Below are 288,358 nucleotides of genomic sequence, written 5' to 3' on the forward strand. Positions count from 1 at the left end.
TAGTTGGGATGGACTGTAGCTAGCGCATTGGTTTGATAGTAGCATAATTGGAATGGACAGTAGCTAGCGCATTGGTTTGACAGTAGCATAATTGGGATATACAGTAGCTAGCGCATTGGTTTGATAGTGGCATAGTTGGGATGGACAGTAGCTGGTGCATTGGTTTGATAGTGGCATAGTTGGGATGGACAGTAGCTAGCGCATTGGTTTGATGGATGGACAGTAGCTAGCACATTGGTTTGATAGCAGCATAGTTGGGATGGACAGTAGCTAGCACATTGGTTTGATAGTAGCATAGTTGGGATGGACAGTAGCTAGCACATTGGTTTGATGGATGGACAGTAGCTAGCACATTGGTTTGATAGTAGCATAGTTGGGATTGACAGTAGCTAGCACATTGGTTTGATAGTAGCATAGTTGGGATGGACAGTAGCTAGCACATTGGTTTGATAGTAGCATAGTTGGGATGGACAGTAGCTATCGCATTGGTTTGATAGTAGCATAGTTGGGATGGACAGTAGCTAGCGCATTGGTTTGATAGTAGCATAGTTGGGATGGACAGTAGCTAGCGCATTGGTTCGATAGTAGCATAGTTGGGATGGACAGTAGCTAGCGCATTGGTTTGATAGTAGCATAGTTGGGATGGACAGTAGCTGGCGCATTGGTTTGATAGCAGCATAGTTGGGATGGACAGTAGCTAGCACATTGGTTTGATAGTAGCATAGTTGGGATGGACAGTAGCTAGCACATTGGTTTGATGGATGGACAGTAGCTAGCACATTGGTTTGATAGTAGCATAGTTGGGATTGACAGTAGCTAGCACATTGGTTTGATAGTAGCATAGTTGGGATGGACAGTAGCTAGCACATTGGTTTGATAGTAGCATAGTTGGGATGGACAGTAGCTAGCGCATTGGTTTGATAGTAGCATAGTTGGGATGGACAGTAGCTAGCGCATTGGTTCGATAGTAGCATAGTTGGGATGGACAGTAGCTAGCGCATTGGTTTGATAGTAGCATAGTTGGGATGGACAGTAGCTGGCGCATTGGTTTGATAGCAGCATAGTTGGGATGGACAGTAGCTAGCGCATTGGTTTGATGGATGGACAGTAGCTAGCACATTGGTTTGATGGATGGACAGTAGCTAGCACATTGGTTTGATAGTAGCATAGTTGGGATGGACAGTAGCTAGCACATTGGTTTGATAGCAGCATAGTTGGGATGGACAGTAGCTAGCACATTGGTTTGATAGTAGTATAGTTGGGATGGACAGTAGCTAGCGCATTGGTTTGATAGTAGCATAGTTGGGATGGACAGTAGCTAGCGCATTGGTTTGATAGTAGCATAGTTGGGATGGACTGTAGCTAGCGCATTGGTTTGATAGTAGCATAGTTGGAATGGACAGTAGCTAGCGCATTGGTTTGACAGTAGCATAGTTGGGATGGACAGTAGCTAGCGCATTGGTTTGACAGTAGCATAGTTGGGATGGACAGTAGCTAGCGCATTGGTTTGACAGTGGCATAGTTGGGATGGACAGTAGCTAGCGCATTGGTTTGATAGTAGCATAGTTGGGATGGACAGTAGCTAGCGCATTGGTTCGATAGTAGCATAGTTGGGATGGACAGTAGCTAGCGCATTGGTTTGATAGTAGCATAGTTGGGATGGACAGTAGCTAGCGCATTGGTTCGATAGTAGCATAGTTGGGATGGACAGTAGCTATTACATTGGTTTGATAGCATAGTTGGGATGGACAGTAGCTAGCGCATTGGTTTGATAGTAGCATAGTTGGGATGGACCGTAGCTAGCGCATTGGTTTGACAGTAGCATAGTTGGGATGGACTGTAGCTAGCGCATTGGTTTGATAGTAGCATAATTGGAATGGACAGTAGCTAGCGCATTGGTTTGACAGTAGCATAATTGGGATATACAGTAGCTAGCGCATTGGTTTGATAGTGGCATAGTTGGGATGGACAGTAGCTAGCACATTGGTTTGATGGATGGACAGTAGCTAGCACATTGGTTTGATGGATGGACAGTAGCTAGCACATTGGTTTGATAGTAGCATAGTTGGGATGGACAGTAGCTAGCACATTGGTTTGATAGCAGCATAGTTGGGATGGACAGTAGCTAGCACATTGGTTTGATAGTAGTATAGTTGGGATGGACAGTAGCTAGCGCATTGGTTTGATAGTAGCATAGTTGGGATGGACAGTAGCTAGCGCATTGGTTTGATAGTAGCATAGTTGGGATGGACAGTAGCTAGCGCATTGGTTTGATAGTAGCATAGTTGGGATGGACTGTAGCTAGCGCATTGGTTTGATAGTAGCATAGTTGGAATGGACAGTAGCTAGCGCATTGGTTTGACAGTAGCATAGTTGGGATGGACAGTAGCTAGCGCATTGGTTTGACAGTAGCATAGTTGGGATGGACAGTAGCTTGCGCATTGGTTTGACAGTGGCATAGTTGGGATGGACAGTAGCTAGCGCATTGGTTTGATAGTAGCATAGTTGGGATGGACAGTAGCTAGCGCATTGGTTCGATAGTAGCATAGTTGGGATGGACAGTAGCTAGCGCATTGGTTTGATAGTAGCATAGTTGGGATGGACAGTAGCTAGCGCATTGGTTTGATAGTAGCATAGTTGGGATGGACAGTAGCTATTACATTGGTTTGATAGCATAGTTGGGATGGACAGTAGCTAGTGCATTGGTTTGATAGTAGCATAGTTGGGATGGACAGTAGCTAGCGCATTGGTTTGATAGTAGCATAGTTGGGATGGACTGTAGCTAGCGCATTGGTTTGATAGTAGCATAATTGGAATGGACAGTAGCTAGCGCATTGGTTTGACAGTAGCATAATTGGGATATACAGTAGCTAGCGCATTGGTTTGATAGTGGCATAGTTGGGATGGACAGTAGCTGGCGCATTGGTTTGATAGTGGCATAGTTGGGATGGACAGTAGCTAGCGCATTGGTTTGATGGATGGACAGTAGCTAGCACATTGGTTTGATAGCAGCATAGTTGGGATGGACAGTAGCTAGCACATTGGTTTGATAGTAGCATAGTTGGGATGGACAGTAGCTAGCACATTGGTTTGATGGATGGACAGTAGCTAGCACATTGGTTTGATAGTAGCATAGTTGGGATTGACAGTAGCTAGCACATTGGTTTGATAGTAGCATAGTTGGGATGGACAGTAGCTAGCGCATTGGTTTGATAGTAGCATAGTTGGGATGGACAGTAGCTAGCGCATTGGTTTGATAGTAGCATAGTTGGGATGGACAGTAGCTAGCGCATTGGTTCGATAGTAGCATAGTTGGGATGGACAGTAGCTAGCGCATTGGTTTGATAGTAGCATAGTTGGGATGGACAGTAGCTGGCGCATTGGTTTGATAGCAGCATAGTTGGGATGGACAGTAGCTAGCACATTGGTTTGATAGTAGCATAGTTGGGATGGACAGTAGCTAGCACATTGGTTTGATGGATGGACAGTAGCTAGCACATTGGTTTGATAGTAGCATAGTTGGGATTGACAGTAGCTAGCACATTGGTTTGATAGTAGCATAGTTGGGATGGACAGTAGCTAGCACATTGGTTTGATAGTAGCATAGTTGGGATGGACAGTAGCTAGCGCATTGGTTTGATAGTAGCATAGTTGGGATGGACAGTAGCTAGCGCATTGGTTCGATAGTAGCATAGTTGGGATGGACAGTAGCTAGCGCATTGGTTTGATAGTAGCATAGTTGGGATGGACAGTAGCTGGCGCATTGGTTTGATAGCAGCATAGTTGGGATGGACAGTAGCTAGCGCATTGGTTTGATGGATGGACAGTAGCTAGCACATTGGTTTGATGGATGGACAGTAGCTAGCACATTGGTTTGATAGTAGCATAGTTGGGATGGACAGTAGCTAGCACATTGGTTTGATAGCAGCATAGTTGGGATGGACAGTAGCTAGCACATTGGTTTGATAGTAGTATAGTTGGGATGGACAGTAGCTAGCGCATTGGTTTGATAGTAGCATAGTTGGGATGGACAGTAGCTAGCGCATTGGTTTGATAGTAGCATAGTTGGGATGGACTGTAGCTAGCGCATTGGTTTGATAGTAGCATAGTTGGAATGGACAGTAGCTAGCGCATTGGTTTGACAGTAGCATAGTTGGGATGGACAGTAGCTAGCGCATTGGTTTGACAGTAGCATAGTTGGGATGGACAGTAGCTAGCGCATTGGTTTGACAGTGGCATAGTTGGGATGGACAGTAGCTAGCGCATTGGTTTGATAGTAGCATAGTTGGGATGGACAGTAGCTAGCGCATTGGTTCGATAGTAGCATAGTTGGGATGGACAGTAGCTAGCGCATTGGTTTGATAGTAGCATAGTTGGGATGGACAGTAGCTAGCGCATTGGTTCGATAGTAGCATAGTTGGGATGGACAGTAGCTATTACATTGGTTTGATAGCATAGTTGGGATGGACAGTAGCTAGCGCATTGGTTTGATAGTAGCATAGTTGGGATGGACCGTAGCTAGCGCATTGGTTTGACAGTAGCATAGTTGGGATGGACTGTAGCTAGCGCATTGGTTTGATAGTAGCATAATTGGAATGGACAGTAGCTAGCGCATTGGTTTGACAGTAGCATAATTGGGATATACAGTAGCTAGCGCATTGGTTTGATAGTGGCATAGTTGGGATGGACAGTAGCTAGCACATTGGTTTGATGGATGGACAGTAGCTAGCACATTGGTTTGATGGATGGACAGTAGCTAGCACATTGGTTTGATAGTAGCATAGTTGGGATGGACAGTAGCTAGCACATTGGTTTGATAGCAGCATAGTTGGGATGGACAGTAGCTAGCACATTGGTTTGATAGTAGTATAGTTGGGATGGACAGTAGCTAGCGCATTGGTTTGATAGTAGCATAGTTGGGATGGACAGTAGCTAGCGCATTGGTTTGATAGTAGCATAGTTGGGATGGACAGTAGCTAGCGCATTGGTTTGATAGTAGCATAGTTGGGATGGACTGTAGCTAGCGCATTGGTTTGATAGTAGCATAGTTGGAATGGACAGTAGCTAGCGCATTGGTTTGACAGTAGCATAGTTGGGATGGACAGTAGCTAGCGCATTGGTTTGACAGTAGCATAGTTGGGATGGACAGTAGCTTGCGCATTGGTTTGACAGTGGCATAGTTGGGATGGACAGTAGCTAGCGCATTGGTTTGATAGTAGCATAGTTGGGATGGACAGTAGCTAGCGCATTGGTTCGATAGTAGCATAGTTGGGATGGACAGTAGCTAGCGCATTGGTTTGATAGTAGCATAGTTGGGATGGACAGTAGCTAGCGCATTGGTTTGATAGTAGCATAGTTGGGATGGACAGTAGCTATTACATTGGTTTGATAGCATAGTTGGGATGGACAGTAGCTAGTGCATTGGTTTGATAGTAGCATAGTTGGGATGGACAGTAGCTAGCGCATTGGTTTGATAGTAGCATAGTTGGGATGGACTGTAGCTAGCGCATTGGTTTGATAGTAGCATAATTGGAATGGACAGTAGCTAGCGCATTGGTTTGACAGTAGCATAATTGGGATATACAGTAGCTAGCGCATTGGTTTGATAGTGGCATAGTTGGGATGGACAGTAGCTGGCGCATTGGTTTGATAGTGGCATAGTTGGGATGGACAGTAGCTAGCGCATTGGTTTGATGGATGGACAGTAGCTAGCACATTGGTTTGATAGCAGCATAGTTGGGATGGACAGTAGCTAGCACATTGGTTTGATAGTAGCATAGTTGGGATGGACAGTAGCTAGCACATTGGTTTGATGGATGGACAGTAGCTAGCACATTGGTTTGATAGTAGCATAGTTGGGATTGACAGTAGCTAGCACATTGGTTTGATAGTAGCATAGTTGGGATGGACAGTAGCTAGCACATTGGTTTGATAGTAGCATAGTTGGGATGGACAGTAGCTAGCGCATTGGTTTGATAGTAGCATAGTTGGGATGGACAGTAGCTAGCGCATTGGTTTGATAGTAGCATAGTTGGGATGGACAGTAGCTAGCGCATTGGTTCGATAGTAGCATAGTTGGGATGGACAGTAGCTAGCGCATTGGTTTGATAGTAGCATAGTTGGGATGGACAGTAGCTGGCGCATTGGTTTGATAGCAGCATAGTTGGGATGGACAGTAGCTAGCACATTGGTTTGATAGTAGCATAGTTGGGATGGACAGTAGCTAGCACATTGGTTTGATGGATGGACAGTAGCTAGCACATTGGTTTGATAGTAGCATAGTTGGGATTGACAGTAGCTAGCACATTGGTTTGATAGTAGCATAGTTGGGATGGACAGTAGCTAGCACATTGGTTTGATAGTAGCATAGTTGGGATGGACAGTAGCTAGCGCATTGGTTTGATAGTAGCATAGTTGGGATGGACAGTAGCTAGCGCATTGGTTCGATAGTAGCATAGTTGGGATGGACAGTAGCTAGCGCATTGGTTTGATAGTAGCATAGTTGGGATGGACAGTAGCTGGCGCATTGGTTTGATAGCAGCATAGTTGGGATGGACAGTAGCTAGCGCATTGGTTTGATGGATGGACAGTAGCTAGCACATTGGTTTGATGGATGGACAGTAGCTAGCACATTGGTTTGATAGTAGCATAGTTGGGATGGACAGTAGCTAGCACATTGGTTTGATAGCAGCATAGTTGGGATGGACAGTAGCTAGCACATTGGTTTGATAGTAGTATAGTTGGGATGGACAGTAGCTAGCGCATTGGTTTGATAGTAGCATAGTTGGGATGGACAGTAGCTAGCGCATTGGTTTGATAGTAGCATAGTTGGGATGGACTGTAGCTAGCGCATTGGTTTGATAGTAGCATAGTTGGAATGGACAGTAGCTAGCGCATTGGTTTGACAGTAGCATAGTTGGGATGGACAGTAGCTAGCGCATTGGTTTGACAGTAGCATAGTTGGGATGGACAGTAGCTAGCGCATTGGTTTGACAGTGGCATAGTTGGGATGGACAGTAGCTAGCGCATTGGTTTGATAGTAGCATAGTTGGGATGGACAGTAGCTAGCGCATTGGTTCGATAGTAGCATAGTTGGGATGGACAGTAGCTAGCGCATTGGTTTGATAGTAGCATAGTTGGGATGGACAGTAGCTAGCGCATTGGTTTGATAGTAGCATAGTTGGGATGGACAGTAGCTATTACATTGGTTTGATAGCATAGTTGGGATGGACAGTAGCTAGCGCATTGGTTTGATAGTAGCATAGTTGGGATGGACAGTAGCTAGCGCATTGGTTTGATAGTAGCATAGTTGGGATGGACTGTAGCTAGCGCATTGGTTTGTTAGTAGCATAATTGGAATGGACAGTAGCTAGCGCATTGGTTTGACAGTAGCATAATTGGGATATACAGTAGCTAGCGCATTGGTTTGATAGTGGCATAGTTGGGATGGACAGTAGCTAGCACATTGGTTTGATGGATGGACAGTAGCTAGCACATTGGTTTGATAGTAGCATAGTTGGGATGGACAGTAGCTAGCACATTGGTTTGATAGCAGCATAGTTGGGATGGACAGTAGCTAGCACATTGGTTTGATAGTAGTATAGTTGGGATGGACAGTAGCTAGCGCATTGGTTTGATAGTAGCATAGTTGGGATGGACAGTAGCTAGCGCATTGGTTTGATAGTAGCATAGTTGGGATGGACAGTAGCTAGCGCATTGGTTTGATAGTAGCATAGTTGGGATGGACTGTAGCTAGCGCATTGGTTTGATAGTAGCATAGTTGGAATGGACAGTAGCTAGCGCATTGGTTTGACAGTAGCATAGTTGGGATGGACAGTAGCTAGCGCATTGGTTTTACAGTAGCATAGTTGGGATGGACAGTAGCTTGCGCATTGGTTTGACAGTGGCATAGTTGGGATGGACAGTAGCTAGCGCATTGGTTTGATAGTAGCATAGTTGGGATGGACAGTAGCTAGCGCATTGGTTCGATAGTAGCATAGTTGGGATGGACAGTAGCTAGCGCATTGGTTTGATAGTAGCATAGTTGGGATGGACAGTAGCTAGCGCATTGGTTTGATAGTAGCATAGTTGGGATGGACAGTAGCTATTACATTGGTTTGATAGCATAGTTGGGATGGACAGTAGCTAGTGCATTGGTTTGATAGTAGCATAGTTGGGATCGACAGTAGCTAGCGCATTGGTTTGATAGTAGCATAGTTGGGATGGACTGTAGCTAGCGCATTGGTTTGATAGTAGCATAATTGGAATGGACAGTAGCTAGCGCATTGGTTTGACAGTAGCATAATTGGGATATACAGTAGCTAGCGCATTGGTTTGATAGTGGCATAGTTGGGATGGACAGTAGCTGGCGCATTGGTTTGATAGTGGCATAGTTGGGATGGACAGTAGCTAGCGCATTGGTTTGATGGATGGACAGTAGCTAGCACATTGGTTTGATAGCAGCATAGTTGGGATGGACAGTAGCTAGCACATTGGTTTGATAGTAGCATAGTTGGGATGGACAGTAGCTAGCACATTGGTTTGATGGATGGACAGTAGCTAGCACATTGGTTTGATAGTAGCATAGTTGGGATTGACAGTAGCTAGCACATTGGTTTGATAGTAGCATAGTTGGGATGGACAGTAGCTAGCGCATTGGTTTGATAGTAGCATAGTTGGGATGGACTGTAGCTAGCGCATTGGTTTGATAGTAGCATTATTGGAATGGACAGTAGCTAGCGCATTGGTTTGACAGTAGCATAATTGGGATATACAGTAGCTAGCGCATTGGTTTGATAGTGGCATAGTTGGGATGGACAGTAGCTGGCGCATTGGTTTGATAGTGGCATAGTTGGGATGGACAGTAGCTAGCGCATTGGTTTGATGGATGGACAGTAGCTAGCACATTGGTTTGATGGATGGACAGTAGCTAGCACATTGGTTTGATAGTAGCATAGTTGGGATGGACAGTAGCTAGCACATTGGTTTGATAGCAGCATAGTTGGGATGGACAGTAGCTAGCACATTGGTTTGATAGTAGTATAGTTGGGATGGACAGTAGCTAGCGCATTGGTTTGATAGTAGCATAGTTGGGATGGACAGTAGCTAGCGCATTGGTTTGAAAGTAGCATAGTTGGGATGGACTGTAGCTAGCGCATTGGTTTGATAGTAGCATAGTTGGAATGGACAGTAGCTAGCGCATTGGTTTGACAGTAGCATAGTTGGGATGGACAGTAGCTAGCGCATTGGTTTGACAGTAGCATAGTTGGGATGGACAGTAGCTAGCGCATTGGTTTGACAGTGGCATAGTTGGGATGGACAGTAGCTAGCGCATTGGTTTGATAGTAGCATAGTTGGGATGGACAGTAGCTAGCGCATTGGTTCGATAGTAGCATAGTTGGGATGGACAGTAGCTAGCGCATTGGTTTGATAGTAGCATAGTTGGGATGGACAGTAGCTAGCGCATTGGTTTGATAGTAGCATAGGTCGGATGGACAGTAGCTATTACATTGGTTTGATAGCATAGTTGGGATGGACAGTAGCTAGCGCATTGGTTTGATAGTAGCATAGTTGGGATGGACAGTAGCTAGCGCATTGGTTTGATAGTAGCATAGTTGGGATGGACTGTAGCTAGCGCATTGGTTTGATAGTAGCATAATTGGAATGGACAGTAGCTAGCGCATTGGTTTGACAGTAGCATAATTGGGATATACAGTAGCTAGCGCATTGGTTTGATAGTGGCATAGTTGGGATGGACAGTAGCTAGCACATTGGTTTGATGGATGGACAGTAGCTAGCACATTGGTTTGATGGATGGACAGTAGCTAGCACATTGGTTTGATAGTAGCATAGTTGGGATGGACAGTAGCTAGCACATTGGTTTGATAGCAGCATAGTTGGGATGGACAGTAGCTAGCACATTGGTTTGATAGTAGTATAGTTGGGATGGACAGTAGCTAGCGCATTGGTTTGATAGTAGCATAGTTGGGATGGACAGTAGCTAGCGCATTGGTTTGATAGTAGCATAGTTGGGATGGACAGTAGCTAGCGCATTGGTTTGATAGTAGCATAGTTGGGATGGACTGTAGCTAGCGCATTGGTTTGATAGTAGCATAGTTGGAATGGACAGTAGCTAGCGCATTGGTTTGACAGTAGCATAGTTGGGATGGACAGTAGCTAGCGCATTGGTTTGACAGTAGCATAGTTGGGATGGACAGTAGCTTGCGCATTGGTTTGACAGTGGCATAGTTGGGATGGACAGTAGCTAGCGCATTGGTTTGATAGTAGCATAGTTGGGATGGACAGTAGCTAGCGCATTGGTTCGATAGTAGCATAGTTGGGATGGACAGTAGCTAGCGCATTGGTTTGATAGTAGCATAGTTGGGATGGACAGTAGCTAGCGCATTGGTTTGATAGTAGCATAGTTGGGATGGACAGTAGCTATTACATTGGTTTGATAGCATAGTTGGGATGGACAGTAGCTAGTGCATTGGTTTGATAGTAGCATAGTTGGGATCGACAGTAGCTAGCGCATTGGTTTGATAGTAGCATAGTTGGGATGGACTGTAGCTAGCGCATTGGTTTGATAGTAGCATAATTGGAATGGACAGTAGCTAGCGCATTGGTTTGACAGTAGCATAATTGGGATATACAGTAGCTAGCGCATTGGTTTGATAGTGGCATAGTTGGGATGGACAGTAGCTGGCGCATTGGTTTGATAGTGGCATAGTTGGGATGGACAGTAGCTAGCGCATTGGTTTGATGGATGGACAGTAGCTAGCACATTGGTTTGATAGCAGCATAGTTGGGATGGACAGTAGCTAGCACATTGGTTTGATAGTAGCATAGTTGGGATGGACAGTAGCTAGCACATTGGTTTGATGGATGGACAGTAGCTAGCACATTGGTTTGATAGTAGCATAGTTGGGATTGACAGTAGCTAGCACATTGGTTTGATAGTAGCATAGTTGGGATGGACAGTAGCTAGCGCATTGGTTTGATAGTAGCATAGTTGGGATGGACTGTAGCTAGCGCATTGGTTTGATAGTAGCATAATTGGAATGGACAGTAGCTAGCGCATTGGTTTGATAGTAGCATAATTGGGATATACAGTAGCTAGCGCATTGGTTTGATAGTGGCATAGTTGGGATGGACAGTAGCTGGCGCATTGGTTTGATAGTGGCATAGTTGGGATGGACAGTAGCTAGCGCATTGGTTTGATGGATGGACAGTAGCTAGCACATTGGTTTGATAGCAGCATAGTTGGGATGGACAGTAGCTAGCACATTGGTTTGATAGTAGCATAGTTGGGATGGACAGTAGCTAGCACATTGGTTTGATGGATGGACAGTAGCTAGCACATTGGTTTGATAGTAGCATCGTTGGGATTGACAGTAGCTAGCACATTGGTTTGATACCCTACTAACACACGCAGGTTGCGCGAACGTTCGACATACGGCCGCTTTAGGTGACGATTCGTGTGCGCCGCGTGCGGAAATTACGCGGCCATTTACGGAAACGCGAGATCTGCCGTTTAGTAGACGCTACGTAAGAACGACACGTCATTCCGAAGTTGCGGCCGCGTGCAAAGAACGCACGTGATCACGTGGGCAGGAACCTCCGTCATAAACTCACCTGGCTGACACTAGATTTACAGGTATTTATATGACTTGGTCTGCACGTCTTTTTCGCACGGTGCAAATACGGTGCGGCCGCGTGCAAAAAACGTGGGCAGGAACCTCCGTCATAAACTCACCTGGCTGACACTAGATTTACAGGTATTTATATGACTTGGTCTGCACGTCTTTTTCACACGGTGCAAATATGGTCACTTACTTACTAAACCCTGACCACTGGCTATATTTAGCATTTGCAGTACCACTGGCTATATTTAGCATTTACCAGTACAAAAACGAATTAATGCTATATGGGGATATAGCAGCAAGCATTATGATACAAACCAATATAAGACTGAACAGTTTAGAACATTTTATTACACAAAGTACATTACAAATTAAAAGTATACATATTTACAAGGATGAGGTTTACGGTCTGTCACATTACGCATAGCCAGAAAAGCAAAAAAAAGCATGTACAAGCTCTGGCTAGCAACCCATTATCTGACAATTGCAAAAGTTCTAAAAACAAAAATGAAACAGTGCGCATTCTGTGGCAGGCAGACCGGGAACAGACCGTTGTATCCCACAAAAAAAAGGTTAAAATGTACAAAAACGGCATCCATCCTGGCAGGCTGGAAAGGCAGGTTTAGGGAGACGGGCTGGGGGTCACCCACATCTGAATCGAGGGTCTGGGCAGAAGAGGTCATCCTCCTCTGAATACTCCACTGTGGTCAGGGCTGGAGCTGCGGTCAGGGGCTGGGCTGGGGAGGTCAGCTGGGCTGGAGCAGATGCCTAAGGACATAATGAAATGGCTGTAAAAGCAAATCGCATACGTTCATTGGAAGCGTGCCATGTCACTGGATACGAGAAAATTAACTGCCTGACATCACATACCTTTTTGCATCGAGCAGGGGCATGTTTCAGCATCTCCTGCAGCTGGGCAGACACCTCCGTCACAGTGGTGCTTGGCTTACAGGCCATAACTGCACCTTTTAACCAAAAAGGGAATGGTTTCAATGCACATGGCATGAAGCAAAGACAATGTATTATTTTGCGAAAATATGAACAATCCCTTACGTAATATGACATTGTAGAGGGTCATATTCTTCAGAGGCTTCTTCCCCCTCTTCCCATGGACGCTGTAGACACACCACACTCTGTATGGCAATGGCTGACAGCACCCGCCGGACCACATCTGGCAGATCTTTGCCGCCAATGGAACTCAGATATCGTGTCTGCAAAACATAAAGACAATCATTTACTTTTACATTTCCTTAACACTTCTCTGCAAAAATAAGGAACAAAGTTCTGCCTTGAAGTTACTCACCATCTTCCTTTGATGATCCTTGTCCTTCAGCTGCTCCTCCAAGACCAGCAGCTCCTCCTCCGTTTTAGCAGGGTGCAGGTCATCCAGTACTGCTCCCCGATAGCTGTCTGCAGACTCGCCGGACAGTCTCTGCTCCAGTCTCTGCTCCAGCCTCATCATTGTCTGTGCCATCTCCCTCAGACTCTGCATGACGCTGGAGAACTGCTGACACATCATCCTCTGGAAGTCTGGATATTAAACACAGATGTGGCTATAAGTAATTGTACGGTCCCATAATGGATATTCAGCTCAAAGTATATCCCTACATGCAGCATGAAGTAGTTCACAAAATTCAGCATACCAGCATCTGCAGAGCTTGATGGCAACCCTGCTGGAGCTGTTGGTCTCACAGGCGATGGCATCAGAGAACTACCTGAAAACCAGAGGATAAAGGGATGAGCAGGAAACTATGGTGCTGGCGGCGTAGTGATTCTGGCATAAGGGGAAGAATCAACTCGACATGTCAGACCCTGACCTGGTCTGGCCGGGGTGCTAATCGCTGATGCATGCTGCTCGTGCCTGGACGTCTGAAGGGCTGAAGGGCCTGGGCTCACAGCGCCTTGGCTCAAAGGACCCGGGCGATGAACATCTACTGCCGAGTAGTGAGATGTGAGATGAGCGAATTAGTGAACTGAGTACATGAGTCTTCAGACAGTCCTGAGTTAACTGTAAGTGTGCAAATATGCATAGACATTTCACCAACACAAACATGCATGGATACCTGCATTGATAACTGGCAGAGCAGGCCTTCCGGCTCTGGCACCTGGCATAGCTGGTCTGGTCTGAGTTCTGCCGACCGGCTGCCTGGGCACTGGAACATATAGTAGAGGTAAATTAGCTCAGATTAGTCAACTCAAGTAGTACTCTTTTGGGACTGTTGAATGCACTTTATTATATTACCTTCGTCACTGGAGTCATAGCGTGTGTTGCGCTGTCTCTTCCTTGTGTCTTGGGAGTTAATCCATTGATGACTGCTGCTCAAACACCTTCGCCAAGGCACTGGCTACTTCATAATGCTCTGTGTGTTCCTCAGCAGAGACAGAGGTTGTCATGGCTCCTCTTGATGTGCTTGTGGAGGTAGATCTGGGAGGTATAGGAGAATGGGCACTCAGAGCAGGAGAACACCCAAGTCTTGCACAGCAATGAGAGAGACCATTAAAAAGGATTATCTCACCTGTAGTACAAGTTCAAATATAGAGTGATTATACGTCATTGTAAATGAGAGCTTACTCTCAATTGATTCACGAGGTTAAATAAAGATTGAATGAATATGTAGCTAGTGGGGGGTTACAACCACACAACTGTGGAGAGAGAATGAGACACTTGGTTCCCTCCTCTACTGGTGTTCATGGCCATGGCCACACACCTGGAATACTCCAACCCTGATTTAAAGGCATAAAGGTGGGGAACACATCCTGGCGTCAGTGATGCGTCTTATGAATCTCACATGTCTACCGCTAACTCAATATCAATATTCCCATTTGTTTATCCCGTCTTTGGAAACGTATGTGCATTTGTACTTACGTGTGCCTGCCTATATTGATGATCAGGTGTTTCTCCACCTAAGGGCTGGCCAGACAGAACCATCAGAGACCATTGGGCTGAGCTGAGGAGAGAGCGACATGTTAGAGTGTATGTGTGCATATGTATATGGTGCTCTTCTGTTAATACTCATGAGGGCATTCAACTGAACAAGACTCACAGAGCCTGTGGTGCTGTCCCAGGACTGCCCCTGGCCACGCCTGTCCCCGTCTTAGCGCCTCTTCCTGCCCCGCTCACCTGCTTCTTGCTCAGTTCAAACAAGAACTGGGAGGTTGGCAACTGAGAGCATGGGAGGGGAGAGAGGGATAGAGAGAGAGAAAGTGGGTGGGTGACCCTCTCGTTGGCTGACATGCACACTCCACAGGACCACGTGCCAAAAGCCAAGATGGCTGCTATATATATAAATCCTGCTAGCTAGCCTAGCTCCGTTGTTGGGGCTTCTAGTGTTCTGTTTACGTTAAAATCGGAAAAATGAATGCCTAAAAACAAACACATACTAACGGTGTCGTGGGTTAATGCGAAATCAATGAGTAAGCTAATTATCGCATTTTATTCCAAGCGATGAAACAGTACGAACGTGCAGGAGCTCGCGCGAGCCTGTTATTAGGAAACAATGGCCCACAACAACACTTCATAAAAGTTATAGTTTACACAACTGAAATATTCTCACGTTGCCAAGCCAACATTATAATTTAAGCTACAATTACACAAAAGCGAACGTTTTAACAATAATTGCGAGAGTAATTTTACGTAGGCTACTTAGCTAGCCATGTACAGAAAAAGGCTAATCACGTTAGCTGGCTAGCTAGTTAGCCAACATTGGAAAGAGCATCTGCATATAGATAATCATTACAATAGGGTAGCTTGCACATAACGTTGGTGTTTTACTGGGACGATACCAAAATACATAGCTATCTATGTATACATTGAAATTGAGATACTTACATGATCTGTGTTGTCGACACAAAGACTGCACAGTCTGGTCTTTCTCAATAATTTCTGTATCAAACGGAGCGGAAGTTTCCAAGTTTGTCTTCTTCGCTGGGTTTAGTGGCGGATGTGCATACCGCCACCTACTGGCACAGAGTGTGTAACTTGTTTGTCTAGTTATTAAATTGTGTCACCTAAAGTAGCCCAATGCTTTGCATTCTACGTTCACTGCTCAGCGTTCATTGCTCACATTTAGGTTGCAAAATTAGGAGTTTATTCATAGGCATATTTTTTATCATTCTTTTTATTAGGCCTAGACTGCAAATCTTTAGTGTTAATATTAACTGTAAATGAGAAATTACACACAAAACAGACATGCAGGATTTCTCCTCATTATTACAATTCTGTAACTGTATGACTTCAAAATTTATTTTAAAACCTAAGTAATTTACAAATGTTCTGACCCACTGTGACACATTTCCAATAAAGTCAGATTGGGACTGTGATCTAACCACATTGTCACGTTATTTAATTACATCGTAGTTACGGATTTAAGCAGCAGTGGCGGCTACGTTCCCTTACAGTGTACTTGAGGACGGCTATTTTGGTTATTTTGCGACTGAAAAGGCAAGTGTCAGCTAGGTGTCAGCTAGGTCCGCTGCTGGTGACGTCGCAAAATTACCACAATTACACCAATGTGTCCCGTCAGTTTTACGTACTGTGTTAGTAGGGTAGTAGCATAGTTGGGATGGACAGTAGCTAGCGCATTGGTTTGATAGTAGCATAGTTGGGATGGACAGTAGCTAGCGCATTGGTTTGATAGTAGCATAGTTGGGATGCACAGTAGCTAGCGCATTGGTTCGATAGTAGCATAGTTGGGATGGACAGTAGCTAGCGCATTGGTTTGATAGTAGCATAGTTGGGATGGACAGTAGCTGGCGCATTGGTTTGATAGCAGCATTGTTGGGATGGACAGTAGCTAGCACATTGGTTTGATAGTAGCATAGTTGGGATGGACAGTAGCTAGCACATTGGTTTGATGGATGGACAGTAGTTAGCACATTGGTTTGATAGTAGCATAGTTGGGATTGACAGTAGCTAGCACATTGGTTTGATAGTAGCATAGTTGGGATGGACAGTAGCTAGCACATTGGTTTGATAGTAGCATAGTTGGGATGGACAGTAGCTAGCGCATTGGTTTGATAGTAGCATAGTTGGGATGGACAGTAGCTAGCGCATTGGTTCGATAGTAGCATAGTTGGGATGGACAGTAGCTAGCGCATTGGTTTGATAGTAGCATAGTTGGGATGGACAGTAGCTGGCGCATTGGTTTGATAGCAGCATAGTTGGGATGGACAGTAGCTAGCGCATTGGTTTGATGGATGGACAGTAGCTAGCACATTGGTTTGATGGATGGACAGTAGCTAGCACATTGGTTTGATAGTAGCATAGTTGGGATGGACAGTAGCTAGCACATTGGTTTGATAGCAGCATAGTTGGGATGGACAGTAGCTAGCACATTGGTTTGATAGTAGTATAGTTGGGATGGACAGTAGCTAGCGCATTGGTTTGATAGTAGCATAGTTGGGATGGACAGTAGCTAGCGCATTGGTTTGATAGTAGCATAGTTGGGATGGACTGTAGCTAGCGCATTGGTTTGATAGTAGCATAGTTGGAATGGACAGTAGCTAGCGCATTGGTTTGACAGTAGCATAGTTGGGATGGACAGTAGCTAGCGCATTGGTTTGACAGTAGCATAGTTGGGATGGACAGTAGCTAGCGCATTGGTTTGACAGTGGCATAGTTGGGATGGACAGTAGCTAGCGCATTGGTTTGATAGTAGCATAGTTGGGATGGACAGTAGCTAGCGCATTGGTTCGATAGTAGCATAGTTGGGATGGACAGTAGCTAGCGCATTGGTTTGATAGTAGCATAGTTGGGATGGACAGTAGCTAGCGCATTGGTTTGATAGTAGCATAGTTGGGATGGACAGTAGCTATTACATTGGTTTGATAGCATAGTTGGGATGGACAGTAGCTAGCGCATTGGTTTGATAGTAGCATAGTTGGGATGGACAGTAGCTAGCGCATTGGTTTGATAGTAGCATAGTTGGGATGGACTGTAGCTAGCGCATTGGTTTGATAGTAGCATAATTGGAATGGACAGTAGCTAGCGCATTGGTTTGACAGTAGCATAATTGGGATATACAGTAGCTAGCGCATTGGTTTGATAGTGGCATAGTTGGGATGGACAGTAGCTAGCACATTGGTTTGATGGATGGACAGTAGCTAGCACATTGGTTTGATGGATGGACAGTAGCTAGCACATTGGTTTGATAGTAGCATAGTTGGGATGGACAGTAGCTAGCACATTGGTTTGATAGCAGCATAGTTGGGATGGACAGTAGCTAGCACATTGGTTTGATAGTAGTATAGTTGGGATGGACAGTAGCTAGCGCATTGGTTTGATAGTAGCATAGTTGGGATGGACAGTAGCTAGCGCATTGGTTTGATAGTAGCATAGTTGGGATGGACAGTAGCTAGCGTATGGGTTGATAGTAGCATAGTTGGGATGGACTGTAGCTAGCGCATTGGTTTGATAGTAGCATAGTTGGAATGGACAGTAGCTAGCGCATTGGTTTGACAGTAGCATAGTTGGGATGGACAGTAGCTAGCGCATTGGTTTGACAGTAGCATAGTTGGGATGGACAGTAGCTTGCGCATTGGTTTGACAGTGGCATAGTTGGGATGGACAGTAGCTAGCGCATTGGTTTGATAGTAGCATAGTTGGGATGGACAGTAGCTAGCGCATTGGTTCGATAGTAGCATAGTTGGGATGGACAGTAGCTAGCGCATTGGTTTGATAGTAGCATAGTTGGGATGGACAGTAGCTATTACATTGGTTTGATAGCATAGTTGGGATGGACAGTAGCTAGTGCATTGGTTTGATAGTAGCATAGTTGGGATGGACAGTAGCTAGCGCATTGGTTTGATAGTAGCATAGTTGGGATGGACTGTAGCTAGCGCATTGGTTTGATAGTAGCATAATTGGAATGGACAGTAGCTAGCGCATTGGTTTGACAGTAGCATAATTGGGATATACAGTAGCTAGCGCATTGGTTTGATAGTGGCATAGTTGGGATGGACAGTAGCTGGCGCATTGGTTTGATAGTGGCATAGTTGGGATGGACAGTAGCTAGCGCATTGGTTTGATGGATGGACAGTAGCTAGCACATTGGTTTGATAGCAGCATAGTTGGGATGGACAGTAGCTAGCACATTAGTTTGATAGTAGCATAGTTGGGATGGACAGTAGCTAGCACATTGGTTTGATGGATGGACAGTAGCTAGCACATTGGTTTGATAGTAGCATAGTTGGGATTGACAGTAGCTAGCACATTGGTTTGATAGTAGCATAGTTGGGATGGACAGTAGCTAGCACATTGGTTTGATAGTAGCATAGTTGGGATGGACAGTAGCTAGCGCATTGGTTTGATAGTAGCATAGTTGGGATGGACAGTAGATAGCGCATTGGTTTGATAGTAGCATAGTTGGGATGGACAGTAGCTAGCGCATTGGTTCGATAGTAGCATAGTTGGGATGGACAGTAGCTAGCGCATTGGTTTGATAGTAGCATAGTTGGGATGGACAGTAGCTGGCGCATTGGTTTGATAGCAGCATAGTTGGGATGGACAGTAGCTAGCACATTGGTTTGATAGTAGCATAGTTGGGATGGACAGTAGCTAGCACATTGGTTTGATGGATGGACAGTAGCTAGCACATTGGTTTGATAGTAGCATAGTTGGGATTGACAGTAGCTAGCACATTGGTTTGATAGTAGCATAGTTGGGATGGACAGTAGCTAGCACATTGGTTTGATAGTAGCATAGTTGGGATGGACAGTAGCTAGCGCATTGGTTTGATAGTAGCATAGTTGGGATGGACAGTAGCTAGCGCATTGGTTCGATAGTAGCATAGTTGGGATGGACAGTAGCTAGCGCATTGGTTTGATAGTAGCATAGTTGGGATGGACAGTAGCTGGCGCATTGGTTTGATAGCAGCATAGTTGGGATGGACAGTAGCTAGCACATTGGTTTGATAGCAGCATAGTTGGGATGGACAGTAGCTAGCGCATTGGTTTGATAGTAGCATAGTTGGGATGGACAGTAGCTAGGGCATTGGTTCGATAGTAGCATAGTTGGGATGGACAGTAGCTAGCGCATTGGTTTGATAGTAGCATAGATGGGATGGACAGTAGCTGGCGCATTGGTTTGATAGCAGCATAGTTGGGATGGACAGTAGCTAGCGCATTGGTTTGATGGATGGACAGTAGCTAGCACATTGGTTTGATAGTAGCATAGTTGGGATGGACAGTAGCTAGCACATTGGTTTGATGGATGGACAGTAGCTAGCACATTGGTTTGATAGTAGCATAGTTGGGATGGACAGTAGCTAGCACATTGGTTTGATAGCAGCATAGTTGGGATGGACAGTAGCTAGCACATTGGTTTGATAGTAGTATAGTTGGGATGGACAGTAGCTAGCGCATTGGTTTGATAGTAGCATAGTTGGGATGGACAGTAGCTAGCGCATTGGTTTGATAGTAGCATAGTTGGGATGGACAGTAGCTAGCGCATTGGTTTGATAGTAGCATAGTTGGGATGGACTGTAGCTAGCGCATTGGTTTGATAGTAGCATAGTTGGAATGGACAGTAGCTAGCGCATTGGTTTGACAGTAGCATAGTTGGGATGGACAGTAGCTAGCGCATTGGTTTGACAGTAGCATAGTTGGGATGGACAGTAGCTAGCGCATTGGTTTGACAGTGGCATAGTTGGGATGGACAGTAGCTAGCGCATTGGTTTGATAGTAGCATAGTTGGGATGGACAGTAGCTAGCGCATTGGTTCGATAGTAGCATAGTTTGGATGGACAGTAGCTAGCGCATTGGTTTGATAGTAGCATAGTTGGGATGGACAGTAGCTAGCGCATTGGTTTGATAGTAGCATAGTTGGGATGGACAGTAGCTATTACATTGGTTTGATAGCATAGTTGGGATGGACAGTAGCTAGTGCATTGGTTTGATAGTAGCATAGTTGGGATGGACAGTAGCTAGTGCATTGGTTTGATAGTAGCATAGTTGGGATGGACTGTAGCTAGCGCATTGGTTTGATAGTAGCATAGTTGGGATGGACAGTAGCTAGCGCATTGGTTCGATAGTAGCATAGTTGGGATGGACAGTAGCTAGCGCATTGGTTTGATAGTAGCATAGTTGGGATGGACAGTAGCTGGCGCATTGGTTTGATAGCAGCATAGTTGGGATGGACAGTAGCTAGCACATTGGTTTGATAGTAGCATAGTTGGGATGGACAGTAGCTAGCACATTGGTTTGATGGATGGACAGTAGCTAGCACATTGGTTTGATAGTAGCATAGTTGGGATTGACAGTAGCTAGCACATTGGTTTGATAGTAGCATAGTTGGGAATTTACAGTAGCTAGCACATTGGTTTGATAGTAGCATAGTTGGGATGGACAGTAGCTAGCGCATTGGTTTGATAGTAGCATAGTTGGGATGGACAGTAGCTAGCGCATTGGTTCGATAGTAGCATAGTTGGGATGGACAGTAGCTAGCGCATTGGTTTGATAGTAGCATAGTTGGGATGGACAGTAGCTGGCGCATTGGTTTGATAGCAGCATAGTTGGGATGGACAGTAGCTAGCACATTGGTTTGATAGCAGCATAGTTGGGATGGACAGTAGCTAGCGCATTGGTTTGATAGTAGCATAGTTGGGATGGACAGTAGCTAGGGCATTGGTTCGATAGTAGCATAGTTGGGATGGACAGTAGCTAGCGCATTGGTTTGATAGTAGCATAGATGGGATGGACAGTAGCTGGCGCATTGGTTTGATAGCAGCATAGTTGGGATGGACAGTAGCTAGCGCATTGGTTTGATGGATGGACAGTAGCTAGCACATTGGTTTGATAGTAGCATAGTTGGGATGGACAGTAGCTAGCACATTGGTTTGATGGATGGACAGTAGCTAGCACATTGGTTTGATAGTAGCATAGTTGGGATGGACAGTAGCTAGCACATTGGTTTGATAGCAGCATAGTTGGGATGGACAGTAGCTAGCACATTGGTTTGATAGTAGTATAGTTGGGATGGACAGTAGCTAGCGCATTGGTTTGATAGTAGCATAGTTGGGATGGACAGTAGCTAGCGCATTGGTTTGATAGTAGCATAGTTGGGATGGACAGTAGCTAGCGCATTGGTTTGATAGTAGCATAGTTGGGATGGACTGTAGCTAGCGCATTGGTTTGATAGTAGCATAGTTGGAATGGACAGTAGCTAGCGCATTGGTTTGACAGTAGCATAGTTGGGATGGACAGTAGCTAGCGCATTGGTTTGACAGTAGCATAGTTGGGATGGACAGTAGCTAGCGCATTGGTTTGACAGTGGCATAGTTGGGATGGACAGTAGCTAGCGCATTGGTTTGATAGTAGCATAGTTGGGATGGACAGTAGCTAGCGCATTGGTTCGATAGTAGCATAGTTTGGATGGACAGTAGCTAGCGCATTGGTTTGATAGTAGCATAGTTGGGATGGACAGTAGCTAGCGCATTGGTTTGATAGTAGCATAGTTGGGATGGACAGTAGCTATTACATTGGTTTGATAGCATAGTTGGGATGGACAGTAGCTAGTGCATTGGTTTGATAGTAGCATAGTTGGGATGGACAGTAGCTAGCGCATTGGTTTGATAGTAGCATAGTTGGGATGGACTGTAGCTAGCGCATTGGTTTGATAGTAGCATAATTGGAATGGACAGTAGCTAGCGCATTGGTTTGACAGTAGCATAATTGGGATATACAGTAGCTAGCGCATTGGTTTGATAGTGGCATAGTTGGGATGGACAGTAGCTGGCGCATTGGTTTGATAGTGGCATAGTTGGGATGGACAGTAGCTAGCGCATTGGTTTGATGGATGGACAGTAGCTAGCACATTGGTTTGATAGCAGCATAGTTGGGATGGACAGTAGCTAGCACATTGGTTTGATAGTAGCATAGTTGGGATGGACAGTAGCTAGCACATTGGTTTGATGGATGGACAGTAGCTAGCACATTGGTTTGATAGTAGCATAGTTGGGATTGACAGTAGCTAGCACATTGGTTTGATAGTAGCATAGTTGGGATGGACAGTAGCTAGCACATTGGTTTGATAGTAGCATAGTTGGGATGGACAGTAGCTAGCGCATTGGTTTGATAGTAGCATAGTTGGGATGGACAGTAGCTAGCGCATTGGTTTGATAGTAGCATAGTTGGGATGGACAGTAGCTAGCGCATTGGTTCGATAGTAGCATAGTTGGGATGGACAGTAGCTAGCGCATTGGTTTGATAGTAGCATAGTTGGGATGGACAGTAGCTAGCGCATTGGTTTGATAGTAGCATAGTTGGGATGGACAGTAGCTAGCGCATTGGTTCGATAGTAGCATAGTTGGGATGGACAGTAGCTAGCGCATTGGTTTGATAGTAGCATAGTTGGGATGGACAGTAGCTGGCGCATTGGTTTGATAGCAGCATAGTTGGGATGGACAGTAGCTAGCACATTGGTTTGATAGTAGCATAGTTGGGATGGACAGTAGCTAGCACATTGGTTTGATGGATGGACAGTAGCTAGCACATTGGTTTGATAGTAGCATAGTTGGGATTGACAGTAGCTAGCACATTGGTTTGATAGTAGCATAGTTGGGATGGACAGTAGCTAGCGCATTGGTTTGATAGTAGCATAGTTGGGATGGACAGTAGCTAGCGCATTGGTTTGATAGTAGCATAGTTGGGATGGACTGTAGCTAGCGCATTGGTTTGATAGTAGCATAGTTGGAATGGACAGTAGCTAGCGCATTGGTTTGACAGTAGCATAGTTGGGATGGACAGTAGCTAGCGCATTGGTTTGACAGTAGCATAGTTGGGATGGACAGTAGCTAGCGCATTGGTTTGACAGTGGCATAGTTGGGATGGACAGTAGCTAGCGCATTGGTTTGATAGTAGCATAGTTGGGATGGACAGTAGCTAGCGCATTGGTTCGATTGTAGCATAGTTTGGATGGACAGTAGCTAGCGCATTGGTTTGATAGTAGCATAGTTGGGATGGACAGTAGCTAGCGCATTGGTTTGATAGTAGCATAGTTGGGATGGACAGTAGCTATTACATTGGTTTGATAGCATAGTTGGGATGGACAGTAGCTAGTGCATTGGTTTGATAGTAGCATAGTTGGGATGGACAGTAGCTAGCGCATTGGTTTGATAGTAGCATAGTTGGGATGGACTGTAGCTAGCGCATTGGTTTGATAGTAGCATAGTTGGGATGGACAGTAGCTAGCACATTGGTTTGATAGCAGCATAGTTGGGATGGACAGTAGCTAGCGCATTGGTTTGATAGTAGCATAGTTGGGATGGACAGTAGCTAGGGCATTGGTTCGATAGTAGCATAGTTGGGATGGACAGTAGCTAGCGCATTGGTTTGATAGTAGCATAGATGGGATGGACAGTAGCTGGCGCATTGGTTTGATAGCAGCATAGTTGGGATGGACAGTAGCTAGCGCATTGGTTTGATGGATGGACAGTAGCTAGCACATTGGTTTGATAGTAGCATAGTTGGGATGGACAGTAGCTAGCACATTGGTTTGATGGATGGACAGTAGCTAGCACATTGGTTTGATAGTAGCATAGTTGGGATGGACAGTAGCTAGCACATTGGTTTGATAGCAGCATAGTTGGGATGGACAGTAGCTAGCACATTGGTTTGATAGTAGTATAGTTGGGATGGACAGTAGCTAGCGCATTGGTTTGATAGTAGCATAGTTGGGATGGACAGTAGCTAGCGCATTGGTTTGATAGTAGCATAGTTGGGATGGACAGTAGCTAGCGCATTGGTTTGATAGTAGCATAGTTGGGATGGACTGTAGCTAGCGCATTGGTTTGATAGTAGCATAGTTGGAATGGACAGTAGCTAGCGCATTGGTTTGACAGTAGCATAGTTGGGATGGACAGTAGCTAGCGCATTGGTTTGACAGTAGCATAGTTGGGATGGACAGTAGCTAGCGCATTGGTTTGACAGTGGCATAGTTGGGATGGACAGTAGCTAGCGCATTGGTTTGATAGTAGCATAGTTGGGATGGACAGTAGCTAGCGCATTGGTTCGATAGTAGCATAGTTTGGATGGACAGTAGCTAGCGCATTGGTTTGATAGTAGCATAGTTGGGATGGACAGTAGCTAGCGCATTGGTTTGATAGTAGCATAGTTGGGATGGACAGTAGCTATTACATTGGTTTGATAGCATAGTTGGGATGGACAGTAGCTAGTGCATTGGTTTGATAGTAGCATAGTTGGGATGGACAGTAGCTAGCGCATTGGTTTGATAGTAGCATAGTTGGGATGGACTGTAGCTAGCGCATTGGTTTGATAGTAGCATAATTGGAATGGACAGTAGCTAGCGCATTGGTTTGACAGTAGCATAATTGGGATATACAGTAGCTAGCGCATTGGTTTGATAGTGGCATAGTTTGGATGGACAGTAGCTGGCGCATTGGTTTGATAGTGGCATAGTTGGGATGGACAGTAGCTAGCGCATTGGTTTGATGGATGGACAGTAGCTAGCACATTGGTTTGATAGCAGCATAGTTGGGATGGACAGTAGCTAGCACATTGGTTTGATAGTAGCATAGTTGGGATGGACAGTAGCTAGCACATTGGTTTGATGGATGGACAGTAGCTAGCACATTGGTTTGATAGTAGCATAGTTGGGATTGACAGTAGCTAGCACATTGGTTTGATAGTAGCATAGTTGGGATGGACAGTAGCTAGCACATTGGTTTGATAGTAGCATAGTTGGGATGGACAGTAGCTAGCGCATTGGTTTGATAGTAGCATAGTTGGGATGGACAGTAGCTAGCGCATTGGTTTGATAGTAGCATAGTTGGGATGGACAGTAGCTAGCGCATTGGTTCGATAGTAGCATAGTTGGGATGGACAGTAGCTAGCGCATTGGTTTGATAGTAGCATAGTTGGGATGGACAGTAGCTGGCACATTGGTTTGATAGCAGCATAGTTGGGATGGACAGTAGCTAGCACATTGGTTTGATAGTAGCATAGTTGGGATGGACAGTAGCTAGCACATTGGTTTGATGGATGGACAGTAGCTAGCACATTGGTTTGATAGTAGCATAGTTGGGATTGACAGTAGCTAGCACATTGGTTTGATAGTAGCATAGTTGGGATGGACAGTAGCTAGCGCATTGGTTTGATAGTAGCATAGTTGGGATGGACAGTAGCTAGCGCATTGGTTTGATAGTAGCATAGTTGGGATGGACTGTAGCTAGCGCATTGGTTTGATAGTAGCATAGTTGGGATGGACAGTAGCTAGCGCATTGGTTCGATAGTAGCATAGTTTGGATGGACAGTAGCTAGCGCATTGGTTTGATAGTAGCATAGTTGGGATGGACAGTAGCTAGCGCATTGGTTTGATAGTAGCATAGTTGGGATGGACAGTAGCTATTACATTGGTTTGATAGCATAGTTGGGATGGACAGTAGCTAGTGCATTGGTTTGATAGTAGCATAGTTGGGATGGACAGTAGCTAGTGCATTGGTTTGATAGTAGCATAGTTGGGATGGACTGTAGCTAGCGCATTGGTTTGATAGTAGCATAGTTGGGATGGACAGTAGCTAGCGCATTGGTTCGATAGTAGCATAGTTGGGATGGACAGTAGCTAGCGCATTGGTTTGATAGTAGCATAGTTGGGATGGACAGTAGCTGGCGCATTGGTTTGATAGCAGCATAGTTGGGATGGACAGTAGCTAGCACATTGGTTTGATAGTAGCATAGTTGGGATGGACAGTAGCTAGCACATTGGTTTGATGGATGGACAGTAGCTAGCACATTGGTTTGATAGTAGCATAGTTGGGATTGACAGTAGCTAGCACATTGGTTTGATAGTAGCATAGTTGGGATGGACAGTAGCTAGCACATTGGTTTGATAGTAGCATAGTTGGGATGGACAGTAGCTAGCGCATTGGTTTGATAGTAGCATAGTTGGGATGGACAGTAGCTAGCGCATTGGTTCGATAGTAGCATAGTTGGGATGGACAGTAGCTAGCGCATTGGTTTGATAGTAGCATAGTTGGGATGGACAGTAGCTGGCGCATTGGTTTGATAGCAGCATAGTTGGGATGGACAGTAGCTAGCACATTGGTTTGATAGCAGCATAGTTGGGATGGACAGTAGCTAGCGCATTGGTTTGATAGTAGCATAGTTGGGATGGACAGTAGCTAGCGCATTGGTTCGATAGTAGCATAGTTGGGATGGACAGTAGCTAGCGCATTGGTTTGATAGTAGCATAGATGGGATGGACAGTAGCTGGCGCATTGGTTTGATAGCAGCATAGTTGGGATGGACAGTAGCTAGCGCATTGGTTTGATGGATGGACAGTAGCTAGCACATTGGTTTGATAGTAGCATAGTTGGGATGGACAGTAGCTAGCACATTGGTTTGATGGATGGACAGTAGCTAGCACATTGGTTTGATAGTAGCATAGTTGGGATGGACAGTAGCTAGCACATTGGTTTGATAGCAGCATAGTTGGGATGGACAGTAGCTAGCACATTGGTTTGATAGTAGTATAGTTGGGATGGACAGTAGCTAGCGCATTGGTTTGATAGTAGCATAGTTGGGATGGACAGTAGCTAGCGCATTGGTTTGATAGTAGCATAGTTGGGATGGACAGTAGCTAGCGCATTGGTTTGATAGTAGCATAGTTGGGATGGACTGTAGCTAGCGCATTGGTTTGATAGTAGCATAGTTGGAATGGACAGTAGCTAGCGCATTGGTTTGACAGTAGCATAGTTGGGATGGACAGTAGCTAGCGCATTGGTTTGACAGTAGCATAGTTGGGATGGACAGTAGCTAGCGCATTGGTTTGACAGTGGCATAGTTGGGATGGACAGTAGCTAGCGCATTGGTTTGATAGTAGCATAGTTGGGATGGACAGTAGCTAGCGCATTGGTTCGATAGTAGCATAGTTTGGATGGACAGTAGCTAGCGCATTGGTTTGATAGTAGCATAGTTGGGATGGACAGTAGCTAGCGCATTGGTTTGATAGTAGCATAGTTGGGATGGACAGTAGCTATTACATTGGTTTGATAGCATAGTTGGGATGGACAGTAGCTAGTGCATTGGTTTGATAGTAGCATAGTTGGGATGGACAGTAGCTAGCGCATTGGTTTGATAGTAGCATAGTTGGGATGGACTGTAGCTAGCGCATTGGTTTGATAGTAGCATAATTGGAATGGACAGTAGCTAGCGCATTGGTTTGACAGTAGCATAATTGGGATATACAGTAGCTAGCGCATTGGTTTGATAGTGGCATAGTTGGGATGGACAGTAGCTGGCGCATTGGTTTGATAGTGGCATAGTTGGGATGGACAGTAGCTAGCGCATTGGTTTGATGGATGGACAGTAGCTAGCACATTGGTTTGATAGCAGCATAGTTGGGATGGACAGTAGCTAGCACATTGGTTTGATAGTAGCATAGTTGGGATGGACAGTAGCTAGCACATTGGTTTGATGGATGGACAGTAGCTAGCACATTGGTTTGATAGTAGCATAGTTGGGATTGACAGTAGCTAGCACATTGGTTTGATAGTAGCATAGTTGGGATGGACAGTAGCTAGCACATTGGTTTGATAGTAGCATAGTTGGGATGGACAGTAGCTAGCGCATTGGTTTGATAGTAGCATAGTTGGGATGGACAGTAGCTAGCGCATTGGTTTGATAGTAGCATAGTTGGGATGGACAGTAGCTAGCGCATTGGTTCGATAGTAGCATAGTTGGGATGGACAGTAGCTAGCGCATTGGTTTGATAGTAGCATAGTTGGGATGGACAGTAGCTGGCGCATTGGTTTGATAGCAGCATAGTTGGGATGGACAGTAGCTAGCACATTGGTTTGATAGTAGCATAGTTGGGATGGACAGTAGCTAGCACATTGGTTTGATGGATGGACAGTAGCTAGCACATTGGTTTGATAGTAGCATAGTTGGGATTGACAGTAGCTAGCACATTGGTTTGATAGTAGCATAGTTGGGATGGACAGTAGCTAGCACATTGGTTTGATAGTAGCATAGTTGGGATGGACAGTAGCTAGCGCATTGGTTTGATAGTAGCATAGTTGGGATGGACAGTAGCTAGCGCATTGGTTCGATAGTAGCATAGTTGGGATGGACAGTAGCTAGCGCATTGGTTTGATAGTAGCATAGTTGGGATGGACAGTAGCTGGCGCATTGGTTTGATAGCAGCATAGTTGGGATGGACAGTAGCTAGCACATTGGTTTGATAGCAGCATAGTTGGGATGGACAGTAGCTAGCGCATTGGTTTGATAGTAGCATAGTTGGGATGGACAGTAGCTAGGGCATTGGTTCGATAGTAGCATAGTTGGGATGGACAGTAGCTAGCGCATTGGTTTGATAGTAGCATAGATGGGATGGACAGTAGCTGGCGCATTGGTTTGATAGCAGCATAGTTGGGATGGACAGTAGCTAGCACATTGGTTTGATAGCAGCATAGTTGGGATGGACAGTAGCTAGCGCATTGGTTTGATAGTAGCATAGTTGGGATGGACAGTAGCTAGCGCATTGGTTCGATAGTAGCATAGTTGGGATGGACAGTAGCTAGCGCATTGGTTTGATAGTAGCATAGTTGGGATGGACAGTAGCTGGCGCATTGGTTTGATAGCAGCATAGTTGGGATGGACAGTAGCTAGCACATTGGTTTGATAGCAGCATAGTTGGGATGGACAGTAGCTAGCGCATTGGTTTGATAGTAGCATAGTTGGGATGGACAGTAGCTAGCGCATTGGTTTGATAGTAGCATAGTTGGGATGGACAGTAGCTAGCGCATTGGTTTGATAGTAGCATAGTTGGGATGGACAGTAGCTAGCGCATTGGTTTGATAGCAGCATAGTTGGGATGGACAGTAGCTAGCACATTGGTTTGATAGTAGCATAGTTGGGATGGACAGTAGCTAGCACATTGGTTTGATGGATGGACAGTAGCTAGCACATTGGTTTGATAGTAGCATAGTTGGGATTGACAGTAGCTAGCACATTGGTTTGATAGTAGCATAGTTGGGATGGACAGTAGCTGGCGCATTGGTTTGATAGCAGCATAGTTGGGATGGACAGTAGCTGGCGCATTGGTTTGATAGCAGCATAGTTGGGATGGACAGTAGCTAGCACATTGGTTTGATAGTAGCATAGTTGGGATGGACAGTAGCTAGCACATTGGTTTGATGGATGGACAGTAGCTAGCACATTGGTTTGATAGTAGCATAGTTGGGATTGACAGTAGCTAGCACATTGGTTTGATAGTAGCATAGTTGGGATGGACAGTAGCTGGCGCATTGGTTTGATAGCAGCATAGTTGGGATGGACAGTAGCTAGCACATTGGTTTGATAGTAGCATAGTTGGGATGGACAGTAGCTAGCGCATTGGTTTGACAGTAGCATAGTTGGGATGGACAGTAGCTAGCGCATTGGTTTGATAGTAGCATAGTTGGGATGGACTGTAGCTAGCGCATTGGTTTGATAGTAGCATAATTGGAATGGACAGTAGCTAGCGCATTGGTTTGACAGTAGCATAATTGGGATATACAGTAGCTAGCGCATTGGTTTGATAGTGGCATAGTTGGGATGGACAGTAGCTGGCGCATTGGTTTGATAGTGGCATAGTTGGGATGGACAGTAGCTAGCGCATTGGTTTGATGGATGGACAGTAGCTAGCACATTGGTTTGATAGCAGCATAGTTGGGATGGACAGTAGCTAGCACATTGGTTTGATAGTAGCATAGTTGGGATGGACAGTAGCTAGCACATTGGTTTGATGGATGGACAGTAGCTAGCACATTGGTTTGATAGTAGCATAGTTGGGATTGACAGTAGCTAGCACATTGGTTTGATAGTAGCATAGTTGGGATGGACAGTAGCTAGCACATTGGTTTGATAGTAGCATAGTTGGGATGGACAGTAGCTAGCGCATTGGTTTGATAGTAGCATAGTTGGGATGGACAGTAGCTAGCGCATTGGTTTGATAGTAGCATAGTTGGGATGGACAGTAGCTAGCGCATTGGTTCGATAGTAGCATAGTTGGGATGGACAGTAGCTAGCGCATTGGTTTGATAGTAGCATAGTTGGGATGGACAGTAGCTGGCGCATTGGTTTGATAGCAGCATAGTTGGGATGGACAGTAGCTAGCACATTGGTTTGATAGTAGCATAGTTGGGATGGACAGTAGCTAGCACATTGGTTTGATGGATGGACAGTAGCTAGCACATTGGTTTGATAGTAGCATAGTTGGGATTGACAGTAGCTAGCACATTGGTTTGATAGTAGCATAGTTGGGATGGACAGTAGCTAGCACATTGGTTTGATAGTAGCATAGTTGGGATGGACAGTAGCTAGCGCATTGGTTTGATAGTAGCATAGTTGGGATGGACAGTAGCTAGCGCATTGGTTCGATAGTAGCATAGTTGGGATGGACAGTAGCTAGCGCATTGGTTTGATAGTAGCATAGTTGGGATGGACAGTAGCTGGCGCATTGGTTTGATAGCAGCATAGTTGGGATGGACAGTAGCTAGCGCATTGGTTTGATAGTAGCATAGTTGGGATGGACAGTAGCTAGCGCATTGGTTCGATAGTAGCATAGTTGGGATGGACAGTAGCTAGCGCATTGGTTTGATAGTAGCATAGTTGGGATGGACAGTAGCTGGCGCATTGGTTTGATAGCAGCATAGTTGGGATGGACAGTAGCTAGCACATTGGTTTGATAGCAGCATAGTTGGGATGGACAGTAGCTAGCGCATTGGTTTGATAGTAGCATAGTTGGGATGGACAGTAGCTAGCGCATTGGTTTGATAGTAGCATAGTTGGGATGGACAGTAGCTAGCGCATTGGTTTGATAGTAGCATAGTTGGGATGGACAGTAGCTAGCGCATTGGTTTGATAGCAGCATAGTTGGGATGGACAGTAGCTAGCACATTGGTTTGATAGTAGCATAGTTGGGATGGACAGTAGCTAGCACATTGGTTTGATGGATGGACAGTAGCTAGCACATTGGTTTGATAGTAGCATAGTTGGGATTGACAGTAGCTAGCACATTGGTTTGATAGTAGCATAGTTGGGATGGACAGTAGCTGGCGCATTGGTTTGATAGCAGCATAGTTGGGATGGACAGTAGCTAACACATTGGTTTGATAGTAGCATAGTTGGGATGGACAGTAGCTATCACATTGGTGTGATGGATGGACAGTAGCTAGCACATTGGTTTGATAGTAGCATAGTTGGGATGGACAGTAGCTAGCACATTGGTTTGATGGATGGACAGTAGCTAGCACATTGGTTTGATAGTAGCATAGTTGGGATTGACAGTAGCTAGCACATTGGTTTGATAGTAGCATAGTTGGGATGGACAGTAGCTAGCACATTGGTTTGATAGTAGTATAGTTGGGATGGACAGTAGCTAGCGCATTGGTTTGATAGTAGCATAGTTGGGATGGACAGTAGCTAGCGCATTGGTTCGATAGTAGCATAGTTGGGATGGACAGTAGCTAGCGCATTGGTTTGATAGCAGCATAGTTGGGATGGACAGTAGCTAGCACATTGGTTTGATAGTAGCATAGTTGGGATGGACAGTAGCTAGCACATTGGTTTGATGGATGGACAGTAGCTAGCACATTGGTTTGATAGTAGCATAGTTGGGATTGACAGTAGCTAGCACATTGGTTTGATAGTAGCATAGTTGGGATGGACAGTAGCTAGCACATTGGTTTGATAGTAGCATAGTTGGGATGGACAGTAGCTAGCACATTGGTTTGATGGATGGACAGTAGCTAGCACATTGGTTTGATAGTAGCATAGTTGGGATGGACAGTAGCTAGCACATTGGTTTGATAGCAGCATAGTTGGGATGGACAGTAGCTAGCACATTGGTTTGATAGTAGTATAGTTGGGATGGACAGTAGCTAGCGCATTGGTTTGATAGTAGCATAGTTGGGATGGACAGTAGCTAGCGCATTGGTTTGATAGTAGCATAGTTGGGATGGACAGTAGCTAGCGCATTGGTTTGATAGTAGCATAGTTGGGATGGACTGTAGCTAGCGCATTGGTTTGATAGTAGCATAGTTGGAATGGACAGTAGCTAGCGCATTGATTTGACAGTAGCATAGTTGGGATGGACAGTAGCTAGCGCATTGGTTTGACAGTAGCATAGTTGGGATGGACAGTAGCTAGCGCATTGGTTTGACAGTGGCATAGTTGGGATGGACAGTAGCTAGCGCATTGGTTTGATAGTAGCATAGTTGGGATGGACAGTAGCTAGCGCATTGGTTCGATAGTAGCATAGTTTGGATGGACAGTAGCTAGCGCATTGGTTTGATAGTAGCATAGTTGGGATGGACAGTAGCTAGCACATTGGTTTGATAGTAGCATAGTTGGGATGGACAGTAGCTAGCGCATTGGTTTGATAGTAGCATAGTTGGGATGGACAGTAGCTAGCGCATTGGTTTGATAGTAGCATAGTTGGGATGGACAGTAGCTAGCGCATTGGTTCGATAGTAGCATAGTTGGGATGGACAGTAGCTAGCGCATTGGTTTGATAGTAGCATAGTTGGGATGGACAGTAGCTGGCGCATTGGTTTGATAGCAGCATAGTTGGGATGGACAGTAGCTAGCACATTGGTTTGATAGTAGCATAGTTGGGATGGACAGTAGCTAGCACATTGGTTTGATGGATGGACAGTAGCTAGCACATTGGTTTGATAGTAGCATAGTTGGGATTGACAGTAGCTAGCACATTGGTTTGATAGTAGCATAGTTGGGATGGACAGTAGCTAGCACATTGGTTTGATAGTAGCATAGTTGGGATGGACAGTAGCTAGCGCATTGGTTTGATAGTAGCATAGTTGGGATGGACAGTAGCTAGCGCATTGGTTCGATAGTAGCATAGTTGGGATGGACAGTAGCTAGCGCATTGGTTTGATAGTAGCATAGTTGGGATGGACAGTAGCTGGCGCATTGGTTTGATAGCAGCATAGTTGGGATGGACAGTAGCTAGCACATTGGTTTGATAGCAGCATAGTTGGGATGGACAGTAGCTAGCGCATTGGTTTGATAGTAGCATAGTTGGGATGGACAGTAGCTAGGGCATTGGTTCGATAGTAGCATAGTTGGGATGGACAGTAGCTAGCGCATTGGTTTGATAGTAGCATAGATGGGATGGACAGTAGCTGGCGCATTGGTTTGATAGCAGCATAGTTGGGATGGACAGTAGCTAGCACATTGGTTTGATAGCAGCATAGTTGGGATGGACAGTAGCTAGCGCATTGGTTTGATAGTAGCATAGTTGGGATGGACAGTAGCTAGCGCATTGGTTCGATAGTAGCATAGTTGGGATGGACAGTAGCTAGCGCATTGGTTTGATAGTAGCATAGTTGGGATGGACAGTAGCTGGCGCATTGGTTTGATAGCAGCATAGTTGGGATGGACAGTAGCTAGCACATTGGTTTGATAGCAGCATAGTTGGGATGGACAGTAGCTAGCGCATTGGTTTGATAGTAGCATAGTTGGGATGGACAGTAGCTAGCGCATTGGTTTGATAGTAGCATAGTTGGGATGGACAGTAGCTAGCGCATTGGTTTGATAGTAGCATAGTTGGGATGGACAGTAGCTAGCGCATTGGTTTGATAGCAGCATAGTTGGGATGGACAGTAGCTAGCACATTGGTTTGATAGTAGCATAGTTGGGATGGACAGTAGCTAGCACATTGGTTTGATGGATGGACAGTAGCTAGCACATTGGTTTGATAGTAGCATAGTTGGGATTGACAGTAGCTAGCACATTGGTTTGATAGTAGCATAGTTGGGATGGACAGTAGCTGGCGCATTGGTTTGATAGCAGCATAGTTGGGATGGACAGTAGCTAGCACATTGGTTTGATAGTAGCATAGTTGGGATGGACAGTAGCTAGCACATTGGTTTGATGGATGGACAGTAGCTAGCACATTGGTTTGATAGTAGCATAGTTGGGATGGACAGTAGCTAGCACATTGGTTTGATAGTAGTATAGTTGGGATGGACAGTAGCTAGCGCATTGGTTTGATAGTAGCATAGTTGGGATGGACAGTAGCTAGCGCATTGGTTCGATAGTAGCATAGTTGGGATGGACAGTAGCTAGCGCATTGGTTTGATAGCAGCATAGTTGGGATGGACAGTAGCTAGCACATTGGTTTGATAGTAGCATAGTTGGGATGGACAGTAGCTAGCACATTGGTTTGATGGATGGACAGTAGCTAGCACATTGGTTTGATAGTAGCATAGTTGGGATTGACAGTAGCTAGCACATTGGTTTGATAGTAGCATAGTTGGGATGGACTGTAGCTAGCGCATTGGTTTGATAGTAGCATAGTTGGAATGGACAGTAGCTAGCGCATTGGTTTGACAGTAGCATAGTTGGGATGGACAGTAGCTAGCGCATTGGTTTGACAGTAGCATAGTTGGGATGGACAGTAGCTAGCGCATTGGTTTGATAGTAGCATAGTTGGGATGGACTGTAGCTAGCGCATTGGTTTGATAGTAGCATAATTGGAATGGACAGTAGCTAGCGCATTGGTTTGACAGTAGCATAATTGGGATATACAGTAGCTAGCGCATTGGTTTGATAGTGGCATAGTTGGGATGGACAGTAGCTGGCGCATTGGTTTGATAGTGGCATTGTTGGGATGGACAGTAGCTAGCGCATTGGTTTGATGGATGGACAGTAGCTAGCACATTGGTTTGATAGCAGCATAGTTGGGATGGACAGTAGCTAGCACATTGGTTTGATAGTAGCATAGTTGGGATGGACAGTAGCTAGCACATTGGTTTGATGGATGGACAGTAGCTAGCACATTGGTTTGATAGTAGCATAGTTGGGATTGACAGTAGCTAGCACATTGGTTTGATAGTAGCATAGTTGGGATGGACAGTAGCTAGCACATTGGTTTGATAGTAGCATAGTTGGGATGGACAGTAGCTAGCGCATTGGTTTGATAGTAGCATAGTTGGGATGGACAGTAGCTAGCGCATTGGTTTGATAGTAGCATAGTTGGGATGGACAGTAGCTAGCGCATTGGTTCGATAGTAGCATAGTTGGGATGGACAGTAGCTAGCGCATTGGTTTGATAGTAGCATAGTTGGGATGGACAGTAGCTGGCGCATTGGTTTGATAGCAGCATAGTTGGGATGGACAGTAGCTAGCACATTGGTTTGATAGTAGCATAGTTGGGATGGACAGTAGCTAGCACATTGGTTTGATGGATGGACAGTAGCTAGCACATTGGTTTGATAGTAGCATAGTTGGGATTGACAGTAGCTAGCACATTGGTTTGATAGTAGCATAGTTGGGATGGACAGTAGCTAGCACATTGGTTTGATAGTAGCATAGTTGGGATGGACAGTAGCTAGCGCATTGGTTTGATAGTAGCATAGTTGGGATGGACAGTAGCTAGCGCATTGGTTCGATAGTAGCATAGTTGGGATGGACAGTAGCTAGCGCATTGGTTTGATAGTAGCATAGTTGGGATGGACAGTAGCTGGCGCATTGGTTTGATAGCAGCATAGTTGGGATGGACAGTAGCTAGCGCATTGGTTTGATAGTAGCATAGTTGGGATGGACAGTAGCTAGCGCATTGGTTCGATAGTAGCATAGTTGGGATGGACAGTAGCTAGCGCATTGGTTTGATAGTAGCATAGTTGGGATGGACAGTAGCTGGCGCATTGGTTTGATAGCAGCATAGTTGGGATGGACAGTAGCTAGCACATTGGTTTGATAGCAGCATAGTTGGGATGGACAGTAGCTAGCGCATTGGTTTGATAGTAGCATAGTTGGGATGGACAGTAGCTAGCGCATTGGTTTGATAGTAGCATAGTTGGGATGGACAGTAGCTAGCGCATTGGTTTGATAGTAGCATAGTTGGGATGGACAGTAGCTAGCGCATTGGTTTGATAGCAGCATAGTTGGGATGGACAGTAGCTAGCACATTGGTTTGATAGTAGCATAGTTGGGATGGACAGTAGCTAGCACATTGGTTTGATGGATGGACAGTAGCTAGCACATTGGTTTGATAGTAGCATAGTTGGGATTGACAGTAGCTAGCACATTGGTTTGATAGTAGCATAGTTGGGATGGACAGTAGCTGGCGCATTGGTTTGATAGCAGCATAGTTGGGATGGACAGTAGCTAACACATTGGTTTGATAGTAGCATAGTTGGGATGGACAGTAGCTATCACATTGGTTTGATGGATGGACAGTAGCTAGCACATTGGTTTGATAGTAGCATAGTTGGGATGGACAGTAGCTAGCACATTGGTTTGATGGATGGACAGTAGCTAGCACATTGGTTTGATAGTAGCATAGTTGGGATTGACAGTAGCTAGCACATTGGTTTGATAGTAGCATAGTTGGGATGGACAGTAGCTAGCACATTGGTTTGATAGTAGTATAGTTGGGATGGACAGTAGCTAGCGCATTGGTTTGATAGTAGCATAGTTGGGATGGACAGTAGCTAGCGCATTGGTTCGATAGTAGCATAGTTGGGATGGACAGTAGCTAGCGCATTGGTTTGATAGCAGCATAGTTGGGATGGACAGTAGCTAGCACATTGGTTTGATAGTAGCATAGTTGGGATGGACAGTAGCTAGCACATTGGTTTGATGGATGGACAGTAGCTAGCACATTGGTTTGATAGTAGCATAGTTGGGATTGACAGTAGCTAGCACATTGGTTTGATAGTAGCATAGTTGGGATGGACAGTAGCTAGCACATTGGTTTGATAGTAGCATAGTTGGGATGGACAGTAGCTAGCACATTGGTTTGATGGATGGACAGTAGCTAGCACATTGGTTTGATAGTAGCATAGTTGGGATGGACAGTAGCTAGCACATTGGTTTGATAGCAGCATAGTTGGGATGGACAGTAGCTAGCACATTGGTTTGATAGTAGTATAGTTGGGATGGACAGTAGCTAGCGCATTGGTTTGATAGTAGCATAGTTGGGATGGACAGTAGCTAGCGCATTGGTTTGATAGTAGCATAGTTGGGATGGACAGTAGCTAGCGCATTGGTTTGATAGTAGCATAGTTGGGATGGACTGTAGCTAGCGCATTGGTTTGATAGTAGCATAGTTGGAATGGACAGTAGCTAGCGCATTGATTTGACAGTAGCATAGTTGGGATGGACAGTAGCTAGCGCATTGGTTTGACAGTAGCATAGTTGGGATGGACAGTAGCTAGCGCATTGGTTTGACAGTGGCATAGTTGGGATGGACAGTAGCTAGCGCATTGGTTTGATAGTAGCATAGTTGGGATGGACAGTAGCTAGCGCATTGGTTCGATAGTAGCATAGTTTGGATGGACAGTAGCTAGCGCATTGGTTTGATAGTAGCATAGTTGGGATGGACAGTAGCTAGCGCATTGGTTTGATAGTAGCATAGTTGGGATGGACAGTAGCTATTACATTGGTTTGATAGCATAGTTGGGATGGACAGTAGCTAGTGCATTGGTTTGATAGTAGCATAGTTGGGATGGACAGTAGCTAGCGCATTGGTTTGATAGTAGCATAGTTGGGATGGACTGTAGCTAGCGCATTGGTTTGATAGTAGCATAATTGGAATGGACAGTAGCTAGCGCATTGGTTTGACAGTAGCATAATTGGGATATACAGTAGCTAGCGCATTGGTTTGATAGTGGCATAGTTGGGATGGACAGTAGCTGGCGCATTGGTTTGATAGTGGCATAGTTGGGATGGACAGTAGCTAGCGCATTGGTTTGATGGATGGACAGTAGCTAGCACATTGGTTTGATAGCAGCATAGTTGGGATGGACAGTAGCTAGCACATTGGTTTGATAGTAGCATAGTTGGGATGGACAGTAGCTAGCACATTGGTTTGATGGATGGACAGTAGCTAGCACATTGGTTTGATAGTAGCATAGTTGGGATTGACAGTAGCTAGCACATTGGTTTGATAGTAGCATAGTTGGGATGGACAGTAGCTAGCACATTGGTTTGATAGTAGCATAGTTGGGATGGACAGTAGCTAGCGCATTGGTTTGATAGTAGCATAGTTGGGATGGACAGTAGCTAGCGCATTGGTTTGATAGTAGCATAGTTGGGATGGACAGTAGCTAGCGCATTGGTTCGATAGTAGCATAGTTGGGATGGACAGTAGCTAGCGCATTGGTTTGATAGTAGCATAGTTGGGATGGACAGTAGCTGGCGCATTGGTTTGATAGCAGCATAGTTGGGATGGACAGTAGCTAGCACATTGGTTTGATAGTAGCATAGTTGGGATGGACAGTAGCTAGCACATTGGTTTGATGGATGGACAGTAGCTAGCACATTGGTTTGATAGTAGCATAGTTGGGATTGACAGTAGCTAGCACATTGGTTTGATAGTAGCATAGTTGGGATGGACAGTAGCTAGCACATTGGTTTGATAGTAGCATAGTTGGGATGGACAGTAGCTAGCACATTGGTTTGATAGTAGCATAGTTGGGATGGACAGTAGCTAGCGCATTGGTTTGATAGTAGCATAGTTGGGATGGACAGTAGCTAGCGCATTGGTTTGATAGTAGCATAGTTGGGATGGACAGTAGCTAGCGCATTGGTTCGATAGTAGCATAGTTGGGAAGGACAGTAGCTAGCGCATTGGTTTGATAGTAGCATAGTTGGGATGGACAGTAGCTGGCGCATTGGTTTGATAGCAGCATAGTTGGGATGGACAGTAGCTAGCACATTGGTTTGATAGTAGCATAGTTGGGATGGACAGTAGCTAGCACATTGGTTTGATGGATGGACAGTAGCTAGCACATTGGTTTGATAGTAGCATAGTTGGGATTGACAGTAGCTAGCACATTGGTTTGATAGTAGCATAGTTGGGATGGACAGTAGCTAGCGCATTGGTTTGATAGTAGCATAGTTGGGATGGACAGTAGCTAGCGCATTGGTTTGATAGTAGCATAGTTGGGATGGACTGTAGCTAGCGCATTGGTTTGATAGTAGCATAGTTGGAATGGACAGTAGCTAGCGCATTGGTTTGACAGTAGCATAGTTGGGATGGACAGTAGCTAGCGCATTGGTTTGACAGTAGCATAGTTGGGATGGACAGTAGCTAGCGCATTGGTTTGACAGTGGCATAGTTGGGATGGACAGTAGCTAGCGCATTGGTTTGATAGTAGCATAGTTGGGATGGACAGTAGCTAGCGCATTGGTTCGATAGTAGCATAGTTTGGATGGACAGTAGCTAGCGCATTGGTTTGATAGTAGCATAGTTGGGATGGACAGTAGCTAGCGCATTGGTTTGATAGTAGCATAGTTGGGATGGACAGTAGCTATTACATTGGTTTGATAGCATAGTTGGGATGGACAGTAGCTAGTGCATTGGTTTGATAGTAGCATAGTTGGGATGGACAGTAGCTAGCGCATTGGTTTGATAGTAGCATAGTTGGGATGGACTGTAGCTAGCGCATTGGTTTGATAGTAGCATAGTTGGGATGGACAGTAGCTAGCGCATTGGTTCGATAGTAGCATAGTTGGGATGGACAGTAGCTAGCGCATTGGTTTGATAGTAGCATAGTTGGGATGGACAGTAGCTGGCGCATTGGTTTGATAGCAGCATAGTTGGGATGGACAGTAGCTAGCACATTGGTTTGATAGTAGCATAGTTGGGATGGACAGTAGCTAGCACATTGGTTTGATGGATGGACAGTAGCTAGCACATTGGTTTGATAGTAGCATAGTTGGGATGGACAGTAGCTAGCACATTGGTTTGATAGTAGCATAGTTGGGATGGACAGTAGCTAGCGCATTGGTTTGATAGTAGCATAGTTGGGATGGACAGTAGCTAGCGCATTGGTTCGATAGTAGCATAGTTGGGATGGACAGTAGCTAGCGCATTGGTTTGATAGTAGCATAGTTGGGATGGACAGTAGCTGGCGCATTGGTTTGATAGCAGCATAGTTGGGATGGACAGTAGCTAGCACATTGGTTTGATAGCAGCATAGTTGGGATGGACAGTAGCTAGCGCATTGGTTTGATAGTAGCATAGTTGGGATGGACAGTAGCTAGGGCATTGGTTCGATAGTAGCATAGTTGGGATGGACAGTAGCTAGCGCATTGGTTTGATAGTAGCATAGATGGGATGGACAGTAGCTGGCGCATTGGTTTGATAGCAGCATAGTTGGGATGGACAGTAGCTAGCGCATTGGTTTGATGGATGGACAGTAGCTAGCACATTGGTTTGATAGTAGCATAGTTGGGATGGACAGTAGCTAGCACATTGGTTTGATGGATGGACAGTAGCTAGCACATTGGTTTGATAGTAGCATAGTTGGGATGGACAGTAGCTAGCACATTGGTTTGATAGCAGCATAGTTGGGATGGACAGTAGCTAGCACATTGGTTTGATAGTAGTATAGTTGGGATGGACAGTAGCTAGCGCATTGGTTTGATAGTAGCATAGTTGGGATGGACAGTAGCTAGCGCATTGGTTTGATAGTAGCATAGTTGGGATGGACAGTAGCTAGCGCATTGGTTTGATAGTAGCATAGTTGGGATGGACTGTAGCTAGCGCATTGGTTTGATAGTAGCATAGTTGGAATGGACAGTAGCTAGCGCATTGATTTGACAGTAGCATAGTTGGGATGGACAGTAGCTAGCGCATTGGTTTGACAGTAGCATAGTTGGGATGGACAGTAGCTAGCGCATTGGTTTGACAGTGGCATAGTTGGGATGGACAGTAGCTAGCGCATTGGTTTGATAGTAGCATAGTTGGGATGGACAGTAGCTAGCGCATTGGTTCGATAGTAGCATAGTTTGGATGGACAGTAGCTAGCGCATTGGTTTGATAGTAGCATAGTTGGGATGGACAGTAGCTAGCGCATTGGTTTGATAGTAGCATAGTTGGGATGGACAGTAGCTATTACATTGGTTTGATAGCATAGTTGGGATGGACAGTAGCTAGTGCATTGGTTTGATAGTAGCATAGTTGGGATGGACAGTAGCTAGCGCATTGGTTTGATAGTAGCATAGTTGGGATGGACTGTAGCTAGCGCATTGGTTTGATAGTAGCATAATTGGAATGGACAGTAGCTAGCGCATTGGTTTGACAGTAGCATAATTGGGATATACAGTAGCTAGCGCATTGGTTTGATAGTGGCATAGTTGGGATGGACAGTAGCTGGCGCATTGGTTTGATAGTGGCATAGTTGGGATGGACAGTAGCTAGCGCATTGGTTTGATGGATGGACAGTAGCTAGCACATTGGTTTGATAGTAGCATAGTTGGGATTGACAGTAGCTAGCACATTGGTTTGATAGTAGCATAGTTGGGATGGACAGTAGCTAGCACATTGGTTTGATAGTAGCATAGTTGGGATGGACAGTAGCTAGCACATTGGTTTGATGGATGGACAGTAGCTAGCACATTGGTTTGATAGTAGCATAGTTGGGATTGACAGTAGCTAGCACATTGGTTTGATAGTAGCATAGTTGGGATGGACAGTAGCTAGCACATTGGTTTGATAGTAGCATAGTTGGGATGGACAGTAGCTAGCGCATTGGTTTGATAGTAGCATAGTTGGGATGGACAGTAGCTAGCGCATTGGTTTGATAGTAGCATAGTTGGGATGGACAGTAGCTAGCGCATTGGTTCGATAGTAGCATAGTTGGGATGGACAGTAGCTAGCGCATTGGTTTGATAGTAGCATAGTTGGGATGGACAGTAGCTGGCGCATTGGTTTGATAGCAGCATAGTTGGGATGGACAGTAGCTAGCACATTGGTTTGATAGTAGCATAGTTGGGATGGACAGTAGCTAGCACATTGGTTTGATGGATGGACAGTAGCTAGCACATTGGTTTGATAGTAGCATAGTTGGGATTGACAGTAGCTAGCACATTGGTTTGATAGTAGCATAGTTGGGATGGACAGTAGCTAGCACATTGGTTTGATAGTAGCATAGTTGGGATGGACAGTAGCTAGCACATTGGTTTGATAGTAGCATAGTTGGGATGGACAGTAGCTAGCGCATTGGTTTGATAGTAGCATAGTTGGGATGGACAGTAGCTAGCGCATTGGTTTGATAGTAGCATAGTTGGGATGGACAGTAGCTAGCGCATTGGTTCGATAGTAGCATAGTTGGGAAGGACAGTAGCTAGCGCATTGGTTTGATAGTAGCATAGTTGGGATGGACAGTAGCTGGCGCATTGGTTTGATAGCAGCATAGTTGGGATGGACAGTAGCTAGCACATTGGTTTGATAGTAGCATAGTTGGGATGGACAGTAGCTAGCACATTGGTTTGATGGATGGACAGTAGCTAGCACATTGGTTTGATAGTAGCATAGTTGGGATTGACAGTAGCTAGCACATTGGTTTGATAGTAGCATAGTTGGGATGGACAGTAGCTAGCGCATTGGTTTGATAGTAGCATAGTTGGGATGGACAGTAGCTAGCGCATTGGTTTGATAGTAGCATAGTTGGGATGGACTGTAGCTAGCGCATTGGTTTGATAGTAGCATAGTTGGAATGGACAGTAGCTAGCGCATTGGTTTGACAGTAGCATAGTTGGGATGGACAGTAGCTAGCGCATTGGTTTGACAGTAGCATAGTTGGGATGGACAGTAGCTAGCGCATTGGTTTGACAGTGGCATAGTTGGGATGGACAGTAGCTAGCGCATTGGTTTGATAGTAGCATAGTTGGGATGGACAGTAGCTAGCGCATTGGTTCGATAGTAGCATAGTTTGGATGGACAGTAGCTAGCGCATTGGTTTGATAGTAGCATAGTTGGGATGGACAGTAGCTAGCGCATTGGTTTGATAGTAGCATAGTTGGGATGGACAGTAGCTATTACATTGGTTTGATAGCATAGTTGGGATGGACAGTAGCTAGTGCATTGGTTTGATAGTAGCATAGTTGGGATGGACAGTAGCTAGCGCATTGGTTTGATAGTAGCATAGTTGGGATGGACTGTAGCTAGCGCATTGGTTTGATAGTAGCATAGTTGGGATGGACAGTAGCTAGCGCATTGGTTCGATAGTAGCATAGTTGGGATGGACAGTAGCTAGCGCATTGGTTTGATAGTAGCATAGTTGGGATGGACAGTAGCTGGCGCATTGGTTTGATAGCAGCATAGTTGGGATGGACAGTAGCTAGCACATTGGTTTGATAGTAGCATAGTTGGGATGGACAGTAGCTAGCACATTGGTTTGATGGATGGACAGTAGCTAGCACATTGGTTTGATAGTAGCATAGTTGGGATGGACAGTAGCTAGCACATTGGTTTGATAGTAGCATAGTTGGGATGGACAGTAGCTAGCGCATTGGTTTGATAGTAGCATAGTTGGGATGGACAGTAGCTAGCGCATTGGTTCGATAGTAGCATAGTTGGGATGGACAGTAGCTAGCGCATTGGTTTGATAGTAGCATAGTTGGGATGGACAGTAGCTGGCGCATTGGTTTGATAGCAGCATAGTTGGGATGGACAGTAGCTAGCACATTGGTTTGATAGCAGCATAGTTGGGATGGACAGTAGCTAGCGCATTGGTTTGATAGTAGCATAGTTGGGATGGACAGTAGCTAGGGCATTGGTTCGATAGTAGCATAGTTGGGATGGACAGTAGCTAGCGCATTGGTTTGATAGTAGCATAGATGGGATGGACAGTAGCTGGCGCATTGGTTTGATAGCAGCATAGTTGGGATGGACAGTAGCTAGCGCATTGGTTTGATGGATGGACAGTAGCTAGCACATTGGTTTGATAGTAGCATAGTTGGGATGGACAGTAGCTAGCACATTGGTTTGATGGATGGACAGTAGCTAGCACATTGGTTTGATAGTAGCATAGTTGGGATGGACAGTAGCTAGCACATTGGTTTGATAGCAGCATAGTTGGGATGGACAGTAGCTAGCACATTGGTTTGATAGTAGTATAGTTGGGATGGACAGTAGCTAGCGCATTGGTTTGATAGTAGCATAGTTGGGATGGACAGTAGCTAGCGCATTGGTTTGATAGTAGCATAGTTGGGATGGACAGTAGCTAGCGCATTGGTTTGATAGTAGCATAGTTGGGATGGACTGTAGCTAGCGCATTGGTTTGATAGTAGCATAGTTGGAATGGACAGTAGCTAGCGCATTGGTTTGACAGTAGCATAGTTGGGATGGACAGTAGCTAGCGCATTGGTTTGACAGTAGCATAGTTGGGATGGACAGTAGCTAGCGCATTGGTTTGACAGTGGCATAGTTGGGATGGACAGTAGCTAGCGCATTGGTTTGATAGTAGCATAGTTGGGATGGACAGTAGCTAGCGCATTGGTTCGATAGTAGCATAGTTTGGATGGACAGTAGCTAGCGCATTGGTTTGATAGTAGCATAGTTGGGATGGACAGTAGCTAGCGCATTGGTTTGATAGTAGCATAGTTGGGATGGACAGTAGCTATTACATTGGTTTGATAGCATAGTTGGGATGGACAGTAGCTAGTGCATTGGTTTGATAGTAGCATAGTTGGGATGGACAGTAGCTAGCGCATTGGTTTGATAGTAGCATAGTTGGGATGGACTGTAGCTAGCGCATTGGTTTGATAGTAGCATAATTGGAATGGACAGTAGCTAGCGCATTGGTTTGACAGTAGCATAATTGGGATATACAGTAGCTAGCGCATTGGTTTGATAGTGGCATAGTTGGGATGGACAGTAGCTGGCGCATTGGTTTGATAGTGGCATAGTTGGGATGGACAGTAGCTAGCGCATTGGTTTGATGGATGGACAGTAGCTAGCACATTGGTTTGATAGCAGCATAGTTGGGATGGACAGTAGCTAGCACATTGGTTTGATAGTAGCATAGTTGGGATGGACAGTAGCTAGCACATTGGTTTGATGGATGGACAGTAGCTAGCACATTGGTTTGATAGTAGCATAGTTGGGATTGACAGTAGCTAGCACATTGGTTTGATAGTAGCATAGTTGGGATGGACAGTAGCTAGCACATTGGTTTGATAGTAGCATAGTTGGGATGGACAGTAGCTAGCGCATTGGTTTGATAGTAGCATAGTTGGGATGGACAGTAGCTAGCGCATTGGTTTGATAGTAGCATAGTTGGGATGGACAGTAGCTAGCGCATTGGTTCGATAGTAGCATAGTTGGGATGGACAGTAGCTAGCGCATTGGTTTGATAGTAGCATAGTTGGGATGGACAGTAGCTGGCGCATTGGTTTGATAGCAGCATAGTTGGGATGGACAGTAGCTAGCACATTGGTTTGATAGTAGCATAGTTGGGATGGACAGTAGCTAGCACATTGGTTTGATGGATGGACAGTAGCTAGCACATTGGTTTGATAGTAGCATAGTTGGGATTGACAGTAGCTAGCACATTGGTTTGATAGTAGCATAGTTGGGATGGACAGTAGCTAGCACATTGGTTTGATAGTAGCATAGTTGGGATGGACAGTAGCTAGCGCATTGGTTTGATAGTAGCATAGTTGGGATGGACAGTAGCTAGCGCATTGGTTCGATAGTAGCATAGTTGGGATGGACAGTAGCTAGCGCATTGGTTTGATAGTAGCATAGTTGGGATGGACAGTAGCTGGCGCATTGGTTTGATAGCAGCATAGTTGGGATGGACAGTAGCTAGCACATTGGTTTGATAGCAGCATAGTTGGGATGGACAGTAGCTAGCGCATTGGTTTGATAGTAGCATAGTTGGGATGGACAGTAGCTAGGGCATTGGTTCGATAGTAGCATAGTTGGGATGGACAGTAGCTAGCGCATTGGTTTGATAGTAGCATAGATGGGATGGACAGTAGCTGGCGCATTGGTTTGATAGCAGCATAGTTGGGATGGACAGTAGCTAGCACATTGGTTTGATAGCAGCATAGTTGGGATGGACAGTAGCTAGCGCATTGGTTTGATAGTAGCATAGTTGGGATGGACAGTAGCTAGCGCATTGGTTCGATAGTAGCATAGTTGGGATGGACAGTAGCTAGCGCATTGGTTTGATAGTAGCATAGTTGGGATGGACAGTAGCTGGCGCATTGGTTTGATAGCAGCATAGTTGGGATGGACAGTAGCTAGCACATTGGTTTGATAGCAGCATAGTTGGGATGGACAGTAGCTAGCGCATTGGTTTGATAGTAGCATAGTTGGGATGGACAGTAGCTAGCGCATTGGTTTGATAGTAGCATAGTTGGGATGGACAGTAGCTAGCGCATTGGTTTGATAGTAGCATAGTTGGGATGGACAGTAGCTAGCGCATTGGTTTGATAGCAGCATAGTTGGGATGGACAGTAGCTAGCACATTGGTTTGATAGTAGCATAGTTGGGATGGACAGTAGCTAGCACATTGGTTTGATGGATGGACAGTAGCTAGCACATTGGTTTGATAGTAGCATAGTTGGGATTGACAGTAGCTAGCACATTGGTTTGATAGTAGCATAGTTGGGATGGACAGTAGCTGGCGCATTGGTTTGATAGCAGCATAGTTGGGATGGACAGTAGCTAGCACATTGGTTTGATAGTAGCATAGTTGGGATGGACAGTAGCTAGCACATTGGTTTGATGGATGGACAGTAGCTAGCACATTGGTTTGATAGTAGCATAGTTGGGATGGACAGTAGCTAGCACATTGGTTTGATAGTAGTATAGTTGGGATGGACAGTAGCTAGCGCATTGGTTTGATAGTAGCATAGTTGGGATGGACAGTAGCTAGCGCATTGGTTCGATAGTAGCATAGTTGGGATGGACAGTAGCTAGCGCATTGGTTTGATAGCAGCATAGTTGGGATGGACAGTAGCTAGCACATTGGTTTGATAGTAGCATAGTTGGGATGGACAGTAGCTAGCACATTGGTTTGATGGATGGACAGTAGCTAGCACATTGGTTTGATAGTAGCATAGTTGGGATTGACAGTAGCTAGCACATTGGTTTGATAGTAGCATAGTTGGGATGGACTGTAGCTAGCGCATTGGTTTGATAGTAGCATAGTTGGAATGGACAGTAGCTAGCGCATTGGTTTGACAGTAGCATAGTTGGGATGGACAGTAGCTAGCGCATTGGTTTGACAGTAGCATAGTTGGGATGGACAGTAGCTAGCGCATTGGTTTGACAGTGGCATAGTTGGGATGGACAGTAGCTAGCGCATTGGTTTGATAGTAGCATAGTTGGGATGGACAGTAGCTAGCGCATTGGTTCGATAGTAGCATAGTTTGGATGGACAGTAGCTAGCGCATTGGTTTGATAGTAGCATAGTTGGGATGGACAGTAGCTAGCGCATTGGTTTGATAGTAGCATAGTTGGGATGGACAGTAGCTATTACATTGGTTTGATAGCATAGTTGGGATGGACAGTAGCTAGTGCATTGGTTTGATAGTAGCATAGTTGGGATGGACAGTAGCTAGCGCATTGGTTTGATAGTAGCATAGTTGGGATGGACTGTAGCTAGCGCATTGGTTTGATAGTAGCATAATTGGAATGGACAGTAGCTAGCGCATTGGTTTGACAGTAGCATAATTGGGATATACAGTAGCTAGCGCATTGGTTTGATAGTGGCATAGTTGGGATGGACAGTAGCTGGCGCATTGGTTTGATAGTGGCATAGTTGGGATGGACAGTAGCTAGCGCATTGGTTTGATGGATGGACAGTAGCTAGCACATTGGTTTGATAGCAGCATAGTTGGGATGGACAGTAGCTAGCACATTGGTTTGATAGTAGCATAGTTGGGATGGACAGTAGCTAGCACATTGGTTTGATGGATGGACAGTAGCTAGCACATTGGTTTGATAGTAGCATAGTTGGGATTGACAGTAGCTAGCACATTGGTTTGATAGTAGCATAGTTGGGATGGACAGTAGCTAGCACATTGGTTTGATAGTAGCATAGTTGGGATGGACAGTAGCTAGCGCATTGGTTTGATAGTAGCATAGTTGGGATGGACAGTAGCTAGCGCATTGGTTTGATAGTAGCATAGTTGGGATGGACAGTAGCTAGCGCATTGGTTCGATAGTAGCATAGTTGGGATGGACAGTAGCTAGCGCATTGGTTTGATAGTAGCATAGTTGGGATGGACAGTAGCTGGCGCATTGGTTTGATAGCAGCATAGTTGGGATGGACAGTAGCTAGCACATTGGTTTGATAGTAGCATAGTTGGGATGGACAGTAGCTAGCACATTGGTTTGATGGATGGACAGTAGCTAGCACATTGGTTTGATAGTAGCATAGTTGGGATTGACAGTAGCTAGCACATTGGTTTGATAGTAGCATAGTTGGGATGGACAGTAGCTAGCACATTGGTTTGATAGTAGCATAGTTGGGATGGACAGTAGCTAGCGCATTGGTTTGATAGTAGCATAGTTGGGATGGACAGTAGCTAGCGCATTGGTTCGATAGTAGCATAGTTGGGATGGACAGTAGCTAGCGCATTGGTTTGATAGTAGCATAGTTGGGATGGACAGTAGCTGGCGCATTGGTTTGATAGCAGCATAGTTGGGATGGACAGTAGCTAGCACATTGGTTTGATAGCAGCATAGTTGGGATGGACAGTAGCTAGCGCATTGGTTTGATAGTAGCATAGTTGGGATGGACAGTAGCTAGGGCATTGGTTCGATAGTAGCATAGTTGGGATGGACAGTAGCTAGCGCATTGGTTTGATAGTAGCATAGATGGGATGGACAGTAGCTGGCGCATTGGTTTGATAGCAGCATAGTTGGGATGGACAGTAGCTAGCACATTGGTTTGATAGCAGCATAGTTGGGATGGACAGTAGCTAGCGCATTGGTTTGATAGTAGCATAGTTGGGATGGACAGTAGCTAGCGCATTGGTTCGATAGTAGCATAGTTGGGATGGACAGTAGCTAGCGCATTGGTTTGATAGTAGCATAGTTGGGATGGACAGTAGCTGGCGCATTGGTTTGATAGCAGCATAGTTGGGCTGGACAGTAGCTAGCACATTGGTTTGATAGCAGCATAGTTGGGATGGACAGTAGCTAGCGCATTGGTTTGATAGTAGCATAGTTGGGATGGACAGTAGCTAGCGCATTGGTTTGATAGTAGCATAGTTGGGATGGACAGTAGCTAGCGCATTGGTTTGATAGTAGAATAGTTGGGATGGACAGTAGCTAGCGCATTGGTTTGATAGCAGCATAGTTGGGATGGACAGTAGCTAGCACATTGGTTTGATAGTAGCATAGTTGGGATGGACAGTAGCTAGCACATTGGTTTGATGGATGGACAGTAGCTAGCACATTGGTTTGATAGTAGCATAGTTGGGATTGACAGTAGCTAGCACATTGGTTTGATAGTAGCATAGTTGGGATGGACAGTAGCTGGCGCATTGGTTTGATAGCAGCATAGTTGGGATGGACAGTAGCTAGCACATTGGTTTGATAGTAGCATAGTTGGGATGGACAGTAGCTAGCACATTGGTTTGATGGATGGACAGTAGCTAGCACATTGGTTTGATAGTAGCATAGTTGGGATTGACAGTAGCTAGCACATTGGTTTGATAGTAGCATAGTTGGGATGGACAGTAGCTAGCACATTGGTTTGATAGTAGTATAGTTGGGATGGACAGTAGCTAGCGCATTGGTTTGATAGTAGCATAGTTGGGATGGACAGTAGCTAGCGCATTGGTTCGATAGTAGCATAGTTGGGATGGACAGTAGCTAGCGCATTGGTTCGATAGTAGCATAGTTGGGATGGACAGTAGCTAGCGCATTGGTTTGATAGTAGCATAGTTGGGATGGACAGTAGCTAGCGCATTGGTTTGATAGTAGCATAGTTGGGATGGACAGTAGCTAGCGCATTGGTTTGATAGTAGCATAGTTGGGATGGACAGTAGCTAGCGCATTGGTTTGATAGTAGCATAGTTGGGATGGACTGTAGCTAGCGCATTGGTTTGATAGTAGCATAGTTGGAATGGACAGTAGCTAGCGCATTGGTTTGACAGTAGCATAGTTGGGATGGACAGTAGCTAGCGCATTGGTTTGACAGTGGCATAGTTGGGATAGACAGTAGCTAGCGCATTGGTTTGATAGTGGCATAGTTGGGATGGACAGTAGCTAGCGCATTGGTTTGATAGCATAGTTGGGATGGACAGTAGCTAGCACATTGGTTTGATAGCAGCATAGTTGGGATGGACAGTAGCTAGCACATTGGTTTGATAGCAGCATAGTTGGGATGGACAGTAGCTAGCACATTGGTTTGATAGTAGCATAGTTGGGATGGACAGTAGCTAGCACATTGGTTTGATGGATGGACAGTAGCTAGCGCATTGGTTTGATAGTAGCATAGTTGGGATGGACAGTAGCTAGCGCATTGGTTCCATAGTAGCATAGTTGGGATGGACAGTAGCTAGCGCATTGGTTTGATAGTAGCATAGTTGGGATGGACAGTAGCTAGCGCATTGGTTTGATAGTAGCATAGTTGGGATGGACTGTAGCTAGCGCATTGGTTTGATAGTAGCATAGTTGGAATGGACAGTAGCTAGCGCATTGGTTTGACAGTAGCATAGTTGGGATGGACAGTAGCTAGCGCATTGGTTTGACAGTAGCATAGTTGGGATGGACAGTAGCTAGCGCATTGGTTTGACAGTGGCATAGTTGGGATAGACAGTAGCTAGCGCATTGGTTTGATAGTGGCATAGTTGGGATGGACAGTAGCTAGCGCATTGGTTTGACAGTAGCATAGTTGGGATGGACAGTAGCTAGCGCATTGGTTTGATAGTAGCATAGTTGGGATGGACAGTAGCTAGCGCATTGGTTCGATAGTAGCATAGTTGGGATGGACAGTAGCTAGCGCATTGGTTTGATAGTAGCATAGTTGGGATGGACAGTAGCTGGCGCATTGGTTTGATAGCAGCATAGTTGGGATGGACAGTAGCTAGCACATTGGTTTGATAGTAGCATAGTTGGGATGGACAGTAGCTAGCACATTGGTTTGATGGATGGACAGTAGCTAGCACATTGGTTTGATAGTAGCATAGTTGGGATTGACAGTAGCTAGCACATTGGTTTGATAGTAGCATAGTTGGGATGGACAGTAGCTAGCACATTGGTTTGATAGTAGCATAGTTGGGATGGACAGTAGCTAGCACATTGGTTTGATAGTAGCATAGTTGGGATGGACAGTAGCTAGCACATTGGTTTGATAGCAGCATAGTTGGGATGGACAGTAGCTAGCGCATTGGTTTGATAGTAGCATAGTTGGGATGGACAGTAGCTAGGGCATTGGTTCGATAGTAGCATAGTTGGGATGGACAGTAGCTAGCGCATTGGTTTGATAGTAGCATAGATGGGATGGACAGTAGCTGGCGCATTGGTTTGATAGCAGCATAGTTGGGATGGACAGTAGCTAGCACATTGGTTTGATAGCAGCATAGTTGGGATGGACAGTAGCTAGCGCATTGGTTTGATAGTAGCATAGTTGGGATGGACAGTAGCTAGCGCATTGGTTCGATAGTAGCATAGTTGGGATGGACAGTAGCTAGCGCATTGGTTTGATAGTAGCATAGTTGGGATGGACAGTAGCTGGCGCATTGGTTTGATAGCAGCATAGTTGGGATGGACAGTAGCTAGCACATTGGTTTGATAGCAGCATAGTTGGGATGGACAGTAGCTAGCGCATTGGTTTGATAGTAGCATAGTTGGGATGGACAGTAGCTAGCGCATTGGTTTGATAGTAGCATAGTTGGGATGGACAGTAGCTAGCGCATTGGTTTGATAGTAGCATAGTTGGGATGGACAGTAGCTAGCGCATTGGTTTGATAGCAGCATAGTTGGGATGGACAGTAGCTAGCACATTGGTTTGATAGTAGCATAGTTGGGATGGACAGTAGCTAGCACATTGGTTTGATGGATGGACAGTAGCTAGCACATTGGTTTGATAGTAGCATAGTTGGGATTGACAGTAGCTAGCACATTGGTTTGATAGTAGCATAGTTGGGATGGACAGTAGCTGGCGCATTGGTTTGATAGCAGCATAGTTGGGATGGACAGTAGCTAGCACATTGGTTTGATAGTAGCATAGTTGGGATGGACAGTAGCTAGCACATTGGTTTGATGGATGGACAGTAGCTAGCACATTGGTTTGATAGTAGCATAGTTGGGATGGACAGTAGCTAGCACATTGGTTTGATGGATGGACAGTAGCTAGCACATTGGTTTGATAGTAGCATAGTTGGGATTGACAGTAGCTAGCACATTGGTTTGATAGTAGCATAGTTGGGATGGACAGTAGCTAGCACATTGGTTTGATAGTAGTATAGTTGGGATGGACAGTAGCTAGCGCATTGGTTTGATAGTAGCATAGTTGGGATGGACAGTAGCTAGCGCATTGGTTCGATAGTAGCATAGTTGGGATGGACAGTAGCTAGCGCATTGGTTTGATAGCAGCATAGTTGGGATGGACAGTAGCTAGCACATTGGTTTGATAGTAGCATAGTTGGGATGGACAGTAGCTAGCACATTGGTTTGATGGATGGACAGTAGCTAGCACATTGGTTTGATAGTAGCATAGTTGGGATTGACAGTAGCTAGCACATTGGTTTGATAGTAGCATAGTTGGGATGGACAGTAGCTAGCACATTGGTTTGATAGTAGCATAGTTGGGATGGACAGTAGCTAGCACATTGGTTTGATGGATGGACAGTAGCTAGCACATTGGTTTGATAGTAGCATAGTTGGGATGGACAGTAGCTAGCACATTGGTTTGATAGCAGCATAGTTGGGATGGACAGTAGCTAGCACATTGGTTTGATAGTAGTATAGTTGGGATGGACAGTAGCTAGCGCATTGGTTTGATAGTAGCATAGTTGGGATGGACAGTAGCTAGCGCATTGGTTTGATAGTAGCATAGTTGGGATGGACAGTAGCTAGCGCATTGGTTTGATAGTAGCATAGTTGGGATGGACTGTAGCTAGCGCATTGGTTTGATAGTAGCATAGTTGGAATGGACAGTAGCTAGCGCATTGGTTTGACAGTAGCATAGTTGGGATGGACAGTAGCTAGCGCATTGGTTTGACAGTAGCATAGTTGGGATGGACAGTAGCTAGCGCATTGGTTTGACAGTGGCATAGTTGGGATGGACAGTAGCTAGCGCATTGGTTTGATAGTAGCATAGTTGGGATGGACAGTAGCTAGCGCATTGGTTCGATAGTAGCATAGTTTGGATGGACAGTAGCTAGCGCATTGGTTTGATAGTAGCATAGTTGGGATGGACAGTAGCTAGCGCATTGGTTTGATAGTAGCATAGTTGGGATGGACAGTAGCTATTACATTGGTTTGATAGCATAGTTGGGATGGACAGTAGCTAGTGCATTGGTTTGATAGTAGCATAGTTGGGATGGACAGTAGCTAGCGCATTGGTTTGATAGTAGCATAGTTGGGATGGACTGTAGCTAGCGCATTGGTTTGATAGTAGCATAATTGGAATGGACAGTAGCTAGCGCATTGGTTTGACAGTAGCATAATTGGGATATACAGTAGCTAGCGCATTGGTTTGATAGTGGCATAGTTGGGATGGACAGTAGCTGGCGCATTGGTTTGATAGTGGCATAGTTGGGATGGACAGTAGCTAGCGCATTGGTTTGATGGATGGACAGTAGCTAGCACATTGGTTTGATAGCAGCATAGTTGGGATGGACAGTAGCTAGCACATTGGTTTGATAGTAGCATAGTTGGGATGGACAGTAGCTAGCACATTGGTTTGATGGATGGACAGTAGCTAGCACATTGGTTTGATAGTAGCATAGTTGGGATTGACAGTAGCTAGCACATTGGTTTGATAGTAGCATAGTTGGGATGGACAGTAGCTAGCACATTGGTTTGATAGTAGCATAGTTGGGATGGACAGTAGCTAGCGCATTGGATTGATAGTAGCATAGTTGGGATGGACAGTAGCTAGCGCATTGGTTTGATAGTAGCATAGTTGGGATGGACAGTAGCTAGCGCATTGGTTCGATAGTAGCATAGTTGGGATGGACAGTAGCTAGCGCATTGGTTTGATAGTAGCATAGTTGGGATGGACAGTAGCTGGCGCATTGGTTTGATAGCAGCATAGTTGGGATGGACAGTAGCTAGCACATTGGTTTGATAGTAGCATAGTTGGGATGGACAGTAGCTAGCACATTGGTTTGATGGATGGACAGTAGCTAGCACATTGGTTTGATAGTAGCATAGTTGGGATTGACAGTAGCTAGCACATTGGTTTGATAGTAGCATAGTTGGGATGGACAGTAGCTAGCACATTGGTTTGATAGTAGCATAGTTGGGATGGACAGTAGCTAGCGCATTGGTTTGATAGTAGCATAGTTGGGATGGACAGTAGCTAGCGCATTGGTTCGATAGTAGCATAGTTGGGATGGACAGTAGCTAGCGCATTGGTTTGATAGTAGCATAGTTGGGATGGACAGTAGCTGGCGCATTGGTTTGATAGCAGCATAGTTGGGATGGACAGTAGCTAGCACATTGGTTTGATAGCAGCATAGTTGGGATGGACAGTAGCTAGCGCATTGGTTTGATAGTAGCATAGTTGGGATGGACAGTAGCTAGGGCATTGGTTCGATAGTAGCATAGTTGGGATGGACAGTAGCTAGCGCATTGGTTTGATAGTAGCATAGATGGGATGGACAGTAGCTGGCGCATTGGTTTGATAGCAGCATAGTTGGGATGGACAGTAGCTAGCACATTGGTTTGATAGCAGCATAGTTGGGATGGACAGTAGCTAGCGCATTGGTTTGATAGTAGCATAGTTGGGATGGACAGTAGCTAGCGCATTGGTTCGATAGTAGCATAGTTGGGATGGACAGTAGCTAGCGCATTGGTTTGATAGTAGCATAGTTGGGATGGACAGTAGCTGGCGCATTGGTTTGATAGCAGCATAGTTGGGCTGGACAGTAGCTAGCACATTGGTTTGATAGCAGCATAGTTGGGATGGACAGTAGCTAGCGCATTGGTTTGATAGTAGCATAGTTGGGATGGACAGTAGCTAGCGCATTGGTTTGATAGTAGCATAGTTGGGATGGACAGTAGCTAGCGCATTGGTTTGATAGTAGAATAGTTGGGATGGACAGTAGCTAGCGCATTGGTTTGATAGCAGCATAGTTGGGATGGACAGTAGCTAGCACATTGGTTTGATAGTAGCATAGTTGGGATGGACAGTAGCTAGCACATTGGTTTGATGGATGGACAGTAGCTAGCACATTGGTTTGATAGTAGCATAGTTGGGATTGACAGTAGCTAGCACATTGGTTTGATAGTAGCATAGTTGGGATGGACAGTAGCTGGCGCATTGGTTTGATAGCAGCATAGTTGGGATGGACAGTAGCTAGCACATTGGTTTGATAGTAGCATAGTTGGGATGGACAGTAGCTAGCACATTGGTTTGATGGATGGACAGTAGCTAGCACATTGGTTTGATAGTAGCATAGTTGGGATTGACAGTAGCTAGCACATTGGTTTGATAGTAGCATAGTTGGGATGGACAGTAGCTAGCACATTGGTTTGATAGTAGTATAGTTGGGATGGACAGTAGCTAGCGCATTGGTTTGATAGTAGCATAGTTGGGATGGACAGTAGCTAGCGCATTGGTTCGATAGTAGCATAGTTGGGATGGACAGTAGCTAGCGCATTGGTTCGATAGTAGCATAGTTGGGATGGACAGTAGCTAGCGCATTGGTTTGATAGTAGCATAGTTGGGATGGACAGTAGCTAGCGCATTGGTTTGATAGTAGCATAGTTGGGATGGACAGTAGCTAGCGCATTGGTTTGATAGTAGCATAGTTGGGATGGACAGTAGCTAGCGCATTGGTTTGATAGTAGCATAGTTGGGATGGACTGTAGCTAGCGCATTGGTTTGATAGTAGCATAGTTGGAATGGACAGTAGCTAGCGCATTGGTTTGACAGTAGCATAGTTGGGATGGACAGTAGCTAGCGCATTGGTTTGACAGTGGCATAGTTGGGATAGACAGTAGCTAGCGCATTGGTTTGATAGTGGCATAGTTGGGATGGACAGTAGCTAGCGCATTGGTTTGATAGCATAGTTGGGATGGACAGTAGCTAGCACATTGGTTTGATAGCAGCATAGTTGGGATGGACAGTAGCTAGCACATTGGTTTGATAGCAGCATAGTTGGGATGGACAGTAGCTAGCACATTGGTTTGATAGTAGCATAGTTGGGATGGACAGTAGCTAGCACATTGGTTTGATGGATGGACAGTAGCTAGCGCATTGGTTTGATAGTAGCATAGTTGGGATGGACAGTAGCTAGCGCATTGGTTCCATAGTAGCATAGTTGGGATGGACAGTAGCTAGCGCATTGGTTTGATAGTAGCATAGTTGGGATGGACAGTAGCTAGCGCATTGGTTTGATAGTAGCATAGTTGGGATGGACTGTAGCTAGCGCATTGGTTTGATAGTAGCATAGTTGGAATGGACAGTAGCTAGCGCATTGGTTTGACAGTAGCATAGTTGGGATGGACAGTAGCTAGCGCATTGGTTTGACAGTAGCATAGTTGGGATGGACAGTAGCTAGCGCATTGGTTTGACAGTGGCATAGTTGGGATAGACAGTAGCTAGCGCATTGGTTTGATAGTGGCATAGTTGGGATGGACAGTAGCTAGCGCATTGGTTTGACAGTAGCATAGTTGGGATGGACAGTAGCTAGCGCATTGGTTTGATAGTAGCATAGTTGGGATGGACAGTAGCTAGCGCATTGGTTCGATAGTAGCATAGTTGGGATGGACAGTAGCTAGCGCATTGGTTTGATAGTAGCATAGTTGGGATGGACAGTAGCTGGCGCATTGGTTTGATAGCAGCATAGTTGGGATGGACAGTAGCTAGCACATTGGTTTGATAGTAGCATAGTTGGGATGGACAGTAGCTAGCACATTGGTTTGATGGATGGACAGTAGCTAGCACATTGGTTTGATAGTAGCATAGTTGGGATTGACAGTAGCTAGCACATTGGTTTGATAGTAGCATAGTTGGGATGGACAGTAGCTAGCACATTGGTTTGATAGTAGCATAGTTGGGATGGACAGTAGCTAGCACATTGGTTTGATAGTAGCATAGTTGGGATGGACAGTAGCTAGCACATTGGTTTGATAGCAGCATAGTTGGGATGGACAGTAGCTAGCGCATTGGTTTGATAGTAGCATAGTTGGGATGGACAGTAGCTAGGGCATTGGTTCGATAGTAGCATAGTTGGGATGGACAGTAGCTAGCGCATTGGTTTGATAGTAGCATAGATGGGATGGACAGTAGCTGGCGCATTGGTTTGATAGCAGCATAGTTGGGATGGACAGTAGCTAGCACATTGGTTTGATAGCAGCATAGTTGGGATGGACAGTAGCTAGCGCATTGGTTTGATAGTAGCATAGTTGGGATGGACAGTAGCTAGCGCATTGGTTCGATAGTAGCATAGTTGGGATGGACAGTAGCTAGCGCATTGGTTTGATAGTAGCATAGTTGGGATGGACAGTAGCTGGCGCATTGGTTTGATAGCAGCATAGTTGGGATGGACAGTAGCTAGCACATTGGTTTGATAGCAGCATAGTTGGGATGGACAGTAGCTAGCGCATTGGTTTGATAGTAGCATAGTTGGGATGGACAGTAGCTAGCGCATTGGTTTGATAGTAGCATAGTTGGGATGGACAGTAGCTAGCGCATTGGTTTGATAGTAGCATAGTTGGGATGGACAGTAGCTAGCGCATTGGTTTGATAGCAGCATAGTTGGGATGGACAGTAGCTAGCACATTGGTTTGATAGTAGCATAGTTGGGATGGACAGTAGCTAGCACATTGGTTTGATGGATGGACAGTAGCTAGCACATTGGTTTGATAGTAGCATAGTTGGGATTGACAGTAGCTAGCACATTGGTTTGATAGTAGCATAGTTGGGATGGACAGTAGCTGGCGCATTGGTTTGATAGCAGCATAGTTGGGATGGACAGTAGCTAGCACATTGGTTTGATAGTAGCATAGTTGGGATGGACAGTAGCTAGCACATTGGTTTGATGGATGGACAGTAGCTAGCACATTGGTTTGATAGTAGCATAGTTGGGATGGACAGTAGCTAGCACATTGGTTTGATGGATGGACAGTAGCTAGCACATTGGTTTGATAGTAGCATAGTTGGGATTGACAGTAGCTAGCACATTGGTTTGATAGTAGCATAGTTGGGATGGACAGTAGCTAGCACATTGGTTTGATAGTAGTATAGTTGGGATGGACAGTAGCTAGCGCATTGGTTTGATAGTAGCATAGTTGGGATGGACAGTAGCTAGCGCATTGGTTCGATAGTAGCATAGTTGGGATGGACAGTAGCTAGCGCATTGGTTTGATAGCAGCATAGTTGGGATGGACAGTAGCTAGCACATTGGTTTGATAGTAGCATAGTTGGGATGGACAGTAGCTAGCACATTGGTTTGATGGATGGACAGTAGCTAGCACATTGGTTTGATAGTAGCATAGTTGGGATTGACAGTAGCTAGCACATTGGTTTGATAGTAGCATAGTTGGGATGGACAGTAGCTAGCACATTGGTTTGATAGTAGCATAGTTGGGATGGACAGTAGCTAGCACATTGGTTTGATGGATGGACAGTAGCTAGCACATTGGTTTGATAGTAGCATAGTTGGGATGGACAGTAGCTAGCACATTGGTTTGATAGCAGCATAGTTGGGATGGACAGTAGCTAGCACATTGGTTTGATAGTAGTATAGTTGGGATGGACAGTAGCTAGCGCATTGGTTTGATAGTAGCATAGTTGGGATGGACAGTAGCTAGCGCATTGGTTTGATAGTAGCATAGTTGGGATGGACAGTAGCTAGCGCATTGGTTTGATAGTAGCATAGTTGGGATGGACTGTAGCTAGCGCATTGGTTTGATAGTAGCATAGTTGGAATGGACAGTAGCTAGCGCATTGGTTTGACAGTAGCATAGTTGGGATGGACAGTAGCTAGCGCATTGGTTTGACAGTAGCATAGTTGGGATGGACAGTAGCTAGCGCATTGGTTTGACAGTGGCATAGTTGGGATGGACAGTAGCTAGCGCATTGGTTTGATAGTAGCATAGTTGGGATGGACAGTAGCTAGCGCATTGGTTCGATAGTAGCATAGTTTGGATGGACAGTAGCTAGCGCATTGGTTTGATAGTAGCATAGTTGGGATGGACAGTAGCTAGCGCATTGGTTTGATAGTAGCATAGTTGGGATGGACAGTAGCTATTACATTGGTTTGATAGCATAGTTGGGATGGACAGTAGCTGGTGCATTGGTTTGATAGTAGCATAGTTGGGATGGACAGTAGCTAGCGCATTGGTTTGATAGTAGCATAGTTGGGATGGACTGTAGCTAGCGCATTGGTTTGATAGTAGCATAATTGGAATGGACAGTAGCTAGCGCATTGGTTTGACAGTAGCATAATTGGGATATACAGTAGCTAGCGCATTGGTTTGATAGTGGCATAGTTGGGATGGACAGTAGCTGGCGCATTGGTTTGATAGTGGCATAGTTGGGATGGACAGTAGCTAGCGCATTGGTTTGATGGATGGACAGTAGCTAGCACATTGGTTTGATAGCAGCATAGTTGGGATGGACAGTAGCTAGCACATTGGTTTGATAGTAGCATAGTTGGGATGGACAGTAGCTAGCACATTGGTTTGATGGATGGACAGTAGCTAGCACATTGGTTTGATAGTAGCATAGTTGGGATTGACAGTAGCTAGCACATTGGTTTGATAGTAGCATAGTTGGGATGGACAGTAGCTAGCACATTGGTTTGATAGTAGCATAGTTGGGATGGACAGTAGCTAGCGCATTGGATTGATAGTAGCATAGTTGGGATGGACAGTAGCTAGCGCATTGGTTTGATAGTAGCATAGTTGGGATGGACAGTAGCTAGCGCATTGGTTCGATAGTAGCATAGTTGGGATGGACAGTAGCTAGCGCATTGGTTTGATAGTAGCATAGTTGGGATGGACAGTAGCTGGCGCATTGGTTTGATAGCAGCATAGTTGGGATGGACAGTAGCTAGCACATTGGTTTGATAGTAGCATAGTTGGGATGGACAGTAGCTAGCACATTGGTTTGATGGATGGACAGTAGCTAGCACATTGGTTTGATAGTAGCATAGTTGGGATTGACAGTAGCTAGCACATTGGTTTGATAGTAGCATAGTTGGGATGGACAGTAGCTAGCACATTGGTTTGATAGTAGCATAGTTGGGATGGACAGTAGCTAGCGCATTGGTTTGATAGTAGCATAGTTGGGATGGACAGTAGCTAGCGCATTGGTTCGATAGTAGCATAGTTGGGATGGACAGTAGCTAGCGCATTGGTTTGATAGTAGCATAGTTGGGATGGACAGTAGCTGGCGCATTGGTTTGATAGCAGCATAGTTGGGATGGACAGTAGCTAGCACATTGGTTTGATAGCAGCATAGTTGGGATGGACAGTAGCTAGCGCATTGGTTTGATAGTAGCATAGTTGGGATGGACAGTAGCTAGGGCATTGGTTCGATAGTAGCATAGTTGGGATGGACAGTAGCTAGCGCATTGGTTTGATAGTAGCATAGATGGGATGGACAGTAGCTGGCGCATTGGTTTGATAGCAGCATAGTTGGGATGGACAGTAGCTAGCACATTGGTTTGATAGCAGCATAGTTGGGATGGACAGTAGCTAGCGCATTGGTTTGATAGTAGCATAGTTGGGATGGACAGTAGCTAGCGCATTGGTTCGATAGTAGCATAGTTGGGATGGACAGTAGCTAGCGCATTGGTTTGATAGTAGCATAGTTGGGATGGACAGTAGCTGGCGCATTGGTTTGATAGCAGCATAGTTGGGCTGGACAGTAGCTAGCACATTGGTTTGATAGCAGCATAGTTGGGATGGACAGTAGCTAGCGCATTGGTTTGATAGTAGCATAGTTGGGATGGACAGTAGCTAGCGCATTGGTTTGATAGTAGCATAGTTGGGATGGACAGTAGCTAGCGCATTGGTTTGATAGTAGCATAGTTGGGATGGACAGTAGCTAGCGCATTGGTTTGATAGCAGCATAGTTGGGATGGACAGTAGCTAGCACATTGGTTTGATAGTAGCATAGTTGGGATGGACAGTAGCTAGCACATTGGTTTGATGGATGGACAGTAGCTAGCACATTGGTTTGATAGTAGCATAGTTGGGATTGACAGTAGCTAGCACATTGGTTTGATAGTAGCATAGTTGGGATAAACAGTAGCTGGCGCATTGGTTTGATAGCAGCATAGTTGGGATGGACAGTAGCTAGCACATTGGTTTGATAGTAGCATAGTTGGGATGGACAGTAGCTAGCACATTGGTTTGATGGATGGACAGTAGCTAGCACATTGGTTTGATAGTAGCATAGTTGGGATTGACAGTAGCTAGCACATTGGTTTGATAGTAGCATAGTTGGGATGGACAGTAGCTAGCACATTGGTTTGATAGTAGTATAGTTGGGATGGACAGTAGCTAGCGCATTGGTTTGATAGTAGCATAGTTGGGATGGACAGTAGCTAGCGCATTGGTTCGATAGTAGCATAGTTGGGATGGACAGTAGCTAGCGCATTGGTTCGATAGTAGCATAGTTGGGATGGACAGTAGCTAGCGCATTGGTTTGATAGTAGCATAGTTGGGATGGACAGTAGCTAGCGCATTGGTTTGATAGTAGCATAGTTGGGATGGACAGTAGCTAGCGCATTGGTTTGATAGTAGCATAGTTGGGATGGACAGTAGCTAGCGCATTGGTTTGATAGTAGCATAGTTGGGATGGACTGTAGCTAGCGCATTGGTTTGATAGTAGCATAGTTGGAATGGACAGTAGCTAGCGCATTGGTTTGACAGTAGCATAGTTGGGATGGACAGTAGCTAGCGCATTGGTTTGACAGTGGCATAGTTGGGATAGACAGTAGCTAGCGCATTGGTTTGATAGTGGCATAGTTGGGATGGACAGTAGCTAGCGCATTGGTTTGATAGCATAGTTGGGATGGACAGTAGCTAGCACATTGGTTTGATAGCAGCATAGTTGGGATGGACAGTAGCTAGCACATTGGTTTGATAGCAGCATAGTTGGGATGGACAGTAGCTAGCACATTGGTTTGATAGTAGCATAGTTGGGATGGACAGTAGCTAGCACATTGGTTTGATGGATGGACAGTAGCTAGCGCATTGGTTTGATAGTAGCATAGTTGGGATGGACAGTAGCTAGCGCATTGGTTCCATAGTAGCATAGTTGGGATGGACAGTAGCTAGCGCATTGGTTTGATAGTAGCATAGTTGGGATGGACAGTAGCTAGCGCATTGGTTTGACAGTAGCATAGTTGGGATGGACAGTAGCTAGCGCATTGGTTTGATAGTAGCATAGTTGGGATGGACAGTAGCTAGCGCATTGGTTCGATAGTAGCATAGTTGGGATGGACAGTAGCTAGCGCATTGGTTCGATAGTAGCATAGTTGGGATGGACAGTAGCTAGCGCATTGGTTTGATAGTAGCATAGTTGGGATGGACAGTAGCTGGCGCATTGGTTTGATAGCAGCATAGTTGGGCTGGACAGTAGCTAGCACATTGGTTTGATAGCAGCATAGTTGGGATGGACAGTAGCTAGCGCATTGGTTTGATAGTAGCATAGTTGGGATGGACAGTAGCTAGCGCATTGGTTTGATAGTAGCATAGTTGGGATGGACAGTAGCTAGCGCATTGGTTTGATAGTAGCATAGTTGGGATGGACAGTAGCTAGCGCATTGGTTTGATAGCAGCATAGTTGGGATGGACAGTAGCTAGCACATTGGTTTGATAGTAGCATAGTTGGGATGGACAGTAGCTAGCACATTGGTTTGATGGATGGACAGTAGCTAGCACATTGGTTTGATAGTAGCATAGTTGGGATTGACAGTAGCTAGCACATTGGTTTGATAGTAGCATAGTTGGGATGGACAGTAGCTGGCGCATTGGTTTGATAGCAGCATAGTTGGGATGGACAGTAGCTAGCACATTGGTTTGATAGTAGCATAGTTGGGATGGACAGTAGCTAGCACATTGGTTTGATGGATGGACAGTAGCTAGCACATTGGTTTGATAGTAGCATAGTTGGGATTGACAGTAGCTAGCACATTGGTTTGATAGTAGCATAGTTGGGATGGACAGTAGCTAGCACATTGGTTTGATAGTAGTATAGTTGGGATGGACAGTAGCTAGCGCATTGGTTTGATAGTAGCATAGTTGGGATGGACAGTAGCTAGCGCATTGGTTCGATAGTAGCATAGTTGGGATGGACAGTAGCTAGCGCATTGGTTCGATAGTAGCATAGTTGGGATGGACAGTAGCTAGCGCATTGGTTTGATAGTAGCATAGTTGGGATGGACAGTAGCTAGCGCATTGGTTTGATAGTAGCATAGTTGGGATGGACAGTAGCTAGCGCATTGGTTTGATAGTAGCATAGTTGGGATGGACAGTAGCTAGCGCATTGGTTTGATAGTAGCATAGTTGGGATGGACTGTAGCTAGCGCATTGGTTTGATAGTAGCATAGTTGGAATGGACAGTAGCTAGCGCATTGGTTTGACAGTAGCATAGTTGGGATGGACAGTAGCTAGCGCATTGGTTTGACAGTGGCATAGTTGGGATAGACAGTAGCTAGCGCATTGGTTTGATAGTGGCATAGTTGGGATGGACAGTAGCTAGCGCATTGGTTTGATAGCATAGTTGGGATGGACAGTAGCTAGCACATTGGTTTGATAGCAGCATAGTTGGGATGGACAGTAGCTAGCACATTGGTTTGATAGCAGCATAGTTGGGATGGACAGTAGCTAGCACATTGGTTTGATAGTAGCATAGTTGGGATGGACAGTAGCTAGCACATTGGTTTGATGGATGGACAGTAGCTAGCGCATTGGTTTGATAGTAGCATAGTTGGGATGGACAGTAGCTAGCGCATTGGTTCCATAGTAGCATAGTTGGGATGGACAGTAGCTAGCGCATTGGTTTGATAGTAGCATAGTTGGGATGGACAGTAGCTAGCGCATTGGTTTGATAGTAGCATAGTTGGGATGGACTGTAGCTAGCGCATTGGTTTGATAGTAGCATAGTTGGAATGGACAGTAGCTAGCGCATTGGTTTGACAGTAGCATAGTTGGGATGGACAGTAGCTAGCGCATTGGTTTGACAGTAGCATAGTTGGGATGGACAGTAGCTAGCGCATTGGTTTGACAGTGGCATAGTTGGGATAGACAGTAGCTAGCGCATTGGTTTGATAGTGGCATAGTTGGGATGGACAGTAGCTAGCGCATTGGTTTGACAGTAGCATAGTTGGGATGGACAGTAGCTAGCGCATTGGTTTGATAGTAGCATAGTTGGGATGGACAGTAGCTAGCGCATTGGTTCGATAGTAGCATAGTTGGGATGGACAGTAGCTAGCGCATTGGTTTGATAGTAGCATAGTTGGGATGGACAGTAGCTGGCGCATTGGTTTGATAGCAGCATAGTTGGGATGGACAGTAGCTAGCACATTGGTTTGATAGTAGCATAGTTGGGATGGACAGTAGCTAGCACATTGGTTTGATGGATGGACAGTAGCTAGCACATTGGTTTGATAGTAGCATAGTTGGGATTGACAGTAGCTAGCACATTGGTTTGATAGTAGCATAGTTGGGATGGACAGTAGCTAGCACATTGGTTTGATAGTAGCATAGTTGGGATGGACAGTAGCTAGCGCATTGGTTTGATAGTAGCATAGTTGGGATGGACAGTAGCTAGCGCATTGGTTTGATAGTAGCATAGTTGGGATGGACAGTAGCTAGCGCATTGGTTCGATAGTAGCATAGTTGGGATGGACAGTAGCTAGCGCATTGGTTTGATAGTAGCATAGTTGGGATGGACAGTAGCTGGCGCATTGGTTTGATAGCAGCATAGTTGGGATGGACAGTAGCTAGCACATTGGTTTGATAGTAGCATAGTTGGGATGGACAGTAGCTAGCACATTGGTTTGATGGATGGACAGTAGCTAGCACATTGGTTTGATAGTAGCATAGTTGGGATTGACAGTAGCTAGCACATTGGTTTGATAGTAGCATAGTTGGGATGGACAGTAGCTAGCACATTGGTTTGATAGTAGCATAGTTGGGATGGACAGTAGGTAGCGCATTGGTTTGATAGTAGCATAGTTGGGATGGACAGTAGCTAGCGCATTGGTTCGATAGTAGCATAGTTGGGATGGACAGTAGCTAGCGCATTGGTTTGACAGTAGCATAGTTGGGATGGACAGTAGCTAGCGCATTGGTTTGACAGTGGCATAGTTGGGATAGACAGTAGCTAGCGCATTGGTTTGATAGTGGCATAGTTGGGATGGACAGTAGCTAGCGCATTGGTTTGACAGTAGCATAGTTGGGATGGACAGTAGCTAGCGCATTGGTTTGATAGTAGCATAGTTGGGATGGACAGTAGCTAGCGCATTGGTTCGATAGTAGCATAGTTGGGATGGACAGTAGCTAGCGCATTGGTTTGATAGTAGCATAGTTGGGATGGACAGTAGCTGGCGCATTGGTTTGATAGCAGCATAGTTGGGATGGACAGTAGCTAGCACATTGGTTTGATAGTAGCATAGTTGGGATGGACAGTAGCTAGCGCATTGGTTTGATAGTAGCATAGTTGGGATGGACAGTAGCTAGCGCATTGGTTTGATAGTAGCATAGTTGGGATGGACTGTAGCTAGCGCATTGGTTTGATAGTAGCATAGTTGGAATGGACAGTAGCTAGCGCATTGGTTTGACAGTAGCATAGTTGGGATGGACAGTAGCTAGCGCATTGGTTTGACAGTGGCATAGTTGGGATAGACAGTAGCTAGCGCATTGGTTTGATAGTGGCATAGTTGGGATGGACAGTAGCTAGCGCATTGGTTTGATAGCATAGTTGGGATGGACAGTAGCTAGCACATTGGTTTGATAGCAGCATAGTTGGGATGGACAGTAGCTAGCACATTGGTTTGATAGCAGCATAGTTGGGATGGACAGTAGCTAGCACATTGGTTTGATAGTAGCATAGTTGGGATGGACAGTAGCTAGCACATTGGTTTGATGGATGGACAGTAGCTAGCGCATTGGTTTGATAGTAGCATAGTTGGGATGGACAGTAGCTAGCGCATTGGTTCCATAGTAGCATAGTTGGGATGGACAGTAGCTAGCGCATTGGTTTGATAGTAGCATAGTTGGGATGGACAGTAGCTAGCGCATTGGTTTGATAGTAGCATAGTTGGGATGGACTGTAGCTAGCGCATTGGTTTGATAGTAGCATAGTTGGAATGGACAGTAGCTAGCGCATTGGTTTGACAGTAGCATAGTTGGGATGGACAGTAGCTAGCGCATTGGTTTGACAGTAGCATAGTTGGGATGGACAGTAGCTAGCGCATTGGTTTGACAGTGGCATAGTTGGGATAGACAGTAGCTAGCGCATTGGTTTGATAGTGGCATAGTTGGGATGGACAGTAGCTAGCGCATTGGTTTGACAGTAGCATAGTTGGGATGGACAGTAGCTAGCGCATTGGTTTGATAGTAGCATAGTTGGGATGGACAGTAGCTAGCGCATTGGTTCGATAGTAGCATAGTTGGGATGGACAGTAGCTAGCGCATTGGTTTGATAGTAGCATAGTTGGGATGGACAGTAGCTGGCGCATTGGTTTGATAGCAGCATAGTTGGGATGGACAGTAGCTAGCACATTGGTTTGATAGTAGCATAGTTGGGATGGACAGTAGCTAGCACATTGGTTTGATGGATGGACAGTAGCTAGCACATTGGTTTGATAGTAGCATAGTTGGGATTGACAGTAGCTAGCACATTGGTTTGATAGTAGCATAGTTGGGATGGACAGTAGCTAGCACATTGGTTTGATAGTAGCATAGTTGGGATGGACAGTAGCTAGCACATTGGTTTGATAGTAGCATAGTTGGGATGGACAGTAGCTAGCACATTGGTTTGATAGCAGCATAGTTGGGATGGACAGTAGCTAGCGCATTGGTTTGATAGTAGCATAGTTGGGATGGACAGTAGCTAGGGCATTGGTTCGATAGTAGCATAGTTGGGATGGACAGTAGCTAGCGCATTGGTTTGATAGTAGCATAGATGGGATGGACAGTAGCTGGCGCATTGGTTTGATAGCAGCATAGTTGGGATGGACAGTAGCTAGCACATTGGTTTGATAGCAGCATAGTTGGGATGGACAGTAGCTAGCGCATTGGTTTGATAGTAGCATAGTTGGGATGGACAGTAGCTAGCGCATTGGTTCGATAGTAGCATAGTTGGGATGGACAGTAGCTAGCGCATTGGTTTGATAGTAGCATAGTTGGGATGGACAGTAGCTGGCGCATTGGTTTGATAGCAGCATAGTTGGGATGGACAGTAGCTAGCACATTGGTTTGATAGCAGCATAGTTGGGATGGACAGTAGCTAGCGCATTGGTTTGATAGTAGCATAGTTGGGATGGACAGTAGCTAGCGCATTGGTTTGATAGTAGCATAGTTGGGATGGACAGTAGCTAGCGCATTGGTTTGATAGTAGCATAGTTGGGATGGACAGTAGCTAGCGCATTGGTTTGATAGCAGCATAGTTGGGATGGACAGTAGCTAGCACATTGGTTTGATAGTAGCATAGTTGGGATGGACAGTAGCTAGCACATTGGTTTGATGGATGGACAGTAGCTAGCACATTGGTTTGATAGTAGCATAGTTGGGATTGACAGTAGCTAGCACATTGGTTTGATAGTAGCATAGTTGGGATGGACAGTAGCTGGCGCATTGGTTTGATAGCAGCATAGTTGGGATGGACAGTAGCTAGCACATTGGTTTGATAGTAGCATAGTTGGGATGGACAGTAGCTAGCACATTGGTTTGATGGATGGACAGTAGCTAGCACATTGGTTTGATAGTAGCATAGTTGGGATGGACAGTAGCTAGCACATTGGTTTGATGGATGGACAGTAGCTAGCACATTGGTTTGATAGTAGCATAGTTGGGATTGACAGTAGCTAGCACATTGGTTTGATAGTAGCATAGTTGGGATGGACAGTAGCTAGCACATTGGTTTGATAGTAGTATAGTTGGGATGGACAGTAGCTAGCGCATTGGTTTGATAGTAGCATAGTTGGGATGGACAGTAGCTAGCGCATTGGTTCGATAGTAGCATAGTTGGGATGGACAGTAGCTAGCGCATTGGTTTGATAGCAGCATAGTTGGGATGGACAGTAGCTAGCACATTGGTTTGATAGTAGCATAGTTGGGATGGACAGTAGCTAGCACATTGGTTTGATGGATGGACAGTAGCTAGCACATTGGTTTGATAGTAGCATAGTTGGGATTGACAGTAGCTAGCACATTGGTTTGATAGTAGCATAGTTGGGATGGACAGTAGCTAGCACATTGGTTTGATAGTAGCATAGTTGGGATGGACAGTAGCTAGCACATTGGTTTGATGGATGGACAGTAGCTAGCACATTGGTTTGATAGTAGCATAGTTGGGATGGACAGTAGCTAGCACATTGGTTTGATAGCAGCATAGTTGGGATGGACAGTAGCTAGCACATTGGTTTGATAGTAGTATAGTTGGGATGGACAGTAGCTAGCGCATTGGTTTGATAGTAGCATAGTTGGGATGGACAGTAGCTAGCGCATTGGTTTGATAGTAGCATAGTTGGGATGGACAGTAGCTAGCGCATTGGTTTGATAGTAGCATAGTTGGGATGGACTGTAGCTAGCGCATTGGTTTGATAGTAGCATAGTTGGAATGGACAGTAGCTAGCGCATTGGTTTGACAGTAGCATAGTTGGGATGGACAGTAGCTAGCGCATTGGTTTGACAGTAGCATAGTTGGGATGGACAGTAGCTAGCGCATTGGTTTGACAGTGGCATAGTTGGGATGGACAGTAGCTAGCGCATTGGTTTGATAGTAGCATAGTTGGGATGGACAGTAGCTAGCGCATTGGTTCGATAGTAGCATAGTTTGGATGGACAGTAGCTAGCGCATTGGTTTGATAGTAGCATAGTTGGGATGGACAGTAGCTAGCGCATTGGTTTGATAGTAGCATAGTTGGGATGGACAGTAGCTATTACATTGGTTTGATAGCATAGTTGGGATGGACAGTAGCTGGTGCATTGGTTTGATAGTAGCATAGTTGGGATGGACAGTAGCTAGCGCATTGGTTTGATAGTAGCATAGTTGGGATGGACTGTAGCTAGCGCATTGGTTTGATAGTAGCATAATTGGAATGGACAGTAGCTAGCGCATTGGTTTGACAGTAGCATAATTGGGATATACAGTAGCTAGCGCATTGGTTTGATAGTGGCATAGTTGGGATGGACAGTAGCTGGCGCATTGGTTTGATAGTGGCATAGTTGGGATGGACAGTAGCTAGCGCATTGGTTTGATGGATGGACAGTAGCTAGCACATTGGTTTGATAGCAGCATAGTTGGGATGGACAGTAGCTAGCACATTGGTTTGATAGTAGCATAGTTGGGATGGACAGTAGCTAGCACATTGGTTTGATGGATGGACAGTAGCTAGCACATTGGTTTGATAGTAGCATAGTTGGGATTGACAGTAGCTAGCACATTGGTTTGATAGTAGCATAGTTGGGATGGACAGTAGCTAGCACATTGGTTTGATAGTAGCATAGTTGGGATGGACAGTAGCTAGCGCATTGGATTGATAGTAGCATAGTTGGGATGGACAGTAGCTAGCGCATTGGTTTGATAGTAGCATAGTTGGGATGGACAGTAGCTAGCGCATTGGTTCGATAGTAGCATAGTTGGGATGGACAGTAGCTAGCGCATTGGTTTGATAGTAGCATAGTTGGGATGGACAGTAGCTGGCGCATTGGTTTGATAGCAGCATAGTTGGGATGGACAGTAGCTAGCACATTGGTTTGATAGTAGCATAGTTGGGATGGACAGTAGCTAGCACATTGGTTTGATGGATGGACAGTAGCTAGCACATTGGTTTGATAGTAGCATAGTTGGGATTGACAGTAGCTAGCACATTGGTTTGATAGTAGCATAGTTGGGATGGACAGTAGCTAGCACATTGGTTTGATAGTAGCATAGTTGGGATGGACAGTAGCTAGCGCATTGGTTTGATAGTAGCATAGTTGGGATGGACAGTAGCTAGCGCATTGGTTCGATAGTAGCATAGTTGGGATGGACAGTAGCTAGCGCATTGGTTTGATAGTAGCATAGTTGGGATGGACAGTAGCTGGCGCATTGGTTTGATAGCAGCATAGTTGGGATGGACAGTAGCTAGCACATTGGTTTGATAGCAGCATAGTTGGGATGGACAGTAGCTAGCGCATTGGTTTGATAGTAGCATAGTTGGGATGGACAGTAGCTAGGGCATTGGTTCGATAGTAGCATAGTTGGGATGGACAGTAGCTAGCGCATTGGTTTGATAGTAGCATAGATGGGATGGACAGTAGCTGGCGCATTGGTTTGATAGCAGCATAGTTGGGATGGACAGTAGCTAGCACATTGGTTTGATAGCAGCATAGTTGGGATGGACAGTAGCTAGCGCATTGGTTTGATAGTAGCATAGTTGGGATGGACAGTAGCTAGCGCATTGGTTCGATAGTAGCATAGTTGGGATGGACAGTAGCTAGCGCATTGGTTTGATAGTAGCATAGTTGGGATGGACAGTAGCTGGCGCATTGGTTTGATAGCAGCATAGTTGGGCTGGACAGTAGCTAGCACATTGGTTTGATAGCAGCATAGTTGGGATGGACAGTAGCTAGCGCATTGGTTTGATAGTAGCATAGTTGGGATGGACAGTAGCTAGCGCATTGGTTTGATAGTAGCATAGTTGGGATGGACAGTAGCTAGCGCATTGGTTTGATAGTAGCATAGTTGGGATGGACAGTAGCTAGCGCATTGGTTTGATAGCAGCATAGTTGGGATGGACAGTAGCTAGCACATTGGTTTGATAGTAGCATAGTTGGGATGGACAGTAGCTAGCACATTGGTTTGATGGATGGACAGTAGCTAGCACATTGGTTTGATAGTAGCATAGTTGGGATTGACAGTAGCTAGCACATTGGTTTGATAGTAGCATAGTTGGGATGGACAGTAGCTGGCGCATTGGTTTGATAGCAGCATAGTTGGGATGGACAGTAGCTAGCACATTGGTTTGATAGTAGCATAGTTGGGATGGACAGTAGCTAGCACATTGGTTTGATGGATGGACAGTAGCTAGCACATTGGTTTGATAGTAGCATAGTTGGGATTGACAGTAGCTAGCACATTGGTTTGATAGTAGCATAGTTGGGATGGACAGTAGCTAGCACATTGGTTTGATAGTAGTATAGTTGGGATGGACAGTAGCTAGCGCATTGGTTTGATAGTAGCATAGTTGGGATGGACAGTAGCTAGCGCATTGGTTCGATAGTAGCATAGTTGGGATGGACAGTAGCTAGCGCATTGGTTCGATAGTAGCATAGTTGGGATGGACAGTAGCTAGCGCATTGGTTTGATAGTAGCATAGTTGGGATGGACAGTAGCTAGCGCATTGGTTTGATAGTAGCATAGTTGGGATGGACAGTAGCTAGCGCATTGGTTTGATAGTAGCATAGTTGGGATGGACAGTAGCTAGCGCATTGGTTTGATAGTAGCATAGTTGGGATGGACTGTAGCTAGCGCATTGGTTTGATAGTAGCATAGTTGGAATGGACAGTAGCTAGCGCATTGGTTTGACAGTAGCATAGTTGGGATGGACAGTAGCTAGCGCATTGGTTTGACAGTGGCATAGTTGGGATAGACAGTAGCTAGCGCATTGGTTTGATAGTGGCATAGTTGGGATGGACAGTAGCTAGCGCATTGGTTTGATAGCATAGTTGGGATGGACAGTAGCTAGCACATTGGTTTGATAGCAGCATAGTTGGGATGGACAGTAGCTAGCACATTGGTTTGATAGCAGCATAGTTGGGATGGACAGTAGCTAGCACATTGGTTTGATAGTAGCATAGTTGGGATGGACAGTAGCTAGCACATTGGTTTGATGGATGGACAGTAGCTAGCGCATTGGTTTGATAGTAGCATAGTTGGGATGGACAGTAGCTAGCGCATTGGTTCCATAGTAGCATAGTTGGGATGGACAGTAGCTAGCGCATTGGTTTGATAGTAGCATAGTTGGGATGGACAGTAGCTAGCGCATTGGTTTGACAGTAGCATAGTTGGGATGGACAGTAGCTAGCGCATTGGTTTGATAGTAGCATAGTTGGGATGGACAGTAGCTAGCGCATTGGTTCGATAGTAGCATAGTTGGGATGGACAGTAGCTAGCGCATTGGTTCGATAGTAGCATAGTTGGGATGGACAGTAGCTAGCGCATTGGTTTGATAGTAGCATAGTTGGGATGGACAGTAGCTGGCGCATTGGTTTGATAGCAGCATAGTTGGGCTGGACAGTAGCTAGCACATTGGTTTGATAGCAGCATAGTTGGGATGGACAGTAGCTAGCGCATTGGTTTGATAGTAGCATAGTTGGGATGGACAGTAGCTAGCGCATTGGTTTGATAGTAGCATAGTTGGGATGGACAGTAGCTAGCGCATTGGTTTGATAGTAGCATAGTTGGGATGGACAGTAGCTAGCGCATTGGTTTGATAGCAGCATAGTTGGGATGGACAGTAGCTAGCACATTGGTTTGATAGTAGCATAGTTGGGATGGACAGTAGCTAGCACATTGGTTTGATGGATGGACAGTAGCTAGCACATTGGTTTGATAGTAGCATAGTTGGGATTGACAGTAGCTAGCACATTGGTTTGATAGTAGCATAGTTGGGATGGACAGTAGCTGGCGCATTGGTTTGATAGCAGCATAGTTGGGATGGACAGTAGCTAGCACATTGGTTTGATAGTAGCATAGTTGGGATGGACAGTAGCTAGCACATTGGTTTGATGGATGGACAGTAGCTAGCACATTGGTTTGATAGTAGCATAGTTGGGATTGACAGTAGCTAGCACATTGGTTTGATAGTAGCATAGTTGGGATGGACAGTAGCTAGCACATTGGTTTGATAGTAGTATAGTTGGGATGGACAGTAGCTAGCGCATTGGTTTGATAGTAGCATAGTTGGGATGGACAGTAGCTAGCGCATTGGTTCGATAGTAGCATAGTTGGGATGGACAGTAGCTAGCGCATTGGTTCGATAGTAGCATAGTTGGGATGGACAGTAGCTAGCGCATTGGTTTGATAGTAGCATAGTTGGGATGGACAGTAGCTAGCGCATTGGTTTGATAGTAGCATAGTTGGGATGGACAGTAGCTAGCGCATTGGTTTGATAGTAGCATAGTTGGGATGGACAGTAGCTAGCGCATTGGTTTGATAGTAGCATAGTTGGGATGGACTGTAGCTAGCGCATTGGTTTGATAGTAGCATAGTTGGAATGGACAGTAGCTAGCGCATTGGTTTGACAGTAGCATAGTTGGGATGGACAGTAGCTAGCGCATTGGTTTGACAGTGGCATAGTTGGGATAGACAGTAGCTAGCGCATTGGTTTGATAGTGGCATAGTTGGGATGGACAGTAGCTAGCGCATTGGTTTGATAGCATAGTTGGGATGGACAGTAGCTAGCACATTGGTTTGATAGCAGCATAGTTGGGATGGACAGTAGCTAGCACATTGGTTTGATAGCAGCATAGTTGGGATGGACAGTAGCTAGCACATTGGTTTGATAGTAGCATAGTTGGGATGGACAGTAGCTAGCACATTGGTTTGATGGATGGACAGTAGCTAGCGCATTGGTTTGATAGTAGCATAGTTGGGATGGACAGTAGCTAGCGCATTGGTTCCATAGTAGCATAGTTGGGATGGACAGTAGCTAGCGCATTGGTTTGATAGTAGCATAGTTGGGATGGACAGTAGCTAGCGCATTGGTTTGATAGTAGCATAGTTGGGATGGACTGTAGCTAGCGCATTGGTTTGATAGTAGCATAGTTGGAATGGACAGTAGCTAGCGCATTGGTTTGACAGTAGCATAGTTGGGATGGACAGTAGCTAGCGCATTGGTTTGACAGTAGCATAGTTGGGATGGACAGTAGCTAGCGCATTGGTTTGACAGTGGCATAGTTGGGATAGACAGTAGCTAGCGCATTGGTTTGATAGTGGCATAGTTGGGATGGACAGTAGCTAGCGCATTGGTTTGACAGTAGCATAGTTGGGATGGACAGTAGCTAGCGCATTGGTTTGATAGTAGCATAGTTGGGATGGACAGTAGCTAGCGCATTGGTTCGATAGTAGCATAGTTGGGATGGACAGTAGCTAGCGCATTGGTTTGATAGTAGCATAGTTGGGATGGACAGTAGCTGGCGCATTGGTTTGATAGCAGCATAGTTGGGATGGACAGTAGCTAGCACATTGGTTTGATAGTAGCATAGTTGGGATGGACAGTAGCTAGCACATTGGTTTGATGGATGGACAGTAGCTAGCACATTGGTTTGATAGTAGCATAGTTGGGATTGACAGTAGCTAGCACATTGGTTTGATAGTAGCATAGTTGGGATGGACAGTAGCTAGCACATTGGTTTGATAGTAGCATAGTTGGGATGGACAGTAGCTAGCGCATTGGTTTGATAGTAGCATAGTTGGGATGGACAGTAGCTAGCGCATTGGTTTGATAGTAGCATAGTTGGGATGGACAGTAGCTAGCGCATTGGTTCGATAGTAGCATAGTTGGGATGGACAGTAGCTAGCGCATTGGTTTGATAGTAGCATAGTTGGGATGGACAGTAGCTGGCGCATTGGTTTGATAGCAGCATAGTTGGGATGGACAGTAGCTAGCACATTGGTTTGATAGTAGCATAGTTGGGATGGACAGTAGCTAGCACATTGGTTTGATGGATGGACAGTAGCTAGCACATTGGTTTGATAGTAGCATAGTTGGGATTGACAGTAGCTAGCACATTGGTTTGATAGTAGCATAGTTGGGATGGACAGTAGCTAGCACATTGGTTTGATAGTAGCATAGTTGGGATGGACAGTAGGTAGCGCATTGGTTTGATAGTAGCATAGTTGGGATGGACAGTAGCTAGCGCATTGGTTCGATAGTAGCATAGTTGGGATGGACAGTAGCTAGCGCATTGGTTTGACAGTAGCATAGTTGGGATGGACAGTAGCTAGCGCATTGGTTTGACAGTGGCATAGTTGGGATAGACAGTAGCTAGCGCATTGGTTTGATAGTGGCATAGTTGGGATGGACAGTAGCTAGCGCATTGGTTTGACAGTAGCATAGTTGGGATGGACAGTAGCTAGCGCATTGGTTTGATAGTAGCATAGTTGGGATGGACAGTAGCTAGCGCATTGGTTCGATAGTAGCATAGTTGGGATGGACAGTAGCTAGCGCATTGGTTTGATAGTAGCATAGTTGGGATGGACAGTAGCTGGCGCATTGGTTTGATAGCAGCATAGTTGGGATGGACAGTAGCTAGCACATTGGTTTGATAGTAGCATAGTTGGGATGGACAGTAGCTAGCGCATTGGTTTGATAGTAGCATAGTTGGGATGGACAGTAGCTAGCGCATTGGTTTGATAGTAGCATAGTTGGGATGGACTGTAGCTAGCGCATTGGTTTGATAGTAGCATAGTTGGAATGGACAGTAGCTAGCGCATTGGTTTGACAGTAGCATAGTTGGGATGGACAGTAGCTAGCGCATTGGTTTGACAGTGGCATAGTTGGGATAGACAGTAGCTAGCGCATTGGTTTGATAGTGGCATAGTTGGGATGGACAGTAGCTAGCGCATTGGTTTGATAGCATAGTTGGGATGGACAGTAGCTAGCACATTGGTTTGATAGCAGCATAGTTGGGATGGACAGTAGCTAGCACATTGGTTTGATAGCAGCATAGTTGGGATGGACAGTAGCTAGCACATTGGTTTGATAGTAGCATAGTTGGGATGGACAGTAGCTAGCACATTGGTTTGATGGATGGACAGTAGCTAGCGCATTGGTTTGATAGTAGCATAGTTGGGATGGACAGTAGCTAGCGCATTGGTTCCATAGTAGCATAGTTGGGATGGACAGTAGCTAGCGCATTGGTTTGATAGTAGCATAGTTGGGATGGACAGTAGCTAGCGCATTGGTTTGATAGTAGCATAGTTGGGATGGACTGTAGCTAGCGCATTGGTTTGATAGTAGCATAGTTGGAATGGACAGTAGCTAGCGCATTGGTTTGACAGTAGCATAGTTGGGATGGACAGTAGCTAGCGCATTGGTTTGACAGTAGCATAGTTGGGATGGACAGTAGCTAGCGCATTGGTTTGACAGTGGCATAGTTGGGATAGACAGTAGCTAGCGCATTGGTTTGATAGTGGCATAGTTGGGATGGACAGTAGCTAGCGCATTGGTTTGACAGTAGCATAGTTGGGATGGACAGTAGCTAGCGCATTGGTTTGATAGTAGCATAGTTGGGATGGACAGTAGCTAGCGCATTGGTTCGATAGTAGCATAGTTGGGATGGACAGTAGCTAGCGCATTGGTTTGATAGTAGCATAGTTGGGATGGACAGTAGCTGGCGCATTGGTTTGATAGCAGCATAGTTGGGATGGACAGTAGCTAGCACATTGGTTTGATAGTAGCATAGTTGGGATGGACAGTAGCTAGCACATTGGTTTGATGGATGGACAGTAGCTAGCACATTGGTTTGATAGTAGCATAGTTGGGATTGACAGTAGCTAGCACATTGGTTTGATAGTAGCATAGTTGGGATGGACAGTAGCTAGCACATTGGTTTGATAGTAGCATAGTTGGGATGGACAGTAGCTAGCACATTGGTTTGATAGTAGCATAGTTGGGATGGACAGTAGCTAGCACATTGGTTTGATAGCAGCATAGTTGGGATGGACAGTAGCTAGCGCATTGGTTTGATAGTAGCATAGTTGGGATGGACAGTAGCTAGGGCATTGGTTCGATAGTAGCATAGTTGGGATGGACAGTAGCTAGCGCATTGGTTTGATAGTAGCATAGATGGGATGGACAGTAGCTGGCGCATTGGTTTGATAGCAGCATAGTTGGGATGGACAGTAGCTAGCACATTGGTTTGATAGCAGCATAGTTGGGATGGACAGTAGCTAGCGCATTGGTTTGATAGTAGCATAGTTGGGATGGACAGTAGCTAGCGCATTGGTTCGATAGTAGCATAGTTGGGATGGACAGTAGCTAGCGCATTGGTTTGATAGTAGCATAGTTGGGATGGACAGTAGCTGGCGCATTGGTTTGATAGCAGCATAGTTGGGATGGACAGTAGCTAGCACATTGGTTTGATAGCAGCATAGTTGGGATGGACAGTAGCTAGCGCATTGGTTTGATAGTAGCATAGTTGGGATGGACAGTAGCTAGCGCATTGGTTTGATAGTAGCATAGTTGGGATGGACAGTAGCTAGCGCATTGGTTTGATAGTAGCATAGTTGGGATGGACAGTAGCTAGCGCATTGGTTTGATAGCAGCATAGTTGGGATGGACAGTAGCTAGCACATTGGTTTGATAGTAGCATAGTTGGGATGGACAGTAGCTAGCACATTGGTTTGATGGATGGACAGTAGCTAGCACATTGGTTTGATAGTAGCATAGTTGGGATTGACAGTAGCTAGCACATTGGTTTGATAGTAGCATAGTTGGGATGGACAGTAGCTGGCGCATTGGTTTGATAGCAGCATAGTTGGGATGGACAGTAGCTAGCACATTGGTTTGATAGTAGCATAGTTGGGATGGACAGTAGCTAGCACATTGGTTTGATGGATGGACAGTAGCTAGCACATTGGTTTGATAGTAGCATAGTTGGGATGGACAGTAGCTAGCACATTGGTTTGATGGATGGACAGTAGCTAGCACATTGGTTTGATAGTAGCATAGTTGGGATTGACAGTAGCTAGCACATTGGTTTGATAGTAGCATAGTTGGGATGGACAGTAGCTAGCACATTGGTTTGATAGTAGTATAGTTGGGATGGACAGTAGCTAGCGCATTGGTTTGATAGTAGCATAGTTGGGATGGACAGTAGCTAGCGCATTGGTTCGATAGTAGCATAGTTGGGATGGACAGTAGCTAGCGCATTGGTTTGATAGCAGCATAGTTGGGATGGACAGTAGCTAGCACATTGGTTTGATAGTAGCATAGTTGGGATGGACAGTAGCTAGCACATTGGTTTGATGGATGGACAGTAGCTAGCACATTGGTTTGATAGTAGCATAGTTGGGATTGACAGTAGCTAGCACATTGGTTTGATAGTAGCATAGTTGGGATGGACAGTAGCTAGCACATTGGTTTGATAGTAGCATAGTTGGGATGGACAGTAGCTAGCACATTGGTTTGATGGATGGACAGTAGCTAGCACATTGGTTTGATAGTAGCATAGTTGGGATGGACAGTAGCTAGCACATTGGTTTGATAGCAGCATAGTTGGGATGGACAGTAGCTAGCACATTGGTTTGATAGTAGTATAGTTGGGATGGACAGTAGCTAGCGCATTGGTTTGATAGTAGCATAGTTGGGATGGACAGTAGCTAGCGCATTGGTTTGATAGTAGCATAGTTGGGATGGACAGTAGCTAGCGCATTGGTTTGATAGTAGCATAGTTGGGATGGACTGTAGCTAGCGCATTGGTTTGATAGTAGCATAGTTGGAATGGACAGTAGCTAGCGCATTGGTTTGACAGTAGCATAGTTGGGATGGACAGTAGCTAGCGCATTGGTTTGACAGTAGCATAGTTGGGATGGACAGTAGCTAGCGCATTGGTTTGACAGTGGCATAGTTGGGATGGACAGTAGCTAGCGCATTGGTTTGATAGTAGCATAGTTGGGATGGACAGTAGCTAGCGCATTGGTTCGATAGTAGCATAGTTTGGATGGACAGTAGCTAGCGCATTGGTTTGATAGTAGCATAGTTGGGATGGACAGTAGCTAGCGCATTGGTTTGATAGTAGCATAGTTGGGATGGACAGTAGCTATTACATTGGTTTGATAGCATAGTTGGGATGGACAGTAGCTGGTGCATTGGTTTGATAGTAGCATAGTTGGGATGGACAGTAGCTAGCGCATTGGTTTGATAGTAGCATAGTTGGGATGGACTGTAGCTAGCGCATTGGTTTGATAGTAGCATAATTGGAATGGACAGTAGCTAGCGCATTGGTTTGACAGTAGCATAATTGGGATATACAGTAGCTAGCGCATTGGTTTGATAGTGGCATAGTTGGGATGGACAGTAGCTGGCGCATTGGTTTGATAGTGGCATAGTTGGGATGGACAGTAGCTAGCGCATTGGTTTGATGGATGGACAGTAGCTAGCACATTGGTTTGATAGCAGCATAGTTGGGATGGACAGTAGCTAGCACATTGGTTTGATAGTAGCATAGTTGGGATGGACAGTAGCTAGCACATTGGTTTGATGGATGGACAGTAGCTAGCACATTGGTTTGATAGTAGCATAGTTGGGATTGACAGTAGCTAGCACATTGGTTTGATAGTAGCATAGTTGGGATGGACAGTAGCTAGCACATTGGTTTGATAGTAGCATAGTTGGGATGGACAGTAGCTAGCGCATTGGATTGATAGTAGCATAGTTGGGATGGACAGTAGCTAGCGCATTGGTTTGATAGTAGCATAGTTGGGATGGACAGTAGCTAGCGCATTGGTTCGATAGTAGCATAGTTGGGATGGACAGTAGCTAGCGCATTGGTTTGATAGTAGCATAGTTGGGATGGACAGTAGCTGGCGCATTGGTTTGATAGCAGCATAGTTGGGATGGACAGTAGCTAGCACATTGGTTTGATAGTAGCATAGTTGGGATGGACAGTAGCTAGCACATTGGTTTGATGGATGGACAGTAGCTAGCACATTGGTTTGATAGTAGCATAGTTGGGATTGACAGTAGCTAGCACATTGGTTTGATAGTAGCATAGTTGGGATGGACAGTAGCTAGCACATTGGTTTGATAGTAGCATAGTTGGGATGGACAGTAGCTAGCGCATTGGTTTGATAGTAGCATAGTTGGGATGGACAGTAGCTAGCGCATTGGTTCGATAGTAGCATAGTTGGGATGGACAGTAGCTAGCGCATTGGTTTGATAGTAGCATAGTTGGGATGGACAGTAGCTGGCGCATTGGTTTGATAGCAGCATAGTTGGGATGGACAGTAGCTAGCACATTGGTTTGATAGCAGCATAGTTGGGATGGACAGTAGCTAGCGCATTGGTTTGATAGTAGCATAGTTGGGATGGACAGTAGCTAGGGCATTGGTTCGATAGTAGCATAGTTGGGATGGACAGTAGCTAGCGCATTGGTTTGATAGTAGCATAGATGGGATGGACAGTAGCTGGCGCATTGGTTTGATAGCAGCATAGTTGGGATGGACAGTAGCTAGCACATTGGTTTGATAGCAGCATAGTTGGGATGGACAGTAGCTAGCGCATTGGTTTGATAGTAGCATAGTTGGGATGGACAGTAGCTAGCGCATTGGTTCGATAGTAGCATAGTTGGGATGGACAGTAGCTAGCGCATTGGTTTGATAGTAGCATAGTTGGGATGGACAGTAGCTGGCGCATTGGTTTGATAGCAGCATAGTTGGGCTGGACAGTAGCTAGCACATTGGTTTGATAGCAGCATAGTTGGGATGGACAGTAGCTAGCGCATTGGTTTGATAGTAGCATAGTTGGGATGGACAGTAGCTAGCGCATTGGTTTGATAGTAGCATAGTTGGGATGGACAGTAGCTAGCGCATTGGTTTGATAGTAGCATAGTTGGGATGGACAGTAGCTAGCGCATTGGTTTGATAGCAGCATAGTTGGGATGGACAGTAGCTAGCACATTGGTTTGATAGTAGCATAGTTGGGATGGACAGTAGCTAGCACATTGGTTTGATGGATGGACAGTAGCTAGCACATTGGTTTGATAGTAGCATAGTTGGGATTGACAGTAGCTAGCACATTGGTTTGATAGTAGCATAGTTGGGATGGACAGTAGCTGGCGCATTGGTTTGATAGCAGCATAGTTGGGATGGACAGTAGCTAGCACATTGGTTTGATAGTAGCATAGTTGGGATGGACAGTAGCTAGCACATTGGTTTGATGGATGGACAGTAGCTAGCACATTGGTTTGATAGTAGCATAGTTGGGATTGACAGTAGCTAGCACATTGGTTTGATAGTAGCATAGTTGGGATGGACAGTAGCTAGCACATTGGTTTGATAGTAGTATAGTTGGGATGGACAGTAGCTAGCGCATTGGTTTGATAGTAGCATAGTTGGGATGGACAGTAGCTAGCGCATTGGTTCGATAGTAGCATAGTTGGGATGGACAGTAGCTAGCGCATTGGTTCGATAGTAGCATAGTTGGGATGGACAGTAGCTAGCGCATTGGTTTGATAGTAGCATAGTTGGGATGGACAGTAGCTAGCGCATTGGTTTGATAGTAGCATAGTTGGGATGGACAGTAGCTAGCGCATTGGTTTGATAGTAGCATAGTTGGGATGGACAGTAGCTAGCGCATTGGTTTGATAGTAGCATAGTTGGGATGGACTGTAGCTAGCGCATTGGTTTGATAGTAGCATAGTTGGAATGGACAGTAGCTAGCGCATTGGTTTGACAGTAGCATAGTTGGGATGGACAGTAGCTAGCGCATTGGTTTGACAGTGGCATAGTTGGGATAGACAGTAGCTAGCGCATTGGTTTGATAGTGGCATAGTTGGGATGGACAGTAGCTAGCGCATTGGTTTGATAGCATAGTTGGGATGGACAGTAGCTAGCACATTGGTTTGATAGCAGCATAGTTGGGATGGACAGTAGCTAGCACATTGGTTTGATAGCAGCATAGTTGGGATGGACAGTAGCTAGCACATTGGTTTGATAGTAGCATAGTTGGGATGGACAGTAGCTAGCACATTGGTTTGATGGATGGACAGTAGCTAGCGCATTGGTTTGATAGTAGCATAGTTGGGATGGACAGTAGCTAGCGCATTGGTTCCATAGTAGCATAGTTGGGATGGACAGTAGCTAGCGCATTGGTTTGATAGTAGCATAGTTGGGATGGACAGTAGCTAGCGCATTGGTTTGACAGTAGCATAGTTGGGATGGACAGTAGCTAGCGCATTGGTTTGATAGTAGCATAGTTGGGATGGACAGTAGCTAGCGCATTGGTTCGATAGTAGCATAGTTGGGATGGACAGTAGCTAGCGCATTGGTTCGATAGTAGCATAGTTGGGATGGACAGTAGCTAGCGCATTGGTTTGATAGTAGCATAGTTGGGATGGACAGTAGCTGGCGCATTGGTTTGATAGCAGCATAGTTGGGCTGGACAGTAGCTAGCACATTGGTTTGATAGCAGCATAGTTGGGATGGACAGTAGCTAGCGCATTGGTTTGATAGTAGCATAGTTGGGATGGACAGTAGCTAGCGCATTGGTTTGATAGTAGCATAGTTGGGATGGACAGTAGCTAGCGCATTGGTTTGATAGTAGCATAGTTGGGATGGACAGTAGCTAGCGCATTGGTTTGATAGCAGCATAGTTGGGATGGACAGTAGCTAGCACATTGGTTTGATAGTAGCATAGTTGGGATGGACAGTAGCTAGCACATTGGTTTGATGGATGGACAGTAGCTAGCACATTGGTTTGATAGTAGCATAGTTGGGATTGACAGTAGCTAGCACATTGGTTTGATAGTAGCATAGTTGGGATGGACAGTAGCTGGCGCATTGGTTTGATAGCAGCATAGTTGGGATGGACAGTAGCTAGCACATTGGTTTGATAGTAGCATAGTTGGGATGGACAGTAGCTAGCACATTGGTTTGATGGATGGACAGTAGCTAGCACATTGGTTTGATAGTAGCATAGTTGGGATTGACAGTAGCTAGCACATTGGTTTGATAGTAGCATAGTTGGGATGGACAGTAGCTAGCACATTGGTTTGATAGTAGTATAGTTGGGATGGACAGTAGCTAGCGCATTGGTTTGATAGTAGCATAGTTGGGATGGACAGTAGCTAGCGCATTGGTTCGATAGTAGCATAGTTGGGATGGACAGTAGCTAGCGCATTGGTTCGATAGTAGCATAGTTGGGATGGACAGTAGCTAGCGCATTGGTTTGATAGTAGCATAGTTGGGATGGACAGTAGCTAGCGCATTGGTTTGATAGTAGCATAGTTGGGATGGACAGTAGCTAGCGCATTGGTTTGATAGTAGCATAGTTGGGATGGACAGTAGCTAGCGCATTGGTTTGATAGTAGCATAGTTGGGATGGACTGTAGCTAGCGCATTGGTTTGATAGTAGCATAGTTGGAATGGACAGTAGCTAGCGCATTGGTTTGACAGTAGCATAGTTGGGATGGACAGTAGCTAGCGCATTGGTTTGACAGTGGCATAGTTGGGATAGACAGTAGCTAGCGCATTGGTTTGATAGTGGCATAGTTGGGATGGACAGTAGCTAGCGCATTGGTTTGATAGCATAGTTGGGATGGACAGTAGCTAGCACATTGGTTTGATAGCAGCATAGTTGGGATGGACAGTAGCTAGCACATTGGTTTGATAGCAGCATAGTTGGGATGGACAGTAGCTAGCACATTGGTTTGATAGTAGCATAGTTGGGATGGACAGTAGCTAGCACATTGGTTTGATGGATGGACAGTAGCTAGCGCATTGGTTTGATAGTAGCATAGTTGGGATGGACAGTAGCTAGCGCATTGGTTCCATAGTAGCATAGTTGGGATGGACAGTAGCTAGCGCATTGGTTTGATAGTAGCATAGTTGGGATGGACAGTAGCTAGCGCATTGGTTTGATAGTAGCATAGTTGGGATGGACTGTAGCTAGCGCATTGGTTTGATAGTAGCATAGTTGGAATGGACAGTAGCTAGCGCATTGGTTTGACAGTAGCATAGTTGGGATGGACAGTAGCTAGCGCATTGGTTTGACAGTAGCATAGTTGGGATGGACAGTAGCTAGCGCATTGGTTTGACAGTGGCATAGTTGGGATAGACAGTAGCTAGCGCATTGGTTTGATAGTGGCATAGTTGGGATGGACAGTAGCTAGCGCATTGGTTTGACAGTAGCATAGTTGGGATGGACAGTAGCTAGCGCATTGGTTTGATAGTAGCATAGTTGGGATGGACAGTAGCTAGCGCATTGGTTCGATAGTAGCATAGTTGGGATGGACAGTAGCTAGCGCATTGGTTTGATAGTAGCATAGTTGGGATGGACAGTAGCTGGCGCATTGGTTTGATAGCAGCATAGTTGGGATGGACAGTAGCTAGCACATTGGTTTGATAGTAGCATAGTTGGGATGGACAGTAGCTAGCACATTGGTTTGATGGATGGACAGTAGCTAGCACATTGGTTTGATAGTAGCATAGTTGGGATTGACAGTAGCTAGCACATTGGTTTGATAGTAGCATAGTTGGGATGGACAGTAGCTAGCACATTGGTTTGATAGTAGCATAGTTGGGATGGACAGTAGCTAGCGCATTGGTTTGATAGTAGCATAGTTGGGATGGACAGTAGCTAGCGCATTGGTTTGATAGTAGCATAGTTGGGATGGACAGTAGCTAGCGCATTGGTTCGATAGTAGCATAGTTGGGATGGACAGTAGCTAGCGCATTGGTTTGATAGTAGCATAGTTGGGATGGACAGTAGCTGGCGCATTGGTTTGATAGCAGCATAGTTGGGATGGACAGTAGCTAGCACATTGGTTTGATAGTAGCATAGTTGGGATGGACAGTAGCTAGCACATTGGTTTGATGGATGGACAGTAGCTAGCACATTGGTTTGATAGTAGCATAGTTGGGATTGACAGTAGCTAGCACATTGGTTTGATAGTAGCATAGTTGGGATGGACAGTAGCTAGCACATTGGTTTGATAGTAGCATAGTTGGGATGGACAGTAGGTAGCGCATTGGTTTGATAGTAGCATAGTTGGGATGGACAGTAGCTAGCGCATTGGTTCGATAGTAGCATAGTTGGGATGGACAGTAGCTAGCGCATTGGTTTGATAGTAGCATAGTTGGGATGGACAGTAGCTGGCGCATTGGTTTGATAGCAGCATAGTTGGGATGGACAGTAGCTAGCACATTGGTTTGATAGCAGCATAGTTGGGATGGACAGTAGCTAGCGCATTGGTTTGATAGTAGCATAGTTGGGATGGACAGTAGCTAGGGCATTGGTTCGATAGTAGCATAGTTGGGATGGACAGTAGCTAGCGCATTGGTTTGATAGTAGCATAGATGGGATGGACAGTAGCTGGCGCATTGGTTTGATAGCAGCATAGTTGGGATGGACAGTAGCTAGCACATTGGTTTGATAGCAGCATAGTTGGGATGGACAGTAGCTAGCGCATTGGTTTGATAGTAGCATAGTTGGGATGGACAGTAGCTAGCGCATTGGTTCGATAGTAGCATAGTTGGGATGGACAGTAGATAGCGCATTGGTTTGATAGTAGCATAGTTGGGATGGACAGTAGCTGGCGCATTGGTTTGATAGCAGCATAGTTGGGATGGACAGTAGCTAGCACATTGGTTTGATAGCAGCATAGTTGGGATGGACAGTAGCTAGCGCATTGGTTTGATAGTAGCATAGTTGGGATGGACAGTAGCTAGCGCATTGGTTTGATAGTAGCATAGTTGGGATGGACAGTAGCTAGCGCATTGGTTTGATAGTAGCATAGTTGGGATGGACAGTAGCTAGCGCATTGGTTTGATAGCAGCATAGTTGGGATGGACAGTAGCTAGCACATTGGTTTGATAGTAGCATAGTTGGGATGGACAGTAGCTAGCACATTGGTTTGATGGATGGACAGTAGCTAGCACATTGGTTTGATAGTAGCATAGTTGGGATTGACAGTAGCTAGCACATTGGTTTGATAGTAGCATAGTTGGGATGGACAGTAGCTGGCGCATTGGTTAATAGCAGCATAGTTGGGATGGACAGTAGCTAGCACATTGGTTTGATAGTAGCATAGTTGGGATGGACAGTAGCTAGCACATTGGTTTGATGGATGGACAGTAGCTAGCACATTGGTTTGATAGTAGCATAGTTGGGATTGACAGTAGCTAGCACATTGGTTTGATAGTAGCATAGTTGGGATGGACAGTAGCTAGCACATTGGTTTGATAGTAGTATAGTTGGGATGGACAGTAGCTAGCGCATTGGTTTGATAGTAGCATAGTTGGGATGGACAGTAGCTAGCGCATTGGTTCGATAGTAGCATAGTTGGGATGGACAGTAGCTAGCGCATTGGTTCGATAGTAGCATAGTTGGGATGGACAGTAGCTAGTGCATTGGTTTGATAGTAGCATAGTTGGGATGGACAGTAGCTAGCGCATTGGTTTGATAGTAGCATAGTTGGGATGGACAGTAGCTAGCGCATTGGTTTGATAGTAGCATAGTTGGGATGGACAGTAGCTAGCGCATTGGTTTGATAGTAGCATAGTTGGGATGGACTGTAGCTAGCGCATTGGTTTGATAGTAGCATAGTTGGAATGGACAGTAGCTAGCACATTGGTTTGACAGTAGCATAGTTGGGATGGACAGTAGCTAGCGCATTGGTTTGACAGTGGCATAGTTGGGATAGACAGTAGCTAGCGCATTGGTTTGATAGTGGCATAGTTGGGATGGACAGTAGCTAGCGCATTGGTTTGATAGCATAGTTGGGATGGACAGTAGCTAGCACATTGGTTTGATAGCAGCATAGTTGGGATGGACAGTAGCTAGCACATTGGTTTGATAGCAGCATAGTTGGGATGGACAGTAGCTAGCACATTGGTTTGATAGTAGCATAGTTGGGATGGACAGTAGCTAGCACATTGGTTTGATGGATGGACAGTAGCTAGCGCATTGTTTTGATAGTAGCATAGTTGGGATGGACAGTAGCTAGCGCATTGGTTCCATAGTAGCATAGTTGGGATGGACAGTAGCTAGCGCATTGGTTTGATAGTAGCATAGTTGGGATGGACAGTAGCTAGCGCATTGGTTTGATAGTAGCATAGTTGGGATGGACTGTAGCTAGCGCATTGGTTTGATAGTAGCATAGTTGGAATGGACAGTAGCTAGCGCATTGGTTTGACAGTAGCATAGTTGGGATGGACAGTAGCTAGCGCATTGGTTTGACAGTAGCATAGTTGGGATGGACAGTAGCTAGCGCATTGGTTTGACAGTGGCATAGTTCGGATAGACAGTAGCTAGCGCATTGGTTTGATAGTGGCATAGTTGGGATGGACAGTAGCTAGCGCATTGGTTTGACAGTAGCATAGTTGGGATGGACAGTAGCTAGCGCATTGGTTTGATAGTAGCATAGTTGGGATGGACAGTAGCTAGCGCATTGGTTCGATAGTAGCATAGTTGGGATGGACAGTAGCTAGCGCATTGGTTTGATAGTAGCATAGTTGGGATGGACAGTAGCTAGCGCATTGGTTTGATAGTAGCATAGTTGGGATGGACAGTAGCTATTACATTGGTTTGATAGCATAGTTGGGATGGACAGTAGCTAGCGCATTGGTTTGATAGTAGCATAGTTGGGATGGACAGTAGCTAGCGCATTGGTTTGATAGTAGCATAGTTGGGATGGACTGTAGCTAGCGCATTGGTTTGATAGTAGCATAATTGGAATGGACAGTAGCTAGCGCATTGGTTTGACAGTAGCATAATTGGGATATACAGTAGCTAGCGCATTGGTTTGATAGTGGCATAGTTGGGATGGACAGTAGCTGGCGCATTGGTTTGATAGTGGCATAGTTGGGATGGACAGTAGCTAGCGCATTGGTTTGATGGATGGACAGTAGCTAGCACATTGGTTTGATAGCAGCATAGTTGGGATGGACAGTAGCTAGCACATTGGTTTGATAGTAGCATAGTTGGGATGGACAGTAGCTAGCACATTGGTTTGATGGATGGACAGTAGCTAGCACATTGGTTTGATAGTAGCATAGTTGGGATTGACAGTAGCTAGCACATTGGTTTGATAGTAGCATAGTTGGGATGGACAGTAGCTAGCACATTGGTTTGATAGTAGCATAGTTGGGATGGACAGTAGCTAGCGCATTGGTTTGATAGTAGCATAGTTGGGATGGACAGTAGCTAGCGCATTGGTTTGATAGTAGCATAGTTGGGATGGACAGTAGCTAGCGCATTGGTTCGATAGTAGCATAGTTGGGATGGACAGTAGCTGGCGCATTGGTTTGATAGCAGCATAGTTGGGATGGACAGTAGCTAGCACATTGGTTTGATAGTAGCATAGTTGGGATGGACAGTAGCTAGCACATTGGTTTGATGGATGGACAGTAGCTAGCACATTGGTTTGATAGTAGCATAGTTGGGATGGACAGTAGCTAGCGCATTGGTTTGATAGTAGCATAGTTGGGATGGACAGTAGCTAGCGCATTGGTTTGATAGTAGCATAGTTGGGATGGACTGTAGCTAGCGCATTGGTTTGATAGTAGCATAGTTGGAATGGACAGTAGCTAGCGCATTGGTTTGACAGTAGCATAGTTGGGATGGACAGTAGCTAGCGCATTGGTTTGACAGTAGCATAGTTGGGATGGACAGTAGCTAGCGCATTGGTTTGACAGTGGCATAGTTGGGATGGACAGTAGCTAGCGCATTGGTTTGATAGTAGCATAGTTGGGATGGACAGTAGCTAGCGCATTGGTTCGATAGTAGCATAGTTGGGATGGACAGTAGCTAGCGCATTGGTTTGATAGTAGCATAGTTGGGATGGACAGTAGCTAGCGCATTGGTTTGATAGTAGCATAGTTGGGATGGACAGTAGCTATTACATTGGTTTGATAGCATAGTTGGGATGGACAGTAGCTAGCGCATTGGTTTGATAGTAGCATAGTTGGGATGGACAGTAGCTAGCGCATTGGTTTGATAGTAGCATAGTTGGGATGGACTGTAGCTAGCGCATTGGTTTGATAGTAGCATAATTGGAATGGACAGTAGCTAGCGCATTGGTTTGATAGTAGCATAGTTGGAATGGACAGTAGCTAGCGCATTGGTTTGACAGTAGCATAGTTGGGATGGACAGTAGCTAGCGCATTGGTTTGACAGTGGCATAGTTGGGATAGACAGTAGCTAGCGCATTGGTTTGATAGTGGCATAGTTGGGATGGACAGTAGCTAGCGCATTGGTTTGATAGCATAGTTGGGATGGACAGTAGCTAGCACATTGGTTTGATAGCAGCATAGTTGGGATGGACAGTAGCTAGCACATTGGTTTGATAGCAGCATAGTTGGGATGGACAGTAGCTAGCACATTGGTTTGATAGTAGCATAGTTGGGATGGACAGTAGCTAGCACATTGGTTTGATGGATGGACAGTAGCTAGCGCATTGGTTTGATAGTAGCATAGTTGGGATGGACAGTAGCTAGCGCATTGGTTCCATAGTAGCATAGTTGGGATGGACAGTAGCTAGCGCATTGGTTTGATAGTAGCATAGTTGGGATGGACAGTAGCTAGCGCATTGGTTTGATAGTAGCATAGTTGGGATGGACTGTAGCTAGCGCATTGGTTTGATAGTAGCATAGTTGGAATGGACAGTAGCTAGCGCATTGGTTTGACAGTAGCATAGTTGGGATGGACAGTAGCTAGCGCATTGGTTTGACAGTAGCATAGTTGGGATGGACAGTAGCTAGCGCATTGGTTTGACAGTGGCATAGTTGGGATAGACAGTAGCTAGCGCATTGGTTTGATAGTGGCATAGTTGGGATGGACAGTAGCTAGCGCATTGGTTTGACAGTAGCATAGTTGGGATGGACAGTAGCTAGCGCATTGGTTTGATAGTAGCATAGTTGGGATGGACAGTAGCTAGCGCATTGGTTCGATAGTAGCATAGTTGGGATGGACAGTAGCTAGCGCATTGGTTTGATAGTAGCATAGTTGGGATGGACAGTAGCTAGCGCATTGGTTTGATAGTAGCATAGTTGGTATGGACAGTAGCTATTACATTGGTTTGATAGCATAGTTGGGATGGACAGTAGCTAGCGCATTGGTTTGATAGTAGCATAGTTGGGATGGACAGTAGCTAGCGCATTGGTTTGATAGTAGCATAGTTGGGATGGACTGTAGCTAGCGCATTGGTTTGATAGTAGCATAATTGGAATGGACAGTAGCTAGCGCATTGGTTTGACAGTAGCATAATTGGGATATACAGTAGCTAGCGCATTGGTTTGATAGTGGCATAGTTGGGATGGACAGTAGCTGGCGCATTGGTTTGATAGTGGCATAGTTGGGATGGACAGTAGCTAGCGCATTGGTTTGATGGATGGACAGTAGCTAGCACATTGGTTTGATAGCAGCATAGTTGGGATGGACAGTAGCTAGCACATTGGTTTGATAGTAGCATAGTTGGGATGGACAGTAGCTAGCACATTGGTTTGATGGATGGACAGTAGCTAGCACATTGGTTTGATAGTAGCATAGTTGGGATTGACAGTAGCTAGCACATTGGTTTGATAGTAGCATAGTTGGGATGGACAGTAGCTAGCACATTGGTTTGATAGTAGCATAGTTGGGATGGACAGTAGCTAGCGCATTGGTTTGATAGTAGCATAGTTGGGATGGACAGTAGCTAGCGCATTGGTTTGATAGTAGCATAGTTGGGATGGACAGTAGCTAGCGCATTGGTTCGATAGTAGCATAGTTGGGATGGACAGTAGCTGGCGCATTGGTTTGATAGCAGCATAGTTGGGATGGACAGTAGCTAGCACATTGGTTTGATAGTAGCATAGTTGGGATGGACAGTAGCTAGCACATTGGTTTGATGGATGGACAGTAGCTAGCACATTGGTTTGATAGTAGCATAGTTGGGATGGACAGTAGCTAGCGCATTGGTTTGATAGTAGCATAGTTGGGATGGACAGTAGCTAGCGCATTGGTTTGATGGATGGACAGTAGCTAGCACATTGGTTTGATGGATGGACAGTAGCTAGCACATTGGTTTGATAGTAGCATAGTTGGGATGGACAGTAGCTAGCACATTGGTTTGATAGCAGCATAGTTGGGATGGACAGTAGCTAGCACATTGGTTTGATAGTAGTATAGTTGGGATGGACAGTAGCTAGCGCATTGGTTTGATAGTAGCATAGTTGGGATGGACAGTAGCTAGCGCATTGGTTTGATAGTAGCATAGTTGGGATGGACTGTAGCTAGCGCATTGGTTTGATAGTAGCATAGTTGGAATGGACAGTAGCTAGCGCATTGGTTTGACAGTAGCATAGTTGGGATGGACAGTAGCTAGCGCATTGGTTTGACAGTAGCATAGTTGGGATGGACAGTAGCTAGCGCATTGGTTTGACAGTGGCATAGTTGGGATGGACAGTAGCTAGCGCATTGGTTTGATAGTAGCATAGTTGGGATGGACAGTAGCTAGCGCATTGGTTCGATAGTAGCATAGTTGGGATGGACAGTAGCTAGCGCATTGGTTTGATAGTAGCATAGTTGGGATGGACAGTAGCTAGCGCATTGGTTTGATAGTAGCATAGTTGGGATGGACAGTAGCTATTACATTGGTTTGATAGCATAGTTGGGATGGACAGTAGCTAGCGCATTGGTTTGATAGTAGCATAGTTGGGATGGACAGTAGCTAGCGCATTGGTTTGATAGTAGCATAGTTGGGATGGACTGTAGCTAGCGCATTGGTTTGATAGTAGCATAATTGGAATGGACAGTAGCTAGCGCATTGGTTTGACAGTAGCATAATTGGGATATACAGTAGCTAGCGCATTGGTTTGATAGTGGCATAGTTGGGATGGACAGTAGCTAGCACATTGGTTTGATGGATGGACAGTAGCTAGCACATTGGTTTGATGGATGGACAGTAGCTAGCACATTGGTTTGATAGTAGCATAGTTGGGATGGACAGTAGCTAGCACATTGGTTTGATAGCAGCATAGTTGGGATGGACAGTAGCTAGCACATTGGTTTGATAGTAGTATAGTTGGGATGGACAGTAGCTAGCGCATTGGTTTGATAGTAGCATAGTTGGGATGGACAGTAGCTAGCGCATTGGTTTGATAGTAGCATAGTTGGGATGGACAGTAGCTAGCGTATGGGTTGATAGTAGCATAGTTGGGATGGACTGTAGCTAGCGCATTGGTTTGATAGTAGCATAGTTGGAATGGACAGTAGCTAGCGCATTGGTTTGACAGTAGCATAGTTGGGATGGACAGTAGCTAGCGCATTGGTTTGACAGTAGCATAGTTGGGATGGACAGTAGCTTGCGCATTGGTTTGACAGTGGCATAGTTGGGATGGACAGTAGCTAGCGCATTGGTTTGATAGTAGCATAGTTGGGATGGACAGTAGCTAGCGCATTGGTTCGATAGTAGCATAGTTGGGATGGACAGTAGCTAGCGCATTGGTTTGATAGTAGCATAGTTGGGATGGACAGTAGCTATTACATTGGTTTGATAGCATAGTTGGGATGGACAGTAGCTAGTGCATTGGTTTGATAGTAGCATAGTTGGGATGGACAGTAGCTAGCGCATTGGTTTGATAGTAGCATAGTTGGGATGGACTGTAGCTAGCGCATTGGTTTGATAGTAGCATAATTGGAATGGACAGTAGCTAGCGCATTGGTTTGACAGTAGCATAATTGGGATATACAGTAGCTAGCGCATTGGTTTGATAGTGGCATAGTTGGGATGGACAGTAGCTGGCGCATTGGTTTGATAGTGGCATAGTTGGGATGGACAGTAGCTAGCGCATTGGTTTGATGGATGGACAGTAGCTAGCACATTGGTTTGATAGCAGCATAGTTGGGATGGACAGTAGCTAGCACATTGGTTTGATAGTAGCATAGTTGGGATGGACAGTAGCTAGCACATTGGTTTGATGGATGGACAGTAGCTAGCACATTGGTTTGATAGTAGCATAGTTGGGATTGACAGTAGCTAGCACATTGGTTTGATAGTAGCATAGTTGGGATGGACAGTAGCTAGCACATTGGTTTGATAGTAGCATAGTTGGGATGGACAGTAGCTAGCGCATTGGTTTGATAGTAGCATAGTTGGGATGGACAGTAGATAGCGCATTGGTTTGATAGTAGCATAGTTGGGATGGACAGTAGCTAGCGCATTGGTTCGATAGTAGCATAGTTGGGATGGACAGTAGCTAGCGCATTGGTTTGATAGTAGCATAGTTGGGATGGACAGTAGCTGGCGCATTGGTTTGATAGCAGCATAGTTGGGATGGACAGTAGCTAGCACATTGGTTTGATAGTAGCATAGTTGGGATGGACAGTAGCTAGCACATTGGTTTGATGGATGGACAGTAGCTAGCACATTGGTTTGATAGTAGCATAGTTGGGATTGACAGTAGCTAGCACATTGGTTTGATAGTAGCATAGTTGGGATGGACAGTAGCTAGCACATTGGTTTGATAGTAGCATAGTTGGGATGGACAGTAGCTAGCGCATTGGTTTGATAGTAGCATAGTTGGGATGGACAGTAGCTAGCGCATTGGTTCGATAGTAGCATAGTTGGGATGGACAGTAGCTAGCGCATTGGTTTGATAGTAGCATAGTTGGGATGGACAGTAGCTGGCGCATTGGTTTGATAGCAGCATAGTTGGGATGGACAGTAGCTAGCACATTGGTTTGATAGCAGCATAGTTGGGATGGACAGTAGCTAGCGCATTGGTTTGATAGTAGCATAGTTGGGATGGACAGTAGCTAGGGCATTGGTTCGATAGTAGCATAGTTGGGATGGACAGTAGCTAGCGCATTGGTTTGATAGTAGCATAGATGGGATGGACAGTAGCTGGCGCATTGGTTTGATAGCAGCATAGTTGGGATGGACAGAAGCTAGCGCATTGGTTTGATGGATGGACAGTAGCTAGCACATTGGTTTGATAGTAGCATAGTTGGGATGGACAGTAGCTAGCACATTGGTTTGATGGATGGACAGTAGCTAGCACATTGGTTTGATAGTAGCATAGTTGGGATGGACAGTAGCTAGCACATTGGTTTGATAGCAGCATAGTTGGGATGGACAGTAGCTAGCACATTGGTTTGATAGTAGTATAGTTGGGATGGACAGTAGCTAGCGCATTGGTTTGATAGTAGCATAGTTGGGATGGACAGTAGCTAGCGCATTGGTTTGATAGTAGCATAGTTGGGATGGACAGTAGCTAGCGCATTGGTTTGATAGTAGCATAGTTGGGATGGACTGTAGCTAGCGCATTGGTTTGATAGTAGCATAGTTGGAATGGACAGTAGCTAGCGCATTGGTTTGACAGTAGCATAGTTGGGATGGACAGTAGCTAGCGCATTGGTTTGACAGTAGCATAGTTGGGATGGACAGTAGCTAGCGCATTGGTTTGACAGTGGCATAGTTGGGATGGACAGTAGCTAGCGCATTGGTTTGATAGTAGCATAGTTGGGATGGACAGTAGCTAGCGCATTGGTTCGATAGTAGCATAGTTTGGATGGACAGTAGCTAGCGCATTGGTTTGATAGTAGCATAGTTGGGATGGACAGTAGCTAGCGCATTGGTTTGATAGTAGCATAGTTGGGATGGACAGTAGCTATTACATTGGTTTGATAGCATAGTTGGGATGGACAGTAGCTAGTGCATTGGTTTGATAGTAGCATAGTTGGGCTGGACAGTAGCTAGCGCATTGGTTCGATAGTAGCATAGTTGGGATGGACAGTAGCTAGCGCATTGGTTTGATAGTAGCATAGTTGGGATGGACAGTAGCTGGCGCATTGGTTTGATAGTAGCATAGTTGGGATGGACAGTAGCTAGCGCATTGGTTCGATAGTAGCATAGTTGGGATGGACAGTAGCTAGCGCATTGGTTTGATAGTAGCATAGTTGGGATGGACAGTAGCTGGCGCATTGGTTTGATAGCAGCATAGTTGGGATGGACAGTAGCTAGCACATTGGTTTGATAGTAGCATAGTTGGGATGGACAGTAGCTAGCACATTGGTTTGATGGATGGACAGTAGCTAGCACATTGGTTTGATAGTAGCATAGTTGGGATTGACAGTAGCTAGCACATTGGTTTGATAGTAGCATAGTTGGGATGGACAGTAGCTAGCACATTGGTTTGATAGTAGCATAGTTGGGATGGACAGTAGCTAGCGCATTGGTTTGATAGTAGCATAGTTGGGATGGACAGTAGCTAGCGCATTGGTTCGATAGTAGCATAGTTGGGATGGACAGTAGCTAGCGCATTGGTTTGATAGTAGCATAGTTGGGATGGACAGTAGCTGGCGCATTGGTTTGATAGCAGCATAGTTGGGATGGACAGTAGCTAGCACATTGGTTTGATAGCAGCATAGTTGGGATGGACAGTAGCTAGCGCATTGGTTTGATAGTAGCATAGTTGGGATGGACAGTAGCTAGGGCATTGGTTCGATAGTAGCATAGTTGGGATGGACAGTAGCTAGCGCATTGGTTTGATAGTAGCATAGATGGGATGGACAGTAGCTGGCGCATTGGTTTGATAGCAGCATAGTTGGGATGGACAGAAGCTAGCGCATTGGTTTGATGGATGGACAGTAGCTAGCACATTGGTTTGATAGTAGCATAGTTGGGATGGACAGTAGCTAGCACATTGGTTTGATGGATGGACAGTAGCTAGCACATTGGTTTGATAGTAGCATAGTTGGGATGGACAGTAGCTAGCACATTGGTTTGATAGCAGCATAGTTGGGATGGACAGTAGCTAGCACATTGGTTTGATAGTAGTATAGTTGGGATGGACAGTAGCTAGCGCATTGGTTTGATAGTAGCATAGTTGGGATGGACAGTAGCTAGCGCATTGGTTTGATAGTAGCATAGTTGGGATGGACAGTAGCTAGCGCATTGGTTTGATAGTAGCATAGTTGGGATGGACTGTAGCTAGCGCATTGGTTTGATAGTAGCATAGTTGGAATGGACAGTAGCTAGCGCATTGGTTTGACAGTAGCATAGTTGGGATGGACAGTAGCTAGCGCATTGGTTTGACAGTAGCATAGTTGGGATGGACAGTAGCTAGCGCATTGGTTTGACAGTGGCATAGTTGGGATGGACAGTAGCTAGCGCATTGGTTTGATAGTAGCATAGTTGGGATGGACAGTAGCTAGCGCATTGGTTCGATAGTAGCATAGTTTGGATGGACAGTAGCTAGCGCATTGGTTTGATAGTAGCATAGTTGGGATGGACAGTAGCTAGCGCATTGGTTTGATAGTAGCATAGTTGGGATGGACAGTAGCTATTACATTGGTTTGATAGCATAGTTGGGATGGACAGTAGCTAGTGCATTGGTTTGCTAGTAGCATAGTTGGGATGGACAGTAGCTAGCGCATTGGTTTGATAGTAGCATAGTTGGGATGGACTGTAGCTAGCGCATTGGTTTGATAGTAGCATAGTTGGGATGGACAGTAGCTAGCGCATTGGTTCGATAGTAGCATAGTTGGGATGGACAGTAGCTAGCGCATTGGTTTGATAGTAGCATAGTTGGGATGGACAGTAGCTGGCGCATTGGTTTGATAGCAGCATAGTTGGGATGGACAGTAGCTAGCACATTGGTTTGATAGTAGCATAGTTGGGATGGACAGTAGCTAGCACATTGGTTTGATGGATGGACAGTAGCTAGCACATTGGTTTGATAGTAGCATAGTTGGGATTGACAGTAGCTAGCACATTGGTTTGATAGTAGCATAGTTGGGATGGACAGTAGCTAGCACATTGGTTTGATAGTAGCATAGTTGGGATGGACAGTAGCTAGCGCATTGGTTTGATAGTAGCATAGTTGGGATGGACAGTAGCTAGCGCATTGGTTCGATAGTAGCATAGTTGGGATGGACAGTAGCTAGCGCATTGGTTTGATAGTAGCATAGTTGGGATGGACAGTAGCTGGCGCATTGGTTTGATAGCAGCATAGTTGGGATGGACAGTAGCTAGCACATTGGTTTGATAGCAGCATAGTTGGGATGGACAGTAGCTAGCGCATTGGTTTGATAGTAGCATAGTTGGGATGGACAGTAGCTAGGGCATTGGTTCGATAGTAGCATAGTTGGGATGGACAGTAGCTAGCGCATTGGTTTGATAGTAGCATAGATGGGATGGACAGTAGCTGGCGCATTGGTTTGATAGCAGCATAGTTGGGATGGACAGTAGCTAGCGCATTGGTTTGATGGATGGACAGTAGCTAGCACATTGGTTTGATAGTAGCATAGTTGGGATGGACAGTAGCTAGCACATTGGTTTGATGGATGGACAGTAGCTAGCACATTGGTTTGATAGTAGCATAGTTGGGATGGACAGTAGCTAGCACATTGGTTTGATAGCAGCATAGATGGGATGGACAGTAGCTAGCACATTGGTTTGATAGTAGTATAGTTGGGATGGACAGTAGCTAGCGCATTGGTTTGATAGTAGCATAGTTGGGATGGACAGTAGCTAGCGCATTGGTTTGATAGTAGCATAGTTGGGATGGACAGTAGCTAGCGCATTGGTTTGATAGTAGCATAGTTGGGATGGACTGTAGCTAGCGCATTGGTTTGATAGTAGCATAGTTGGAATGGACAGTAGCTAGCGCATTGGTTTGACAGTAGCATAGTTGGGATGGACAGTAGCTAGCGCATTGGTTTGACAGTAGCATAGTTGGGATGGACAGTAGCTAGCGCATTGGTTTGACAGTGGCATAGTTGGGATGGACAGTAGCTAGCGCATTGGTTTGATAGTAGCATAGTTGGGATGGACAGTAGCTAGCGCATTGGTTCGATAGTAGCATAGTTTGGATGGACAGTAGCTAGCGCATTGGTTTGATAGTAGCATAGTTGGGATGGACAGTAGCTAGCGCATTGGTTTGATAGTAGCATAGTTGGGATGGACAGTAGCTATTACATTGGTTTGATAGCATAGTTGGGATGGACAGTAGCTAGTGCATTGGTTTGATAGTAGCATAGTTGGGATGGACAGTAGCTAGCGCATTGGTTTGATAGTAGCATAGTTGGGATGGACTGTAGCTAGCGCATTGGTTTGATAGTAGCATAGTTGGGATGGACAGTAGCTAGCGCATTGGTTCGATAGTAGCATAGTTGGGATGGACAGTAGCTAGCGCATTGGTTTGATAGTAGCATAGTTGGGATGGACAGTAGCTGGCGCATTGGTTTGATAGCAGCATAGTTGGGATGGACAGTAGCTAGCACATTGGTTTGATAGTAGCATAGTTGGGATGGACAGTAGCTAGCACATTGGTTTGATGGATGGACAGTAGCTAGCACATTGGTTTGATAGTAGCATAGTTGGGATTGACAGTAGCTAGCACATTGGTTTGATAGTAGCATAGTTGGGATGGACAGTAGCTAGCACATTGGTTTGATAGTAGCATAGTTGGGATGGACAGTAGCTAGCGCATTGGTTTGATAGTAGCATAGTTGGGATGGACAGTAGCTAGCGCATTGGTTCGATAGTAGCATAGTTGGGATGGACAGTAGCTAGCGCATTGGTTTGATAGTAGCATAGTTGGGATGGACAGTAGCTGGCGCATTGGTTTGATAGCAGCATAGTTGGGATGGACAGTAGCTAGCACATTGGTTTGATAGTAGCATAGTTGGGATGGACAGTAGCTAGCACATTGGTTTGATGGATGGACAGTAGCTAGCACATTGGTTTGATAGTAGCATAGTTGGGATTGACAGTAGCTAGCACATTGGTTTGATAGTAGCATAGTTGGGATGGACAGTAGCTAGCACATTGGTTTGATAGTAGCATAGTTGGGATGGACAGTAGCTAGCGCATTGGTTTGATAGTAGCATAGTTGGGATGGACAGAAGCTAGCGCATTGGTTCGATAGTAGCATAGTTGGGATGGACAGTAGCTAGCGCATTGGTTTGATAGTAGCATAGTTGGGATGGACAGTAGCTGGCGCATTGGTTTGATAGCAGCATAGTTGGGATGGACAGTAGCTAGCACATTGGTTTGATAGCAGCATAGTTGGGATGGACAGTAGCTAGCGCATTGGTTTGATAGTAGCATAGTTGGGATGGACAGTAGCTAGGGCATTGGTTCGATAGTAGCATAGTTGGGATGGACAGTAGCTAGCGCATTGGTTTGATAGTAGCATAGATGGGATGGACAGTAGCTGGCGCATTGGTTTGATAGCAGCATAGTTGGGATGGACAGTAGCTAGCGCATTGGTTTGATGGATGGACAGTAGCTAGCACATTGGTTTGATAGTAGCATAGTTGGGATGGACAGTAGCTAGCACATTGGTTTGATGGATGGACAGTAGCTAGCACATTGGTTTGATAGTAGCATAGTTGGGATGGACAGTAGCTAGCACATTGGTTTGATAGCAGCATAGTTGGGATGGACAGTAGCTAGCACATTGGTTTGATAGTAGTATAGTTGGGATGGACAGTAGCTAGCGCATTGGTTTGATAGTAGCATAGTTGGGATGGACAGTAGCTAGCGCATTGGTTTGATAGTAGCATAGTTGGGATGGACAGTAGCTAGCGCATTGGTTTGATAGTAGCATAGTTGGGATGGACTGTAGCTAGCGCATTGGTTTGATAGTAGCATAGTTGGGATGGACAGTAGCTAGCGCATTGGTTTGATAGTAGCATAGTTGGGATGGACAGTAGCTAGCGCATTGGTTTGATAGTAGCATAGTTGGGATGGACTGTAGCTAGCGCATTGGTTTGATAGTAGCATAGTTGGAATGGACAGTAGCTAGCGCATTGGTTTGACAGTAGCATAGTTGGGATGGACAGTAGCTAGCGCATTGGTTTGACAGTAGCATAGTTGGGATGGACAGTAGCTAGCGCATTGGTTTGACAGTGGCATAGTTGGGATGGACAGTAGCTAGCGCATTGGTTTGATAGTAGCATAGTTGGGATGGACAGTAGCTAGCGCATTGGTTCGATAGTAGCATAGTTTGGATGGACAGTAGCTAGCGCATTGGTTTGATAGTAGCATAGTTGGGATGGACAGTAGCTAGCGCATTGGTTTGATAGTAGCATAGTTGGGATGGACAGTAGCTATTACATTGGTTTGATAGCATAGTTGGGATGGACAGTAGCTAGTGCATTGGTTTGATAGTAGCATAGTTGGGATGGACAGTAGCTAGCGCATTGGTTTGATAGTAGCATAGTTGGGATGGACTGTAGCTAGCGCATTGGTTTGATAGTAGCATAATTGGAATGGACAGTAGCTAGCGCATTGGTTTGACAGTAGCATAATTGGGATATACAGTAGCTAGCGCATTGGTTTGATAGTGGCATAGTTGGGATGGACAGTAGCTGGCGCATTGGTTTGATAGTGGCATAGTTGGGATGGACAGTAGCTAGCGCATTGGTTTGATGGATGGACAGTAGCTAGCACATTGGTTTGATAGCAGCATAGTTGGGATGGACAGTAGCTAGCACATTGGTTTGATAGTAGCATAGTTGGGATGGACAGTAGCTAGCACATTGGTTTGATGGATGGACAGTAGCTAGCACATTGGTTTGATAGTAGCATAGTTGGGATTGACAGTAGCTAGCACATTGGTTTGATAGTAGCATAGTTGGGATGGACAGTAGCTAGCACATTGGTTTGATAGTAGCATAGTTGGGATGGACAGTAGCTAGCGCATTGGTTTGATAGTAGCATAGTTGGGATGGACAGTAGCTAGCGCATTGGTTTGATAGTAGCATAGTTGGGATGGACAGTAGCTAGCGCATTGGTTCGATAGTAGCATAGTTGGGATGGACAGTAGCTAGCGCATTGGTTTGATAGTAGCATAGTTGGGATGGACAGTAGCTGGCGCATTGGTTTGATAGCAGCATAGTTGGGATGGACAGTAGCTAGCACATTGGTTTGATAGTAGCATAGTTGGGATGGACAGTAGCTAGCACATTGGTTTGATGGATGGACAGTAGCTAGCACATTGGTTTGATAGTAGCATAGTTGGGATTGACAGTAGCTAGCACATTGGTTTGATAGTAGCATAGTTGGGATGGACAGTAGCTAGCACATTGGTTTGATAGTAGCATAGTTGGGATGGACAGTAGCTAGCGCATTGGTTTGATAGTAGCATAGTTGGGATGGACAGTAGCTAGCGCATTGGTTCGATAGTAGCATAGTTGGGATGGACAGTAGCTAGCGCATTGGTTTGATAGTAGCATAGTTGGGATGGACAGTAGCTGGCGCATTGGTTTGATAGCAGCATAGTTGGGATGGACAGTAGCTAGCACATTGGTTTGATAGCAGCATAGTTGGGATGGACAGTAGCTAGCGCATTGGTTTGATAGTAGCATAGTTGGGATGGACAGTAGCTAGGGCATTGGTTCGATAGTAGCATAGTTGGGATGGACAGTAGCTAGCGCATTGGTTTGATAGTAGCATAGATGGGATGGACAGTAGCTGGCGCATTGGTTTGATAGCAGCATAGTTGGGATGGACAGTAGCTAGCACATTGGTTTGATAGCAGCATAGTTGGGATGGACAGTAGCTAGCGCATTGGTTTGATAGTAGCATAGTTGGGATGGACAGTAGCTAGCGCATTGGTTCGATAGTAGCATAGTTGGGATGGACAGTAGCTAGCGCATTGGTTTGATAGTAGCATAGTTGGGATGGACAGTAGCTGGCGCATTGGTTTGATAGCAGCATAGTTGGGATGGACAGTAGCTAGCACATTGGTTTGATAGCAGCATAGTTGGGATGGACAGTAGCTAGCGCATTGGTTTGATAGTAGCATAGTTGGGATGGACAGTAGCTAGCGCATTGGTTTGATAGTAGCATAGTTGGGATGGACAGTAGCTAGCGCATTGGTTTGATAGTAGCATAGTTGGGATGGACAGTAGCTAGCGCATTGGTTTGATAGCAGCATAGTTGGGATGGACAGTAGCTAGCACATTGGTTTGATAGTAGCATAGTTGGGATGGACAGTAGCTAGCACATTGGTTTGATGGATGGACAGTAGCTAGCACATTGGTTTGATAGTAGCATAGTTGGGATTGACAGTAGCTAGCACATTGGTTTGATAGTAGCATAGTTGGGATGGACAGTAGCTGGCGCATTGGTTTGATAGCAGCATAGTTGGGATGGACAGTAGCTAGCACATTGGTTTGATAGTAGCATAGTTGGGATGGACAGTAGCTAGCACATTGGTTTGATGGATGGACAGTAGCTAGCACATTGGTTTGATAGTAGCATAGTTGGGATGGACAGTAGCTAGCACATTGGTTTGATAGTAGTATAGTTGGGATGGACAGTAGCTAGCGCATTGGTTTGATAGTAGCATAGTTGGGATGGACAGTAGCTAGCGCATTGGTTCGATAGTAGCATAGTTGGGATGGACAGTAGCTAGCGCATTGGTTTGATAGCAGCATAGTTGGGATGGACAGTAGCTAGCACATTGGTTTGATAGTAGCATAGTTGGGATGGACAGTAGCTAGCACATTGGTTTGATGGATGGACAGTAGCTAGCACATTGGTTTGATAGTAGCATAGTTGGGATTGACAGTAGCTAGCACATTGGTTTGATAGTAGCATAGTTGGGATGGACTGTAGCTAGCGCATTGGTTTGATAGTAGCATAGTTGGAATGGACAGTAGCTAGCGCATTGGTTTGACAGTAGCATAGTTGGGATGGACAGTAGCTAGCGCATTAATTTGACAGTAGCATAGTTGGGATGGACAGTAGCTAGCGCATTGGTTTGACAGTGGCATAGTTGGGATGGACAGTAGCTAGCGCATTGGTTTGATAGTAGCATAGTTGGGATGGACAGTAGCTAGCGCATTGGTTCGATAGTAGCATAGTTTGGATGGACAGTAGCTAGCGCATTGGTTTGATAGTAGCATAGTTGGGATGGACAGTAGCTAGCGCATTGGTTTGATAGTAGCATAGTTGGGATGGACAGTAGCTATTACATTGGTTTGATAGCATAGTTGGGATGGACAGTAGCTAGTGCATTGGTTTGATAGTAGCATAGTTGGGATGGACAGTAGCTAGCGCATTGGTTTGATAGTAGCATAGTTGGGATGGACTGTAGCTAGCGCATTGGTTTGATAGTAGCATAATTGGAATGGACAGTAGCTAGCGCATTGGTTTGACAGTAGCATAATTGGGATATACAGTAGCTAGCGCATTGGTTTGATAGTGGCATAGTTGGGATGGACAGTAGCTGGCGCATTGGTTTGATAGTGGCATAGTTGGGATGGACAGTAGCTAGCGCATTGGTTTGATGGATGGACAGTAGCTAGCACATTGGTTTGATAGCAGCATAGTTGGGATGGACAGTAGCTAGCACATTGGTTTGATAGTAGCATAGTTGGGATGGACAGTAGCTAGCACATTGGTTTGATGGATGGACAGTAGCTAGCACATTGGTTTGATAGTAGCATAGTTGGGATTGACAGTAGCTAGCACATTGGTTTGATAGTAGCATAGTTGGGATGGACAGTAGCTAGCACATTGGTTTGATAGTAGCATAGTTGGGATGGACAGTAGCTAGCGCATTGGTTTGATAGTAGCATAGTTGGGATGGACAGTAGCTAGCGCATTGGTTTGATAGTAGCATAGTTGGGATGGACAGTAGCTAGCGCATTGGTTCGATAGTAGCATAGTTGGGATGGACAGTAGCTAGCGCATTGGTTTGATAGTAGCATAGTTGGGATGGACAGTAGCTGGCGCATTGGTTTGATAGCAGCATAGTTGGGATGGACAGTAGCTAGCACATTGGTTTGATAGTAGCATAGTTGGGATGGACAGTAGCTAGCACATTGGTTTGATGGATGGACAGTAGCTAGCACATTGGTTTGATAGTAGCATAGTTGGGATTGACAGTAGCTAGCACATTGGTTTGATAGTAGCATAGTTGGGATGGACAGTAGCTAGCACATTGGTTTGATAGTAGCATAGTTGGGATGGACAGTAGCTAGCGCATTGGTTTGATAGTAGCATAGTTGGGATGGACAGTAGCTAGCGCATTGGTTCGATAGTAGCATAGTTGGGATGGACAGTAGCTAGCGCATTGGTTTGATAGTAGCATAGTTGGGATGGACAGTAGCTGGCGCATTGGTTTGATAGCAGCATAGTTGGGATGGACAGTAGCTAGCACATTGGTTTGATAGCAGCATAGTTGGGATGGACAGTAGCTAGCGCATTGGTTTGATAGTAGCATAGTTGGGATGGACAGTAGCTAGGGCATTGGTTCGATAGTAGCATAGTTGGGATGGACAGTAGCTAGCGCATTGGTTTGATAGTAGCATAGATGGGATGGACAGTAGCTGGCGCATTGGTTTGATAGCAGCATAGTTGGGATGGACAGTAGCTAGCACATTGGTTTGATAGCAGCATAGTTGGGATGGACAGTAGCTAGCGCATTGGTTTGATAGTAGCATAGTTGGGATGGACAGTAGCTAGCGCATTGGTTCGATAGTAGCATAGTTGGGATGGACAGTAGCTAGCGCATTGGTTTGATAGTAGCATAGTTGGGATGGACAGTAGCTGGCGCATTGGTTTGATAGCAGCATAGTTGGGATGGACAGTAGCTAGCACATTGGTTTGATAGCAGCATAGTTGGGATGGACAGTAGCTAGCGCATTGGTTTGATAGTAGCATAGTTGGGATGGACAGTAGCTAGCGCATTGGTTTGATAGTAGCATAGTTGGGATGGACAGTAGCTAGCGCATTGGTTTGATAGTAGCATAGTTGGGATGGACAGTAGCTAGCGCATTGGTTTGATAGCAGCATAGTTGGGATGGACAGTAGCTAGCACATTGGTTTGATAGTAGCATAGTTGGGATGGACAGTAGCTAGCACATTGGTTTGATGGATGGACAGTAGCTAGCACATTGGTTTGATAGTAGCATAGTTGGGATTGACAGTAGCTAGCACATTGGTTTGATAGTAGCATAGTTGGGATGGACAGTAGCTGGCGCATTGGTTTGATAGCAGCATAGTTGGGATGGACAGTAGCTAACACATTGGTTTGATAGTAGCATAGTTGGGATGGACAGTAGCTAGCACATTGGTTTGATGGATGGACAGTAGCTAGCACATTGGTTTGATAGTAGCATAGTTGGGATGGACAGTAGCTAGCACATTGGTTTGATGGATGGACAGTAGCTAGCACATTGGTTTGATAGTAGCATAGTTGGGATTGACAGTAGCTAGCACATTGGTTTGATAGTAGCATAGTTGGGATGGACAGTAGCTAGCACATTGGTTTGATAGTAGTATAGTTGGGATGGACAGTAGCTAGCGCATTGGTTTGATAGTAGCATAGTTGGGATGGACAGTAGCTAGCGCATTGGTTCGATAGTAGCATAGTTGGGATGGACAGTAGCTAGCGCATTGGTTTGATAGCAGCATAGTTGGGATGGACAGTAGCTAGCACATTGGTTTGATAGTAGCATAGTTGGGATGGACAGTAGCTAGCACATTGGTTTGATGGATGGACAGTAGCTAGCACATTGGTTTGATAGTAGCATAGTTGGGATTGACAGTAGCTAGCACATTGGTTTGATAGTAGCATAGTTGGGATGGACAGTAGCTAGCACATTGGTTTGATAGTAGCATAGTTGGGATGGACAGTAGCTAGCACATTGGTTTGATGGATGGACAGTAGCTAGCACATTGGTTTGATAGTAGCATAGTTGGGATGGACAGTAGCTAGCACATTGGTTTGATAGCAGCATAGTTGGGATGGACAGTAGCTAGCACATTGGTTTGATAGTAGTATAGTTGGGATGGACAGTAGCTAGCGCATTGGTTTGATAGTAGCATAGTTGGGATGGACAGTAGCTAGCGCATTGGTTTGATAGTAGCATAGTTGGGATGGACAGTAGCTAGCGCATTGGTTCGATAGTAGCATAGTTTGGATGGACAGTAGCTAGCGCATTGGTTTGATAGTAGCATAGTTGGGATGGACAGTAGCTAGCGCATTGGTTTGATAGTAGCATAGTTGGGATGGACAGTAGCTATTACATTGGTTTGATAGCATAGTTGGGATGGACAGTAGCTAGTGCATTGGTTTGATAGTAGCATAGTTGGGATGGACAGTAGCTAGCGCATTGGTTTGATAGTAGCATAGTTGGGATGGACTGTAGCTAGCGCATTGGTTTGATAGTAGCATAATTGGAATGGACAGTAGCTAGCGCATTGGTTTGACAGTAGCATAATTGGGATATACAGTAGCTAGCGCATTGGTTTGATAGTGGCATAGTTGGGATGGACAGTAGCTGGCGCATTGGTTTGATAGTGGCATAGTTGGGATGGACAGTAGCTAGCGCATTGGTTTGATGGATGGACAGTAGCTAGCACATTGGTTTGATAGCAGCATAGTTGGGATGGACAGTAGCTAGCACATTGGTTTGATAGTAGCATAGTTGGGATGGACAGTAGCTAGCACATTGGTTTGATGGATGGACAGTAGCTAGCACATTGGTTTGATAGTAGCATAGTTGGGATTGACAGTAGCTAGCACATTGGTTTGATAGTAGCATAGTTGGGATGGACAGTAGCTAGCACATTGGTTTGATAGTAGCATAGTTGGGATGGACAGTAGCTAGCGCATTGGTTTGATAGTAGCATAGTTGGGATGGACAGTAGCTAGCGCATTGGTTTGATAGTAGCATAGTTGGGATGGACAGTAGCTAGCGCATTGGTTCGATAGTAGCATAGTTGGGATGGACAGTAGCTAGCGCATTGGTTTGATAGTAGCATAGTTGGGATGGACAGTAGCTGGCGCATTGGTTTGATAGCAGCATAGTTGGGATGGACAGTAGCTAGCACATTGGTTTGATAGTAGCATAGTTGGGATGGACAGTAGCTAGCACATTGGTTTGATGGATGGACAGTAGCTAGCACATTGGTTTGATAGTAGCATAGTTGGGATTGACAGTAGCTAGCACATTGGTTTGATAGTAGCATAGTTGGGATGGACAGTAGCTAGCACATTGGTTTGATAGTAGCATAGTTGGGATGGACAGTAGCTAGCGCATTGGTTTGATAGTAGCATAGTTGGGATGGACAGTAGCTAGCGCATTGGTTCGATAGTAGCATAGTTGGGATGGACAGTAGCTAGCGCATTGGTTTGATAGTAGCATAGTTGGGATGGACTGTAGCTAGCGCATTGGTTTGATAGTAGCATAGTTGGAATGGACAGTAGCTAGCGCATTGGTTTGACAGTAGCATAGTTGGGATGGACAGTAGCTAGCGCATTGGTTTGACAGTAGCATAGTTGGGATGGACAGTAGCTAGCGCATTGGTTTGACAGTGGCATAGTTGGGATGGACAGTAGCTAGCGCATTGGTTTGATAGTAGCATAGTTGGGATGGACAGTAGCTAGCGCATTGGTTCGATAGTAGCATAGTTTGGATGGACAGTAGCTAGCGCATTGGTTTGATAGTAGCATAGTTGGGATGGACAGTAGCTAGCGCATTGGTTTGATAGTAGCATAGTTGGGATGGACAGTAGCTATTACATTGGTTTGATAGCATAGTTGGGATGGACAGTAGCTAGTGCATTGGTTTGATAGTAGCATAGTTGGGATGGACAGTAGCTAGCGCATTGGTTTGATAGTAGCATAGTTGGGATGGACTGTAGCTAGCGCATTGGTTTGATAGTAGCATAATTGGAATGGACAGTAGCTAGCGCATTGGTTTGACAGTAGCATAATTGGGATATACAGTAGCTAGCGCATTGGTTTGATAGTGGCATAGTTGGGATGGACAGTAGCTGGCGCATTGGTTTGATAGTGGCAAAGTTGGGATGGACAGTAGCTAGCGCATTGGTTTGATGGATGGACAGTAGCTAGCACATTGGTTTGATAGCAGCATAGTTGGGATGGACAGTAGCTAGCACATTGGTTTGATAGTAGCATAGTTGGGATGGACAGTAGCTAGCACATTGGTTTGATGGATGGACAGTAGCTAGCACATTGGTTTGATAGTAGCATAGTTGGGATTGACAGTAGCTAGCACATTGGTTTGATAGTAGCATAGTTGGGATGGACAGTAGCTAGCACATTGGTTTGATAGTAGCATAGTTGGGATGGACAGTAGCTAGCGCATTGGTTTGATAGTAGCATAGTTGGGATGGACAGTAGCTAGCGCATTGGTTTGATAGTAGCATAGTTGGGATGGACAGTAGCTAGCGCATTGGTTCGATAGTAGCATAGTTGGGATGGACAGTAGCTAGCGCATTGGTTTGATAGTAGCATAGTTGGGATGGACAGTAGCTGGCGCATTGGTTTGATAGCAGCATAGTTGGGATGGACAGTAGCTAGCACATTGGTTTGATAGTAGCATAGTTGGGATGGACAGTAGCTAGCACATTGGTTTGATGGATGGACAGTAGCTAGCACATTGGTTTGATAGTAGCATAGTTGGGATTGACAGTAGCTAGCACATTGGTTTGATAGTAGCATAGTTGGGATGGACAGTAGCTAGCACATTGGTTTGATAGTAGCATAGTTGGGATGGACAGTAGCTAGCGCATTGGTTTGATAGTAGCATAGTTGGGATGGACAGTAGCTAGCGCATTGGTTCGATAGTAGCATAGTTGGGATGGACAGTAGCTAGCGCATTGGTTTGATAGTAGCATAGTTGGGATGGACAGTAGCTGGCGCATTGGTTTGATAGCAGCATAGTTGGGATGGACAGTAGCTAGCACATTGGTTTGATAGCAGCACAGTTGGGATGGACAGTAGCTAGCGCATTGGTTTGATAGTAGCATAGTTGGGATGGACAGTAGCTAGGGCATTGGTTCGATAGTAGCATAGTTGGGATGGACAGTAGCTAGCGCATTGGTTTGATAGTAGCATAGATGGGATGGACAGTAGCTGGCGCATTGGTTTGATAGCAGCATAGTTGGGATGGACAGTAGCTAGCACATTGGTTTGATAGCAGCATAGTTGGGATGGACAGTAGCTAGCGCATTGGTTTGATAGTAGCATAGTTGGGATGGACAGTAGCTAGCGCATTGGTTCGATAGTAGCATAGTTGGGATGGACAGTAGCTAGCGCATTGGTTTGATAGTAGCATAGTTGGGATGGACAGTAGCTGGCGCATTGGTTTGATAGCAGCATAGTTGGGCTGGACAGTAGCTAGCACATTGGTTTGATAGCAGCATAGTTGGGATGGACAGTAGCTAGCGCATTGGTTTGATAGTAGCATAGTTGGGATGGACAGTAGCTAGCGCATTGGTTTGATAGTAGCATAGTTGGGATGGACAGTAGCTAGCGCATTGGTTTGATAGTAGCATAGTTGGGATGGACAGTAGCTAGCGCATTGGTTTGATAGCAGCATAGTTGGGATGGACAGTAGCTAGCACATTGGTTTGATAGTAGCATAGTTGGGATGGACAGTAGCTAGCACATTGGTTTGATGGATGGACAGTAGCTAGCACATTGGTTTGATAGTAGCATAGTTGGGATTGACAGTAGCTAGCACATTGGTTTGATAGTAGCATAGTTGGGATGGACAGTAGCTGGCGCATTGGTTTGATAGCAGCATAGTTGGGATGGACAGTAGCTAGCACATTGGTTTGATAGTAGCATAGTTGGGATGGACAGTAGCTAGCACATTGGTTTGATGGATGGACAGTAGCTAGCACATTGGTTTGATAGTAGCATAGTTGGGATTGACAGTAGCTAGCACATTGGTTTGATAGTAGCATAGTTGGGATGGACAGTAGCTAGCACATTGGTTTGATAGTAGTATAGTTGGGATGGACAGTAGCTAGCGCATTGGTTTGATAGTAGCATAGTTGGGATGGACAGTAGCTAGCGCATTGGTTCGATAGTAGCATAGTTGGGATGGACAGTAGCTAGCGCATTGGTTCGATAGTAGCATAGTTGGGATGGACAGTAGCTAGCGCATTGGTTTGACAGTAGCATAATTGGGATATACAGTAGCTAGCGCATTGGTTTGATAGTGGCATAGTTGGGATGGACAGTAGCTGGCGCATTGGTTTGATAGTGGCATAGTTGGGATGGACAGTAGCTAGCGCATTGGTTTGATGGATGGACAGTAGCTAGCACATTGGTTTGATAGCAGCATAGTTGGGATGGACAGTAGCTAGCACATTGGTTTGATAGTAGCATAGTTGGGATGGACAGTAGCTAGCACATTGGTTTGATGGATGGACAGTAGCTAGCACATTGGTTTGATAGTAGCATAGTTGGGATTGACAGTAGCTAGCACATTGGTTTGATAGTAGCATAGTTGGGATGGACAGTAGCTAGCACATTGGTTTGATAGTAGCATAGTTGGGATGGACAGTAGCTAGCGCATTGGTTTGATAGTAGCATAGTTGGGATGGACAGTAGCTAGCGCATTGGTTTGATAGTAGCATAGTTGGGATGGACAGTAGCTAGCGCATTGGTTCGATAGTAGCATAGTTGGGATGGACAGTAGCTAGCGCATTGGTTTGATAGTAGCATAGTTGGGATGGACAGTAGCTGGCGCATTGGTTTGATAGCAGCATAGTTGGGATGGACAGTAGCTAGCACATTGGTTTGATAGTAGCATAGTTGGGATGGACAGTAGCTAGCACATTGGTTTGATGGATGGACAGTAGCTAGCACATTGGTTTGATAGTAGCATAGTTGGGATTGACAGTAGCTAGCACATTGGTTTGATAGTAGCATAGTTGGGATGGACAGTAGCTAGCACATTGGTTTGATAGTAGCATAGTTGGGATGGACAGTAGCTAGCGCATTGGTTTGATAGTAGCATAGTTGGGATGGACAGTAGCTAGCGCATTGGTTCGATAGTAGCATAGTTGGGATGGACAGTAGCTAGCGCATTGGTTTGATAGTAGCATAGTTGGGATGGACAGTAGCTGGCGCATTGGTTTGATAGCAGCATAGTTGGGATGGACAGTAGCTAGCACATTGGTTTGATAGCAGCACAGTTGGGATGGACAGTAGCTAGCGCATTGGTTTGATAGTAGCATAGTTGGGATGGACAGTAGCTAGGGCATTGGTTCGATAGTAGCATAGTTGGGATGGACAGTAGCTAGCGCATTGGTTTGATAGTAGCATAGATGGGATGGACAGTAGCTGGCGCATTGGTTTGATAGCAGCATAGTTGGGATGGACAGTAGCTAGCACATTGGTTTGATAGCAGCATAGTTGGGATGGACAGTAGCTAGCGCATTGGTTTGATAGTAGCATAGTTGGGATGGACAGTAGCTAGCGCATTGGTTCGATAGTAGCATAGTTGGGATGGACAGTAGCTAGCGCATTGGTTTGATAGTAGCATAGTTGGGATGGACAGTAGCTGGCGCATTGGTTTGATAGCAGCATAGTTGGGCTGGACAGTAGCTAGCACATTGGTTTGATAGCAGCATAGTTGGGATGGACAGTAGCTAGCGCATTGGTTTGATAGTAGCATAGTTGGGATGGACAGTAGCTAGCGCATTGGTTTGATAGTAGCATAGTTGGGATGGACAGTAGCTAGCGCATTGGTTTGATAGTAGCATAGTTGGGATGGACAGTAGCTAGCGCATTGGTTTGATAGCAGCATAGTTGGGATGGACAGTAGCTAGCACATTGGTTTGATAGTAGCATAGTTGGGATGGACAGTAGCTAGCACATTGGTTTGATGGATGGACAGTAGCTAGCACATTGGTTTGATAGTAGCATAGTTGGGATTGACAGTAGCTAGCACATTGGTTTGATAGTAGCATAGTTGGGATGGACAGTAGCTGGCGCATTGGTTTGATAGCAGCATAGTTGGGATGGACAGTAGCTAGCACATTGGTTTGATAGTAGCATAGTTGGGATGGACAGTAGCTAGCACATTGGTTTGATGGATGGACAGTAGCTAGCACATTGGTTTGATAGTAGCATAGTTGGGATTGACAGTAGCTAGCACATTGGTTTGATAGTAGCATAGTTGGGATGGACAGTAGCTAGCACATTGGTTTGATAGTAGTATAGTTGGGATGGACAGTAGCTAGCGCATTGGTTTGATAGTAGCATAGTTGGGATGGACAGTAGCTAGCGCATTGGTTCGATAGTAGCATAGTTGGGATGGACAGTAGCTAGCGCATTGGTTCGATAGTAGCATAGTTGGGATGGACAGTAGCTAGCGCATTGGTTTGATAGTAGCATAGTTGGGATGGACAGTAGCTAGCGCATTGGTTTGATAGTAGCATAGTTGGGATGGACAGTAGCTAGCGCATTGGTTTGATAGTAGCATAGTTGGGATGGACAGTAGCTAGCGCATTGGTTTGATAGTAGCATAGTTGGGATGGACTGTAGCTAGCGCATTGGTTTGATAGTAGCATAGTTGGAATGGACAGTAGCTAGCGCATTGGTTTGACAGTAGCATAGTTGGGATGGACAGTAGCTAGCGCATTGGTTTGACAGTGGCATAGTTGGGATAGACAGTAGCTAGCGCATTGGTTTGATAGTGGCATAGTTGGGATGGACAGTAGCTAGCGCATTGGTTTGATAGCATAGTTGGGATGGACAGTAGCTAGCACATTGGTTTGATAGCAGCATAGTTGGGATGGACAGTAGCTAGCACATTGGTTTGATAGCAGCATAGTTGGGATGGACAGTAGCTAGCACATTGGTTTGATAGTAGCATAGTTGGGATGGACAGTAGCTAGCACATTGGTTTGATGGATGGACAGTAGCTAGCGCATTGGTTTGATAGTAGCATAGTTGGGATGGACAGTAGCTAGCGCATTGGTTCCATAGTAGCATAGTTGGGATGGACAGTAGCTAGCGCATTGGTTTGATAGTAGCATAGTTGGGATGGACAGTAGCTAGCGCATTGGTTTGATAGTAGCATAGTTGGGATGGACTGTAGCTAGCGCATTGGTTTGATAGTAGCATAGTTGGAATGGACAGTAGCTAGCGCATTGGTTTGATGGATGGACAGTAGCTAGCACATTGGTTTGATAGTAGCATAGTTGGGATGGACAGTAGCTAGCACATTGGTTTGATGGATGGACAGTAGCTAGCACATTGGTTTGATAGTAGCATAGTTGGGATTGACAGTAGCTAGCACATTGGTTTGATAGTAGCATAGTTGGGATGGACAGTAGCTAGCACATTGGTTTGATAGTAGTATAGTTGGGATGGACAGTAGCTAGCGCATTGGTTTGATAGTAGCATAGTTGGGATGGACAGTAGCTAGCGCATTGGTTCGATAGTAGCATAGTTGGGATGGACAGTAGCTAGCGCATTGGTTTGATAGCAGCATAGTTGGGATGGACAGTAGCTAGCACATTGGTTTGATAGTAGCATAGTTGGGATGGACAGTAGCTAGCACATTGGTTTGATGGATGGACAGTAGCTAGCACATTGGTTTGATAGTAGCATAGTTGGGATTGACAGTAGCTAGCACATTGGTTTGATAGTAGCATAGTTGGGATGGACAGTAGCTAGCACATTGGTTTGATAGTAGCATAGTTGGGATGGACAGTAGCTAGCACATTGGTTTGATGGATGGACAGTAGCTAGCACATTGGTTTGATAGTAGCATAGTTGGGATGGACAGTAGCTAGCACATTGGTTTGATAGCAGCATAGTTGGGATGGACAGTAGCTAGCACATTGGTTTGATAGTAGTATAGTTGGGATGGACAGTAGCTAGCGCATTGGTTTGATAGTAGCATAGTTGGGATGGACAGTAGCTAGCGCATTGGTTTGATAGTAGCATAGTTGGGATGGACAGTAGCTAGCGCATTGGTTTGATAGTAGCATAGTTGGGATGGACTGTAGCTAGCGCATTGGTTTGATAGTAGCATAGTTGGAATGGACAGTAGCTAGCGCATTGGTTTGACAGTAGCATAGTTGGGATGGACAGTAGCTAGCGCATTGGTTTGACAGTAGCATAGTTGGGATGGACAGTAGCTAGCGCATTGGTTTGACAGTGGCATAGTTGGGATGGACAGTAGCTAGCGCATTGGTTTGATAGTAGCATAGTTGGGATGGACAGTAGCTAGCGCATTGGTTCGATAGTAGCATAGTTTGGATGGACAGTAGCTAGCGCATTGGTTTGATAGTAGCATAGTTGGGATGGACAGTAGCTAGCGCATTGGTTTGATAGTAGCATAGTTGGGATGGACAGTAGCTATTACATTGGTTTGATAGCATAGTTGGGATGGACAGTAGCTAGTGCATTGGTTTGATAGTAGCATAGTTGGGATGGACAGTAGCTAGCGCATTGGTTTGATAGTAGCATAGTTGGGATGGACTGTAGCTAGCGCATTGGTTTGATAGTAGCATAATTGGAATGGACAGTAGCTAGCGCATTGGTTTGACAGTAGCATAATTGGGATATACAGTAGCTAGCGCATTGGTTTGATAGTGGCATAGTTGGGATGGACAGTAGCTGGCGCATTGGTTTGATAGTGGCATAGTTGGGATGGACAGTAGCTAGCGCATTGGTTTGATGGATGGACAGTAGCTAGCACATTGGTTTGATAGCAGCATAGTTGGGATGGACAGTAGCTAGCACATTGGTTTGATAGTAGCATAGTTGGGATGGACAGTAGCTAGCACATTGGTTTGATGGATGGACAGTAGCTAGCACATTGGTTTGATAGTAGCATAGTTGGGATTGACAGTAGCTAGCACATTGGTTTGATAGTAGCATAGTTGGGATGGACAGTAGCTAGCACATTGGTTTGATAGTAGCATAGTTGGGATGGACAGTAGCTAGCGCATTGGTTTGATAGTAGCATAGTTGGGATGGACAGTAGCTAGCGCATTGGTTTGATAGTAGCATAGTTGGGATGGACAGTAGCTAGCGCATTGGTTCGATAGTAGCATAGTTGGGATGGACAGTAGCTAGCGCATTGGTTTGATAGTAGCATAGTTGGGATGGACAGTAGCTGGCGCATTGGTTTGATAGCAGCATAGTTGGGATGGACAGTAGCTAGCACATTGGTTTGATAGTAGCATAGTTGGGATGGACAGTAGCTAGCACATTGGTTTGATGGATGGACAGTAGCTAGCACATTGGTTTGATAGTAGCATAGTTGGGATTGACAGTAGCTAGCACATTGGTTTGATAGTAGCATAGTTGGGATGGACAGTAGCTAGCACATTGGTTTGATAGTAGCATAGTTGGGATGGACAGTAGCTAGCGCATTGGTTTGATAGTAGCATAGTTGGGATGGACAGTAGCTAGCGCATTGGTTCGATAGTAGCATAGTTGGGATGGACAGTAGCTAGCGCATTGGTTTGATAGTAGCATAGTTGGGATGGACAGTAGCTGGCGCATTGGTTTGATAGCAGCATAGTTGGGATGGACAGTAGCTAGCACATTGGTTTGATAGCAGCATAGTTGGGATGGACAGTAGCTAGCGCATTGGTTTGATAGTAGCATAGTTGGGATGGACAGTAGCTAGGGCATTGGTTCGATAGTAGCATAGTTGGGATGGACAGTAGCTAGCGCATTGGTTTGATAGTAGCATAGATGGGATGGACAGTAGCTGGCGCATTGGTTTGATAGCAGCATAGTTGGGATGGACAGTAGCTAGCACATTGGTTTGATAGCAGCATAGTTGGGATGGACAGTAGCTAGCGCATTGGTTTGATAGTAGCATAGTTGGGATGGACAGTAGCTAGCGCATTGGTTCGATAGTAGCATAGTTGGGATGGACAGTAGCTAGCGCATTGGTTTGATAGTAGCATAGTTGGGATGGACAGTAGCTGGCGCATTGGTTTGATAGCAGCATAGTTGGGCTGGACAGTAGCTAGCACATTGGTTTGATAGCAGCATAGTTGGGATGGACAGTAGCTAGCGCATTGGTTTGATAGTAGCATAGTTGGGATGGACAGTAGCTAGCGCATTGGTTTGATAGTAGCATAGTTGGGATGGACAGTAGCTAGCGCATTGGTTTGATAGTAGCATAGTTGGGATGGACAGTAGCTAGCGCATTGGTTTGATAGCAGCATAGTTGGGATGGACAGTAGCTAGCACATTGGTTTGATAGTAGCATAGTTGGGATGGACAGTAGCTAGCACATTGGTTTGATGGATGGACAGTAGCTAGCACATTGGTTTGATAGTAGCATAGTTGGGATTGACAGTAGCTAGCACATTGGTTTGATAGTAGCATAGTTGGGATGGACAGTAGCTGGCGCATTGGTTTGATAGCAGCATAGTTGGGATGGACAGTAGCTAGCACATTGGTTTGATAGTAGCATAGTTGGGATGGACAGTAGCTAGCACATTGGTTTGATGGATGGACAGTAGCTAGCACATTGGTTTGATAGTAGCATAGTTGGGATTGACAGTAGCTAGCACATTGGTTTGATAGTAGCATAGTTGGGATGGACAGTAGCTAGCACATTGGTTTGATAGTAGTATAGTTGGGATGGACAGTAGCTAGCGCATTGGTTTGATAGTAGCATAGTTGGGATGGACAGTAGCTAGCGCATTGGTTCGATAGTAGCATAGTTGGGATGGACAGTAGCTAGCGCATTGGTTCGATAGTAGCATAGTTGGGATGGACAGTAGCTAGCGCATTGGTTTGATAGTAGCATAGTTGGGATGGACAGTAGCTAGCGCATTGGTTTGATAGTAGCATAGTTGGGATGGACAGTAGCTAGCGCATTGGTTTGATAGTAGCATAGTTGGGATGGACAGTAGCTAGCGCATTGGTTTGATAGTAGCATAGTTGGGATGGACTGTAGCTAGCGCATTGGTTTGATAGTAGCATAGTTGGAATGGACAGTAGCTAGCGCATTGGTTTGACAGTAGCATAGTTGGGATGGACAGTAGCTAGCGCATTGGTTTGACAGTGGCATAGTTGGGATAGACAGTAGCTAGCGCATTGGTTTGATAGTGGCATAGTTGGGATGGACAGTAGCTAGCGCATTGGTTTGATAGCATAGTTGGGATGGACAGTAGCTAGCACATTGGTTTGATAGCAGCATAGTTGGGATGGACAGTAGCTAGCACATTGGTTTGATAGCAGCATAGTTGGGATGGACAGTAGCTAGCACATTGGTTTGATAGTAGCATAGTTGGGATGGACAGTAGCTAGCACATTGGTTTGATGGATGGACAGTAGCTAGCGCATTGGTTTGATAGTAGCATAGTTGGGATGGACAGTAGCTAGCGCATTGGTTCCATAGTAGCATAGTTGGGATGGACAGTAGCTAGCGCATTGGTTTGATAGTAGCATAGTTGGGATGGACAGTAGCTAGCGCATTGGTTTGATAGTAGCATAGTTGGGATGGACTGTAGCTAGCGCATTGGTTTGATAGTAGCATAGTTGGAATGGACAGTAGCTAGCGCATTGGTTTGACAGTAGCATAGTTGGGATGGACAGTAGCTAGCGCATTGGTTTGACAGTAGCATAGTTGGGATGGACAGTAGCTAGCGCATTGGTTTGACAGTGGCATAGTTGGGATAGACAGTAGCTAGCGCATTGGTTTGATAGTGGCATAGTTGGGATGGACAGTAGCTAGCGCATTGGTTTGACAGTAGCATAGTTGGGATGGACAGTAGCTAGCGCATTGGTTTGATAGTAGCATAGTTGGGATGGACAGTAGCTAGCGCATTGGTTCGATAGTAGCATAGTTGGGATGGACAGTAGCTAGCGCATTGGTTTGATAGTAGCATAGTTGGGATGGACAGTAGCTGGCGCATTGGTTTGATAGCAGCATAGTTGGGATGGACAGTAGCTAGCACATTGGTTTGATAGTAGCATAGTTGGGATGGACAGTAGCTAGCACATTGGTTTGATGGATGGACAGTAGCTAGCACATTGGTTTGATAGTAGCATAGTTGGGATTGACAGTAGCTAGCACATTGGTTTGATAGTAGCATAGTTGGGATGGACAGTAGCTAGCACATTGGTTTGATAGTAGCATAGTTGGGATGGACAGTAGCTAGCGCATTGGTTTGATAGTAGCATAGTTGGGATGGACAGTAGCTAGCGCATTGGTTTGATAGTAGCATAGTTGGGATGGACAGTAGCTAGCGCATTGGTTCGATAGTAGCATAGTTGGGATGGACAGTAGCTAGCGCATTGGTTTGATAGTAGCATAGTTGGGATGGACAGTAGCTGGCGCATTGGTTTGATAGCAGCATAGTTGGGATGGACAGTAGCTAGCACATTGGTTTGATAGTAGCATAGTTGGGATGGACAGTAGCTAGCACATTGGTTTGATGGATGGACAGTAGCTAGCACATTGGTTTGATAGTAGCATAGTTGGGATTGACAGTAGCTAGCACATTGGTTTGATAGTAGCATAGTTGGGATGGACAGTAGCTAGCACATTGGTTTGATAGTAGCATAGTTGGGATGGACAGTAGGTAGCGCATTGGTTTGATAGTAGCATAGTTGGGATGGACAGTAGCTAGCGCATTGGTTCGATAGTAGCATAGTTGGGATGGACAGTAGCTAGCGCATTGGTTTGATAGTAGCATAGTTGGGATGGACAGTAGCTGGCGCATTGGTTTGATAGCAGCATAGTTGGGATGGACAGTAGCTAGCACATTGGTTTGATAGCAGCATAGTTGGGATGGACAGTAGCTAGCGCATTGGTTTGATAGTAGCATAGTTGGGATGGACAGTAGCTAGGGCATTGGTTCGATAGTAGCATAGTTGGGATGGACAGTAGCTAGCGCATTGGTTTGATAGTAGCATAGATGGGATGGACAGTAGCTGGCGCATTGGTTTGATAGCAGCATAGTTGGGATGGACAGTAGCTAGCACATTGGTTTGATAGCAGCATAGTTGGGATGGACAGTAGCTAGCGCATTGGTTTGATAGTAGCATAGTTGGGATGGACAGTAGCTAGCGCATTGGTTCGATAGTAGCATAGTTGGGATGGACAGTAGATAGCGCATTGGTTTGATAGTAGCATAGTTGGGATGGACAGTAGCTGGCGCATTGGTTTGATAGCAGCATAGTTGGGATGGACAGTAGCTAGCACATTGGTTTGATAGCAGCATAGTTGGGATGGACAGTAGCTAGCGCATTGGTTTGATAGTAGCATAGTTGGGATGGACAGTAGCTAGCGCATTGGTTTGATAGTAGCATAGTTGGGATGGACAGTAGCTAGCGCATTGGTTTGATAGTAGCATAGTTTGGATGGACAGTAGCTAGCGCATTGGTTTGATAGCAGCATAGTTGGGATGGACAGTAGCTAGCACATTGGTTTGATAGTAGCATAGTTGGGATGGACAGTAGCTAGCACATTGGTTTGATGGATGGACAGTAGCTAGCACATTGGTTTGATAGTAGCATAGTTGGGATTGACAGTAGCTAGCACATTGGTTTGATAGTAGCATAGTTGGGATGGACAGTAGCTGGCGCATTGGTTAATAGCAGCATAGTTGGGATGGACAGTAGCTAGCACATTGGTTTGATAGTAGCATAGTTGGGATGGACAGTAGCTAGCACATTGGTTTGATGGATGGACAGTAGCTAGCACATTGGTTTGATAGTAGCATAGTTGGGATTGACAGTAGCTAGCACATTGGTTTGATAGTAGCATAGTTGGGATGGACAGTAGCTAGCACATTGGTTTGATAGTAGTATAGTTGGGATGGACAGTAGCTAGCGCATTGGTTTGATAGTAGCATAGTTGGGATGGACAGTAGCTAGCGCATTGGTTCGATAGTAGCATAGTTGGGATGGACAGTAGCTAGCGCATTGGTTCGATAGTAGCATAGTTGGGATGGACAGTAGCTAGTGCATTGGTTTGATAGTAGCATAGTTGGGATGGACAGTAGCTAGCGCATTGGTTTGATAGTAGCATAGTTGGGATGGACAGTAGCTAGCGCATTGGTTTGATAGTAGCATAGTTGGGATGGACAGTAGCTAGCGCATTGGTTTGATAGTAGCATAGTTGGGATGGACTGTAGCTAGCGCATTGGTTTGATAGTAGCATAGTTGGAATGGACAGTAGCTAGCGCATTGGTTTGACAGTAGCATAGTTGGGATGGACAGTAGCTAGCGCATTGGTTTGACAGTGGCATAGTTGGGATAGACAGTAGCTAGCGCATTGGTTTGATAGTGGCATAGTTGGGATGGACAGTAGCTAGCGCATTGGTTTGATAGCATAGTTGGGATGGACAGTAGCTAGCACATTGGTTTGATAGCAGCATAGTTGGGATGGACAGTAGCTAGCACATTGGTTTGATAGCAGCATAGTTGGGATGGACAGTAGCTAGCACATTGGTTTGATAGTAGCATAGTTGGGATGGACAGTAGCTAGCACATTGGTTTGATGGATGGACAGTAGCTAGCGCATTGGTTTGATAGTAGCATAGTTGGGATGGACAGTAGCTAGCGCATTGGTTCCATAGTAGCATAGTTGGGATGGACAGTAGCTAGCGCATTGGTTTGATAGTAGCATAGTTGGGATGGACAGTAGCTAGCGCATTGGTTTGATAGTAGCATAGTTGGGATGGACTGTAGCTAGCGCATTGGTTTGATAGTAGCATAGTTGGAATGGACAGTAGCTAGCGCATTGGTTTGACAGTAGCATAGTTGGGATGGACAGTAGCTAGCGCATTGGTTTGACAGTAGCATAGTTGGGATGGACAGTAGCTAGCGCATTGGTTTGACAGTGGCATAGTTCGGATAGACAGTAGCTAGCGCATTGGTTTGATAGTGGCATAGTTGGGATGGACAGTAGCTAGCGCATTGGTTTGACAGTAGCATAGTTGGGATGGACAGTAGCTAGCGCATTGGTTTGATAGTAGCATAGTTGGGATGGACAGTAGCTAGCGCATTGGTTCGATAGTAGCATAGTTGGGATGGACAGTAGCTAGCGCATTGGTTTGATAGTAGCATAGTTGGGATGGACAGTAGCTAGCGCATTGGTTTGATAGTAGCATAGTTGGGATGGACAGTAGCTATTACATTGGTTTGATAGCATAGTTGGGATGGACAGTAGCTAGCGCATTGGTTTGATAGTAGCATAGTTGGGATGGACAGTAGCTAGCGCATTGGTTTGATAGTAGCATAGTTGGGATGGACTGTAGCTAGCGCATTGGTTTGATAGTAGCATAATTGGAATGGACAGTAGCTAGCGCATTGGTTTGACAGTAGCATAATTGGGATATACAGTAGCTAGCGCATTGGTTTGATAGTGGCATAGTTGGGATGGACAGTAGCTGGCGCATTGGTTTGATAGTGGCATAGTTGGGATGGACAGTAGCTAGCGCATTGGTTTGATGGATGGACAGTAGCTAGCACATTGGTTTGATAGCAGCATAGTTGGGATGGACAGTAGCTAGCACATTGGTTTGATAGTAGCATAGTTGGGATGGACAGTAGCTAGCACATTGGTTTGATGGATGGACAGTAGCTAGCACATTGGTTTGATAGTAGCATAGTTGGGATTGACAGTAGCTAGCACATTGGTTTGATAGTAGCATAGTTGGGATGGACAGTAGCTAGCACATTGGTTTGATAGTAGCTTAGTTGGGATGGACAGTAGCTAGCGCATTGGTTTGATAGTAGCATAGTTGGGATGGACAGTAGCTAGCGCATTGGTTTGATAGTAGCATAGTTGGGATGGACAGTAGCTAGCGCATTGGTTCGATAGTAGCATAGTTGGGATGGACAGTAGCTGGCGCATTGGTTTGATAGCAGCATAGTTGGGATGGACAGTAGCTAGCACATTGGTTTGATAGTAGCATAGTTGGGATGGACAGTAGCTAGCACATTGGTTTGATGGATGGACAGTAGCTAGCACATTGGTTTGATAGTAGCATAGTTGGGATGGACAGTAGCTAGCGCATTGGTTTGATAGTAGCATAGTTGGGATGGACAGTAGCTAGCGCATTGGTTTGATAGTAGCATAGTTGGGATGGACTGTAGCTAGCGCATTGGTTTGATAGTAGCATAGTTGGAATGGACAGTAGCTAGCGCATTGGTTTGACAGTAGCATAGTTGGGATGGACAGTAGCTAGCGCATTGGTTTGACAGTAGCATAGTTGGGATGGACAGTAGCTAGCGCATTGGTTTGACAGTGGCATAGTTGGGATGGACAGTAGCTAGCGCATTGGTTTGATAGTAGCATAGTTGGGATGGACAGTAGCTAGCGCATTGGTTCGATAGTAGCATAGTTGGGATGGACAGTAGCTAGCGCATTGGTTTGATAGTAGCATAGTTGGGATGGACAGTAGCTAGCGCATTGGTTTGATAGTAGCATAGTTGGGATGGACAGTAGCTATTACATTGGTTTGATAGCATAGTTGGGATGGACAGTAGCTAGCGCATTGGTTTGATAGTAGCATAGTTGGGATGGACAGTAGCTAGCGCATTGGTTTGATAGTAGCATAGTTGGGATGGACTGTAGCTAGCGCATTGGTTTGATAGTAGCATAATTGGAATGGACAGTAGCTAGCGCATTGGTTTGATAGTAGCATAGTTGGAATGGACAGTAGCTAGCGCATTGGTTTGACAGTAGCATAGTTGGGATGGACAGTAGCTAGCGCATTGGTTTGACAGTGGCATAGTTGGGATAGACAGTAGCTAGCGCATTGGTTTGATAGTGGCATAGTTGGGATGGACAGTAGCTAGCGCATTGGTTTGATAGCATAGTTGGGATGGACAGTAGCTAGCACATTGGTTTGATAGCAGCATAGTTGGGATGGACAGTAGCTAGCACATTGGTTTGATAGCAGCATAGTTGGGATGGACAGTAGCTAGCACATTGGTTTGATAGTAGCATAGTTGGGATGGACAGTAGCTAGCACATTGGTTTGATGGATGGACAGTAGCTAGCGCATTGGTTTGATAGTAGCATAGTTGGGATGGACAGTAGCTAGCGCATTGGTTCCATAGTAGCATAGTTGGGATGGACAGTAGCTAGCGCATTGGTTTGATAGTAGCATAGTTGGGATGGACAGTAGCTAGCGCATTGGTTTGATAGTAGCATAGTTGGGATGGACTGTAGCTAGCGCATTGGTTTGATAGTAGCATAGTTGGAATGGACAGTAGCTAGCGCATTGGTTTGACAGTAGCATAGTTGGGATGGACAGTAGCTAGCGCATTGGTTTGACAGTAGCATAGTTGGGATGGACAGTAGCTAGCGCATTGGTTTGACAGTGGCATAGTTGGGATAGACAGTAGCTAGCGCATTGGTTTGATAGTGGCATAGTTGGGATGGACAGTAGCTAGCGCATTGGTTTGACAGTAGCATAGTTGGGATGGACAGTAGCTAGCGCATTGGTTTGATAGTAGCATAGTTGGGATGGACAGTAGCTAGCGCATTGGTTCGATAGTAGCATAGTTGGGATGGACAGTAGCTAGCGCATTGGTTTGATAGTAGCATAGTTGGGATGGACAGTAGCTAGCGCATTGGTTTGATAGTAGCATAGTTGGTATGGACAGTAGCTATTACATTGGTTTGATAGCATAGTTGGGATGGACAGTAGCTAGCGCATTGGTTTGATAGTAGCATAGTTGGGATGGACAGTAGCTAGCGCATTGGTTTGATAGTAGCATAGTTGGGATGGACTGTAGCTAGCGCATTGGTTTGATAGTAGCATAATTGGAATGGACAGTAGCTAGCGCATTGGTTTGACAGTAGCATAATTGGGATATACAGTAGCTAGCGCATTGGTTTGATAGTGGCATAGTTGGGATGGACAGTAGCTGGCGCATTGGTTTGATAGTGGCATAGTTGGGATGGACAGTAGCTAGCGCATTGGTTTGATGGATGGACAGTAGCTAGCACATTGGTTTGATAGCAGCATAGTTGGGATGGACAGTAGCTAGCACATTGGTTTGATAGTAGCATAGTTGGGATGGACAGTAGCTAGCACATTGGTTTGATGGATGGACAGTAGCTAGCACATTGGTTTGATAGTAGCATAGTTGGGATTGACAGTAGCTAGCACATTGGTTTGATAGTAGCATAGTTGGGATGGACAGTAGCTAGCACATTGGTTTGATAGTAGCATAGTTGGGATGGACAGTAGCTAGCGCATTGGTTTGATAGTAGCATAGTTGGGATGGACAGTAGCTAGCGCATTGGTTTGATAGTAGCATAGTTGGGATGGACAGTAGCTAGCGCATTGGTTCGATAGTAGCATAGTTGGGATGGACAGTAGCTGGCGCATTGGTTTGATAGCAGCATAGTTGGGATGGACAGTAGCTAGCACATTGGTTTGATAGTAGCATAGTTGGGATGGACAGTAGCTAGCACATTGGTTTGATGGATGGACAGTAGCTAGCACATTGGTTTGATAGTAGCATAGTTGGGATGGACAGTAGCTAGCGCATTGGTTTGATAGTAGCATAGTTGGGATGGACAGTAGCTAGCGCATTGGTTTGATAGTAGCATAGTTGGGATGGACTGTAGCTAGCGCATTGGTTTGATAGTAGCATAGTTGGAATGGACAGTAGCTAGCGCATTGGTTTGACAGTAGCATAGTTGGGATGGACAGTAGCTAGCGCATTGGTTTGACAGTAGCATAGTTGGGATGGACAGTAGCTAGCGCATTGGTTTGACAGTGGCATAGTTGGGATGGACAGTAGCTAGCGCATTGGTTTGATAGTAGCATAGTTGGGATGGACAGTAGCTAGCGCATTGGTTCGATAGTAGCATAGTTGGGATGGACAGTAGCTAGCGCATTGGTTTGATAGTAGCATAGTTGGGATGGACAGTAGCTAGCGCATTGGTTTGATAGTAGCATAGTTGGGATGGACAGTAGCTATTACATTGGTTTGATAGCATAGTTGGGATGGACAGTAGCTAGCGCATTGGTTTGATAGTAGCATAGTTGGGATGGACAGTAGCTAGCGCATTGGTTTGATAGTAGCATAGTTGGGATGGACTGTAGCTAGCGCATTGGTTTGATAGTAGCATAATTGGAATGGACAGTAGCTAGCGCATTGGTTTGACAGTAGCATAATTGGGATATACAGTAGCTAGCGCATTGGTTTGATAGTGGCATAGTTGGGATGGACAGTAGCTAGCACATTGGTTTGATGGATGGACAGTAGCTAGCACATTGGTTTGATGGATGGACAGTAGCTAGCACATTGGTTTGATAGTAGCATAGTTGGGATGGACAGTAGCTAGCACATTGGTTTGATAGCAGCATAGTTGGGATGGACAGTAGCTAGCACATTGGTTTGATAGTAGTATAGTTGGGATGGACAGTAGCTAGCGCATTGGTTTGATAGTAGCATAGTTGGGATGGACAGTAGCTAGCGCATTGGTTTGATAGTAGCATAGTTGGGATGGACAGTAGCTAGCGCATTGGTTTGATAGTAGCATAGTTGGGATGGACTGTAGCTAGCGCAATTGTTTGATAGTAGCATAGTTGGAATGGACAGTAGCTAGCGCATTGGTTTGACAGTAGCATAGTTGGGATGGACAGTAGCTAGCGCATTGGTTTGACAGTAGCATAGTTGGGATGGACAGTAGCTTGCGCATTGGTTTGACAGTGGCATAGTTGGGATGGACAGTAGCTAGCGCATTGGTTTGATAGTAGCATAGTTGGGATGGACAGTAGCTAGCGCATTGGTTCGATAGTAGCATAGTTGGGAAGGACAGTAGCTAGCGCATTGGTTTGATAGTAGCATAGTTGGGATGGACAGTAGCTATTACATTGGTTTGATAGCATAGTTGGGATGGACAGTAGCTAGTGCATTGGTTTGATAGTAGCATAGTTGGGATGGACAGTAGCTAGCGCATTGGTTTGATAGTAGCATAGTTGAGATGGACTGTAGCTAGCGCATTGGTTTGATAGTAGCATAATTGGAATGGACAGTAGCTAGCGCATTGGTTTGACAGTAGCATAATTGGGATATACAGTAGCTAGCGCATTGGTTTGATAGTGGCATAGTTGGGATGGACAGTAGCTGGCGCATTGGTTTGATAGTGGCATAGTTGGGATGGACAGTAGCTAGCGCATTGGTTTGATGGATGGACAGTAGCTAGCACATTGGTTTGATAGCAGCATAGTTGGGATGGACAGTAGCTAGCACATTGGTTTGATAGTAGCATAGTTGGGATGGACAGTAGCTAGCACATTGGTTTGATGGATGGACAGTAGCTAGCACATTGGTTTGATAGTAGCATAGTTGGGATTGACAGTAGCTAGCACATTGGTTTGATAGTAGCATAGTTGGGATGGACAGTAGCTAGCACATTGGTTTGATAGTAGCATAGTTGGGATGGACAGTAGCTAGCGCATTGGTTTGATAGTAGCATAGTTGGGATGGACAGTAGCTAGCGCATTGGTTTGATAGTAGCATAGATGGGATGGACAGTAGCTAGCGCATTGGTTCGATAGTAGCATAGTTGGGATGGACAGTAGCTAGCGCATTGGTTTGATAGTAGCATAGTTGGGATGGACAGTAGCTGGCGCATTGGTTTGATAGCAGCATAGTTGGGATGGACAGTAGCTAGCACATTGGTTTGATAGTAGCATAGTTGGGATGGACAGTAGCTAGCACATTGGTTTGATGGATGGACAGTAGCTAGCACATTGGTTTGATAGTAGCATAGTTGGGATTGACAGTAGCTAGCACATTGGTTTGATAGTAGCATAGTTGGGATGGACAGTAGCTAGCACATTGGTTTGATAGTAGCATAGTTGGGATGGACAGTAGCTAGCGCATTGGTTTGATAGTAGCATAGTTGGGATGGACAGTAGCTAGCGCATTGGTTCGATAGTAGCATAGTTGGGATGGACAGTAGCTAGCGCATTGGTTTGATAGTAGCATAGTTGGGATGGACAGTAGCTGGCGCATTGGTTTGATAGCAGCATAGTTGGGATGGACAGTAGCTAGCACATTGGTTTGATAGCAGCATAGTTGGGATGGACAGTAGCTAGCGCATTGGTTTGATAGTAGCATAGTTGGGATGGACAGTAGCTAGGGCATTGGTTCGATAGTAGCATAGTTGGGATGGACAGTAGCTAGCGCATTGGTTTGATAGTAGCATAGATGGGATGGACAGTAGCTGGCGCATTGGTTTGATAGCAGCATAGTTGGGATGGACAGTAGCTAGCGCATTGGTTTGATGGATGGACAGTAGCTAGCACATTGGTTTGATAGTAGCATAGTTGGGATGGACAGTAGCTAGCACATTGGTTTGATGGATGGACAGTAGCTAGCACATTGGTTTGATAGTAGCATAGTTGGGATGGACAGTAGCTAGCACATTGGTTTGATAGCAGCATAGTTGGGATGGACAGTAGCTAGCACATTGGTTTGATAGTAGTATAGTTGGGATGGACAGTAGCTAGCGCATTGGTTTGATAGTAGCATAGTTGGGATGGACAGTAGCTAGCGCATTGGTTTGATAGTAGCATAGTTGGGATGGACAGTAGCTAGCGCATTGGTTTGATAGTAGCATAGTTGGGATGGACTGTAGCTAGCGCATTGGTTTGATAGTAGCATAGTTGGAATGGACAGTAGCTAGCGCATTGGTTTGACAGTAGCATAGTTGGGATGGACAGTAGCTAGCGCATTGGTTTGACAGTAGCATAGTTGGGATGGACAGTAGCTAGCGCATTGGTTTGACAGTGGCATAGTTGGGATGGACAGTAGCTAGCGCATTGGTTTGATAGTAGCATAGTTGGGATGGACAGTAGCTAGCGCATTGGTTCGATAGTAGCATAGTTGGGATGGACAGTAGCTAGCGCATTGGTTTGATAGTAGCATATTTGGGATGGACAGTAGCTAGCGCATTGGTTTGATAGTAGCATAGTTGGGATGGACAGTAGCTATTACATTGGTTTGATAGCATAGTTGGGATGGACAGTAGCTAGTGCATTGGTTTGATAGTAGCATAGTTGGGATGGACAGTAGCTAGCGCATTGGTTTGATAGTAGCATAGTTGGGATGGACTGTAGCTAGCGCATTGGTTTGATAGTAGCATAATTGGAATGGACAGTAGCTAGCGCATTGGTTTGACAGTAGCATAATTGGGATATACAGTAGCTAGCGCATTGGTTTGATAGTGGCATAGTTGGGATGGACAGTAGCTGGCGCATTGGTTTGATAGTGGCATAGTTGGGATGGACAGTAGCTAGCGCATTGGTTTGATGGATGGACAGTAGCTAGCACATTGGTTTGATAGCAGCATAGTTGGGATGGACAGTAGCTAGCACATTGGTTTGATAGTAGCATAGTTTGGATGGACAGTAGCTAGCACATTGGTTTGATGGATGGACAGTAGCTAGCACATTGGTTTGATAGTAGCATAGTTGGGATTGACAGTAGCTAGCACATTGGTTTGATAGTAGCATAGTTGGGATGGACAGTAGCTAGCACATTGGTTTGATAGTAGCATAGTTGGGATGGACAGTAGCTAGCGCATTGGTTTGATAGTAGCATAGTTGGGATGGACAGTAGCTAGCGCATTGGTTTGATAGTAGCATAGTTGGGATGGACAGTAGCTAGCGCATTGGTTCGATAGTAGCATAGTTGGGATGGACAGTAGCTAGCGCATTGGTTTGATAGTAGCATAGTTGGGATGGACAGTAGCTGGCGCATTGGTTTGATAGCAGCATAGTTGGGATGGACAGTAGCTAGCACATTGGTTTGATAGTAGCATAGTTGGGATGGACAGTAGCTAGCACATTGGTTTGATAGCAGCATAGTTGGGATGGACAGTAGCTAGCACATTGGTTTGATAGTAGCATAGTTGGGATGGACAGTAGCTAGCACATTGGTTTGATGGATGGACAGTAGCTAGCGCATTGGTTTGTTGGTAGCATAGTTGGGATGGACAGTAGCTAGCGCATTGGTTCCATAGTAGCATAGTTGGGATGGACAGTAGCTAGCGCATTGGTTTGATAGTAGCATAGTTGGGATGGACAGTAGCTAGCGCATTGGTTTGATAGTAGCATAGTTGGGATGGACTGTAGCTAGCGCATTGGTTTGATAGTAGCATAGTTGGAATGGACAGTAGCTAGCGCATTGGTTTGTTGGTAGCATAGTTGGGATGGACAGTAGCTAGCGCATTGGTTCCATAGTAGCATAGTTGGGATGGACAGTAGCTAGCGCATTGGTTTGATAGTAGCATAGTTGGGATGGACAGTAGCTAGCGCATTGGTTTGATAGTAGCATAGTTGGGATGGACTGTAGCTAGCGCATTGGTTTGATAGTAGCATAGTTGGAATGGACAGTAGCTAGCGCATTGGTTTGACAGTAGCATAGTTGGGATGGACAGTAGCTAGCGCATTGGTTTGACAGTAGCATAGTTGGGATGGACAGTAGCTAGCGCATTGGTTTGACAGTGGCATAGTTGGGATAGACAGTAGCTAGCGCATTGGTTTGATAGTGGCATAGTTGGGATGGACAGTAGCTAGCGCATTGGTTTGACAGTAGCATAGTTGGGATGGACAGTAGCTAGCGCATTGGTTTGATAGTAGCATAGTTGGGATGGACAGTAGCTAGCGCATTGGTTCGATAGTAGCATAGTTGGGATGGACAGTAGCTAGCGCATTGGTTTGATAGTAGCATAGTTGGGATGGACAGTAGCTAGCGCATTGGTTTGATAGTAGCATAGTTGGGATGGACAGTAGCTATTACATTGGTTTGATAGCATAGTTGGGATGGAGAGTAGCTAGCGCATTGGTTTGATAGTAGCATAGTTGGGATGGACAGTAGCTAGCGCATTGGTTTGATAGTAGCATAGTTGGGATGGACTGTAGCTAGCGCATTGGTTTGATAGTAGCATAATTGGAATGGACAGTAGCTAGCGCATTGGTTTGAGAGTAGCATAATTGGGATATACAGTAGCTAGCGCATTGGTTTGATAGTGGCATAGTTGGGATGGACAGTAGCTGGCGCATTGGTTTGATAGTGGCATAGTTGGGATGGACAGTAGCTAGCGCATTGGTTTGATGGATGGACAGTAGCTAGCACATTGGTTTGATAGCAGCATAGTTGGGATGGACAGTAGCTAGCACATTGGTTTGATAGTAGCATAGTTGGGATGGACAGTAGCTAGCACATTGGTTTGATGGATGGACAGTAGCTAGCACATTGGTTTGATAGTAGCATAGTTGGGATTGACAGTAGCTAGCACATTGGTTTGATAGTAGCATAGTTGGGATGGACAGTAGCTAGCACATTGGTTTGATAGTAGCATAGTTGGGATGGACAGTAGCTAGCGCATTGGTTTGATAGTAGCATAGTTGGGATGGACAGTAGCTAGCGCATTGGTTTGATAGTAGCATAGTTGGGATGGACAGTAGCTAGCGCATTGGTTCGATAGTAGCATAGTTGGGATGGACAGTAGCTGGCGCATTGGTTTGATAGCAGCATAGTTGGGATGGACAGTAGCTAGCACATTGGTTTGATAGTAGCATAGTTGGGATGGACAGTAGCTAGCACATTGGTTTGATGGATGGACAGTAGCTAGCACATTGGTTTGATAGTAGCATAGTTGGGATGGACAGTAGCTAGCGCATTGGTTTGATAGTAGCATAGTTGGGATGGACAGTAGCTAGCGCATTGGTTTGATAGTAGCATAGTTGGGATGGACTGTAGCTAGCGCATTGGTTTGATAGTAGCATAGTTGGAATGGACAGTAGCTAGCGCATTGGTTTGACAGTAGCATAGTTGGGATGGACAGTAGCTAGCGCATTGGTTTGACAGTAGCATAGTTGGGATGGACAGTAGCTAGCGCATTGGTTTGACAGTGGCATAGTTGGGATGGACAGTAGCTAGCGCATTGGTTTGATAGTAGCATAGTTGGGATGGACAGTAGCTAGCGCATTGGTTCGATAGTAGCATAGTTGGGATGGACAGTAGCTAGCGCATTGGTTTGATAGTAGCATAGTTGGGATGGACAGTAGCTAGCGCATTGGTTTGATAGTAGCATAGTTGGGATGGACAGTAGCTATTACATTGGTTTGATAGCATAGTTGGGATGGACAGTAGCTAGCGCATTGGTTTGATAGTAGCATAGTTGGGATGGACAGTAGCTAGCGCATTGGTTTGATAGTAGCATAGTTGGGATGGACTGTAGCTAGCGCATTGGTTTGATAGTAGCAGTATTGGAATGGACAGTAGCTAGCGCATTGGTTTGACAGTAGCATAATTGGGATATACAGTAGCTAGCGCATTGGTTTGATAGTGGCATAGTTGGGATGGACAGTAGCTAGCACATTGGTTTGATGGATGGACAGTAGCTAGCACATTGGTTTGATGGATGGACAGTAGCTAGCACATTGGTTTGATAGTAGCATAGTTGGGATGGACAGTAGCTAGCACATTGGTTTGATAGCAGCATAGTTGGGATGGACAGTAGCTAGCACATTGGTTTGATAGTAGTATAGTTGGGATGGACAGTAGCTAGCGCATTGGTTTGATAGTAGCATAGTTGGGATGGACAGTAGCTAGCGCATTGGTTTGATAGTAGCATAGTTGGGATGGACAGTAGCTAGCGCATTGGTTTGATAGTAGCATAGTTGGGATGGACTGTAGCTAGCGCATTGGTTTGATAGTAGTATAGTTGGAATGGACAGTAGCTAGCGCATTGGTTTGACAGTAGCATAGTTGGGATGGACAGTAGCTAGCGCATTGGTTTGACAGTAGCATAGTTGGGATGGACAGTAGCTTGCGCATTGGTTTGACAGTGGCATAGTTGGGATGGACAGTAGCTAGCGCATTGGTTTGATAGTAGCATAGTTGGGATGGACAGTAGCTAGCGCATTGGTTCGATAGTAGCATAGTTGGGATGGACAGTAGCTAGCGCATTGGTTTGATAGTAGCATAGTTGGGATGGACAGTAGCTATTACATTGGTTTGATAGCATAGTTGGGATGGACAGTAGCTAGTGCATTGGTTTGATAGTAGCATAGTTGGGATGGACAGTAGCTAGCGCATTGGTTTGATAGTAGCATAGTTGAGATGGACTGTAGCTAGCGCATTGGTTTGATAGTAGCATAATTGGAATGGACAGTAGCTAGCGCATTGGTTTGACAGTAGCATAATTGGGATATACAGTAGCTAGCGCATTGGTTTGATAGTGGCATAGTTGGGATGGACAGTAGCTGGCGCATTGGTTTGATAGTGGCATAGTTGGGATGGACAGTAGCTAGCGCATTGGTTTGATGGATGGACAGTAGCTAGCACATTGGTTTGATAGCAGCATAGTTGGGATGGACAGTAGCTAGCACATTGGTTTGATAGTAGCATAGTTGGGATGGACAGTAGCTAGCACATTGGTTTGATGGATGGACAGTAGCTAGCACATTGGTTTGATAGTAGCATAGTTGGGATTGACAGTAGCTAGCACATTGGTTTGATAGTAGCATAGTTGGGATGGACAGTAGCTAGCACATTGGTTTGATAGTAGCATAGTTGGGATGGACAGTAGCTAGCGCATTGGTTTGATAGTAGCATAGTTGGGATGGACAGTAGCTAGCGCATTGGTTTGATAGTAGCATAGATGGGATGGACAGTAGCTAGCGCATTGGTTCGATAGTAGCATAGTTGGGATGGACAGTAGCTAGCGCATTGGTTTGATAGTAGCATAGTTGGGATGGACAGTAGCTGGCGCATTGGTTTGATAGCAGCATAGTTGGGATGGACAGTAGCTAGCACATTGGTTTGATAGTAGCATAGTTGGGATGGACAGTAGCTAGCACATTGGTTTGATGGATGGACAGTAGCTAGCACATTGGTTTGATAGTAGCATAGTTGGGATTGACAGTAGCTAGCACATTGGTTTGATAGTAGCATAGTTGGGATGGACAGTAGCTAGCACATTGGTTTGATAGTAGCATAGTTGGGATGGACAGTAGCTAGCGCATTGGTTTGATAGTAGCATAGTTGGGATGGACAGTAGCTAGCGCATTGGTTCGATAGTAGCATAGTTGGGATGGACAGTAGCTAGCGCATTGGTTTGATAGTAGCATAGTTGGGATGGACAGTAGCTGGCGCATTGGTTTGATAGCAGCATAGTTGGGATGGACAGTAGCTAGCACATTGGTTTGATAGCAGCATAGTTGGGATGGACAGTAGCTAGCGCATTGGTTTGATAGTAGCATAGTTGGGATGGACAGTAGCTAGGGCATTGGTTCGATAGTAGCATAGTTGGGATGGACAGTAGCTAGCGCATTGGTTTGATAGTAGCATAGATGGGATGGACAGTAGCTGGCGCATTGGTTTGATAGCAGCATAGTTGGGATGGACAGTAGCTAGCGCATTGGTTTGATGGATGGACAGTAGCTAGCACATTGGTTTGATAGTAGCATAGTTGGGATGGACAGTAGCTAGCACATTGGTTTGATGGATGGACAGTAGCTAGCACATTGGTTTGATAGTAGCATAGTTGGGATGGACAGTAGCTAGCACATTGGTTTGATAGCAGCATAGTTGGGATGGACAGTAGCTAGCACATTGGTTTGATAGTAGTATAGTTGGGATGGACAGTAGCTAGCGCATTGGTTTGATAGTAGCATAGTTGGGATGGACAGTAGCTAGCGCATTGGTTTGATAGTAGCATAGTTGGGATAGACAGTAGCTAGCGCATTGGTTTGATAGTAGCATAGTTGGGATGGACTGTAGCTAGCGCATTGGTTTGATAGTAGCATAGTTGGAATGTACAGTAGCTAGCGCATTGGTTTGATAGTAGCATAGTTGGGATGGACAGTAGCTAGCACATTGGTTTGATAGTAGCATAGTTGGGATGGACAGTAGCTAGCGCATTGGTTTGATAGTAGCATAGTTGGGATGGACAGTAGCTAGCGCATTGGTTCGATAGTAGCATAGTTGGGATGGACAGTAGCTAGCGCATTGGTATGATAGTAGCATAGTTGGGATGGACAGTAGCTGGCGCATTGGTTTGATAGCAGCATAGTTGGGATGGACAGTAGCTAGCACATTGGTTTGATAGCAGCATAGTTGGGATGGACAGTAGCTAGCACATTGGTTTGATAGTAGCATAGTTGGGATGGACAGTAGCTAGGGCATTGGTTCGATAGTAGCATAGTTGGGATGGACAGTAGCTAGCGCATTGGTTTGATAGTAGCATAGATGGGATGGACAGTAGCTGGCGCATTGGTTTGATAGCAGCATAGTTGGGATGGACAGTAGCTAGCACATTGGTTTGATAGCAGCATAGTTGGGATGGACAGTAGCTAGCGCATTGGTTTGATAGTAGCATAGTTGGGATGGACAGTAGCTAGCGCATTGGTTCGATAGTAGCATAGTTGGGATGGACAGTAGCTAGCGCATTGGTTTGATAGTAGCATAGTTGGGATGGACAGTAGCTGGCGCATTGGTTTGATAGCAGCATAGTTGGGATGGACAGTAGCTAGCACATTGGTTTGATAGCAGCATAGTTGGGATGGACAGTAGCTAGCGCATTGGTTTGATAGTAGCATAGTTGGGATGGACAGTAGCTAGCGCATTGGTTTGATAGTAGCATAGTTGGGATGGACAGTAGCTAGCGCATTGGTTTGATAGTAGCATAGTTGGGATGGACAGTAGCTAGCGCATTGGTTTGATAGCAGCATAGTTGGGATGGACAGTAGCTAGCACATTGGTTTGATAGTAGCATAGTTGGGATGGACAGTAGCTAGCACATTGGTTTGATGGATGGACAGTAGCTAGCACATTGGTTTGATAGTAGCATAGTTGGTATTGACAGTAGCTAGCACATTGGTTTGATAGTAGCATAGTTGGGATGGACAGTAGCTGGCGCATTGGTTTGATAGCAGCATAGTTGGGATGGACAGTAGCTAGCACATTGGTTTGATAGTAGCATAGTTGGGATGGACAGTAGCTAGCACATTGGTTTGATGGATGGACAGTAGCTAGCACATTGGTTTGATAGTAGCATTGTTAAGATTGACAGTAGCTAGCACATTGGTTTGATAGTAGCATAGTTGGGATGGACAGTAGCTAGCACATTGGTTTGATAGTAGTATAGTTGGGATGGACAGTAGCTAGCGCATTGGTTTGATAGTAGCATAGTTGGGATGGACAGTAGCTAGCGCATTGGTTCGATAGTAGCATAGTTGGGATGGACAGTAGCTAGCGCATTGGTTTGATAGTAGCATAGTTGGGATGGACAGTAGCTAGCGCATTGGTTTGATAGTAGCATAGTTGGGATGGACTGTAGCTAGCGCATTGGTTTGATAGTAGCATAGTTGGAATGGACAGTAGCTAGCGCATTGGTTTGACAGTAGCATAGTTGGGATGGACAGTAGCTAGCGCATTGGTTTGACAGTGGCATAGTTGGGATAGACAGTAGCTAGCGCATTGGTTTGATAGTGGCATAGTTGGGATGGACAGTAGCTGGCGCATTGGTTTGATAGCAGCATAGTTGGGATGGACAGTAGCTAGCACATTGGTTTGATAGTAGCATAGTTGGGATGGACAGTAGCTAGCACATTGGTTTGATGGATGGACAGTAGCTAGCACATTGGTTTGATAGCATAGTTGGGATGGACAGTAGCTAGTGCATTGGTTTGATAGTAGCATAGTTGGGATGGACAGTAGCTAGCGCATTGGTTTGATAGTAGCATAGTTGGGATGGACTGTAGCTAGCGCATTGGTTTGATAGTAGCATAATTGGAATGGACAGTAGCTAGCGCATTGGTTTGACAGTAGCATAATTGGGATATACAGTAGCTAGCGCATTGGTTTGATAGTGGCATAGTTGGGATGGACAGTAGCTGGCGCATTGGTTTGATAGTGGCATAGTTGGGATGGACAGTAGCTAGCGCATTGGTTTGATGGATGGACAGTAGCTAGCACATTGGTTTGATAGCAGCATAGTTGGGATGGACAGTAGCTAGCACATTGGTTTGATAGTAGCATAGTTTGGATGGACAGTAGCTAGCACATTGGTTTGATGGATGGACAGTAGCTAGCACATTGGTTTGATAGTAGCATAGTTGGGATTGACAGTAGCTAGCACATTGGTTTGATAGTAGCATAGTTGGGATGGACAGTAGCTAGCACATTGGTTTGATAGTAGCATAGTTGGGATGGACAGTAGCTAGCGCATTGGTTTGATAGTAGCATAGTTGGGATGGACAGTAGCTAGCGCATTGGTTTGATAGTAGCATAGTTGGGATGGACAGTAGCTAGCGCATTGGTTCGATAGTAGCATAGTTGGGATGGACAGTAGCTAGCGCATTGGTTTGATAGTAGCATAGTTGGGATGGACAGTAGCTGGCACATTGGTTTGATAGCAGCATAGTTGGGATGGACAGTAGCTAGCACATTGGTTTGATAGTAGCATAGTTGGGATGGACAGTAGCTAGCACATTGGTTTGATAGCAGCATAGTTGGGATGGACAGTAGCTAGCACATTGGTTTGATAGTAGCATAGTTGGGATGGACAGTAGCTAGCACATTGGTTTGATGGATGGACAGTAGCTAGCGCATTGGTTTGTTGGTAGCATAGTTGGGATGGACAGTAGCTAGCGCATTGGTTCCATAGTAGCATAGTTGGGATGGACAGTAGCTAGCGCATTGGTTTGATAGTAGCATAGTTGGGATGGACAGTAGCTAGCGCATTGGTTTGATAGTAGCATAGTTGGGATGGACTGTAGCTAGCGCATTGGTTTGATAGTAGCATAGTTGGAATGGACAGTAGCTAGCGCATTGGTTTGTTGGTAGCATAGTTGGGATGGACAGTAGCTAGCGCATTGGTTCCATAGTAGCATAGTTGGGATGGACAGTAGCTAGCGCATTGGTTTGATAGTAGCATAGTTGGGATGGACAGTAGCTAGCGCATTGGTTTGATAGTAGCATAGTTGGGATGGACTGTAGCTAGCGCATTGGTTTGATAGTAGCATAGTTGGAATGGACAGTAGCTAGCGCATTGGTTTGACAGTAGCATAGTTGGGATGGACAGTAGCTAGCGCATTGGTTTGACAGTAGCATAGTTGGGATGGACAGTAGCTAGCGCATTGGTTTGACAGTGGCATAGTTGGGATAGACAGTAGCTAGCGCATTGGTTTGATAGTGGCATAGTTGGGATGGACAGTAGCTAGCGCATTGGTTTGACAGTAGCATAGTTGGGATGGACAGTAGCTAGCGCATTGGTTTGATAGTAGCATAGTTGGGATGGACAGTAGCTAGCGCATTGGTTCGATAGTAGCATAGTTGGGATGGACAGTAGCTAGCGCATTGGTTTGATAGTAGCATAGTTGGGATGGACAGTAGCTAGCGCATTGGTTTGATAGTAGCATAGTTGGGATGGACAGTAGCTATTACATTGGTTTGATAGCACAGTTGGGATGGAGAGTAGCTAGCGCATTGGTTTGATAGTAGCATAGTTGGGATGGACAGTAGCTAGCGCATTGGTTTGATAGTAGCATAGTTGGGATGGACTGTAGCTAGCGCATTGGTTTGATAGTAGCATAATTGGAATGGACAGTAGCTAGCGCATTGGTTTGAGAGTAGCATAATTGGGATATACAGTAGCTAGCGCATTGGTTTGATAGTGGCATAGTTGGGATGGACAGTAGCTGGCGCATTGGTTTGATAGTGGCATAGTTGGGATGGACAGTAGCTAGCGCATTGGTTTGATGGATGGACAGTAGCTAGCACATTGGTTTGATAGCAGCATAGTTGGGATGGACAGTAGCTAGCACATTGGTTTGATAGTAGCATAGTTGGGATGGACAGTAGCTAGCACATTGGTTTGATGGATGGACAGTAGCTAGCACATTGGTTTGATAGTAGCATAGTTGGGATTGACAGTAGCTAGCACATTGGTTTGATAGTAGCATAGTTGGGATGGACAGTAGCTAGCACATTGGTTTGATAGTAGCATAGTTGGGATGGACAGTAGCTAGCGCATTGGTTTGATAGTAGCATAGTTGGGATGGACAGTAGCTAGCGCATTGGTTTGATAGTAGCATAGTTGGGATGGACAGTAGCTAGCGCATTGGTTCGATAGTAGCATAGTTGGGATGGACAGTAGCTGGCGCATTGGTTTGATAGCAGCATAGTTGGGATGGACAGTAGCTAGCACATTGGTTTGATAGTAGCATAGTTGGGATGGACAGTAGCTAGCACATTGGTTTGATGGATGGACAGTAGCTAGCACATTGGTTTGATAGTAGCATAGTTGGGATGGACAGTAGCTAGCGCATTGGTTTGATAGTAGCATAGTTGGGATGGACAGTAGCTAGCGCATTGGTTTGATAGTAGCATAATTGGGATGGACTGTAGCTAGCGCATTGGTTTGATAGTAGCATAGTTGGAATGGACAGTAGCTAGCGCATTGGTTTGACAGTAGCATAGTTGGGATGGACAGTAGCTAGCGCATTGGTTTGACAGTAGCATAGTTGGGATGGACAGTAGCTAGCGCATTGGTTTGACAGTGGCATAGTTGGGATGGACAGTAGCTAGCGCATTGGTTTGATAGTAGCATAGTTGGGATGGACAGTAGCTAGCGCATTGGTTCGATAGTAGCATAGTTGGGATGGACAGTAGCTAGCGCATTGGTTTGATAGTAGCATAGTTGGGATGGACAGTAGCTAGCGCATTGGTTTGATAGTAGCATAGTTGGGATGGACAGTAGCTATTACATTGGTTTGATAGCATAGTTGGGATGGACAGTAGCTAGCGCATTGGTTTGATAGTAGCATAGTTGGGATGGACAGTAGCTAGCGCATTGGTTTGATAGTAGCATAGTTGGGATGGACTGTAGCTAGCGCATTGGTTTGATAGTAGCAGTATTGGAATGGACAGTAGCTAGCGCATTGGTTTGACAGTAGCATAATTGGGATATACAGTAGCTAGCGCATTGGTTTGATAGTGGCATAGTTGGGATGGACAGTAGCTAGCACATTGGTTTGATGGATGGACAGTAGCTAGCACATTGGTTTGATGGATGGACAGTAGCTAGCACATTGGTTTGATAGTAGCATAGTTGGGATGGACAGTAGCTAGCACATTGGTTTGATAGCAGCATAGTTGGGATGGACAGTAGCTAGCACATTGGTTTGATAGTAGTATAGTTGGGATGGACAGTAGCTAGCGCATTGGTTTGATAGTAGCATAGTTGGGATGGACAGTAGCTAGCGCATTGGTTTGATAGTAGCATAGTTGGGATGGACAGTAGCTAGCGCATTGGTTTGATAGTAGCATAGTTGGGATGGACTGTAGCTAGCGCATTGGTTTGATAGTAGTATAGTTGGAATGGACAGTAGCTAGCGCATTGGTTTGACAGTAGCATAGTTGGGATGGACAGTAGCTAGCGCATTGGTTTGACAGTAGCATAGTTGGGATGGACTGTAGCTAGCGCATTGGTTTGATAGTAGTATAGTTGGAATGGACAGTAGCTAGCGCATTGGTTTGACAGTAGCATAGTTGGGATGGACAGTAGCTAGCGCATTGGTTTGACAGTAGCATAGTTGGGATGGACAGTAGCTTGCGCATTGGTTTGACAGTGGCATAGTTGGGATGGACAGTAGCTAGCGCATTGGTTTGATAGTAGCATAGTTGGGATGGACAGTAGCTAGCGCATTGGTTCGATAGTAGCATAGTTGGGATGGACAGTAGCTAGCGCATTGGTTTGATAGTAGCATAGTTGGGATGGACAGTAGCTATTACATTGGTTTGATAGCATAGTTGGGATGGACAGTAGCTAGTGCATTGGTTTGATAGTAGCATAGTTGGGATGGACAGTAGCTAGCGCATTGGTTTGATAGTAGCATAGTTGAGATGGACTGTAGCTAGCGCATTGGTTTGATAGTAGCATAATTGGAATGGACAGTAGCTAGCGCATTGGTTTGACAGTAGCATAATTGGGATATACAGTAGCTAGCGCATTGGTTTGATAGTGGCATAGTTGGGATGGACAGTAGCTGGCGCATTGGTTTGATAGTGGCATAGTTGGGATGGACAGTAGCTAGCGCATTGGTTTGATGGATGGACAGTAGCTAGCACATTGGTTTGATAGCAGCATAGTTGGGATGGACAGTAGCTAGCACATTGGTTTGATAGTAGCATAGTTGGGATGGACAGTAGCTAGCACATTGGTTTGATGGATGGACAGTAGCTAGCACATTGGTTTGATAGTAGCATAGTTGGGATTGACAGTAGCTAGCACATTGGTTTGATAGTAGCATAGTTGGGATGGACAGTAGCTAGCACATTGGTTTGATAGTAGCATAGTTGGGATGGACAGTAGCTAGCGCATTGGTTTGATAGTAGCATAGTTGGGATGGACAGTAGCTAGCGCATTGGTTTGATAGTAGCATAGATGGGATGGACAGTAGCTAGCGCATTGGTTCGATAGTAGCATAGTTGGGATGGACAGTAGCTAGCGCATTGGTTTGATAGTAGCATAGTTGGGATGGACAGTAGCTGGCGCATTGGTTTGATAGCAGCATAGTTGGGATGGACAGTAGCTAGCACATTGGTTTGATAGTAGCATAGTTGGGATGGACAGTAGCTAGCACATTGGTTTGATGGATGGACAGTAGCTAGCACATTGGTTTGATAGTAGCATAGTTGGGATTGACAGTAGCTAGCACATTGGTTTGATAGTAGCATAGTTGGGATGGACAGTAGCTAGCACATTGGTTTGATAGTAGCATAGTTGGGATGGACAGTAGCTAGCGCATTGGTTTGATAGTAGCATAGTTGGGATGGACAGTAGCTAGCGCATTGGTTCGATAGTAGCATAGTTGGGATGGACAGTAGCTAGCGCATTGGTTTGATAGTAGCATAGTTGGGATGGACAGTAGCTGGCGCATTGGTTTGATAGCAGCATAGTTGGGATGGACAGTAGCTAGCACATTGGTTTGATAGCAGCATAGTTGGGATGGACAGTAGCTAGCGCATTGGTTTGATAGTAGCATAGTTGGGATGGACAGTAGCTAGGGCATTGGTTCGATAGTAGCATAGTTGGGATGGACAGTAGCTAGCGCATTGGTTTGATAGTAGCATAGATGGGATGGACAGTAGCTGGCGCATTGGTTTGATAGCAGCATAGTTGGGATGGACAGTAGCTAGCGCATTGGTTTGATGGATGGACAGTAGCTAGCACATTGGTTTGATAGTAGCATAGTTGGGATGGACAGTAGCTAGCACATTGGTTTGATGGATGGACAGTAGCTAGCACATTGGTTTGATAGTAGCATAGTTGGGATGGACAGTAGCTAGCACATTGGTTTGATAGCAGCATAGTTGGGATGGACAGTAGCTAGCACATTGGTTTGATAGTAGTATAGTTGGGATGGACAGTAGCTAGCGCATTGGTTTGATAGTAGCATAGTTGGGATGGACAGTAGCTAGCGCATTGGTTTGATAGTAGCATAGTTGGGATAGACAGTAGCTAGCGCATTGGTTTGATAGTAGCATAGTTGGGATGGACTGTAGCTAGCGCATTGGTTTGATAGTAGCATAGTTGGAATGGACAGTAGCTAGCGCATTGGTTTGATAGTAGCATAGTTGGGATGGACAGTAGCTAGCACATTGGTTTGATAGTAGCATAGTTGGGATGGACAGTAGCTAGCGCATTGGTTTGATAGTAGCATAGTTGGGATGGACAGTAGCTAGCGCATTGGTTCGATAGTAGCATAGTTGGGATGGACAGTAGCTAGCGCATTGGTATGATAGTAGCATAGTTGGGATGGACAGTAGCTGGCGCATTGGTTTGATAGCAGCATAGTTGGGATGGACAGTAGCTAGCACATTGGTTTGATAGCAGCATAGTTGGGATGGACAGTAGCTAGCACATTGGTTTGATAGTAGCATAGTTGGGATGGACAGTAGCTAGGGCATTGGTTCGATAGTAGCATAGTTGGGATGGACAGTAGCTAGCGCATTGGTTTGATAGTAGCATAGATGGGATGGACAGTAGCTGGCGCATTGGTTTGATAGCAGCATAGTTGGGATGGACAGTAGCTAGCACATTGGTTTGATAGCAGCATAGTTGGGATGGACAGTAGCTAGCGCATTGGTTTGATAGTAGCATAGTTGGGATGGACAGTAGCTAGCGCATTGGTTCGATAGTAGCATAGTTGGGATGGACAGTAGCTAGCGCATTGGTTTGATAGTAGCATAGTTGGGATGGACAGTAGCTGGCGCATTGGTTTGATAGCAGCATAGTTGGGATGGACAGTAGCTAGCACATTGGTTTGATAGCAGCATAGTTGGGATGGACAGTAGCTAGCGCATTGGTTTGATAGTAGCATAGTTGGGATGGACAGTAGCTAGCGCATTGGTTTGATAGTAGCATAGTTGGGATGGACAGTAGCTAGCGCATTGGTTTGATAGTAGCATAGTTGGGATGGACAGTAGCTAGCGCATTGGTTTGATAGCAGCATAGTTGGGATGGACAGTAGCTAGCACATTGGTTTGATAGTAGCATAGTTGGGATGGACAGTAGCTAGCACATTGGTTTGATGGATGGACAGTAGCTAGCACATTGGTTTGATAGTAGCATAGTTGGTATTGACAGTAGCTAGCACATTGGTTTGATAGTAGCATAGTTGGGATGGACAGTAGCTGGCGCATTGGTTTGATAGCAGCATAGTTGGGATGGACAGTAGCTAGCACATTGGTTTGATAGTAGCATAGTTGGGATGGACAGTAGCTAGCACATTGGTTTGATGGATGGACAGTAGCTAGCACATTGGTTTGATAGTAGCATTGTTGGGATTGACAGTAGCTAGCACATTGGTTTGATAGTAGCATAGTTGGGATGGACAGTAGCTAGCACATTGGTTTGATAGTAGTATAGTTGGGATGGACAGTAGCTAGCGCATTGGTTTGATAGTAGCATAGTTGGGATGGACAGTAGCTAGCGCATTGGTTCGATAGTAGCATAGTTGGGATGGACAGTAGCTAGCGCATTGGTTCGATAGTAGCATAGTTGGGATGGACAGTAGCTAGCGCATTGGTTTGATAGTAGCATAGTTGGGATGGACAGTAGCTAGCGCATTGGTTTGATAGTAGCATAGTTGGGATGGACAGTAGCTAGCGCATTGGTTTGATAGTAGCATAGTTGGGATGGACAGTAGCTAGCGCATTGGTTTGATAGTAGCATAGTTGGGATGGACTGTAGCTAGCGCATTGGTTTGATAGTAGCATAGTTGGAATGGACAGTAGCTAGCGCATTGGTTTGACAGTAGCATAGTTGGGATGGACAGTAGCTAGCGCATTGGTTTGACAGTGGCATAGTTGGGATAGACAGTAGCTAGCGCATTGGTTTGATAGTGGCATAGTTGGGATGGACAGTAGCTGGCGCATTGGTTTGATAGCAGCATAGTTGGGATGGACAGTAGCTAGCACATTGGTTTGATAGTAGCATAGTTGGGATGGACAGTAGCTAGCACATTGGTTTGATGGATGGACAGTAGCTAGCACATTGGTTTGATAGTAGCATTGTTGGGATTGACAGTAGCTAGCACATTGGTTTGATAGTAGCATAGTTGGGATGGACAGTAGCTAGCACATTGGTTTGATAGTAGTATAGTTGGGATGGACAGTAGCTAGCGCATTGGTTTGATAGTAGCATAGTTGGGATGGACAGTAGCTAGCGCATTGGTTCGATAGTAGCATAGTTGGGATGGACAGTAGCTAGCGCATTGGTTCGATAGTAGCATAGTTGGGATGGACAGTAGCTAGCGCATTGGTTTGATAGTAGCATAGTTGGGATGGACAGTAGCTAGCGCATTGGTTTGATAGTAGCATAGTTGGGATGGACAGTAGCTAGCGCATTGGTTTGATAGTAGCATAGTTGGGATGGACAGTAGCTAGCGCATTGGTTTGATAGTAGCATAGTTGGGATGGACTGTAGCTAGCGCATTGGTTTGATAGTAGCATAGTTGGAATGGACAGTAGCTAGCGCATTGGTTTGACAGTAGCATAGTTGGGATGGACAGTAGCTAGCGCATTGGTTTGACAGTGGCATAGTTGGGATAGACAGTAGCTAGCGCATTGGTTTGATAGTGGCATAGTTGGGATGGACAGTAGCTAGCGCATTGGTTTGATAGCATAGTTGGGATGGACAGTAGCTAGCACATTGGTTTGATAGCAGCATAGTTGGGATGGACAGTAGCTAGCACATTGGTTTGATAGCAGCATAGTTGGGATGGACAGTAGCTAGCACATTGGTTTGATAGTGGCATAGTTGGGATGGACAGTAGCTAGCACATTGGTTTGATGGATGGACAGTAGCTAGCGCATTGGTTTGATAGTAGCATAGTTGGGATGGACAGTAGCTAGCGCATTGGTTCCATAGTAGCATAGTTGGGATGGACAGTAGCTAGCGCATTGGTTTGATAGTAGCATAGTTGGGATGGACAGTAGCTAGCGCATTGGTTTGATAGTAGCATAGTTGGGATGGACTGTAGCTAGCGCATTGGTTTGATAGTAGCATAGTTGGAATGGACAGTAGCTAGCGCATTGGTTTGACAGTAGCATAGTTGGGATGGACAGTAGCTAGCGCATTGGTTTGACAGTAGCATAGTTGGGATGGACAGTAGCTAGCGCATTGGTTTGACAGTGGCATAGTTGGGATAGACAGTAGCTAGCGCATTGGTTTGATAGTGGCATAGTTGGGATGGACAGTAGCTAGCGCATTGGTTTGACAGTAGCATAGTTGGGATGGACAGTAGCTAGCGCATTGGTTTGATAGTAGCATAGTTGGGATGGACAGTAGCTAGCGCATTGGTTCGATAGTAGCATAGTTGGGATGGACAGTAGCTAGCGCATTGGTTTGATAGTAGCATAGTTGGGATGGACAGTAGCTAGCGCATTGGTTTGATAGTAGCATAGTTGGGATGGACAGTAGCTATTACATTGGTTTGATAGCATAGTTGGGATGGACAGTAGCTATTACATTGGTTTGATAGCATATTTGGGATGGACAGTAGCTAGCGCATTGGTTTGATAGTAGCATAGTTGGGATGGACAGTAGCTAGCGCATTGGTTTGATAGTAGCATAGTTGGGATGGACTGTAGCTAGCGCATTGGTTTGATAGTAGCATAATTGGAATGGACAGTAGCTAGCGCATTGGTTTGACAGTAGCATAATTGGGATATACAGTAGCTAGCGCATTGGTTTGATAGTGGCATAGTTGGGATGGACAGTAGCTGGCGCATTGGTTTGATAGTGGCATAGTTGGGATGGACAGTAGCTAGCGCATTGGTTTGATGGATGGACAGTAGCTAGCACATTGGTTTGATAGCAGCATAGTTGGGATGGACAGTAGCTAGCACATTGGTTTGATAGTAGCATAGTTGGGATGGACAGTAGCTAGCACATTGGTTTGATGGATGGACAGTAGCTAGCACATTGGTTTGATAGTAGCATAGTTGGGATTGACAGTAGCTAGCACATTGGTTTAATAGTAGCATAGTTGGGATGGACAGTAGCTAGCACATTGGTTTGATAGTAGCATAGTTGGGATGGACAGTAGCTAGCGCATTGGTTTGATAGTAGCATAGTTGGGATGGACAGTAGCTAGCGCATTGGTTTGATAGTAGCATAGTTGGGATGGACAGTAGCTAGCGCATTGGTTCGATAGTAGCATAGTTGGGATGGACAGTAGCTAGCGCATTGGTTTGATAGTAGCATAGTTGGGATGGACAGTAGCTGGCGCATTGGTTTGATAGCAGCATAGTTGGGATGGACAGTAGCTAGCACATTGGTTTGATAGTAGCATAGTTGGGATGGACAGTAGCTAGCACATTGGTTTGATGGATGGACAGTAGCTAGCACATTGGTTTGATAGTAGCATAGTTGGGATTGACAGTAGCTAGCGCATTGGTTTGACAGTAGCATAGTTGGGATGGACAGTAGCTAGCGCATTGGTTTGACAGTGGCATAGTTGGGATAGACAGTAGCTAGCGCATTGGTTTGATAGTGGCATAGTTGGGATGGACAGTAGCTAGCGCATTGGTTTGATAGCATAGTTGGGATGGACAGTAGCTAGCACATTGGTTTGATAGCAGCATAGTTGGGATGGACAGTAGCTAGCACATTGGTTTGATAGCAGCATAGTTGGGATGGACAGTAGCTAGCACATTGGTTTGATAGTAGCATAGTTGGGATGGACAGTAGCTAGCACATTGGTTTGATGGATGGACAGTAGCTAGCGCATTGGTTTGATAGTAGCATAGTTGGGATGGACAGTAGCTAGCGCATTGGTTCCATAGTAGCATAGTTGGGATGGACAGTAGCTAGCGCATTGGTTTGATAGTAGCATAGTTGGGATGGACAGTAGCTAGCGCATTGGTTTGATAGTAGCATAGTTGGGATGGACTGTAGCTAGCGCATTGGTTTGATAGTAGCATAGTTGGAATGGACAGTAGCTAGCGCATTGGTTTGACAGTAGCATAGTTGGGATGGACAGTAGCTAGCGCATTGGTTTGACAGTAGCATAGTTGGGATGGACAGTAGCTAGCGCATTGGTTTGACAGTGGCATAGTTGGGATAGACAGTAGCTAGCGCATTGGTTTGATAGTGGCATAGTTGGGATGGACAGTAGCTAGCGCATTGGTTTGACAGTAGCATAGTTGGGATGGACAGTAGCTAGCGCATTGGTTTGATAGTAGCATAGTTGGGATGGACAGTAGCTAGCGCATTGGTTCGATAGTAGCATAGTTGGGATGGACAGTAGCTAGCGCATTGGTTTGATAGTAGCATAGTTGGGATGGACAGTAGCTAGCGCATTGGTTTGATAGTAGCATAGTTGGGATGGACAGTAGCTATTACATTGGTTTGATAGCATAGTTGGGATGGACAGTAGCTATTACATTGGTTTGATAGCATAGTTGGGATGGACAGTAGCTAGCGCATTGGTTTGATAGTAGCATAGTTGGGATGGACAGTAGCTAGCGCATTGGTTTGATAGTAGCATAGTTGGGATGGACTGTAGCTAGCGCATTGGTTTGATAGTAGCATAATTGGAATGGACTGTAGCTAGCGCATTGGTTTGATAGTAGCATAGTTGGAATGGACAGTAGCTAGCGCATTGGTTTGACAGTAGCATAGTTGGGATGGACAGTAGCTAGCGCATTGGTTTGACAGTAGCATAATTGGGATATACAGTAGCTAGCGCATTGGTTTGATAGTGGCATAGTTGGGATGGACAGTAGCTGGCGCATTGGTTTGATAGTGGCATAGTTGGGATGGACAGTAGCTAGCGCATTGGTTTGATGGATGGACAGTAGCTAGCACATTGGTTTGATAGCAGCATAGTTGGGATGGACAGTAGCTAGCACATTGGTTTGATAGTAGCATAGTTGGGATGGACAGTAGCTAGCACATTGGTTTGATGGATGGACAGTAGCTAGCACATTGGTTTGATAGTAGCATAGTTGGGATTGACAGTAGCTAGCACATTGGTTTGATAGTAGCATAGTTGGGATGGACAGTAGCTAGCACATTGGTTTGATAGTAGCATAGTTGGGATGGACAGTAGCTAGCGCATTGGTTTGATAGTAGCATAGTTGGGATGGACAGTAGCTAGCGCATTGGTTTGATAGTAGCATAGTTGGGATGGACAGTAGCTAGCGCATTTGTTCGATAGTAGCATAGTTGGGATGGACAGTAGCTAGCGCATTGGTTTGATAGTGGCATAGTTGGGATGGACAGTAGCTGGCGCATTGGTTTGATAGCAGCATAGTTGGGATGGACAGTAGCTAGCACATTGGTTTGATAGTAGCATAGTTGGGATGGACAGTAGCTAGCACATTGGTTTGATGGATGGACAGTAGCTAGCACATTGGTTTGATAGTAGCATAGTTGGGATTGACAGTAGCTAGCACATTGGTTTGATAGTAGCATAGTTGGGATGGACAGTAGCTAGCACATTGGTTTGATAGTAGCATAGTTGGGATGGACAGTAGCTAGCGCATTGGTTTGATAGTAGCATAGTTGGGATGGACAGTAGCTAGCGCATTGGTTCGATAGTAGCATAGTTGGGATGGACAGTAGCTAGCGCATTGGTTTGATAGTAGCATAGTTGGGATGGACAGTAGCTAGCACATTGGTTTGATGGATGGACAGTAGCTAGCACATTGGTTTGATAGTAGCATAGTTGGGATTGACAGTAGCTAGCACATTGGTTTGATAGTAGCATAGTTGGGATGGACAGTAGCTAGCACATTGGTTTGATAGTAGCATAGTTGGGATGGACAGTAGCTGGCGCATTGGTTTGATAGCAGCATAGTTGGGATGGACAGTAGCTAGCACATTGGTTTGATAGTAGCATAGTTGGGATGGACAGTAGCTAGCTCATTGGTTTGATGGATGGACAGTAGCTAGCACATTGGTTTGATAGTAGCATAGTTGGGATTGACAGTAGCTAGCACATTGGTTTGATAGTAGCATAGTTGGGATGGACAGTAGCTAGCACATTGGTTTGATAGTAGCATAGTTGGGATGGACAGTAGCTAGCGCATTGGTTCGATAGTAGCATAGTTGGGATGGACAGTAGCTAGCGCATTGGTTCGATAGTAGCATAGTTGGGATGGACAGTAGCTAGCGCATAGGTTCCATAGTAGCATAGTTGGGATGGACAGTAGCTAGCGCATTGGTTTGATAGTAGCATAGTTGGGATGGACAGTAGCTAGCACATTGGTTTGATGGATGGACAGTAGCTAGCGCATTGGTTTGATAGTAGCATAGTTGGGATGGACTGTAGCTAGCGCATTGGTTTGATAGTAGCATAATTGGAATGGACAGTAGCTAGCGCATTGGTTTGACAGTAGCATAATTGGGATATACAGTAGCTAGCGCATTGGTTTGATTGTGACATAGTTGGGATGGACAGTAGCTGGCGCATTGGTTTGATAGTGGCATAGTTGGGATGGACAGTAGCTAGCGCATTGGTTTGATAGCAGCATAGTTGGGATGGACAGTAGCTAGCACATTGGTTTGATAGCAGCATAGTTGGGATGGACAGTAGCTAGCGCATTGGTTTGATAGTAGCATAGTTGGGATGGACAGTAGCTGGCGCATTGGTTTGATAGCAGCATAGTTGGGATGGACAGTAGCTAGCACATTGGTTTGATAGTAGCATAGTTGGGATGGACAGTAGCTAGCACATTGGTTTGATGGATGGACAGTAGCTAGCACATTGGTTTGATAGTAGCATAGTTGGGATTGACAGTAGCTAGCACATTGGTTTGATAGTAGCATAGTTGGGATGGACAGTAGCTAGCACATTGGTTTGATAGTAGCATTGTTGGGATGGGCAGTAGCTAGCGCATTGGTTCGATAGTAGCATAGTTGGGATGGACAGTAGCTAGCGCATTGGTTCGATAGTAGCATAGTTGGGATGGACAGTAGCTAGCGCATTGGTTCCATAGTAGCATAGTTGGGATAGACAGTAGCTAGCGCATTGGTTTGATAGTAGCATAGTTGGGATGGACAGTAGCTAGCACATTGGTTTGATGGATGGACAGTAGCTAGCGCATTGGTTTGATAGTAGCATAGTTGGGATGGACTGTAGCTAGCGCATTGGTTTGATAGTAGCATAATTGGAATGGACAGTAGCTAGCGCATTGGTTTGACAGTAGCATAATTGGGATATACAGTAGCTAGCGCATTGGTTTGATAGTGGCATAGTTGGGATGGACAGTAGCTGGCGCATTGGTTTGATAGTGGCATAGTTGGGATGGACAGTAGCTAGCGCATTGGTTTGATGGATGGACAGTAGCTAGCACATTGGTTTGATAGCAGCATAGTTGGGATGGACAGTAGCTAGCACATTGGTTTGATAGTAGCATAGTTGGGATGGACAGTAGCTAGCACATTGGTTTGATGGATGGACAGTAGCTAGCACATTGGTTTGATAGTAGCATAGTTGGGATTGACAGTAGCTAGCACATTGGTTTGATAGTAGCATAGTTGGGATGGACAGTAGCTAGCACATTGGTTTGATAGTAGCATAGTTGGGATGGACAGTAGCTAGCGCATTGGTTTGATAGTAGCATAGTTGGGATGGACAGTAGCTAGCGCATTGGTTTGATAGAAGCATAGTTGGGATGGACAGTAGCTAGCGCATTGGTTCGATAGTAGCATAGTTGGGATGGACAGTAGCTAGCGCATTGGTTTGATAGTAGCATAGTTGGGATGGACAGTAGCTGGCGCATTGGTTTGATAGCAGCATAGTTGGGATGGACAGTAGCTAGCACATCGGTTTGATAGTAGCATAGTTGGGATGGACAGTAGCTAGCACATTGGTTTGATGGATGGACAGTAGCTAGCACATTGGTTTGATAGTAGCATAGTTGGGATTGACAGTAGCTAGCACATTGGTTTGATAGTAGCATAGTTGGGATGGACAGTAGCTAGCACATTGGTTTGATAGTAGCATAGTTGGGATGGACAGTAGCTAGCGCATTGGTTTGATAGTAGCATAGTTGGGATGGACAGTAGCTAGCACATTGGTTTGATGGATGGACAGTAGCTAGCACATTGGTTTGATAGTAGCATAGTTGGGATTGACAGTAGCTAGCACATTGGTTTGATAGTAGCATAGTTGGGATGGGCAGTAGCTAGCACATTGGTTTGATAGTAGCATAGTTGGGATGGACAGTAGCTAGCGCATTGGTTTGATGGATGGACAGTAGCTAGCACATTGGTTTGATAGCAGCATAGTTGGGATGGACAGTAGCTAGCACATTGGTTTGATAGTAGCATAGTTGGGATGGACAGTAGCTAGCACATTGGTTTGATGGATGGACAGTAGCTAGCACATTGGTTTGATAGTAGCATAGTTGGGATTGACAGTAGCTAGCACATTGGTTTGATAGTAGCATAGTTGGGATGGACAGTAGCTAGCACATTGGTTTGATAGTAGCATAGTTGGGATGGACAGTAGCTAGCGCATTGGTTTGATAGTAGCATAGTTGGGATGGACAGTACCTAGCGCATTGGTTTGATAGTAGCATAGATGGGATGGACAGTAGCTAGCGCATTGGTTCGATAGTAGCATAGTTGGGATGGACAGTAGCTAGCGCATTGGTTTGATAGTAGCATAGTTGGGATGGACAGTAGCTGGCGCATTGGTTTGATAGCAGCATAGTTGGGATGGACAGTAGCTAGCACATTGGTTTGATAGTAGCATAGTTGGGATGGACAGTAGCTAGCACATTGGTTTGATGGATGGACAGTAGCTAGCACATTGGTTTGATAGTAGCATAGTTGGGATTGACAGTAGCTAGCACATTGGTTTGATAGTAGCATAGTTGGGATGGACAGTAGCTAGCACATTGGTTTGATAGTAGCATAGTTGGGATGGACAGTAGCTAGCGCATTGGTTTGATAGTAGCATAGTTGGGATGGACAGTAGCTAGCGCATTGGTTCGATAGTAGCATAGTTGGGATGGACAGTAGCTAGCGCATTGGTTTGATAGTAGCATAGTTGGGATGGACAGTAGCTGGCGCATTGGTTTGATAGCAGCATAGTTGGGATGGACAGTAGCTAGCACATTGGTTTGATAGCAGCATAGTTGGGATGGACAGTAGCTAGCGCATTGGTTTGATAGTAGCATAGTTGGGATGGACAGTAGCTAGGGCATTGGTTCGATAGTAGCATAGTTGGGATGGACAGTAGCTAGCGCATTGGTTTGATAGTAGCATAGATGGGATGGACAGTAGCTGGCGCATTGGTTTGATAGCAGCATAGTTGGGATGGACAGTAGCTAGCGCATTGGTTTGATGGATGGACAGTAGCTAGCACATTGGTTTGATAGTAGCATAGTTGGGATGGACAGTAGCTAGCACATTGGTTTGATGGATGGACAGTAGCTAGCACATTGGTTTGATAGTAGCATAGTTGGGATGGACAGTAGCTAGCACATTGGTATGATAGCAGCATAGTTGGGATGGACAGTAGCTAGCACATTGGTTTGATAGTAGTATAGTTGGGATGGACAGTAGCTAGCGCATTGGTTTGATAGTAGCATAGTTGGGATGGACAGTAGCTAGCGCATTGGTTTGATAGTAGCATAGTTGGGATAGACAGTAGCTAGCGCATTGGTTTGATAGTAGCATAGTTGGGATGGACTGTAGCTAGCGCATTGGTTTGATAGTAGCATAGTTGGAATGGACAGTAGCTAGCGCATTGGTTTGATAGTAGCATAGTTGGGATGGACAGTAGCTAGCACATTGGTTTGATAGTAGCATAGTTGGGATGGACAGTAGCTAGCGCATTGGTTTGATAGTAGCATAGTTGGGATGGACAGTAGCTAGCGCATTGGTTCGATAGTAGCATAGTTGGGATGGACAGTAGCTAGCGCATTGGTATGATAGTAGCATAGTTGGGATGGACAGTAGCTGGCGCATTGGTTTGATAGCAGCATAGTTGGGATGGACAGTAGCTAGCACATTGGTTTGATAGCAGCATAGTTGGGATGGACAGTAGCTAGCACATTGGTTTGATAGTAGCATAGTTGGGATGGACAGTAGCTAGGGCATTGGTTCGATAGTAGCATAGTTGGGATGGACAGTAGCTAGCGCATTGGTTTGATAGTAGCATAGATGGGATGGACAGTAGCTGGCGCATTGGTTTGATAGCAGCATAGTTGGGATGGACAGTAGCTAGCACATTGGTTTGATAGCAGCATAGTTGGGATGGACAGTAGCTAGCGCATTGGTTTGATAGTAGCATAGTTGGGATGGACAGTAGCTAGCGCATTGGTTCGATAGTAGCATAGTTGGGATGGACAGTAGCTAGCGCATTGGTTTGATAGTAGCATAGTTGGGATGGACAGTAGCTGGCGCATTGGTTTGATAGCAGCATAGTTGGGATGGACAGTAGCTAGCACATTGGTTTGATAGCAGCATAGTTGGGATGGACAGTAGCTAGCGCATTGGTTTGATAGTAGCATAGTTGGGATGGACAGTAGCTAGCGCATTGGTTTGATAGTAGCATAGTTGGGATGGACAGTAGCTAGCGCATTGGTTTGATAGTAGCATAGTTGGGATGGACAGTAGCTAGCGCATTGGTTTGATAGCAGCATAGTTGGGATGGACAGTAGCTAGCACATTGGTTTGATAGTAGCATAGTTGGGATGGACAGTAGCTAGCACATTGGTTTGATGGATGGACAGTAGCTAGCACATTGGTTTGATAGTAGCATAGTTGGTATTGACAGTAGCTAGCACATTGGTTTGATAGTAGCATAGTTGGGATGGACAGTAGCTGGCGCATTGGTTTGATAGCAGCATAGTTGGGATGGACAGTAGCTAGCACATTGGTTTGATAGTAGCATAGTTGGGATGGACAGTAGCTAGCACATTGGTTTGATGGATGGACAGTAGCTAGCACATTGGTTTGATAGTAGCATTGTTGGGATTGACAGTAGCTAGCACATTGGTTTGATAGTAGCATAGTTGGGATGGACAGTAGCTAGCACATTGGTTTGATAGTAGTATAGTTGGGATGGACAGTAGCTAGCGCATTGGTTTGATAGTAGCATAGTTGGGATGGACAGTAGCTAGCGCATTGGTTCGATAGTAGCATAGTTGGGATGGACAGTAGCTAGCGCATTGGTTCGATAGTAGCATAGTTGGGATGGACAGTAGCTAGCGCATTGGTTTGATAGTAGCATAGTTGGGATGGACAGTAGCTAGCGCATTGGTTTGATAGTAGCATAGTTGGGATGGACAGTAGCTAGCGCATTGGTTTGATAGTAGCATAGTTGGGATGGACAGTAGCTAGCGCATTGGTTTGATAGTAGCATAGTTGGGATGGACTGTAGCTAGCGCATTGGTTTGATAGTAGCATAGTTGGAATGGACAGTAGCTAGCGCATTGGTTTGACAGTAGCATAGTTGGGATGGACAGTAGCTAGCGCATTGGTTTGACAGTGGCATAGTTGGGATAGACAGTAGCTAGCGCATTGGTTTGATAGTGGCATAGTTGGGATGGACAGTAGCTGGCGCATTGGTTTGATAGCAGCATAGTTGGGATGGACAGTAGCTAGCACATTGGTTTGATAGTAGCATAGTTGGGATGGACAGTAGCTAGCACATTGGTTTGATGGATGGACAGTAGCTAGCACATTGGTTTGATAGCATAGTTGGGATGGACAGTAGCTAGTGCATTGGTTTGATAGTAGCATAGTTGGGATGGACAGTAGCTAGCGCATTGGTTTGATAGTAGCATAGTTGGGATGGACTGTAGCTAGCGCATTGGTTTGATAGTAGCATAATTGGAATGGACAGTAGCTAGCGCATTGGTTTGACAGTAGCATAATTGGGATATACAGTAGCTAGCGCATTGGTTTGATAGTGGCATAGTTGGGATGGACAGTAGCTGGCGCATTGGTTTGATAGTGGCATAGTTGGGATGGACAGTAGCTAGCGCATTGGTTTGATGGATGGACAGTAGCTAGCACATTGGTTTGATAGCAGCATAGTTGGGATGGACAGTAGCTAGCACATTGGTTTGATAGTAGCATAGTTTGGATGGACAGTAGCTAGCACATTGGTTTGATGGATGGACAGTAGCTAGCACATTGGTTTGATAGTAGCATAGTTGGGATTGACAGTAGCTAGCACATTGGTTTGATAGTAGCATAGTTGGGATGGACAGTAGCTAGCACATTGGTTTGATAGTAGCATAGTTGGGATGGACAGTAGCTAGCGCATTGGTTTGATAGTAGCATAGTTGGGATGGACAGTAGCTAGCGCATTGGTTTGATAGTAGCATAGTTGGGATGGACAGTAGCTAGCGCATTGGTTCGATAGTAGCATAGTTGGGATGGACAGTAGCTAGCGCATTGGTTTGATAGTAGCATAGTTGGGATGGACAGTAGCTGGCACATTGGTTTGATAGCAGCATAGTTGGGATGGACAGTAGCTAGCACATTGGTTTGATAGTAGCATAGTTGGGATGGACAGTAGCTAGCACATTGGTTTGATAGCAGCATAGTTGGGATGGACAGTAGCTAGCACATTGGTTTGATAGTAGCATAGTTGGGATGGACAGTAGCTAGCACATTGGTTTGATGGATGGACAGTAGCTAGCGCATTGGTTTGTTGGTAGCATAGTTGGGATGGACAGTAGCTAGCGCATTGGTTCCATAGTAGCATAGTTGGGATGGACAGTAGCTAGCGCATTGGTTTGATAGTAGCATAGTTGGGATGGACAGTAGCTAGCGCATTGGTTTGATAGTAGCATAGTTGGGATGGACTGTAGCTAGCGCATTGGTTTGATAGTAGCATAGTTGGAATGGACAGTAGCTAGCGCATTGGTTTGTTGGTAGCATAGTTGGGATGGACAGTAGCTAGCGCATTGGTTCCATAGTAGCATAGTTGGGATGGACAGTAGCTAGCGCATTGGTTTGATAGTAGCATAGTTGGGATGGACAGTAGCTAGCGCATTGGTTTGATAGTAGCATAGTTGGGATGGACTGTAGCTAGCGCATTGGTTTGATAGTAGCATAGTTGGAATGGACAGTAGCTAGCGCATTGGTTTGACAGTAGCATAGTTGGGATGGACAGTAGCTAGCGCATTGGTTTGACAGTAGCATAGTTGGGATGGACAGTAGCTAGCGCATTGGTTTGACAGTGGCATAGTTGGGATAGACAGTAGCTAGCGCATTGGTTTGATAGTGGCATAGTTGGGATGGACAGTAGCTAGCGCATTGGTTTGACAGTAGCATAGTTGGGATGGACAGTAGCTAGCGCATTGGTTTGATAGTAGCATAGTTGGGATGGACAGTAGCTAGCGCATTGGTTCGATAGTAGCATAGTTGGGATGGACAGTAGCTAGCGCATTGGTTTGATAGTAGCATAGTTGGGATGGACAGTAGCTAGCGCATTGGTTTGATAGTAGCATAGTTGGGATGGACAGTAGCTATTACATTGGTTTGATAGCACAGTTGGGATGGAGAGTAGCTAGCGCATTGGTTTGATAGTAGCATAGTTGGGATGGACAGTAGCTAGCGCATTGGTTTGATAGTAGCATAGTTGGGATGGACTGTAGCTAGCGCATTGGTTTGATAGTAGCATAATTGGAATGGACAGTAGCTAGCGCATTGGTTTGAGAGTAGCATAATTGGGATATACAGTAGCTAGCGCATTGGTTTGATAGTGGCATAGTTGGGATGGACAGTAGCTGGCGCATTGGTTTGATAGTGGCATAGTTGGGATGGACAGTAGCTAGCGCATTGGTTTGATGGATGGACAGTAGCTAGCACATTGGTTTGATAGCAGCATAGTTGGGATGGACAGTAGCTAGCACATTGGTTTGATAGTAGCATAGTTGGGATGGACAGTAGCTAGCACATTGGTTTGATGGATGGACAGTAGCTAGCACATTGGTTTGATAGTAGCATAGTTGGGATTGACAGTAGCTAGCACATTGGTTTGATAGTAGCATAGTTGGGATGGACAGTAGCTAGCACATTGGTTTGATAGTAGCATAGTTGGGATGGACAGTAGCTAGCGCATTGGTTTGATAGTAGCATAGTTGGGATGGACAGTAGCTAGCGCATTGGTTTGATAGTAGCATAGTTGGGATGGACAGTAGCTAGCGCATTGGTTCGATAGTAGCATAGTTGGGATGGACAGTAGCTGGCGCATTGGTTTGATAGCAGCATAGTTGGGATGGACAGTAGCTAGCACATTGGTTTGATAGTAGCATAGTTGGGATGGACAGTAGCTAGCACATTGGTTTGATGGATGGACAGTAGCTAGCACATTGGTTTGATAGTAGCATAGTTGGGATGGACAGTAGCTAGCGCATTGGTTTGATAGTAGCATAGTTGGGATGGACAGTAGCTAGCGCATTGGTTTGATAGTAGCATAATTGGGATGGACTGTAGCTAGCGCATTGGTTTGATAGTAGCATAGTTGGAATGGACAGTAGCTAGCGCATTGGTTTGACAGTAGCATAGTTGGGATGGACAGTAGCTAGCGCATTGGTTTGACAGTAGCATAGTTGGGATGGACAGTAGCTAGCGCATTGGTTTGACAGTGGCATAGTTGGGATGGACAGTAGCTAGCGCATTGGTTTGATAGTAGCATAGTTGGGATGGACAGTAGCTAGCGCATTGGTTCGATAGTAGCATAGTTGGGATGGACAGTAGCTAGCGCATTGGTTTGATAGTAGCATAGTTGGGATGGACAGTAGCTAGCGCATTGGTTTGATAGTAGCATAGTTGGGATGGACAGTAGCTATTACATTGGTTTGATAGCATAGTTGGGATGGACAGTAGCTAGCGCATTGGTTTGATAGTAGCATAGTTGGGATGGACAGTAGCTAGCGCATTGGTTTGATAGTAGCATAGTTGGGATGGACTGTAGCTAGCGCATTGGTTTGATAGTAGCAGTATTGGAATGGACAGTAGCTAGCGCATTGGTTTGACAGTAGCATAATTGGGATATACAGTAGCTAGCGCATTGGTTTGATAGTGGCATAGTTGGGATGGACAGTAGCTAGCACATTGGTTTGATGGATGGACAGTAGCTAGCACATTGGTTTGATGGATGGACAGTAGCTAGCACATTGGTTTGATAGTAGCATAGTTGGGATGGACAGTAGCTAGCACATTGGTTTGATAGCAGCATAGTTGGGATGGACAGTAGCTAGCACATTGGTTTGATAGTAGTATAGTTGGGATGGACAGTAGCTAGCGCATTGGTTTGATAGTAGCATAGTTGGGATGGACAGTAGCTAGCGCATTGGTTTGATAGTAGCATAGTTGGGATGGACAGTAGCTAGCGCATTGGTTTGATAGTAGCATAGTTGGGATGGACTGTAGCTAGCGCATTGGTTTGATAGTAGTATAGTTGGAATGGACAGTAGCTAGCGCATTGGTTTGACAGTAGCATAGTTGGGATGGACAGTAGCTAGCGCATTGGTTTGACAGTAGCATAGTTGGGATGGACTGTAGCTAGCGCATTGGTTTGATAGTAGTATAGTTGGAATGGACAGTAGCTAGCGCATTGGTTTGACAGTAGCATAGTTGGGATGGACAGTAGCTAGCGCATTGGTTTGACAGTAGCATAGTTGGGATGGACAGTAGCTTGCGCATTGGTTTGACAGTGGCATAGTTGGGATGGACAGTAGCTAGCGCATTGGTTTGATAGTAGCATAGTTGGGATGGACAGTAGCTAGCGCATTGGTTCGATAGTAGCATAGTTGGGATGGACAGTAGCTAGCGCATTGGTTTGATAGTAGCATAGTTGGGATGGACAGTAGCTATTACATTGGTTTGATAGCATAGTTGGGATGGACAGTAGCTAGTGCATTGGTTTGATAGTAGCATAGTTGGGATGGACAGTAGCTAGCGCATTGGTTTGATAGTAGCATAGTTGAGATGGACTGTAGCTAGCGCATTGGTTTGATAGTAGCATAATTGGAATGGACAGTAGCTAGCGCATTGGTTTGACAGTAGCATAATTGGGATATACAGTAGCTAGCGCATTGGTTTGATAGTGGCATAGTTGGGATGGACAGTAGCTGGCGCATTGGTTTGATAGTGGCATAGTTGGGATGGACAGTAGCTAGCGCATTGGTTTGATGGATGGACAGTAGCTAGCACATTGGTTTGATAGCAGCATAGTTGGGATGGACAGTAGCTAGCACATTGGTTTGATAGTAGCATAGTTGGGATGGACAGTAGCTAGCACATTGGTTTGATGGATGGACAGTAGCTAGCACATTGGTTTGATAGTAGCATAGTTGGGATTGACAGTAGCTAGCACATTGGTTTGATAGTAGCATAGTTGGGATGGACAGTAGCTAGCACATTGGTTTGATAGTAGCATAGTTGGGATGGACAGTAGCTAGCGCATTGGTTTGATAGTAGCATAGTTGGGATGGACAGTAGCTAGCGCATTGGTTTGATAGTAGCATAGATGGGATGGACAGTAGCTAGCGCATTGGTTCGATAGTAGCATAGTTGGGATGGACAGTAGCTAGCGCATTGGTTTGATAGTAGCATAGTTGGGATGGACAGTAGCTGGCGCATTGGTTTGATAGCAGCATAGTTGGGATGGACAGTAGCTAGCACATTGGTTTGATAGTAGCATAGTTGGGATGGACAGTAGCTAGCACATTGGTTTGATGGATGGACAGTAGCTAGCACATTGGTTTGATAGTAGCATAGTTGGGATTGACAGTAGCTAGCACATTGGTTTGATAGTAGCATAGTTGGGATGGACAGTAGCTAGCACATTGGTTTGATAGTAGCATAGTTGGGATGGACAGTAGCTAGCGCATTGGTTTGATAGTAGCATAGTTGGGATGGACAGTAGCTAGCGCATTGGTTCGATAGTAGCATAGTTGGGATGGACAGTAGCTAGCGCATTGGTTTGATAGTAGCATAGTTGGGATGGACAGTAGCTGGCGCATTGGTTTGATAGCAGCATAGTTGGGATGGACAGTAGCTAGCACATTGGTTTGATAGCAGCATAGTTGGGATGGACAGTAGCTAGCGCATTGGTTTGATAGTAGCATAGTTGGGATGGACAGTAGCTAGGGCATTGGTTCGATAGTAGCATAGTTGGGATGGACAGTAGCTAGCGCATTGGTTTGATAGTAGCATAGATGGGATGGACAGTAGCTGGCGCATTGGTTTGATAGCAGCATAGTTGGGATGGACAGTAGCTAGCGCATTGGTTTGATGGATGGACAGTAGCTAGCACATTGGTTTGATAGTAGCATAGTTGGGATGGACAGTAGCTAGCACATTGGTTTGATGGATGGACAGTAGCTAGCACATTGGTTTGATAGTAGCATAGTTGGGATGGACAGTAGCTAGCACATTGGTTTGATAGCAGCATAGTTGGGATGGACAGTAGCTAGCACATTGGTTTGATAGTAGTATAGTTGGGATGGACAGTAGCTAGCGCATTGGTTTGATAGTAGCATAGTTGGGATGGACAGTAGCTAGCGCATTGGTTTGATAGTAGCATAGTTGGGATAGACAGTAGCTAGCGCATTGGTTTGATAGTAGCATAGTTGGGATGGACTGTAGCTAGCGCATTGGTTTGATAGTAGCATAGTTGGAATGGACAGTAGCTAGCGCATTGGTTTGATAGTAGCATAGTTGGGATGGACAGTAGCTAGCACATTGGTTTGATAGTAGCATAGTTGGGATGGACAGTAGCTAGCGCATTGGTTTGATAGTAGCATAGTTGGGATGGACAGTAGCTAGCGCATTGGTTCGATAGTAGCATAGTTGGGATGGACAGTAGCTAGCGCATTGGTATGATAGTAGCATAGTTGGGATGGACAGTAGCTGGCGCATTGGTTTGATAGCAGCATAGTTGGGATGGACAGTAGCTAGCACATTGGTTTGATAGCAGCATAGTTGGGATGGACAGTAGCTAGCACATTGGTTTGATAGTAGCATAGTTGGGATGGACAGTAGCTAGGGCATTGGTTCGATAGTAGCATAGTTGGGATGGACAGTAGCTAGCGCATTGGTTTGATAGTAGCATAGATGGGATGGACAGTAGCTGGCGCATTGGTTTGATAGCAGCATAGTTGGGATGGACAGTAGCTAGCACATTGGTTTGATAGCAGCATAGTTGGGATGGACAGTAGCTAGCGCATTGGTTTGATAGTAGCATAGTTGGGATGGACAGTAGCTAGCGCATTGGTTCGATAGTAGCATAGTTGGGATGGACAGTAGCTAGCGCATTGGTTTGATAGTAGCATAGTTGGGATGGACAGTAGCTGGCGCATTGGTTTGATAGCAGCATAGTTGGGATGGACAGTAGCTAGCACATTGGTTTGATAGCAGCATAGTTGGGATGGACAGTAGCTAGCGCATTGGTTTGATAGTAGCATAGTTGGGATGGACAGTAGCTAGCGCATTGGTTTGATAGTAGCATAGTTGGGATGGACAGTAGCTAGCGCATTGGTTTGATAGTAGCATAGTTGGGATGGACAGTAGCTAGCGCATTGGTTTGATAGCAGCATAGTTGGGATGGACAGTAGCTAGCACATTGGTTTGATAGTAGCATAGTTGGGATGGACAGTAGCTAGCACATTGGTTTGATGGATGGACAGTAGCTAGCACATTGGTTTGATAGTAGCATAGTTGGTATTGACAGTAGCTAGCACATTGGTTTGATAGTAGCATAGTTGGGATGGACAGTAGCTGGCGCATTGGTTTGATAGCAGCATAGTTGGGATGGACAGTAGCTAGCACATTGGTTTGATAGTAGCATAGTTGGGATGGACAGTAGCTAGCACATTGGTTTGATGGATGGACAGTAGCTAGCACATTGGTTTGATAGTAGCATTGTTGGGATTGACAGTAGCTAGCACATTGGTTTGATAGTAGCATAGTTGGGATGGACAGTAGCTAGCACATTGGTTTGATAGTAGTATAGTTGGGATGGACAGTAGCTAGCGCATTGGTTTGATAGTAGCATAGTTGGGATGGACAGTAGCTAGCGCATTGGTTCGATAGTAGCATAGTTGGGATGGACAGTAGCTAGCGCATTGGTTCGATAGTAGCATAGTTGGGATGGACAGTAGCTAGCGCATTGGTTTGATAGTAGCATAGTTGGGATGGACAGTAGCTAGCGCATTGGTTTGATAGTAGCATAGTTGGGATGGACAGCAGCTAGCGCATTGGTTTGATAGTAGCATAGTTGGGATGGACTGTAGCTAGCGCATTGGTTTGATAGTAGCATAGTTGGAATGGACAGTAGCTAGCGCATTGGTTTGACAGTAGCATAGTTGGGATGGACAGTAGCTAGCGCATTGGTTTGACAGTGGCATAGTTGGGATAGACAGTAGCTAGCGCATTGGTTTGATAGTGGCATAGTTGGGATGGACAGTAGCTGGCGCATTGGTTTGATAGCAGCATAGTTGGGATGGACAGTAGCTAGCACATTGGTTTGATAGTAGCATAGTTGGGATGGACAGTAGCTAGCACATTGGTTTGATGGATGGACAGTAGCTAGCACATTGGTTTGATAGTAGCATTGTTGGGATTGACAGTAGCTAGCACATTGGTTTGATAGTAGCATAGTTGGGATGGACAGTAGCTAGCACATTGGTTTGATAGTAGTATAGTTGGGATGGACAGTAGCTAGCGCATTGGTTTGATAGTAGCATAGTTGGGATGGACAGTAGCTAGCGCATTGGTTCGATAGTAGCATAGTTGGGATGGACAGTAGCTAGCGCATTGGTTCGATAGTAGCATAGTTGGGATGGACAGTAGCTAGCGCATTGGTTTGATAGTAGCATAGTTGGGATGGACAGTAGCTAGCGCATTGGTTTGATAGTAGCATAGTTGGGATGGACAGTAGCTAGCGCATTGGTTTGATAGTAGCATAGTTGGGATGGACAGTAGCTAGCGCATTGGTTTGATAGTAGCATAGTTGGGATGGACTGTAGCTAGCGCATTGGTTTGATAGTAGCATAGTTGGAATGGACAGTAGCTAGCGCATTGGTTTGACAGTAGCATAGTTGGGATGGACAGTAGCTAGCGCATTGGTTTGACAGTGGCATAGTTGGGATAGACAGTAGCTAGCGCATTGGTTTGATAGTGGCATAGTTGGGATGGACAGTAGCTAGCGCATTGGTTTGATAGCATAGTTGGGATGGACAGTAGCTAGCACATTGGTTTGATAGCAGCATGGTTGGGATGGACAGTAGCTAGCACATTGGTTTGATAGCAGCATAGTTGGGATGGACAGTAGCTAGCACATTGGTTTGATAGTGGCATAGTTGGGATGGACAGTAGCTAGCACATTGGTTTGATGGATGGACAGTAGCTAGCGCATTGGTTTGATAGTAGCATAGTTGGGATGGACAGTAGCTAGCGCATTGGTTCCATAGTAGCATAGTTGGGATGGACAGTAGCTAGCGCATTGGTTTGATAGTAGCATAGTTGGGATGGACAGTAGCTAGCGCATTGGTTTGATAGTAGCATAGTTGGGATGGACTGTAGCTAGCGCATTGGTTTGATAGTAGCATAGTTGGAATGGACAGTAGCTAGCGCATTGGTTTGACAGTAGCATAGTTGGGATGGACAGTAGCTAGCGCATTGGTTTGACAGTAGCATAGTTGGGATGGACAGTAGCTAGCGCATTGGTTTGACAGTGGCATAGTTGGGATAGACAGTAGCTAGCGCATTGGTTTGATAGTGGCATAGTTGGGATGGACAGTAGCTAGCGCATTGGTTTGACAGTAGCATAGTTGGGATGGACAGTAGCTAGCGCATTGGTTTGATAGTAGCATAGTTGGGATGGACAGTAGCTAGCGCATTGGTTCGATAGTAGCATAGTTGGGATGGACAGTAGCTAGCGCATTGGTTTGATAGTAGCATAGTTGGGATGGACAGTAGCTAGCGCATTGGTTTGATAGTAGCATAGTTGGGATGGACAGTAGCTATTACATTGGTTTGATAGCATAGTTGGGATGGACAGTAGCTATTACATTGGTTTGATAGCATATTTGGGATGGACAGTAGCTAGCGCATTGGTTTGATAGTAGCATAGTTGGGATGGACAGTAGCTAGCGCATTGGTTTGATAGTAGCATAGTTGGGATGGACTGTAGCTAGCGCATTGGTTTGATAGTAGCATAATTGGAATGGACAGTAGCTAGCGCATTGGTTTGACAGTAGCATAATTGGGATATACAGTAGCTAGCGCATTGGTTTGATAGTGGCATAGTTGGGATGGACAGTAGCTGGCGCATTGGTTTGATAGTGGCATAGTTGGGATGGACAGTAGCTAGCGCATTGGTTTGATGGATGGACAGTAGCTAGCACATTGGTTTGATAGCAGCATAGTTGGGATGGACAGTAGCTAGCACATTGGTTTGATAGTAGCATAGTTGGGATTGACAGTAGCTAGCACATTGGTTTAATAGTAGCATAGTTGGGATGGACAGTAGCTAGCACATTGGTTTGATAGTAGCATAGTTGGGATGGACAGTAGCTAGCGCATTGGTTTGATAGTAGCATAGTTGGGATGGACAGTAGCTAGCGCATTGGTTTGATAGTAGCATAGTTGGGATGGACAGTAGCTAGCGCATTGGTTCGATAGTAGCATAGTTGGGATGGACAGTAGCTAGCGCATTGGTTTGATAGTAGCATAGTTGGGATGGACAGTAGCTGGCGCATTGGTTTGATAGCAGCATAGTTGGGATGGACAGTAGCTAGCACATTGGTTTGATAGTAGCATAGTTGGGATGGACAGTAGCTAGCACATTGGTTTGATGGATGGACAGTAGCTAGCACATTGGTTTGATAGTAGCATAGTTGGGATTGACAGTAGCTAGCGCATTGGTTTGACAGTAGCATAGTTGGGATGGACAGTAGCTAGCGCATTGGTTTGACAGTGGCATAGTTGGGATAGACAGTAGCTAGCGCATTGGTTTGATAGTGGCATAGTTGGGATGGACAGTAGCTAGCGCATTGGTTTGATAGCATAGTTGGGATGGACAGTAGCTAGCACATTGGTTTGATAGCAGCATAGTTGGGATGGACAGTAGCTAGCACATTGGTTTGATAGCAGCATAGTTGGGATGGACAGTAGCTAGCACATTGGTTTGATAGTAGCATAGTTGGGATGGACAGTAGCTAGCACATTGGTTTGATGGATGGACAGTAGCTAGCGCATTGGTTTGATAGTAGCATAGTTGGGATGGACAGTAGCTAGCGCATTGGTTCCATAGTAGCATAGTTGGGATGGACAGTAGCTAGCGCATTGGTTTGATAGTAGCATAGTTGGGATGGACAGTAGCTAGCGCATTGGTTTGATAGTAGCATAGTTGGGATGGACTGTAGCTAGCGCATTGGTTTGATAGTAGCATAGTTGGAATGGACAGTAGCTAGCGCATTGGTTTGACAGTAGCATAGTTGGGATGGACAGTAGCTAGCGCATTGGTTTGACAGTAGCATAGTTGGGATGGACAGTAGCTAGCGCATTGGTTTGACAGTGGCATAGTTGGGATAGACAGTAGCTAGCGCATTGGTTTGATAGTGGCATAGTTGGGATGGACAGTAGCTAGCGCATTGGTTTGACAGTAGCATAGTTGGGATGGACAGTAGCTAGCGCATTGGTTTGATAGTAGCATAGTTGGGATGGACAGTAGCTAGCGCATTGGTTCGATAGTAGCATAGTTGGGATGGACAGTAGCTAGCGCATTGGTTTGATAGTAGCATAGTTGGGATGGACAGTAGCTAGCGCATTGGTTTGATAGTAGCATAGTTGGGATGGACAGTAGCTATTACATTGGTTTGATAGCATAGTTGGGATGGACAGTAGCTATTACATTGGTTTGATAGCATAGTTGGGATGGACAGTAGCTAGCGCATTGGTTTGATAGTAGCATAGTTGGGATGGACAGTAGCTAGCGCATTGGTTTGATAGTAGCATAGTTGGGATGGACTGTAGCTAGCGCATTGGTTTGATAGTAGCATAATTGGAATGGACTGTAGCTAGCGCATTGGTTTGATAGTAGCATAGTTGGAATGGACAGTAGCTAGCGCATTGGTTTGACAGTAGCATAGTTGGGATGGACAGTAGCTAGCGCATTGGTTTGACAGTAGCATAATTGGGATATACAGTAGCTAGCGCATTGGTTTGATAGTGGCATAGTTGGGATGGACAGTAGCTGGCGCATTGGTTTGATAGTGGCATAGTTGGGATGGACAGTAGCTAGCGCATTGGTTTGATGGATGGACAGTAGCTAGCACATTGGTTTGATAGCAGCATAGTTGGGATGGACAGTAGCTAGCACATTGGTTTGATAGTAGCATAGTTGGGATGGACAGTAGCTAGCACATTGGTTTGATGGATGGACAGTAGCTAGCACATTGGTTTGATAGTAGCATAGTTGGGATTGACAGTAGCTAGCACATTGGTTTGATAGTAGCATAGTTGGGATGGACAGTAGCTAGCACATTGGTTTGATAGTAGCATAGTTGGGATGGACAGTAGCTAGCGCATTGGTTTGATAGTAGCATAGTTGGGATGGACAGTAGCTAGCGCATTGGTTTGATAGTAGCATAGTTGGGATGGACAGTAGCTAGCGCATTTGTTCGATAGTAGCATAGTTGGGATGGACAGTAGCTAGCGCATTGGTTTGATAGTGGCATAGTTGGGATGGACAGTAGCTGGCGCATTGGTTTGATAGCAGCATAGTTGGGATGGACAGTAGCTAGCACATTGGTTTGATAGTAGCATAGTTGGGATGGACAGTAGCTAGCACATTGGTTTGATGGATGGACAGTAGCTAGCACATTGGTTTGATAGTAGCATAGTTGGGATTGACAGTAGCTAGCACATTGGTTTGATAGTAGCATAGTTGGGATGGACAGTAGCTAGCACATTGGTTTGATAGTAGCATAGTTGGGATGGACAGTAGCTAGCGCATTGGTTTGATAGTAGCATAGTTGGGATGGACAGTAGCTAGCGCATTGGTTCGATAGTAGCATAGTTGGGATGGACAGTAGCTAGCGCATTGGTTTGATAGTAGCATAGTTGGGATGGACAGTAGCTAGCACATTGGTTTGATGGATGGACAGTAGCTAGCACATTGGTTTGATAGTAGCATAGTTGGGATTGACAGTAGCTAGCACATTGGTTTGATAGTAGCATAGTTGGGATGGACAGTAGCTAGCACATTGGTTTGATAGTAGCATAGTTGGGATGGACAGTAGCTGGCGCATTGGTTTGATAGCAGCATAGTTGGGATGGACAGTAGCTAGCACATTGGTTTGATAGTAGCATAGTTGGGATGGACAGTAGCTAGCTCATTGGTTTGATGGATGGACAGTAGCTAGCACATTGGTTTGATAGTAGCATAGTTGGGATTGACAGTAGCTAGCACATTGGTTTGATAGTAGCATAGTTGGGATGGACAGTAGCTAGCACATTGGTTTGATAGTAGCATAGTTGGGATGGACAGTAGCTAGCGCATTGGTTCGATAGTAGCATAGTTGGGATGGACAGTAGCTAGCGCATTGGTTCGATAGTAGCATAGTTGGGATGGACAGTAGCTAGCGCATAGGTTCCATAGTAGCATAGTTGGGATGGACAGTAGCTAGCGCATTGGTTTGATAGTAGCATAGTTGGGATGGACAGTAGCTAGCACATTGGTTTGATGGATGGACAGTAGCTAGCGCATTGGTTTGATAGTAGCATAGTTGGGATGGACTGTAGCTAGCGCATTGGTTTGATAGTAGCATAATTGGAATGGACAGTAGCTAGCGCATTGGTTTGACAGTAGCATAATTGGGATATACAGTAGCTAGCGCATTGGTTTGATTGTGACATAGTTGGGATGGACAGTAGCTGGCGCATTGGTTTGATAGTGGCATAGTTGGGATGGACAGTAGCTAGCGCATTGGTTTGATAGCAGCATAGTTGGGATGGACAGTAGCTAGCACATTGGTTTGATAGCAGCATAGTTGGGATGGACAGTAGCTAGCGCATTGGTTTGATAGTAGCATAGTTGGGATGGACAGTAGCTGGCGCATTGGTTTGATAGCAGCATAGTTGGGATGGACAGTAGCTAGCACATTGGTTTGATAGTAGCATAGTTGGGATGGACAGTAGCTAGCACATTGGTTTGATGGATGGACAGTAGCTAGCACATTGGTTTGATAGTAGCATAGTTGGGATTGACAGTAGCTAGCACATTGGTTTGATAGTAGCATAGTTGGGATGGACAGTAGCTAGCACATTGGTTTGATAGTAGCATTGTTGGGATGGGCAGTAGCTAGCGCATTGGTTCGATAGTAGCATAGTTGGGATGGACAGTAGCTAGCGCATTGGTTCGATAGTAGCATAGTTGGGATGGACAGTAGCTAGCGCATTGGTTCCATAGTAGCATAGTTGGGATAGACAGTAGCTAGCGCATTGGTTTGATAGTAGCATAGTTGGGATGGACAGTAGCTAGCACATTGGTTTGATGGATGGACAGTAGCTAGCGCATTGGTTTGATAGTAGCATAGTTGGGATGGACTGTAGCTAGCGCATTGGTTTGATAGTAGCATAATTGGAATGGACAGTAGCTAGCGCATTGGTTTGACAGTAGCATAATTGGGATATACAGTAGCTAGCGCATTGGTTTGATAGTGGCATAGTTGGGATGGACAGTAGCTGGCGCATTGGTTTGATAGTGGCATAGTTGGGATGGACAGTAGCTAGCGCATTGGTTTGATGGATGGACAGTAGCTAGCACATTGGTTTGATAGCAGCATAGTTGGGATGGACAGTAGCTAGCACATTGGTTTGATAGTAGCATAGTTGGGATGGACAGTAGCTAGCACATTGGTTTGATGGATGGACAGTAGCTAGCACATTGGTTTGATAGTAGCATAGTTGGGATTGACAGTAGCTAGCACATTGGTTTGATAGTAGCATAGTTGGGATGGACAGTAGCTAGCACATTGGTTTGATAGTAGCATAGTTGGGATGGACAGTAGCTAGCGCATTGGTTTGATAGTAGCATAGTTGGGATGGACAGTAGCTAGCGCATTGGTTTGATAGTAGCATAGTTGGGATGGACAGTAGCTAGCGCATTGGTTCGATAGTAGCATAGTTGGGATGGACAGTAGCTAGCGCATTGGTTTGATAGTAGCATAGTTGGGATGGACAGTAGCTGGCGCATTGGTTTGATAGCAGCATAGTTGGGATGGACAGTAGCTAGCACATCGGTTTGATAGTAGCATAGTTGGGATGGACAGTAGCTAGCACATTGGTTTGATGGATGGACAGTAGCTAGCACATTGGTTTGATAGTAGCATAGTTGGGATTGACAGTAGCTAGCACATTGGTTTGATAGTAGCATAGTTGGGATGGACAGTAGCTAGCACATTGGTTTGATAGTAGCATAGTTGGGATGGACAGTAGCTAGCGCATTGGTTTGATAGTAGCATAGTTGGGATGGACAGTAGCTAGCACATTGGTTTGATGGATGGACAGTAGCTAGCACATTGGTTTGATAGTAGCATAGTTGGGATTGACAGTAGCTAGCACATTGGTTTGATAGTAGCATAGTTGGGATGGGCAGTAGCTAGCACATTGGTTTGATAGTAGCATAGTTGGGATGGACAGTAGCTAGCGCATTGGTTTGATAGTAGCATAGTTGGGATGGACAGTAGCTAGCGCATTGGTTCGATAGTAGCATAGTTGGGATGGACAGTAGCTAGCGCATTGGTTTGATAGTAGCATAGTTGGGATGGACAGAAGCTGGCGCATTGGTTTGATAGCAGCATAGTTGGGATGGACAGTAGCTAGCACATTGGTTTGATAGCTGCATAGTTGGGATGGACAGTAGCTAGCGCATTGGTTTGATAGTAGCATAGTTGGGATGGACAGTAGCTGGCGCATTGGTTTGATAGCAGCATAGTTGGGATGGACAGTAGCTAGCACATTGGTTTGATAGTAGCATAGTTGGGATGGACAGTAGCTAGCACATTGGTTTGATGGATGGACAGTAGCTAGCACATTGGTTTGATAGTAGCATAGTTGGGATTGACAGTAGCTAGCACATTGGTTTGATAGTAGCATAGTTGGGATGGACAGTAGCTAGCACATTGGTTTGATAGTAGCATAGTTGGGATGGACAGTAGCTAGCGCATTGGTTCGATAGTAGCATAGTTGGGATGGACAGTAGCTAGCGCATTGGTTCGATAGTAGCATAGTTGGGATGGACAGTAGCTAGCGCATTGGTTCCATAGTAGCATAGTTGGGATGGACAGTAGCTAGCGCATTGGTTTGATAGTAGCATAGTTGGGATGGACAGTAGCTAGCGCATTGGTTTGATAGTAGCATAGTTGGGATGGACAGTAGCTAGCGCATTGGTTCGATAGTAGCATAGTTGGGATGGACAGTAGCTAGCGCATTGGTTTGATAGTAGCATAGTTGGGATGGACAGTAGCTGGCGCATTGGTTTGATAGCAGCATAGTTGGGATGGACAGTAGCTAGCACATTGGTTTGATAGTAGCATAGTTGGGATGGACAGTAGCTAGCACATTGGTTTGATGGATGGACAGTAGCTAGCACATTGGTTTGATAGTAGCATAGTTGGGATTGACAGTAGCTAGCACATTGGTTTGATAGTAGCATTGTTGGGATGGACAGTAGCTAGCACATTGGTTTGATAGTAGCATAGTTGGGATGGACAGTAGCTAGCGCATTGGTTTGATAGTAGCATAGTTGGGATGGACAGTAGCTAGCGCATTGGTTCGATAGTAGCATAGTTGGGATGGACAGTAGCTAGCGCATTGGTTTGATAGTAGCATAATTGGGATGGACAGTAGCTAGCACATTGGTTTGATGGATGGACAGTAGCTAGCACATTGGTTTGATAGTAGCATAGTTGAGATTGACAGTAGCTAGCACATTGGTTTGATAGTAGCATAGTTGGGATGGACAGTAGCTGGCGCATTGGTTTGGTAGCAGCATAGTTGGGATGGACAGTAGCTAGCACATTGGTTTGATAGTAGCATAGTTGGGATGGACAGTAGCTAGCACATTGGTTTGATGGATGGACAGTAGCTAGCACATTGGTTTGATAGTAGCATAGTTGGGATGGACAGTAGCTAGCGCATTGGTTCGATAGTAGCATAGTTGGGATGGACAGTAGCTAGCGCATTGGTTCGATAGTAGCATAGTTGGGATGGACAGTAGCTAGCGCATTGGTTCCATAGTAGCATAGTTGGGATGGACAGTAGCTAGCGCATTGGTTTGATAGTAGCATAGTTGGGATGGACAGTAGCTAGCACATTGGTTTGATGGATGGACAGTAGCTAGCGCATTGGTTTGATAGTAGCATAGTTGGGATGGACTGTAGCTAGCGCATTGGTTTGATAGTAGCATAATTGGAATGGACAGTAGCTAGCGCATTGGTTTGACAGTAGCATAATTGGGATATACAGTAGCTAGCGCATTGGTTTGATTGTGGCATAGTTGGGATGGACAGTAGCTGGCGCATTGGTTTGATAGTGGCATAGTTGGGATGGACAGTAGCTAGCGCATTGGTTTGATAGCAGCATAGTTGGGATGGACAGTAGCTAGCACATTGGTTTGATAGCAGCATAGTTGGGATGGACAGTAGCTAGCGCATTGGTTTGATAGTAGCATAGTTGGGATGGACAGTAGCTGGCGCATTGGTTTGATAGCAGCATAGTTGGGATGGACAGTAGCTAGCACATTGGTTTGATAGTAGCATAGTTGGGATGGACAGTAGCTAGCACATTGGTTTGATGGATGGACAGTAGCTAGCACATTGGTTTGATAGTAGCATAGTTGGGATTGACAGTAGCTAGCACATTGGTTTGATAGTAGCATAGTTGGGATGGACAGTAGCTAGCACATTGGTTTGATAGTAGCATAGTTGGGATGGGCAGTAGCTAGCGCATTGGTTCGATAGTAGCATAGTTGGGATGGACAGTAGCTAGCGCATTGGTTCGATAGTAGCATAGTTGGGATGGACAGTAGCTAGCGCATTGGTTCCATAGTAGCATAGTTGGGATAGACAGTAGCTAGCGCATTGGTTTGATAGTAGCATAGTTGGGATGGACAGTAGCTAGCACATTGGTTTGATGGATGGACAGTAGCTAACGCATTGGTTTGATAGTAGCATAGTTGGGATGGACTGTAGCTAGCGCATTGGTTTGATAGTAGCATAATTGGAATGGACAGTAGCTAGCGCATTGGTTTGACAGTAGCATAATTGGGATATACAGTAGCTAGCGCATTGGTTTGATAGTGGCATAGTTGGGATCGACAGTAGCTGGCGCATTGGTTTGATAGTGGCATAGTTGGGATGGACAGTAGCTAGCGCATTGGTTTGATGGATGGACAGTAGCTAGCACATTGGTTTGATAGCAGCATAGTTGGGATGGACAGTAGCTAGCACATTGGTTTGATAGTAGCATAGTTGGGATGGACAGTAGCTAGCACATTGGTTTGATGGATGGACAGTAGCTAGCACATTGGTTTGATAGTAGCATAGTTGGGATGGACAGTAGCTAGCGCATTGGTTTGATAGTAGCATAGTTGGGATGGACAGTAGCTAGCGCATTGGTTCGATAGTAGCATAGTTGGGATGGACAGTAGCTAGCGCATTGGTTTGATAGTAGCATAGCTGGGATAGACAGTAGCTGGCGCATTGGTTTGATAGCAGCATAGTTGGGATGGACAGTAGCTAGCACATCGGTTTGATAGTAGCATAGTTGGGATGGACAGTAGCTAGCACATTGGTTTGATGGATGGACAGTAGCTAGCACATTGGTTTGATAGTAGCATAGTTGGGATTGACAGTAGCTAGCACATTGGTTTGATAGTAGCATAGTTGGGATGGACAGTAGCTAGCACATTGGTTTGATAGTAGCATAGTTGGGATGGACAGTAGCTAGCGCATTGGTTTGATAGTAGCATAGTTGGGATGGACAGTAGCTAGCACATTGGTTTGATGGATGGACAGTAGCTAGCACATTGGTTTGATAGTAGCATAGTTGGGATTGACAGTAGCTAGCACATTGGTTTGATAGTAGCATAGTTGGGATGGACAGTAGCTAGCACATTGGTTTGATAGTAGCATAGTTGGGATGGACAGTAGCTAGCGCATTGGTTTGATAGTAGCATAGTTGGGATGGACAGTAGCTAGCGCATTGGTTCGATAGTAGCATAGTTGGGATGGACAGTAGCTAGCGCATTGGTTTGATAGTAGCATAGTTGGGATGGACAGAAGCTGGCGCATTGGTTTGATAGCAGCATAGTTGGGATGGACAGTAGCTAGCACATTGGTTTGATAGCAGCATAGTTGGGATGGACAGTAGCTAGCGCATTGGTTTGATAGTAGCATAGTTGGGATGGACAGTAGCTGGCGCATTGGTTTGATAGCAGCATAGTTGGGATGGACAGTAGCTAGCACATTGGTTTGATAGTAGCATAGTTGGGATGGACAGTAGCTAGCACATTGGTTTGATGGATGGACAGTAGCTAGCACATTGGTTTGATAGTAGCATAGTTGGGATTGACAGTAGCTAGCACATTGGTTTGATAGTAGCATAGTTGGGATGGACAGTAGCTAGCACATTGGTTTGATAGTAGCATAGTTGGGATGGACAGTAGCTAGCGCATTGGTTCGATAGTAGCATAGTTGGGATGGACAGTAGCTAGCGCATTGGTTCGATAGTAGCATAGTTGGGATGGACAGTAGCTAGCGCATTGGTTCCATAGTAGCATAGTTGGGATGGACAGTAGCTAGCGCATTGGTTTGATAGTAGCATAGTTGGGATGGACAGTAGCTAGCACATTGGTTTGATGGATGGACAGTAGCTAGCGCATTGGTTTGATAGTAGCATAGTTGGGATGGACTGTAGCTAGCGCATTGGTTTGATAGTAGCATAATTGGAATGGACAGTAGCTAGCGCATTGGTTTGACAGTAGCATAATTGGGATATACAGTAGCTAGCGCATTGGTTTGATAGTTGCATAGTTGGGATGGACAGTAGCTGGCGCATTGGTTTGATAGTGGCATAGTTGGGATGGACAGTAGCTAGCGCATTGGTTTGATAGCAGCATAGTTGGGATGGACAGTAGCTAGCGCATTGGTTCGATAGTAGCATAGTTGGGATGGACAGTAGCTAGCGCATTGGTTTGATAGTAGCATAGTTGGGATGGACAGTAGCTGGCGCATTGGTTTGATAGCAGCATAGTTGGGATGGACAGTAGCTAGCGCATTAGTTTGATAGTAGCATAGTTGGGATGGACAGTAGCTAGCGCATTGGTTTGATAGTAGCATAGTTGGGATGGACAGTAGCTAGCGCATTGGTTTGATAGTAGCATAGTTGGGATGGACAGTAGCTAGCGCATTGGTTTGATAGCAGCATAGTTGGGATGGACAGTAGCTAGCACATTGGTTTGATAGTAGCATAATTGGGATGGACAGTAGCTAGCACATTGGTTTGATGGATGGACAGTAGCTAGCACATTGGTTTGATAGTAGCATAGTTGGGATTGACAGTAGCTAGCACATTGGTTTGATAGTAGCATAGTTGGGATGGACAGTAGCTGGCGCATTGGTTTGATAGCAGCATAGTTGGGATGGACAGTAGCTAGCACATTGGTTTGATAGTAGCATAGTTGGGATGGACAGTAGCTAGCACATTGGTTTGATGGATGGACAGTAGCTAGCACATTGGTTTGATAGTAGCATAGTTGGGATTGACAGTAGCTAGCACATTGGTTTGATAGTAGCATAGTTGGGATGGACAGTAGCTAGCACATTGGTTTGATAGTAGTATAGTTGGGATGGACAGTAGCTAGCGCATTGGTTTGATAGTAGCATAGTTGGGATGGACAGAAGCTAGCGCATTGGTTCGATAGTAGCATAGTTGGGATGGACAGTAGCTAGCGCATTGGTTCGATAGTAGCATACTTGGGATGGACAGTAGCTAGCGCATTGGTTTGATAGTAGCATAGTTGGGATGGACAGTAGCTAGCACATTGGTTTGATGGATGGACAGTAGCTAGCGCATTGGTTTGATAGTAGCATAGTTGGGATGGACTGTAGCTAGCGCATTGGTTTGATAGTAGCATAATTGGAATGGACAGTAGCTAGCGCATTGGTTTGACAGTAGCATAATTGGGATATACAGTAGCTAGCGCATTGGTTTGATTGTGGCATAGTTGGGATGGACAGTAGCTGGCGCATTGGTTTGATAGTGGCATAGTTGGGATGGACAGTAGCTAGCGCATTGGTTTGATAGCAGCATAGTTGGGATGGACAGTAGCTAGCACATTGGTTTGATAGCAGCATAGTTGGGATGGACAGTAGCTAGCGCATTGGTTTGATAGTAGCATAGTTGGGATGGACAGTAGCTGGCGCATTGGTTTGATAGCAGCATAGTTGGGATGGACAGTAGCTAGCACATTGGTTTGATAGTAGCATAGTTGGGATGGACAGTAGCTAGCACATTGGTTTGATGGATGGACAGTAGCTAGCACATTGGTTTGATAGTAGCATAGTTGGGATTGACAGTAGCTAGCACATTGGTTTGATAGTAGCATAGTTGGGATGGACAGTAGCTAGCACATTGGTTTGATAGTAGCATAGTTGGGATGGGCAGTAGCTAGCGCATTGGTTCGATAGTAGCATAGTTGGGATGGACAGTAGCTAGCGCATTGGTTCGATAGTAGCATAGTTGGGATGGACAGTAGCTAGCGCATTGGTTCCATAGTAGCATAGTTGGGATAGACAGTAGCTAGCGCATTGGTTTGATAGTAGCATAGTTGGGATGGACAGTAGCTAGCACATTGGTTTGATGGATGGACAGTAGCTAACGCATTGGTTTGATAGTAGCATAGTTGGGATGGACTGTAGCTAGCGCATTGGTTTGATAGTAGCATAATTGGAATGGACAGTAGCTAGCGCATTGGTTTGACAGTAGCATAATTGGGATATACAGTAGCTAGCGCATTGGTTTGATAGTGGCATAGTTGGGATCGACAGTAGCTGGCGCATTGGTTTGATAGTGGCATAGTTGGGATGGACAGTAGCTAGCGCATTGGTTTGATGGATGGACAGTAGCTAGCACATTGGTTTGATAGCAGCATAGTTGGGATGGACAGTAGCTAGCACATTGGTTTGATAGTAGCATAGTTGGGATGGACAGTAGCTAGCACATTGGTTTGATGGATGGACAGTAGCTAGCACATTGGTTTGATAGTAGCATAGTTGGGATTGACAGTAGCTAGCACATTGGTTTGATAGTAGCATAGTTGGGATGGACAGTAGCTAGCACATTGGTTTGATAGTAGCATAGTTGGGATGGACAGTAGCTAGCGCATTGGTTTGATAGTAGCATAGTTGGGATGGACAGTAGCTAGCGCATTGGTTTGATAGTAGCATAGTTGGGATGGACAGTAGCTAGCGCATTGGTTCGATAGTAGCATAGTTGGGATGGACAGTAGCTAGCGCATTGGTTTGATAGTAGCATAGCTGGGATAGACAGTAGCTGGCGCATTGGTTTGATAGCAGCATAGTTGGGATGGACAGTAGCTAGCACATCGGTTTGATAGTAGCATAGTTGGGATGGACAGTAGCTAGCACATTGGTTTGATGGATGGACAGTAGCTAGCACATTGGTTTGATAGTAGCATAGTTGGGATTGACAGTAGCTAGCACATTGGTTTGATAGTAGCATAGTTGGGATGGACAGTAGCTAGCACATTGGTTTGATAGTAGCATAGTTGGGATGGACAGTAGCTAGCGCATTGGTTTGATAGTAGCATAGTTGGGATGGACAGTAGCTAGCACATTGGTTTGATGGATGGACAGTAGCTAGCACATTGGTTTGATAGTAGCATAGTTGGGATTGACAGTAGCTAGCACATTGGTTTGATAGTAGCATAGTTGGGATGGACAGTAGCTAGCACATTGGTTTGATAGTAGCATAGTTGGGATGGACAGTAGCTAGCGCATTGGTTTGATAGTAGCATAGTTGGGATGGACAGTAGCTAGCGCATTGGTTCGATAGTAGCATAGTTGGGATGGACAGTAGCTAGCGCATTGGTTTGATAGTAGCATAGTTGGGATGGACAGAAGCTGGCGCATTGGTTTGATAGCAGCATAGTTGGGATGGACAGTAGCTAGCACATTGGTTTGATAGCAGCATAGTTGGGATGGACAGTAGCTAGCGCATTGGTTTGATAGTAGCATAGTTGGGATGGACAGTAGCTGGCGCATTGGTTTGATAGCAGCATAGTTGGGATGGACAGTAGCTAGCACATTGGTTTGATAGTAGCATAGTTGGGATGGACAGTAGCTAGCACATTGGTTTGATGGATGGACAGTAGCTAGCACATTGGTTTGATAGTAGCATAGTTGGGATTGACAGTAGCTAGCACATTGGTTTGATAGTAGCATAGTTGGGATGGACAGTAGCTAGCACATTGGTTTGATAGTAGCATAGTTGGGATGGACAGTAGCTAGCGCATTGGTTCGATAGTAGCATAGTTGGGATGGACAGTAGCTAGCGCATTGGTTCGATAGTAGCATAGTTGGGATGGACAGTAGCTAGCGCATTGGTTCCATAGTAGCATAGTTGGGATGGACAGTAGCTAGCGCATTGGTTTGATAGTAGCATAGTTGGGATGGACAGTAGCTAGCACATTGGTTTGATGGATGGACAGTAGCTAGCGCATTGGTTTGATAGTAGCATAGTTGGGATGGACTGTAGCTAGCGCATTGGTTTGATAGTAGCATAATTGGAATGGACAGTAGCTAGCGCATTGGTTTGACAGTAGCATAATTGGGATATACAGTAGCTAGCGCATTGGTTTGATAGTTGCATAGTTGGGATGGACAGTAGCTGGCGCATTGGTTTGATAGTGGCATAGTTGGGATGGACAGTAGCTAGCGCATTGGTTTGATAGCAGCATAGTTGGGATGGACAGTAGCTAGCGCATTGGTTCGATAGTAGCATAGTTGGGATGGACAGTAGCTAGCGCATTGGTTTGATAGTAGCATAGTTGGGATGGACAGTAGCTGGCGCATTGGTTTGATAGCAGCATAGTTGGGATGGACAGTAGCTAGCGCATTAGTTTGATAGTAGCATAGTTGGGATGGACAGTAGCTAGCGCATTGGTTTGATAGTAGCATAGTTGGGATGGACAGTAGCTAGCGCATTGGTTTGATAGTAGCATAGTTGGGATGGACAGTAGCTAGCGCATTGGTTTGATAGCAGCATAGTTGGGATGGACAGTAGCTAGCACATTGGTTTGATAGTAGCATAATTGGGATGGACAGTAGCTAGCACATTGGTTTGATGGATGGACAGTAGCTAGCACATTGGTTTGATAGTAGCATAGTTGGGATTGACAGTAGCTAGCACATTGGTTTGATAGTAGCATAGTTGGGATGGACAGTAGCTGGCGCATTGGTTTGATAGCAGCATAGTTGGGATGGACAGTAGCTAGCACATTGGTTTGATAGTAGCATAGTTGGGATGGACAGTAGCTAGCACATTGGTTTGATGGATGGACAGTAGCTAGCACATTGGTTTGATAGTAGCATAGTTGGGATTGACAGTAGCTAGCACATATGTTTGATAGTAGCATAGTTGGGATGTACAGCAGCTAGCACATTGATTTGATAGTAGCATAGTTGGGATGTAGCTAGCACATAGGTTTGATAGTAGCATAGTTGGGATGTACAGTAGCTAGCACATAGGTTTGATAGTAGCATAGTTGGGATGTACAGTAACTAGCATATTGGATTGATAGTAGCATAGTTGGGATGTACAGTAGCTAGCACATTGGTTTGATAGTAGCATAGTTGGGATGGACAGTAGCTAGCACATTGGTTTGATAGTAGCATAGTTGGGATGGACAGTAGCTAGCGCATTGGTTTGACAGTGGCATAGTTGGGATAGACAGTAGCTAGCGCATTGGTTTGATAGTGGCATAGTTGGGATGGACAGTAGCTAGCGCATTGGTTTGATAGCATAGTTGGGATGGACAGTAGCTAGCACATTGGTTTGATAGCAGCATAGTTGGGATGGACAGTAGCTAGCACATTGGTTTGATAGCAGCATAGTTGGGATGGACAGTAGCTAGCACATTGGTTTGATAGTAGCATAGTTGGGATGGACAGTAGCTAGCACATTGGTTTGATGGATGGACAGTAGCTAGCGCATTGGTTTGATAGTAGCATAGTTGGGATGGACAGTAGCTAGCGCATTGGTTCCATAGTAGCATAGTTGGGATGGACAGTAGCTAGCGCATTGGTTTGATAGTAGCATAGTTGGGATGGACAGTAGCTAGCGCATTGGTTTGATAGTAGCATAGTTGGGATGGACTGTAGCTAGCGCATTGGTTTGATAGTAGCATAGTTGGAATGGACAGTAGCTAGCGCATTGGTTTGACAGTAGCATAGTTGGGATGGACAGTAGCTAGCGCATTGGTTTGACAGTAGCATAGTTGGGATGGACAGTAGCTAGCGCATTGGTTTGACAGTGGCATAGTTGGGATAGACAGTAGCTAGCGCATTGGTTTGATAGTGGCATAGTTGGGATGGACAGTAGCTAGCGCATTGGTTTGACAGTAGCATAGTTGGGATGGACAGTAGCTAGCGCATTGGTTTGATAGTAGCATAGTTGGGATGGACAGTAGCTAGCGCATTGGTTCGATAGTAGCATAGTTGGGATGGACAGTAGCTAGCGCATTGGTTTGATAGTAGCATAGTTGGGATGGACAGTAGCTAGCGCATTGGTTTGATAGTAGCATAGTTGGGATGGACAGTAGCTATTACATTGGTTTGATAGCATAGTTGGGATGGACAGTAGCTAGCGCATTGGTTTGATAGTAGCATAGTTGGGATGGACAGTAGCTAGCGCATTGGTTTGATAGTAGCATAGTTGAAATGGACTGTAGCTAGCGCATTGGTTTGATAGTAGCATAATTGGAATGGACAGTAGCTAGCGCATTGGTTTGACAGTAGCATAATTGGGATATACAGTAGCTAGCGCATTGGTTTGATAGTGGCATAGTTGGGATGGACAGTAGCTGGCGCATTGGTTTGATAGTGGCATAGTTGGGATGGGATGGACAGTAGCTAGCACATAGGTTTGATAGTAGCATAGTTGGGATGTACAGCAGCTAGCACATTGATTTGATAGTAGCATAGTTGGGATGTAGCTAGCACATAGGTTTGATAGTAGCATAGTTGGGATGGACAGTAGCTAGCACATTGGTTTGATAGTAGCATAGTTGGGATGTACAGCAGCTAGCACATTGATTTGATAGTAGCATAGTTGGGATGTAGCTAGCACATTGGTTTGATAGTAGCATAGTTGTGATGGACAGTAGCTAGCACATTGGTTGGATAGTAGCATAGTTGGGATGTAGCTAGCACATAGGTTTGATACTAGCATAATTGGGATGTACAGTAGCTAGCACATAGGTTTGATAGTAGCATAGTTGGGATGTACAGCAGCTAGCACATTGGTTTGAAAGTAGCATAGTTGGGATGTAGCTAGCACATAGGTTTGATAGTAGCATAGTTGGGATGTACAGTAGCTAGCACATTGGTTTGATAGTAGCATAGTTGGGATGGACAGTAGCTAGCACATTGGTTTGATAGTAGCATAGTTGGGATGTACAGTAGCTAGCACATAGGTTTGATAGTAGCATAGTTGGGATGTACAGTAGCTAGCACATTGGTTTGACAGTAGCATAGTTGGAATGTACAGTAGCTAGCACATTGGATTGATAGTAGCATAGTTGGGATGTACAGTAGCTAGCACATTGGTTTGATAGTAGCATAGTTGGGATGTACATTAGCTAGCACATAGGTTGGATAGTAGCATAGTTGGGATGTACAGTAGCTAGCACATTGGTTTGATAGTAGCATAGTTCAGATGTACAGTAGCTAGCACATTGGTTTGATAGTAGCATAGTTGGGATGTACAGAAGCTAGCACATAGGTTTGATAGTAGCATCTTTGGGATGTACAGAAGCTAGCACATAGGTTTGATAGTAGCATAGTTGGGATGTACAGTAGCTAGCACATTGGTTTGACAGTAGCATAGTTGGGATGTACAGTAACTAGCATATTGGATTGATAGTAGCATAGTTGGGATGTACAGTAGCTAGCACATTGGTTTGATAGTAGCATAGTTGGGATGTACAGTAGCTAGCACATTGGTTTCATAGTAGCATAGTTGGGATGTAGCTAGCACATAGGTTTGATAGTAGCATAGTTGGGATGTACAGCAGCTAGCACATTGGTTTGATAGTAGCATAGTTGGGATGTACAGTAGCTAGCACATATGTTTGATAGTAGCATAGTTGGGAAGTACAGCAGCTAGCACATTGATTTGATAGTAGCATAGTTGGGATGTAGCTAGCACATAGGTTTGATAGTAGCATAGTTGGGATGGACAGTAGCTAGCACATTGGTTTGATAGTAGCATAGTTGGGATGTAGCTAGCACATAGGTTTGATAGTAGCATAGTTGGGATGTACAGTAGCTAGCACATAGGTTTGATAGTAGCATAGTTGGGATGTACAGTAGCTAGCACATTGGATTTATAGTAGCATCTTTGGGATGTACAGAAGCTAGCACATAGGTTTGATAGTAGCATAGTTGGGATGTAGCTAGCACATAGGTTTGATAGTAGCATAGTTGGGATGTACAGTAGCTAGCACATAGGTTTGATAGTAGCATAGTTGGGATGTACAGTAGCTAGCACATAGGTTTGATAGTTACATAGTTGGTATGTACAGCAGCTAGCACATTGATTTGATAGTAGCATAGTTGGGATGTAGCTAGCACATAGGTTTGATAGTAGCATAGTTGGGATGTACAGTAGCTAGCACATAGGTTTGATAGTAGCATAGTTGGGAAGTACAGCAGCTAGCACATTGATTTGATAGTAGCATAGTTGGGATGTAGCTAGCACATAGGTTTGATAGTAGCATAGTTGGGATGGACAGTAGCTAGCACATTGGTTTGAAAGTATCATAGTTGGGATGTAGCTAGCACATAGGTTTGATAGTAGCATAGTTGGGATGTACAGTAGCTAGCACATAGGTTTGATAGTAGCATAGTTGGGATGTACAGTAGCTAGCACATTGGATTTATAGTAGCATCTTTGGGATGTACAGAAGCTAGCACATAGGTTTGATAGTAGCATAGTTGGGATGTAGCTAGCACATAGGTTTGATAGTAGCATAGTTGGGATGTACAGTAGCTAGCACATAGGTTTGATAGTAGCATAGTTGGGATGTACAGTAGCTAGCACATAGGTTTGATAGTAGCATAGTTGGGATGTACAGCAGCTAGCACATTGATTTGATAGTAGCATAGTTGGGATGTAGCTAGCACATAGGTTTGATAGTAGCATAGTTGGGATGGACAGTAGCTAGCACATTGGTTTGATAGTAGCATAGTTGGGATGTAGCTAGCACATAGGTTTGATAGTAGCATAGTTGGGATGGACAGTAGCTAGCACATTGGTTTGATAGTAGCATAGTTGGGATGTAGCTAGCACATAGGTTTGATAGTAGCATAGTTGGGATGTACAGTAGCTAGCACATAGGTGTGATAGTAGCATAGTTGGGATGTACAGTAGCTAGCACATTGGATTTATAGTAGCATCTTTGGGATGTACAGAAGCTAGCACATAGGTTTGATAGTAGCATAGTTGGGATGTACAGTAGCTAGCACATTGGTTTGACAGTAGTTGGGATGTACAGTAGCTAGCACATTGGTTTGATAGTAGCATAGTTGGGATGTACAGTAGCTAGCACATTGGTTTGATAGTAGCATAGTTGGGATGTAGCTAGCACATAGGTTTGATAGTAGCATAGTTGGGATGTACAGTAGCTAGCACATAGGTTTGATAGTAGCATAGTTGGGATGTACAGCAGCTAGCACATTGATTTGATAGTAGCATAGTTGGGATGTAGCTAGCACATAGGTTTGATAGTAGCATAGTTGGGATGGACAGTAGCTAGCACATAGGTTTGATAGTAGCATAGTTGGGATGTACAGCAGCTAGCACATTGATTTGATAGTAGCATAGTTGGGATGTAGCTAGCACATAGGTTTGATAGTAGCATAGTTGGGATGGACAGTAGCTAGCACATTGGTTTGATAGTAGCATAGTTGGGATGTAGCTAGCACATAGGTTTGATAGTAGCATAGTTGGGATGTACAGTAGCTAGCACATAGGTGTGATAGTAGCATAGTTGGGATGTACAGTAGCTAGCACATTGGATTTATAGTAGCATCTTTGGGATGTACAGAAGCTAGCACATAGGTTTGATAGTAGCATAGTTGGGATGGACAGTAGCTAGCACATAGGTTTGATAGTAGCATAGTTGGGATGTACAGCAGCTAGCACATTGATTTGATAGTAGCATAGTTGGGATGTAGCTAGCACATAGGTTTGATAGTAGCATAGTTGGGATGGACAGTAACTAGCATATTGGATTGATAGTAGCATAGTTGGGATGTACAGTAGCTAGCACATTGGTTTGATAGTAGCATAGTTGGGATGTACAGTAGCTAGCACATTGGTTTGATAGTAGCATAGTTGGGATGGACAGTAGCTAGCACATTGGTTTCATAGTAGCATAGTTGGGATGTACAGTAGCTAGCACATAGGTTTGATAGTAGCATAGTTGGGATGTAGCTAGCACATAGGTTTGATAGTAGCATAGTTGGGATGTACAGTAGCTAGCACATAGGTTTGATAGTAGCATAGTTGGGATGTACAGTAGCTAGCACATTGGTTTGACAGTAGCATAGTTGGGATGTACAGTAACTAGCATATTGGATTGATAGTAGCATAGTTGGGATGTACAGTAGCTAGCACATTGGTTTGATAGTAGCATAGTTGGGATGTAGCTAGCACATAGGTTTGATAGTAGCATAGTTGGGATGGACAGTAGCTAGCACATAGGTTTGATAGTAGCATTGTTGGGATGTACAGCAGCTAGCACATTGATTTGATAGTAGCATAGTTGGGATGTAGCTAGCACATAGGTTTGATAGTAGCATAGTTGGGATGGACAGTAGCTAGCACATTGGTTTGATAGTAGCATAGTTGGGATGTAGCTAGCACATAGGTTTGATAGTAGCATAGTTGGGATGTACAGTAGCTAGCACATAGGTTTGATAGTAGCATAGTTGGGATGTACAGTAGCTAGCACATTGGATTTATAGTAGCATCTTTGGGATGTACAGAAGCTAGCACATAGGTTTGATAGTAGCATAGTTGGGATGTACAGTAGCTAGCACATTGGTTTGACAGTAGCATAGTTGGGATGTACAGTAGCTAGCACATTGGTTCGATAGTAGCATAGTTGGGATGGACAGTAGCTAGCGCATTGGTTTGATAGTAGCATAGTTGGAATGGACAGTAGCTAGCGCATTGGTTTGACAGTAGCATAGTTGGGATGGACAGTAGCTAGCGCATTGGTTTGACAGTAGCATAGTTGGGATGGACAGTAGCTAGCGCATTGGTTTGATAGTAGCATAGTTGGGATGGACAGTAGCTGGCGCATTGGTTTGATAGCAGCATAGTTGGGATGGACAGTAGCTAGCACATTGGTTTGATAGTAGCATAGTTGGGATGGACAGTAGCTAGCACATTGGTTTGATGGATGGACAGTAGCTAGCACATTGGTTTGATAGTAGCATAGTTGGGATTGACAGTAGCTAGCACATTGGTTTGATAGTAGCATAGTTGGGATGGACAGTAGCTAGCACATTGGTTTGATAGTAGCATAGTTGGGATGGACAGTAGCTAGCGCATTGGTTCGATAGTAGCATAGTTGGGATGGACAGTAGCTAGCGCATTGGTTCGATAGTAGCATAGTTGGGATGGACAGTAGCTAGCGCATTGGTTCCATAGTAGCATAGTTGGGATGGACAGTAGCTAGCGCATTGGTTTGATAGTAGCATAGTTGGGATGGACAGTAGCTAGCACATTGGTTTGATGGATGGACAGTAGCTAGCGCATTGGTTTGATAGTAGCATAGTTGGGATGGACTGTAGCTAGCGCATTGGTTTGATAGTAGCATAATTGGAATGGACAGTAGCTAGCGCATTGGTTTGACAGTAGCATAATTGGGATATACAGTAGCTAGCGCATTGGTTTGATAGTGGCATAGTTGGGATGGACAGTAGCTGGCGCATTGGTTTGATAGTGGCATAGTTGGGATGGACAGTAGCTAGCGCATTGGTTTGATAGCAGCATAGTTGGGATGGACAGTAGCTAGCGCATTGGTTCGATAGTAGCATAGTTGGGATGGACAGTAGCTAGCGCATTGGTTTGATAGTAGCATAGTTGGGATGGACAGTAGCTGGCGCATTGGTTTGATAGCAGCATAGTTGGGATGGACAGTAGCTAGCGCATTGGTTTGATAGTAGCATAGTTGGGATGGACAGTAGCTAGCGCATTGGTTTGATAGTAGCATAGTTGGGATGGACAGTAGCTAGCGCATTGGTTTGATAGTAGCATAGTTGGGATGGACAGTAGCTAGCGCATTGGTTTGATAGCAGCATAGTTGGGATGGACAGTAGCTAGCACATTGGTTTGATAGTAGCATAGTTGGGATGGACAGTAGCTAGCACATTGGTTTGATGGATGGACAGTAGCTAGCACATTGGTTTGATAGTAGCATAGTTGGGATTGACAGTAGCTAGCACATTGGTTTGATAGTAGCATAGTTGGGATGGACAGTAGCTGGCGCATTGGTTTGATAGCAGCATAGTTGGGATGGACAGTAGCTAGCACATTGGTTTGATAGTAGCATAGTTGGGATGGACAGTAGCTAGCACATTGGTTTGATGGATGGACAGTAGCTAGCACATTGGTTTGATAGTAGCATAGTTGGGATTGACAGTAGCTAGCACATTGGTTTGATAGTAGCATAGTTGGGATGGACAGTAGCTAGCACATTGGTTTGATAGTAGTATAGTTGTGATGGACAGTAGCTAGCGCATTGGTTTGATAGTAGCATAGTTGGGATGGACAGTAGCTAGCGCATTGGTTCGATAGTAGCATAGTTGGGATGGACAGTAGCTAGCGCATTGGTTCGATAGTAGCATAGTTGGGATGGACAGTAGCTAGCGCATTGGTTTGATAGTAGCATAGTTGGGATGGACAGTAGCTAGCGCATTGGTTTGATAGTAGCATAGTTGGGATGGACAGTAGCTAGCGCATTGGTTTGATAGTAGCATAGTTGGGATGGACAGTAGCTAGCGCATTGGTTTGATAGTAGCATAGTTGGGATGGACTGTAGCTGGCGCATTGGTTTGATAGTAGCATAGTTGGAATGGACAGTAGCTAGCGCATTGGTTTGACAGTAGCATAGTTGGGATGGACAGTAGCTAGCGCATTGGTTTGACAGTGGCATAGTTGGGATAGACAGTAGCTAGCGCATTGGTTTGATAGTGGCATAGTTGGGATGGACAGTAGCTAGCGCATTGGTTTGATAGCATAGTTGGGATGGACAGTAACTAGCACATTGGTTTGATAGCAGCATAGTTGGGATGGACAGTAGCTAGCACATTGGTTTGATAGCAGCATAGTTGGGATGGACAGTAGCTAGCACATTGGTTTGATAGTAGCATAGTTGGGATGGACAGTAGCTAGCGCATTGGTTTGATAGTAGCATAGTTGGGATGGACTGTAGCTAGCGCATTGGTTTGATAGTAGCATAGTTGGAATGGACAGTAGCTAGCGCATTGGTTTGACAGTAGCATAGTTGGGATGGACAGTAGCTAGCGCATTGGTTTGACAGTAGCATAGTTGGGATGGACAGTAGCTAGCGCATTGGTTTGATAGTGGCATAGTTGGGATGGACAGTAGCTAGCGCATTGGTTTGACAGTAGCATAGTTGGGATGGACAGTAGCTAGCGCATTGGTTTGATAGTAGCATAGTTGGGATGGACAGTAGCTAGCGCATTGGTTCGATAGTAGCATAGTTGGGATGGACAGTAGCTAGCGCATTGGTTTGATAGTAGCATAGTTGGGATGGACAGTAGCTAGCGCATTGGTTTGATAGTAGCATAGTTGGGATGGACAGTAGCTATTACATTGGTTTGATAGCATAGTTGGGATGGACAGTAGCTAGCGCATTGGTTTGATAGTAGCATAGTTGGGATGGACAGTAGCTAGCGCATTGGTTTGATAGTAGCATAGTTGGGATGGACTGTAGCTAGCGCATTGGTTTGATAGTAGCATAATTGGAATGGACAGTAGCTAGCGCATTGGTTTGACAGTAGCATAATTAGGATATACAGTAGCTAGCGCATTGGTTTGATAGTGGCATAGTTGGGATGGACAGTAGCTGGCGCATTGGTTTGATAGTGGCATAGTTGGGATGGGATGGACAGTAGCTAGCACATAGGTTTGATAGTAGCATAGTTGGGATGTACAGCAGCTAGCACATTGATTTGATAGTAGCATAGTTGGGATGTAGCTAGCACATAGGTTTGATAGTAGCATAGTTGGGATTAACAGTAGCTAGCACATTGGTTTGATAGTAGCATAGTTGGGATGTACAGCAGCTAGCACATTGATTTGATAGTAGCATAGTTGGGATGTAGCTAGCACATTGGTTTGATAGTAGCATAGTTGTGATGGACAGTAGCTAGCACATTGGTTGGATAGTAGCATAGTTGGGATGTAGCTAGCACATAGGTTTGATACTAGCATAGTTGGGATGTACAGTAGCTAGCACATAGGTTTGATAGTAGCATAGTTGGGATGTACAGCAGCTAGCACATTGGTTTGAAAGTAGCATAGTTGGGATGTAGCTAGCACATAGGTTTGATAGTAGCATAGTCGGGATGTACAGTAGCTAGCACATTGGTTTGATAGTAGCATAGTTGGGATGGACAGTAGCTAGCACATTGGTTTGATAGTAGCATAGTTGGGATGTACAGTAGCTAGCACATATGTTTGATAGTAGCATAGTTGGGATGTACAGTAGCTAGCACATTGGTTTGACAGTAGCATAGTTGGAATGTACAGTAGCTAGCACATTGGATTGATAGTAGCATAGTTGGGATGTACAGTAGCTAGCACATTGGTTTGATAGTAGCATAGTTGGGATGTACATTAGCTAGCACATAGGTTGGATAGTAGCATAGTTGGGATGTACAGTAGCTAGCACATTGGTTTGATAGTAGCATAGTTCAGATGTACAGTAGCTAGCACATTGGTTTGATAGTAGCATAGTTGGGATGTACAGAAGCTAGCACATAGGTTTGATAGTAGCATCTTTGGGATGTACAGAAGCTAGCACATAGGTTTGATAGTAGCATAGTTGGGATGTACAGTAGCTAGCACATTGGTTTGACAGTAGCATAGTTGGGATGTACAGTAACTAGCATATTGGATTGATAGTAGCATAGTTGGGATGTACAGTAGCTAGCACATTGGTTTGATAGTAGCATAGTTGGGATGGACAGTAGCTAGCACATTGGTTTCATAGTAGCATAGTTGGGATGTACAGTAGCTAGCACATAGGTTTGATAGTAGCATAGTTGGGATGTAGCTAGCACATAGGTTTGATAGTAGCATAGTTGGGATGTACAGTAGCTAGCACATAGGTTTGATAGTAGCATAGTTGGGATGTACAGTAGCTAGCACATTGGTTTGATAGTAGCATAGTTGGGATGGACAGTAGCTAGCACATTGGTTTGATAGTAGCATAGTTGGGATGGACAGTAGCTAGCGCATTGGTTCGATAGTAGCATAGTTGGGATGGACAGTAGCTAGCGCATTGGTTCGATAGTAGCATAGTTGGGATGGACAGTAGCTAGCGCATTGGTTCCATAGTAGCATAGTTGGGATGGACAGTAGCTAGCGCATTGGTTTGATAGTAGCATAGTTGGGATGGACAGTAGCTAGCACATTGGTTTGATGGATGGACAGTAGCTAGCGCATTGGTTTGATAGTAGCATAGTTGGGATGGACTGGAGCTAGCGCATTGGTTTGATAGTAGCATAATTGGAATGGACAGTAGCTAGCGCATTGGTTTGACAGTAGCATAATTGGGATATACAGTAGCTAGCGCATTGGTTTGATAGTGGCATAGTTGGGATGGACAGTAGCTGGCGCATTGGTTTGATAGTGGCATAGTTGGGATGGACAGTAGCTAGCGCATTGGTTTGATAGCAGCATAGTTGGGATGGACAGTAGCTAGCGCATTGGTTCGATAGTAGCATAGTTGGGATGGACAGTAGCTAGCGCATTGGTTTGATAGTAGCATAGTTGGGATGGACAGTAGCTGGCGCATTGGTTTGATAGCAGCATAGTTGGGATGGACAGTAGCTAGCGCATTGGTTTGATAGTAGCATAGTTGGGATGGACAGTAGCTAGCGCATTGGTTTGATAGTAGCATAGTTGTGATGGACAGTAGCTAGCGCATTGGTTTGATAGTAGCATAGTTGGGATGGACAGTAGCTAGCGCATTGGTTTGATAGCAGCATAGTTGGGATGGACAGTAGCTAGCACATTGGTTTGATAGTAGCATAGTTGGGATGGACAGTAGCTAGCACATTGGTTTGATGGATGGACAGTAGCTAGCACATTGGTTTGATAGTAGCATAGTTGGGATTGACAGTAGCTAGCACATTGGTTTGATAGTAGCATAGTTGGGATGGACAGTAGCTGGCGCATTGGTTTGATAGCAGCATAGTTGGGATGGACAGTAGCTAGCACATTGGTTTGATAGTAGCATAGTTGGGATGGACAGTAGCTAGCACATTGGTTTGATGGATGGACAGTAGCTAGCACATTGGTTTGATAGTAGCATAGTTGGGATTGACAGTAGCTAGCACATTGGTTTGATAGTAGCATAGTTGGGATGGACAGTAGCTAGCACATTGGTTTGATAGTAGTATAGTTGGGATGGACAGTAGCTAGCGCATTGGTTTGATAGTAGCATAGTTGGGATGGACAGTAGCTAGCGCATTGGTTCGATAGTAGCATAGTTGGGATGGACAGTAGCTAGCGCATTGGTTCGATAGTAGCATAGTTGGGATGGACAGTGGCTAGCGCATTGGTTTGATAGTAGCATAGTTGGGATGGACAGTAGCTAGCGCATTGGTTTGATAGTAGCATAGTTGGGATGGACAGTAGCTAGCGCATTGGTTTGATAGTAGCATAGTTGGGATGGACAGTAGCTAGCGCATTGGTTTGATAGTAGCATAGTTGGGATGGACTGTAGCTGGCGCATTGGTTTGATAGTAGCATAGTTGGAATGGACAGTAGCTAGCGCATTGGTTTGACAGTAGCATAGTTGGGATGGACAGTAGCTAGCGCATTGGTTTGACAGTGGCATAGTTGGGATAGACAGTAGCTAGCGCATTGGTTTGATAGTGGCATAGTTGGGATGGACAGTAGCTAGCGCATTGGTTTGATAGCATAGTTGGGATGGACAGTAACTAGCACATTGGTTTGATAGCAGCATAGTTGGGATGGACAGTAGCTAGCACATTGGTTTGATAGCAGCATAGTTGGGATGGACAGTAGCTAGCACATTGGTTTGATAGTAGCATAGTTGGGATGGACAGTAGCTAGCACATTGGTTTGATGGATGGACAGTAGCTAGCGCATTGGTTTGATAGTAGCATAGTTGGGATGGACAGTAGCTAGCGCATTGGTTCCATAGTAGCATAGTTGGGATGGACAGTAGCTAGCGCATTGGTTTGATAGTAGCATAGTTGGGATGGACAGTAGCTAGCGCATTGGTTTGATAGTAGCATAGTTGGGATGGACTGTAGCTAGCGCATTGGTTTGATAGTAGCATAGTTGGAATGGACAGTAGCTAGCGCATTGGTTTGACAGTAGCATAGTTGGGATGGACAGTAGCTAGCGCATTGGTTTGACAGTAGCATAGTTGGGATGGACAGTAGCTAGCGCATTGGTTTGACAGTAGCATAGTTGGGATGGACAGTAGCTAGCGCATTGGTTTGATAGTAGCATAGTTGGGATGGACAGTAGCTAGCGCATTGGTTCGATAGTAGCATAGTTGGGATGGACAGTAGCTAGCGCATTGGTTTAAAAGTAGCATAGTTGGGATGGACAGTAGCTAGTGCATTGATTTGATAGTAGCATAGTTGGGATGTAGCTAGCACATAGGTTTGATAGTAGCATAGTTGGGATGTACAGTAGCTAGCACATAGGTTTGATAGTAGCATAGTTGGGATGTACAGTAGCTAGCACATTGGATTTATAGTAGCATCTTTGGGATGTACAGAAGCTAGCACATAGGTTTGATAGTAGCATAGTTGGGATGTAGCTAGCACATAGGTTTGATAGTAGCATAGTTGGGATGTACAGTAGCTAGCACATAGGTTTGATAGTAGCATAGTTGGGATGTACAGTAGCTAGCACATAGGTTTGATAGTAGCATAGTTGGGATGTACAGCAGCTAGCACATTGATTTGATAGTAGCATAGTTGGGATGTAGCTAGCACATAGGTTTGATAGTAGCATAGTTGGGATGGACAGTAGCTAGCACATTGGTTTGATAGTAGCATAGTTGGGATGTAGCTAGCACATAGGTTTGATAGTAGCATAGTTGGGATGGACAGTAGCTAGCACATTGGTTTGATAGTAGCATAGTTGGGATGTAGCTAGCACATAGGTTTGATAGTAGCATAGTTGGGATGTACAGTAGCTAGCACATAGGTGTGATAGTAGCATAGTTGGGATGTACAGTAGCTAGCACATTGGATTTATAGTAGCATCTTTGGGATGTACAGAAGCTAGCACATAGGTTTGATAGTAGCATAGTTGGGATGTACAGTAGCTAGCACATTGGTTTGACAGTAGTTGGGATGTACAGTAGCTAGCACATTGGTTTGATAGTAGCATAGTTGGGATGTACAGTAGCTAGCACATTGGTTTGATAGTAGCATAGTTGGGATGTAGCTAGCACATAGGTTTGATAGTAGCATAGTTGGGATGTACAGTAGCTAGCACATAGGTTTGATAGTAGCATAGTTGGGATGTACAGCAGCTAGCACATTGATTTGATAGTAGCATAGTTGGGATGTAGCTAGCACATAGGTTTGATAGTAGCATAGTTGGGATGGACAGTAGCTAGCACATAGGTTTGATAGTAGCATAGTTGGGATGTACAGCAGCTAGCACATTGATTTGATAGTAGCATAGTTGGGATGTAGCTAGCACATAGGTTTGATAGTAGCATAGTTGGGATGGACAGTAGCTAGCACATTGGTTTGATAGTAGCATAGTTGGGATGTAGCTAGCACATAGGTTTGATAGTAGCATATTTGGGATGTACAGTAGCTAGCACATAGGTGTGATAGTAGCATAGTTGGGATGTACAGTAGCTAGCACATTGGATTTGTAGTAGCATCTTTGGGATGTACAGAAGCTAGCACATAGGTTTGATAGTAGCATAGTTGGGATGGACAGTAGCTAGCACATAGGTTTGATAGTAGCATAGTTGGGATGTACAGCAGCTAGCACATTGATTTGATAGTAGCATAGTTGGGATGTAGCTAGCACATAGGTTTGATAGTAGCATAGTTGGGATGGACAGTAACTAGCATATTGGATTGATAGTAGCATAGTTGGGATGTACAGTAGCTAGCACATTGGTTTGATAGTAGCATAGTTGGGATGTACAGTAGCTAGCACATTGGTTTGATAGTAGCATAGTTGGGATGTACAGTAGCTAGCACATTGGTTTCATAGTAGCATAGTTGGGATGTAGCTAGCACATAGGTTTGATAGTAGCATAGTTGGGATGTACAGCAGCTAGCACATTGGTTTGATAGTAGCATAGTTGGGATGTACAGTAGCTAGCACATAGGTTTGATAGTAGCATAGTTGGGATGGACAGTAACTAGCATATTGGATTGATAGTAGCATAGTTGGGATGTACAGTAGCTAGCACATTGGATTGATAGTAGCATAGTTGGGATGTACAGTAGCTAGCACATTGGTTTGATAGTAGCATAGTTGGGATGTACAGTAGCTAGCACATTGGTTTCATAGTAGCATAGTTGGGATGTACAGCAGCTAGCACATTGGTTTGATAGTAGCATAGTTGGGATGTACAGTAGCTAGCACATATGTTTGATAGTAGCATAGTTGGGAAGTACAGCAGCTAGCACATTGATTTGATAGTAGCATAGTTGGGATGTAGCTAGCACATAGGTTTGATAGTAGCATAGTTGGGATGGACAGTAGCTAGCACATTGGTTTGATAGTAGCATAGTTGGGATGTAGCTAGCACATAGGTTTGATAGTAGCATAGTTGGGATGTACAGTAGCTAGCACATAGGTTTGATAGTAGCATAGTTGGGATGTACAGTAGCTAGCACATTGGATTTATAGTAGCATCTTTGGGATGTACAGAAGCTAGCACATAGGTTTGATAGTAGCATAGTTGGGATGTAGCTAGCACATAGGTTTGATAGTAGCATAGTTGGGATGTACAGTAGCTAGCACATAGGTTTGATAGTAGCATAGTTGGGATGTACAGCAGCTAGCACATTGATTTGATAGTAGCATAGTTGGGATGTAGCTAGCACATAGGTTTGATAGTAGCATAGTTGGGATGGACAGTAGCTAGCACATTGGTTTGATAGTAGCATAGTTGGGATGTAGCTAGCACATAGGTTTGATAGTAGCATAGTTGGGATGTACAGTAGCTAGCACATAGGTTTGATAGTAGCATAGTTGGGATGTACAGTAGCTAGCACATTGGATTTATAGTAGCATCTTTGGGATGTACAGAAGCTAGCACATAGGTTTGATAGTAGCATAGTTGGGATGTAGCTAGCACATAGGTTTGATAGTAGCATAGTTGGGATGTACAGTAGCTAGCACATAGGTTTGATAGTAGCATAGTTGGGATGTACAGTAGCTAGCACATAGGTTTGATAGTAGCATAGTTGGTATGTACAGCAGCTAGCACATTGATTTGATAGTAGCATAGTTGGGATGTAGCTAGCACATAGGTTTGATAGTAGCATAGTTGGGATGTACAGTAGCTAGCACATAGGTTTGATAGTAGCATAGTTGGGAAGTACAGCAGATAGCACATTGATTTGATAGTAGCATAGTTGGGATGTAGCTAGCACATAGGTTTGATAGTAGCATAGTTGGGATGGACAGTAGCTAGCACATTGGTTTGAAAGTATCATAGTTGGGATGTAGCTAGCACATAGGTTTGATAGTAGCATAGTTGGGATGTACAGTAGCTAGCACATAGGTTTGATAGTAGCATAGTTGGGATGTACAGTAGCTAGCACATTGGATTTATAGTAGCATCTTTGGGATGTACAGAAGCTAGCACATAGGTTTGATAGTAGCATAGTTGGGATGTAGCTAGCACATAGGTTTGATAGTAGCATAGTTGGGATGTACAGTAGCTAGCACATAGGTTTGATAGTAGCATAGTTGGGATGTACAGTAGCTAGCACATAGGTTTGATAGTAGCATAGTTGGGATGTACAGCAGCTAGCACATTGATTTGATAGTAGCATAGTTGGGATGTAGCTAGCACATAGGTTTGATAGTAGCATAGTTGGGATGGACAGTAGCTAGCACATTGGTTTGATAGTAGCATAGTTGGGATGTAGCTAGCACATAGGTTTGATAGTAGCATAGTTGGGATGGACAGTAGCTAGCACATTGGTTTGATAGTAGCATAGTTGGGATGTAGCTAGCACATAGGTTTGATAGTAGCATAGTTGGGATGTACAGTAGCTAGCACATAGGTGTGATAGTAGCATAGTTGGGATGTACAGTAGCTAGCACATTGGATTTATAGTAGCATCTTTGGGATGTACAGAAGCTAGCACATAGGTTTGATAGTAGCATAGTTGGGATGTACAGTAGCTAGCACATTGGTTTGACAGTAGTTGGGATGTACAGTAGCTAGCACATTGGTTTGATAGTAGCATAGTTGGGATGTACAGTAGCTAGCACATTGGTTTGATAGTAGCATAGTTGGGATGTAGCTAGCACATAGGTTTGATAGTAGCATAGTTGGGATGTACAGTAGCTAGCACATAGGTTTGATAGTAGCATAGTTGGGATGTACAGCAGCTAGCACATTGATTTGATAGTAGCATAGTTGGGATGTAGCTAGCACATAGGTTTGATAGTAGCATAGTTGGGATGGACAGTAGCTAGCACATAGGTTTGATAGTAGCATAGTTGGGATGTAGCTAGCACATAGGTTTGATAGTAGCATAGTTGGGATGGACAGTAGCTAGCACATAGGTTTGATAGTAGCATAGTTGGGATGTACAGCAGCTAGCACATTGATTTGATAGTAGCATAGTTGGGATGTAGCTAGCACATAGGTTTGATAGTAGCATAGTTGGGATGGACAGTAGCTAGCACATTGATTTGATAGTAGCATAGTTGGGATGTAGCTAGCACATAGGTTTGATAGTAGCATAGTTGGGATGGACAGTAGCTAGCACATAGGTTTGATAGTAGCATAGTTGGGATGTAGCTAGCACATAGGTTTGATAGTAGCATAGTTGGGATGTACAGTAGCTAGCACATAGGTTTGATAGTAGCATAGTTGGGAAGTACAGCAGATAGCACATTGATTTGATAGTAGCATAGTTGGGATGTAGCTAGCACATAGGTTTGATAGTAGCATAGTTGGGATGGACAGTAGCTAGCACATTGGTTTGAAAGTATCATAGTTGGGATGTAGCTAGCACATAGGTTTGATAGTAGCATAGTTGGGATGTACAGTAGCTAGCACATAGGTTTGATAGTAGCATAGTTGGGATGTACAGTAGCTAGCACATTGGATTTATAGTAGCATCTTTGGGATGTACAGAAGCTAGCACATAGGTTTGATAGTAGCATAGTTGGGATGTAGCTAGCACATAGGTTTGATAGTAGCATAGTTGGGATGTACAGTAGCTAGCACATTGATTTGATAGTAGCATAGTTGGGATGTAGCTAGCACATAGGTTTGATAGTAGCATAGTTGGGATGGACAGTAGCTAGCACATTGGTTTGATAGTAGCATAGTTGGGATGTAGCTAGCACATAGGTTTGATAGTAGCATAGTTGGGATGGACAGTAGCTAGCACATTGGTTTGATAGTAGCATAGTTGGGATGTAGCTAGCACATAGGTTTGATAGTAGCATAGTTGGGATGTACAGTAGCTAGCACATAGGTGTGATAGTAGCATAGTTGGGATGTACAGTAGCTAGCACATTGGATTTATAGTAGCATCTTTGGGATGTACAGAAGCTAGCACATAGGTTTGATAGTAGCATAGTTGGGATGTACAGTAGCTAGCACATTGGTTTGACAGTAGTTGGGATGTACAGTAGCTAGCACATTGGTTTGATAGTAGCATAGTTGGGATGTACAGTAGCTAGCACATTGGTTTGATAGTAGCATAGTTGGGATGTAGCTAGCACATAGGTTTGATAGTAGCATAGTTGGGATGTACAGTAGCTAGCACATAGGTTTGATAGTAGCATAGTTGGGATGTACAGCAGCTAGCACATTGATTTGATAGTAGCATAGTTGGGATGTAGCTAGCACATAGGTTTGATAGTAGCATAGTTGGGATGGACAGTAGCTAGCACATAGGTTTGATAGTAGCATAGTTGGGATGTACAGCAGCTAGCACATTGATTTGATAGTAGCATAGTTGGGATGTAGCTAGCACATAGGTTTGATAGTAGCATAGTTGGGATGGACAGTAGCTAGCACATTGGTTTGATAGTAGCATAGTTGGGATGTAGCTAGCACATAGGTTTGATAGTAGCATATTTGGGATGTACAGTAGCTAGCACATAGGTGTGATAGTAGCATAGTTGGGATGTACAGTAGCTAGCACATTGGATTTATAGTAGCATCTTTGGGATGTACAGAAGCTAGCACATAGGTTTGATAGTAGCATAGTTGGGATGGACAGTAGCTAGCACATAGGTTTGATAGTAGCATAGTTGGGATGTACAGCAGCTAGCACATTGATTTGATAGTAGCATAGTTGGGATGTAGCTAGCACATAGGTTTGATAGTAGCATAGTTGGGATGGACAGTAACTAGCATATTGGATTGATAGTAGCATAGTTGGGATGTACAGTAGCTAGCACATTGGTTTGATAGTAGCATAGTTGGGATGTACAGTAGCTAGCACATTGGTTTGATAGTAGCATAGTTGGGATGGACAGTAGCTAGCACATTGGTTTCATAGTAGCATAGTTGGGATGTACAGTAGCTAGCACATAGGTTTGATAGTAGCATAGTTGGGATGTAGCTAGCACATAGGTTTGATAGTAGCATAGTTGGGATGTACAGTAGCTAGCACATAGGTTTGATAGTAGCATAGTTGGGATGTACAGTAGCTAGCACATTGGTTTGACAGTAGCATAGTTGGGATGTACAGTAACTAGCATATTGGATTGATAGTAGCATAGTTGGGATGTACAGTAGCTAGCACATTGGTTTGATAGTAGCATAGTTGGGATGTAGCTAGCACATAGGTTTGATAGTAGCATAGTTGGGATGGACAGTAGCTAGCACATAGGTTTGATAGTAGCATTGTTGGGATGTACAGCAGCTAGCACATTGATTTGATAGTAGCATAGTTGGGATGTAGCTAGCACATAGGTTTGATAGTAGCATAGTTGGGATGGACAGTAGCTAGCACATTGGTTTGATAGTAGCATAGTTGGGATGTAGCTAGCACATAGGTTTGATAGTAGCATAGTTGGGATGTACAGTAGCTAGCACATAGGTTTGATAGTAGCATAGTTGGGATGTACAGTAGCTAGCACATTGGATTTATAGTAGCATCTTTGGGATGTACAGAAGCTAGCACATAGGTTTGATAGTAGCATAGTTGGGATGTACAGTAGCTAGCACATTGGTTTGACAGTAGCATAGTTGGGATGTACAGTAGCTAGCACATTGGTTTGATAGTAGCATAGTTGGGATGGACAGTAGCTAGCACATTGGTTTGATAGAAGCATAGTTGGGATGGACAGTAGCTAGCACATTGGTTTGATAGTAGCATAGTTGGGATGTACAGTAGCTAGCACATAGGTTTGATAGTAGCACCTTTGGGAAGTACAGAAGCTAGCACATAGGTTTGATAGTAGCATAGTTGGGATGTACAGTAGCTAGCACATTGGTTTGATAGTAGCATAGTTGGGATGTAGCTAGCACATAGGTTTGATAGTAGCATAGTTGGAATGTACAGTAGCTAGCACATAGGTTTGATAGTAGCATAGTTGGGATGTACAGTAGCTAGCACATTGGATTTATAGTAGCATCTTTGGGATGTACAGAAGCTAGCACATAGGTTTGATAGTAGCATAGTTGGGATGTAGCTAGCACATAGGTTTGATAGTAGCATAGTTGGGATGTACAGTAGCTAGCACATAGGTTTGATAGTAGCATAGTTGGGATGTACAGCAGCTAGCACATTGATTTGATAGTAGCATAGTTGGGATGTAGCTAGCACATAGGTTTGATAGTAGCATAGTTGGGATGGACAGTAGCTAGCACATTGGTTTGATAGTAGCATAGTTGGGATGTAGCTAGCACATAGGTTTGATAGTAGCATAGTTGGGATGTACAGTAGCTAGCACATAGGTTTGATAGTAGCATAGTTGGGATGTACAGTAGCTAGCACATTGGATTTATAGTAGCATCTTTGGGATGTACAGAAGCTAGCACATAGGTTTGATAGTAGCATAGTTGGGATGTAGCTAGCACATAGGTTTGATAGTAGCATAGTTGGGATGTACAGTAGCTAGCACATAGGTTTGATAGTAGCATAGTTGGGATGTACAGTAGCTATCACATAGGTTTGATAGTAGCATAGTTGGTATGTACAGCAGCTAGCACATTGATTTGATAGTAGCATAGTTGGGATGTAGCTAGCACATAGGTTTGATAGTAGCATAGTTGGGATGTACAGTAGCTAGCACATAGGTTTGATAGTAGCATTGTTGGGATGTACAGCAGCTAGCACATTGATTTGATAGTAGCATAGTTGGGATGTAGCTAGCACATAGGTTTGATAGTAGCATAGTTGGGATGGACAGTAGCTAGCACATTGGTTTGATAGTAGCATAGTTGGGATGTAGCTAGCACATAGGTTTGATAGTAGCATAGTTGGGATGTACAGTAGCTAGCACATAGGTTTGATAGTAGCATAGTTGGGATGTACAGTAGCTAGCACATTGGATTTATAGTAGCATCTTTGGGATGTACAGAAGCTAGCACATAGGTTTGATAGTAGCATAGTTGGGATGTACAGTAGCTAGCACATTGGTTTGACAGTAGCATAGTTGGGATGTACAGTAGCTAGCACATTGGTTTGATAGTAGCATAGTTGGGATGGACAGTAGCTAGCACATTGGTTTGATAGAAGCATAGTTGGGATGGACAGTAGCTAGCACATTGGTTTAATAGTAGCATAGTTGGGATGTACAGTAGCTAGCACATAGGTTTGATAGTAGCACCTTTGGGAAGTACAGAAGCTAGCACATAGGTTTGATAGTAGCATAGTTGGGATGTACAGTAGCTAGCACATTGGTTTGATAGTAGCATAGTTGGGATGTAGCTAGCACATAGGTTTGATAGTAGCATAGTTGGAATGTACAGTAGCTAGCACATATGTTTGATAGTAGCATAGTTGGGATGTACAGTAGCTAGCACATTGGATTTATAGTAGCATCTTTGGGATGTACAGAAGCTAGCACATAGGTTTGATAGTAGCATAGTTGGGATGTAGCTAGCACATAGGTTTGATAGTAGCATAGTTGGGATGTACAGTAGCTAGCACATAGGTTTGATAGTAGCATAGTTGGGATGTACAGCAGCTAGCACATTGATTTGATAGTAGCATAGTTGGGATGTAGCTAGCACATAGGTTTGATAGTAGCATAGTTGGGATGGACAGTAGCTAGCACATTGGTTTGATAGTAGCATAGTTGGGATGTAGCTAGCACATAGGTTTGATAGTAGCATAGTTGGGATGTACAGTAGCTAGCACATAGGTTTGATAGTAGCATAGTTGGGATGTACAGTAGCTAGCACATTGGATTTATAGTAGCATCTTTGGGATGTACAGAAGCTAGCACATAGGTTTGATAGTAGCATAGTTGGGATGTAGCTAGCACATAGGTTTGATAGTAGCATAGTTGGGATGTACAGTAGCTAGCACATAGGTTTGATAGTAGCATAGTTGGGATGTACAGTAGCTATCACATAGGTTTGATAGTAGCATAGTTGGTATGTACAGCAGCTAGCACATTGATTTGATAGTAGCATAGTTGGGATGTAGCTAGCACATAGGTTTGATAGTAGCATAGTTGGGAAGTACAGCAGCTAGCACATTGATTTGATAGTAGCATAGTTGGGATGTAGCTAGCACATATGTTTGATAGTAGCATAGTTGGGATGGACAGTAGCTAGCACATTGGTTTGAAAGTATCATAGTTGGGATGTAGCTAGCACATAGGTTTGATAGTAGCATAGTTGGGATGTACAGTAGCTAGCACATAGGTTTGATAGTAGCATAGTTGGGATGTACAGTAGCTAGCACATTGGATTTATAGTAGCATCTTTGGGATGTACAGAAGCTAGCACATAGGTTTGATAGTAGCATAGTTGGGATGTAGCTAGCACATAGGTTTGATAGTAGCATAGTTGGGATGTACAGTAGCTAGCACATAGGTTTGATAGTAGCATAGTTGGGATGTACAGTAGCTAGCACATAGGTTTGATAGTAGCATAGTTGGGATGTACAGCAGCTAGCACATTGATTTGATAGTAGCATAGTTGGGATGTAGCTAGCACATAGGTTTGATAGTAGCATAGTTGGGATGGACAGTAGCTAGCACATTGGTTTGATAGTAGCATAGTTGGGATGTAGCTAGCACATAGGTTTGATAGTAGCATAGTTGGGATGGACAGTAGCTAGCACATTGGTTTGATAGTAGCATAGTTGGGATGTAGCTAGCACATAGGTTTGATAGTAGCATAGTTGGGATGTACAGTAGCTAGCACATAGGTGTGATAGTAGCATAGTTGGGATGTACAGTAGCTAGCACATTGGATTTATAGTAGCATCTTTGGGATGTACAGAAGCTAGCACATAGGTTTGATAGTAGCATAGTTGGGATGTACAGTAGCTAGCACATTGGTTTGACAGTAGTTGGGATGTACAGTAGCTAGCACATTGGTTTGATAGTAGCATAGTTGGGATGTACAGTAGCTAGCACATTGGTTTGATAGTAGCATAGTTGGGATGTAGCTAGCACATAGGTTTGATAGTAGCATAGTTGGGATGTACAGTAGCTAGCACATAGGTTTGATAGTAGCATAGTTGGGATGTACAGCAGCTAGCACATTGATTTGATAGTAGCATAGTTGGGATGTAGCTAGCACATAGGTTTGATAGTAGCATAGTTGGGATGGACAGTAGCTAGCACATAGGTTTGATAGTAGCATAGTTGGGATGTACAGCAGCTAGCACATTGATTTGATAGTAGCATAGTTGGGATGTAGCTAGCACATAGGTTTGATAGTAGCATAGTTGGGATGGACAGTAGCTAGCACATTGGTTTGATAGTAGCATAGTTGGGATGTAGCTAGCACATAGGTTTGATAGTAGCATATTTGGGATGTACAGTAGCTAGCACATAGGTGTGATAGTAGCATAGTTGGGATGTACAGTAGCTAGCACATTGGATTTATAGTAGCATCTTTGGGATGTACAGAAGCTAGCACATAGGTTTGATAGTAGCATAGTTGGGATGGACAGTAGCTAGCACATTGGTTTGATAGTAGCATAGTTGGGATGTACAGTAGCTAGCACATATGTTTGATAGTAGCATAGTTGGGATGTACAGTAGCTAGCACATTGGTTTGACAGTAGCATAGTTGGAATGTACAGTAGCTAGCACATTGGATTGATAGTAGCATAGTTGGGATGTACAGTAGCTAGCACATTGGTTTGATAGTAGCATAGTTGGGATGTACATTAGCTAGCACATAGGTTGGATAGTAGCATAGTTGGGATGTACAGTAGCTAGCACATTGGTTTGATAGTAGCATAGTTCAGATGTACAGTAGCTAGCACATTGGTTTGATAGTAGCATAGTTGGGATGTACAGAAGCTAGCACATAGGTTTGATAGTAGCATCTTTGGGATGTACAGAAGCTAGCACATAGGTTTGATAGTAGCATAGTTGGGATGTACAGTAGCTAGCACATTGGTTTGACAGTAGCATAGTTGGGATGTACAGTAACTAGCATATTGGATTGATAGTAGCATAGTTGGGATGTACAGTAGCTAGCACATTGGTTTGATAGTAGCATAGTTGGGATGGACAGTAGCTAGCACATTGGTTTCATAGTAGCATAGTTGGGATGTGCAGTAGCTAGCACATAGGTTTGATAGTAGCATAGTTGGGATGTAGCTAGCACATAGGTTTGATAGTAGCATAGTTGGGATGTACAGTAGCTAGCACATAGGTTTGATAGTAGCATAGTTGGGATGTACAGTAGCTAGCACATTGGTTTGATAGTAGCATAGTTGGGATGGACAGTAGCTAGCACATTGGTTTGATAGTAGCATAGTTGGGATGGACAGTAGCTAGCGCATTGGTTCGATAGTAGCATAGTTGGGATGGACAGTAGCTAGCGCATTGGTTCGATAGTAGCATAGTTGGGATGGACAGTAGCTAGCGCATTGGTTCCATAGTAGCATAGTTGGGATGGACAGTAGCTAGCGCATTGGTTTGATAGTAGCATAGTTGGGATGGACAGTAGCTAGCACATTGGTTTGATGGATGGACAGTAGCTAGCGCATTGGTTTGATATTAGCATAGTTGGGATGGACTGGAGCTAGCGCATTGGTTTGATAGTAGCATAATTGGAATGGACAGTAGCTAGCGCATTGGTTTGACAGTAGCATAATTGGGATATACAGTAGCTAGCGCATTGGTTTGATAGTGGCATAGTTGGGATGGACAGTAGCTGGCGCATTGGTTTGATAGCGGCATAGTTGGGATGGACAGTAGCTAGCGCATTGGTTTGATAGCAGCATAGTTGGGATGGACAGTAGCTAGCGCATTGGTTCGATAGTAGCATAGTTGGGATGGACAGTAGCTAGCGCATTGGTTTGATAGTAGCATAGTTGGGATGGACAGTAGCTGGCGCATTGGTTTGATAGCAGCATAGTTGGGATGGACAGTAGCTAGCGCATTGGTTTGATAGTAGCATAGTTGGGATGGACAGTAGCTAGCGCATTGGTTTGATAGTAGCATAGTTGTGATGGACAGTAGCTAGCGCATTGGTTTGATAGTAGCATAGTTGGGATGGACAGTAGCTAGCGCATTGGTTTGATAGCAGCATAGTTGGGATGGACAGTAGCTAGCACATTGGTTTGATAGTAGCATAGTTGGGATGGACAGTAGCTAGCACATTGGTTTGATGGATGGACAGTAGCTAGCACATTGGTTTGATAGTAGCATAGTTGGGATTGACAGTAGCTAGCACATTGGTTTGATAGTAGCATAGTTGGGATGGACAGTAGCTGGCGCATTGGTTTGATAGCAGCATAGTTGGGATGGACAGTAGCTAGCACATTGGTTTGATAGTAGCATAGTTGGGATGGACAGTAGCTAGCACATTGGTTTGATGGATGGACAGTAGCTAGCACATTGGTTTGATAGTAGCATAGTTGGGATTGACAGTAGCTAGCACATTGGTTTGATAGTAGCATAGTTGGGATGGACAGTAGCTAGCACATTGGTTTGATAGTAGTATAGTTGGGATGGACAGTAGCTAGCGCATTGGTTTGATAGTAGCATAGTTGGGATGGACAGTAGCTAGCGCATTGGTTCGATAGCAGCATAGTTGGGATGGACAGTAGCTAGCGCATTGGTTCGATAGTAGCATAGTTGGGATGGACAGTGGCTAGCGCATTGGTTTGATAGTAGCATAGTTGGGATGGACAGTAGCTAGCGCATTGGTTTGATAGTAGCATAGTTGGGATGGACAGTAGCTAGCGCATTGGTTTGATAGTAGCATAGTTGGGATGGACAGTAGCTAGCGCATTGGTTTGATAGTAGCATAGTTGGGATGGACTGTAGCTGGCGCATTGGTTTGATAGTAGCATAGTTGGAATGGACAGTAGCTAGCGCATTGGTTTGACAGTAGCATAGTTGGGATGGACAGTAGCTAGCGCATTGGTTTGACAGTGGCATAGTTGGGATAGACAGTAGCTAGCGCATTGGTTTGATAGTGGCATAGTTGGGATGGACAGTAGCTAGCGCATTGGTTTGATAGCATAGTTGGGATGGACAGTAACTAGCACATTGGTTTGATAGCAGCATAGTTGGGATGGACAGTAGCTAGCACATTGGTTTGATAGCAGCATAGTTGGGATGGACAGTAGCTAGCACATTGGTTTGATAGTAGCATAGTTGGGATGGACAGTAGCTAGCACATTGGTTTGATGGATGGACAGTAGCTAGCGCATTGGTTTGATAGTAGCATAGTTGGGATGGACAGTAGCTAGCGCATTGGTTCCATAGTAGCATAGTTGGGATGGACAGTAGCTAGCGCATTGGTTTGATAGTAGCATAGTTGGGATGGACAGTAGCTAGCGCATTGGTTTGATAGTAGCATAGTTGGGATGGACTGTAGCTAGCGCATTGGTTTGATAGTAGCATAGTTGGAATGGACAGTAGCTAGCGCATTGGTTTGACAGTAGCATAGTTGGGATGGACAGTAGCTAGCGCATTGGTTTGACAGTAGCATAGTTGGGATGGACAGTAGCTAGCGCATTGGTTTGACAGTAGCATAGTTGGGATGGACAGTAGCTAGCGCATTGGTTTGATAGTAGCATAGTTGGGATGGACAGTAGCTAGCGCATTGGTTCGATAGTAGCATAGTTGGGATGGACAGTAGCTAGCGCATTGGTTTGATAGTAGCATAGTTGGGATGGACAGTAGCTAGCGCATTGATTTGATAGTAGCATAGTTGGGATGTAGCTAGCACATAGGTTTGATAGTAGCATAGTTGGGATGTACAGTAGCTAGCACATAGGTTTGATAGTAGCATAGTTGGGATGGACAGTAGCTAGCACATTGGTTTGAAAGTATCATAGTTGGGATGTAGCTAGCACATAGGTTTGATAGTAGCATAGTTGGGATGTACAGTAGCTAGCACATAGGTTTGATAGTAGCATAGTTGGGATGTACAGTAGCTAGCACATTGGATTTATAGTAGCATCTTTGGGATGTACAGAAGCTAGCACATAGGTTTGATAGTAGCATAGTTGGGATGTAGCTAGCACATAGGTTTGATAGTAGCATAGTTGGGATGTACAGTAGCTAGCACATAGGTTTGATAGTAGCATAGTTGGGATGTACAGTAGCTAGCACATAGGTTTGATAGTAGCATAGTTGGGATGTACAGCAGCTAGCACATTGATTTGATAGTAGCATAGTTGGGATGTAGCTAGCACATAGGTTTGATAGTAGCATAGTTGGGATGGACAGTAGCTAGCACATTGGTTTGATAGTAGCATAGTTGGGATGTAGCTAGCACATAGGTTTGATAGTAGCATAGTTGGGATGGACAGTAGCTAGCACATTGGTTTGATAGTAGCATAGTTGGGATGTAGCTAGCACATAGGTTTGATAGTAGCATAGTTGGGATGTACAGTAGCTAGCACATAGGTGTGATAGTAGCATAGTTGGGATGTACAGTAGCTAGCACATTGGATTTATAGTAGCATCTTTGGGATGTACAGAAGCTAGCACATAGGTTTGATAGTAGCATAGTTGGGATGTACAGTAGCTAGCACATTGGTTTGACAGTAGTTGGGATGTACAGTAGCTAGCACATTGGTTTGATAGTAGCATAGTTGGGATGTACAGTAGCTAGCACATTGGTTTGATAGTAGCATAGTTGGGATGTAGCTAGCACATAGGTTTGATAGTAGCATAGTTGGGATGTACAGTAGCTAGCACATAGGTTTGATAGTAGCATAGTTGGGATGTACAGCAGCTAGCACATTGATTTGATAGTAGCATAGTTGGGATGTAGCTAGCACATAGGTTTGATAGTAGCATAGTTGGGATGGACAGTAGCTAGCACATAGGTTTGATAGTAGCATAGTTGGGATGTACAGCAGCTAGCACATTGATTTGATAGTAGCATAGTTGGGATGTAGCTAGCACATAGGTTTGATAGTAGCATAGTTGGGATGGACAGTAGCTAGCACATTGGTTTGATAGTAGCATAGTTGGGATGTAGCTAGCACATAGGTTTGATAGTAGCATATTTGGGATGTACAGTAGCTAGCACATAGGTGTGATAGTAGCATAGTTGGGATGTACAGTAGCTAGCACATTGGATTTATAGTAGCATCTTTGGGATGTACAGAAGCTAGCACATAGGTTTGATAGTAGCATAGTTGGGATGGACAGTAGCTAGCACATAGGTTTGATAGTAGCATAGTTGGGATGTACAGCAGCTAGCACATTGATTTGATAGTAGCATAGTTGGGATGTAGCTAGCACATAGGTTTGATAGTAGCATAGTTGGGATGGACAGTAACTAGCATATTGGATTGATAGTAGCATAGTTGGGATGTACAGTAGCTAGCACATTGGTTTGATAGTAGCATAGTTGGGATGTACAGTAGCTAGCACATTGGTTTCATAGTAGCATAGTTGGGATGTAGCTAGCACATAGGTTTGATAGTAGCATAGTTGGGATGTACAGCAGCTAGCACATTGGTTTGATAGTAGCATAGTTGGGATGTACAGTAGCTAGCACATAGGTTTGATAGTAGCATAGTTGGGATGGACAGTAACTAGCATATTGGATTGATAGTAGCATAGTTGGGATGTACAGTAGCTAGCACATTGGATTGATAGTAGCATAGTTGGGATGTACAGTAGCTAGCACATTGGTTTGATAGTAGCATAGTTGGGATGTACAGTAGCTAGCACATTGGTTTCATAGTAGCATAGTTGGGATGTACAGCAGCTAGCACATTGGTTTGATAGTAGCATAGTTGGGATGTACAGTAGCTAGCACATATGTTTGATAGTAGCATAGTTGGGAAGTACAGCAGCTAGCACATTGATTTGATAGTAGCATAGTTGGGATGTAGCTAGCACATAGGTTTGATAGTAGCATAGTTGGGATGGACAGTAGCTAGCACATTGGTTTGATAGTAGCATAGTTGGGATGTAGCTAGCACATAGGTTTGATAGTAGCATAGTTGGGATGTACAGTAGCTAGCACATAGGTTTGATAGTAGCATAGTTGGGATGTACAGTAGCTAGCACATTGGATTTATAGTAGCATCTTTGGGATGTACAGAAGCTAGCACATAGGTTTGATAGTAGCATAGTTGGGATGTAGCTAGCACATAGGTTTGATAGTAGCATAGTTGGGATGTACAGTAGCTAGCACATAGGTTTGATAGTAGCATAGTTGGGATGTACAGCAGCTAGCACATTGATTTGATAGTAGCATAGTTGGGATGTAGCTAGCACATAGGTTTGATAGTAGCATAGTTGGGATGGACAGTAGCTAGCACATTGGTTTGATAGTAGCATAGTTGGGATGTAGCTAGCACATAGGTTTGATAGTAGCATAGTTGGGATGTACAGTAGCTAGCACATAGGTTTGATAGTAGCATAGTTGGGATGTACAGTAGCTAGCACATTGGATTTATAGTAGCATCTTTGGGATGTACAGAAGCTAGCACATAGGTTTGATAGTAGCATAGTTGGGATGTAGCTAGCACATAGGTTTGATAGTAGCATAGTTGGGATGTACAGTAGCTAGCACATAGGTTTGATAGTAGCATAGTTGGGATGTACAGTAGCTAGCACATAGGTTTGATAGTAGCATAGTTGGTATGTACAGCAGCTAGCACATTGATTTGATAGTAGCATAGTTGGGATGTAGCTAGCACATAGGTTTGATAGTAGCATAGTTGGGATGTACAGTAGCTAGCACATAGGTTTGATAGTAGCATAGTTGGGAAGTACAGCAGATAGCACATTGATTTGATAGTAGCATAGTTGGGATGTAGCTAGCACATAGGTTTGATAGTAGCATAGTTGGGATGGACAGTAGCTAGCACATTGGTTTGAAAGTATCATAGTTGGGATGTAGCTAGCACATAGGTTTGATAGTAGCATAGTTGGGATGTACAGTAGCTAGCACATAGGTTTGATAGTAGCATAGTTGGGATGTACAGTAGCTAGCACATTGGATTTATAGTAGCATCTTTGGGATGTACAGAAGCTAGCACATAGGTTTGATAGTAGCATAGTTGGGATGTAGCTAGCACATAGGTTTGATAGTAGCATAGTTGGGATGTACAGTAGCTAGCACATAGGTTTGATAGTAGCATAGTTGGGATGTACAGTAGCTAGCACATAGGTTTGATAGTAGCATAGTTGGGATGTACAGCAGCTAGCACATTGATTTGATAGTAGCATAGTTGGGATGTAGCTAGCACATAGGTTTGATAGTAGCATAGTTGGGATGGACAGTAGCTAGCACATTGGTTTGATAGTAGCATAGTTGGGATGTAGCTAGCACATAGGTTTGATAGTAGCATAGTTGGGATGGACAGTAGCTAGCACATTGGTTTGATAGTAGCATAGTTGGGATGTAGCTAGCACATAGGTTTGATAGTAGCATAGTTGGGATGTACAGTAGCTAGCACATAGGTGTGATAGTAGCATAGTTGGGATGTACAGTAGCTAGCACATTGGATTTATAGTAGCATCTTTGGGATGTACAGAAGCTAGCACATAGGTTTGATAGTAGCATAGTTGGGATGTACAGTAGCTAGCACATTGGTTTGACAGTAGTTGGGATGTACAATAGCTAGCACATTGGTTTGATAGTAGCATAGTTGGGATGTACAGTAGCTAGCACATTGGTTTGATAGTAGCATAGTTGGGATGTAGCTAGCACATAGGTTTGATAGTAGCATAGTTGGGATGGACAGTAGCTAGCACATAGGTTTGATAGTAGCATAGTTGGGATGTACAGCAGCTAGCACATTGATTTGATAGTAGCATAGTTGGGATGTAGCTAGCACATAGGTTTGATAGTAGCATAGTTGGGATGGACAGTAGCTAGCACATTGGTTTGATAGTAGCATAGTTGGGATGTAGCTAGCACATAGGTTTGATAGTAGCATATTTGGGATGTACAGTAGCTAGCACATAGGTGTGATAGTAGCATAGTTGGGATGTACAGTAGCTAGCACATTGGATTTATAGTAGCATCTTTGGGATGTACAGAAGCTAGCACATAGGTTTGATAGTAGCATAGTTGGGATGGACAGTAGCTAGCACATAGGTTTGATAGTAGCATAGTTGGGATGTACAGCAGCTAGCACATTGATTTGATAGTAGCATAGTTGGGATGTAGCTAGCACATAGGTTTGATAGTAGCATAGTTGGGATGGACAGTAACTAGCATATTGGATTGATAGTAGCATAGTTGGGATGTACAGTAGCTAGCACATTGGTTTGATAGTAGCATAGTTGGGATGTACAGTAGCTAGCACATTGGTTTGATAGTAGCATAGTTGGGATGGACAGTAGCTAGCACATTGGTTTCATAGTAGCATAGTTGGGATGTACAGTAGCTAGCACATAGGTTTGATAGTAGCATAGTTGGGATGTAGCTAGCACATAGGTTTGATAGTAGCATAGTTGGGATGTACAGTAGCTAGCACATAGGTTTGATAGTAGCATAGTTGGGATGTACAGTAGCTAGCACATTGGTTTGACAGTAGCATAGTTGGGATGTACAGTAACTAGCATATTGGATTGATAGTAGCATAGTTGGGATGTACAGTAGCTAGCACATTGGTTTGATAGTAGCATAGTTGGGATGTAGCTAGCACATAGGTTTGATAGTAGCATAGTTGGGATGGACAGTAGCTAGCACATAGGTTTGATAGTAGCATTGTTGGGATGTACAGCAGCTAGCACATTGATTTGATAGTAGCATAGTTGGGATGTAGCTAGCACATAGGTTTGATAGTAGCATAGTTGGGATGGACAGTAGCTAGCACATTGGTTTGATAGTAGCATAGTTGGGATGTAGCTAGCACATAGGTTTGATAGTAGCATAGTTGGGATGTACAGTAGCTAGCACATAGGTTTGATAGTAGCATAGTTGGGATGTACAGTAGCTAGCACATTGGATTTATAGTAGCATCTTTGGGATGTACAGAAGCTAGCACATAGGTTTGATAGTAGCATAGTTGGGATGTACAGTAGCTAGCACATTGGTTTGACAGTAGCATAGTTGGGATGTACAGTAGCTAGCACATTGGTTTGATAGTAGCATAGTTGGGATGGACAGTAGCTAGCACATTGGTTTGATAGAAGCATAGTTGGGATGGACAGTAGCTAGCACATTGGTTTGATAGTAGCATAGTTGGGATGTACAGTAGCTAGCACATAGGTTTGATAGTAGCACCTTTGGGAAGTACAGAAGCTAGCACATAGGTTTGATAGTAGCATAGTTGGGATGTACAGTAGCTAGCACATTGGTTTGATAGTAGCATAGTTGGGATGTAGCTAGCACATAGGTTTGATAGTAGCATAGTTGGAATGTACAGTAGCTAGCACATAGGTTTGATAGTAGCATAGTTGGGATGTACAGTAGCTAGCACATTGGATTTATAGTAGCATCTTTGGGATGTACAGAAGCTAGCACATAGGTTTGATAGTAGCATAGTTGGGATGTAGCTAGCACATAGGTTTGATAGTAGCATAGTTGGGATGTACAGTAGCTAGCACATAGGTTTGATAGTAGCATAGTTGGGATGTACAGCAGCTAGCACATTGATTTGATAGTAGCATAGTTGGGATGTAGCTAGCACATAGGTTTGATAGTAGCATAGTTGGGATGGACAGTAGCTAGCACATTGGTTTGATAGTAGCATAGTTGGGATGTAGCTAGCACATAGGTTTGATAGTAGCATAGTTGGGATGTACAGTAGCTAGCACATAGGTTTGATAGTAGCATAGTTGGGATGTACAGTAGCTAGCACATTGGATTTATAGTAGCATCTTTGGGATGTACAGAAGCTAGCACATAGGTTTGATAGTAGCATAGTTGGGATGTAGCTAGCACATAGGTTTGATAGTAGCATAGTTGGGATGTACAGTAGCTAGCACATAGGTTTGATAGTAGCATAGTTGGGATGTACAGTAGCTATCACATAGGTTAGATAGTAGCATAGTTGGTATGTACAGCAGCTAGCACATTGATTTGATAGTAGCATAGTTGGGATGTAGCTAGCACATAGGTTTGATAGTAGCATAGTTGGGATGTACAGTAGCTAGCACATAGGTTTGATAGTAGCATTGTTGGGATGTACAGCAGCTAGCACATTGATTTGATAGTAGCATAGTTGGGATGTAGCTAGCACATAGGTTTGATAGTAGCATAGTTGGGATGGACAGTAGCTAGCACATTGGTTTGATAGTAGCATAGTTGGGATGTAGCTAGCACATAGGTTTGATAGTAGCATAGTTGGGATGTACAGTAGCTAGCACATAGGTTTGATAGTAGCATAGTTGGGATGTACAGTAGCTAGCACATTGGATTTATAGTAGCATCTTTGGGATGTACAGAAGCTAGCACATAGGTTTGATAGTAGCATAGTTGGGATGTACAGTAGCTAGCACATTGGTTTGACAGTAGCATAGTTGGGATGTACAGTAGCTAGCACATTGGTTTGATAGTAGCATAGTTGGGATGGACAGTAGCTAGCACATAGGTTTGATAGTAGCATTGTTGGGATGTACAGCAGCTAGCACATTGATTTGATAGTAGCATAGTTGGGATGTAGCTAGCACATAGGTTTGATAGTAGCATAGTTGGGATGGACAGTAGCTAGCACATTGGTTTGATAGTAGCATAGTTGGGATGTAGCTAGCACATAGGTTTGATAGTAGCATAGTTGGGATGTACAGTAGCTAGCACATAGGTTTGATAGTAGCATAGTTGGGATGTACAGTAGCTAGCACATTGGATTTATAGTAGCATCTTTGGGATGTACAGAAGCTAGCACATAGGTTTGATAGTAGCATAGTTGGGATGTACAGTAGCTAGCACATTGGTTTGACAGTAGCATAGTTGGGATGTACAGTAGCTAGCACATTGGTTTGATAGTAGCATAGTTGGGATGGACAGTAGCTAGCACATTGGTTTGATAGAAGCATAGTTGGGATGGACAGTAGCTAGCACATTGGTTTGATAGTAGCATAGTTGGGATGTACAGTAGCTAGCACATAGGTTTGATAGTAGCACCTTTGGGAAGTACAGAAGCTAGCACATAGGTTTGATAGTAGCATAGTTGGGATGTACAGTAGCTAGCACATTGGTTTGATAGTAGCATAGTTGGGATGTAGCTAGCACATAGGTTTGATAGTAGCATAGTTGGAATGTACAGTAGCTAGCACATAGGTTTGATAGTAGCATAGTTGGGATGTACAGTAGCTAGCACATTGGATTTATAGTAGCATCTTTGGGATGTACAGAAGCTAGCACATAGGTTTGATAGTAGCATAGTTGGGATGTAGCTAGCACATAGGTTTGATAGTAGCATAGTTGGGATGTACAGTAGCTAGCACATAGGTTTGATAGTAGCATAGTTGGGATGTACAGCAGCTAGCACATTGATTTGATAGTAGCATAGTTGGGATGTAGCTAGCACATAGGTTTGATAGTAGCATAGTTGGGATGGACAGTAGCTAGCACATTGGTTTGATAGTAGCATAGTTGGGATGTAGCTAGCACATAGGTTTGATAGTAGCATAGTTGGGATGTACAGTAGCTAGCACATAGGTTTGATAGTAGCATAGTTGGGATGTACAGTAGCTAGCACATTGGATTTATAGTAGCATCTTTGGGATGTACAGAAGCTAGCACATAGGTTTGATAGTAGCATAGTTGGGATGTAGCTAGCACATAGGTTTGATAGTAGCATAGTTGGGATGTACAGTAGCTAGCACATAGGTTTGATAGTAGCATAGTTGGGATGTACAGTAGCTATCACATAGGTTTGATAGTAGCATAGTTGGTATGTACAGCAGCTAGCACATTGATTTGATAGTAGCATAGTTGGGATGTAGCTAGCACATAGGTTTGATAGTAGCATAGTTGGGATGTACAGTAGCTAGCACATAGGTTTGATAGTAGCATTGTTGGGATGTACAGCAGCTAGCACATTGATTTGATAGTAGCATAGTTGGGATGTAGCTAGCACATAGGTTTGATAGTAGCATAGTTGGGATGGACAGTAGCTAGCACATTGGTTTGATAGTAGCATAGTTGGGATGTAGCTAGCACATAGGTTTGATAGTAGCATAGTTGGGATGTACAGTAGCTAGCACATAGGTTTGATAGTAGCATAGTTGGGATGTACAGTAGCTAGCACATTGGATTTATAGTAGCATCTTTGGGATGTACAGAAGCTAGCACATAGGTTTGATAGTAGCATAGTTGGGATGTACAGTAGCTAGCACATTGGTTTGACAGTAGCATAGTTGGGATGTACAGTAGCTAGCACATTGGTTTGATAGTAGCATAGTTGGGATGGACAGTAGCTAGCACATTGGTTTGATAGAAGCATAGTTGGGATGGACAGTAGCTAGCACATTGGTTTGATAGTAGCATAGTTGGGATGTACAGTAGCTAGCACATAGGTTTGATAGTAGCACCTTTGGGAAGTACAGAAGCTAGCACATAGGTTTGATAGTAGCATAGTTGGGATGTACAGTAGCTAGCACATTGGTTTGATAGTAGCATAGTTGGGATGTAGCTAGCACATAGGTTTGATAGTAGCATAGTTGGAATGTACAGTAGCTAGCACATAGGTTTGATAGTAGCATAGTTGGGATGTACAGTAGCTAGCACATTGGATTTATAGTAGCATCTTTGGGATGTACAGAAGCTAGCACATAGGTTTGATAGTAGCATAGTTGGGATGTAGCTAGCACATAGGTTTGATAGTAGCATAGTTGGGATGTACAGTAGCTAGCACATAGGTTTGATAGTAGCATAGTTGGGATGTACAGCAGCTAGCACATTGATTTGATAGTAGCATAGTTGGGATGTAGCTAGCACATAGGTTTGATAGTAGCATAGTTGGGATGGACAGTAGCTAGCACATTGGTTTGATAGTAGCATAGTTGGGATGTAGCTAGCACATAGGTTTGATAGTAGCATAGTTGGGATGTACAGTAGCTAGCACATAGGTTTGATAGTAGCATAGTTGGGATGTACAGTAGCTAGCACATTGGATTTATAGTAGCATCTTTGGGATGTACAGAAGCTAGCACATAGGTTTGATAGTAGCATAGTTGGGATGTAGCTAGCACATAGGTTTGATAGTAGCATAGTTGGGATGTACAGTAGCTAGCACATAGGTTTGATAGTAGCATAGTTGGGATGTACAGTAGCTATCACATAGGTTTGATAGTAGCATAGTTGGTATGTACAGCAGCTAGCACATTGATTTGATAGTAGCATAGTTGGGATGTAGCTAGCACATAGGTTTGATAGTAGCATAGTTGGGAAGTACAGCAGCTAGCACATTGATTTGATAGTAGCATAGTTGGGATGTAGCTAGCACATATGTTTGATAGTAGCATAGTTGGGATGGACAGTAGCTAGCACATTGGTTTGAAAGTATCATAGTTGGGATGTAGCTAGCACATAGGTTTGATAGTAGCATAGTTGGGATGTACAGTAGCTAGCACATAGGTTTGATAGTAGCATAGTTGGGATGTACAGTAGCTAGCACATTGGATTTATAGTAGCATCTTTGGGATGTACAGAAGCTAGCACATAGGTTTGATAGTAGCATAGTTGGGATGTAGCTAGCACATAGGTTTGATAGTAGCATAGTTGGGATGTACAGTAGCTAGCACATAGGTTTGATAGTAGCATAGTTGGGATGTACAGTAGCTAGCACATAGGTTTGATAGTAGCATAGTTGGGATGTACAGCAGCTAGCACATTGATTTGATAGTAGCATAGTTGGGATGTAGCTAGCACATAGGTTTGATAGTAGCATAGTTGGGATGGACAGTAGCTAGCACATTGGTTTGATAGTAGCATAGTTGGGATGTAGCTAGCACATAGGTTTGATAGTAGCATAGTTGGGATGGACAGTAGCTAGCACATTGGTTTGATAGTAGCATAGTTGGGATGTAGCTAGCACATAGGTTTGATAGTAGCATAGTTGGGATGTACAGTAGCTAGCACATAGGTGTGATAGTAGCATAGTTGGGATGTACAGTAGCTAGCACATTGGATTTATAGTAGCATCTTTGGGATGTACAGAAGCTAGCACATAGGTTTGATAGTAGCATAGTTGGGATGTACAGTAGCTAGCACATTGGTTTGACAGTAGTTGGGATGTACAGTAGCTAGCACATTGGTTTGATAGTAGCATAGTTGGGATGTACAGTAGCTAGCACATTGGTTTGATAGTAGCATAGTTGGGATGTAGCTAGCACATAGGTTTGATAGTAGCATAGTTGGGATGTACAGTAGCTAGCACATAGGTTTGATAGTAGCATAGTTGGGATGTACAGCAGCTAGCACATTGATTTGATAGTAGCATAGTTGGGATGTAGCTAGCACATAGGTTTGATAGTAGCATAGTTGGGATGGACAGTAGCTAGCACATAGGTTTGATAGTAGCATAGTTGGGATGTACAGCAGCTAGCACATTGATTTGATAGTAGCATAGTTGGGATGTAGCTAGCACATAGGTTTGATAGTAGCATAGTTGGGATGGACAGTAGCTAGCACATTGGTTTGATAGTAGCATAGTTGGGATGTAGCTAGCACATAGGTTTGATAGTAGCATATTTGGGATGTACAGTAGCTAGCACATAGGTGTGATAGTAGCATAGTTGGGATGTACAGTAGCTAGCACATTGGATTTATAGTAGCATCTTTGGGATGTACAGAAGCTAGCACATATGTTTGATAGTAGCATAGTTGGGATGGACAGTAGCTAGCACATAGGTTTGATAGTAGCATAGTTGGGATGTACAGCAGCTAGCACATTGATTTGATAGTAGCATAGTTGGGATGTAGCTAGCACATAGGTTTGATAATAGCATAGTTGGGATGGACAGTAACTAGCATATTGGATTGATAGTAGCATAGTTGGGATGTACAGTAGCTAGCACATTGGTTTGATAGTAGCATAGTTGGGATGTACAGTAGCTAGCACATTGGTTTGATAGTAGCATAGTTGGGATGTACAGTAGCTAGCACATTGGTTTCATAGTAGCATAGTTGGGATGTAGCTAGCACATAGGTTTGATAGTAGCATAGTTGGGATGTACAGCAGCTAGCACATTGGTTTGATAGTAGCATAGTTGGGATGTACAGTAGCTAGCACATAGGTTTGATAGTAGCATAGTTGGGATGGACAGTAACTAGCATATTGGATTGATAGTAGCATAGTTGGGATGTACAGTAGCTAGCACATTGGATTGATAGTAGCATAGTTGGGATGTACAGTAGCTAGCACATTGGTTTGATAGTAGCATAGTTGGGATGTACAGTAGCTAGCACATTGGTTTCATAGTAGCATAGTTGGGATGTAGCTAGCACATAGGTTTGATAGTAGCATAGTTGGGATGTACAGCAGCTAGCACATTGGTTTGATAGTAGCATAGTTGGGATGTACAGTAGCTAGCACATATGTTTGATAGTAGCATAGTTGGGAAGTACAGCAGCTAGCACATTGATTTGATAGTAGCATAGTTGGGATGTAGCTAGCACATAGGTTTGATAGTAGCATAGTTGGGATGGACAGTAGCTAGCACATTGGTTTGATAGTAGCATAGTTGGGATGTAGCTAGCACATAGGTTTGATAGTAGCATAGTTGGGATGTACAGTAGCTAGCACATAGGTTTGATAGTAGCATAGTTGGGATGTACAGTAGCTAGCACATTGGATTTATAGTAGCATCTTTGGGATGTACAGAAGCTAGCACATAGGTTTGATAGTAGCATAGTTGGGATGTAGCTAGCACATAGGTTTGATAGTAGCATAGTTGGGATGTACAGTAGCTAGCACATAGGTTTGATAGTAGCATAGTTGGGATGTACAGCAGCTAGCACATTGATTTGATAGTAGCATAGTTGGGATGTAGCTAGCACATAGGTTTGATAGTAGCATAGTTGGGATGGACAGTAGCTAGCACATTGGTTTGATAGTAGCATAGTTGGGATGTAGCTAGCACATAGGTTTGATAGTAGCATAGTTGGGATGTACAGTAGCTAGCACATAGGTTTGATAGTAGCATAGTTGGGATGTACAGTAGCTAGCACATTGGATTTATAGTAGCATCTTTGGGATGTACAGAAGCTAGCACATAGGTTTGATAGTAGCATAGTTGGGATGTAGCTAGCACATAGGTTTGATAGTAGCATAGTTGGGATGTACAGTAGCTAGCACATAGGTTTGATAGTAGCATAGTTGGGATGTACAGTAGCTAGCACATAGGTTTGATAGTAGCATAGTTGGTATGTACAGCAGCTAGCACATTGATTTGATAGTAGCATAGTTGGGATGTAGCTAGCACATAGGTTTGATAGTAGCATAGTTGGGATGTACAGTAGCTAGCACATAGGTTTGATAGTAGCATAGTTGGGAAGTACAGCAGCTAGCACATTGATTTGATAGTAGCATAGTTGGGATGTAGCTAGCACATAGGTTTGATAGTAGCATAGTTGGGATGGACAGTAGCTAGCACATTGGTTTGAAAGTATCATAGTTGGGATGTAGCTAGCACATAGGTTTGATAGTAGCATAGTTGGGATGTACAGTAGCTAGCACATAGGTTTGATAGTAGCATAGTTGGGATGTACAGTAGCTAGCACATTGGATTTATAGTAGCATCTTTGGGATGTACAGAAGCTAGCACATAGGTTTGATAGTAGCATAGTTGGGATGTAGCTAGCACATAGGTTTGATAGTAGCATAGTTGGGATGTACAGTAGCTAGCACATAGGTTTGATAGTAGCATAGTTGGGATGTACAGTAGCTAGCACATAGGTTTGATAGTAGCATAGTTGGGATGTACAGCAGCTAGCACATTGATTTGATAGTAGCATAGTTGGGATGTAGCTAGCACATAGGTTTGATAGTAGCATAGTTGGGATGGACAGTAGCTAGCACATTGGTTTGATAGTAGCATAGTTGGGATGTAGCTAGCACATAGGTTTGATAGTAGCATAGTTGGGATGGACAGTAGCTAGCACATTGGTTTGATAGTAGCATAGTTGGGATGTAGCTAGCACATAGGTTTGATAGTAGCATAGTTGGGATGTACAGTAGCTAGCACATAGGTGTGATAGTAGCATAGTTGGGATGTACAGTAGCTAGCACATTGGATTTATAGTAGCATCTTTGGGATGTACAGAAGCTAGCACATAGGTTTGATAGTAGCATAGTTGGGATGTACAGTAGCTAGCACATTGGTTTGACAGTAGTTGGGATGTACAGTAGCTAGCACATTGGTTTGATAGTAGCATAGTTGGGATGTACAGTAGCTAGCACATTGGTTTGATAGTAGCATAGTTGGGATGTAGCTAGCACATAGGTTTGATAGTAGCATAGTTGGGATGTACAGTAGCTAGCACATAGGTTTGATAGTAGCATAGTTGGGATGTACAGCAGCTAGCACATTGATTTGATAGTAGCATAGTTGGGATGTAGCTAGCACATAGGTTTGATAGTAGCATAGTTGGGATGGACAGTAGCTAGCACATAGGTTTGATAGTAGCATAGTTGGGATGTACAGCAGCTAGCACATTGATTTGATAGTAGCATAGTTGGGATGTAGCTAGCACATAGGTTTGATAGTAGCATAGTTGGGATGGACAGTAGCTAGCACATTGGTTTGATAGTAGCATAGTTGGGATGTAGCTAGCACATAGGTTTGATAGTAGCATATTTGGGATGTACAGTAGCTAGCACATAGGTGTGATAGTAGCATAGTTGGGATGTACAGTAGCTAGCACATTGGATTTATAGTAGCATCTTTGGGATGTACAGAAGCTAGCACATAGGTTTGATAGTAGCATAGTTGGGATGGACAGTAGCTAGCACATAGGTTTGATAGTAGCATAGTTGGGATGTACAGCAGGTAGCACATTGATTTGATAGTAGCATAGTTGGGATGTAGCTAGCACATAGGTTTGATAGTAGCATAGTTGGGATGGACAGTAACTAGCATATTGGATTGATAGTAGCATAGTTGGGATGTACAGTAGCTAGCACATTGGTTTGATAGTAGCATAGTTGGGATGTACAGTAGCTAGCACATTGGTTTGATAGTAGCATAGTTGGGATGTACAGTAGCTAGCACATTGGTTTCATAGTAGCATAGTTGGGATGTAGCTAGCACATAGGTTTGATAGTAGCATAGTTGGGATGTACAGCAGCTAGCACATTGGTTTGATAGTAGCATAGTTGGGATGTACAGTAGCTAGCACATAGGTTTGATAGTAGCATAGTTGGGATGGACAGTAACTAGCATATTGGATTGATAGTAGCATAGTTGGGATGTACAGTAGCTAGCACATTGGATTGATAGTAGCATAGTTGGGATGTACAGTAGCTAGCACATTGGTTTGATAGTAGCATAGTTGGGATGTACAGTAGCTAGCACATTGGTTTCATAGTAGCATAGTTGGGATGTAGCTAGCACATAGGTTTGATAGTAGCATAGTTGGGATGTACAGCAGCTAGCACATTGGTTTGATAGTAGCATAGTTGGGATGTACAGTAGCTAGCACATATGTTTGATAGTAGCATAGTTGGGAAGTACAGCAGCTAGCACATTGATTTGATAGTAGCATAGTTGGGATGTAGCTAGCACATAGGTTTGATAGTAGCATAGTTGGGATGGACAGTAGCTAGCACATTGGTTTGATAGTAGCATAGTTGGGATGTAGCTAGCACATAGGTTTGATAGTAGCATAGTTGGGATGTACAGTAGCTAGCACATAGGTTTGATAGTAGCATAGTTGGGATGTACAGTAGCTAGCACATTGGATTTATAGTAGCATCTTTGGGATGTACAGAAGCTAGCACATAGGTTTGATAGTAGCATAGTTGGGATGTAGCTAGCACATAGGTTTGATAGTAGCATAGTTGGGATGTACAGTAGCTAGCACATAGGTTTGATAGTAGCATAGTTGGGATGTACAGCAGCTAGCACATTGATTTGATAGTAGCATAGTTGGGATGTAGCTAGCACATAGGTTTGATAGTAGCATAGTTGGGATGGACAGTAGCTAGCACATTGGTTTGATAGTAGCATAGTTGGGATGTAGCTAGCACATAGGTTTGATAGTAGCATAGTTGGGATGTACAGTAGCTAGCACATAGGTTTGATAGTAGCATAGTTGGGATGTACAGTAGCTAGCACATTGGATTTATAGTAGCATCTTTGGGATGTACAGAAGCTAGCACATAGGTTTGATAGTAGCATAGTTGGGATGTACAGTAGCTAGCACATTGGTTTGACAGTAGCATAGTTGGGATGTACAGTAACTAGCATATTGGATTGATAGTAGCATAGTTAAGATGTACAGTAGCTAGCACATTGGTTTGATAGTAGCATAGTTGGGATGTACAGTAGCTAGCACATTGGTTTGATAGTAGCATAGTTGGGATGGACAGTAGCTAGCACATTGGTTTCATAGTAGCATAGTTGGGATGTACAGAATCTAGCACATAGGTTTGATAGTAGCATAGTTGGGATGTAGCTAGCACATAGGTTTGATAGTAGCATAGTTGGGATGTACAGTAGCTAGCACATAGGTTTGATAGTAGCATAGTTGGGATGTACAGTAGCTAGCACATTGGTTTGACAGTAGCATAGTTGGGATGTACAGTAACTAGCATATTGGATTGATAGTAGCATAGTTGGGATGTACAGTAGCTAGCACATTGGTTTGATAGTAGCATAGTTGGGATGTAACTAGCACATAGGTTTGATTGTAGCATAGTTGGGATGTACTGTAGCTAGCACATTGGTTTGATAGTAGCATAGTTGGGATGGACAGTAGCTAGCACATTGGTTTGATAGTTGCATAGTTGGGATGTACAGTAGCTAGCACATTGGTTTGATAGTAGCATAGTTGGGATGTACAGCAGCTAGCACATTGATTTGATAGTAGCATAGTTGGGATGTAGCTAGCACATTGGTTTGATAGTAGCATAGTTGTGATGGACAGTAGCTAGCACATTGGTTTGATAGTAGCATAGTTGGGATGTAGCTAGCACATAGGTTTGATACTAGCATAGTTGGGATGTACAGTAGCTAGCACATAGGTTTGATAGTAGCATAGTTGGGATGTACAGCAGCTAGCACATTGGTTTGAAAGTAGCATAGTTGGGATGTAGCTAGCACATAGGTTTGATAGTAGCATAGTTGGGATGTACAGTAGCTAGCACATTGGTTTGATAGTAGCATAGTTGGGATGGACAGTAGCTAGCACATTGGTTTGATAGTAGCATAGTTGGGATGTACAGTAGCTAGCACATAGGTTTGATAGTAGCATAGTTGGGATGTACAGTAGCTAGCACATTGGTTTGACAGTAGCATAGTTGGAATGTACAGTAGCTAGCACATTGGATTGATAGTAGCATAGTTGGGATGTACCGTAGCTAGCACATTGGTTTGATAGTAGCATAGTTGGGATGTACATTAGCTAGCACATAGGTTGGATAGTAGCATAGTTGGGATGTACAGTAGCTAGCACATTGGTTTGATAGTAGCATAGTTCAGATGTACAGTAGCTAGCACATTGGTTTGATAGTAGCATAGTTGGGATGTACAGAAGCTAGCACATAGGTTTGATAGTAGCATCTTTGGGATGTACAGAAGCTAGCACATAGGTTTGATAGTAGCATAGTTGGGATGTACAGTAGCTAGCACATTGGTTTGACAGTAGCATAGTTGGGATGTACAGTAACTAGCATATTGGATTGATAGTAGCATAGTTGGGATGTACAGTAGCTAGCACATTGGTTTGATAGTAGCATAGTTGGGATGTACAGTAGCTAGCACATTGGTTTCATAGTAGCATAGTTGGGATGTAGCTAGCACATAGGTTTGATAGTAGCATAGTTGGGATGTACAGCAGCTAGCACATTGGTTTGATAGTAGCATAGTTGGGATGTACAGTAGCTAGCACATATGTTTGATAGTAGCATAGTTGGGAAGTACAGCAGCTAGCACATTGATTTGATAGTAGCATAGTTGGGATGTAGCTAGCACATAGGTTTGATAGTAGCATAGTTGGGATGGACTGTAGCTAGCACATTGGTTTGATAGTAGCATAGTTGGGATGTAGCTAGCACATAGGTTTGATAGTAGCATAGTTGGGATGTACAGTAGCTAGCACATAGGTTTGATAGTAGCATAGTTGGGATGTACAGTAGCTAGCAAATTGGATTTATAGTAGCATCTTTGGGATGTACAGAAGCTAGCACATAGGTTTGATAGTAGCATAGTTGGGATGTAGCTAGCACATAGGTTTGATAGTAGCATAGTTGGGATGTACAGGAGCTAGCACATAGGTTTGATAGTAGCATAGTTGGGATGTACAGCAGCTAGCACATTGATTTGATAGTAGCATAGTTGGGATGTAGCTAGCACATAGGTTTGATAGTAGCATAGTTGGGATGGACAGTAGCTAGCACATTGGTTTGATAGTAGCATAGTTGGGATGTAGCTAGCACATAGGTTTGATAGTAGCATAGTTGGGATGTACAGTAGCTAGCACATAGGTTTGATAGTAGCATAGTTGGGATGTACAGTAGCTAGCACATTGGATTTATAGTAGCATCTTTGGGATGTACAGAAGCTAGCACATAGGTTTGATAGTAGCATAGTTGGGATGTAGCTAGCACATAGGTTTGATAGTAGCATAGTTGGGATGTACAGTAGCTAGCACATAGGTTTGATAGTAGCATAGTTGGGATGTACAGTAGCTAGCACATAGGTTTGATAGTAGCATAGTTGGTATGTACAGCAGCTAGCACATTGATTTGATAGTAGCATAGTTGGGATGTAGCTAGCACATAGGTTTGATAGTAGCATAGTTGGGATGTACAGTAGCTAGCACATAGGTTTGATAGTAGCATAGTTGGGATGTAGCTAGCACATAGGTTTGATAGTAGCATAGTTGGGATGGACAGTAGCTAGCACATTGGTTTGATAGTATCATAGTTGGGATGTAGCTAGCACATAGGTTTGATAGTAGCATAGTTGGGATGTACAGTAGCTAGCACATAGGTTTGATAGTAGCATAGTTGGGATGTACAGTAGCTAGCACATTGGATTTATAGTAGCATCTTTGGGATGTACAGAAGCTAGCACATAGGTTTGATAGTAGCATAGTTGGGATGTAGCTAGCACATAGGTTTGATAGTAGCATAGTTGGGATGTACAGTAGCTAGCACATAGGTTTGAGAGTAGCATAGTTGGGATGTACAGTAGCTAGCACATAGGTTTGATAGTAGCATAGTTGGGATGTACAGCAGCTAGCACATTGATTTGATAGTAGCATAGTTGGGATGTAGCTAGCACATAGGTTTGATAGTAGCATAGTTGGGATGGACAGTAGCTAGCACATAGGTTTGATAGTAGCATAGTTGGGATGTACAGCAGCTAGCACATTGATTTGATAGTAGCATAGTTGGGATGTAGCTAGCACATAGGTTTGATAGTAGCATAGTTGGGATGTAGCTAGCACATAGGTTTGATAGTAGCATAGTTGGGATGTAGCTAGCACATAGGTTTGATAGTAGCATAGTTGGGATGTACAGTAGCTAGCACATAGGTTTGATAGTAGCATAGTTGGGATGTACAGTAGCTAGCACATTGGATTTATAGTAGCATCTTTGGGATGTACAGAAGCTAGCACATAGGTTTGATAGTAGCATAGTTGGGATGTACAGTAGCTAGCACATTGGTTTGACAGTAGCATAGTTGGGATGTACAGTAGCTAGCAAATTGGTTTGATAGTAGCATAGTTGGGATGGACAGTAGCTAGCACATTGGTTTGATAGAAGCATAGTTGGGATGGACAGTAGCTAGCACATTGGTTTGATAGTAGCATAGTTGGGATGTAGCTAGCACATAGGTTTGATAGTAGCATAGTTGGGATGTACAGTAGCTAGCACATAGGTTTGATAGTAGCATAGTTGGGATGTACAGTAGCTAGCACATTGGATTTATAGTAGCATCTTTGGGATGTACAGAAGCTAGCACATAGGTTTGATAGTAGCATAGTTGGGATGTAGCTAGCACATAGGTTTGATAGTAGCATAGTTGGGATGTACAGTAGCTAGCACATAGGTTTGATAGTAGCATAGTTGGGATGTACAGCAGCTAGCACATTGATTTGATAGTAGCATAGTTGGGATGTAGCTAGCACATAGGTTTGATAGTAGCATAGTTGGGATGGACAGTAGCTAGCACATTGGTTTGATAGTAGCATAGTTGGGATGTAGCTAGCACATAGGTTTGATAGTAGCATAGTTGGGATGTACAGTAGCTAGCACATAGGTTTGATAGTAGCATAGTTGGGATGTACAGTAGCTAGCACATTGGATTTATAGTAGCATCTTTGGGATGTACAGAAGCTAGCACATAGGTTTGATAGTAGCATAGTTGGGATGTAGCTAGCACATAGGTTTGATAGTAGCATAGTTGGGATGGACAGTAGCTAGCACATAGGTTTGATAGTAGCATAGTTGGGATGTACAGCAGCTAGCACATTGATTTGATAGTAGCATAGTTGGGATGTAGCTAGCACATAGGTTTGATAGTAGCATAGTTGGGATGGACAGTAACTAGCATATTGGATTGATAGTAGCATAGTTGGGATGTACAGTAGCTAGCACATTGGTTTGATAGTAGCATAGTTGGGATGTAGCTAGCACATAGGTTTGATAGTAGCATAGTTGGGATGGACAGTAGCTAGCACATAGGTTTGATAGTAGCATAGTTGGGATGTACAGCAGCTAGCACATTGATTTGATAGTAGCATAGTTGGGATGTAGCTAGCACATAGGTTTGATAGTAGCATAGTTGGGATGGACAGTAACTAGCATATTGGATTGATAGTAGCATAGTTGGGATGTACAGTAGCTAGCACATTGGTTTGATAGTAGCATAGTTGGGATGTACAATAGCTAGCACATTGGTTTGATAGTAGCATAGTTGGGATGGACAGTAGCTAGCACATTGGTTTCATAGTAGCATAGTTGGGATGTACAGTAGCTAGCACATAGGTTTGATAGTAGCATAGTTGGGATGTAGCTAGCACATAGGTTTGATAGTAGCATAGTTGGGATGTACAGTAGCTAGCACATAGGTTTGATAGTAGCATAGTTGGGATGTACAGTAGCTAGCACATTGGTTTGACAGTAGCATAGTTGGGATGTACAGTAACTAGCATATTGGATTGATAGTAGCATAGTTGGGATGTACAGTAGCTAGCACATTGGTTTGATAGTAGCATAGTTGGGATGTACAGTAGCTAGCACATTGGATTTATAGTAGCATCTTTGGGATGTACAGAAGCTAGCACATAGGTTTGATAGTAGCATAGTTGGGATGTAGCTAGCACATAGGTTTGATAGTAGCATAGTTGGGATGTACAGTAGCTAGCACATAGGTTTGATAGTAGCATAGTTGGGATGTACAGCAGCTAGCACATTGATTTGATAGTAGCATAGTTGGGATGTAGCTAGCACATAGGTTTGATAGTAGCATAGTTGGGATGGACAGTAGCTAGCACATTGGTTTGATAGTAGCATAGTTGGGATGTAGCTAGCACATAGGTTTGATAGTAGCATAGTTGGGATGTACAGTAGCTAGCACATAGGTTTGATAGTAGCATAGTTGGGATGTACAGTAGCTAGCACATTGGATTTATAGTAGCATCTTTGGGATGTACAGAAGCTAGCACATAGGTTTGATAGTAGCATAGTTGGGATGTAGCTAGCACATAGGTTTGATAGTAGCATAGTTGGGATGGACAGTAGCTAGCACATAGGTTTGATAGTAGCATAGTTGGGATGTACAGCAGCTAGCACATTGATTTGATAGTAGCATAGTTGGGATGTAGCTAGCACATAGGTTTGATAGTAGCATAGTTGGGATGGACAGTAACTAGCATATTGGATTGATAGTAGCATAGTTGGGATGTACAGTAGCTAGCACATTGGTTTGATAGTAGCATAGTTGGGATGTAGCTAGCACATAGGTTTGATAGTAGCATAGTTGGGATGGACAGTAGCTAGCACATAGGTTTGATAGTAGCATAGTTGGGATGTACAGCAGCTAGCACATTGATTTGATAGTAGCATAGTTGGGATGTAGCTAGCACATAGGTTTGATAGTAGCATAGTTGGGATGGACAGTAACTAGCATATTGGATTGATAGTAGCATAGTTGGGATGTACAGTAGCTAGCACATTGGTTTGATAGTAGCATAGTTGGGATGTACAATAGCTAGCACATTGGTTTGATAGTAGCATAGTTGGGATGGACAGTAGCTAGCACATTGGTTTCATAGTAGCATAGTTGGGATGTACAGTAGCTAGCACATAGGTTTGATAGTAGCATAGTTGGGATGTAGCTAGCACATAGGTTTGATAGTAGCATAGTTGGGATGTACAGTAGCTAGCACATAGGTTTGATAGTAGCATAGTTGGGATGTACAGTAGCTAGCACATTGGTTTGACAGTAGCATAGTTGGGATGTACAGTAACTAGCATATTGGATTGATAGTAGCATAGTTGGGATGTACAGTAGCTAGCACATTGGTTTGATAGTAGCATAGTTGGGATGTAGCTAGCACATAGGTTTGATAGTAGCATAGTTGGGATGGACAGTAGCTAGCACATAGGTTTGATAGTAGCATTGTTGGGATGTACAGCAGCTAGCACATTGATTTGATAGTAGCATAGTTGGGATGTAGCTAGCACATAGGTTTGATAGTAGCATAGTTGGGATGGACAGTAGCTAGCACATTGGTTTGATAGTAGCATAGTTGGGATGTAGCTAGCACATAGGTTTGATAGTAGCATAGTTGGGATGTACAGTAGCTAGCACATAGGTTTGATAGTAGCATAGTTGGGATGTACAGTAGCTAGCACATTGGATTTATAGTAGCATCTTTGGGATGTACAGAAGCTAGCACATAGGTTTGATAGTAGCATAGTTGGGATGTACAGTAGCTAGCACATTGGTTTGACAGTAGCATAGTTGGGATGTACAGTAGCTAGCACATTGGTTTGATAGTAGCATAGTTGGGATGGACAGTAGCTAGCACATTGGTTTGATAGAAGCATAGTTGGGATGGACAGTAGCTAGCACATTGGTTTGATAGTAGCATAGTTGGGATGTACAGTAGCTAGCACATAGGTTTGATAGTAGCACCTTTGGGAAGTACAGAAGCTAGCACATAGGTTTGATAGTAGCATAGTTGGGATGTACAGTAGCTAGCACATTGGTTTGACAGTAGCATAGTTGGGATGTACAGTAACTAGCATATTGGATTGATAGTAGCATAGTTGGGATGTACAGTAGCTAGCACATTGGTTTGATAGTAGCATAGTTGGGATGTACAGTAGCTAGCACATTGGTTTGATAGTAGCATAGTTGGGATGGACAGTAGCTAGCACATTGGTTTCATAGTAGCATAGTTGGGATGTACAGTAGCTAGCACATAGGTTTGATAGTAGCATAGTTGGGATGTAGCTAGCACATAGGTTTGATAGTAGCATAGTTGGGATGTACAGTAGCTAGCACATAGGTTTGATAGTAGCATAGTTGGGATGTACAGTAGCTAGCACATTGGTTTGACAGTAGCATAGTTGGGATGTACAGTAACTAGCATATTGGATTGATAGTAGCATAGTTGGGATGTACAGTAGCTAGCACATTGGTTTGATAGTAGCATAGTTGGGATGTAACTAGCACATAGGTTTGATTGTAGCATAGTTGGGATGTACTGTAGCTAGCACATTGGTTTGATAGTAGCATAGTTGGGATGGACAGTAGCTAGCACATTGGTTTGATAGTAGCATAGTTGGGATGTACAGTAGCTAGCACATTGGTTTGATAGTAGCATAATTGGGATGTACAGCAGCTAGCACATTGATTTGATAGTAGCATAGTTGGGATGTAGCTAGCACATTGGTTTGATAGTAGCATAGTTGTGATGGACAGTAGCTAGCACATTGGTTTGATAGTAGCATAGTTGGGATGTAGCTAGCACATAGGTTTGATACTAGCATAGTTGGGATGTACAGTAGCTAGCACATAGGTTTGATAGTAGCATAGTTGGGATGTACAGCAGCTAGCACATTGGTTTGAAAGTAGCATAGTTGGGATGTAGCTAGCACATAGGTTTGATAGTAGCATAGTTGGGATGTACAGTAGCTAGCACATTGGTTTGATAGTAGCATAGTTGGGATGGACAGTAGCTAGCACATTGGTTTGATAGTAGCATAGTTGGGATGTACAGTAGCTAGCACATAGGTTTGATAGTAGCATAGTTGGGATGTACAGTAGCTAGCACATTGGTTTGACAGTAGCATAGTTGGAATGTACAGTAGCTAGCACATTGGATTGATAGTAGCATAGTTGGGATGTACAGTAGCTAGCACATTGGTTTGATAGTAGCATAGTTGGGATGTACATTAGCTAGCACATAGGTTGGATAGTAGCATAGTTGGGATGTACAGTAGCTAGCACATTGGTTTGATAGTAGCATAGTTCAGATGTACAGTAGCTAGCACATTGGTTTGATAGTAGCATAGTTGGGATGTACAGAAGCTAGCACATAGGTTTGATAGTAGCATCTTTGGGATGTACAGAAGCTAGCACATAGGTTTGATAGTAGCATAGTTGGGATGTACAGTAGCTAGCACATTGGTTTGACAGTAGCATAGTTGGGATGTACAGTAACTAGCATATTGGATTGATAGTAGCATAGTTGGGATGTACAGTAGCTAGCACATTGGTTTGATAGTAGCATAGTTGGGATGTACAGTAGCTAGCACATTGGTTTCATAGTAGCATAGTTGGGATGTAGCTAGCACATAGGTTTGATAGTAGCATAGTTGGGATGTACAGCAGCTAGCACATTGGTTTGATAGTAGCATAGTTGGGATGTACAGTAGCTAGCACATATGTTTGATAGTAGCATAGTTGGGAAGTACAGCAGCTAGCACATTGATTTGATAGTAGCATAGTTGGGATGTAGCTAGCACATAGGTTTGATAGTAGCATAGTTGGGATGGACAGTAGCTAGCACATTGGTTTGATAGTAGCATAGTTGGGATGTAGCTAGCACATAGGTTTGATAGTAGCATAGTTGGGATGTACAGTAGCTAGCACATAGGTTTGATAGTAGCATAGTTGGGATGTACAGTAGCTAGCAAATTGGATTTATAGTAGCATCTTTGGGATGTACAGAAGCTAGCACATAGGTTTGATAGTAGCATAGTTGGGATGTAGCTAGCACATAGGTTTGATAGTAGCATAGTTGGGATGTACAGGAGCTAGCACATAGGTTTGATAGTAGCATAGTTGGGATGTACAGCAGCTAGCACATTGATTTGATAGTAGCATAGTTGGGATGTAGCTAGCACATAGGTTTGATAGTAGCATAGTTGGGATGGACAGTAGCTAGCACATTGGTTTGATAGTAGCATAGTTGGGATGTAGCTAGCACATAGGTTTGATAGTAGCATAGTTGGGATGTACAGTAGCTAGCACATAGGTTTGATAGTAGCATAGTTGGGATGTACAGTAGCTAGCACATTGGATTTATAGTAGCATCTTTGGGATGTACAGAAGCTAGCACATAGGTTTGATAGTAGCATAGTTGGGATGTAGCTAGCACATAGGTTTGATAGTAGCATAGTTGGGATGTACAGTAGCTAGCACATAGGTTTGATAGTAGCATAGTTGGGATGTACAGTAGCTAGCACATAGGTTTGATAGTAGCATAGTTGGTATGTACAGCAGCTAGCACATTGATTTGATAGTAGCATAGTTGGGATGTAGCTAGCACATAGGTTTGATAGTAGCATAGTTGGGATGTACAGTAGCTAGCACATAGGTTTGATAGTAGCATAGTTGGGATGTAGCTAGCACATAGGTTTGATAGTAGCATAGTTGGGATGGACAGTAGCTAGCACATTGGTTTGATAGTATCATAGTTGGGATGTAGCTAGCACATAGGTTTGATAGTAGCATAGTTGGGATGTACAGTAGCTAGCACATAGGTTTGATAGTAGCATAGTTGGGATGTACAGTAGCTAGCACATTGGATTTATAGTAGCATCTTTGGGATGTACAGAAGCTAGCACATAGGTTTGATAGTAGCATAGTTGGGATGTAGCTAGCACATAGGTTTGATAGTAGCATAGTTGGGATGTACAGTAGCTAGCACATAGGTTTGAGAGTAGCATAGTTGGGATGTACAGTAGCTAGCACATAGGTTTGATAGTAGCATAGTTGGGATGTACAGCAGCTAGCACATTGATTTGATAGTAGCATAGTTGGGATGTAGCTAGCACATAGGTTTGATAGTAGCATAGTTGGGATGGACAGTAGCTAGCACATAGGTTTGATAGTAGCATAGTTGGGATGTACAGCAGCTAGCACATTGATTTGATAGTAGCATAGTTGGGATGTAGCTAGCACATAGGTTTGATAGTAGCATAGTTGGGATGTAGCTAGCACATAGGTTTGATAGTAGCATAGTTGGGATGTAGCTAGCACATAGGTTTGATAGTAGCATAGTTGGGATGTACAGTAGCTAGCACATAGGTTTGATAGTAGCATAGTTGGGATGTACAGTAGCTAGCACATTGGATTTATAGTAGCATCTTTGGGATGTACAGAAGCTAGCACATAGGTTTGATAGTAGCATAGTTGGGATGTACAGTAGCTAGCACATTGGTTTGACAGTAGCATAGTTGGGATGTACAGTAGCTAGCAAATTGGTTTGATAGTAGCATAGTTGGGATGGACAGTAGCTAGCACATTGGTTTGATAGAAGCATAGTTGGGATGGACAGTAGCTAGCACATTGGTTTGATAGTAGCATAGTTGGGATGTAGCTAGCACATAGGTTTGATAGTAGCATAGTTGGGATGTACAGTAGCTAGCACATAGGTTTGATAGTAGCATAGTTGGGATGTACAGTAGCTAGCACATTGGATTTATAGTAGCATCTTTGGGATGTACAGAAGCTAGCACATAGGTTTGATAGTAGCATAGTTGGGATGTAGCTAGCACATAGGTTTGATAGTAGCATAGTTGGGATGTACAGTAGCTAGCACATAGGTTTGATAGTAGCATAGTTGGGATGTAGCTAGCACATAGGTTTGATAGTAGCATAGTTGGGATGGACAGTAACTAGCATATTGGATTGATAGTAGCATAGTTGGGATGTACAGTAGCTAGCACATTGGTTTGATAGTAGCATAGTTGGGATGTAGCTAGCACATAGGTTTGATAGTAGCATAGTTGGGATGGACAGTAGCTAGCACATAGGTTTGATAGTAGCATAGTTGGGATGTACAGCAGCTAGCACATTGATTTGATAGTAGCATAGTTGGGATGTAGCTAGCACATAGGTTTGATAGTAGCATAGTTGGGATGGACAGTAACTAGCATATTGGATTGATAGTAGCATAGTTGGGATGTACAGTAGCTAGCACATTGGTTTGATAGTAGCATAGTTGGGATGTACAGTAGCTAGCACATTGGTTTGATAGTAGCATAGTTGGGATGGACAGTAGCTAGCACATTGGTTTCATAGTAGCATAGTTGGGATGTACAGTAGCTAGCACATAGGTTTGATAGTAGCATAGTTGGGATGTAGCTAGCACATAGGTTTGATAGTAGCATAGTTGGGATGTACAGTAGCTAGCACATAGGTTTGATAGTAGCATAGTTGGGATGTACAGTAGCTAGCACATTGGTTTGACAGTAGCATAGTTGGGATGTACAGTAACTAGCATATTGGATTGATAGTAGCATAGTTGGGATGTACAGTAGCTAGCACATTGGTTTGATAGTAGCATAGTTGGGATGTAGCTAGCACATAGGTTTGATAGTAGCATAGTTGGGATGGACAGTAGCTAGCACATAGGTTTGATAGTAGCATTGTTGGGATGTACAGCAGCTAGCACATTGATTTGATAGTAGCATAGTTGGGATGTAGCTAGCACATAGGTTTGATAGTAACATAGTTGGGATGGACAGTAGCTAGCACATTGGTTTGATAGTAGCATAGTTGGGATGTAGCTAGCACATAGGTTTGATAGTAGCATAGTTGGGATGTACAGTAGCTAGCACATAGGTTTGATAGTAGCATAGTTGGGATGTACAGTAGCTAGCACATTGGATTTATAGTAGCATCTTTGGGATGTACAGAAGCTAGCACATAGGTTTGATAGTAGCATAGTTGGGATGTACAGTAGCTAGCACATTGGTTTGACAGTAGCATAGTTGGGATGTACAGTAGCTAGCACATTGGTTTGATAGTAGCATAGTTGGGATGGACAGTAGCTAGCACATTGGTTTGATAGAAGCATAGTTGGGATGGACAGTAGCTAGCACATTGGTTTGATAGTAGCATAGTTGGGATGTACAGTAGCTAGCACATAGGTTTGATAGTAGCACCTTTGGGAAGTACAGAAGCTAGCACATAGGTTTGATAGTAGCATAGTTGGGATGTACAGTAGCTAGCACATTGGTTTGACAGTAGCATAGTTGGGATGTACAGTAACTAGCATATTGGATTGATAGTAGCATAGTTGGGATGTACAGTAGCTAGCACATTGGTTTGATAGTAGCATAGTTGGGATGTACAGTAGCTAGCACATTGGTTTGATAGTAGCATAGTTGGGATGGACAGTAGCTAGCACATTGGTTTCATAGTAGCATAGTTGGGATGTACAGTAGCTAGCACATAGGTTTGATAGTAGCATAGTTGGGATGTAGCTAGCACATAGGTTTGATAGTAGCATAGTTGGGATGTACAGTAGCTAGCACATAGGTTTGATAGTAGCATAGTTGGGATGTACAGTAGCTAGCACATTGGTTTGACAGTAGCATAGTTGGGATGTACAGTAACTAGCATATTGGATTGATAGTAGCATAGTTGGGATGTACAGTAGCTAGCACATTGGTTTGATAGTAGCATAGTTGGGATGTAACTAGCACATAGGTTTGATTGTAGCATAGTTGGGATGTACTGTAGCTAGCACATTGGTTTGATAGTAGCATAGTTGGGATGGACAGTAGCTAGCACATTGGTTTGATAGTAGCATAGTTGGGATGTACAGTAGCTAGCACATTGGTTTGATAGTAGCATAGTTGGGATGTACAGCAGCTAGCACATTGATTTGATAGTAGCATAGTTGGGATGTAGCTAGCACATTGGTTTGATAGTAGCATAGTTGTGATGGACAGTAGCTAGCACATTGGTTTGATAGTAGCATAGTTGGGATGTAGCTAGCACATAGGTTTGATACTAGCATAGTTGGGATGTACAGTAGCTAGCACATAGGTTTGATAGTAGCATAGTTGGGATGTACAGCAGCTAGCACATTGGTTTGAAAGTAGCATAGTTGGGATGTAGCTAGCACATAGGTTTGATAGTAGCATAGTTGGGATGTACAGTAGCTAGCACATTGGTTTGATAGTAGCATAGTTGGGATGGACAGTAGCTAGCACATTGGTTTGATAGTAGCATAGTTGGGATGTACAGTAGCTAGCACATAGGTTTGATAGTAGCATAGTTGGGATGTACAGTAGCTAGCACATTGGTTTGACAGTAGCATAGTTGGAATGTACAGTAGCTAGCACATTGGATTGATAGTAGCATAGTTGGGATGTACAGTAGCTAGCACATTGGTTTGATAGTAGCATAGTTGGGATGTACATTAGCTAGCACATAGGTTGGATAGTAGCATAGTTGGGATGTACAGTAGCTAGCACATTGGTTTGATAGTAGCATAGTTCAGATGTACAGTAGCTAGCACATTGGTTTGATAGTAGCATAGTTGGGATGTACAGAAGCTAGCACATAGGTTTGATAGTAGCATCTTTGGGATGTACAGAAGCTAGCACAAAGGTTTGATAGTAGCATAGTTGGGATGTACAGTAGCTAGCACATTGGTTTGACAGTAGCATAGTTGGGATGTACAGTAACTAGCATATTGGATTGATAGTAGCATAGTTGGGATGTACAGTAGCTAGCACATTGGTTTGATAGTAGCATAGTTGGGATGTACAGTAGCTAGCACATTGGTTTCATAGTAGCATAGTTGGGATGTAGCTAGCACATAGGTTTGATAGTAGCATAGTTGGGATGTACAGCAGCTAGCACATTGGTTTGATAGTAGCATAGTTGGGATGTACAGTAGCTAGCACATATGTTTGATAGTAGCATAGTTGGGAAGTACAGCAGCTAGCACATTGATTTGATAGTAGCATAGTTGGGATGTAGCTAGCACATAGGTTTGATAGTAGCATAGTTGGGATGTACAGTAGCTAGCACATAGGTTTGATAGTAGCATAGTTGGGATGTACAGTAGCTAGCACATTCGATTTATAGTAGCATCTTTGGGATGTACAGAAGCTAGCACATAGGTTTGATAGTAGCATAGTTGGGATGTAGCTAGCACATAGGTTTGATAGTAGCATAGTTGGGATGTACAGGAGCTAGCACATAGGTTTGATAGTAGCATAGTTGGGATGTACAGCAGCTAGCACATTGATTTGATAGTAGCATAGTTGGGATGTAGCTAGCACATAGGTTTGATAGTAGCATAGTTGGGATGGACAGTAGCTAGCACATTGGTTTGATAGTAGCATAGTTGGGATGTAGCTAGCACATAGGTTTGATAGTAGCATAGTTGGGATGTACAGTAGCTAGCACATAGGTTTGATAGTAGCATAGTTGGGATGTACAGTAGCTAGCACATTGGATTTATAGTAGCATCTTTGGGATGTACAGAAGCTAGCACATAGGTTTGATAGTAGCATAGTTGGGATGTAGCTAGCACATAGGTTTGATAGTAGCATAGTTGGGATGTACAGTAGCTAGCACATAGGTTTGATAGTAGCATAGTTGGGATGTACAGTAGCTAGCACATTGATTTGATAGTAGCATAGTTGGGATGTAGCTAGCACATAGGTTTGATAGTAGCATAGTTGGGATGTAGCTAGCACATAGGTTTGATAGTAGCATAGTTGGGATGTAGCTAGCACATAGGTTTGATAGTAGCATAGTTGGGATGTACAGTAGCTAGCACATTGGTTTGATAGTAGCATAGTTGGGATGTACAGTAGCTAGCACATTGGTTTGACAGTAGCATAGTTGGGATGTACAGTAGCTAGCAAATTGGTTTGATAGTAGCATAGTTGGGATGGACAGTAGCTAGCACATTGGTTTGATAGAAGCATAGTTGGGATGGACAGTAGCTAGCACATTGGTTTGATAGTAGCATAGTTGGGATGTAGCTAGCACATAGGTTTGATAGTAGCATAGTTGGGATGTACAGTAGCTAGCACATAGGTTTGATAGTAGCATAGTTGGGATGTACAGTAGCTAGCACATTGGATTTATAGTAGCATCTTTGGGATGTACAGAAGCTAGCACATAGGTTTGATAGTAGCATAGTTGGGATGTACAGTAGCTAGCACATAGGTTTGATAGTAGCATAGTTGGGATGTACAGCAGCTAGCACATTGATTTGATAGTAGCATAGTTGGGATGTAGCTAGCACATAGGTTTGATAGTAGCATAGTTGGGATGGACAGTAGCTAGCACATTGGTTTGATAGTAGCATAGTTGGGATGTAGCTAGCACATAGGTTTGATAGTAGCATAGTTGGGATGTACAGTAGCTAGCACATAGGTTTGATAGTAGCATAGTTGGGATGTACAGTAGCTAGCACATTGGATTTATAGTAGCATCTTTGGGATGTACAGAAGCTAGCACATAGGTTTGATAGTAGCATAGTTGGGATGTAGCTAGCACATAGGTTTGATAGTAGCATAGTTGGGATGTACAGTAGCTAGCACATAGGTTTGATAGTAGCATAGTTGGGATGTACAGTAGCTAGCACATAGGTTTGATAGAGGCATAGTTGGTATGTAAAGCAGCTAGCACATTGATTTGATAGTAGCATAGTTGGGATGTAGCTAGCACATAGGTTTGATAGTAGCATAGTTGGGATGTACAGTAGCTAGCACATAGGTTTGATAGTAGCATAGTTGGGATGTAGCTAGCACATAGGTTTGATAGTAGCATAGTTGGGATGGACAGTAGCTAGCACATTGGTTTGATAGTATCATAGTTGGGATGTAGCTAGCACATAGGTTTGATAGTAGCATAGTTGGGATGTACAGTAGCTAGCACATAGGTTTGATAGTAGCATAGTTGGGATGTACAGTAGCTAGCACATTGGATTTATAGTAGCATCTTTGGGATGTACAGAAGCTAGCACATAGGTTTGATAGTAGCATAGTTGGGATGTAGCTAGCACATAGGTTTGATAGTAGCATAGTTGGGATGTACAGTAGCTAGCACATAGGTTTGAGAGTAGCATAGTTGGGATGTACAGTAGCTAGCACATAGGTTTGATAGTAGCATAGTTGGGATGTACAGCAGCTAGCACATTGATTTGATAGTAGCATAGTTGGGATGTAGCTAGCACATAGGTTTGATAGTAGCATAGTTGGGATGGACAGTAGCTAGCACATAGGTTTGATAGTAGCATAGTTGGGATGTACAGCAGCTAGCACATTGATTTGATAGTAGCATAGTTGGGATGTAGCTAGCACATAGGTTTGATAGTAGCATAGTTGGGATGTAGCTAGCACATAGGTTTGATAGTAGCATAGTTGGGATGTAGCTAGCACATAGGTTTGATAGTAGCATAGTTGGGATGTACAGTAGCTAGCACATAGGTTTGATAGTAGCATAATTGGGATGTACAGTAGCTAGCACATTGGATTTATAGTAGCATCTTTGGGATGTACAGAAGCTAGCACATAGGTTTGATAGTAGCATAGTTGGGATGTACAGTAGCTAGCACATTGGTTTGACAGTAGCATAGTTGGGATGTACAATAGCTAGCAAATTGGTTTGATAGTAGCATAGTTGGGATGGACAGTAGCTAGCACATTGGTTTGATAGAAGCATAGTTGGGATGGACAGTAGCTAGCACATTGGTTTGATAGTAGCATAGTTGGGATGTACAGTAGCTAGCACATAGGTTTGATAGTAGCACCTTTGGGATGTACAGAAGCTAGCACATAGGTTTGATAGTAGCATAGTTGGGATGTACAGTAGCTAGCACATTGGTTTGACAGTAGCATATTGGATTGATAGTAGCATAGTTGGGATGTACAGTAGCTAGCACATTGGTTTGATAGTAGCATAGTTGGGATGTACAGTAGCTAGCACATTGGTTTGATAGTAGCATAGTTGGGATGGACAGTAGCTAGCACATTGGTTTCATAGTAGCATAGTTGGGATGTACAGTAGCTAGCACATAGGTTTGATAGTAGCATAGTTGGGATGTAGCTAGCACATAGGTTTGATAGTAGCATAGTTGGGATGTACAGTAGCTAGCACATAGGTTTGATAGTAGCATAGTTGGGATGTACAGTAGCTAGCACATTGGTTTGACAGTAGCATAGTTGGGATGTACAGTAACTAGCATATTGGATTGATAGTAGCATAGTTGGGATGTAGCTAGCACATTGGTTTGATAGTAGCATAGTTGGGATGTAGCTAGCACATAGGTTTGATAGTAGCATAGTTGGGATGGACAGTAGCTAGCACATAGGTTTGATAGTAGCATTGTTGGGATGTACAGCAGCTAGCACATTGATTTGATAGTAGCATAGTTGGGATGTAGCTAGCACATAGGTTTGATAGTAGCATAGTTGGGATGGACAGTAGCTAGCACATTGGTTTGATAGTAGCATAGTTGGGATGTAGCTAGCACATAGGTTTGATAGTAGCATAGTTGGGATGTACAGTAGCTAGCACATAGGTTTGATAGTAGCATAGTTGGGATGTACAGTAGCTAGCACATTGGATTTATAGTAGCATCTTTGGGATGTACAGAAGCTAGCACATAGGTTTGATAGTAGCATAGTTGGGATGTACAGTAGCTAGCACATTGGTTTGATAGAAGCATAGTTGGGATGGATAGTAGCTAGCACATTGGTTTGATAGTAGCATAGTTGGGATGGACAGTAGCTAGCACATTGGTTTGATAGAAGCATAGTTGGGATGGACAGTAGCTAGCACATTGGTTTGATAGTAGCATAGTTGGGATGTACAGTAGCTAGCACATAGGTTTGATAGTAGCACCTTTGGGATGTACAGAAGCTAGCACATAGGTTTGATAGTAGCATAGTTGGGATGTACAGTAGCTAGCACATTGGTTTGACAGTAGCATAGTTGGGATGTACAGTAACTAGCATATTGGATTGATAGTAGCATAGTTGGGATGTACAGTAGCTAGCACATTGGTTTGATAGTAGCATAGTTGGGATGTACAGTAGCTAGCACATTGGTTTGATAGTAGCATAGTTGGGATGGACAGTAGCTAGCACATTGGTTTCATAGTAGCATAGTTGGGATGTACAGTAGCTAGCACATAGGTTTGATAGTAGCATAGTTGGGATGTAGCTAGCACATAGGTTTGATAGTAGCATAGTTGGGATGTACAGTAGCTAGCACATAGGTTTGATAGTAGCATAGTTGGGATGTACAGTAGCTAGCACATTGGTTTGACAGTAGCATAGTTGGGATGTACAGTAACTAGCATATTGGATTGATAGTAGCATAGTTGGGATGTACAGTAGCTAGCACATTGGTTTGATAGTAGCATAGTTGGGATGTAACTAGCACATAGGTTTGATTGTAGCATAGTTGGGATGTACAGTAGCTAGCACATTGGTTTGATAGTAGCATAGTTGGGATGGACAGTAGCTAGCACATTGGTTTGATAGTAGCATAGTTGGGATGTACAGTAGCTAGCACATTGGTTTGATAGTAGCATAGTTGGGATGTACAGCAGCTAGCACATTGATTTGATAGTAGCATAGTTGGGATGTAGCTAGCACATTGGTTTGATAGTAGCATAGTTGTGATGGACAGTAGCTAGCACATTGGTTTGATAGTAGCATAGTTGGGATGTAGCTAGCACATTGGTTTGAAAGTAGCATAGTTGGGATGTAGCTAGCACATAGGTTTGATAGTAGCATAGTTGGGATGTACAGTAGCTAGCACATTGGTTTGATAGTAGCATAGTTGGGATGGACAGTAGCTAGCACATTGGTTTGATAGTAGCATAGTTGGGATGTACAGTAGCTAGCACATAGGTTTGATAGTAGCATAGTTGGGATGTACAGTAGCTAGCACATTGGTTTGACAGTAGCATAGTTGGAATGTACAGTAGCTAGCACATTGGATTGATAGTAGCATAGTTGGGATGTACAGTAGCTAGCACATTGGTTTGACAGTAGCATAGTTGGAATGTACAGTAGCTAGCACATAGGTTGGATAGTAGCATAGTTGGGATGTACAGTAGCTAGCACATTGGTTTGATAGTAGCATAGTTCAGATGTACAGTAGCTAGCACATTGGTTTGATAGTAGCATAGTTGGGATGTACAGAAGCTAGCACATAGGTTTGATAGTAGCATCTTTGGGATGTACAGAAGCTAGCACATAGGTTTGATAGTAGCATAGTTGGGATGTACAGTAGCTAGCACATTGGTTTGACAGTAGCATAGTTGGGATGTACAGTAACTAGCATATTGGATTGATAGTAGCATAGTTGGGATGTACAGTAGCTAGCACATAGGTTTGATAGTAGCATAGTTGGGATGTACAGTAACTAGCATATTGGATTGATAGTAGCATAGTTGGGATGTACAGTAGCTAGCACATAGGTTTGATAGTAGCATAGTTGGGATGTACAGTAGCTAGCACATAGGTTTGATAGTAGCATAGTTGGGATGTACAGTAGCTAGCACATTGGTTTGACAGTAGCATAGTTGGGATGTACAGTAACTAGCATATTGGATTGATAGTAGCATAGTTGGGATGTACAGTAGCTAGCACATTGGTTTGATAGTAGCATAGTTGGGATGTAACTAGCACATAGGTTTGATTGTAGCATAGTTGGGATGTACAGTAGCTAGCACATTGGTTTGATAGTAGCATAGTTGGGATGGACAGTAGCTAGCACATTGGTTTGATAGTAGCATAGTTGGGATGTACAGTAGCTAGCACATTGGTTTGATAGTAGCATAGTTGGGATGTACAGCAGCTAGCACATTGATTTGATAGTAGCATAGTTGGGATGTAGCTAGCACATTGGTTTGATAGTAGCATAGTTGTGATGGACAGTAGCTAGCACATTGGTTTGATAGTAGCATAGTTGGGATGTAGCTAGCACATTGGTTTGAAAGTAGCATAGTTGGGATGTAGCTAGCACATAGGTTTGATAGTAGCATAGTTGGGATGTACAGTAGCTAGCACATTGGTTTGATAGTAGCATAGTTGGGATGGACAGTAGCTAGCACATTGGTTTGATAGTAGCATAGTTGGGATGTACAGTAGCTAGCACATAGGTTTGATAGTAGCATAGTTGGGATGTACAGTAGCTAGCACATTGGTTTGACAGTAGCATAGTTGGAATGTACAGTAGCTAGCACATTGGATTGATAGTAGCATAGTTGGGATGTACAGTAGCTAGCACATTGGTTTGACAGTAGCATAGTTGGAATGTACAGTAGCTAGCACATAGGTTGGATAGTAGCATAGTTGGGATGTACAGTAGCTAGCACATTGGTTTGATAGTAGCATAGTTCAGATGTACAGTAGCTAGCACATTGGTTTGATAGTAGCATAGTTGGGATGTACAGAAGCTAGCACATAGGTTTGATAGTAGCATCTTTGGGATGTACAGAAGCTAGCACATAGGTTTGATAGTAGCATAGTTGGGATGTACAGTAGCTAGCACATTGGTTTGACAGTAGCATAGTTGGGATGTACAGTAACTAGCATATTGGATTGATAGTAGCATAGTTGGGATGTACAGTAGCTAGCACATAGGTTTGATAGTAGCATAGTTGGGATGTACAGTAACTAGCATATTGGATTGATAGTAGCATAGTTGGGATGTACAGTAGCTAGCACATAGGTTTGATAGTAGCATAGTTGGGATGTACAGTAGCTAGCACATAGGTTTGATAGTAGCATAGTTGGGATGTACAGTAGCTAGCACATTGGTTTGACAGTAGCATAGTTGGGATGTACAGTAACTAGCATATTGGATTGATAGTAGCATAGTTGGGATGTACAGTAGCTAGCACATTGGTTTGATAGTAGCATAGTTGGGATGTAACTAGCACATAGGTTTGATAGTAGCATAGTTGGGATGTACAGTAGCGAGCACATTGGTTTGATAGTAGCATAGTTGGGATGGACAGTAGCTAGCACATTGGTTTGATAGTAGCATAGTTGGGATGTACAGTAGCTAGCACATTGGTTTGATAGTAGCATAGTTGGGATGTACAGCAGCTAGCACATTGATTTGATAGTAGCATAGTTGGGATGTAGCTAGCACATTGGTTTGATAGTAGCATAGTTGGGATGTACAGCAGCTAGCACATTGATTTGACAGTAGCATAGTTGGGATGTAGCTAGCACATAGGTTTGATAGTAGCATAGTTGGGATGGACAGTAGCTAGCACATTGGTTTGATAGTAGCATAGTTGGGATGTAGCTAGCACATAGGTTTGATAGTAGCATAGTTGGGATGTACAGTAGCTAGCACATAGGTTTGATAGTAGCATAGTTGGGATGTACAGTAGCTAGCACATTGGATTTATAGTAGCATCTTTGGGATGTACAGAAGCTAGCACATAGGTTTGATAGTAGCATAGTTGGGATGTAGCTAGCACATAGGTTTGATAGTAGCATAGTTGGGATGTACAGTAGCTAGCACATAGGTTTGATAGTAGCATAGTTGGGATTTACAGTAGCTAGCACATATGTTTGATAGTAGCATAGTTGGTATGTACAGCAGCTAGCACATTGATTTGATAGTAGCATAGTTGGGATGTAGCTAGCACATAGGTTTGATAGTAGCATAGTTGGGATGTACAGTAGCTAGCACATAGGTTTGATAGTAGCATAGTTGGGAAGTACAGCAGCTAGCACATTGATTTGATAGTAGCATAGTTGGGATGTAGCTAGCACATAGGTTTGATAGTAGCATAGTTGGGATGGACAGTAGCTAGCACATTGGTTTGATAGTATCATAGTTGGGATGTAGCTAGCACATAGGTTTGATAGTAGCATAGTTGGGATGTACAGTAGCTAGCACATAGGTTTGATAGTAGCATAGTTGGGATGTACAGTAGCTAGCACATTGGATTTATAGTAGCATCTTTGGGATGTACAGAAGCTAGCACATATGTTTGATAGTAGCATAGTTGGGATGTAGCTAGCACATAGGTTTGATAGTAGCATAGTTGGGATGTACAGTAGCTAGCACATAGGTTTGATAGTAGCATAGTTGGGATGTACAGTAGCTAGCACATAGGTTTGATAGTAGCATAGTTGGGATGTACAGCAGCTAGCACATTGATTTGATAGTAGCAAAGTTGGGATGTAGCTAGCACATAGGTTTGATAGTAGCATAGTTGGGATGGACAGTAGCTAGCACATTGGTTTGATAGTAGCATAGTTGGGATGTAGCTAGCACATAGGTTTGATAGTAGCATAGTTGGGATGGACAGTAGCTAGCACATTGGTTTGATAGTAGCATAGTTGGGATGTAGCTAGCACATAGGTTTGATAGTAGCATAGTTGGGATGTACAGTAGCTAGCACATAAATGTGATAGTAGCATAGTTGGGATGTACAGTAGCTAGCACATTGGATTTATAGTAGCATCTTTGGGATGTACAGAAGCTAGCACATAGGTTTGATAGTAGCATAGTTGGGATGTACAGTAGCTAGCACATTGGTTTGACAGTAGTTGGGATGTACAGTAGCTAGCACATTGGTTTGATAGTAGCATAGTTGGGATGTACAGTAGCTAGCACATTGGTTTGATAGTAGCATAGTTGGGATGTACAGTAGCTAGCACATAGGTTTGATAGTAGCATAGTTGGGATGGACAGTAGCTAGCACATTGGTTTGATAGTAGCATAGTTGGGATGTAGCTAGCACATAGGTTTGATAGTAGCATAGTTGGGATGTACAGTAGCTAGCACATAGGTTTGATAGTAGCATAGTTGGGATGTACAGTAGCTAGCACATTGGATTTATAGTAGCATCTTTGGGATGTACAGAAGCTAGCACATAGGTTTGATAGTAGCATAGTTGGGATGTAGCTAGCACATAGGTTTGATAGTAGCATAGTTGGGATGTACAGTAGCTAGCACATAGGTTTGATAGTAGCATAGTTGGGATGTACAGTAGCAAGCACATAAGTTTGATAGTAGCATAGTTGGTATGTACAGCAGCTAGCACATTGATTTGATAATAGCATAGTTGGGATGTAGCTAGCACATAGGTTTGATAGTAGCATAGTTGGGATGTACAGTAGCTAGCACATAGGTTTGATAGTAGCATAGTTGGGAAGTACAGCAGCTAGCACATTGATTTGATAGTAGCATAGTTGGGATGTAGCTAGCACATAGGTTTGATAGTAGCATAGTTGGGATGGACAGTAGCTAGCACATTGGTTTGATAGTATCATAGTTGGGATGTAGCTAGCACATAGGTTTGATAGTAGCATAGTTGGGATGTACAGTAGCTAGCACATAGGTTTGATAGTAGCATAGTTGGGATGTACAGTAGCTAGCACATTGGATTTATAGTAGCATCTTTGGGATGTACAGAAGCTAGCACATAGGTTTGATAGTAGCATAGTTGGGATGTAGCTAGCACATAGGTTTGATAGTAGCATAGTTGGGATGTACAGTAGCTAGCACATAGGTTTGATAGTAGCATAGTTGGGATGTACAGTAGCTAGCACATAGGTTTGATAGTAGCATAGTTGGGATGTACAGCAGCTAGCACATTGATTTGATAGTAGCATAGTTGGGATGTAGCTAGCACATAGGTTTGATAGTAGCATAGTTGGGATGTAGCTAGCACATAGGTTTGATAGTAGCATAGTTGGGATGGACAGTAGCTAGCACATTGGTTTGATAGTAGCATAGTTGGGATGTAGCTAGCACATAGGTTTGATAGTAGCATAGTTGGGATGTACAGTAGCTAGCACATAGGTGTGATAGTAGCATAGTTGGGATGTACAGTAGCTAGCACATTGGATTTATAGTAGCATCTTTGGGATGTACAGAAGCTAGCACATAGGTTTGATAGTAGCATAGTTGGGATGTACAGTAGCTAGCACATTGGTTTGACAGTAGTTGGGATGTACAGTAGCTAGCACATTGGTTTGATAGTAGCATAGTTGGGATGTACAGTAGCTAGCACATTGGTTTGATAGTAGCATAGTTGGGATGTACAGTAGCTAGCACATAGGTTTGATAGTAGCATAGTTGGGATGTAGCTAGCACATAGGTTTGATAGTAGCATAGTTGGGATGTACAGTAGCTAGCACATAGGTTTGATAGTAGCATAGTTGGGATGTACAGTAACTAGCATATTGGATTGATAGTAGCATAGTTGGGATGTACAGTAGCTAGCACATTGGTTTGATAGTAGCATAGTTGGGATGTAACTAGCACATAGGTTTGATAGTAGCATAGTTGGGATGTACAGTAGCTAGCACATTGGTTTGATAGTAGCATAGTTGGGATGTAACTAGCACATAGGTTTGATAGTAGCATAGTTGGGATGTACAGCAGCTAGCACATTGATTTGATAGTAGCATAGTTGGGATGTAGCTAGCACATAGGTTTGATAGTAGCATAGTTGGGATGGACAGTTGCTAGCACATTGGTTTGATAGTAGCATAGTTGGGATGTAGCTAGCACATAGGTTTGATAGTAGCATAGTTGGGATGTACAGTAGCTAGCACATTGGTTTGATAGTAGCATAGTTGGGATGTACATTAGCTAGCACATAGGTTGGATAGTAGCATAGTTGGGATGTACAGTAGCTAGCACATTGGTTTGATAGTAGCATAGTTCAGATGTACAGTAGCTAGCACATTGGTTTGATAGTAGCATAGTTGGGATGTACAGAAGCTAGCACATAGGTTTGATAGTAGCATCTTTGGGATGTACAGAAGCTAGCACATAGGTTTGACAGTAGCATAGTTGGGATGTACAGTAACTAGCATATTGGATTGATAGTAGCATAGTTGGGATGTACAGTAGCTAGCACATAGGTTTGATAGTAGCATAGTTGGGATGTACAGTAACTAGCATATTGGATTGATAGTAGCATAGTTGGGATGTACAGTAGCTAGCACATAGGTTTGATAGTAGCATAGTTGGGATGTACAGTAGCTAGCACATAGGTTTGATAGTAGCATAGTTGGGATGTACAGTAGCTAGCACATTGGTTTGACAGTAGCATAGTTGGGATGTACAGTAACTAGCATATTGGATTGATAGTAGCATAGTTGGGATGTACAGCAGCTAGCACATTGATTTGATAGTAGCATAGTTGGGATGTAGCTAGCACATAGGTTTGATAGTAGCATAGTTGGGATGTACAGTAGCTAGCACATTGGTTTGATAGTAGCATAGTTGGGATGTAACTAGCACTTAGGTTTGATAGTAGCATAGTTGGGATGTACAGTAGCTAGCACATTGGTTTGATAGTAGCATAGTTGGGATGGACAGTAGCTAGCACATTGGTTTGATAGTAGCATAGTTGGGATGTACAGTAGCTAGCACATTGGTTTGATAGTAGCATAGTTGGGATGTACAGCAGCTAGCACATTGATTTGATAGTAGCATAGTTGGGATGTAGCTAGCACATTGGTTTGATAGTAGCATAGTTGGGATGTACAGCAGCTAGCACATTGATTTGATAGTAGCATAGTTGGGATGTAGCTAGCACATAGGTTTGATAGTAGCATAGTTGGGATGGACAGTAGCTAGCACATTGGTTTGATAGTAGCATAGTTGGGATGTAGCTAGCACATAGGTTTGATAGTAGCATAGTTGGGATGTACAGTAGCTAGCACATAGGTTTGATAGTAGCATAGTTGGGATGTACAGTAGCTAGCACATTGGATTTATAGTAGCATCTTTGGGATGTACAGAAGCTAGCACATAGGTTTGATAGTAGCATAGTTGGGATGTAGCTAGCACATAGGTTTGATAGTAGCATAGTTGGGATGTACAGTAGCTAGCACATAGGTTTGATAGTAGCATAGTTGGGATGTACAGTAGCTAGCACATAGGTTTGATAGTAGCATAGTTGGTATGTACAGCAGCTAGCACATTGATTTGATAGTAGCATAGTTGGGATGTAGCTAGCACATAGGTTTGATAGTAGCATAGTTGGGATGTACAGTAGCTAGCACATAGGTTTGATAGTAGCATAGTTGGGAAGTACAGCAGCTAGCACATTGATTTGATAGTAGCATAGTTGGGATGTAGCTAGCACATTGGTTTGATAGTAGCATAGTTGGGATGTACAGTAGCTAGCACATTGGTTTGATAGTAGCATAGTTGGGATGTACAGCAGCTAGCACATTGATTTGATAGTAGCATAGTTGGGATGTAGCTAGCACATTGGTTTGATAGTAGCATAGTTGGGAAGTACAGCAGCTAGCACATTGATTTGATAGTAGCATAGTTGGGATGTAGCTAGCACATAGGTTTGATAGTAGCATAGTTGGGATGGACAGTAGCTAGCACATTGGTTTGATAGTATCATAGTTGGGATGTAGCTAGCACATAGGTTTGATAGTAGCATAGTTGGGATGTACAGTAGCTAGCACATTGGTTTGATAGTAGCATAGTTGGGATGTACAGTAGCTAGCACATTGGTTTGACAGTAGTTGGGATGTACAGTAGCTAGCACATTGGTTTGATAGTAGCATAGTTGGGATGTACAGTAGCTAGCACATTGGTTTGATAGTAGCATAGTTGGGATGTACAGTAGCTAGCACATAGGTTTGATAGTAGCATAGTTGGGATGTAGCTAGCACATAGGTTTGATAGTAGCATAGTTGGGATGTACAGTAGCTAGCACATAGGTTTGATAGTAGCATAGTTGGGATGTACAGTAACTAGCATATTGGATTGATAGTAGCATAGTTGGGATGTACAGTAGCTAGCACATTGGTTTGATAGTAGCATAGTTGGGATGTAACTAGCACATAGGTTTGATAGTAGCATAGTTGGGATGTACAGTAGCTAGCACATTGGTTTGATAGTAGCATAGTTGGGATGTAACTAGCACATAGGTTTGATAGTAGCATAGTTGGGATGTACAGCAGCTAGCACATTGATTTGATAGTAGCATAGTTGGGATGTAGCTAGCACATAGGTTTGATAGTAGCATAGTTGGGATGGACAGTTGCTAGCACATTGGTTTGATAGTAGCATAGTTGGGATGTAGCTAGCACATAGGTTTGATAGTAGCATAGTTGGGATGTACAGTAGCTAGCACATTGGTTTGATAGTAGCATAGTTGGGATGTACATTAGCTAGCACATAGGTTGGATAGTAGCATAGTTGGGATGTACAGTAGCTAGCACATTGGTTTGATAGTAGCATAGTTCAGATGTACAGTAGCTAGCACATTGGTTTGATAGTAGCATAGTTGGGATGTACAGAAGCTAGCACATAGGTTTGATAGTAGCATCTTTGGGATGTACAGAAGCTAGCACATAGGTTTGATAGTAGCATAGTTGGGATGTACAGTAGCTAGCACATTGGTTTGACAGTAGCATAGTTGGGATGTACAGTAACTAGCATATTGGATTGATAGTAGCATAGTTGGGATGTACAGTAGCTAGCACATAGGTTTGATAGTAGCATAGTTGGGATGTACAGTAACTAGCATATTGGATTGATAGTAGCATAGTTGGGATGTACAGTAGCTAGCACATAGGTTTGATAGTAGCATAGTTGGGATGTACAGTAGCTAGCACATAGGTTTGATAGTAGCATAGTTGGGATGTACAGTAGCTAGCACATTGGTTTGACAGTAGCATAGTTGGGATGTACAGTAACTAGCATATTGGATTGATAGTAGCATAGTTGGGATGTACAGCAGCTAGCACATTGATTTGATAGTAGCATAGTTGGGATGTAGCTAGCACATAGGTTTGATAGTAGCATAGTTGGGATGTACAGTAGCTAGCACATTGGTTTGATAGTAGCATAGTTGGGATGTAACTAGCACATAGGTTTGATAGTAGCATAGTTGGGATGTACAGTAGCTAGCACATTGGTTTGATAGTAGCATAGTTGGGATGGACAGTAGCTAGCACATTGGTTTGATAGTAGCATAGTAGGGATGAACAGTAGCTAGCACATTGGTTTGATAGTAGCATAGTTGGGATGTACAGCAGCTAGCACATTGATTTGATAGTAGCATAGTTGGGATGTAGCTAGCACATAGGTTTGATAGTAGCATAGTTGGGATGGACAGTAGCTAGCACATTGGTTTGATAGTAGCATAGTTGGGATGTAGCTAGCACATAGGTTTGATAGTAGCATAGTTGGGATGTACAGTAGCTAGCACATAGGTTTGATAGTAGCATAGTTGGGATGTACAGTAGCTAGCACATTGGATTTATAGTAGCATCTTTGGGATGTACAGAAGCTAGCACATAGGTTTGATAGTAGCATAGTTGGGATGTAGCTAGCACATAGGTTTGATAGTAGCATAGTTGGGATGTACAGTAGCTAGCACATAGGTTTGATAGTAGCATAGTTGGGATGTACAGTAGCTAGCACATAGGTTTGATAGTAGCATAGGTGGTATGTACAGCAGCTAGCACATTGATTTGATAGTAGCATAGTTGGGATGTAGCTAGCACATAGGTTTGATAGTAGCATAGTTGGGATGTACAGTAGCTAGCACATAGGTTTGATAGTAGCATAGTTGGGAAGTACAGCAGCTAGCACATTGATTTGATAGTAGCATAGTTGGGATGTAGCTAGCACATAGGTTTGATAGTAGCATAGTTGGGATGGACAGTAGCTAGCACATTGGTTTGATAGTAGCATAGTTGGGATGTAGCTAGCACATAGGTTTGATAGTAGCATAGTTGGGATGGACAGTAGCTAGCACATTGGTTTGATAGTAGCATAGTTGGGATGTAGCTAGCACATAGGTTTGATAGTAGCATAGTTGGGATGTACAGTAGCTAGCACATATGTGTGATAGTAGCATAGTTGGGATGTACAGTAGCTAGCACATTGGATTTATAGTAGCATCTTTGGGATGTACAGAAGCTAGCACATAGGTTTGATAGTAGCATAGTTGGGATGTACAGTAGCTAGCACATTGGTTTGACAGTAGTTGGGATGTACAGTAGCTAGCACATTGGTTTGATAGTAGCATAGTTGGGATGTACAGTAGCTAGCACATTGGTTTGATAGTAGCATAGTTGGGATGTACAGTAGCTAGCACATAGGTTTGATAGTAGCATAGTTGGGATGTAGCTAGCACATAGGTTTGATAGTAGCATAGTTGGGATGTACAGTAGCTAGCACATAGGTTTGATAGTAGCATAGTTGGGATGTACAGTAGCTAGCACATTGGATTTATAGTAGCATCTTTGGGATGTACAGAAGCTAGCACATAGGTTTGATAGTAGCATAGTTGGGATGTAGCTAGCACATAGGTTTGATAGTAGCATAGTTGGGATGTACAGTAGCTAGCACATAGGTTTGATAGTAGCATAGTTGGGATGTACAGTAGCTAGCACATAGGTTTGATAGTAGCATAGGTGGTATGTACAGCAGCTAGCACATTGATTTGATAGTAGCATAGTTGGGATGTAGCTAGCACATAGGTTTGATAGTAGCATAGTTGGGATGTACAGTAGCTAGCACATAGGTTTGATAGTAGCATAGTTGGGAAGTACAGCAGCTAGCACATTGATTTGATAGTAGCATAGTTGGGATGTAGCTAGCACATAGGTTTGATAGTAGCATAGTTGGGATGGACAGTAGCTAGCACATTGGTTTGATAGTAGCATAGTTGGGATGTAGCTAGCACATAGGTTTGATAGTAGCATAGTTGGGATGGACAGTAGCTAGCACATTGGTTTGATAGTAGCATAGTTGGGATGTAGCTAGCACATAGGTTTGATAGTAGCATAGTTGGGATGTACAGTAGCTAGCACATAGGTGTGATAGTAGCATAGTTGGGATGTACAGTAGCTAGCACATTGGATTTATAGTAGCATCTTTGGGATGTACAGAAGCTAGCACATAGGTTTGATAGTAGCATAGTTGGGATGTACAGTAGCTAGCACATTGGTTTGACAGTAGTTGGGATGTACAGTAGCTAGCACATTGGTTTGATAGTAGCATAGTTGGGATGTACAGTAGCTAGCACATTGGTTTGATAGTAGCATAGTTGGGATGTACAGTAGCTAGCACATAGGTTTGATAGTAGCATAGTTGGGATGTAGCTAGCACATAGGTTTGATAGTAGCATAGTTGGGATGTACAGTAGCTAGCACATAGGTTTGATAGTAGCATAGTTGGGATGTACAGTAACTAGCATATTGGATTGATAGTAGCATAGTTGGGATGTACAGTAGCTAGCACATTGGTTTGATAGTAGCATAGTTGGGATGTAACTAGCACATAGGTTTGATAGTAGCATAGTTGGGATGTACAGTAGCTAGCACATTGGTTTGATAGTAGCATAGTTGGGATGTAACTAGCACATAGGTTTGATAGTAGCATAGTTGGGATGTACAGCAGCTAGCACATTGATTTGATAGTAGCATAGTTGGGATGTAGCTAGCACATAGGTTTGATAGTAGCATAGTTGGGATGGACAGTTGCTAGCACATTGGTTTGATAGTAGCATAGTTGGGATGTAGCTAGCACATAGGTTTGATAGTAGCATAGTTGGGATGTACAGTAGCTAGCACATAGGTTGGATAGTAGCATAGTTGGGATGTACAGTAGCTAGCACATTGGTTTGATAGTAGCATAGTTCAGATGTACAGTAGCTAGCACATTGGTTTGATAGTAGCATAGTTGGGATGTACAGAAGCTAGCACATAGGTTTGATAGTAGCATCTTTGGGATGTACAGAAGCTAGCACATAGGTTTGATAGTAGCATAGTTGGGATGTACAGTAGCTAGCACATTGGTTTGACAGTAGCATAGTTGGGATGTACAGTAACTAGCATATTGGATTGATAGTAGCATAGTTGGGATGTACAGTAGCTAGCACATAGGTTTGATAGTAGCATAGTTGGGATGTACAGTAACTAGCATATTGGATTGATAGTAGCATAGTTGGGATGTACAGTAGCTAGCACATAGGTTTGATAGTAGCATAGTTGGGATGTACAGTAGCTAGCACATAGGTTTGATAGTAGCATAGTTGGGATGTACAGTAGCTAGCACATTGGTTTGACAGTAGCATAGTTGGGATGTACAGTAACTAGCATATTGGATTGATAGTAGCATAGTTGGGATGTACAGTAGCTAGCACATTGGTTTGATAGTAGCATAGTTGGGATGTAACTAGCACATAGGTTTGATAGTAGCATAGTTGGGATGTACAGTAGCTAGCACATTGGTTTGATAGTAGCATAGTTGGGATGTAGCTAGCACATTGGTTTGATAGTAGCATAGTTGGGATGTACAGTAGCTAGCACATTGGTTTGATAGTAGCATAGTTGGGATGTACAGCAGCTAGCACATTGATTTGATAGTAGCATAGTTGGGATGTAGCTAGCACATTGGTTTGATAGTAGCATAGTTGGGATGTACAGCAGCTAGCACATTGATTTGATAGTAGCATAGTTGGGATGTAGCTAGCACATAGGTTTGATAGTAGCATAGTTGGGATGGACAGTAGCTAGCACATTGGTTTGATAGTAGCATAGTTGGGATGTAGCTAGCACATAGGTTTGATAGTAGCATAGTTGGGATGTACAGTAGCTAGCACATAGGTTTGATAGTAGCATAGTTGGGATGTACAGTAGCTAGCACATTGGATTTATAGTAGCATCTTTGGGATGTACAGAAGCTAGCACATAGGTTTGATAGTAGCATAGTTGGGATGTAGCTAGCACATAGGTTTGATAGTAGCATAGTTGGGATGTACAGTAGCTAGCACATAGATTTGATAGTAGCATAGTTGGGATGTACAGTAGCTAGCACATAGGTTTGATAGTAGCATAGTTGGTATGTACAGCAGCTAGCACATTGATTTGATAGTAGCATAGTTGGGATGTAGCTAGCACATAGGTTTGATAGTAGCATAGTTGGGATGTACAGTAGCTAGCACATAGGTTTGATAGTAGCATAGTTGGGAAGTACAGCAGCTAGCACATTGATTTGATAGTAGCATAGTTGGGATGTAGCTAGCACATAGGTTTGATAGTAGCATAGTTGGGAAGTACAGCAGCTAGCACATTGATTTGATAGTAGCATAGTTGGGATGTAGCTAGCACATAGGTTTGATAGTAGCATAGTTGGGATGGACCATAGCTAGCACATTGGTTTGATAGTATCATAGTTGGGATGTAGCTAGCACATAGGTTTGATAGTAGCATAGTTGGGATGTACAGTAGCTAGCACATAGGTTTGATAGTAGCATAGTTGGGATGTACAGTAGCTAGCACATTGGATTTATAGTAGCATCTTTGGGATGTACAGAAGCTAGCACATAGGTTCGATAGTAGCATAGTTGGGATGTAGCTAGCACATAGGTTTGATAGTAGCATAGTTGGGATGTACAGTAGCTAGCACATAGGTTTGATAGTAGCATAGTTGGGATGTACAGTAGCTAGCACATAGGTTTGATAGTAGCATAGTTGGGATGTACAGCAGCTAGCACATTGATTTGATAGTAGCATAGTTGGGATGTAGCTAGCACATAGGTTTGATAGTAGCATAGTTGGGATGGACAGTAGCTAGCACATTGGTTTGATAGTAGCATAGTTGGGATGTAGCTAGCACATAGGTTTGATAGTAGCATAGTTGGGATGGACAGTAGCTAGCACATTGGTTTGATAGTAGCATAGTTGGGATGTAGCTAGCACATAGGTTTGATAGTAGCATAGTTGGGATGTACAGTAGCTAGCACATAGGTGTGATAGTAGCATAGTTGGGATGTACAGTAGCTAGCACATTGGATTTATAGTAGCATCTTTGGGATGTACAGAAGCTAGCACATAGGTTTGATAGTAGCATAGTTGGGATGTACAGTAGCTAGCACATTGGTTTGACAGTAGTTGGGATGTACAGTAGCTAGCACATTGGTTTGATAGTAGCATAGTTGGGATGTACAGTAGCTAGCACATTGGTTTGATAGTAGCATAGTTGGGATGTACAGTAGCTAGCACATAGGTTTGATAGTAGCATAGTTGGGATGTAGCTAGCACATAGGTTTGATAGTAGCATAGTTGGGATGTACAGTAGCTAGCACATAGGTTTGATAGTAGCATAGTTGGGATGTACAGTAACTAGCATATTGGATTGATAGTAGCATAGTTGGGATGTACAGTAGCTAGCACATTGGTTTGATAGTAGCATAGTTGGGATGTAACTAGCACATAGGTTTGATAGTAGCATAGTTGGGATGTACAGTAGCTAGCACATTGGTTTGATAGTAGCATAGTTGGGATGTAACTAGCACATAGGTTTGATAGTAGCATTGTTGGGATGTACAGCAGCTAGCACATTGATTTGATAGTAGCATAGTTGGGATGTAGCTAGCACATAGGTTTGATAGTAGCATAGTTGGGATGGACAGTAGCTAGCACATTGGTTTGATAGTAGCATAGTTGGGATGTAGCTAGCACATAGGTTTGATAGTAGCATAGTTGGGATGTACAGTAGCTAGCACATAGGTTTGATAGTAGCATAGTTGGGATGTACAGTAGCTAGCACATTGGATTTATAGTAGCATCTTTGGGATGTACAGAAGCTAGCACATAGGTTTGATAGTAGCATAGTTGGGATATACAGTAGCTAGCACATTGGTTTGACAGTAGCATAGTTGGGATGTACAGTAGCTAGCACATTGGTTTGATAGTAGCATAGTTGGGATGGACAGTAGCTAGCACATTGGTTTGATAGAAGCATAGTTGGGATGGACAGTAGCTAGCACATTGGTTTGATAGTAGCATAGTTGGGATGTACAGTAGCTAGCACATAGGTTTGATAGTAGCACCTTTGGGATGTACAGAAGCTAGCACATAGATTTGATAGTAGCATAGTTGGGATGTACAGTAGCTAGCACATTGGTTTGACAGTAGCATAGTTGGGATGTACAGTAACTAGCATATTGGATTGATAGTAGCATAGTTGGGATGTACAGTAGCTAGCACATTGGTTTGATAGTAGCATAGTTGGGATGTACAGTAGCTAGCACATTGGTTTGATAGTAGCATAGTTGGGATGGACAGTAGCTAGCACATTGGTTTCATAGTAGCATAGTTGGGATGTACAGTAGCTAGCACATAGGTTTGATAGTAGCATAGTTGGGATGTAGCTAGCACATAGGTTTGATAGTAGCATAGTTGGGATGTACAGTAGCTAGCACATAGGTTTGATAGTAGCATAGTTGGGATGTACAGTAGCTAGCACATTGGTTTGACAGTAGCATAGTTGGGATGTACAGTAACTAGCATATTGGATTGATAGTAGCATAGTTGGGATGTACAGTAGCTAGCACATTGGTTTGATAGTAGCATAGTTGGGATGTAACTAGCACATAGGTTTGATAGTAGCATAGTTGGGATGTACAGTAGCTAGCACATTGGTTTGATAGTAGCATAGTTGGGATGGACAGTAGCTAGCACATTGGTTTGATAGTAGCATAGTTGGGATGTACAGTAGCTAGCACATTGGTTTGATAGTAGCATAGTTGGGATGTACAGCAGCTAGCACATTGATTTGATAGTAGCATAGTTGGGATGTAGCTAGCACATTGGTTTGATAGTAGCATAGTTGTGATGGACAGTAGCTAGCACATAGGTTTGATAGTAGCATAGTTGGGATGTAGCTAGACCATAGGTTTGATACTAGCATAGTTGGGATGTACAGTAGCTAGCACATAGGTTTGATAGTAGCATAGTTGGGATGTACAGCAGCTAGCACATTGGTTTGAAAGTAGCATAGTTGGGATGTAGCTAGCACATAGGTTTGATAGTAGCATAGTTGGGATGTACAGTAGCTAGCACATTGGTTTGATAGTAGCATAGTTGGGATGGACAGTAGCTAGCACATTGGTTTGATAGTAGCATAGTTGGGATGTACAGTAGCTAGCACATAGGTTTGATAGTAGCATAGTTGGGATGTACAGTAGCTAGCACATTGGTTTGACAGTAGCATAGTTGGAATGTACAGTAGCTAGCACATTGGATTGATAGTAGCATAGTTGGGATGTACAGTAGCTAGCACATAGGTTTGATAGTAGCATAGTTGGGATGTAGCTAGCACATAGGTTTGATAGTAGCATAGTTGGGATGTACAGTAGCTAGCACATAGGTTTGATAGTAGCATAGTTGGGAAGTACAGCAGCTAGCACATTGATTTGATAGTAGCATAGTTGGGATGTAGCTAGCACATTGGTTTGATAGTAGCATAGTTGGGATGTACAGTAGCTAGCACATTGGTTTGATAGTAGCATAGTTGGGATGTACAGCAGCTAGCACATTGATTTGATAGTAGCATAGTTGGGATGTAGCTAGCACATTGGTTTGATAGTAGCATAGTTGGGAAGTACAGCAGCTAGCACATTGATTTGATAGTAGCATAGTTGGGATGTAGCTAGCACATAGGTTTGATAGTAGCATAGTTGGGATGGACAGTAGCTAGCACATTGGTTTGATAGTATCATAGTTGGGATGTAGCTAGCACATAGGTTTGATAGTAGCATAGTTGGGATGTACAGTAGCTAGCACATAGGTTTGATAGTAGCATAGTTGGGATGTACAGTAGCTAGCACATTGGATTTATAGTAGCATCTTTGGTATGTACAGAAGCTAGCACATAGGTTTGATAGTAGCATAGTTGGGATGTAGCTAGCACATAGGTTTGATAGTAGCATAGTTGGGATGTACAGTAGCTAGCACATAGGTTTGATAGTAGCATAGTTGGGATGTACAGTAGCTAGCACATATGTTTGATAGTAGCATAGTTGGGATGTACAGCAGCTAGCACATTGATTTGATAGTAGCATAGTTGGGATGTAGCTAGCACATAGGTTTGATAGTAGCATAGTTGGGATGGACAGTAGCTAGCACATTGGTTTGATAGTAGCATAGTTGGGATGTAGCTAGCACATAGGTTTGATAGTAGCATAGTTGGGATGGACAGTAGCTAGCACATTGGTTTGATAGTAGCATAGTTGGGATGTAGCTAGCACATAGGTTTGATAGTAGCATAGTTGGGATGTACAGTAGCTAGCACATTGGTTTGACAGTAGTTGGGATGTACAGTAGCTAGCACATTGGTTTGATAGTAGCATAGTTGGGATGTACAGTAGCTAGCACATAGGTTTGATAGTAGCATAGTTGGGATGTAGCTAGCACATAGGTTTGATAGTAGCATAGTTGGGATGTAGCTAGCACATAGGTTTGATAGTAGCATAGTTGGGATGTACAGTAGCTAGCACATAGGTTTGATAGTAGCATAGTTGGGATGTACAGTAACTAGCATATTGGATTGATAGTAGCATAGTTGGGATGTACAGTAGCTAGCACATAGGTTTGATAGTAGCATAGTTGGGATGTACAGTAGCTAGCACATTGGTTTGATAGTAGCATAGTTGGGATGTAACTAGCACATAGGTTTGATAGTAGCATAGTTGGGATGTAACTAGCACATAGGTTTGATAGTAGCATAGTTGGGATGTACAGCAGCTAGCACATTGATTTGATAGTAGCATAGTTGGGATGTAGCTAGCACATAGGTTTGATAGTAGCATAGTTGGGATGGACAGTTGCTAGCACATTGGTTTGATAGTAGCATAGTTGGGATGTAGCTAGCACATAGGTTTGATAGTAGCATAGTTGGGATGTACAGTAGCTAGCACATAGGTTGGATAGTAGCATAGTTGGGATGTACAGTAGCTAGCACATTGGTTTGATAGTAGCATAGTTCAGATGTACAGTAGCTAGCACATTGGTTTGATAGTAGCATAGTTGGGATGTACAGAAGCTAGCACATAGGTTTGATAGTAGCATCTTTGGGATGTACAGAAGCTAGCACATAGGTTTGATAGTAGCATAGTTGGGATGTACAGTAGCTAGCACATTGGTTTGACAGTAGCATAGTTGGGATGTACAGTAACTAGCACATTGGTTTGATAGTAGCATAGTTGGGATGGACAGTAGCTAGCACATTGGTTTGATAGTAGCATAGTTGGGATGTACAGTAGCTAGCACATTGGTTTGATAGTAGCATAGTTGGGATGTACAGCAGCTAGCACATTGATTTGATAGTAGCATAGTTGGGATGTAGCTAGCACATTGGTTTGATAGTAGCATAGTTGTGATGGACAGTAGCTAGCACATAGGTTTGATAGTAGCATAGTTGGGATGTAGCTAGACCATAGGTTTGATACTAGCATAGTTGGGATGTACAGGAGCTAGCACATAGGTTTGATAGTAGCATAGTTGGGATGTACAGCAGCTAGCACATTGGTTTGAAAGTAGCATAGTTGGGATGTAGCTAGCACATAGGTTTGATAGTAGCATAGTTGGGATGTACAGTAGCTAGCACATTGGTTTGATAGTAGCATAGTTGGGATGGACAGTAGCTAGCACATTGGTTTGATAGTAGCATAGTTGGGATGTACAGTAGCTAGCACATAGGTTTGATAGTAGCATAGTTGGGATGTACAGTAGCTAGCACATTGGTTTGACAGTAGCATAGTTGGAATGTACAGTAGCTAGCACATTGGATTGATAGTAGCATAGTTGGGATGTACAGTAGCTAGCACATTGGTTTGATAGTAGCATAGTTGGGATGTACATTAGCTAGCACATAGGTTGGATAGTAGCATAGTTGGGATGTACAGTAGCTAGCACATAGGTTTGATAGTAGCATAGTTGGTATGTACAGCAGCTAGCACATTGATTTGATAGTAGCATAGTTGGGATGTAGCTAGCACATAGGTTTGATAGTAGCATAGTTGGGATGTACAGTAGCTAGCACATAGGTTTGATAGTAGCATAGTTGGGAAGTACAGCAGCTAGCACATTGATTTGATAGTAGCATAGTTGGGATGTAGCTAGCACATTGGTTTGATAGTAGCATAGTTGGGATGTACAGTAGCTAGCACATTGGTTTGATAGTAGCATAGTTGGGATGTACAGCAGCTAGCACATTGATTTGATAGTAGCATAGTTGGGATGTAGCTAGCACATTGGTTTGATAGTAGCATAGTTGGGAAGTACAGCAGCTAGCACATTGATTTGATAGTAGCATAGTTGGGATGTAGCTAGCACATAGGTTTGATAGTAGCATAGTTGGGATGGACAGTAGCTAGCACATTGGTTTGATAGTATCATAGTTGGGATGTAGCTAGCACATAGGTTTGATAGTAGCATAGTTGGGATGTACAGTAGCTAGCACATAGGTTTGATAGTAGCATAGTTGGGATGTACAGTAGCTAGCACATTGGATTTATAGTAGCATCTTTGGGATGTACAGAAGCTAGCACATAGGTTTGATAGTAGCATAGTTGGGATGTAGCTAGCACATAGGTTTGATAGTAGCATAGTTGGGATGTACAGTAGCTAGCACATAGGTTTGATAGTAGCATAGTTGGGATGTACAGTAGCTAGCACATATGTTTGATAGTAGCATAGTTGGGATGTACAGCAGCTAGCACATTGATTTGATAGTAGCATAGTTGGGATGGACAGTAGCTAGCACATTGGTTTGATAGTAGCATAGTTGGGATGTAGCTAGCACATTGGTTTGATAGTAGCATAGTTGGGAAGTACAGCAGCTAGCACATTGATTTGATAGTAGCATAGTTGGGAAGTACAGCAGCTAGCACATTGATTTGATAGTAGCATAGTTGGGATGTAGCTAGCACATAGGTTTGATAGTAGCATAGTTGGGATGGACAGTAGCTAGCACATTGGTTTGATAGTAGCATAGTTGGGATGTACAGTAGCTAGCACATAGGTTTGATAGTAGCATAGTTGGGATGTACAGTAGCTAGCACATAGGTTTGATAGTAGCATAGTTGGGATGTACAGTAGCTAGCACATTGGATTTATAGTAGCATCTTTGGTATGTACAGAAGCTAGCACATAGGTTTGATAGTAGCATAGTTGGGATGTAGCTAGCACATAGGTTTGATAGTAGCATAGTTGGGATGTACAGTAGCTAGCACATAGGTTTGATAGTAGCATAGTTGGGATGTACAGTAGCTAGCACATATGTTTGATAGTAGCATAGTTGGGATGTACAGCAGCTAGCACATTGATTTGATAGTAGCATAGTTGGGATGTAGCTAGCACATAGGTTTGATAGTAGCATAGTTGGGATGGACAGTAGCTAGCACATTGGTTTGATAGTAGCATAGTTGGGATGTAGCTAGCACATAGGTTTGATAGTAGCATAGTTGGGATGGACAGTAGCTAGCACATTGGTTTGATAGTAGCATAGTTGGGATGTAGCTAGCACATAGGTTTGATAGTAGCATAGTTGGGATGTACAGTAGCTAGCACATAGGTGTGATAGTAGCATAGTTGGGATGTACAGTAGCTAGCACATTGGATTTATAGTAGCATCTTTGGGATGTACAGAAGCTAGCACATAGGTTTGATAGTAGCATAGTTGGGATGTACAGTAGCTAGCACATTGGTTTGACAGTAGTTGGGATGTACAGTAGCTAGCACATTGGTTTGATAGTAGCATAGTTGGGATGTACAGTAGCTAGCACATTGGTTTGATAGTAGCATAGTTGGGATGTACAGTAGCTAGCACATAGGTTTGATAGTAGCATAGTTGGGATGTAGCTAGCACATAGGTTTGATAGTAGCATAGTTGGGATGTACAGTAGCTAGCACATAGGTTTGATAGTAGCATAGTTGGGATGTACAGTAACTAGCATATTGGATTGATAGTAGCATAGTTGGGATGTACAGTAGCTAGCACATTGGTTTGATAGTAGCATAGTTGGGATGTAACTAGCACATAGGTTTGATAGTAGCATAGTTGGGATGTACAGTAGCTAGCACATTGGTTTGATAGTAGCATAGTTGGGATGTAACTAGCACATAGGTTTGATAGTAGCATAGTTGGGATGTACAGCAGCTAGCACATTGATTTGATAGTAGCATAGTTGGGATGTAGCTAGCACATAGGTTTGATAGTAGCATAGTTGGGATGGACAGTTGCTAGCACATTGGTTTGATAGTAGCATAGTTGGGATGTAGCTAGCACATAGGTTTGATAGTAGCATAGTTGGGATGTACAGTAGCTAGCACATAGGTTGGATAGTAGCATAGTTGGGATGTACAGTAGCTAGCACATTGGTTTGATAGTAGCATAGTTCAGATGTACAGTAGCTAGCACATTGGTTTGATAGTAGCATAGTTGGGATGTACAGAAGCTAGCACATAGGTTTGATAGTAGCATCTTTGGGATGTACAGAAGCTAGCACATAGGTTTGATAGTAGCATAGTTGGGATGTACAGTAGCTAGCACATTGGTTTGACAGTAGCATAGTTGGGATGTACAGTAACTAGCACATTGGTTTGATAGTAGCATAGTTGGGATGGACAGTAGCTAGCACATTGGTTTGATAGTAGCATAGTTGGGATGTACAGTAGCTAGCACATTGGTTTGATAGTAGCATAGTTGGGATGTACAGCAGCTAGCACATTGATTTGATAGTAGCATAGTTGGGATGTAGCTAGCACATTGGTTTGATAGTAGCATAGTTGTGATGGACAGTAGCTAGCACATAGGTTTGATAGTAGCATAGTTGGGATGTAGCTAGACCATAGGTTTGATACTAGCATAGTTGGGATGTACAGTAGCTAGCACATAGGTTTGATAGTAGCATAGTTGGGATGTACAGCAGCTAGCACATTGGTTTGAAAGTAGCATAGTTGGGATGTAGCTAGCACATAGGTTTGATAGTAGCATAGTTGGGATGTACAGTAGCTAGCACATTGGTTTGATAGTAGCATAGTTGGGATGGACAGTAGCTAGCACATTGGTTTGATAGTAGCATAGTTGGGATGTACAGTAGCTAGCACATAGGTTTGATAGTAGCATAGTTGGGATGTACAGTAGCTAGCACATTGGTTTGACAGTAGCATAGTTGGAATGTACAGTAGCTAGCACATTGGATTGATAGTAGCATAGTTGGGATGTACAGTAGCTAGCACATTGGTTTGATAGTAGCATAGTTGGGATGTACATTAGCTAGCACATAGGTTGGATAGTAGCATAGTTGGGATGTACAGTAGCTAGCACATAGGTTTGATAGTAGCATAGTTGGTATGTACAGCAGCTAGCACATTGATTTGATAGTAGCATAGTTGGGATGTAGCTAGCACATAGGTTTGATAGTAGCATAGTTGGGATGTACAGTAGCTAGCACATAGGTTTGATAGTAGCATAGTTGGGAAGTACAGCAGCTAGCACATTGATTTGATAGTAGCATAGTTGGGATGTAGCTAGCACATTGGTTTGATAGTAGCATAGTTGGGATGTACAGTAGCTAGCACATTGGTTTGATAGTAGCATAGTTGGGATGTACAGCAGCTAGCACATTGATTTGATAGTAGCATAGTTGGGATGTAGCTAGCACATTGGTTTGATAGTAGCATAGTTGGGAAGTACAGCAGCTAGCACATTGATTTGATAGTAGCATAGTTGGGATGTAGCTAGCACATAGGTTTGATAGTAGCATAGTTGGGATGGACAGTAGCTAGCACATTGGTTTGATAGTATCATAGTTGGGATGTAGCTAGCACATAGGTTTGATAGTAGCATAGTTGGGATGTACAGTAGCTAGCACATAGGTTTGATAGTAGCATAGTTGGGATGTACAGTAGCTAGCACATTGGATTTATAGTAGCATCTTTGGGATGTACAGAAGCTAGCACATAGGTTTGATAGTAGCATAGTTGGGATGTAGCTAGCACATAGGTTTGATAGTAGCATAGTTGGGATGTACAGTAGCTAGCACATAGGTTTGATAGTAGCATAGTTGGGATGTACAGTAGCTAGCACATATGTTTGATAGTAGCATAGTTGGGATGTACAGCAGCTAGCACATTGATTTGATAGTAGCATAGTTGGGATGTAGCTAGCACATAGGTTTGATAGTAGCATAGTTGGGATGGACAGTAGCTAGCACATTGGTTTGATAGTAGCATAGTTGGGATGTAGCTAGCACATAGGTTTGATAGTAGCATAGTTGGGATGGACAGTAGCTAGCACATTGGTTTGATAGTAGCATAGTTGGGATGTAGCTAGCACATAGGTTTGATAGTAGCATAGTTGGGATGTACAGTAGCTAGCACATAGGTGTGATAGTAGCATAGTTGGGATGTACAGTAGCTAGCACATTGGATTTATAGTAGCATCTTTGGGATGTACAGAAGCTAGCACATAGGTTTGATAGTAGCATAGTTGGGATGTACAGTAGCTAGCACATTGGTTTGACAGTAGTTGGGATGTACAGTAGCTAGCACATTGGTTTGATAGTAGCATAGTTGGGATGTACAGTAGCTAGCACATTGGTTTGATAGTAGCATAGTTGGGATGTACAGTAGCTAGCACATAGGTTTGATAGTAGCATAGTTGGGATGTAGCTAGCACATAGGTTTGATAGTAGCATAGTTGGGATGTACAGTAGCTAGCACATAGGTTTGATAGTAGCATAGTTGGGATGTACAGTAACTAGCATATTGGATTGATAGTAGCATAGTTGGGATGTACAGTAGCTAGCACATTGGTTTGATAGTAGCATAGTTGGGATGTAACTAGCACATAGGTTTGATAGTAGCATAGTTGGGATGTACAGTAGCTAGCACATTGGTTTGATAGTAGCATAGTTGGGATGTAACTAGCACATAGGTTTGATAGTAGCATAGTTGGGATGTACAGCAGCTAGCACATTGATTTGATAGTAGCATAGTTGGGATGTAGCTAGCACATAGGTTTGATAGTAGCATAGTTGGGATGGACAGTTGCTAGCACATTGGTTTGATAGTAGCATAGTTGGGATGTAGCTAGCACATAGGTTTGATAGTAGCATAGTTGGGATGTACAGTAGCTAGCACATAGGTTGGATAGTAGCATAGTTGGGATGTACAGTAGCTAGCACATTGGTTTGATAGTAGCATAGTTCAGATGTACAGTAGCTAGCACATTGGTTTGATAGTAGCATAGTTGGGATGTACAGAAGCTAGCACATAGGTTTGATAGTAGCATCTTTGGGATGTACAGAAGCTAGCACATAGGTTTGATAGTAGCATAGTTGGGATGTACAGTAGCTAGCACATTGGTTTGACAGTAGCATAGTTGGGATGTACAGTAACTAGCATATTGGATTGATAGTAGCATAGTTGGGATGTACAGTAGCTAGCACATAGGTTTGATAGTAGCATAGTTGGGATGTACAGTAACTAGCATATTGGATTGATAGTAGCATAGTTGGGATGTACAGTAGCTAGCACATAGGTTTGATAGTAGCATAGTTGGGATGTACAGTAGCTAGCACATAGGTTTGATAGTAGCATAGTTGGGATGTACAGTAGCTAGCACATTGGTTTGACAGTAGCATAGTTGGGATGTACAGTAACTAGCATATTGGATTGATAGTAGCATAGTTGGGATGTACAGTAGCTAGCACATTGGTTTGATAGTAGCATAGTTGGGATGTAACTAGCACATAGGTTTGATAGTAGCATAGTTGGGATGTACAGTAGCTAGCACATTGGTTTGATAGTAGCATAGTTGGGATGGACAGTAGCTAGCACATTGGTTTGATAGTAGCATAGTTGGGATGTACAGTAGCTAGCACATTGGTTTGATAGTAGCATAGTTGGGATGTACAGCAGCTAGCACATTGATTTGATAGTAGCATAGTTGGGATGTAGCTAGCACATTGGTTTGATAGTAGCATAGTTGGGATGTACAGCAGCTAGCACATTGATTTGATAGTAGCATAGTTGGGATGTAGCTAGCACATAGGTTTGATAGTAGCATAGTTGGGATGGACAGTAGCTAGCACATTGGTTTGATAGTAGCATAGTTGGGATGTAGCTAGCACATAGGTTTGATAGTAGCATCGTTGGGATGTACAGTAGCTAGCACATAGGTTTGATAGTAGCATAGTTGGGATGTACAGTAGCTAGCACATTGGATTTATAGTAGCATCTTTGGGATGTACAGAAGCTAGCACATAGGTTTGATAGTAGCATAGTTGGGATGTAGCTAGCACATAGGTTTGATAGTAGCATAGTTGGGAAGTACAGCAGCTAGCACATAGATTTGATAGTAGCATAGTTGGGATGTACAGTAGCTAGCACATAGGTTTGATAGTAGCATAGTTGGTATGTACAGCAGCTAGCACATTGATTTGATAGTAGCATAGTTGGGATGTAGCTAGCACATAGGTTTGATAGTAGCATAGTTGGGATGTACAGTAGCTAGCACATAGGTTTGATAGTAGCATAGTTGGGAAGTACAGCAGCTAGCACATTGATTTGATAGTAGCATAGTTGGGATGTAGCTAGCACATAGGTTTGATAGTAGCATAGTTGGGATGGACAGTAGCTAGCACATTGGTTTGATAGTATCATAGTTGGGATGTAGCTAGCACATAGGTTTGATAGTAGCATAGTTGGGATGTACAGTAGCTAGCACATAGGTTTGATAGTAGCATAGTTGGGATGTACAGTAGCTAGCACATTGGATTTATAGTAGCATCTTTGGGATGTACAGAAGCTAGCACATAGGTTCGATAGTAGCATAGTTGGGATGTAGCTAGCACATAGGTTTGATAGTAGCATAGTTGGGATGTACAGTAGCTAGCACATAGGTTTGATAGAAGCATAGTTGGGATGTACAGTAGCTAGCACATAGGTTTGATAGTAGCATAGTTGGGATGTACAGCAGCTAGCACATTGATTTGATAGTAGCATAGTTGGGATGTAGCTAGCACATAGGTTTGATAGTAGCATAGTTGGGATGGACAGTAGCTAGCACATTGGTTTGATAGTAGCATAGTTGGGATGTAGCTAGCACATAGGTTTGATAGTAGCATAGTTGGGATGGACAGTAGCTAGCACATTGGTTTGATAGTAGCATAGTTGGGATGTAGCTAGCACATAGGTTTGATAGTAGCATAGTTGGGATGTACAGTAGCTAGCACATAGGTGTGATAGTAGCATAGTTGGGATGTACAGTAGCTAGCACATTGGATTTATAGTAGCATCTTTGGGATGTACAGAAGCTAGCACATAGGTTTGATAGTAGCATAGTTGGGATGTACAGTAGCTAGCACATTGGTTTGACAGTAGTTGGGATGTACAGTAGCTAGCACATTGGTTTGATAGTAGCATAGTTGGGATGTACAGTAGCTAGCACATTGGTTTGATAGTAGCATAGTTGGGATGTACAGTAGCTAGCACATAGGTTTGATAGTAGCATAGTTGGGATGTAGCTAGCACATAGGTTTGATAGTAGCATAGTTGGGATGTACAGTAGCTAGCACATAGGTTTGATAGTAGCATAGTTGGGATGTACAGTAACTAGCATATTGGATTGATAGTAGCATAGTTGGGATGTACAGTAGCTAGCACATTGGTTTGATAGTAGCATAGTTGGGATGTAACTAGCACATAGGTTTGATAGTAGCATAGTTGGGATGTACAGTAGCTAGCACATTGGTTTGATAGTAGCATAGTTGGGATGTAACTAGCACATAGGTTTGATAGTAGCATAGTTGGGATGTACAGCAGCTAGCACATTGATTTGATAGTAGCATAGTTGGGATGTAGCTAGCACATAGGTTTGATAGTAGCATAGTTGGGATGGACAGTAGCTAGCACATTGGTTTGATAGTAGCATAGTTGGGATGTAGCTAGCACATAGGTTTGATAGTAGCATAGTTGGGATGTACAGTAGCTAGCACATAGGTTTGATAGTAGCATAGTTGGGATGTACAGTAGCTAGCACATTGGATTTATAGTAGCATCTTTGGGATGTACAGAAGCTAGCACATAGGTTTGATAGTAGCATAGTTGGGATATACAGTAGCTAGCACATTGGTTTGACAGTAGCATAGTTGGGATGTACAGTAGCTAGCACATTGGTTTGATAGTAGCATAGTTGGGATGGACAGTAGCTAGCACATTGGTTTGATAGAAGCATAGTTGGGATGGACAGTAGCTAGCACATTGGTTTGATAGTAGCATAGTTGGGATGTACAGTAGCTAGCACATAGGTTTGATAGTAGCACCTTTGGGATGTACAGAAGCTAGCACATAGATTTGATAGTAGCATAGTTGGGATGTACAGTAGCTAGCACATTGGTTTGACAGTAGCATAGTTGGGATGTACAGTAACTAGCATATTGGATTGATAGTAGCATAGTTGGGATGTACAGTAGCTAGCACATTGGTTTGATAGTAGCATAGTTGGGATGTACAGTAGCTAGCACATTGGTTTGATAGTAGCATAGTTGGGATGGACAGTAGCTAGCACATTGGTTTCATAGTAGCATAGTTGGGATGTACAGTAGCTAGCACATAGGTTTGATAGTAGCATAGTTGGGATGTAGCTAGCACATAGGTTTGATAGTAGCATAGTTGGGATGTACAGTAGCTAGCACATAGGTTTGATAGTAGCATAGTTGGGATGTACAGTAGCTAGCACATTGGTTTGACAGTAGCATAGTTGGGATGTACAGTAACTAGCATATTGGATTGATAGTAGCATAGTTGGGATGTACAGTAGCTAGCACATTGGTTTGATAGTAGCATAGTTGGGATGTAACTAGCACATAGGTTTGATAGTAGCATAGTTGGGATGTACAGTAGCTAGCACATTGGTTTGATAGTAGCATAGTTGGGATGGACAGTAGCTAGCACATTGGTTTGATAGTAGCATAGTTGGGATGTACAGTAGCTAGCACATTGGTTTGATAGTAGCATAGTTGGGATGTACAGCAGCTAGCACATTGATTTGATAGTAGCATAGTTGGGATGTAGCTAGCACATTGGTTTGATAGTAGCATAGTTGTGATGGACAGTAGCTAGCACATAGGTTTGATAGTAGCATAGTTGGGATGTAGCTAGACCATAGGTTTGATACTAGCATAGTTGGGATGTACAGTAGCTAGCACATAGGTTTGATAGTAGCATAGTTGGGATGTACAGCAGCTAGCACATTGGTTTGAAAGTAGCATAGTTGGGATGTAGCTAGCACATAGGTTTGATAGTAGCATAGTTGGGATGTACAGTAGCTAGCACATTGGTTTGTTAGTAGCATAGTTGGGATGGACAGTAGCTAGCACATTGGTTTGATAGTAGCATAGTTGGGATGTACAGTAGCTAGCACATAGGTTTGATAGTAGCATAGTTGGGATGTACAGTAGCTAGCACATTGGTTTGACAGTAGCATAGTTGGAATGTACAGTAGCTAGCACATTGGATTGATAGTAGCATAGTTGGGATGTACAGTAGCTAGCACATTGGTTTGATAGTAGCATAGTTGGGATGTACATTAGCTAGCACATAGGTTGGATAGTAGCATAGTTGGGATGTACAGTAGCTAGCACATTGGTTTGATAGTAGCATAGTTCAGATGTACAGTAGCTAGCACATTGGTTTGATAGTAGCATAGTTGGGATGTACAGTAGCTAGCACATAGGTTTGATAGTAGCACCTTTGGGATGTACAGAAGCTAGCACATAGGTTTGATAGTAGCATAGTTGGGATGTACAGTAGCTAGCACATTGGTTTGACAGTAGCATAGTTGGGATGTACAGTAACTAGCATATTGGATTGATAGTAGCATAGTTGGGATGTACAGTAGCTAGCACATTGGTTTGATAGTAGCATAGTTGGGATGTACAGTAGCTAGCACATTGGTTTGATAGTAGCATAGTTGGGATGGACAGTAGCTAGCACATTGGTTTCATAGTAGCATAGTTGGGATGTACAGTAGCTAGCACATAGGTTTGATAGTAGCATAGTTGGGATGTAGCTAGCACATAGGTTTGATAGTAGCATAGTTGGGATGTACAGTAGCTAGCACATAGGTTTGATAGTAGCATAGTTGGGATGTACAGTAGCTAGCACATTGGTTTGACAGTAGCATAGTTGGGATGTACAGTAACTAGCATATTGGATTGATAGTAGCATAGTTGGGATGTACAGTAGCTAGCACATTGGTTTGATAGTAGCATAGTTGGGATGTAACTAGCACATAGGTTTGATAGTAGCATAGTTGGGATGTACAGTAGCTAGCACATTGGTTTGATAGTAGCATAGTTGGGATGGACAGTAGCTAGCACATTGGTTTGATAGTAGCATAGTTGGGATGTACAGTAGCTAGCACATTGGTTTGATAGTAGCATAGTTGGGATGTACAGCAGCTAGCACATTGATTTGATAGTAGCATAGTTGGGATGTAGCTAGCACATTGGTTTGATAGTAGCATAGTTGTGATGGACAGTAGCTAGCACATTGGTTTGATAGTAGCATAGTTGGGATGTAGCTAGCACATAGGTTTGATACTAGCATAGTTGGGATGTACAGTAGCTAGCACATAGGTTTGATAGTAGCATAGTTGGGATGTACAGCAGCTAGCACATTGGTTTGAAAGTAGCATAGTTGGGATGTAGCTAGCACATAGGTTTGATAGTAGCATAGTTGGGATGTACAGTAGCTAGCACATTGGTTTGATAGTAGCATAGTTGGGATGGACAGTAGCTAGCACATTGGTTTGATAGTAGCATAGTTGGGATGTACAGTAGCTAGCACATAGGTTTGATAGTAGCATAGTTGGGATGTAGCTAGCACATAGGTTTGATAGTAGCATAGTTGGGATGTACAGTAGCTAGCACATAGGTTTGATAGTAGCATAGTTGGGATGTACAGTAGCTAGCACATTGGTTTGACAGTAGCATAGTTGGGATGTACAGTAACTAGCATATTGGATTGATAGTAGCATAGTTGGGATGTACAGTAGCTAGCACATTGGTTTGATAGTAGCATAGTTGGGATGTAACTAGCACATAGGTTTGATAGTAGCATAGTTGGGATGTACAGTAGCTAGCACATTGGTTTGATAGTAGCATAGTTGGGATGGACAGTAGCTAGCACATTGGTTTGATAGTAGCATAGTTGGGATGTACAGTAGCTAGCACATTGGTTTGATAGTAGCATAGTTGGGATGTACAGCAGCTAGCACATTGATTTGATAGTAGCATAGTTGGGATGTAGCTAGCACATTGGTTTGATAGTAGCATAGTTGTGATGGACAGTAGCTAGCACATTGGTTTGATAGTAGCATAGTTGGGATGTAGCTAGCACATAGGTTTGATACTAGCATAGTTGGGATGTACAGTAGCTAGCACATAGGTTTGATAGTAGCATAGTTGGGATGTACAGCAGCTAGCACATTGGTTTGAAAGTAGCCTAGTTGTGATGTAGCTAGCACATAGGTTTGATAGTAGCATAGTTGGGATGTACAGTAGCTAGCACATTGGTTTGATAGTAGCATAGTTGGGATGGACAGTAGCTAGCACATTGGTTTGATAGTAGCATAGTTGGGATGTACAGTAGCTAGCACATATGTTTGATAGTAGCATAGTTGGGATGTAGCTAGCACATAGGTTTGATAGTAGCATAGTTGGGATGTACAGTAGCTAGCACATAGGTTTGATAGTAGCATAGTTGGGATGTACAGTAGCTAGCACATTGGTTTGACAGTAGCATAGTTGGGATGTACAGTAACTAGCATATTGGATTGATAGTAGCATAGTTGGGATGTACAGTAGCTAGCACATTGGTTTGATAGTAGCATAGTTGGGATGTAACTAGCACATAGGTTTGATAGTAGCATAGTTGGGATGTACAGTAGCTAGCACATTGGTTTGATAGTAGCATAGTTGGGATGGACAGTAGCTAGCACATTGGTTTGATAGTAGCATAGTTAAGATGTACAGTAGCTAGCACATTGGTTTGATAGTAGCATAGTTGGGATGTACAGCAGCTAGCACATTGATTTGATAGTAGCATAGTTGGGATGTAGCTAGCACATTGGTTTGATAGTAGCATAGTTGTGATGGACAGTAGCTAGCACATTGGTTTGATAGTAGCATAGTTGGGATGTAGCAAGCACATAGGTTTGATACTAGCATAGTTGGGATGTACAGTAGCTAGCACATAGGTTTGATAGTAGCATAGTTGGGATGTACAGCAGCTAGCACATTGGTTTGAAAGTAGCATAGTTGGGATGTAGCTAGCACATAGGTTTGATAGTAGCATAGTTGGGATGTACAGTAGCTAGCACATTGGTTTGATAGTAGCATAGTTGGGATGGACAGTAGCTAGCACATTGGTTTGATAGTAGCATAGTTGGGATGTACAGTAGCTAGCACATAGGTTTGATAGTAGCATAGTTGGGATGTACAGTAGCTAGCACATTGGTTTGACAGTAGCATAGTTGGAATGTACAGTAGCTAGCACATTGGATTGATAGTAGCATAGTTGGGATGTACAGTAGCTAGCACATTGGTTTGAGAGTAGCATAGTTGGGATGTACATTAGCTAGCACATAGGTTGGATAGTAGCATAGTTGGGATGTACAGTAGCTAGCACATTGGTTTGATAGTAGCATAGTTCAGATGTACAGTAGCTAGCACATTGGTTTGATAGTAGCATAGTTGGGATGTACAGAAGCTAGCACATAGGTTTGATAGTAGCATCTTTGGGATGTACAGAAGCAAGCACATAGGTTTGATAGTAGCATAGTTGGGATGTACAGTAGCTAGCACATTGGTTTGACAGTAGCATAGTTGGGATGTACAGTAACTAGCATATTGGATTGATAGTAGCATAGTTGGGATGTACAGTAGCTAGCACATTGGTTTGATAGTAGCATAGTTGGGATGTACAGTAGCTAGCACATAGGTTTGATAGTAGCATAGTTGGGATGTACAGTAGCTAGCACATTGGATTTATAGTAGCATCTTTGGGATGTACAGAAGCTAGCACATAGGTTTGATAGTAGCATAGTTGGGATGTACAGTAGCTAGCACATTGGTTTGACAGTAGCATAGTTGGGATGTACAGTAGCTAGCACATTGGTTTGATAGTAGCATAGTTGGGATGGACAGTAGCTAGCACATTTGTTTGATAGAAGCATAGTTGGGATGGACAGTAGCTAGCACATTGGTTTGATAGTAGCATAGTTGGGATGTACAGTAGCTAGCACATAGGTTTGATAGTAGCACCTTTGGGATGTACAGAAGCTAGCACATAGGTTTGATAGTAGCATAGTTGGGATGTACAGTAGCTAGCACATTGGTTTGACAGTAGCATAGTTGGGATGTACAGTAACTAGCATATTGGATTGACAGTAGCATAGTTGGGATGTACAGTAGCTAGCACATTGGTTTGATAGTAGCATAGTTGGGATGTACAGTAGCTAGCACATTGGTTTGATAGTAGCATAGTTGGGATGGACAGTAGCTAGCACATTGGTTTCATAGTAGCATAGTTGGGATGTACAGTAGCTAGCACATAGGTTTGATAGTAGCATAGTTGGGATGTAGCTAGCACATAGGTTTGATAGTAGCATAGTTGGGATGTACAGTAGCTAGCACATAGGTTTGATAGTAGCATAGTTGGGATGTACAGTAGCTAGCACATTGGTTTGACAGTAGCATAGTTGGGATGTACAGTAACTAGCATATTGGATTGATAGTAGCATAGTTGGGATGTACAGTAGCTAGCACATTGGTTTGATAGTAGCATAGTTGGGATGTACATTAGCTAGCACATAGGTTGGATAGTAGCATAGTTGGGATGTACAGTAGCTAGCACATTGGTTTGATAGTAGCATAGTTCAGGTGTACAGTAGCTAGCACATTGGTTTGATAGTAGCATAGTTGGGATGTACAGAAGCTAGCACATAGGTTTGATAGTAGCATCTTTGGGATGTACAGAAGCTAGCACATAGGTTTGATAGTAGCATAGTTGGGATGTACAGTAGCTAGCACATTGGTTTGACAGTAGCATAGTTGGGATGTACAGTAACTAGCATATTGGATTGATAGTAGCATAGTTGGGATGTACAGTAGCTAGCACATTGGTTTGATAGTAGCATAGTTGGGATGTACAGTAGCTAGCACATTGGTTTCATAGTAGCATAGTTGGGATGTAGCTAGCACATAGGTTTGATAGTAGCATAGTTGGGATGTACAGCAGCTAGCACATTGGTTTGATAGTAGCATAGTTGGGATGTACAGTAGCTAGCACATATGTTTGATAGTAGCATAGTTGGGAAGTACAGCAGCTAGCACATTGATTTGATAGTAGCATAGTTGGGATGTAGCTAGCACATAGGTTTGATAGTAGCATAGTTGGGATGGACAGTAGCTAGCACATTGGTTTGATAGTAGCATAGTTGGGATGTAGCTAGCACATAGGTTTGATAGTAGCATAGTTGGGATGTACAGTAGCTAGCACATAGGTTTGATAGTAGCATAGTTGGGATGTACAGTAGCTAGCACATTGGATTTATATTAGCATCTTTGGGATGTACAGAAGCTAGCACATAGGTTTGATAGTAGCATAGTTGGGATGTAGCTAGCACATAGGTTTGATAGTAGCATAGTTGGGATGTACAGTAGCTAGCACATAGGTTTGATAGTAGCATAGTTGGGATGTACAGCAGCTTGCACATTGATTTGATAGTAGCATAGTTGGGATGTAGCTAGCACATAGGTTTGATAGTAGCATAGTTGGGATGGACAGTAGCTAGCACATTGGTTTGATAGTAGCATAGTTGGGATGTAGCTAGCACATAGGTTTGATAGTAGCATAGTTGGGATGTACAGTAGCTAGCACATAGGTTTGATAGTAGCATAGTTGGGATGTACAGTAGCTAGCACATTGGATTTATAGTAGCATCTTTGGGATGTACAGAAGCTAGCACATAGGTTTGATAGTAGCATAGTTGGGATGTAGCTAGCACATAGGTTTGATAGTAGCATAGTTGGGATGTACAGCAGCTAGCACATTGATTTGATAGTAGCATAGTTGGGATGTAGCTAGCACATAGGTTTGATAGTAGCATAGTTGGGATGTACAGTAGCTAGCACATTGGTTTGATAGTAGCATAGTTGGGATGGACAGTAGCTAGCACATTGGTTTGATAGTAGCATTGTTGGGATGTACAGTAGCTAGCACATAGGTTTGATAGTAGCATAGTTGGGATGTACAGTAGCTAGCACATTGGTTTGACAGTAGCATAGTTGGAATGTACAGTAGCTAGCACATTGGATTGATAGTAGCATAGTTGGGATGTACAGTAGCTAGCACATTGGTTTGATAGTAGCATAGTTGGGATGTACATTAGCTAGCACATAGGTTGGATAGTAGCATAGTTGGGATGTACAGTAGCTAGCACATTGGTTTGATAGTAGCATAGTTCAGGTGTACAGTAGCTAGCACATTGGTTTGATAGTAGCATAGTTGGGATGTACAGAAGCTAGCACATAGGTTTGATAGTAGCATCTTTGGGATGTACAGAAGCTAGCACATAGGTTTGATAGTAGCATAGTTGGGATGTACAGTAGCAAGCACATTGGTTTGACAGTAGCATAGTTGGGATGTACAGTAACTAGCATATTGGATTGATAGTAGCATAGTTGGGATGTACAGTAGCTAGCACATTGGTTTGATAGTAGCATAGTTGGGATGTACAGTAGCTAGCACATTGGTTTCATAGTAGCATAGTTGGGATGTAGCTAGCACATAGGTTTGATAGTAGCATAGTTGGGATGTACAGCAGCTAGCACATTGGTTTGATAGTAGCATAGTTGGGATGTACAGTAGCTAGCACATAGGTTTGATAGTAGCATAGTTGGGAAGTACAGCAGCTAGCACATTGATTTGATAGTAGCATAGTTGGGATGTAGCTAGCACATAGGTTTGATAGTAGCATAGTTGGGATGGACAGTAGCTAGCACATTGGTTTGATAGTAGCATAGTTGGGATGTAGCTAGCACATAGGTTTGATAGTAGCATAGTTGGGATGTACAGTAGCTAGCACATAGGTTTGATAGTAGCATAGTTGGGATGTACAGTAGCTAGCACATTGGATTTATAGTAGCATCTTTGGGATGTACAGAAGCTAGCACATAGGTTTGATAGTAGCATAGTTGGGATGTAGCTAGCACATAGGTTTGATAGTAGCATAGTTGGGATGTACAGTAGCTAGCACATAGGTTTGATAGTAGCATAGTTGGGATGTACAGCAGCTAGCACATTGATTTGATAGTAGCATAGTTGGGATGTAGCTAGCACATAGGTTTGATAGTAGCATAGTTGGGATGGACAGTAGCTAGCACATTGGTTTGATAGTAGCATAGTTGGGATGGACAGTAGCTAGCACATTGGTTTGATAGTAGCATAGTTGGGATGTAGCTAGCACATAGGTTTGATAGTAGCATAGTTGGGATGTACAGTAGCTAGCACATTGGTTTGATAGTAGCATAGTTGGGATGGACAGTAGCTAGCACATTGGTTTGATAGTAGCATTGTTGGGATGTACAGTAGCTAGCACATAGGTTTGATAGTAGCATAGTTGGGATGTACAGTAGCTAGCACATTGGTTTGACAGTAGCATAGTTGGAATGTACAGTAGCTAGCACATTGGATTGATAGTAGCATAGTTGGGATGTACAGTAGCTAGCACATTGGTTTGATAGTAGCATAGTTGGGATGTACATTAGCTAGCACATAGGTTGGATAGTAGCATAGTTGGGATGTACAGTAGCTAGCACATTGGTTTGATAGTAGCATAGTTCAGGTGTACAGTAGCTAGCACATTGGTTTGATAGTAGCATAGTTGGGATGTACAGAAGCTAGCACATAGGTTTGATAGTAGCATCTTTGGGATGTACAGAAGCTAGCACATAGGTTTGATAGTAGCATAGTTGGGATGTACAGTAGCAAGCACATTGGTTTGACAGTAGCATAGTTGGGATGTACAGTAACTAGCATATTGGATTGATAGTAGCATAGTTGGGATGTACAGTAGCTAGCACATTGGTTTGATAGAAGCATAGTTGGGATGTACAGTAGCTAGCACATTGGTTTCATAGTAGCATAGTTGGGATGTAGCTAGCACATAGGTTTGATAGTAGCATAGTTGGGATGTACAGCAGCTAGCACATTGGTTTGATAGTAGCATAGTTGGGATGTACAGTAGCTAGCACATATGTTTGATAGTAGCATAGTTGGGAAGTACAGCAGCTAGCACATTGATTTGATAGTAGCATAGTTGGGATGTAGCTAGCACATAGGTTTGATAGTAGCATAGTTGGGATGTACAGTAGCTAGCACATAGGTTTGATAGTAGCATAGTTGGGATGTACAGTAGCTAGCACATTGGATTTATAGTAGCATCTTTGGGATGTACAGAAGCTAGCACATAGGTTTGATAGTAGCATAGTTGGGATGTAGCTAGCACATAGGTTTGATAGTAGCATAGTTGGGATGTACAGTAGCTAGCACATAGGTTTGATAGTAGCATAGTTGGGATGTACAGCAGCTAGCACATTGATTTGATAGTAGCATAGTTGGGATGTAGCTAGCACATAGGTTTGATAGTAGCATAGTTGGGATGGACAGTAGCTAGCACATTGGTTTGATAGTAGCATAGTTGGGATGTAGCTAGCACATAGGTTTGATAGTAGCATAGTTGGGATGTACAGTAGCTAGCACATAGGTTTGATAGTAGCATAGTTTGGATGTAGCTAGCACATAGGTTTGATACTAGCATAGTTGGGATGTACAGTAGCTAGCACATAGGTTTGATAGTAGCATAGTTGGGATGTAGCTAGCACATTGGTTTGATAGTAGCATAGTTGTGATGGACAGTAGCTAGCACATTGGTTTGATAGTAGCATAGTTGGGATGTAGCTAGCACATAGGTTTGATACTAGCATAGTTGGGATGTACAGTAGCTAGCACATAGGTTTGATAGTAGCATAGTTGGGATGTACAGCAGCTAGCACATTGGTTTGAAAGTAGCATAGTTGGGATGTAGCTAGCACATAGGTTTGATAGTAGCATAGTTGGGATGTACAGTAGCTAGCACATTGGTTTGATAGTAGCATAGTTGGGATGGACAGTAGCTAGCACATTGGTTTGATAGTAGCATAGTTGGGATGTACAGTAGCTAGCACATAGGTTTGATAGTAGCATAGTTGGGATGTAGCTAGCACATAGGTTTGATAGTAGCATAGTTGGGATGTACAGTAGCTAGCACATAGGTTTGATAGTAGCATAGTTGGGATGTACAGTAGCTAGCACATTGGTTTGACAGTAGCATAGTTGGGATGTACAGTAACTAGCATATTGGATTGATAGTAGCATAGTTGGGATGTACAGTAGCTAGCACATTGGTTTGATAGTAGCATAGTTGGGATGTAACTAGCACATAGGTTTGATAGTAGCATAGTTGGGATGTACAGTAGCTAGCACATTGGTTTGATAGTAGCATAGTTGGGATGGACAGTAGCTAGCACATTGGTTTGATAGTAGCATAGTTGGGATGTACAGTAGCTAGCACATTGGTTTGATAGTAGCATAGTTGGGATGTACAGCAGCTAGCACATTGATTTGATAGTAGCATAGTTGGGATGTAGCTAGCACATTGGTTTGATAGTAGCATAGTTGTGATGGACAGTAGCTAGCACATTGGTTTGATAGTAGCATAGTTGGGATGTAGCTAGCACATAGGTTTGATACTAGCATAGTTGGGATGTACAGTAGCTAGCACATAGGTTTGATAGTAGCATAGTTGGGATGTACAGCAGCTAGCACATTGGTTTGAAAGTAGCCTAGTTGTGATGTAGCTAGCACATAGGTTTGATAGTAGCATAGTTGGGATGTACAGTAGCTAGCACATTGGTTTGATAGTAGCATAGTTGGGATGGACAGTAGCTAGCACATTGGTTTGATAGTAGCATAGTTGGGATGTACAGTAGCTAGCACATAGGTTTGATAGTAGCATAGTTGGGATGTAGCTAGCACATAGGTTTGATAGTAGCATAGTTGGGATGTACAGTAGCTAGCACATAGGTTTGATAGTAGCATAGTTGGGATGTACAGTAGCTAGCACATTGGTTTGACAGTAGCATAGTTGGGATGTACAGTAACTAGCATATTGGATTGATAGTAGCATAGTTGGGATGTACAGTAGCTAGCACATTGGTTTGATAGTAGCATAGTTGGGATGTAACTAGCACATAGGTTTGATAGTAGCATAGTTGGGATGTACAGTAGCTAGCACATTGGTTTGATAGTAGCATAGTTGGGATGGACAGTAGCTAGCACATTGGTTTGATAGTAGCATAGTTAAGATGTACAGTAGCTAGCACATTGGTTTGATAGTAGCATAGTTGGGATGTACAGCAGCTAGCACATTGATTTGATAGTAGCATAGTTGGGATGTAGCTAGCACATTGGTTTGATAGTAGCATAGTTGTGATGGACAGTAGCTAGCACATTGGTTTGATAGTAGCATAGTTGGGATGTAGCAAGCACATAGGTTTGATACTAGCATAGTTGGGATGTACAGTAGCTAGCACATAGGTTTGATAGTAGCATAGTTGGGATGTACAGCAGCTAGCACATTGGTTTGAAAGTAGCATAGTTGGGATGTAGCTAGCACATAGGTTTGATAGTAGCATAGTTGGGATGTACAGTAGCTAGCACATTGGTTTGATAGTAGCATAGTTGGGATGGACAGTAGCTAGCACATTGGTTTGATAGTAGCATAGTTGGGATGTACAGTAGCTAGCACATAGGTTTGATAGTAGCATAGTTGGGATGTACAGTAGCTAGCACATTGGTTTGACAGTAGCATAGTTGGAATGTACAGTAGCTAGCACATTGGATTGATAGTAGCATAGTTGGGATGTACAGTAGCTAGCACATTGGTTTGATAGTAGCATAGTTGGGATGTACATTAGCTAGCACATAGGTTGGATAGTAGCATAGTTGGGATGTACAGTAGCTAGCACATTGGTTTGATAGTAGCATAGTTCAGATGTACAGTAGCTAGCACATTGGTTTGATAGTAGCATAGTTGGGATGTACAGAAGCTAGCACATAGGTTTGATAGTAGCATCTTTGGGATGTACAGAAGCAAGCACATAGGTTTGATAGTAGCATAGTTGGGATGTACAGTAGCTAGCACATTGGTTTGACAGTAGCATAGTTGGGATGTACAGTAACTAGCATATTGGATTGATAGTAGCATAGTTGGGATGTACAGTAGCTAGCACATTGGTTTGATAGTAGCATAGTTGGGATGTACAGTAGCTAGCACATAGGTTTGATAGTAGCATAGTTGGGATGTACAGTAGCTAGCACATTGGATTTATAGTAGCATCTTTGGGATGTACAGAAGCTAGCACATAGGTTTGATAGTAGCATAGTTGGGATGTACAGTAGCTAGCACATTGGTTTGACAGTAGCATAGTTGGGATGTACAGTAGCTAGCACATTGGTTTGATAGTAGCATAGTTGGGATGGACAGTAGCTAGCACATTTGTTTGATAGAAGCATAGTTGGGATGTACAGTAGCTAGCACATTGGTTTCATAGTAGCATAGTTGGGATGTAGCTAGCACATAGGTTTGATAGTAGCATAGTTGGGATGTACAGCAGCTAGCACATTGGTTTGATAGTAGCATAGTTGGGATGTACAGTAGCTAGCACATATGTTTGATAGTAGCATAGTTGGGAAGTACAGCAGCTAGCACATTGATTTGATAGTAGCATAGTTGGGATGTAGCTAGCACATAGGTTTGATAGTAGCATAGTTGGGATGGACAGTAGCTAGCACATTGGTTTGATAGTAGCATAGTTGGGATGTAGCTAGCACATAGGTTTGATAGTAGCATAGTTGGGATGTACAGTAGCTAGCACATAGGTTTGATAGTAGCATAGTTGGGATGTACAGTAGCTAGCACATTGGATTTATAGTAGCATCTTTGGGATGTACAGAAGCTAGCACATAGGTTTGATAGTAGCATAGTTGGGATGTAGCTAGCACATAGGTTTGATAGTAGCATAGTTGGGATGTACAGTAGCTAGCACATAGGTTTGATAGTAGCATAGTTGGGATGTACAGCAGCTAGCACATTGATTTGATAGTAGCATAGTTGGGATGTAGCTAGCACATAGGTTTGATAGTAGCATAGTTGGGATGGACAGTAGCTAGCACATTGGTTTGATAGTAGCATAGTTGGGATGTAGCTAGCACATAGGTTTGATAGTAGCATAGTTGGGATGTACAGTAGCTAGCACATAGGTTTGATAGTAGCATAGTTTGGATGTAGCTAGCACATAGGTTTGATACTAGCATAGTTGGGATGTACAGTAGCTAGCACATAGGTTTGATAGTAGCATAGTTGGGATGTAGCTAGCACATTGGTTTGATAGTAGCATAGTTGTGATGGACAGTAGCTAGCACATTGGTTTGATAGTAGCATAGTTGGGATATAGCTAGCACATAGGTTTGATACTAGCATAGTTGGGATGTACAGTAGCTAGCACATAGGTTTGATAGTAGCATAGTTGGGATGTACAGCAGCTAGCACATTGGTTTGAAAGTAGCATAGTTGGGATGTAGCTAGCACATAGGTTTGATAGTAGCATAGTTGGGATGTACAGTAGCTAGCACATTGGTTTGATAGTAGCATAGTTGGGATGGACAGTAGCTAGCACATTGGTTTGATAGTAGCATAGTTAGGATGTACAGTAGCTAGCACATAGGTTTGATAGTAGCATAGTTGGGATGTAGCTAGCACATAGGTTTGATAGTAGCATAGTTGGGATGTACAGTAGCTAGCACATAGGTTTGATAGTAGCATAGTTGGGATGTACAGTAGCTAGCACATTGGTTTGACAGTAGCATAGTTGGGATGTACAGTAACTAGCATATTGGATTGATAGTAGCATAGTTGGGATGTACAGTAGCTAGCACATTGGTTTGATAGTAGCATAGTTGGGATGTAACTAGCACATAGGTTTGATAGTAGCATAGTTGGGATGTACAGTAGCTAGCACATTGGTTTGATAGTAGCATAGTTGGGATGGACAGTAGCTAGCACATTGGTTTGATAGTAGCATAGTTGGGATGTACAGTAGCTAGCACATTGGTTTGATAGTAGCATAGTTGGGATGTACAGCAGCTAGCACATTGATTTGATAGTAGCATAGTTGGGATGTAGCTTGCACATTGGTTTGATAGTAGCATAGTTGTGATGGACAGTAGCTAGCACATTGGTTTGATAGTAGCATAGTTGGGATGTAGCTAGCACATAGGTTTGATACTAGCATAGTTGGGATGTACAGTAGCTAGCACATAGGTTTGATAGTAGCATAGTTGGGATGTACAGCAGCTAGCACATTGGTTTGAAAGTAGCCTAGTTGTGATGTAGCTAGCACATAGGTTTGATAGTAGCATAGTTGGGATGTACAGTAGCTAGCACATTGGTTTGATAGTAGCATAGTTGGGATGGACAGTAGCTAGCACATTGGTTTGATAGTAGCATAGTTGGGATGTACAGTAGCTAGCACATAGGTTTGATAGTAGCATAGTTGGGATGTAGCTAGCACATAGGTTTGATAGTAGCATAGTTGGGATGTACAGTAGCTAGCACATAGGTTTGATAGTAGCATAGTTGGGATGTACAGTAGCTAGCACATTGGTTTGACAGTAGCATAGTTGGGATGTACAGTAACTAGCATATTGGATTGATAGTAGCATAGTTGGGATGTACAGTAGCTAGCACATTGGTTTGATAGTAGCATAGTTGGGATGTAACTAGCACATAGGTTTGATAGTAGCATAGTTGGGATGTACAGTAGCTAGCACATTGGTTTGATAGTAGCATAGTTGGGATGGACAGTAGCTAGCACATTGGTTTGATAGTAGCATAGTTAAGATGTACAGTAGCTAGCACATTGGTTTGATAGTAGCATAGTTGGGATGTACAGCAGCTAGCACATTGATTTGATAGTAGCATAGTTGGGATGTAGCTAGCACATTGGTTTGATAGTAGCATAGTTGTGATGGACAGTAGCTAGCACATTGGTTTGATAGTAGCATAGTTGGGATGTAGCAAGCACATAGGTTTGATACTAGCATAGTTGGGATGTACAGTAGCTAGCACATAGGTTTGATAGTAGCATAGTTGGGATGTACAGCAGCTAGCACATTGGTTTGAAAGTAGCATAGTTGGGATGTAGCTAGCACATAGGTTTGATAGTAGCATAGTTGGGATGTACAGTAGCTAGCACATTGGTTTGATAGTAGCATAGTTGGGATGGACAGTAGCTAGCACATTGGTTTGATAGTAGCATAGTTGGGATGTACAGTAGCTAGCACATAGGTTTGATAGTAGCATAGTTGGGATGTACAGTAGCTAGCACATTGGTTTGATAGTAGCATAGTTGGGATGGACAGTAGCTAGCACATTGGTTTGATAGTAGCATAGTTGGGATGTACAGTAGCTAGCACATTGGTTTGATAGTAGCATAGTTGGGATGTACAGCAGCTAGCACATTGATTTGATAGTAGCATAGTTGGGATGTAGCTAGCACATTGGTTTGATAGTAGCATAGTTGTGATGGACAGTAGCTAGCACATTGGTTTGATAGTAGCATAGTTGGGATGTAGCTAGCACATAGGTTTGATACTAGCATAGTTGGGATGTACAGTAGCTAGCACATAGGTTTGATAGTAGCATAGTTGGGATGTACAGCAGCTAGCACATTGGTTTGAAAGTAGCCTAGTTGTGATGTAGCTAGCACATAGGTTTGATAGTAGCATAGTTGGGATGTACAGTAGCTAGCACATTGGTTTGATAGTAGCATAGTTGGGATGGACAGTAGCTAGCACATTGGTTTGATAGTAGCATAGTTGGGATGTACAGTAGCTAGCACATAGGTTTGATAGTAGCATAGTTGGGATGTAGCTAGCACATAGGTTTGATAGTAGCATAGTTGGGATGTACAGTAGCTAGCACATAGGTTTGATAGTAGCATAGTTGGGATGTACAGTAGCTAGCACATTGGTTTGACAGTAGCATAGTTGGGATGTACAGTAACTAGCATATTGGATTGATAGTAGCATAGTTGGGATGTACAGTAGCTAGCACATTGGTTTGATAGTAGCATAGTTGGGATGTAACTAGCACATAGGTTTGATAGTAGCATAGTTGGGATGTACAGTAGCTAGCACATTGGTTTGATAGTAGCATAGTTGGGATGGACAGTAGCTAGCACATTGGTTTGATAGTAGCATAGTTAAGATGTACAGTAGCTAGCACATTGGTTTGATAGTAGCATAGTTGGGATGTACAGCAGCTAGCACATTGATTTGATAGTAGCATAGTTGGGATGTAGCTAGCACATTGGTTTGATAGTAGCATAGTTGTGATGGACAGTAGCTAGCACATTGGTTTGATAGTAGCATAGTTGGGATGTAGCAAGCACATAGGTTTGATACTAGCATAGTTGGGATGTACAGTAGCTAGCACATAGGTTTGATAGTAGCATAGTTGGGATGTACAGCAGCTAGCACATTGGTTTGAAAGTAGCATAGTTGGGATGTAGCTAGCACATAGGTTTGATAGTAGCATAGTTGGGATGTACAGTAGCTAGCACATTGGTTTGATAGTAGCATAGTTGGGATGGACAGTAGCTAGCACATTGGTTTGATAGTAGCATAGTTGGGATGTACAGTAGCTAGCACATAGGTTTGATAGTAGCATAGTTGGGATGTACAGTAGCTAGCACATTGGTTTGACAGTAGCATAGTTGGAATGTACAGTAGCTAGCACATTGGATTGATAGTAGCATAGTTGGGATGTACAGTAGCTAGCACATTGGTTTGATAGTAGCATAGTTGGGATGTACATTAGCTAGCACATAGGTTGGCTAGTAGCATAGTTGGGATGTACAGTAGCTAGCACATTGGTTTGATAGTAGCATAGTTCAGATGTACAGTAGCTAGCACATTGGTTTGATAGTAGCATAGTTGGGATGTACAGAAGCTAGCACATAGGTTTGATAGTAGCATCTTTGGGATGTACAGAAGCAAGCACATAGGTTTGATAGTAGCATAGTTGGGATGTACAGTAGCTAGCACATTGGTTTGACAGTAGCATAGTTGGGATGTACAGTAACTAGCATATTGGATTGATAGTAGCATAGTTGGGATGTACAGTAGCTAGCACATTGGTTTGATAGTAGCATAGTTGGGATGTACAGTAGCTAGCACATAGGTTTGATAGTAGCATAGTTGGGATGTACAGTAGCTAGCACATTGGATTTATAGTAGCATCTTTGGGATGTACAGAAGCTAGCACATAGGTTTGATAGTAGCATAGTTGGGATGTACAGTAGCTAGCACATTGGTTTGACAGTAGCATAGTTGGGATGTACAGTAGCTAGCACATTGGTTTGATAGTAGCATAGTTGGGATGGACAGTAGCTAGCACATTTGTTTGATAGAAGCATAGTTGGGATGGACAGTAGCTAGCACATTGGTTTGATAGTAGCATAGTTGGGATGTACAGTAGCTAGCACATAGGTTTGATAGTAGCACCTTTGGGATGTACAGAAGCTAGCACATAGGTTTGATAGTAGCATAGTTGGGATGTACAGTAGCTAGCACATTGGTTTGACAGTAGCATAGTTGGGATGTACAGTAACTAGCATATTGGATTGATAGTAGCATAGTTGGGATGTACAGTAGCTAGCACATTGGTTTGATAGTAGCATAGTTGGGATGTACAGTAGCTAGCACATTGGTTTGATAGTAGCATAGTTGGGATGGACAGTAGCTAGCACATTGGTTTCATAGTAGCATAGTTGGGATGTACAGTAGCTAGCACATAGGTTTGATAGTAGCATAGTTGGGATGTAGCTAGCACAGAGGTTTGATAGTAGCATAGTTGGGATGTACAGTAGCTAGCACATAGGTTTGATAGTAGCATAGTTGGGATGTACAGTAGCTAGCACATTGGTTTGACAGTAGCATAGTTGGGATGTACAGTAACTAGCATATTGGATTGATAGTAGCATAGTTGGGATGTACAGTAGCTAGCACATTGGTTTGATAGTAGCATAGTTGGGATGTAACTAGCACATAGGTTTGATAGTAGCATAGTTGGGATGTACAGTAGCTAGCACATTGGTTTGATAGTAGCATAGTTGGGATGGACAGTAGCTAGCACATTGGTTTGATAGTAGCATAGTTGGGATGTACAGTAGCTAGCACATTGGTTTGATAGTAGCATAGTTGGGATGTACAGCAGCTAGCACATTGATTTGATAGTAGCATAGTTGGGATGTAGCTAGCACATTGGTTTGATAGTAGCATAGTTGTGATGGACAGTAGCTAGCACATAGGTTTGATAGTAGCATAGTTTGGATGTAGCTAGCACATAGGTTTGATACTAGCATAGTTGGGATGTACAGTAGCTAGCACATAGGTTTGATAGTAGCATAGTTGGGATGTAGCTAGCACATTGGTTTGATAGTAGCATAGTTGTGATGGACAGTAGCTAGCACATTGGTTTGATAGTAGCATAGTTGGGATGTAGCTAGCACATAGGTTTGATACTAGCATAGTTGGGATGTACAGTAGCTAGCACATAGGTTTGATAGTAGCATAGTTGGGATGTACAGCAGCTAGCACATTGGTTTGAAAGTAGCATAGTTGGGATGTAACTAGCACATAGGTTTGATAGTAGCATAGTTGGGATGTACAGTAGCTAGCACATTGGTTTGATAGTAGCATAGTTGGGATGGACAGTAGCTAGCACATTGGTTTGATAGTAGCATAGTTGGGATGTACAGTAGCTAGCACATTGGTTTGATAGTAGCATAGTTGGGATGTACAGCAGCTAGCACATTGATTTGATAGTAGCATAGTTGGGATGTAGCTAGCACATTGGTTTGATAGTAGCATAGTTGTGATGGACAGTAGCTAGCACATTGGTTTGATAGTAGCATAGTTGGGATGTAGCTAGCACATAGGTTTGATACTAGCATAGTTGGGATGTACAGTAGCTAGCACATAGGTTTGATAGTAGCATAGTTGGGATGTACAGCAGCTAGCACATTGGTTTGAAAGTAGCCTAGTTGTGATGTAGCTAGCACATAGGTTTGATAGTAGCATAGTTGGGATGTACAGTAGCTAGCACATTGGTTTGATAGTAGCATAGTTGGGATGGACAGTAGCTAGCACATTGGTTTGATAGTAGCATAGTTGGGATGTACAGTAGCTAGCACATAGGTTTGATAGTAGCATAGTTGGGATGTAGCTAGCACATAGGTTTGATAGTAGCATAGTTGGGATGTACAGTAGCTAGCACATAGGTTTGATAGTAGCATAGTTGGGATGTACAGTAGCTAGCACATTGGTTTGACAGTAGCATAGTTGGGATGTACAGTAACTAGCATATTGGATTGATAGTAGCATAGTTGGGATGTACAGTAGCTAGCACATTGGTTTGATAGTAGCATAGTTGGGATGTAACTAGCACATAGGTTTGATAGTAGCATAGTTGGGATGTACAGTAGCTAGCACATTGGTTTGATAGTAGCATAGTTGGGATGGACAGTAGCTAGCACATTGGTTTGATAGTAGCATAGTTAAGATGTACAGTAGCTAGCACATTGGTTTGATAGTAGCATAGTTGGGATGTACAGCAGCTAGCACATTGATTTGATAGTAGCATAGTTGGGATGTAGCTAGCACATTGGTTTGATAGTAGCATAGTTGTGATGGACAGTAGCTAGCACATTGGTTTGATAGTAGCATAGTTGGGATGTAGCAAGCACATAGGTTTGATACTAGCATAGTTGGGATGTACAGTAGCTAGCACATAGGTTTGATAGTAGCATAGTTGGGATGTACAGCAGCTAGCACATTGGTTTGAAAGTAGCATAGTTGGGATGTAGCTAGCACATAGGTTTGATAGTAGCATAGTTGGGATGTACAGTAGCTAGCACATTGGTTTGATAGTAGCATAGTTGGGATGGACAGTAGCTAGCACATTGGTTTGATAGTAGCATAGTTGGGATGTACAGTAGCTAGCACATAGGTTTGATAGTAGCATAGTTGGGATGTACAGTAGCTAGCACATTGGTTTGACAGTAGCATAGTTGGAATGTACAGTAGCTAGCACATTGGATTGATAGTAGCATAGTTGGGATGTACAGTAGCTAGCACATTGGTTTGATAGTAGCATAGTTGGGATGTACATTAGCTAGCACATAGGTTGGCTAGTAGCATAGTTGGGATGTACAGTAGCTAGCACATTGGTTTGATAGTAGCATAGTTCAGATGTACAGTAGCTAGCACATTGGTTTGATAGTAGCATAGTTGGGATGTACAGAAGCTAGCACATAGGTTTGATAGTAGCATCTTTGGGATGTACAGAAGCAAGCACATAGGTTTGATAGTAGCATAGTTGGGATGTACAGTAGCTAGCACATTGGTTTGACAGTAGCATAGTTGGGATGTACAGTAACTAGCATATTGGATTGATAGTAGCATAGTTGGGATGTACAGTAGCTAGCACATTGGTTTGATAGTAGCATAGTTGGGATGTACAGTAGCTAGCACATAGGTTTGATAGTAGCATAGTTGGGATGTACAGTAGCTAGCACATTGGATTTATAGTAGCATCTTTGGGATGTACAGAAGCTAGCACATAGGTTTGATAGTAGCATAGTTGGGATGTACAGTAGCTAGCACATTGGTTTGACAGTAGCATAGTTGGGATGTACAGTAGCTAGCACATTGGTTTGATAGTAGCATAGTTGGGATGGACAGTAGCTAGCACATTTGTTTGATAGAAGCATAGTTGGGATGGACAGTAGCTAGCACATTGGTTTGATAGTAGCATAGTTGGGATGTACAGTAGCTAGCACATAGGTTTGATAGTAGCACCTTTGGGATGTACAGAAGCTAGCACATAGGTTTGATAGTAGCATAGTTGGGATGTACAGTAGCTAGCACATTGGTTTGACAGTAGCATAGTTGGGATGTACAGTAACTAGCATATTGGATTGATAGTAGCATAGTTGGGATGTACAGTAGCTAGCACATTGGTTTGATAGTAGCATAGTTGGGATGTACAGTAGCTAGCACATTGGTTTGATAGTAGCATAGTTGGGATGGACAGTAGCTAGCACATTGGTTTCATAGTAGCATAGTTGGGATGTACAGTAGCTAGCACATAGGTTTGATAGTAGCATAGTTGGGATGTAGCTAGCACATAGGTTTGATAGTAGCATAGTTGGGATGTACAGTAGCTAGCACATAGGTTTGATAGTAGCATAGTTGGGATGTACAGTAGCTAGCACATTGGTTTGACAGTAGCATAGTTGGGATGTACAGTAACTAGCATATTGGATTGATAGTAGCATAGTTGGGATGTACAGTAGCTAGCACATTGGTTTGATAGTAGCATAGTTGGGATGTAACTAGCACATAGGTTTGATAGTAGCATAGTTGGGATGTACAGTAGCTAGCACATTGGTTTGATAGTAGCATAGTTGGGATGGACAGTAGCTAGCACATTGGTTTGATAGTAGCATAGTTGGGATGTACAGTAGCTAGCACATTGGTTTGATAGTAGCATAGTTGGGATGTACAGCAGCTAGCACATTGATTTGATAGTAGCATAGTTGGGATGTAGCTAGCACATTGGTTTGATAGTAGCATAGTTGTGATGGACAGTAGCTAGCACATAGGTTTGATAGTAGCATAGTTTGGATGTAGCTAGCACATAGGTTTGATACTAGCATAGTTGGGATGTACAGTAGCTAGCACATAGGTTTGATAGTAGCATAGTTGGGATGTAGCTAGCACATTGGTTTGATAGTAGCA

The 288,358-nt window shown here is 43.8% G+C and overlaps 1 protein-coding gene across 1 annotated transcript; it reads right to left on the reverse strand.

Moving 5' to 3' along the window:
- Window positions 1–12,087: 12,087 nt before the first annotated feature.
- On the reverse strand, window positions 12,088–13,318 carry LOC311313574 (uncharacterized protein). Its single transcript, XM_084443729.1, has 5 exons — window positions 13,286–13,318; window positions 12,946–13,172; window positions 12,696–12,853; window positions 12,513–12,607; window positions 12,088–12,410 (listed from the first exon to the last, which is right to left on the reverse strand). The coding sequence occupies exons 2-4, from the start codon at window positions 13,159–13,161 to the stop codon at window positions 12,589–12,591; spliced, it is 393 nt and encodes a 130-aa protein (XP_084299855.1). The 5' UTR covers window positions 13,162–13,172; window positions 13,286–13,318; the 3' UTR covers window positions 12,088–12,410; window positions 12,513–12,588.
- Between the last annotated feature and the right edge of the window lie 275,040 nt (window positions 13,319–288,358).

This window comes from Borostomias antarcticus (genome assembly GCF_949987555.1).
Source record: "Borostomias antarcticus genome assembly, chromosome: 1".
Lineage (NCBI taxonomy): Eukaryota > Metazoa > Chordata > Actinopteri > Stomiiformes > Stomiidae > Borostomias > Borostomias antarcticus.

What these genes read in the sequence shown, in the direction of transcription:
- LOC311313574 (XM_084443729.1), bottom strand. Translation starts at nt 13,161, where the DNA reads ATGATGTGTCAGCAGTTCTCCAGCGTCATGCAGAGTCTGAGGGAGATG. An exon ending in AGGATCATCAAAGGAAGATG is followed by an intron (nt 12,854 to 12,945) that starts GTGAGTAACTTC and finishes TATGTTTTGCAG; the next exon opens with ACACGATATCTGAGTTCCAT.